The following is a 257,500-nucleotide window of genomic DNA, read 5'->3' as shown; positions in this document are numbered from 1 at the left end:
ACCAGCGGACTGGGTCCAGTTTAAGTTGCTTCTCCCTCTGATCAGCCAGTTGTGTCCTATACTCTGAAAATGTGTGCATTCCAGAGCTGGGGATTGTAGTTGTGTGAAGCAAAGTGCCTTAAAGAGGAGAGGGGGAAACCCTTTTCTGGCCTTGCAGTCTTTCCCTCCCTTGGAATCCCCCCTCCCACTTCGAAGGCCCAAAGGGAAGAGAGAAGCCCCCCCCCCCATAATAAAATAACTTATGTTGTTCCTGCCTGAGATGAGATTTTTCCCACTAGTCCCCTTCAGGTAAGATTTCTGGTCCCTTCCCCAAGACCCCAGCCTTGCATTTATCTATCTAACATCCATCTAACAACCCGTCTTTGCTTCAGTTTAAATTCTTGATTAAATTTAAAACAAAAACCAAAAGTCTTTGCTTTATCTTGAATTTGTTTGGTCCTCTCAAAAATTGAGGGCAGGGGTCCCCAAACTTGGCAACTTTAAGACTTGTGGATTTCAACTCCCATAGCATAGCTGGCTGGAGAAGGCTGGGAGTTGAAGTCCACAAGTCTTAAAGTTGCCAAGTTTGGGGACCCCCTGATTTAGCGGGCTGCCCAACTCAGTGAGACTCTGGGTAGCGGCAGACACAAAACAATTAAGATAGGAACAATAGTCAACCCAATAGTCAACAACAACAATAATAATAATAGGCAACCTGCCTCACATTCAGTGAATGAATGAATGAATGAATGAATGAATGAATGAATGAATGAATGAATGAATGAATGAATGAATTCCAGTTCTGGTGCTTGAGAAAACAGCCACATTTTTTTAAGGTTTCTCGCTGCGCCTGGTGCGGTGTCTTTAACCCCTACACCAAACTGGCACCCCACTTTTCTTTCTTTTTATTTTTCTTCTGCTCAATGGTGTGGCTGATTTTCAGAGACCACCAGGGGAAGGTCCCTTTGGTGAGGTTTTCATTGCCTCCTTCCTAGGGCTGTGAGAAACTGACTGGCCCTGCCTTTGAGCCTAAAGCAGAACTAGAATTCACGGCCTCCTGGATTTTAGCCCTGGAGCCTTCCCTGTGAGACCAAATTTGACTCTCGTTATTCGGTTTATTCTGTTATTTAAACCTAGCGGTGGGATTCAAATAATTTTAACAACCGGTTCTCTGCCCTAATGATTTCTTCCAACAGCCAGTTTACCAAACTGCTCAGAAAGTTAACAACCGGTTCTTCCAAACTGGTGCAAACTGGCTGAATCTCACCACTGATTATACCCCTTAAAATTTTGGGGATGCTAATTCACTGGAAAATCAGATCTGCTTTTTTTTTTCTTTTTTCTTTTCTCAAGGAAAAAACTGCTGTGAAATCAGATCCTAGGAACGAATCTCCCGGGCTTGATAATTAGACATTAATTCCTTGGTTATCCCTTCCAGCAAAGTCCATCGCTGTTTTTTTGCCTCCCTTTTTTACTTTTTTTTTTTTTTTTGGAGGAGTGGGGGTAACTTGTCAAGGAAGCCCTGTATCCTTCTCTGCTTGCTACTGCAAGCGGTTTACACTACGGTGAAAATGTGATTCTTTTCATGATCAATACGTTCCATCTTCAAAACACTAAAAGAAGAAATTCATTCCCTAGGTTACTAGTTATCCAGGGCAACCGGAAACCATTACAAATCATGCCGAGAAAGGCAGTACCATACAGGCTGTGTATTCCACCGAGATAAATTACATGATAGTCTGCAGTTGGAAACAGGTAAATACTCCTTGCTCCATTATCAGAGACAATCAGAAGCACCTCGTTATATCTTTCAATTAGAGAAATGGGAGGAGGAGGAGGAAAAGAAGAAAAAAACAATAATGTTTCAATTATCTACCTTCAAATAGGACCTCTGGTGATATTTTACCCATGCTCCGGTGTAAAATGAATAGCAAAAAAAGTTATCTCTTATTTATTATTATTATTATAGCGCATGGCACCTTCACATCACATTTTGATCTCTTGCACATTTCGATAAAATATAAAACAGGAAATATAAGAGGTCTGAAATGTTATAAGCGTACCTCTAGATTACAGGTATAATTTTTTTCCCCCCGCTCCATTTGTCACAGCCAGGAAATCAGCAAAGTCTCCATTATAAGCTCTATTTTGGCATGTCGGTTCTTTACCTTGGATACTTTATTTTTAAGCCCCACAGTTAAAATTCAGTGATGGTATTTTATCCCAGTTCTGGAGGCTGGCTGTACATCTACATCCAGTGCAAACTCAGTTCAGTGTTGTCTGTTTCAGACAGGACTGGTCAAATTCAGGGGATTTTTCCAAAATGTAAGGCAAACGTCAACGTTTGTGGTGGGGCAATTTTCTATCCATATACTAGATAGATATGTGCATTATACATATTGTGATCATATATATATAAGCATCAGATACACAATATAAAGATCATATTGTGTATTATCTTTATTTATTTGTATATCATTGTTAAAAAACCACTCACTGAGCAACTCTAGCAGTGTACAGAGACATAAAAAGCTGCATATAAATATTATAATAAAAATGATCAAAAACAGGAGTAAAATAAATCTATATATATTCCTTCTTTCCAAAAAGGGAGAAAGAGTCATTCCTTCTCAAGGATTAAAATGTCCAAAAACGGATCTGAGATTATCCAGAGATGGTTTAGAGATCTAAAGATTTCAATTATGGTGGCTATGGAGACCCATGAGTTAAGAGCCTCCCAGTCAAAAGAAAAGTCAGTTTATGTGATCTGGTTTAACAAGCGGATTTTGGATTCCCCTATTTTGACAACTCCCAGGTTTAGATCACTTCATTTCTGAGTGTTTTATGGTGCGTGGAAGGAAACGGAGTAACGAAACCACAATCAGAAGCTGTGCATTTTTCTACTTCTTTTTAAACTGCGCCGTTCCTCTTTTCTTCCTTTCTTCCATTTCTCCTCTGCTCCTTTAGCGAAATGCTTTCTGAGCAGCTTTCACAGTCGGAACAAAACTGTCATTAAATTCAGCAGATGGACAGAAAGCAACATGTAAAAAAAACACACCAAAAACCCTGAGGAATTCACTTGGTCCAGAAGAAGGAATTTGGCACTAAATGGGGCTTTCCAGGGGGAGGATTTGAAAAGGAAAATGGCACCAATTCTGTGCCCTAGTTTTTTGTTTTTTTTAAATGGGGCCACAGAACTTCTCTTTGAGAATAGAGGCTTCAAGCAAAGTCATAGGGACAAAAATTGCCTATAGCAATAGCCCTTATACTTATATACCACTTCACAGTGCCTTACAGCAGAGATGGTATTCAGCAGGTTCTGACCGGTTCTGGAGAACCAGCAGCGGAAATTTTGGATAGTTCAGAGAACTGGAAAATCCCACCTCTGACTGGCCCCGCCTCCATCTATTCTCTGCCTCCCGTTGAGTCCCAGCTGATCGGCTGGGTCTTCTTTTGTTGCCCTGCACAGGAGAACAGAGCTGGAAAGCAGGTTAGTGGGGTAGGGAGGGAATGGGGATTTTGCAGTATCCTTCCCCTTCCACGCCTTATCAATCCATGCCCACCAAGCCACGCCCACAGCTGATCGGCTGGGTCTTCTTTGGTTGCACTGCCCAGGAGAACGGAGCTGGAAAGCAGGTTAGTGGGGTGGGGAGGGAATGGGGATCTTGCAGTATCCTTCCCCTGCCATGCCCACCAAGCCACACCCGCCACACCAACAGAACCGGTAGTAAAAAAAAAAAAAATTGAATCCCACCACTGCCTTACAGCCAGAATCTCTAAGTGGTTTCCAGAATCAGCCTATGGCCCCCAAACAATCTGGAACCTCATAATAAAAATAATTAAAAGCAGGAATAATAAATAGGGACAAAAACATGCTGTCTGGAGAATTCTGGGAGTTGAAGTCCACGGGTGTTAAAGTCACCAAGGGGTGAGGAACACTGACTTTAGTGCAATGTATCAACCCCTTTCCCAAAACCTTTATTGGATTCTGACTTAAAGTAATCATTTGACCCCCAACCGATCCTGCATTGCTCAGTAAGAAATGATGGCTTAGCTTAACCTAACCCCTTTCTCCATCTCTGGATAACGACTGCTAAGCCCCACGAACACTGAATTTGGAACTAGAATAGAGTATAGAATAAAAGTTGGAAGGGGCCTTGGAGGTCTGTAGTCTGACCCCCCTCTTCAAGCAAAAAAACCCTATACCATTTCAGACAAACGGTTGCCCAATCTCTTCTTCCTACATTTCTTCTTTCCCTCCAGGGCTGGCTGGCTGCTGGGGAGCAGGACACCCCTACCTACGAAGCTGCATGGTGCCTGCTCTTGCGTTTTCTTCTCCAAATTGGGAGGATCCGGCTGTACCCTTCAGGAATCGAAAGGAGACTCGGTGGAGAGAATAAGGGGAGAAGAGAAATAGATATTTACCCAGCCATTCGGGTCCCAGCAGCACAATGGGAACAGCCCAGATGGCTAACTCCAATTAATCGAGACTATTTTTAAAATGTGATCAAGCCATTAATCAGCTAATTGTACCAATTAATCACTCTACACGTTCTGTCCTGAAGGAAGACTGCTAACAGAATGCATGACAGCTACTGAGATAATCTCGCCCGTTATCAATAGCTTTTTCTTCCTTCCTTCCTTCCTTTCTTTCCTTCCTCTTCCACTTTCTTTGTTTAATTTCTTTGATTTATATCTCGCCCAGTCTTCCGAGAATGCACAGAGGCCTCCGTGGGGATTTCTTGTGCATTTTATCCCGCACAGCAGCAGCAGCAGCAGCAGCTCTGGAAAATATTACAGCTGGAAAAGAAAGATCTAGAGTCACCCAGGAGCCTCAGTGGTTGAAGGTGGGGGGGACTAGTAGATGGATTTTCCTAGTTCCTGGTTCGATGTTTTTCACTGCCACACCAGCCTGCTTTCTGGAAATCTCTACAAAATCAGATGAGAAGCCGTGGAAAGCACAGCCGTTCAGACCGAGGCAATAAACTTGGTTAGTTGCAAGATTGTTAAAACACATGCCGAAAAACAAGTTTGTTTTTAATTCCCTGATTAGTTTTAGCAGGTGAATTTGTTCAGCAGAGAAAAGCAAGGCATTCCGTTTCGGTCACCCTGCCATCAAGTTTCCAAGCAATGGATGGAAACTCATCCAGGGGAGAAGCAACCTAGAACGAAAGAAAAATTTCCCGAGAGTAAGAACAATTAATTGGTGGGAGGAACTTGCCTCCAGAAGTTGTGGATGATGCAGCCCTGGAAGTTTTTAAGAAGAGATTGGACTGAAAGGATAGTTTACTGCTTGAATAAGGGGTTGGACTAGATGATCTCCCGGATCCCTTCCCACTCTGTTATTCTGTTAAGTTTCCCTTCTCTGCTAAGAGTTTTTCTATGTCTTGGGAGCCAGATCGTTGAAGGAAATTCCGATCAATTGATCACATACTCGTTAAAGGAAGACGTTCGTTTACCAGCTATCATGATGCTCTGATGATGCTACAGATAGAACACAAAGATGTTTTTAAAGCACTTTTAATAACTTTCCTGGTTTAGAATAAGGTGCTGTCTGGAAAAGAACCCGAATGGCCAGCAGTAAACAATTTTTCTTTCTCTCTATTTCTTCTGCCTCTCCTCCAAGCGCATAATGGAAGCTGTTCCCAGCTTTCAGAAAGTTTTATTCTCCCACAGAACGGTGTCCGTTTTTATCTCCCTGGTTTTCAAGTTGCTTCCCTTTATTTCACGCCCACACATCAAATTTTACCTATTTAGGGAAATCTCTCATAAGGAAGCCAAGGCCCCTTGGAAAGAAACGAAGACCAAGCACGCACAAAGAGAGACCTTTTAAGAGCTGCAATGCTGTTTGTTTCTATGGCATCCGTGCTTTGTGCCTCTGGATGTTTCACATAGAACATATCATCGCCACCCCCTACACCCCCCCTCCCATTTTGAAATCAAAACCTACGGGGGCAAAAGGCAGGGCTGGCAAAGAGGAAACCAAAAGACCTGGCAAAAAATGCAAAGCGGTGGAAAGGATCCATGCAACAACCACATCTCGACTTCCATAGGAGAAAAGAAATCTTTCTGCAGTGGGGATTTCAGCTGGCCGTCTCCTAGTAAAACCACTCTGTAAAGCCTTAGTAAGATCACCCCTAGAATACTGCATCCGGTTTTGGTCACCACACTATTAAAAAAGAGGTTGAGACTCTAGAAAAAGTGCAGAGAAGAGCAACCAGGATGATTAGTGGACTGGAGACTAAAATGTACGATGAACGGTTGCAGGAACTGGGCCTGGCTAGTCTAGGGAAGAGAAGGACCAGGGGAGACAGGAGAGCAGCCTTCCAATATTTGAGGGGCTGCCACAGGGAGGAAGGGGTCAAGCTATTTTCCAAAGTGCCTGTAGGCCAGACAAGGAATAATGGATGGAAACTGAACAAGGAGACAATCAACCTGGAATTAAGGAGAATTTTTCTGACAGTGAGAACAATCAAGCTATGGAACAGAAGTTGCCTTCAGAAGTTGTGGGAGCTTCATCCCTGGAGACTTTCAAGAAGAGACTGGACTGCCATCTGTCAGAAATGGTGTAGGGTTTCCTGCTTGGGCAGGGGGTTGGACTAGATGACCTACAAGGTCCCTTCCAACTCTATTAATCTGTTAATCTTTAATATCTCTGAAGAAGTTGAAGTGATTTTAGCCTGCTTTTCCGTTCATGTCCAAGTCTTCCCTCCTGTTTTATTCTGACAATGATTTTTCCCTCCTCCACTCATTCGGTCAACTGCAAAAGCTTCCCACATGTTGCTTTCCAGCTGCTGGGAAAATACTTGGTACAGATAGTCCCCAACTTAACAACAATTCATTTAGTGACCAAAGTTACCATAGCCCTTTAAAAAAAAGGGACTTACAACTGTTTTTCGCACTTGAGGACCTTTGCACCATGGTCATGTGATCAAAATTCACCCGCTTGCCAACGGACTCATATTTACGACGGTTGCAGTGTCCTGGGGGTCACGTGATCATTTTTTGTGACCTCCTGATGAGCAAAGTCAACCGGGAAGCCAGATCCGCTTAGCAAACGTGCCACTAACTGAATAGCCGCTGTGATTCCCTTAACAGCATGTGGCAAGAAAGGTCGTAAAATGGGTTGTAACCCTAACCAGGGTTAATGATGGCGTGAAATTCCCCGTTGGTGTAAGAATCCTAAGAGCAACAATTCTAACGTATCTGGAAACCAAGTTTGCACTTCTGTGGAAGAATCTTAATGGGGTTGAAATGGCAGCCTAGCGCATACTCCATGCTAAGGATTGTGATCCGTCGGCAGCCTGCGGAGATGGCAGCAGTGTCGGACAGTGGGGAGGAACATGGGCCAGTCCAGGAGTCTGGGGAGGCCTCGGATGAGGGTCCTGCGTCCGATGCAGGGATGTGGCCAGGACCATCTGGGAGTGGGGTGCTGACTCCGGAGCCTCCGGAGTCTGGCAGCAGCGAGGCAGAGGAACAAGGGGAGCCTGTTCCCAGTCTGCCCTTGTGCAGAGCTGCCAGAAGGCAAGAACAATTAAGACAAAAGGAGCGACTCAGGAGTAAGGCTTGGAGGTGATTGGCCCCTCCCATAAGAAATAAAGGAGGAGCAAAGGGACAGGAGCCTTTGCAGGAAGCAACTTTCTTTGTACTGGTCAGTTTGAAACCTGAAGCTCTGTTTTGCATTTGTGCTCCGTTTGGCCTTGTATAACTAATGGGAAATTTAGTTGTTGGCAGCATTTCAAGGAAGATAAAGGTGTGTGCTTATCAGACTTATCCTGAAGGACTTTGGCAGACTTCCATGGGACTATTTACAAACTGTTTCAGACTCATTACAGGCTGTGAATGACTAAAATTCACAGCCGTTGAAATAAAGAAAAAAGGGTTTGGGGATTAACGTGTGTTTGTCAGTGTCTCCATAAGCCTTGGTCAGAACACTGAGTCATATTCAGGGTGGTTTGATTCTGGCTTATTGTATTGCATGAATCCAGCTCACACAACACACGAAAACCATTAACTCTGGCTTACAGTCGAAGTAAGTACACTTGAAGTAAGCTTGAAGACTTGTGGACTTCAACTCCCAGAATTCCCCGGCTGGCAGCTGACTGGGGGATTTTGGGAGTTTAAGTCCACCAGTCTTAAACCTGCCAGGGTTAGAAGGCCCTGCCTTCAAACTGTAAGCCAGAGTTAATGGCCTTCGTGTATTGTGTGAAGGCAGCCCGTGGCGGCTTGTTGCATAAACTGGGATGATAGAAATTATGCTTTAGTCCTAAAATGGGCCAATAGTCTGGAACCTAAAGCGAGGAAAGGAACGGCAAGCTGGAGAGATGCCTTGAGAGCTGTGGAAGGGGAAACCGAACCCTGAATCGAAGAGTGTGCTGCAAAATTAACGATTTCCACTCCCAGCCTCCTTCCCTTTCGTAATTAAGCAATAAGACAAGGCCTGCTGTGAGCTGCCACCGATTAATACACCCCTTAGGAATGCAACGAGGCACAAGGCAATTGTAAAACAGGTATTTTGGAAGTTGGTTAATTTTTTTTAAAAAAAAAAATCTCCATTTTTGCAAGATTAAGATATTCTTGATGATGTGCACCCCCAGTTCTAACTGGGAATAACTTCAGCAGAGCAAGCAGAGTGGATGAGAAGGGCCTCCCTTTGAAGGCAGGGTGGATGGATGGATTGGTTCCTTCCTACCTTCCGTTCCAAATGGAAGGCTCGAAAAGAGATGAGTTTCACCCAGGTGGATGCTAAACTAAACTGTGATTAGCTCGTTTGCGGCCACGGCATTGCAAAAACCCAGTCGCTGGGGCCGGTTTATGATTTTCTGTACAAACCCCAAATGGTGGCTTAGTCCAGGGGTTTCAAACTCGATTTCATTGAGGGTCACATCCAGGTTGTGTTTGACCTCAGGGGAACGGGGGGGGGCATGGCCAGCTTGAAGTCACTCGTGTCGGGGCACCTGTGGTGGCCAAGTGCGAAGGTAGGATTTCTCTCCGACCCTCCCTCACTCTCATTATAATCTCCTTCCTTCCTTCCTTCCTTCCTTCCTTCCTTCCTTCCTTCCTTCCTTCCTTCCTTCCTTCCTTCCTTCCTTCCTTCCTTCCTTCTTTTTCCTTCCTTCCTCAGAGAGCAAGGATCCCACAGTCTTCCTCCTCCTCCTCCTCCTCCTCCCTCCAGCACTGATGATGTTACCTAGTTTGGGTCATGAAAGGTCTGCAAAAATCCACCAAGCTCAGAGAGCACCAACTGAAATATCATAAATGTGGAAATGCAAGTTCTTTTGGACATCCAACAGGGCCAAGTTGCCCAATACTTAACCCTCAAGTGGTTTTTACTCATTTGTGTGTCAGCTGGTGGTCTGAATACAGGCCATTTGGGGGTTGCTTTTGAACATGAAAAATCAGGTGTTTGAGGTTGGATTCAACAGAACATCTGTTTCAAGAGAGTAGGTTCATTTGATCTGGTATCTGGAAGCACCGACTCTTAAAAAGCATTTCTTCTGGGAATGTTGGAGGTTGTCTGCAGGAATCCAAGTGGCCATGAGGTGGCAGTGGGGATAGAAGATTAAAACTGATTCCAGATGTTTTCAGCCCAGATTTGGTAGGCTCATTCATCCTGCCAAAAGAAGTAGCACAATTCATGCAGAGCTTTGTTTTATTTTTGGGTTTTTTTTATGGCCTGCATCCCCTCTCTATCTCATGATCCCACACAAAGGTATTTTCTTCCAATGACTCCAGATGGAACATCTTTGGAGAACGCAAGACTGGTTAAACACACACACACACACACACACACACACACACACACCTAGGGAAGATAGGCTGTGCAAATGCCTCACAGCTTGGTTATCTTTGGAGTCCTTTACAAGGCTGTTCTGGAGAACACCGCAACATATATTATTTATTATGAAGTCTTTGCAAGCCTCCGTCAGAACTGTAGGCTGCTGTGTTTCATGGGGTCAGGGGGGGAGAGAGAGAGAGAGAAGAAAGAGAGAAAGAATGAAAGAGAGCACGAAAGAATGAGAGAAAGACGAGAGAGAGCGAAAGAATGAGAGAGAATGAAAGAGGAAAGAGACAAGAGAGAGACAGAAAGAATGAGAGAGAGAGAGAGAGAGAGAGAGAGAGAGAGAAAGAAAGGAAAGAGAATGAAAGAGAGAATGAAAGAGAGAGAACGAGAGAAGAAAGAGACAAGAGAGAGAGAGAGAGAGAAGAAGAGAGAGAGAGAGAGAGAGAGAGAGAGAGAGCGCAAAAATAAATAAATAAATATATAAAATAAAGGCTGTAATTGCTTGATTTCTGCATCTGTCGGAGAGGCAGAAAGAGAGAAGGGAAACAACTTTTAATCGTGTGCATTTCTCCTTACAAGCTTGGCGCTTCGGAATAGCACGGATCCTGGAGAGGTAGAACAAGAACAGGAGGAATCAGACAGAACCTGGAGCCGAAGGGGGAGAGGGGAGAGAGAGAGAGAGAGAGATCAAACAGCTGGCTCTTCTGCTCAGGTGGAAAGCAACAGCAGAGGCAGGAAGGGGAGAAAGCCTGGAGGAGAGGGACAAAAAGAGAAGAGCTGGACCATCCAAGGGGAACAGAAAAGGAGGAACACACCAGAAAGATGAGGAGGGGTGGAAATCAGAAAGTTAAGTTAGTCACACGGTTGTTAAGCGAACCTGGCTTCCACGGTGACTTTGCTCGTCAGAAGGTCGCAAAAGATGATCACATGGCACACACACACACCCCTGGGACACTGCAACAGTCATACATACACGCCAGTTGCCAAGCGTCTGAATTTGGATCATGTGACCACGGGGATGCTGCAACGGTCTGAGGCAGTGGTCGCCAACTGGTGGGCCGGGGACCACTAGCGGTCCACGAGAAAATTCTGGTGGTCCGCAGAGAAATGTCCCCCCAAAGCAATTAATCCAGGCTGCGCAGGAACACAAGGCTACACCGCCCGCATGGCCCACCCACCTGCTGGCCCCCACCCTTCGGCCGAGTGCAAACCTTACCTTGAGTAGAGCCACACGAGCTGGAATTGGAAGGCAAGACCAACGGCAGAGGAGGGAAATTCTCCCCGGGGTAGTTTGCTGACGTTGGTGGGAAAGTCGGTCCCATATTCCAGAGCTGGAGTAGTCACAGGACTGGCCCTTCGGTTATCCCGGAGCAGCTGCTCCTCCACCCAGGTGCGCCGGCCTGCCATGGACTGGAGGAGCTGCTCCGGGATGACCAAAGGGCCAGTCCTGTGACTACTGAAGCTCTGGAATATGGGACCGACTTTCCCACCAACATCAGCAAGCCACCGTCACTCAAAATTCATATAAGTGGTCCACGGGATTTAAAATTATGAGTTTGGTGGTCCCTGAGGTCCAAAAGGTTGGTGACCCCTGGTCTAACGTGTGAAAAACCGTCATGTCCCTTTTTTTCCCCCAGTGCCATCGTAACTTTGAAAGTTGAGGGCTACCTGCATAATGGTTAAAACTCTATTTGGGCCACCCATGGTGGGTTTTTGTATGGCCTCCACCGAAAGAAATGCCCTTTTTGTCTCCAAATGCGACACAGCCAAATTCTCAAACGTCAACTCCCCACTGTCACAGCCGCCTCTATTATTCCGCATGGCTAAAGGCTACGTTCCACCTTCTGGATGATGTATTTGTTCGTGCGCATATTTATCACCAACGGTAATGGTCCAAGCTCTGGATTGCAAACCCAGCAACTGGGGACTCCTGGAAGTTCTTGAGGATGGAAGAAAATGACCAGATATGATGAATGAGTCTTAAGCAATCTTCCCGTGAATATGCCCCATAAAATATATTCCCGCCAAACACACGCACCTGAAATGCTCAGTTGTTCAGTGTGCTAGAGACTGAAAGGAAAAAGTCCTGGTACCACCTGATGGCTGGCGTCATAAATCACACCAAGCCGGTGCTTGCTTTAATCACAGTTTGTAGAACAAGCCAGAGTGGCATTGTTCACACATAGCACTAAGTCGTAAATCGTGATTTATAGACTATGAAGACCGAGCTTATATGTCATTTGTAGGTGACATGAAGTAAACAGTGCATAATTTTTCTCAAGCCAAAAGCTGTGCCTGGCTTTTGAGGGGCAAGTGAAAAATGGAAAAAAGAACAGCTAAATTAGCATGAATTTAGTTTGTTCTATACAGTCAATGAGATCTGTACAGCACTGAAGATTCTGTAGTTGGGTAATGAAACGTCTGCAAGTAAAACCACCAAGCTCAGAGAGCACCAAAGACCCCGCATTTCAACCCTGAGCTGCAGATATTCTCCTCTATCAATCAATGCCACTCCTTATTTATTTAAATCCCTCCTTTTATAAGTCAGAAACTAGATAAGTCACATCTGGGCTCAATAATACATGAATGAAGCTAGCATTTCTTCTTTACCTATGCAGAAGAAGCATTAGCTTTCTATCTCAAGCAATTCCTAGCCACCTAATGCTATGCTTACACAAGATACTTAATCTGATCGCTAACTGAATGTGCACCCAAATTAATTAGCTAAATTAAAGGTAAAAGGTTTCTCTGTCCAATAGTGTCCGATTCTACAGCATGGTGCTCCATTTCTTAGCCGAGGGAGCCAGCATCGTCCAAAGACACTTCTGTGGTCACGTGGCTATACAAAGAGGCGCACGGAACTCTGCTGCCTTCCCGCTAAAGTGGTACCTATTTATCTACTCGCATGTGCATGCTTTCAAACTGCGAGGTGGGCAGGAGCTGGAGCAAGGAACAGGAGCTCACCCTGTTGCGTGGCGCTCGGGTCTCAAACCAGCTCAGTGTCTTTTAACAGTTGAGCCATTGTGCTCCCTGTTAGTTAAATTAGTTGATGTTAAATGAGGTTCGCTTGCGGTGCTCACCTCGGCATTCTGCCTGGCGCATTTCGGTGAACCTCGGATTGCATGACTAACTGTCAACTTGGCACCTTAATGTGCTTCCTTGGAAAGTACTGGTTTTTTTCCAGTCTGGAGTTGATAAGGAGAATGGGAGCAACAGAATCCCGCTTATCTACCTCCCTTTTGTAGAAGAGGCTGCCTGTTGGACAGGTGTGACTTTTCTCGGGGCAAGGAAAGCTCCACCTGTGGAAATGCTCTCCTTTGGAAGCCTCTATATCTGTTCCTCCCCGCAGGCAGCTTTTCGGAGTCCTTTATCCCCAGGCTGGCAGAGAGATGTTTGCAAATCTCTGTGGCTTTGCCTTCTTGCTTTAGGATAGCCATTAAAATTCCATCTGGAGACACCCAAGGTGAGTCTCTCTTGCTTCAACTCTTTTTTCAAGACCTTCTGGCTGGAGAGAAAACTTTCTTCGAATAAGAATGCTGCGCCCTATGGATAAAACATGAGCGTCAGACTTAAACTCCCAAATCAGGGCATTGGATGATGTCGGCTGGAAGAAGGAAAAGGAGGAGAAAATACAAGATCGGCAATCCACATCCCTTCCTTGCTGAAGGCCCCCCCCCCCAAGCAAAACAGAAGAGTAAATCTCTACAGACCAGCTTGGCTGCATTACCAAAACAGTAAAATAGCACCTAGAAGGGATTGGAGGGGGGAATACAACTCCCTTCTCCCCCAACACCACCAGTTTTCCATACGGTATGTTCAGTGGTGGGATTCAAATTCTTTTACTACTGGTTCTGTGGGCGTGGCTTGGTCGGCGTGGCTTGGTGGATGTGGCTTGGTGGGTGTGGCTTGGTGGGTGTGGCTTGGTGGGCGTGGTAGGGGAAGGATACTGCAAAATCCCCATTCCCTCCCCACCCCACTAACCTGCTTTCCAGCTCTGTTCTCCTGTGCAGGGCAACCAAAGGAGACCCAGCCGATCAGCTGGGACTCAATGGGAGGCAGAGAAGAGATGGGGTTGGTGGGGCCAGTCAGAGGTGGGATTGGCCAGTTCTCCAAACTACTCAAAATTTCCGCTACCAGTGCTCCAGAACTGGTCAAAACCTGCTGAATGCCACCTCTGGATAAGGTGGAGGGGGAAATATGACCCCCACCTTCTCCCCCAACACTGGTAGTTTTCCATACGGTATGTTGAAAAATGCAGCATGCAAAGAAAAACACAGTTTCCACCCACCTAACTCCTTTCATCCAAGAAGATAAAAACTCACAGACGAGCCCAGCCTGAGCAAAAGGGAAATTTACCATCTCCCAAAAGATTTACCTGCTGGTATTCTAGCCATCACCCAGACTTTGGGGGGTGGGGAGAGAAGGAAAAGGAGAAGAAGGCACGGGTGTCACTTGGCATCAACCTTCAAGACTGGTGTGAAATAAGATGATGTGATAAGTCACTAAAGCCCCAGGCAAGTGACAAATTTATCAGGCTCCCAAACCTGCTTGAATCTGGCTTAGCTAACTTCTGCCTTGTTATTCCTCCCTTGTCAGTCCCTGGGGGGGGGGGGGTTGGGGGGGGAAAGAGCGGGGGGGGGCGAATATGAATGAGCAAATAGTGTAGCTGCACTACACAGGTAGTCCTCGTCTTACAACAGTTCATTTAGTGGACCATTTGAAGTTACAACGGCCCGGGGTGGGTGGGGGAAGGGACTTATGGCCATTTTTCACACTTATGACATTTGCAACATTCCCATGATGGGATCAAAACTTGGATGCTTGGCCACTGGTTCATGTTTACGACAGGTACGGGAAAAATCAGATTCACTTAGCAGCCGTGTTCCTAACTTAACAATTCGCTTAATGAGCGTGGCAAGGAAAGTCGTTGAAATAGGTCGAAATTCACTCAAGAAATGTCTCACTTAACGTAATATTAGAATATTAGAATTCTTTATTGGCCAAGTGTGCACCAAAGACAAATTCCTTTGTCAGTCACATTTGGCCAATAAAGAACTATTCTATTCTAATCTTATTTTATTCTATATCTTATTCTATTCTATATTTTATTCTGTTCTGTTTGTCTGTTCTTCTGTTCTGTTCTATTCTATTCTGTTCTGTTCTATTCTAATCTTATTCTATTCTATATTTTATTCTATATCTTATTCTATTCGATATCTTATTCTGTTCTGCTCTGTTCTTGTTCTGTGCAATAAGTTCACATGGTGCAATAGGATTGTTGTGTTGTTAGTAGGATTCACTGGGTTAGGGATTTTTTGTCTTCACTGTGAGTTGTATTGTGTTGGGGGGGGTGCACGAAGGGAGGCTCAGCCAATCTCATTGTACACATGTTGTAGTCTGACAATAAAGGTTTGAAATTGAAATTCTTCTATTCTACTCTACTCTACTGTATCCTACTCTACTCTATTTTATTCTACTCCACTCCACTCCGTTCTATTCCATTCTATTCTCACACAAGAAATTTGTCTCCAGTGCATAAGCTCTCAGTGTACATACGACAACAGTAATAGATTAAGTGTAAAAATAAATTTATTGTAAAACATCTGGTACAACACTCCATGATAGTCATGGATGCTAAACAAGCAATCAGCATAAATAATAATAGGATACTAATTAAACAATTTAACAAAACAAATGTTTGGCTCCATTGGAGTTGATAAGTCAGGGGCTACCCTTGCTATTTCCTCAAGATTTGTACCATCCAAAACTTCTAAATTTTGCACCGTCCATGCAGTAGATTTGCCTCTTATCAGGCAGAGCGCCTTCAAAACTGCCAATCAAGCTCCGGAAATGCTGCTCGTGCAAGATGCCATCATGCAAATATGTGATTACTCTTCTAGCAGAAGTAGCTGACTTCACCAAATGGATCAAAGCAGGCTGTAGCCATGGTGCAATTATGATAATAGTCTGTCTTCCGGTCCTTAGGACAAGGCTGGCTTTATAGTGCTTTTTATGTGTGTCTTTTATGACCCAGGAATGGGTCAATCCCCTGGGGGGAGGGGAGGAAGAAGGGGGAGGAAGAAAAAAAATCAATGGGACCCTGCACTCATCCCTGCGGCTTCTTGTCTAATTTATGTTTTATTGCTGCATCCAGACGAAGATTCAAAGGCGGGTTTCAGATTTAGAAAGGGTTTTTATTATTATTATTATTATTAGAAAAAAGATCATCTTTGCTGATGATCAACATCATCGCCATCTGGGAGGCGAACAAGTGCCAAAAGTTTTTGCAAAGTTGCAGAGTGAGGACAACAACATCTCATTTAGACTAGAATAACAGAGTTGGAAGGGACCTTGGAGGTCTTCTAGTCCAACCCCCTGCTTAGGCAGGAAACCCTACACCACTTCAGACAAATGGTTATCCAGTCTCTTCTTAAAAACTTCCAGTGTTGGAGCATTCACAACTTCTGGAGGCAAGTTGTTCCACTGATTAATTGTTCTAACGGTCAGGAAATTTCTCCTTAGTTCCAGGTTGCTCCTCTCCTTGATGAGTTTCCACCCGTTGCTTCTTGTCCTGCCTTCAAGATGCTTTGGAGAATAGCTTGACTCCCTCTTCTTTGGGGCATCCCCTCAGATATTGGAAGACTGCTATCATGTCTCCCCTAGTCAACCTCCCCTTCCCCCCATTTTTTGGGTCTTCTGGGCCTCAGGGAAGCCTCCTGGGTGAAGCAGTAAGTATAGGAGAGGAATCCGGGCACAGCTGATCATAGGAACAGCTGATCGTCGGTAGGGAGGGAAAGAAATATCTTAAGGAGTGACTGGGCAGGGAAGAACGCAGTCAGCGATGTTGGGCATGCGCTCAATGTTGCACATGCTCAATAAGGACTGACTGGGCAGGGAGGGGAGGGGTGGGTGGGGAAGGGAGGGGTGGGTGGAGAGGGGAGGGGAGAGGCCAGCCAAGGGCATGATTTGCCAATTCTCTGAACTGTGCAGAATCATAACAATCAGCTCAATAGAACCGGTCTGAACCGGTAGAATCCCACCCCTGCCAAAAACTATTTCAATATGATCCCATATCCCTGTCTTCTCTCTCTCTCTGTCTCTCTGTCTCTCTCTCTCCCTCTCTCTCCCCCTCCCTCCCTCCTTCCCTCCATCTCTCTCTCTCTCTCTCTCTCTCTCTCCTTCCCTCCCCCCTCCCTCTCTCTCTCTGCACAAAACATAACTTCAGCCAAATAAATTGCATGGAGCAAAAAAGAAAGTTTCATAAGTATTATACACAGAGACAAGCACAAACACACACACACTCACGTCAGAGTATAATTTATCCTAGTTTTAAGGAAACTGGGAAGAAAATTAGAAAATCTCTTTAGCCTTTCTTGTGCCCCAGATTTCAAAGGCTACATTTCTTCCCCTCCAACCTTTTTCTTTCCAGAGGAGATGCTTTAGGTAGGTGTTGGTGTTGGCCAGAGTTTTTTTCCCCTCGTGGTTACCCCAGAGATACAATTTTCTCCTGGGTTTTAAAACTTCCCACAGAAGTGCTGTAGCTAGAAAATGTTACCTGACCTAGTCTAGTCCGGCACTTTGCCCACCAAGGCTGACAGAAAGGTTATGAAATTTTAATTTGTCTGAGAGCAAGATACAAGAATAATTGGAGCCCAAGTGTCTGCAGGAGGCTGGGAACCAGGAACGAAGCATTGGATGGAAGGGCACTGTAGTTACTTTAAAGGCCACAGAAGTTCCTTCAATGGAGAGAGAGAGAGAGGAGGGGGAGGAAGAGAAAGAGAGCCTGGTCATCCCTTTCAATTCATTTCAGACTTTGTAGAAGAAACTCTGAAGAACACCAAGTACTCTGAGCTGTCCCTTTTGATATCTCTGTCCAGATTTGCAGAAGAAAGTAGCTGTGAGAATGCGGGGCATGGTAAAAAGGCAACACAGTCAGAGAATAAGTCTGGGTCCCTTTATTAGCTCCAATTTTGCCCCCAGTGTTCCGGTTACCTTCTGGTCTGGAGAAAAACTCTCCCCTGAACCTGCAACAGCCTTTGGCTGCAGATATTCCAGTTCAAACATTGTAAACTGGAAACTTTAAACTATAAATCCAACAAGGCAAGATAAGGTAATAAATCCAGCAGGGCAAGATAAGGAGTTCCAGAAGTGAAGTAACACGGCAGTAAATCAATCCAGTTGGGAGGATGCCAGGAACTCAGATAATAGCAGCCAACACTAGATGAACTCAGCATTTGTTCCCAACAACCGCCCCTCTCATCTGCCTCTCCTTTAAACTCCATCCCCAGGTGGGCCTTGTAAAGGGAATCAGGGCCCTCTCCTCCCCCATAAGCCACGCAACCCATGTTGCTCTCTTCTCCGTTCCTCCCTGCATGCCCTAGGATGAAGAGGGGGTGGGCCTGGGTCTTCCCCTAAACTCCATCTCCCTTGCTCTACCTCTCCCTTGCTCTGCCCATCTGGACTTTGCCCTTCCCCTGTTTCCTCCACAGCCAACGGAGTCACTCTCCCGCTCCTTGTCAGCTGTTCATCTTCCTTCTCGGATTCAGACTCCGATGGGGGCATGACAGTAGCTATAAGAGAAGGAATAGCAGAACCCGAAGGTGGAGTGAAAAGGAGACTCAGATTAGAATCCCTACGTAGCCACAAACGAACTAACTCCAACCCCCTCTTGGGTGCCTTGATGTAGACGTAGATCAAACAGTGGTTTATTCCATAAAACATACTTAGCTAAACAAACTAGGTGAATGCAGTTAAGCTAACAAAACCCACTCAGGTTGTTGGCTACAATGAGAAAATGGAGGGGGGAAAAAATCCATCTGCTGGGATGGATGCTACAAGCTTGTTATTGCTCTGAGGTTGTGTTACTTTGCTCAATAAGCCTGCTTTCTCTTTTTGAAATAACAAACAAGGAGGAAAAAAACAACAACAAAGAATTCAGATGGGTTTCCAAAATGTGTGGAGTATATAACAAAGTTACTGGAAAAGCACCATTCAAAAGAAGACAGAAAAACCTGACTCACAGAAATGCATGCAGTATTAATGCCTCCTTTCTAATTAAATTCCATCAGAAATAACATAATGAGTATTTTTATCCCTCTCCTCGTTCTGCCCCTCTCGTCTTTTTGATTAACTCTCTTCGTGTGTTAGGAATTAAGTCGTGTGACTGCTAACTTTTGCCCAAGATCTGCTGTCTTTAATATTCACGTTGTGACGGCCTCGTCGTGGAAAGGCTGTTTGGGAGGGAGAGAAATCTAATTAGTCACAACTGTGGGGAGAGGGGTGTGATTCACTGTGTTTGCGTTGGAACGAGTGGCACCACCTTGCAGCCACAATCCAGCCACCTTGACGGTTGCTTGCGCTTGGGATGGATGGCCGCACCCTTCCGATTCCATTACCAAGCTAGCTCTCCAGCGAGTATCTCAGAGAGATCAAACCATCGATCTTCGAGCTTTGCTGGAGATCCTTTGGGGAGGCAGGCAAAGCTTTAGGGATCTCTCACGCAGGAGGTTTCGGTCTACCTAATTTAAACTTACTCAGAAACCATATTTCACCCTGAAGCTGTGACTGAGGAGGAAGGGCTATCCGGTGGATTCTGGGGAGTAGGGAGAGGGTGTGAGGAGGTGAGGCATAATACATCTCTCTCTCTCTCTCTCTCTCTCTCTCTCTCTTTCTCTCTCTCGCACACACACACACACACACACAGCACCCCCTCTCTCTCTCACACACACACAAACAGCACCCCCTCTCTCTCTCCTCTCTCTCTCTCTCTCTCTTACACACAGCACTCTTCTCTCCCTCCCTCCCTCTCTCTCACACACACAAACAGCACCCTCTCTCCCCCTCCCCCCTCTCTCTCACACACACAAACAGCACCCCCCTCCCCACTCTCTCACACACACATACTTATCACTACCCTTTCTTTCTCTTCTGTCCTGGAGGGGCACAACCGAGCAAATATTGTAAATCTCCACCATGTAATCCCACTGCTCCTATTAGAGGAGGGAAAACATTATGCAGTGATGTATTGGAGGACATCAAAGGGGCTCCTACAGAAGAACCAGCAGAAAGAAATATGTTTTTTTTTCTCTTTTTCCCCTGGAACATTTGCACAGAATAACTGCTTGGCTTAGCCTTCGTTAGCTGCCCAGAAAGCAACCTTTGAGTATCAGTGATTTGCAAAAAAGGAAGATTTTGTTTCTGCCTAGGCTGATATACTGTATTTACCCAGCACTGACGTGTCCCAAACATTCAGGAAAGTGGACGAAGTTCCAAGGTTGTTTTGATATAACCTACAGGTTTAAATAGGATGCCATTCTAGTTCAGCCTTCCTGAATATTATTTATTTATATCCCTCCTTTATTATTTTATAAAGAACTCCAGGGAGAGAAGGTAACCAATACTCTGTCCTCCACAACAACCCAGTGAGGTGGGTTGGGTTGAGAGAGAGAGAGAGTGTGTGATTGGCCCAGCATCACCCAGCCAGTTTTTATGGCTAGGGCAAAACTTGAACTCACAGTCTCCTTGTCTGGTGCTTTTGGCCACTGGACCAAACTGGCTCTCTTTCTAAATTCACTATCATCCCCTTTTGGATATTTGAGTGAAAAATTTAAGTGAACACCCTGGGAGATTTGACAGTAATTCATGATTAGTTAAGCATTATACGACAGCTGTGCAATTCAAAACCATTATTTGTCGGAGCTTCTGCCAGGATTCCCCTTTTAAAAAGGAAACACAGACAGACAGACAGATAAACCAAAACCCCAAGCCAAAAAAACATTCCCACAGGATGAACAGCATCAAAACTTTAAAAAACTTTGTCTCAAAAAAAATAATCTGATACCAATCTCTTCTGTTTTATTTGAGAAATAATCACAAATATCCTGGGGGAGTTAGAGGAGGGATTTGGTTTTGTTTGCTCCAGGGGAGGGCTGCTGGGAGGGCTCTCAGGGGTTTGGGAGAACCCCGAACTAAGATTCGGTGCAGTTTGGAGAACCCCCAAATCCCACTCCTAGGTGGCCCTGCCCACCCCACCTTGCCCCTCCCAGAAGTCCCCACCCAGAAGTTTTGGATGCAGGTAAGTGCAGGGTGTGCGTGGTGGCTCTGGGAAGGTGAAAAACGGGCCTCCCGGAAGTTTGCGAAGGCCAGAAATGGGCCTGTTTCCAGCTTCCAGAGAGCCTCCGGAGCCTAGAGAGCCCCTTTTCGCCCTCCTGGAGGCTCGAGGAAAGCCTCGGGAGCTTGGGGAGGGCAAAAGCGCCCCCCCCCCACACCATGGTGCAGGAGGCCAACTAGGCCACACCCATCACGGCCACACCCACCCAGCAACCGGGCAGAGAACCCGTTCCTTAAAATTTTTGAAGCGCACCCCTGGTTTGCTCCAGTAACTTTTTAAAAAAGAATCTTGTATTTTTTTTCCCCCCCTTGAAATCCAATCAGGCCCAGAGGTGGGATTCTACTGGTTCAGCCTGGGTCTGCCGAACCGGTAGCTCCGAAGATCACCTCAGAGAGAACCGGTTTGCTCCAACGATCTTCTGTTCTTCTGTTTATTTTTATTTAGTTTATTGTCATTGCACCTTGGACATTGAAATCAAACACCATCTTTAGTGTACATTATACATAAAAAAATAAAACACAAACACACATTGAATTGAAAGCCCTGACACCACACCAACACAGCACTATACAGTAGAATTCAAGAGCTACTGCCTTGGGATAGAAGTTGTTTCTCAGCCTATTTGTGCTTGCTTTTAATATTCTGTACCGTCTGCCAGATGGTAATAGTTAAAAAAAAAGGGGGGGGTGCCCAGGATGAGATGGATCTTTTGAGATTTTTTTTTTTGAACTTTCCTAAGGTAGCAGGAGCTATAAAGCTGTTCCAAAGAGGGGAGAGGGCAACCAATGGTCCTCTGGCCAATGACCTATCTGCCACTGTGCAAAACATACAGAGATGCAGCGGTAGAAGGTCACCAGTTGTTTTCCATTCGGTTGTTGTTTTCTGAGAAGTCTCAGGTAGTATAATCCCTGCTGGGCCCTTTTGACCAGGGCTGCAAGGTGAGCCCCCCAGGTCAGGTCCTCTTTCAGGGTAATACCCAGAAACTCAAAACTGGCCACTTGCTCTACTTCGGTCCCCATGGAGAAGCAAGGGCTGGATGTCTGATCTGTTCCTTCTATAATCCTTCTATAATTTCCCGATGGGAGGGTTAGATTTCACCTTAGCAAAAGAAACTTTGCAAAAGTACCTCTTCCGTGCTTTGCACAGTGTTCAATCTTTGGCACCCTTCCGAAGGATTTTTTGGAAAGCTTTTGTTTGCTGGTGTTTTGTTTTTGAAAAATGCATTTAATAAGTGGTGCTTTTTTGTTGTTGTTTTGTTACTTCGAGGCACAAACTCAGTGGAACGAGAAAATCAATTAGGCAAAATTAGCTTGTGCAGCTAAGCTATAACCATTTATTGAACAGTTATGCTCAGAGACCATAAGTTCAGGGGATGACCTTAAAATTCCCAGTCCATTTGGCTAGTGGAAAGCAAGATAATGTTAGAGTTTAATATGTTTAATTTCCAGAAGGATTAAAATGCCAAGTATTTTCGGATTATTTCCTAGGAGCATTTAATGGTGCTGCATAAATCCCGTTCTTAAAGAGGCCGCAACTCAGGTTGCCTAGTTAATACAAAATATTGGGCTGGTGTGTAATAGGGCTATTTTGGTCTGTTAACTTAGCATCTGCGCTTTTACACTTCAGAGGAAGACAATTCCTCGAAGCAGCTTCTGCAGAAAGGTAGAAAATGGACTGTCATCTGTTCTAAGCAATTCCTCAAAGCTTGACTCCTAGTCACTCCTAGACATATCATAAGGCATCTATTACCAATGGCAATAATGAAGAAAAGTGACAAAATACACACCAGGTTGTAAAATACAAACCTTGATTTTTCATACTTACGTTTCGGTATCAGGCCAGTATGTAAAGCATGGAGTTTGTGTTGTGACGCATGTTTTGTTTTCCCTTTGTCCAATGATTTTTCTTCATCACACACATGAATTGTTTTCAGAAAGAAAACCATGTAAGAGGCGTTTTGGATTTTGCTGGACCAAAATTAAGCATCATCACCCTAAATCGTCACTAAATCTAATTGAGACATAGGACTGGTTAGCTCAGAGTTGGTCCACTATGGCAACTTCACGATGACTGGGGAATTCTGGGAGTTGAAGTCCACCCATCTTGAAATTGTCATGATTGAGAAACCTTATAAATCACTGTATTGGTGTGCTAACCACTCCATCTCTAGCAAATAATTCCTCCAAAAATTGCTCTCCCAAGGCCAAGGAGAACCATCCATTTAGTTCATGAAACTATTCATTCATTAGAGTGATAACGACCCTTTGTATTTGGAGAAAAACTCTCCCAGGAACAGCCTTTGACTGTAGAAAATTCAGTCCAAAACAAGGGACACACAAACTGTAACTTAAAATCCGAACAAACCAAACTGAAGTAATTAGTTTGGCAGGGCAGGAGTAGGAATTTCAGACTTGAAAGCATGGCAAAACTGACACAGTTGGGAAGATGCCAGGAACACAGATAAGCCAGGACGATAGAAGGTAAAGTCACATTTGCTTTCAATAGCTAGCTGTGCACAGCTTGCCTTTTTTATACACTGTGTTCTAAGCAGCAACTAATGAAAGGAATCAGGGCCCTTTCCTCCCCTATAAGCCATGCAACCCACGTTGCTCTCTTCTCCATTTCTTCTTGCGTGCCCTAGGATGAAGAAGGGGTGGGCCTGGATCTTCCTCCGAATTCCCTCTTCCTTGTTCTACCTCTTTCCTGCTCTGCCCAGCTGGATTTTTCCCTTCCCCAGTTTCTTCCACAGCCAACGGGGCCATACTCCCTCTCCGTCAGCTGTTCAGCTTCCTCCTCCGAGTCAGATTCCAACAGGGGCATGACAGGCCTTGAAAAAAGTGACTTATGACCGTTGTTCACATTTATGACCGTGGCAGCATCCTCACGGTCATGGGATCAAAATTCAGCAGCTTAGCAACTGGTTCATATTTATGACCGTTGCAGTGTCCCAGGGTCACATGATCCTCTTTTGCAAGAGTACAGTGGCTCACATGGTTAGGATGCTGGATTGGAGGTTAGCAAGCCTGTGTTCGAGACCCAAGTGCTGCTGCGTGGCGGGGGTGAGCTCCGTCATTTGCTCCAGCTCCTTGATGGGGATATGAAAGGAGCCCTCAGGAACATCCCCCAGGCAATGGGGGGAATATCAACAGGTAATCCTTTCAACCCGGAAGTGCTTAAATGGTACTTCCGACGTAACAAGTTAGAATCAGAATCAGAATAGAGCTGGAAGGGACCCTGGAGGTCTTCTAGTCCAGCCCCTTGCTCAAGCAGGAGATCCTCTACCATTTCAGACAAGGGACTGTTGCCCACTCTCTTCTTAAAGTCTTCTTAAGCCAGGAGGGAAACCATCAGATTTACTTTACAACTGTGTGACTCACTTAGCAAGTGCAGCGATCCCCTTAACACCAGCGGCAAGAAAAGTTGTAAACCGGGCAACGCCTCACTTTAAGGAATGTCTCGTTTAGCAGCAGAAATGTTGGGGCCAAACCGGGGGTCATCACTTGAGGACCACCTGCAACATTTTTTGCTTCACATGCTTCTTCACCGGTGACTGCCGATCTCCCTGGGGAGGGAGCATTTCTCCTTGGGCTGAAAGTAGGTCTAGAAATGGAGGAGGAAGTTACGACGGGCACAAGATCCCGAGCGATCTCTTCAGCGGAAATAAAGATTGGGTGCCTCTCCTTGCCAGGCCTCGGATTGTCTCAGCGACAGCATCCCCCATCGGACTGAGGGATTTGAAGAGGAACCAAAGGCAACTCCCGAGTTAGATCTTCGCCAAAGAGAGAAGCTTCCAACGGGCAGCTTAAGAGGAGATCAAGTAAAAATGGTAACGAAGGAGTTATTGCTCCAGAGAGCAGTGGCATTCAGGGAAAAATGATCCCTCCTGAATTCGGGAGAAGTTGCAGGCAGCTGTGAGAGCCTAAAGGAAGGAGGGCTAATGGAAAGGGGTTTCCATTTCTGCAGGTCAGCTTGGTAGAAGATGTCACTCATGGCCAACCTTCTCCGGAGAAATCTCTGGTTACAACAGCTGCAAAACTAACCTGCCGGAAAAAGGTCACTCTCTTCCAAATTCAGAACTGATATTTCCTTTCCCCCCCTCTGTCCCGTTTTCCCCTTCTCCTTTATTTTATTTAGATATGCTCGGAGAAGAGCAGGCAGGACAGGAAAATGAATTGGCTCACCAATCGGTCATTTTAATGTCCCTATCCGCAAATGCAACCGTACATCTAGTCCTCGACCCACGGACACAATATGGAGCCCCACGTGGCTAAGCAAGACAGCTGCTCGGTGATTTTGGCCCCATTTTACAACCTTACTTGCCACAAGGTGTTAAGGCAGGGGTCCCCAAACTTGGCAACTTTAAGACCTGTGGACTTCAACTCCTAGAATTCTCCAGCCAGCTATTCTTAAAGTCTTACAGTTGCCAAGTCTGGAGACCTCTGTATTAAGGGAATCGCAGCAGCTGTTCGGTTAGCGACACGGTTGTTAAGGGAATCTTGCTTCCCCCATTGACGTTGCTTGTTAGAAGGTCACAAAAGGGGAAATCATGTGACTCCAGGACACAGCCACCGTCGTAAATATGAGCCGGTTGTCAAAAGTCTTGAATTTGGATCAAGGGACCATGGGAATGCTGCCGTGGTTGTAAGCGTGAAACGATCGTGTCCCTTTTTTCAGTGCCGTTGTAACTTTGAACAGTCACTAAGCAAACCGTTGTAATTTGAGGACTACCTATCCTGTGCAAATCTTTATCTGTGTAGGTGTCTCTCCCTGAATATATATATATATTTATCACTGGGACCACAGCCATTGGGTGAGGGCTTCGTTATGAAAATGATTGACGATCAACAAAACATAGAGATCTTCAGTGGATGGTAGCACTCCATGGATTCCTGAGAAGATCTTCTCAACAGGTGGTAGACAAGACTTATTCTTCTTTCAAGGGTCCCAACCCTCATGGCTAATTTGTTGGCCAGCACATGATAGGTTGGTGGAACTACAGAGGGCACTAAGGCCAAACCCAGTGTAGGTTAGTGTAAAATAGCATTAGCAGCAGCATTTACACTTACATACCACTTCACAGTGCTTTCCAACCCTCTCTAAGCGGTTTACAGAGTTGGCCTCTTGCCCCCAACAATCTAGGTCTTCATTTTATCAACCTCGGAAGAGTGGAAGGCTGAGTCAATCTTGAGCCGGTCAGGATTGAACCCCAGAAAGTGGGCAGAATCAGCCTGCAATATTGCATTCTAAAGACTGTGCCACTAAGAAAGGAAGGAAGGAAGGAAGGAAGGAAGGAAGGAAGGAAGGAAGGAAGGAAGGAAGGAAGGAAGGAAGGAAGGAAGGAAGGAAGGAAGGAAGGAAGGAAGGAATAGCAATAGCACTTAGATTTATCTACCACTTCACAGTGCCTTTCAACTCTCTCTAAGCGGTTTACAGAGTCAGCCTCTTGCCCCCAACAATCTGGGTCCTCATTTTGCCGACCTCGGAAGGATGGAAGGCTGAGTCAACCTTGAGCCTGGTGAGATTCAAAGTGCCAAATTGCAGACAGACAGCAGTCAGCAGAAGTAGCCTGCAGTACTGCACTCTGACCACTGCACCACCGTGGCACACTCTGTGCCACCATACCAATTTAATTGTCTTCTGGCCTTTCTTTTCTCCTTACAACCTTCTTTTTCTCTTTTTCCACTGACCCCCTCCCCACCCCACTTTCTCTCAAAGCAAGAGACTGAGGAAAAGACAGCTAGCTTTTACTACGAGGCCTGGGCTAATTTCTTGCAGAAAGCTTTGGAAATTAAGCTGAGGGCTGTATGAAATTGACCTCAGGGTCACCTGCAAGCCTTAAGACTCCAAGTTGCCTCTCCCAGCCTCGGGCTATTCATTAGCAACCTAGTGTTCCTGATGCTTCGTCAAGAATCCCGCTTTTCCGAGTGGAAATAACGAAGCAGAAGCATTTAATATTGGCCAATCCAAAGCAACTTTTGCCTTTCGTGATGGAATCTTCGGAGGATACCTACGACAGCCTTCATTTGGGTCATCCGGTGAGTGTTGTTTCGGCAGGCAGGAGCTGCTACCAAAGGGATTCATTCATATCTGCCTAGTCAGGGACTTCATTACATTCTTTTTCCTGCAGTACTGATAGGACAACTTCACTAAAAGCTGTCCGATCTATGAAGAACGTTTGTCAATGAACTGCATATCAAGTAACAGTAATATCTGTTTGGTTCAAAGCAAGTGGAAATTTATAAGAGAGAAGGATAAGGATGATAAGGACATGGATAAGGATAACAATGGAGTGGAGAGGAATAGGAATTGGAATGGCTGGAAGGGACCTTGAAGATCTTCTAGTCCAACCCCACGTCCGCGGACCGGGTCCATGAACAAGAGACCTCTTATACCATTCTGTCCAATATCATCTTAAAAACCTCCAGTGATGGAACTCCCCAAAGATGACAAACCCTCTGTAGTTCTGAAGCTGATGTCGTGGCCGGGCCGCGCCAGGTTGGGGATACTGGGCTACTTGTTCCAGTCCAACCCCGTACTTGAGCAAGAGACCTTATACCATTCTGTCCAATATCATCTTAAAACCTCCAGTGATGGAACTCCCCAAAGATGACAAACCCTCTGTAGTTGAAGCAATGATTTATTAGGAGTGCCGGAAACCCTCTGTCACCGCAGGCTAACAAGTCTGTCCAACAGGGAGATGAATAGTGGTCTACCACATCTATTCATCTCGGCCCCCTGCCTTTTAGAGCGAGGGCGGAGCTTTGCTAGCAGCGGTGGCTCTTCCATCCCAAGGACCGGCCCATAGATTTCCACTGCTCTCCTCTCCTCTGCCTTCTGCGCATCCACGCATCAGGCACTGGACCCAGCTGTTCCTCCTCTTCCTCATCAGCCACCTCCAGACCTGGGGGCTGTTGACTCTCCATCTGAGGGCTGAGGGAGGGCCCAGGCTCCGCCTCTCTCTCTCTCTCTCTTTGCCAGTTCCATTCCCTCTTCCCCCTCTCTACGATTTATGCTGACCCTGACTCCCACACCTCCTCCTCCTCCTCCGCCTCTGATTCGCCTGCTTGGAGGAGCCGGTGGGCAATAAGCCACAACAAAGATAAGGTGATAGGTAATAGGGAAGATGAGAATAATGATGGTAATACTTCCTTTCTAGATAGTTTGACAGTGTTGTGGAAATTAGTTGTTTAGCAGAGTGGTGGCATGCAGGGAAAATTGTCCGTGTCTCGTTGTTTTGACGTATAGTGTCGTTTTGAGAAGTTGAAATACTTTATGTCCAGGAAGCGGGGAGGGTCTGTAGATATTTTCACAGCCCTCTTCCTTGCTCGTGCAGTATATGGGTCCTCAACGGAAGGCATGACCCTAGGACAGTGCAACCGTCACCAATACAAGCCAGTTGCCAAGTGTCTTAAATTTTGATCATGTGACCTGGGGGGATGCTAACACAGCTAAGTGTGAAAAAGGCTATAAGTCCCTTTTTTCAGTGCCCTCGTCTCTTCCAATGGCCACTAAAGGAGTGATTGTAAGTCGAGAACTTCCTGTACAGCCTTCAGCCAACTCAAACAAGGGTCTGAATAACCTGGCCAACCTTTGCTTCTGGGATCTGTTCGATGCAGACGCCAAGAGAGGAATCCGGGACCAGGCATGGGTTCTGGGATTCTGCGAAAGGTCCTTCCCGCATCCCTAATGCTTGCTCATTCATAATTTACTTCGGTTTCTCCCATTCCCGCTCCACCGTTACAAAATAGGAGAGGAAGAGAGAGACAGGAAGAAATCTCCTCCACAGGAAGTACTAAAGAAAGTTCCTCTTCATGCAAAATTAATGCGTGGGATCTGTTACCAGAAAATGAGGTGAGGCTTTTTAAAAATGGAATTAAGAGAAAAAAAGAGATGACTGTCAATGGCAATTAAGTAATGAAGATTATGTAGAGCCTCCAGACTGAAAGAACTGCTATCCAACCAGATTCTGTTAGCAGCGGCTTTTTGGCCCTGGTGGGACGACCTATTGATGGTCAAAAGTGAGTTAGGCTGAGAGTGACTGGCCCAAAATCACCCAGCTGGCTTTCGTACCCGAGGCGGGACTAGAACTCACCATCTCCTGGTGATTCGCCCAGTCATCCAGCCGGCTTTCACACCTTAGGCAGAACTATAACTCACCATCTCCTGGTTTCTAGCCTGGTGCCTTAACCACTAGACCAAACTAGCTCTATGCTAGTTTCAAAATATATTTCCTCCAAGGAAAGGGATTGTTTCCCTTTCACAAAGATTACGATTTTGACACATGTCTGCGCATTAGTAGAGTTTCTCAGTTCCATGTATTTATTTATTTTTGGTACTTTTTTGTAACTTCATCTGTATTTTCACCTGCTCTTTCGCATCGCTTTGAAATAAAAATAAAGCTATACCATTTAAGATGGCTGCAAGCCATAAATAAATAAATAAGGCCTCTTCTTTGTTGCTTTAAACACACAAGCTCACCTCATCATTGTACTGTGACTGTCGGCAAAAAAAGCATTAGGCCTTTTGGTCCACTCTTTTATTTCTTCAGAAAAAAAAAATTCAAGGAAAAGTGACTTTTTTCCAGGTACCTGATGCCCTCTTCTGGTGTAACACGAAGCTTCCTAGCTGACAGAAATTCGAGAGACAAGGATTACTATTTGGGTTGGCGCACGTCTAGCTTAATGAAAAGAAGGTCCAGGGGAGACATGATAGCAATGTTCCAATATCTCAGGGGATGCCCCAAAGAAGAGGGAGTCAAGCTCTTCTCCAAACACCTGAGGGCAGGACGAGAAGCAATGGGTGGAAACTAACCAAGGAGAGAAGCAACTTAGAACTGAGGAGAAATTTCCTGACAGTGAGAACGGTTTGCTTCCACAAGTTGTGCTTACTCCCAACACTGGAGGTTTTAAGAAGAGATTGGACAACCAAATGGCATACCCCCTGTGATGACCCAGGCTGGGGTACAAAACAAACACAATCCCAGAAAACAGGTGAAGCCCCTTTTATTCCTTCAGTTTGATTCCAAGCTCGGAATATCTTTGATGGAAGACAAAAAATTTCCCCCACAAACAGTTACACAAAGAGGGGGGAAAAGCAACACAAACCAGGCAAGATAAGGGCTGGAGGAGGTCCACAGATAACACACACTGAGAAGGATGCCAAACTCAAGAAAGGAACTACCAACTAGAGATATTTACACGCTTTGTTTCCAGCGTTTGCCAGTACGCAGGTCCTTACAGTTATCACAGCTGTATCCCATGAAGAGGATCAAGGCCCTCTCCTCCTGAGTAGACCACGTCTCTCCCTTATCCTCTCCTCCCTGCGTGCCCTAGGATGGATAGGGGATGGGCCTGGGTCCTCCTCTGACTGCTCAGCCAGCCTCTGCCCTTCCCCAGCCTCCTCCACCACCTCCGGAGCCACATTTCCACTCTGTGGGCTGTTCCTCCTCTCCCTCTGAGTCAGTCTCCACCAGGGGCATGACACCCCCTTGAGCAGGGGGTTGGACTACTAGAAGACCCCCAAGGTGCATTCCAGCTGTATTATTCTGTTATTCAATGCTTCTGTTGCATTTAATGGAATAACCCAACTCATTAGAGTGGCCAATGTATTTTCAAGGCAGTGTGGTGTTTCTTTATTTATCAAACATATAGAGCCGCTACTCATCTCACAAAGCAAGGGACTCTGGGCAGTATACAATGGAACTAAAACAATAAAAATACACAAACTGTATTTTTGTGTTGGGCAGTTAATTTATTCTACCGGTTGCTTCTGGGTATGAGAACCACACCGTTTTGAGGCACCTCTTTCAAAGTTACGCAACAGGCAGAAAATCCCAGAATAGGTCCAGGAATTGTGAGTCTGCTCTTCTTTCGTGCGATGTTTAGATCTGCTTCTATGCAAGAGATTCTTTTTATGATGTTAACGGATTTGGGGTTTTAGAACAGACATACTTTTAGATTATCTCTAGCTTTGGGGCTGCCCTTTTGTCATTTGATGATTACCCCTCCTGTTGTAACAGGAGATGTTACTTTTAATGTTGGAAAAGCAATATTTCACCACATGCTGTTCTTTAATACGTTTGTTAAACAGCACTTCAAAGAAGGCAGCAAAAAAAGAGTAACTTGGATGACTAAACTGGTGCCCCAATCTGTACAGGTAGTCCTCGACTTACAGTTCATTGAGCAACTGTTCAAAGTTACCATGGCACAGAACAAAGTGACATGACCATTTTTCACACTTACGACCATTGCACACCCCCGGGGTTACACGATCAAAATTCAGATCGGCAACCGGCGTGCATCTATTTTTGCAGCGTCCCAGGATCACATGATCCCCTTTTGCAACCCTTTGAAAACAAAGATCCACTTATAATTGAACAACTGCAGTGATTCTCTGTAGCAAGAAAGGCCGTAAAATGAGGCCAAACTCACTTAACCGATATCTCATGCGTAGCAACAGAAATTCTGGCCTCGATGATGTAAGTTGAAGACTACCTGTACCATAAGGATAGCGTGGAATTTAGAACCATTTCGGGAAGCGCACGATTACCTGAAAGTCTGTGTCAGAACCACTCCACCTTCCGGCATCTTATTTAAGCGTAACGGAAAGTGTAAAAATCAGTTCTTGTTATTCTCCTATGCAAATCACCAAGATGATTTGGATTACTTAAATTGGGGGCAGTTAGGAAGGATGCAAAAGAATATCAGCTTGATTTGAGGAGCAACTGACATCAAGGAACAAATTTGGAACATCATGTTATGCACGTAGCTTGCTAAGTACGGCTTAATGTGCAATGCTGGCTTTGTGTGTATTGTGGTTTATTCTTAACTATGGCATATTCAACAAAAAGTGTTATAATAGACAAAATAGTTAAACAATCCTCTTTACTTAAGTGGTATGTGAATCACAAAGAGATCGGAAAAGGGTCCTGTGGAAATAAGTCATTTATTTCGAACAACATTGATTTTAGAGAACAGGTTAACATTGGCAATCTACAATATCCATCGTCTACAAATATCTATGTTGTGTTAAGTAAAAAAAAAAGTTCTTAGGAATGTGTACAACAGAAAATATGCATTTAATGTGGCCGGGAGTGTAACATACATTTGTCAAACTCGGCTTTATCTTAAAAAGAGAAATGCTGCCATCTAGGACAACGCTTTGTTTTAATTCCTTATTAGTCCAGGCGTCCTCTCAAGCCAGGAACTTTGGTTTAAGGGCCCATGGATGCTGGGTGGGTCTTGGATGAGCAGCTGTGAAAAGAAGAATAGCAAGATTGACACTTCTTCCCATGTTTAACTCACAAGGTCCTTCAAACAAGAGCTGGCTGGCTTTAGGGCAGAGGTGGGCAACTATGGCCCCTTTATGACTTGTGGACTTCAACTCCCAAAATTCCTAGCATGGCTTGCTCAGGAATTCTGGGAGTTGAAGTCCATAATTCATAAAAGGGCCATAGTTGTCCTCCCCTGCTCTAGGGCATGGTGCTCTTATGCTTCTTTGAAAGGACACTCATCAAGAGATGAAAAGAATATATTATTTTGTCTTATTATTGCAGATAGGATAAAACTCTTTTTGTTTTCTGCTTTTCCTCTAGAGCAGGGGTGTCCAACCTTGGCAACTTTAAGACTTGTGGACTTCAACTCCCAGAATTCCTCAGCCAGCAAAGCTGGCTGAGGAATTCTGGGAGTTGAAATCCACAAGTCTTAAAGTTGCCAAGGTTGGACACCCCTGCTCTAGACCATAGAACATTCTTATTTATTTATAATGCAGCTTTTGTTAATTTTTATAAATAACTCAAGGTGGCGAACACAGATATTATTACTCTTTCCTCCTATTTTCCCCCGCAACAACCCCCCTGTGAGGTAGATGGCACTGAGTGTGACTGACCCAAAGCCACCCAGCTGGCTTTCCTCCTTAAGGTAGGACTAGAACTCACAGCCTCCTGATGACTGGCCTAAAGCCACCTAGCTAGTTGTCCTATCTAAGGCAGGATTAGAACTCACAGTCTCATTTCAACTGGGGCAAGATGCGAAGATGGGAAAAGTGTGTCGACTAACCAGGCTCGTCCTATTAGCTACGCCACAAGAGGATTCGCCATTTGAATCCAGCTTATATGTGTATTATTATTATAATCAGGGCTTTTCGCTTAGCCTCACGGCTAACCAAGGCATTAAGGCGGAGTCAACCAACCTTGACGAAGTTCAGGTGTGAATCCAGCCACAGAGTAGAAGACAGTCTCACCTGGGAAGTCTGCAGGAGAGGGGAGGAGAGAGAACTCAAACTACTGTGAGTTGGGCAAGGGATGCATTCAAAAACACTGGCAGATGAGAGGGGGTTTAGGGGACGGATTTTTTAAAAAAAAAAATTGCTAAGGGACAGCTAGTTCAAAACCAGTTGGCATTCAAAAGAAGCCTTCTTAGCCAAGTGATGGGATGGTGAAATGCAGGTCCAGCCTGCTGCCTTTGTTACTATGCAGACAAGAATGGAAGAAACGGCTACTAATGCAAAACAACAACAACCCATCTTCTTTCAGACTTAGGCACGAAGCGTCACCCAGATTTGGCCGGCTCTCACCTGTAGGTAGGTGTAGGTAGCAGGCCAGGTCTGCCCCCGAGCAAGGGTCGCTTTGCAGGGGCGTTTGGAGGAGCCAGGTGCATCGGTCTTTTGATGACCTTTGTGAGAAGAGGTGGAGGTTTGCCCGTCGGGCCAGCTACCAGTGCTAGGAAGGAAAAACAGAAAGCAGGATTTTGATACAGTGGCACCTCAGTGCTATCAGCTCTGAAGATGGCCTGACTGGGGCCACCTTTGAGGCTTCAGTGTTGCCACAATGGAGATGGCCACAACCCAGCATCCACCTGTTACAGGTATCCAGCAACTGGTCCTTTTTGAATCCAATGACAATAAGCAGACCAATGAATAAAGAAAGTGTAGCTTTATTAATTAACTCAAGCAAACAAATTTAAAAGCCTAACGCAGAAAGCACAGATACCAAGCAAGATGTCAGGAGCTCCTTAAAAACAATAGCAGAGATGCTTCAAGGATGGCTCAGTTTCCACAGCACCCCACAGCTAGGATCTGTTCAGAAGCCCCACCCCCCCCCCAATATATCCAACATGCCTTCTTCCTCCTCCTATTCTTCGCACAGCACCCACCCGGTGAGATAGGTTGGGTGAGAACGAGTGACCGGCCCAAAGTCATCCAGCTGAGTTTCATGTCTAAGAAGGGACTACAGCAGGGGTGTCCAACCTTGGCAACTTTAAGACTTGTGGACTTCAACTCCCAGAGTTCCTCAGCTGAGGAACTCTGGGATTTGAAGTCCACAAGTCTTAAAGTTGCCAAGGTTGGACACCCCTGGACTACAGTCTCCTGCTTCCTAACCCAGGTGTTTTAACCACTACTTAGCAAACAAGAGTGGAAAACAAGAAAATTAGCTCAGAATGAGCTCTAAATATTGACATTTTTCTTAGTATGAAGGAGAATGGAGTGGAATGTGAATAGAAACAGAACAGGTTCTTTATTGGCCAAGTGTGATTGGAAACATCAGGAATTTGTCTCCGCTGCATAAACTCTCAGCATACAAACAACAAAGTGATAAATCATAAGATAACGAATAGAAGGCAAGAGGAAAGACGAGAAGGATAACAGTAATACAGCCCTACTACATGGGTTTAATATCCTTAGGATGAGGATATTTAATAGGATAAATCCAAATAGGTCACTAAACTCTCAAAGCAACAGTGGCCTTCCATGCCGCCACTACAATGTTGTATTTGGATGGACCAACCTGGAGTTGGAAGAAGAGCCCCTGACGGTCTTTTGCCCAACAAAGCTGGCTTAGGTGAGGGCGCAGCAGACTGGCCTAAGACAGAAGTTCGACCAGGGGTTGGCAGCAGAGGTGGTGGCTTGCTCAGCGTCGGAGGGAGAGCGCTCCCGCTTGGCCTGGCATTTGGATACTCGCCGTCTTCACCTGGGGTGGCTAAAGTGTTCGTTTCTGCAAGAAAACCTGGATTAGAAGGGCCCAAAGCTAGCAAGGAAACAACCCATTAGCAAAAACGAGCCGCTAAGCCAAGAAGTCAGCCTGGCTGCTTGTTTCAATGTCCTCTCTTTCTCAGCCAGTTCATTTTATGCAGGGATAAACAAGGCTTAGGAAATTTTAAGGACGTGAGGTGGGAAAAGTCATTTTTATAGGAGTCATAGAAGTCATGATTTGAAGCAGTAAATTGGTAGAGTTATTGGCTTTTATAATATAAAGCAGTTGGGGGAGGAGTCTATTCTTTTTTTTTTTCCCGCGAGTGTTACATATTTCTTTTTCACTTGCTCTAGTTATACCTCGTAACGGCCTTTCACCATGTGAAACGTGAACGTTATTGGACGGCGGTACAGAGGCGAAGGGGGGGGGGTTACGTTTTTATTACGACAGCCGGATGAAAACAACTTTTGGGGGGACGACACCAATTTGGGGCTCATCGATAGGTGGCTTCGTGGTCTCCTAAAATGGGGAGAGGCTCTCCAACCTGAGCCATGATAGGGTGGACAATATTTTTGCCTTTTTTTTTAATCATTAAAAGAGCCATATATCTCAGGCACTCAGGACCGCTGGCATTTCTCCTAATGCCCCCAGGAATAGCGGTGACAAGGTCCCGGCTCCCCTGGAAGGGACTTATTTGAAAGCGCAAAGAAAGGACAGATGTTAAGGAATCCGGGGTAAGGATGAGCTGGGGGGACAGAGGCAGACAACCTTGGGGGAATCCATCTTAAGTAGCCACCCTGGAGAAAGAGCCATGACCTTCCAGATAACGGGTTATCAACCTGCAGCCCTTCTCGAGCCAGTCTCATTTTTAACCATGTTAGTGTTCATGCACGAAGTGTGATTTATTTTTCTTCCCCGGGGTTCGAGGGAGGACGGGGCGTTTTCACGCTGGGTATTTTCTGATTTGAAGGGGGGGGACCCCGCCCCCAAGAGGTTATCCTGAGATTATGGGTGGGATTTAAAGGGTACTGTCGAGGGAGGGAGGAGGGGTTGGGGGAACATGAATACCTTCAAGCTTATTTCTCCTGGTCTTCAGGTAGTCACTTATTGAGTTCAATTCTTCCACATATAAATGCTTTCCCTCACTTAAAAGAAAGAGGAGGTGTCTAATGCCTAGAGGCACATGGTAACTCTCATAAAGCTCCCGTTCTAGAAAGCCATCCGCCAGATCAGCCGCTTTGTGGGAAATCTCTGTGCGCTGCTGTTGTTCATGCTCAGCAAAAATTTCCTCAAACTCTTTAGCTATCAGAGCCAGGGCATCTTCCATGGGCATATTACGGTGGACTACAGAGAAGAGAGACACCTTGCTTTTTAAAAAGTCACATCCAGACCAAAAACAAAACAAAAAACCCCAAACACCAAACCGCCGTGTCCTTCCACCATTCCGACTGCGGCACTAAAACGCTTACTTTTGGACTCAAAACGCCACACTTTGAATGGAATGAAAAAGAATGGATTTAATCGGGGCCTCTGTCGGATACCCCGGCAGTGGTTATGTCCAAGATTCAACACAAACACAAACCGTTTCTATTAAATGTCGTGAGTGACTCAACTCGGCGCTTGCTTTTCTGTGTGCTGAATTGATTTCCTAAGGGGGACCAGTTTTATAAAAACCACCTCTGGAAAGAGGAAGGGAGTGGAGATGTGACTGACACTGACATGTTCTTTTTAAATGCAGGGGAAAGGCCTACTAACAAACAGTCCATTTTCCAGAAGGCAGATTTTGGATGAAGGACATTTTGCTAGGTGTATGTAGCGGTGTATGGCTAGGAATTCTTAACCAATTATTTTACTGCTGTTCTTTGGCATGTTCAATCATGCCTCAAAGAGAGATTGTTTTGATGTGCTTTAATATGAGGAGGAATGGATCTAGAGAGAGCATTTGCCGAACAGGGACCGGGTTCTTAAGGAAGCTAAACTTACTTTTGATAGTCTGATGAAGCATGATTACGGTGCATGAAGAAAGTGTTACATTAGATGGTTCGACAAGAACGCAAAATGGAGAACCATCATTTTTAACTTCCTGGAGGGCACGTGTAAGACCTGATTCAGAAGTAAGGTATATCATTTCCACCACAAGGCCATGATCCTGCAACCGATGGCCTATGACTGTTGAATATTCCCTTGAAGGAAAAAACAAACAAAAGAAAAAAGAAAAAAAAGAAAAAGAAAAAAGCAAAACAAAGAAGCAGGTTATTTTACAGGCAATTCAGAAAATATATTATTAGTGCCAGTGTGCTAGCAAGGGTCATTGTTGCGCGCGGCAAGAAAGCTCACTGAAAATATTCGGTCAGATAGATTTAACGGTGTGCTCTTCTGCCGAGTTGCCTGAAACAGAGGGGTCCTTGCTTTATGAAATGTAGATTTAAGCAGTCATAAAACTTCCAGGCATACAGAGAAGAACCTCAATGTGGGCCAGACATTTCCCAACTGAAATGCTTACAGAACAATTGAGGTTAAATTTGTAACAAAAAAGGAGAACGGATTGGGCCATAGAGCGTCTTTACGTCTTATGATCTAAGACTTTGACCTCTGCAGACAGTGATGTTCATCAATAGGGTATCCTGCAGACATGATTTTCGGAGAGTGACAGGCTGGAGAAACCAGGTCTCTACACCTACATTTATGTATGATAGGTGCAGAGGTTTGGGGCTGAACTTCCTCGGTGGGAAACACAAGATTTTCCCACAATATCAAAGTGAGTGGTGAAGCCCTTGTTTATATGAACTTCCACATTAATTAAGATCACTTGACCGGACTGGGTTGTAGCTATCTGGGCTTAAGTCTCACAAACACTTTTGCCGTGATTGAATTGCGTAAGGACATAGAACGTTTAATGTTGCTTCCATTTCAACAACAATCGCAAGGGAACCTCAGGTGTGTATCCATGAGAAGCTGCTTAGTATTTGCGAATATTTGGTTAACGTATGTAAATGAGATTTTTTTTGCATATAAAGTGATCTTTAGAAATATGCACAAGTGGAAATTATTTAACAATGGCAAGTAGGACTCTCAAAGAACAGCCCAACAGAACCCTGCTTTCTTTTCTCAGATTTGTAATAGATTAAACAGGTGTGAAGGAGAAAATATTACACTGCAATTTTTTGAAAAACAAGCACCTTATTAAGATTTTATCAATGCTTTACATGTACTGGCACTTTTACAGAATTGCTTAATTCAACCAGGCTTTTATTATGGGTCATTCCATGTTCTTTCCGGACAGAAACTAACTTTTTTGAGACTGCAATTTTACTTTATGGAAAATTCCATAGGCATGGCTGCCCAAATTTATCTAATTAGATCTAACTTATCCAATTAGATGAAATGGCAGTCAACAATTTCAAGTAACTGGCAATTTTACCTATGCTTCATAGCCATTTTGTGCGCCATATTTTAGTAGACCCTTTCTGGAAGAAAAAAGATCTTTTTTTTTTTTTTAACCGAAATTTACAAAACACTTTTTGTATTTTGCCAAAACCAAAGATTTATTTTCAAAACTTATTCTAGGATATGAGAATATTTTTAAACAGTTGTATTAACATCTCATCTGAGGATACAAACATGTGAGACTAATTATGGACAAACAAATTTAGTGGTGATGTTTATAGAACCAGAAAGAAAAGGTGGCCAAATGTTTGGGGCTCTGAAGACTGCACGAAAAAGTTTAGCGTGAGATGAACAATAACCGCGTGCAGTTTATCTAGTATACTTGCTGTGACAAAAGCAAACAGATGACAAGGTAGAATTGTTTTATTCTCACTTTGACTGGATGGGAAACTGGAAAAAGATGACGGGAAGTATTTTACAAAAAACAATGCAGGTGTCATTTTGGCAATGTAGTATCAAGGAAAAATATAAGCAGGCCTATCACTCGTTCTTACAACGTTGCTAACGTCACAATATGACACAATCGATGAGAGCGATTCGTCCAAGTTATGGTGACAATTCATTTAGCAAAGATGTACAACAGCGACACTCCAAGAGAGACTGCTATTTACTATCAATAACGTGCTTGAGGTTGGGTGGAGAACAGCTTTCAGGGAATGTGTGAGAATATAAATTAAGAAGTCCTGGTTAAGGTCATGCTACGAGAATTGGAGGGAAATGACAAAAAGGGCGACAAAAGTTTAATCAAAGCACGTGAATTTTTTTTTATTGGAAAGTCTTCAAGGAAAAAAATAATCCTCAGAGCATTTTAGAGATGCTAAGCACTTCTGTGTGAAAATCTGCAAATTATTGGGGGGCTTTTTTCAGGAACTGCATAAGAGAAATAATCATTATTTCAAGTATCAAGGTGAAATGTTCAAATACCGAACGCTGAATTTAATGACTCTCGGTGAATTTTATGGCATTCAAAATCAACTGAAAGGAACGGAGAGGTGATGATGTGGGTAATAATTGTAAATTTCCATAGTGCCAACATCAAAATTATGCTTTTTTTTCAATTGGCTTCATTTATGGACAGAGCTTAACCACAAATTTTCACCTTAAAGAATGCTCAGTACCTCTACCCACACTGCTTATGTTGATATTCAAGTTATATTTGGGCAAAGAAGAACAAGGGGCTGTATTAAAATGGTTTAAAAATACCAAATGATAATCCATACGTACGAGCAGTTCTAAAGGAGAGGCAGATCTTGATTTAAATGGATGTGGACGGGCGGGAAAATTCACAGATGTCTGTAAGATCTGAAGTTACTATGATAAATAGTTACCATGCTCCTTTTAAAGAGAACTCCTTGTTAACTAAAAGATACATGTAACAATCAGTACTAACTTACAACCATCCTACAAGAGCTACAACTACACAAATTAAGTCATAGTCCTACCACGCTCAATAGGACTGACGCCCAAGTTACAAGAGACAGAAGGAAATCAAAATATGTTACCATTTTAGTAGTTTCCCATTCATGGGAAACCAACGCCAAAAATGTAATATAGAGGGTCTAAAAGAGTGGGAATAATGGGGGCTGAGCCTATTTTACTGCTATTTTTATTCAACTCTCTAGATCGGGGTGGGCAAACTATGGCACCTTTATGACCTGTGAACTTGCAGAATTCTGGAAGTTGAAGTCCACAGGTCACAAAGGTGCCATAATTGCCAACCTAATGCTCTAGAGACTTATTCTGGGACAATTCTAATAACAGGCATTGATGAGGAAAATGTGGTGGGGTGGAGGGAAGTTTCCTCCATGCAAATGATGAGGCTACATTTAGAGATATATTTCTGTTGCTCGGTCATGCAGTGCAGACATGTACCGCCATCCTGGGTTTTTTTGGTCACTTCAGAAACAAAACAGGAAAATCAAGATCTCTAAAAAGAGTTAACCGTATTGCTAAAAGTGAAATTAAATGGGGAAGCATTTGCTCAAAGTTCAGTGAAGCATCAGTAACTGCGTCTTAAAAAAAAAAAAAAAAAAAAGACCTACGCTTGATCCTTGCTGATGGAAACGATGACACAGTCTGAAGGTCTTTCTCTGTTGTATTCCTTCTCTATCTGCTGGTAAAACTGCATGTACAACTTATCGCGATGAGCATCCTTGGTGTGGCTGTCATCTAAACATATAAGCAGATAATCAGACTGAGGAAGGGATGGATGGATGGATATAGGCAGACAGGCAAAAGAGATAGCTTGATAGCTAGATAAGATAGATGGAAGGATGAAAGGACGGATGGATAGGTATATAGATACAGAGATATAGAGATAGCTTGATAAGATAGATAATAGAGATAGAAGAGATAGAGATAGATTGATGTAGACAGACAGATCAAAGCAGCAGTGAGGCTTAATACATATGTTCTTTCTTCAGTTAGATATGGTAAATTCAGTATCTGGGCAGGATTCAGAACTGGATTATAGGTGTCTTGGCTGTAATAGCAAGCAGTAGTAAAAGCTGGTTCCCACACAGATTAAAAAAATGGTTCTGTAAACAGCCAGCTTTAAGTTTCTTTGAAGCAAAAAACTTAATGAAAAGACTAATAGAAGGGACCATACGTGTCGCTCAGGGTTGAACTGTGGAGTCCTTGGTGTTCTCTGAGGTTGGTTGTTGGTTTTTGCAGACATGGTGAATGTGAGGATTAACACCAGACAAACAATCAAGCCATAAATACCCTACTCAAGCAACTACTAAAGTGACAAACGATTAAGCAGAGAATACCCTAATCGAGGAACTGCCAAGAGGAAAGCCACCCTTTGAACAACACTGGCAGGGCAAGCAAACTCCACACTGACCAGCACTGATGATGTTACCAAGTTGGGTATTGAAATGACCTTAAGCAAACAACCAAGCTCAGAGGGCCCTAAGGACTCCACAGAAAAGACCAATCTCCCTATTGGAAAGCTATGTGTTTGGGATAAATTGGTAGTAAACAGAAAAACGTTCAGTTGCTCCTTGGAGCTCTACCCCATTTGTTTCAATCAAACTTTACTGAAGAAAACTCTGCTTGGAAACAAATACTTCGGATATTTCTTTAACTATCAAGAGAACGCAACAGGACTGAAATGTAAAACTGAAACGAAAGGCATCTGGAGGAGCAAGCACATTCTTATTGCCACTTTAATTTCAAGTAACTCTTACCTTTCTGCGGGTACTGGTGTCTCTCATAATTAACTTCGTTCTCTGTTGGATGATACTGCTGCCCAAAAAGTTCTTCAAAGCTTTAAGCCCAAAACACACAAGAACTAGTGTTATCTCCCTTTTAAACAAAATGTCACAACCCTCAAGTTGAACCAATGCTAAGAACTGGCTTACATCAAAGAAGGTGTGGGACTGCATTGTTTCAGGGGTACAGAATAAATGCACAGTTATTTGATTCCATCCATTATTATTTGCCCTGTGCCGCTACTTCAGGTTATAACCAGTTTGTATGGAAGGGGAAAAGATCCTTCTCACCTGTTACCATCCTCATGATCCTTCGGATAACCGTCTGTGGGAGAGTAAGAACTCTTCTGAATGGATTTGTAAGGATTTATGCTAGAAGGAGCAAGATATGGGTGTTAAGGATTGCCGAAAGAATTTGAGCGTAATACATTTTTGGATTACATAATGGATTTGGAATCCAATTTTAGACTCTGCAGAGTAAGATCTGAAACATCTGTTATCTAGCAAAACATTGATGGGAGACATCAGAAACAACTTGTTGTTCTTGTTGTTAATTCAGAATTAACAAAGATCCCTGCAAAGAAATTAGACCCCCCCCCAAAACCCCATACATTCCAATTTCAACAAATTCCTGGGATGACATGAGAGCATCCAACATCACTGCATTGAAGAACTTTGTTATTACAAGCCATGATAATAGAAGAAATGAAAATGGGGGACAAGGGCATGGTGTGAAGTGGTGTGTGTATATATTACAAGAAAAACATGTCATATCTATCAATCTATCGATCAATCTATCGATCTACCTATCTATCTTTTCTGTCTGTCTGTCTGTCTCTATCCATTCATCCACCCAAGAACCTTTTGTCATGCTGTTATGGGCAGATCTAGCTTTCAATAAACCGTAGAAATATTAATTTAATTACTTACTCCAGAAGTCGAGGAATCCACCCTGGTCTCTGCCTGGAACCAAAAAGAAAAGGACAATTAATGTATACTTAATTTAAAAGTAGTCACCGCCATTGTTAAAAAGTACTGATTTTTCTCTGAATGTGGACTGTATCTTTAAAAGGTTGGAGACAGACTGAACCTGGGCATTGTGAGGTACACCCATAGGTTCTCATGCTGCCACTTGATGGACCAGTTACCATTTCCGAGCAATCTTTATGGGCAGACCCAGGTAGAACACAGTGCAATGTCTCAAATGGGAGGTGGCCAAGGCATCGATGACCATGAGCAAGGCCTCGTGATCAAGGAACAGGCAGAGTTGGTGTACATGTAAGTGCGCAAGGACCAATTTAGTGCTCCTTTGTTGAGGGTCAGCTGCTGGTGAGAAGTTTTTGGGTTGCTGACTTTGCCATTTGTTCTTCTTTTCTTTGTCTGAGGCTGGTTTTACTGTTCTTTGTTTTGGTTACACTGTTTCTTAAATATTGTTTTGATATGTAGTGAACCATCCAAAGACATTTGGAGTTTGGTGACATTGGATCAAACAAAAAATAACATGCTAGACTGGCAAAGGGTTAAGAAAGGACTTTTCTAACCGTGTTACAGCATTAAAAGAAAATATATATATATATAAGCTGGAGTGATGATGAAAATTGCAGGGTGATTTAATTCCTTTAAACCAGACGCTGAGGAGCATTTTTAAAATCTCAAAATCGTACAACAGATAACGAAAGTTTTTGTTCTGCCAAATTTTCCCTCCTTTCAGATCAGCTAAACAATCTAATTACTCTAAACATTTTTGCTTAAGTTGATGGCTTTGGACTCACCAAGATACGGAGACAGAAACCAATTAAAACAAAACACACACAAAAACTCGCTGGCAGATGTAGAGTCTGGAAAGATCTGTCAAGGAGCAAAGGCAGCATAAGGACAACAGCTGCCTGGTCTTGCCTCATTTACTGTTAACTATTTCTTAGGCGCAGATAAAACTGAATTCGGTTACACTGATTAACTATGAATATGAGATGCAGCACATTAAACCCTTGAGCAAGATCGGAAGTGTGTAATGCCGACAAAGATACGAGCACAAAACCCAAGATTGGGTTTATTACAGCCAGATACTTTTGTGGATCTAAGTACAGTAAACAATTTCAATTATTTTTTTAAAAAAATCATTTCCGTTATACAGGTAGTCCTCAACTTATGACCACAATGGAGCCCAAAATTTATGTTGCTAAGTGAGAAATAATGTTGCCCCATTTGATGATTTTTCTTGCCACATTTGCTAAGCGAATCACTGCATTGTTAAATGAGTAACATGGTTGTTAAGTGAATCTGGTTTCCTCATTGAGTTTGCTTGTTAGAAGCTCGCAAAAAGTGATCACATGACCATGGGGATGCTGCAATGGTCATAAATGTGAGTCAACTGTAAAACATCCAAATGTAAATCACATGACCATGGGGATGCTGCAATGGTCATAAATGTGAGTCAACTGTAAAACATCCAAATGTAAATCACATGACCATGGGGATGCTGCAATGGTCATAAATGTGAGTCAACTGTAAAACATCCAAATGTAAATCACGTGACCATGGGGATGCTGCAGTCATAAATGTGAAAAATGTCACTTTTTTTCTGGTGCCGTTATAACTTCGAATGGTCACTAAGCAAACTAAGACTACCTGTAATTGCAGTAGAAACATTCTAGACCTGACATTGTAGAGAACCTGTAGGTGACAGGTGTGTCAGGTCACACTCAAATGGCCAGAAGATAATTAGCAGCTTGGCCAAGGAATATTCCATAAAACAAACATCATTTGCCAAAAATTAGACAGATATATTACTATAGGTCTGTGATGGCGAACCTTTTCCACATTGCATGTCAAGTGTGTACTCGCATGCCTGCATCCATGATGCAATGTGCACATATACCCCCCACCGCCCCCTGCGCATGCACACGCGACCACCCCCCGCATGCGCACGCATCTCCATGCACATGGTTCCCCCTGCGCATGCGCTGCAGATACACGACAATCAGCTGGCTGGCTGGGGGGGAGGGCATACGTGCATGCGCAGTGGAAGCCTTCCGGGCGACCTCTCGTGTGCCAAAAGAAGTGGCTCTGTGTGCCACAAGTTCGCCATCACGGCTATAGGTAGTCCTAGCACCTATTTTTTTCCATATTACATTCATATCATATTAAAATTTCAACATATAGATAGTAACTCTAGACCCCAGGTAATTACTGTGAAGCTGGGTATCTTGGCATGAAAATTTTCGCAGGGTCAATCTGCCATTTTAAGATATTTGCTTTGGGGAGAAGACTTGTCTGAAAACAAAGACAGCTGCTGCCCATCAGTGTAAACAACCATCTGTCTTAATGAGGCAGCTGGATTAATTGCCTAGGTGGCCATGTTGCTTTGAAACCATTTCTCTGCCAAACATTTTGTGTTATTTATTGCATTTGTATCTCACCTGTTCTATAAAAGCTCAAGGCAACTTACAGAAAGTCTCCTCTTAACTTTAACTCAAACCCAGTTCTTTGAGAACGCTTGAGCGTCACTGGTTTAGAATCAACCAGTCCCTGCCGTCACTTTTGCAGTGTTTTGCTGCTAAAGGTTTTGGTTGTGAATAAGGAACAGAACAAGATACTGAAGCTTAAATGCTGTGGTCACCAAATGAGAAGATTCATTGGAAAAGACCTTGATTGAAGGAAAGATTGAAGGCAAAAGGAGAAGGGAACTGCAGGGGATGAAATGGTTGGTGTCATTGACACAATAAATATGAATTTTAAACAAACTCCAGGAGATATTGGAGGACGGGGTGGGGCCCTAGAGTGCTATAATCCATAGTGTCATGAAGCGTGGGATACAGCTTAGTGATCGAACAACAACACTAATACAATTCTTTGATAACTCTTGATTCCAGCTGAACTGGAATCCGGATTGAAAAACAAAAGTGTAAGCCAAGCGTTGGTACCAAATTAAAATTAGAAATACCAGCTTGCTTGGGAACAGCAAGCCCAGAATAATTTGTTTAGATTGGCAGCCACACAAATTGAATAAATAAATAAGCAAGCAAGCAAACTAAAGAGGATAGGTTTAGATGTGAAGCACAATTTCTTGTTTTATGTATTCATTCATATGAACCGAAAAACAACGAACAAACATGTAACACATAAGCACACAGATAGTTTGTTAGGCAGGATTAGCTATGAATTTGGGCATGCCATCAGCAGCAAATGTAGCCGCTAACCCTACTAAAGAAGGAAACCAGGATACAATGTAAATTTAAAATGCTAAATTCCACACAGAATTTTCAATGATTTAGTCAGAATATACAAAGATCAGATTTAGTTTGTATCCATCTAGTTAGTATAGGCCACAATTTTTAAAGAAGTAAACTTCTAAACTAAATGTAAAAAAAAAGAATGCATTAAAATTTTTCTACAGAAATGTGGATCTGAAATTTTAGTATGTATGTATGTATGTATGTATGTATGCATGTATGCATGCATGCATGTATGTATGTATGTATGTATGTTTCTTTAATACAGAGAGAGGGAGGGAGGGAGAGAGAATTTAAAAGAAACAGGAAAAAGAACAAGGATCATTGTGCTTTTACCTTTTTTCAGGATCCGGTGTTTGTGCTTGATCTGTGGTTACTTTGGGCCATGAAGACATTTTAGTTTCTAAATTAAAAAAAGAAAATCTTGTTATTAAAGAAATTAGTTTGAAAATATTTTCAGAAGAAAATTTACATCTGAAAACATTCAGAGTAATAAGCCACTTATTACTTTTTCCAAACTACTAATGTGTTATAAAAAAAATTGAAAAAGTTAAAAAGTGGAAACGTTTAAGAGCCCCTTAAAATGTTGCTTTGCTTCATGAAATTAACATGTTCGCTGGATACAAATACTTTAACACTTTCCCTTAATTGCCCTTACGTTGTCATGGTAGAATGCCAAACAGCAACAGAGTATGGGGTTAAATGGACTTGTCCATAATTAACATTTCTTACAAGAGATTTCCCACAGGAGAGATAAGAAATCTGGTGTCTTCTATATATTTTACAATATCATTTCTACAATTCTTTGTCTGGGTCATAAAGTCTAAAACAACTGGGGGACATCAGGTAGAATTCTCCATTTCTGTTCTGCCATTTTTTTGTTTTTGTACCAGGTTATTAATTTTTGAGGGCATAATTACAAGGCTGATGCGACAAGTAAATTATATTTTTGCATTTCCCTTATGGTGTATTCCTAGCTTGATATATTTGGAAAGATTGTTTGCTCTGCTCAGAAGCCATCATATCCCTTGTGCTAAATATTCTTGGAGTTACTGTAAACCCCAAAATAGATGAATATGCAGCAAACTTAACTTTCTTCCATCTCAGTGAGTCTACAGCACAGATAAAGGACATCAGATCAGGAACATCACAAACTCAGTATGTTTTGCTGGAGAATTTTACCTCAACTATATATATAATTATAGACTTCCTCTTCAACATAATTACATATACTAGTGGAAAAATACAATCAAGTGTAAATAAGGACAACATGGTGAGAACATTTTGGAGGTTTTGCAAAAAAAAAACCATGATGAGGTATCAGGTGCACAATTCTACATGTGAAGATTCAATTAAATTGATTTATTGCTAAAAGCCTTTATGCACAAGAATGTTCTCAGCTTCTCAACACAGGACTTTTTTCAAGCTGCTTAGAGCATTCCCTTTCCTACTGTTGGAAGAAATATCCTTCTGGGTTCAGTTCCAAGTAGTGAAAAAGACACTGGAAACATGGAGGCTGTTTGGAAAGATGGCTTAATGCTGGACAGGTTCACGTGCCTTGGAGCTCATGAGCGAAAAAGGGGGAAGAAATGCTGAGAGTCCCTTGGTTTTATGCCCTCTATTGGGATTTGAATTTGAGCTTGTATTCTGATTGGTTGTCATGGGACCATGAAAGGGCAACTCTGTAGGCTGCCCCGAGTCCCAGGCTTGGTTGAGCCTTGCTGGATGATGAGGTATTGTAAGGGCTTTGGGATTCCTATTATGGGTCCGCCTGAAGGACATAGATCTTTGTTATGTAAACTAGACTGGCCCAGGCCTTAATGGCCCATTAGCAAAGGTTTGAGTTTCTGCCTCTCTTTTAGGGGAAATATCCTGCCTTTTTAAATATATCCTAAAATATTTCATTTCTCTAGGAGAGGGGTGGGTTTTAACTTCCAACACTACAATAACCACATAATACAACCCCATCAAATATAGCAATAAAGGCAGATTATAATGAAAATGGGGATGGGAAATCACTAATCCTCTAGCTGAGTTTCTATCAGTTTATCCTTTTCCATGGAGAACTTCCAGTAATGCAGATTACATCTTGAAAGTTCCTGGATGCTCTCTGTGAGCTTGGTTGTCTTCTTGCAGGCATCTCATTACCCAAACCAGGTAGCATCATCAGTGCTAGTAAGGAGTGGGGTTTAAACTCATTTATATTCTGGTGGCTTGCCCTGTCAGTGTTGAGGGGTGGTGGTCTTAGAGGTTCTTTGATTTCCTGTTGGCTTGTTTGGCAAGTTTTCTTATAGGAGTATTGTTTACTTCAATGCTGGTCTGATGTTAATCTTGGAGTTAATCAGGACCAGCAATTAGCACCCAGATGAGCATAGATCAACTTCAAGATAACATCAGACCAGATAACAGTGAAGTAAACAATACTAAGATAAAGAAATACAAGAAAAAATTAAGCAACAAATTAATTTTCTTTCATTAAAGATGAACAAAGTAAATGAATACAAAGTTACAATTTATATCTATCTTGTCTTTACCATTTATATCTATCAGCATATATCTTAAAGGCTAAAATTTGAGCTCTTTGTCCAGGAAATACAAAAACAAATACCTCTCTGGTTTTGTTGCATTTATATGTAGCCTAGTTAGTCCTCCCTCTCTATATACAGTATATGTATATATAATGTGTATGGACTCTCATGTGTCCAGGTTGTATACCATATTTATTGTGTGTGTATATCAAAAGTGTACACATACCTAACACATATATAGATATGCTATCTACATACATATGTCTATACCTACATCCTAACCTATAAATATGAATCACTGTCCATCTTGGAACACATAACAGAAAGAGGAGGCTTGAGAGAGAGAAAGATGCACACATACACAGAGACATTCTTTTTTATATATCTCTATAAACACACGTTTTATACACACACACACACACACATATATATATAAATATATACACATATACATACATACATCTCCCTATACCTAAAAACACATTTTTTATATATCTCTATACATAAACACACACACACACACACATGGTATGTATGTATGTATGTGTGTGTGTGTGTGTGTGTGTATACACACACACACACACACATACTCCGAGAAGCACAAAGCCGAAGACACAAGCCTGAAGATGATGAATGAGACTTCATCGAAACGTCGCCTAGATACTTCCAATTTTACACGGGAGAAAACCCGAATAACCAAAGATACACACACACACACACACATATATATATATCCCTATACCTAAAAATACATTTTTTATATATCTCTATACATAAACAACACACACACATATACACACGTTTTTTTAATCAAACGTTTATTATCAATGCACATGTGTGCAATGAAATTGAAAACACATAAACACACACAGAGACGTTTTTATATATCTCTATATACAAAAACACAGACACAGAGACGGTTTTTATACCTATATCCCTATACGTAAACAAACACACGCACTTTCCCCTTCTCATCTCTCTCTCACACCACACACACACACAGGCTCGGGTCCCTCAGCCAATTCTTCTATTCGGGGCCAAGGGCTCCCTGGCGAGGCCTGCTTCCTCTTCTCCCCACCCGCAGCCCGCTCTCGCGCCATCCAGCCAACCGCCCCTCTCTGGCCCCCCTTTCCCGCCCTTCCCTCCCGGGCGCTCACGCCTGGCCAGAGCGTCCCCACCCCAACCCTGCCTGCCTGCCTGCCTGCCTCCCTCCCGGGCCCCGGCGGCCCCTTCCTCTCCCGCTCACCCGCTCGGGCTGCCCAGGCGCCCCTCCGAGACAGGCCGGCCTCGTCGCTCTCTTCACGGAGCAGCTGCGACCCTGAGGAGGAGGAGGAGGAGGAGGAGGAGGGGCGGGGCGGTAAAGGGGGCAGCCGGTCCCGCCTACAAGGGCTCCTCCTCTTCCGGGGGCGACGACTCCCGCCCTCGCGCACCCCCCCTCACCCCACCCAGCGGCCTAGTGAGGCCTAGGGGGCCCGGCGCGGTTTCCAAGGCAACGGCGGCCGGCTAGTGTCGAGGCGATAAGGATGTCGGGAATTGTAGTTCAGCTCCCCCCCACCCCCACCTAGTGTGTTCCTTGGAAGCAGAACTATATCCCGTAGTAGGAATTAGGCAGCCGTTAGGGGTCGCGGAGCCGGGTTGCAAAAATAAATAAATAAAAATCCTGGGAAATTCTTAAAAGTGGACAAGTTACAAAACCATTAAATGAAAGCATTTTGAAGCATTAGCCACCCTAGAAGCCTTTGGGGATATACGATAAAGTTCATCATGTTTCAACAGGACAATTTAATAAATTTATGGCAGCCCAACCTTATGGGAGGCGAAAGGAAAGGGAAGGGAAGGGAAGGGGAAGGGAGGATGGAAGGAAGAGGAGGAAAGAAAGAAAAGAAAAGGGAAGGAAGGAAGGAAGAAAAAAAGAGGAAGGGAAGAAGGAAGGAAGAAAAGGAAGGAAGGAAGAAGGAAGGGAGGAAGGAAGGGGGAAGGAAGGGAGGAAGGAAGGGAAGGAAGGAAGGAAGAAGAAGAAAAAGAAAGGGAAGGAAGGAAGAAAGAAAGAAAGAAAGAAAGGGGAAGGGAAGAAGGAAGGAAGGAAGGAAGGAAGGAGAAGGGAGGGAGGGAGGGAAGAAGAGAAAGTTTGCTAAACTTTTTCAAGCGTTCCTAAAATCTTAGAGAGGACACTTAGAACCAAACAGGGGAGGGAGGGAGGGAGGGAAAGAGCGTGCAAACTGCGCGTGCGCATTCCTCTTTGCCCGTCTCTTCAGCCTCCTCCAGCTTCTTGCCCACAAGGGGGTGGACCCAATGACCCAAAGGCTTGTTGGTGGAAGGACGCAGTCTGGGCGAACCCTGCCCAATGGGAAGTGCCGATGATGCGACGGCGTTGAAGGAAAGTCGAGAGCTTACGTCGCGGGATAGAGCGCCGGAGGAGGGAAGCTCCCGGCTTTGGGCGGCTGGTCTCGGAAGCGGTCTCGTCCCCTTTCATCCGATTCAGAGATGAATTCGCTGGAACAAGCGGAAGGTAAGGCAGGGGAAGACGGGTCCGAGCATCTTCGCTTGGTTCCAAGGCTGGTCTGGGTCGTTATCCCACGTTCCGAACCCCAAGACTCCGCCGCCTTCCCCAACCTGGCGCCCCCCGAATCTGCTGAACTGTCATCTGTCAGTCAACTATCTGTCTGTCTGTCTGTCTGTCCATCCATCCATCCATCCATCCATCCATCCATCCATCCATCCATCCATCCAATATATCTAATCTATCGGTATCTATTTACATCTATATATCTATTTAACTATATATAATCTACCATGTCTATAGGTGTATTTAACTGTCAATCATCTATCTATCAATCTGTATCATCTACCAATTTATCATCTATGTCATCTATCACCATCTATCTGTGTCATTTATCATCCACCCACCCACCTATCCATCCATTATCTATCTAATCTATCTATTCAATAAATTAGAGAAGGACAGTTCAGCAGACGTATAGGCTATTGTGCTGGCCGCAGTTCATCAGGTCTACTTCATCCCCACCAACTTGCTTGGTGAGCCTGCAGGTGAGGGGATAGATTAGGAATGGAAATTATTTGGACCATTGTGGTGGTTGATAGATCAATAACAGATCCCACCATCACCACCCCACTCATCCTACTCCCTCTCTCCCCCACTTTTGGTCAGGGTTGAGTACGGGTAGTCCTCGATATACAACAGTTCATTTAGTGACCTTCAAAGTTACGATGGCTTTGAAAAAAGGGACTTGGGACCATTTTTCACACACAACAGGATTTGTGCTCTGAATATTATAAATTATCTTCTTTATTTTCCCCTTGTATTGTTATTATTTATTACTTCTGCAGCCAGCTGCCTACAGTTTGGCAGTTCATATCCCACCAGGCTCAAAGTTGACTCAGCCTTCCATCCTTCCGAGGTGGGTAAAATGAGGACCCAGATTGTTGGGGGCAAGAGGCTGACTCTGTAAACTGCTTAGAGAGGGTTATAAAGCACTATAAAGCAGTATATAAGTCTAAGTGATATTGCTACTATGGTTCATTGCAGAGGCCAGGTGTTCAAACTGAATTTGGCATTTTTGTCTACCTATAGGACCTAATTATTGTTATTTCCATTGCAAGTACACTGAGTGCTTTTGTACTGGAGACAAATTTTTTGCAGGTCTAATCACACTTGGCCAATAGTATTCAATTTAGGATTACCTGCACTGGATGGTATTGTATTATGTGCCTGTGTCATCCGTATCCAATTTTACAAAAAAAAAAAAAAAGTGTTTATCAGTACAATAGACAAAACACAGCTAGAATGAAAAATAAAACTGCAGAGATTTATCCAGGTAGGGCCAGAAATCAGCACTAACTTAAAAGCACACAAATGTCCTTCGTAGCCATCATGTAAAGGAGTTTCAAGATGCTAAATCTATGTTCTAAAGTAGGCTTTGGCTAATCCGGTTATTCCCTTTCATTTTTAGATCTCAAGGCTTTTGAAAGAAGACTAACTGAATACATAGCTTGTTTACAACCAGCTACTGGACGCTGGAGAAGTAAGTTGCAGGCCTTCCTCCCAACTATAAAACACTTGATCAAATTGTTGCTATCTGTGTCTTTAAGAAACTCATTTTGAAAAGCTAGGTGATGGAAATCTGCATTATTCGGTAAAGTATATTATAATGACTATGCTTTCAGTTTACAATAAGGATGATTTTTGCTTTAAAAAAATCTGCAAACAAAGTAATAAACCAGATCCGATCATGGGGTGCTTTACAACCTTCACAATTTGAGACCGTAGTTGGCAGGGTCCAATTTGGTTGTTGTTATGGTTTATTCCCAATGTATTGAATATAACATCATTTTTGTCCTTTTGGTTTTCCTCCAGTAATTCTTATAGTGGTATCAGTCTGTACAGCCACTGGTGCTTGGAACTGGTTAATAGATCCTGAAACACAGAAGGTGGGTGAAGTCCTAGCATTTTTAAAAAATTTGCCCTATAGATTCATAGGGAAGATATTTGGGATATTTTAGCAAGTGTTGTGGGATGTCTGGAAAATTGCTATGTTTCTCCTCAAACAATATTTGAGGCATGTCATTACCGTCAAGGTAGCACTTTAGTTTCCCAAAATAGAATCTCAATACTGCACATTCTCGAAGCATGTCTAGAACATCATAGGAGAGTTGTCCACTTGTGATTACACCATAATTTGGGGTCTTTTAGATTAGATTTTGGAAGCTAACAACTAGAATCTGTCCACCTTAAAAAAAAAATCAGATTGCTAACCCCTATATACCGTGGTAGCAGAGAAAAAAAATAGAAATTAGGTTTATTGCTTTTTGCTAAGAATTTGCTTAGAAGGGAGTCGAAAGTACAGTGGAGATTTTCACTTCCTTACAGTTTTTGTGAGTTCCGTCTTTCAGTTTTGTGTTTACTCATTCAACGTAAGAATGTTTTTTTTTAAAAAATAAAATAAAAAGTTGTTTGATTCTCTCCTAGGTATCCTTTTTCACGTCTCTATGGAATCATCCATTCTTCACCATTAGCTGTATTACATTAATTGGTTTATTTTTTGCTGGAATACATAAAAGAGTAGTGGCGCCGTCAATGTATCCTTTTCCAAGGGTTTTATGCAGGTACCAGGTGAATATGTGCAATACATAGCTATTGAATTCTTGACTTACAACAGTCCGTTTAGGGACCAAAGTTACCATGGCATTGAAAAAAGTGACTTATGACCATGTTTCACACTTATGACTGTTGCAGCATTTTCTCTCATCATGGGATCAAAATTCAAAGGCTTGGCCACTGACTCATATTTGTGACCATTACTGTGTCTCAAGATCATTTGAGACTTTCAAGAAGAGATTGGATTGCCATTTGTCAGAAATGGTGTAGGGTCTCCCGCTTGGGTGGGGGGTTGGACTAGATGACCTATAAGGTCCCTTCCAACTCTGATTATCTGTTAGATCATGTGATCAAAGGGGAAGCCAGATTCACTTAACAACTGGGTTACTAACAGATTACCTGCGGTGATTCACTTAACAACCAAGGCAAGAAAGGCGTAAAATGGGACAACGTTCACTTAAATGTCTCACTTAACAACAGAAATGTTGGGCTCAGTTATTGTTGTAAGTTGAGGACTACCTGAATGCTGTTTAGCCATATTTACAGGAGGGCAATTTAAAGTATAAGAAGCTCTTAACTCTAGCGTAGGTTTTGCCTCAGACTAAAACTTTCCCTTCTTAAAAAGCTACAGAGAAAGGAGAATATAGCTTTGTGCCCTTTTGGCAAGTAGAAAGGCAATTGATTTGATTTGATTTTTTTTCATATTTTGTCGCTGACGAGCATTTTTTAAAAGAATTATCGAGCGGTTGGAAGGGAAATTAAATATTTGGTGAGCGGCTCAGAAATATTTTTATCAGCTTGCTAAATGGATTAGGAAAGCAGGCCCTTTGACTACGGAAAAAGCAAGTTTCTTTGACACCCCCTTCAGCATAGCCGCTCGATGTCGAACTGTTTTGGCGGAATACAACATGTCGTGCGACGATGTAAGTAACTCTGTTTTCCTTGGATTAACTACGTTGAGTTTTGACATTGGAAACGAAACTTCTGGTGGGAGAGAAGTGCTGGTTTATCTTACCACTTAAAGGCTGGTTGTTGTTTTTTCCTCCCCACACAGACTGGAAAATTAATCTTGAAACCTCGGCTCCATGTCCAATAACCCATAGCCTTTGTGCAGAGGATTGTGGAATTACACACACCGTTTTGTTTCTTCACTACAACGAGGCCAAAGGGGACCGAGAAAGAGGTGTGTCTTCAACCTTCGATGGAAAGACGGGCAAAACGTCTGACGTCTCCACAGCTTTTCTGCCCGAACTCTGTGTTACCGATTTCTCCTAGGACAGTATTACCATTTCCTCATCTCTCATGGCGAGGGGGTGCCGAGGCAGCCCTTCCGGAAACTCGTCTGCGTTTACCACACGCAAGTCATTGTAAATAGAAAACGGCTACAGTGTTTGTACTGCCATTCGCCACAACGTTGTTGCTTTTTTTAACCAGCGCGTGTGTTTGTGGATTGAGAGCCCTTCACTCCTTTCCATGTCTGTGGTCCCGATGTGTTGACAGGTCACATCCAGAGTTTGTCGTGGTTTATTCGATGAATGAGTTGACACGTTGCCTAATGTTTCACAATTGGGTCTTTCCTTCTGACAGCAGCAACCTCAATCTCCTGGAACTTATCAGCAGAACATTTTAGACTAGAGTTACATCCGGGTTGCCATTTTGAGCTTCCCACAACTCTGCAAATACAGTACGGTGTAAAGTTGGTTTCCTTTCTGGCTTTTGTTTGGACCCAGACGATGGGAGAGAGGCTCGAGAGTCACATTTTACATTTTCTTGCTAATAATTATAAATGTTTGGCCTCCAACATGTTTGAAGAAAGCAGAGGAAAAAAATGACAGAACATCCCACACAAACACCTTGTGCCAGATCAAGAAGCTGATTTTTTTTTTAGTCCTAATTTTTCGCTTTGTGCAACCTTTGATCTGCTCTGTTATTCACAGCTTGCTGTTTTTCGCTCTTCCTCCTCCCGAGTTATTCTTTTTCTCTCTCTGGATAAAAACAAAAAACTCCCCAATGTATTGGATTTGAAATTGATGCCGAGAGAGTTTTGCCGTGAAATTATAGTATTTCTGAATGGGATGCATTGTTTGTTCTTTATATTACTTGATGAAAAGAAGTGCCAGAAGTGTAACAAAACCATTTTGCTGCTCTTTTGGGTTTTGTTTTAGCCTGGTGCATGCAGGATGCCCACAACGGACCTAAGACAATTGAAGAAATGGGGAGTAGGCTCTTAGCCTTGTATTGGACACCCACCATTTCCAAACTCAGCTTGATGGGTAGCCAAGTTTTTCTGTGTAGCCATTTGTGGACCCTTTTCTAGCGATGACTGCAAATATCACTCCACGCTAGACGTGGTGAGCCAAAGCTCAGCATCATGGAAACCATACGAGATACTCTCAAACTGTAGTGCTCGGTGTTGATCATGGTTTAATTTAGTAGAAGTACTGGAGACATGAAGCCTTCACTGTGATGTTGGAAGTGGTAGTCTCTTTGGATGTGTTTCCTCACCAAAAATATCTGCTTAAGGAAAAGGTTTTGTACTCACGAGGTCAGGTTCTAGATTGCTTAGTGACTCGTGTTTCTCCGTATGAGGAATTTCTTAAAACTCTTTTTTTTAACAAACTATTTTAATTATCCTTGTTACACGGAAGTGTTAAAATAAAATTTAAAAAAACCAGTGGCTGTTACTCACAGTGTGACTTTTAAAATACCGACCCAGGAATTTCATTTTAAATCCGTGCGCCTTGTTTTTAAAAACATACAAGCTATTTTAATAAGCGCATTGCTCTTTTAAGACGCAGCTGAGACCAAAAGGAACTTCACCGTGCAAGAATTTGTAGGAGAAGAAATCTCTTGGATTTAGAAATAATGCACATCGAAGTCTTGATTTTTCTTCTTTTGCTCTCGGAAGTGTCTTCTCTATTCCTTACATCGCCGCGGTTTTTAAGCAGCTGTACAATTTTTTGTAGGAATTGCCTTTTAAATAAATATTTTATTATTTGATCTTTAAAAAAAATGCAAGTGTGTGTTTGTTGGAAGTAAAACCTCTGAAATCGCTAACTTCTGAAAATTCTATCGGGGGGATTGCAAACTACAATAAAAGTAATTTTTGAAACCAATCTACGGTTAGGTCTCCGTAATAACTCTCTACAAATAACCATGCTGCATGAATTTATTAGCAAGACATCTTCAAAGGAGAGCATAACGATTTATACATTTTCCTGTTTGTTGTAAAATGTAAAATCAGGAATAACACGGTAGCACCTTACCCAACCAATGCATTCTATAAAATTATCAGATTCCTGATTTTTGGCAGCCAAAAATAACCTCTTTCCTTAAGACCTAATTATAGACATGATTATCTATTATAAACCCATTCCACTTTTTTTTTTTTAATAATCTCTTGGCTGATAAAAGGCATTGTATAGGTCCGTGATGGCAAGCCTATGGCAGAGGTGGCTCGCAGGGCACATGAGCCATAGCCCAGCTCAGCTCTGCCACGCATGTGCGCATGCCTTCTACCGGCCAGTTGGTCTTTGGGTTTCTTCTGCGGGGTGTATGCATGGGGGTGGAGTCCATGTGTGGGATGCATGTGCAGGAGTGTGCACACACGTGAGGGTGGGGTGCATGTGCAGAGGGGCACACACACGCACGGGAGACACATGCAAATTGCACTTTGGAGATTTGGGGCACTCGGTGCCCAAAAGGTTAGCCATCACTGGTATAGGTGATTCTTAACTTACAACAATTCATTTAGCGACTGTTCGAAGTTACAAAACGGCACTGAAAAAAAGTGACATGACTGTTTTTTGCAGCAACCTCGCGGCCACATGATCAGAACGTGGATGCTTGGCAACTGCCTCGCACTTATGACGGTTTCAGAGTCCCGACGTCATGTGATCACGTTTTCCGACCTGATCAGCAAAATCAATGGGGAATCCAGATTCACTTAACAACCATGTTGCTCGCTTAACAACTGCAGTGATTCACTTAACGACGATGGCCAGAATGGTCTTCAAGCGGGGCAAAACTCACTTTGCAAATGTCTCACTTAGCAACAGAAATGTTGGGCTCGATTGTGGTCGTAACTGGAGGACGACCTGTAGAAGTTGAAAACCCATCAATTGCCCGAATACAGCCGTTATCTTAATGTAAGCTTTGAAAATAACCGAAATAGTTCATTTTTCTACACTTTAATACCATTTTTAAAATCAAGCTTGCAAAGTGGCAGAGAACAGAGTGCGTACCCACTGCTCAGCTATAATTTCCCCAAATTATGATAAGCCGGATCTTTTTAATCGGCATGATAAATCCCAGCATTTTCAGTCTCATCTTTCCAATTCTAGATCCAATTCTGTACCACTCTGCAGCTGGGCTGTTCCAATTGATTATTAGAGCATGCTAGCTGGTGGATTCTGGGAGTTGAAGTCCACACATCATCAAGTTGCCCAGTTTGAATTAGAATTTTGGAAGTCAGAAAAACCAGAAAAGCTGCTTCCAATTCTGATACGTATATTTTCTGCACTTGAGAGCTGTTGTCTTGAAATTTTATTTTATTTATTTTATTTTGTCAAGCGATTATAAGGTAACAGGTATAAGTATAACATAGTTATGAATATATGAAATGGATACATAAATAAAATATAAAAAGGAACAATAAAAAGAAACAATAGGACAGGGACGGCTTTAATGGTGTCATCGTTGCAGTCTTTACCATTAGGTCCTTTCAGGGGTGGGATGGACCTTGAGTCTTTTAGTTTGTTGTTTACAAAATTGTAGAAAGTGTGCGTGGAATTGGTGTGTAGGTTTTCCTCTTGTTTAAATCTAATTGTTTAAATCTAAGGAATTGTTAACGGCTTATCGATTTAAGGCAAAATTTGTTAGGAAAGAACGCAGATTAGCAATCTAGTGGTACTAAAATAATACGTATTAGACTTACATCCGGCTGTTAAACTTCCAATAAACGTCAGCAGCGGAAGTGGTCTCTTCCATCCACTCTTGATCTCACGGACTTGTCTGGACCTGTCTGGACCTATTTAGCCTATGGGAGAAAAAAGATCCTTCCCATTAAACAGATCACTTTAGACCCCAGTGCTGCTTTGCCCTCTGAACTGAGATCTACTGATGTGGAGGATTTGAATAGTAACTTAAGTATATGGATTATATGCGAGATGAAACTTGATCGAGACGAGATACTGGACAACTTGGAAGAAAAATTGGTGGGCACCCATCTCTGTAATGGAGAAATGCTTCATCCACTCTCCCATCCTCCGTACCGATGGACAGCTCACCACAATCCGGTATGAAAGATACTGTTTTATCGTTTTAGGCAAGATTAACTTGCATTTATTATCCAAGGGTTAAATATTATACAATAGAAATGTGATCCTAGGAACGTTTACCTTATATATTTTAAGGTATGGTTGAATAGGCAAGTCTTTTAAGCTTTCATGATTTAAGAAAAAAAGAATGTTGAAATGTGGAGATTTCAAAACATAGTAGATTAATAATAAGGCCTACTAGGCAGAAAAAATTGGTAGGATATCTACCAAATGTAGAATGATTATTAAAAAATGTTCATAGCTGACTTCACGGTTTTAAAAAAACCGCCCTCTTGCCATTAACTCAAGGAGAAAACTGCATTTAAAAGACAGCTCAAAGGTTTTGTTAACTATCTAATTAGCAAAACCAGAGGCAGCTTTGATTACACCTAACCTGCCAGCAGAAAAAAAAATCTAAGGATTTATAATCTCTGTTCTAAATTGTCAACAATTGGAATGGACTGTTAACTTTAATTTTGTTTAAAATCCCACTGAATAAGTCAAGCTCCCGAGCGACTGAGCCATGTTTTTTTTCCGAAGTATCTTATAGTGGTCTAGCAATGAACGGAAATCTTTCTCAATTTACAATTCTGAATAGAGTTTGGAAGTTAGGGATCCTTGATGCTCTCTGAGTTCATTACCAAACTAGAAGGGGGTTTGGAGAGGAGGAAGAGGATTGTGGGGTCCTTGGTGCTCTCTGAGCTTGCTTGCTTGTTTTCTTGCAGGTGTTTCGTTACTCAAACTAGGTAATATCATCAGTGCTAGAAAGAAGTGGGATTTGCTCTCTGTTTATATTCTAGTAGTTTGCCCTGGGGTGGTTTTAGAGGTTCTTTGGTTGGGCGGTTTACTATTGGCTTATTCTACACAAAGAACCTCTAAACATGTTTATATCCCATTCCTTACCAGCTCTGATGATGTTACCTAGTTTGTAAGGAAATGTCTGCAAGAAAACCAGCAAGCTCACAGAGCACCAAGGACACCAAAGTCTTACTCCTCCTCCTCTCTGAAAACCTCCTATTCTATTCTATTCTATTCTATTCTATTCTATTCTATTCTATTCTATTCTATTCTATTCTATTCTATTCCATTCTTCATTCTAATATTCTATTCTACTCTATTCTATTTTATTCTTCCTTCCCATATTCTATTCTATTCCATATTCCATTCTATTCTTCATTCATTCTATTCTATTCCTTATTCTATTCCATATTCCTTTCTTCTTCTTTTTCTTCAGCGTTTGTCTCGCGCTCTGGCGAGGTCCGCTAATTCTATTCCATATTCCGTTCTATTCTATTCCATATTCCATTCTACTCTATATTCTATTCTATGCTTTCACTCCAATATTCAATTCAATTCAATTATATTCCATATTCTAGTCTACTCTATTTTTCATTCCAATATTCTATTAAATTCCCTATTCTATTCTATTCTGTTCTGTTCTATGCTATTCTATTCTGTTCTATGTTATGCTATTCTATTCTTCATTCCAATATTCAATTCAATTCCATATTCTATTCTTCTTCTTTTATTCTATATCTTATTCTGTTCTGTTCTTCTGTTCTATTCTATTCTATTCTATATTCTATTCTATTCTATTCTATTCTATTCTTATTTTATTCTATATCTTGTTCTGTGCTGTTCTTCTGTTCTATCCTATTCTATTCCTTATTCTATATCTTGTTCTGTTCTGTTCTTCTAGTCTATTTCATATTCCATTCCATTCCATTCTTCATCCCAATCTCTTATCCTATCCTATCCCAATCTATTATTCCAGGGGTCTCCAACCTTGGCAACTTTAAGCCTGGCAGACTTCAACTCCCAGAATTCCCCAGCCAGCAAAGCTGGCTGGGGAATTCTGGGAGTTGAAGTCCGCCAGGCTTAAAGTTGACAAGGTTGGAGACCCCTGTATTATTCCATTCTCTTCTTCTTCTTCTCTTCGATCGCGCCAGGAGGGCGAGCTGAGCGCGCTGCGGCCCCCGATCGCCTTCCCGCCCGGGTGGTGGTGGTGGGTGGTGGGGGAAATGCCACGCAGGGGCGTCCGGGGAAAGAGACCCGCGGAGACCCCACCCGCCCCCTTCCCTCCTCCCAGCCCCTTCCGCCAGGCAAGGCCCCCTTTCCCCGCCTGCATCCGGGGCGGAGAGCGGCGCCTGCGCCCCAGCCGCACACGTGGGGTTTGGCGGGGTGGCGGGGAAGACGGCCAGCCCAATTGCCCGACCCGGGTGCAAGAAGAAGCGGTTGGGACCATGGGCAAGACCAAGGCCCGGCGCTTTCGCCCGCCGGCCTTCGCTCCAGCCGGGAGCCTGAGCGAGCAAGCGGCCGGAGCCGAAGCGGGAGAAGACGAGGGAAGCTCCCCGGCCGCCGAGCTGCTGGAGAAGGCAAGGCAGAGAGGTTGAGGCGCCTCCCGCCCGGCCCGGGTCGCCCACCGATGGGGAGGAGATGGGGAGGAGATGGGGGAGCCGCGCTTGGCTCCAGAAATCGTGGGGGCTCCGTCCCTGGAGGCTTTGAAGAAGAGACTAGAGACAGTCCCTTCTCCTAGGTGGTAGATAGGTTCTCCTGCTGGACAAGGGGGCTGGACTAGACGATCTCCAGAGGTCCTTTCCAGCTCTGTTCTGATTGATTGACAGCGAGAACAATTAATCAGTGGAACAGCTTGCCTCCAGAAATTGTGGGTGCTCCGTCCCTGGAGGCTTTGAAGAAGAGACTAGAGACAGTCCCTTCTAGGTGGTAGATAGGTTCTCCTGCTGGAGCAGGGGGCTGGACTAGAAGACCTCCAAAGGCCCTTTCCAGCTCTGTTCTGATTGATTGACAGCGAGAACAATTAATCAGTGGAACAGCTTGCCTCCAGAAATTGTGGGTGCTCCGTCCCTGGAGGCTTTTAAGAAGAGACTAGAGACAGTCCCTTCTCCTAGAGGGTAGATAGGTGGAGCAGGGGGCTGGACTAGAAGACCTCTAAGGCCCCTTCCAGGTGCTATTTTATTCCTATTCCCTATTCTGTTCTAGCCTGGGGAAGGGTCAGGCATCAGGGAAAGAGAGGAGGGGTGTGCTACATTAACAGAGGGATACCATCAAGATCAGGTGAGATACTAATAACACTATAAAGCCTTAGTAAGGCCACACCTAGAGTACTGCATCCCCTTTTGGTTGCCACGATGTAAAAAAAAAAAAAAAAGATGTTGAGAAAGAATGCAGAGAAGAGCAACCAGAATGATGAGGGGACTGGAGGCTAAAACATAGGAAGAACAGTTTGCAGGAACTGGGTATGTCTAGTCTGATGAAGAGAAGGACCAAAGGATGACATGGATAGCAATGCTCCAATATCCCAGGGGCTGCCCCAAAGAAGAGGGAGTCAAGCTATTCTCCAAAGCACCTGAGGGCAGGACAAGAAGCAATGGGTGGGAACTAACCAAGGAGAGAAACAACTTAGAACTAAGGAGGAATTTCCTGACAGAACAATTAATCAGCAGAACAAATTGACTCCAGAAATGCTCCATCGCTGGAGGCTTTTAAGAAGAAACTGGACAACCACTTGTCTGAAATGGTATAGTGTCTCCTGCTTGAGCAGGGGGGCTGGACTAGAAGACCTCCAAGGTTCCCTCCAGGTCTTTTATTTTGTTACTTGGGCTGTGTGGGGGCAAGCTGGGGGTACTGGCAAACCAGGAGGGAAAATAGGGTATTGCAAATGGCAAGCAGGGTTGCAGGCTCCTTGGGAAAATAATTGCCAGTGCGCTTCTGGACATCCTCAAAGGAGATTGCTGAATTCTGAGTGGACCAAGAATTAGGTAATGAGTTGTAGGGTAGAGGGGCCACCGAAGAGCAGGGTGCATTTGTGGGATGGGCAAGGGGTATTTCTACAAGTGAGATTTTTAAGAGAAGGAACGTAGGGATTTTAAGGGTGTGGGAAAAATTCAGGAATGTCGTGCAGCAATGGGTGAGAATTGGAAGCCACCCAGCTAAAATAGCGTGTGTTTGCATCTGAGGTGGAGGACATGCACTCTGCACCTGCCCAGGAGGGTGCGCATAGATTTTAATCCTGCTGGGAGGACTTTCAGAAATCTTCAAAGTGAACTTAGTCATGAGGAGGGGTCGTTGGCGTTCTCTAAGTTTGGTGGTTTTATTGCAGGCATTTCATTACCCAACTAGGTAACATCATCAGTGCTAGAAGGAAGTGTCCTTTTAGGTTAATCCAACTAGCGCTGATGAGGTTACCTAGTTGGGTTGTGAAATGTCTGCAAGAAAACGCGCTAGTCAAAGCTATTTTAGACGAGGATCAAGGACCTCTCTCCTTTCAACTCTGAGTGACAAATATGCCTTCTGTTGAAAAACTTAAATCATTCTGTTTATTCTCTGTACCTGCCTCCCCTTCTCTCTGTTTTTCTAGCTCCAGCACCCCAATGCCGACGTGCGTGAATTCGCTTGCGCCAACATTTCCAAGATGTTGCAACAGCAACAAACGATCCCAGCTTTTGTGCAGCAAGACGTGGTTCGGCGGCTGGGTCCGTTGCTGCTGGATCCAAGCGTAGTGGTTCGGGAGACGGCGGCAGGAGCTCTCCGGTGAGTGGTGGATGGTAGACAGAAGGTCAGAGGAAAAAGGATGCTTCAGGGCAAAATTTAGAAAGGCTCTTTGGCGTCCTTCATGCTGCATGAGTCCTGTATGGCGTCCTCTTTGGGACCTGCATACTGAACAAGTCAAAAAGAGGGCTGTGAAAATACTTACAGACCCCTCACATCCCGGACATAAATAGTTTCAACTCCTTCCCTCAAAACGATGCTATAAAGCACTGCACACCAGAACAACTAGACACAAGGACAGTTTTTCCCCCCAAACGCCATCACTCTGCTAAACAAATAATTCCCTCAACACTGTCCAACTATTTACTAAGTCTGCACTACTATTACTATTAACCTTCTCATCACTCCTTATCACCCATCCCCTCCCACTTGTGACTGTATGACTGTAACTTTGTCACTTGTATCCTTACGATTTATATTGACTGTTTCCTAGTATGATTTGATTGCTTATAATTTGATTGCCTTGTGACTATTATTAAGTGTTGTACCTGATGATTCTTGACTCTTGACTAATGTATCTTTTCTTTTATGTACTACCGAGAGCATTTGCACCAAGACAAATTCCTTGTGTGTCCAGTCGCACTTGGCCAATAAAGAATTCTATTCTATTCTATTCTATTCTATTCTATTCTATTCTATTCTATTCTACTATCATTCCCACATCCCATTATAATTTCTGCCCTTTCTCTTCGTATAGTTCTCTTGGTTTGAAACTTCCTGACCTACACAAATCAACAAGATCGAACCTATGTTTCTCATCCTGGTTTCTAGGGATTTCTTCCCAATAAGATCCCCCCCTCCCCCCAATTCAGCAGTAAAAAAAAATCTCAAAACTTTCGGACATGTTTTGATTGTTTGGATGGTATCATTTTCATCATTGCTTGTGTTGTGATTTATCCCTTATCTTGCAAAGCCTTTATGAATGCCTGGTTAAAAACAACCTAGCAAACTCATGTGGAATAAATTTGGCTTCGTTGCAGGAACCTCAGTGCCTGTGGAGGATTTGAAGTTTGCAACGATATGGTCGCTAAAGACATCATGACTCCTCTTGTTGCTTTATTGAAGGAGGTATGTTGCGTGTGCTTTGAAAATAAGGCCGCAGAAGCACTTTGGAATATACAGGAGGCTGAACACAACCTCTCTTAAAGGAGCCTATTTTTTTTTCTGCTACAAAAACAAAAAGACTTATTAAAGCAGCTGCCTCTTTTTCGGGGGAAAAAAGAAAGAAATGGCTACTTTAAAGAGATGCTGTGCTCACGTACCTACTCGTTACAGAACGTGTATGAACTAAAATGAACAAAAAGTGTTGAGGAATATTTGAGAACAATGAAATGTTTCCCTAAAGCCAACCAGTTCAGAGCAAATACAAGATTAGAATGGGCATCCACAGATCTGTGCATGCAGCGAAAGATGTTCTGTAATCCATGAGTGCAGCTTATCTTTAAAGCGGCCCTCTCTTATTTCAGACTTCAGTGGAAACCTGAAAAAGAGGAAGCTGCTTTAATGAGCTCGGATACTGTGCTACTAGCCTCAACTTACTGTACAGGCTTTCTAGTGCAGACTATTCAGTAGCTAGGTTTGTCCAGGCTTTGCTTTTCAAGACCTCCTAACGTTGATTAGATTATGTTGCCTGCCTGCCAAGTGATAATAAATCATAGCGACAGTTGGCTGAATTCACCAGTTACGCTAAACTGTCAACCACAGCTGACAAGCCAGAATAGTTAGGTTCATTCAATAGACTCTGAGGAAGAAAGAAACAACCTCCCTTGAGTTTAAAGTGATGGATGAAATAACCAATAGCAGTGATGGCTAAACTTTTGGGCACCGAGTGCCCAAAGTATGTGCATGTGCATTGCCAAAATGAAATGTGCATGCATCTCCTGCACATGGAGATGCCCCCAGTGCATGCACACATCCCCACACATGCAACCCCCATGCATGCACGGCAGAGACCCAAAGACCACTGACCAATGGGAGGTGCATGCGCAAGCACAACAGAGCTGAGCTGGGGCGACGGTTCGCATGCCCGGAGAGAGGGCTCTGTGTGCCACCTCTGGCATGCGTGCCATAGGTTTACCATCATGGGCCTGTAGTAACTGGTATCCAGAAAGTCCTTGGAAGAATGAATGAACTAGGAAGAGATCTGTGGAAGCAAGGAGAGCACTTAGACTAGTACTTAGATTTTATATTTATTTAGTTATTTATTTTTGCCAATTTCTTACAAGATAATAGGTATAAGTAAAAACATTGTTATGAAACATATAAGAAAAATAAAAATAAATAAAAGAAACAATAGGACAGGGATGCCACTTCATAGTGATTTACAGCCCTCTCTAAGCGGTTTACAGAGTCAGCCTCTTGCCCCATAACAATCTGGGTCCTCATTTTAACAACCTCGGAAGGATGGAAGGCTGAGTCAACCTGGAGCCAATCAGGATTGAACTGCTGGCTGTGGGCAGAACCTGCAATACTGCATTCTAACCATTGTACCAAGAAGGAAGGAAGGAAGGAAGGAAGGAAGGAAGGAAGGAAGGAAGGAAGGAAGGAAGGAAAGGAAAGGAAAGGAAAGGAAAGGAAAGGAAAGGAAAGGAAAGGAAAGGAAAGGAAAGGAAGGAAGGAAGGAAGGAAGGAATAGCAATAGCCTTTAGACTTGTCTACCACTTCACCCTGCTTCACAGCCCTCTCTTAAGTGGTTTACAGAGTCAGCCTCTTGGCCCCAACAATCTGGGTCCTCAGTTTAACAACCTTGGAAGGATGGAAGGCTGAGTCAACCTGGAGCCAGTCAGGATTGAACTGCTGGCTATGGGCAGAACCTGCAATACTGCATTCTAACCATTGTACCAAGAAGGAAAGGAAGGAAGGAAGGAAGGAAGGAAGGAAGGAAGGAAGGAAAGAAGGAAGGAAGGAAGGAAGGAAGGAATAGCAATAGCCCTTAGACTTGTCTACCACTTCACCCTGCTTCACAGCCCTCTCTTAAGTGGTTTACAGAGTCAGCCTCTTGCCCCCAGCAATCTGGGTCCTCAGTTTAACAACCTAGGAAGGACGGAAGGCTGAGTCAACCTTGACCCAGTCAGGATCGAACTCCTGTCTGTGGGCAGAGCTAGCCTGCAGTACTGCATTCTAACCACTGCGCCACCACGGCTATTCTATCAAAAATACCTTGCATTCTTCCCATCAGGGCCATTTCAGAATGCCCTTATTCTCATTTTGGTTCTCTTTTTTTTGGCCTACTTTGATTCAAACAGTGCCGGGCGGGACTTGTAAGAAACAACAGTCCCTTGAAGGAAGACAAGCAGACAGAGAAAAACCATACTGAAGACATCGCTAACGAAGCTGTCCACTTGCTCTGGAATGTCTGGTCAGTAGAGCTGTGAAATTTCTTGTGAAATACCGCCAGCCGGGAGGGGGAGGGTATTTGGGAAAGACAGGCATGATATTTTCCGATTAAAATCGGAATTCGATTTTCGGTGCGGGCGGCGCGAGGGGCGGGTGGGCGCGGGCGGCGGGCGGGCGTAGGCGCGGCGAGCGGCGGTCGGGCGAGGGGCGGGCGAGTGGCGGGCGGGACGAGGGGCGGGCGAGTGGCGGTCGGGAGGGCGGGCGGCGCGGGCACGCGCGTCGGGCGAAAGGGCGGGCGGGCGTGCGAGCGGCGGGCGGTGCGAGGGGCGGGCGAGCGGCGGGCGCGCGGTCGGGCAAGCGGCGGTCGGGCGGGCGAGCGGCGGGCGGGCGCGCGGCGGTCGGGCGATTTCTGGCCCGCGGTGGGGGTCTCTTGGCTGGCCCGATTTTTTTGGGGGAATATCATGCCTGGAAAGAGCGGAATCCATTGACCGTGTCTTTTCCAGTTGGTGGGATTGGCTGGGATGGGGGGAGCTCAGCCCTCTTTTGAAAAAAAAAAAAGTGGAAATGCATTCCAAATAAAACGAGTCCATTAACATTGCGCGTTAAAACATTACATTTAAAACATTGCGCGTGAAAAGGGACGCGGTGGCTCAATGGCTAAGACGCCGAGCTTGTCAATCGGAAAGGTAGGCAGTTCAGCGGTTCGAATCCCTAGCGCCCGCATAACAGAGTGAGCTCCTGTTACTTATCCCAGCTTCTGCCAACCTAGCAGTTCGAAAGCATGTAAAAAATGCAAGTAGAAAAATAGGGACCACCTTTGGTGGGAAGGGAACAGCATTCCATGCGCCTTCGGCGTTTACTCATGCCAGCCAGAGGGCCACGGAGATGTCTTTGGATGGCGCTGGCTCTTCAGGCTTTTTTTTTTCAGATGAATACCGCCCCCTAGAGCTGGAAACGATTAGCACGTATGTGCGAGCGGAACCTTTACCTTGAACATTGCACATGTCACTAAACGGGTGTGTTAGGGAAGGATGAGTGTATCCCAGTTGGGAGAAGCTAATTTTTTTGTGTCCTGTTGTTACTGTGTAAAATGTTGAGTTAGTTTCGATTGGAAACTTAATGCTGGGGCTGTGGATTTTTCAAACATTGTTTGGAAGAAGGAAGTGTGACCCTCCCCACATCCCCAGGGGAAAAAAGGTTCAAGACTGAAAAGTGATGTGGTTGCATTAAGAAGCGTGACCTCATTAAAGCAGCTGCATCTTCTTTCAGACTTGAATAGACGCCTGGGGAACAGCGGGGAAAACCCCTGCCATGCCTCCCTTCGTGAATATCAAAGAGGTCTGCTATCCTCATCTGGATTCCAAATCAGTTCTTTGGGGTCGTTTTGGAACGGTGCTCAATCAATTCTAAAACTGAAGATTGCCATCTTTGCTTTTAAAGCAATGGACTGTTAGGAGATGGGCCGACTAAATCTTCCTTCATGTCTCTTGTCAGTGAATGCAACCCTACAGCCGTATCAATATTCAACAAGGAAGGATGCTTAGATGTTGTTCTACAATATCTGAAGAGATTTCATACAAATGTTGACCTGGCTATCACCGTGGGTAAGGAAGGGTGGATATTTTCCTTTTGCTTGGAGGGGCTTGTTATAGTTTTTTCCTGCTGGCACGAGGCTGTTTGTATAATTTACCAAGAGAAGGGGCTATTGGTACTTTGAAGCTGTTTGTTGAGTCATGTTCAACTCTTTTGGTGACTTTATAGGCAAGATGCTCTCCGCGCTACCTTGTCCAACACAGCTCCTTTCCATTGCTGGATGTTCAACTTTGTTACCAGACGTCAGGATTCCGGCAGTAACCCCAGTTAAATCATGAGTCTTGAGCCAAACTTCCAAAACTTCAAAAGGATTTATTGGGAGTTAACATGTCCGGCACTGCCTGGGTGCAGCCAACTCTGAGACACACAGTTCATTGTCACCCTTGACCCTGGTTTCCCCCCCTATCCCCTGGGTGTACCATAATTCATATTTTCCAATGAGACACATCCATAGCCAAGAGTCATCAATCATGCTCTCAGATATTTGCTTGGCAGAAACTTCAGTCACCTAGTTATTATCTTTGAAAAACTATTTATGGAATACACTTTTGGTTTCCAAGCTGCCGCACTGCTCTTTCAAACCCCTTTCTCCCTCCCTTTCTGTTGGCAACTCTGAAAAGACCATAGAAACATTTTATGAGTTGACACCAGATTTCATATTATCAAGCCAGCCTGTTCTTTGCTTGCCCTTTCTTCTTCTTCCTCTAACCATTCCCAGCATCTTTTCCTTCTCCGATAAATTTGCAAGCATGATTGAGTGAATCCGACATAGTCTTATGATTTTTAGCTTCTAGTTCGAAGCAGGAGTGGGAAAAAAACCTGTTGCCTTCTGATGATTTAATTGTTTTTCATTGACTCGAATCCTGCTTTTCATCTTTTTCTCTAGGAAAAAAAATAAAGTGGCACATGGTAGAATGATATTAATTTAAAGGAAATTATATTGAGAATTATATAAAAAAAGTTTTATATAATACAGGTAGTCTTGGACTTACAATAGTTCATTTAGTGACCAAAATTACAACAGCACCAAAAAAGTTAACTAATGACTATTTTTCACTCTTAGGATGGACGTGGGCATTAGTGAAAGTAAACTAAAAACAGTTTAAAGCTGTTGGTCATACTTTTCTGAAACAAAAAAGGATATCCCAAAGATGCTTTTTTCTGGAGGCAACTGGACTTTCTTGTTTTTTTTCTCTTTGAAGATGTTTCGCTTCTCATCCAAGAAGCTTCTTCAGCCCTGACAGGATGGTGGAGAGTGGAAGGATTGATATTCCTTGCAGACAGCTGGTCATTTGCATCCTTTTAGAGGGTCGTTGAGGCAACTTGGAGGTTTGTCTGTGTCCTCAGGGTCACCTGAGTAGTGCAAATGATTCTTGTAGTCTGCAGTTGTTTTTCCTGTAAATCTATTCTTACTCCCACACGACTCAGAAGGTGTTCAATCCCAAATTGTATCCTGTCAGAGCGGAAGAAGCTTCTTGGGTGAGAAGCGAAAGGTCTTCAAAGGAAAAACCAAAGAAAGTCCAGTTGTCTCCAGAAAAAAGCACCTTTGGAACAACCATGACCTGGAGGACTGAGAATCTCTACAGAGATATAGACAGAAGTTGATTTATGACTTTCCAACTCGGATTTGTGGCCTAGATTTAAACGTGTTCTCTGCCCGTACAGCATCCTGTTTACAAACCGTGACAGAAGATAACCCAGATCTGCTATCGTCTTTCGATGCACCTGTGCACCAGGTGCTAGAAATGGTCATGTTATCCTCGGAGAAAGATATGGACCATATCCTTTTACGGACATTGGTGGCAGGTAAATACTCAATATGACAGGCTCAGGAATTCTGGGAGTTAAAGTCCAGAGGTTGTGAAGTTGTCATAGTTGCCTGCCCCTGCGCTTTGGCGACGATGCGCCACAATGTAGGGAAAAAAGACACAACTCCATGGTTGGTTTGTGGGAATTCCTTGCATGGCTTTGAAGAAAGATCCTGTCCAAGCTGCCAATCAGAAGTTGGGTGCAGATATCTCAGGAAGTTATGATGTGAGGACTTCCTTTCTGGTTTAATGAGATGTTGGCATGAGATAGCTCACCATTTATGAACCAACCCATTACAGCTTAACGGGTGCACTTTTATTTCTTATTGGTTTCTTTGATGTTTGAGTCCATCTAAAAGTAGAGAACGGCCTGTTCGGAACAGGTTTTATTTTTTGCCTTTCTTTTCCGACCATGATGGCTTGTTTAGCAAATCCTGGCTTGGTGCAACATGTGAACCTGGTCAATATTCAGCCTGTCAGTTGTTGAGTATGCCAATTACTTAGTTTAGTTCTGGTAAGTTGGCTAGTAGACTGTCAACTTGTGTAGTCAGGGAAATGGAAGGCACTTTTCTTGAAATCAAAGGCCGCGTCCCTGCATTAAACTGCCAGTTGTGTTACAATTTTCCAGAAAGTAAGACAGTGAAGGATCCTCTTGCGGTTGCAGTTTGGAGTGGTCCCTTTCTCTCGTGTGCAAGAGAGGCTGTACTGATCAGATTTAGCTAAGCTGATCTCTACCGTATTCTTTTCGTGGCTTCAGGCGTAGCGTGGAACATCAAGAGCACCGTGCCTTCGGGAAGCCAGGCGGGAACCATCAACGCCATCCTGAAGATTTTGTCAGACTGTCTGGCGTTGGATGCCGGAGAGGTGGTCGTTCGGATGAAGGAAGCCGAAACGGAAAGGTTGAAGACTTCTGTTGAAGGAAACAGAGTGAACGGAGGAAGCGTCGAGGATAGCATGGAAGAAGAATCTGGACGGATCGCCCAAGGAGAGAAGGACCTGTTGGATCTACTGCCAGTAAGAGGCTGATCCGTTCTTTCAAAATGGAGCAACGGGGGTTGATTTATGAGGATAAGACAAAATGTCAGTGTTCCAAGTAATGCACCCATAGCGAATGAAACTCCAAAGCAGGTAGATTCCTCAAAGAATAGTTTTATTGGTTGTCATATATCATATTGGCACAAGCTGGTGAATGTTCCCGCGGTTTTCACCTAATTAAAGGTAACAGTTTTCTCCTTTCCCCAAATAATCCGTCACATGGTCCAGTTAGGTACTGTCCAGTTGCCTGGTAACTTCGCTCCTCCTCTCTCCGACCACCTGTGGGAATGTCCTTGGTTCCCAGGAGAAAGTATTTTGTTTCAGCTACAAAACTCCAGCTATCTGGAGGCAAATTATTCCACTGATTAATTGTTCTAACTGTCAGAAAATTTCTCTTTAGCTCTAGGTTACTTCTCTCCTTGATTAATTTCCACCCATTGCTTCTTATCCTGCCCTCAGGTGCTTTGGAGAATAACTTGACTCCTTCTTCTTTGGGGATGCCCCTTAGATATTGGAACACTGCTATCATGTCTCCCCTAGTCCTTCTTTTCACTAGACTAGACGTAGCCTGTTCCAGCAACCATTTTTTTTTATGTTTTAGCCTCCAATCCCCAATCCTCTTTGTTGCTCTTCTCTTCATTCTTTGCTTCCCAGCGCAGCCAACAGGAGTTGAAGCAGGCGAGTGGGTTACTTCTGGCTCAACAAACCGCCCTGGAAATCATTGTCAACATGTGCTGCAACGAAGGTATATCTGTGGCTCGGGTGAAGTAAGCTGGGCACTTAGGTGAAGCGGGCAGTAGAAGTTGGATCAGTCAATAAATAAAACAAATGTGGTTTTCCTCAACTTGGTCAGCTGTTTTAATACATGGTACTTAAGGAGGTTATTTATATCACAGTTTTTGTTCCACACCCCAAATCCACGGACTGTGGCAGTGGAGTAAGACATAAAGTCTTACTCCACTGTATCCTTACGATTTATATTGACTGTTTCCTAGTGTCATTTGATTGCTTATTGTACCCTACGACTATCATTAAGTGTCGTACCTTATGATTCCTGACTCTTGACGAATGTATCTTTTCTTGTATGTACACTGAGAGCATTTGCACCAAGACAAATTCCTTGTGTGTCCAATCACATTTGGCCAATAAAAGAATTCAATTCTGTTCTGTTCCATTCCATTCCATTATATTCTATTCCATTCTACTCTCTATTCTACTCTACTCTACTCTACTCTACTCTACTCTACTCTACTCTACTCTACTCTACTCTGAATGGAAATGCCACGGATGGCCACCAGAAACTTTTGATCTTGGTTAAAGGCCCAGTGGAATCGTTAAAGCCCTACTAAGTGTATACACACTTGTAAAGCTGGGTCAGTTGAATTGTGGTGAAGCTCTTGGGTCTTTGCATGTTGTGTGAACTAATTTCTATACACACCTGTAAAGCTGGATCAGTTGGAGTGGTACAGTGGCCTAGAGGTAGTGGAGCTCTCGCCTCACAATCAGGAACCTGTGAGTTTGATCCTAGGTAGAGGCAGATATTTGTCTCTCTGGTCATACTGAGAATATATCTGCTGAACAAAACTCCACATTGGCAATAGGAAGGGCATCCGGACATTAAAACACTGCTAGTTCCATTTAGTTGGCCAGACTCCATCCCGCAAGGGATTATGGGGTCATTAAATGAAGAAGATGATGATGTAAAGCTAGGTCAGTTGAATTGTGGTGAATCTCTTGGGTCTTTGCATGTTGTGTGAACCCAGTCTGTTGGGTAGCAGATCATGCATTGTGTGAATGCTGCCCAAATGGTTTTGGCTTACACCTTCATGCTTATCGCAACCATCCACATCAAAAGAAGGTTTTTTCATAATGGTTGCATCTATAACCTTTGTAGCACGGCAACCAAAGAACTGGTATTTGGTTGAGAGGTTGGCATCTGAGGAATTCAAGATGGCGGCATACAAAAAAAAGGTTGTTGCACTTCCTTTGGGGTGTTGACGCCTGGGCTTTTATTTCCAGATGCCTCAGACGAAGAATGGGAAGAGTTATCGAGCAGCGACGAAAGCGATGCCTTCCTGGATAACAGCTACGAAGAAGAAGGAAAGCTCCTTTCTCCGCTGTGCCTTTCAGCTGAAATTCACACCGCCCTGGTCAACCAGTTAATCCCAAAGAAGGTCACCAGCTCTTCCTTGACTTCAGACGACAAACCTCTGGGTTTTCCAAAAGCGGTTTTCTATTTCCCAAACCTGCGATTGGAATTTACTCCATTAGGGTTCCTTGAATAGCTCACCGTTGGCTGAGTTCACACCACACGCTAAGCCTTAAAATGTGGATTGCAAGCGAAGGGTGGAGGTCACGCACTACAGTAGACTTCCTTTCTCTTCTCCGTCTTGGTGCCCTTCAGATACGTTGGCTCAGGTGGCAGAACACTAAGGTTTAGGACAGGGGTGTCCAACCTTGGCAACTTTAAGACTTGTGGACTTCAACTCCCAGAATTCCTCAGCCAGCAAAGCTGGCTGAGGAATTCTGGGAGTTGAAGTCCACAAGTCTTAAAGTTGCCAAGGTTGGACACCCCTGGTTTAGGATGATGGGTGAATCAGGTCATAGTCTCCCAATGTCTCACCAAAAAAAAACAAAAACTGAGATTTGGGGTGGCAATGAAGCATGAAGGAACGGGGGGCCAAAGGACTTTGAAGACACCTTTGCAGTTTCACAAGAAAGGATCATAACCTTTAAAATAAGTTAAAGGAATGTGATGGTCTCAGAAACTAGAGGTTACTTCCCCATGTTGTGGAGATGTTGTGCTCTTCTAAGAATTGGGGCCTGTAGTCCTTCTTTGAACCTTGACAATGACCCACAGCTGTTCTTTGCTTTGTGCAGATCCTGGAAAAAACTGTTTTCCCTTGTGGAGTTACTCTTGATATCTGTATGAAACATCCATCTTGGAAGCCTCTGATTAAAAAGTAAGTGACTTGTTCTGATTTGATTCCTCGTTACCTCCTCCTTAGGAGAATAGCAATAACAATAGCATTTAAATTTATATACTGCTTTACAGTGCTTTTACAGCCCTCTTTAAGCGGTTTACAGAGTCAGCCTCTTGCCCCAACAATCTGGGTACTCATTTTATCGACCACGGAAGGATGGAAGGCTGAGTCAACCTGGAGCCAGTGAGAATTAAACTCCAGAAAGTGGGCAGAATCAGCCTGAAATATTGCATTTTAAGGATTGTGCCAGCAAGGAAGGGAGGAGGAAGGGAAAGCGGGAGGGAGGGCAATAGCACTTAGACTTATATACCACTTCACAGTGCTTTACAGCCCTCTCTAAGTGGTTTACAGAGTCAGCCTCTTGCAGTGGTTAGAGTGCAGAACTGCAGGCTACTTCTGCTGACTGCTGGCTGCCTGAAATTTGGCCGTTCAAATCTCCTACCCACCTCGGAAGCATGGAAGGCTGAATCAACCTTGAGCCTGGTGGGATTTGAACTGCCAAATTGCAGGCAGCTGGCAGTCAGCAGAAGTAACCTGAAGTCCTGCTGTCTAACCACTGCGCCACTGAGGCTCAAATACTCTGTTAATCTGTCTAGGCCAATATTTCTCAACCTTGGCAGCTTTAGGAGGGATGGACGTCAACTCCCGGAATTTTGGTTTGGCTAGTCTAAAGAAAAGAAGACGTAGGGGTGACATGAGACCAATATTCCAGTATTTCAGAGACTGCCACAAAGAAGAGGGGTTCAAATTATTTTCCCAAGCACCAGAGGGCAGGACAATGGTTGGAAAGTAATCAAAGAGAGAAGCAACCTGGAATTAAGGAGAAACTTCCAAACCTTGAGGACAATTAACCAGTGGAACAGCTTGCCACCAGAAATCATGGGTGCTCCATCCCTGGAGGATTTTAAGAAGAGGCTAGAGACAGTTACTTATCTAAAATGGTATAGGAGGCTGGACTAGAAGACCTCCAAGGTCCCTTCCAGCTCATTCTATTCTAAGAATTCCAGCATGGCTGGGTGGGGTATTCACCCTTCTTAAAGTTGCCAAGGTTGAGAATCACCGATCTCAGCTAACATTGGGACTAGAAAAATGATGCAGAACTTATAGCAGTGATGGCGAACCTTTATGTCACAGTGTGCCAAAAAATGCGTGTGAGTGCGATAGCGTGCGCATGTGCTGGCACCCGCAATGCAATGTGCCCCCCGTGCATGCGCACGCAACACCCCCGCCCTGCCCCCTTACCTGCACTGCGCATGCGTGCGCTGCTCCCAGCTGATTTTCGGCCCCTTTGAGGCCGTTTTTGCCCTCCCGGAGGCTCGAGGAAAGCTTTTGCAGCCTCGGGAGGCCGAGACATGGGACTTCCGGAAATACCAGAAGTGTCGAAACGGGCCTGTTTTTCGGCCTCCTGAGGTTGCAGAGGCTTCCCTCGAGTCTTTGGGAGGGCGATAATGGCCTCAAAACGGGCCAAAAATCAGCTGGGAGCAGCGCACATGCGCAGTGCAGGTAAGTTTGGCTGTGGCTCGCGTGCCATCGGTTCGCCATCATGGACCTAAACGATTCCCCGATCCCTCGCCCTCAAATCTCGGCCTTCAGAATCTTCAGAACCCTAAAAAAAAAAGGCCAGCTGATGGACCAAGGCAGCTCCACTTTCTTGGGTGTTTTCTTAACCAATAAGCAAAATGGGAGGGAGACTTCATCCCCAGTCTGGACTTCATTCTGTTTTCTTCCAGGTTGAACATGATCCAGTGCAGAGCGCTAACCTGCCTTCACAGCATCTTACTGGTGTCGGATGTGGATAGCCTGGGGGGCCCGTCGGTGCTTCAATCCCTCTCACAGCACCTGTCTCAATTAATTTTTTCTCAGCCAGGTTTGCTTCAGGCTTTGATTATTATTATTTTTTTTTAGGCTCCTTCCAGCTTGGTAGGAGTCGTTCTTCCCCGCTGCCTCTGTTGCTCATCCTTCCCAATCCTTCTGCTAATTGCACCGGCTACTCGATCTCTCTACCTTTTAATGAGTGGGCTTCCTGCTGTTTTGTCTTTGTAGGCCCCTGGAGAGCAGGCTTATTTATTTAAGGAAGGCATGAGGGAATATATGTTGCAGTTGGCCTCCTGGCCTGCCATGTCATTGCCTGAGGCCTTTGAATCAGTTTTGAATCTTGCCAGGACAACTCTCCGTGGGTTTTTTGGGGCGGGGGGCAGCGTTTTTCAGAAATGGCGGCCTCTTGCTACCTTCTTGGGGATGTCGGGAGGGACTAGCCCAAGTCACCGAGCTGGTATTCATGCCAAAGAGAAGACTAGAATTCATGGGGGATGGGGTGGCTCACTGGCTAAGACGCTGAGCTTGTCGATCAGAAAGGTCGGCAGTTCGGCGGTTTGAATCCCTAGCGCCGCGTAATGGAGTTGAGCTCCCGTTCCTTGTCCCAGCTTCTGCCAACCCAACAGTTAGAAAGCACATAAAAAATGCAAGTAGAAAAATAGGGACCACTTTGGTGGGAAGGTAACGGCGTTCCGTGCGCCTTTGAAGGCGTTTAATCATGCCAGCCACATGACCACGGAGACGTCTTTGGACAGCACTGGCTCTTCGGCTTTGTAATGGAGAGGAGCACTGCCCCCTTGAGCTGGAAATGACTAGCACAGATGCGCGAGGGGAACCTTTACCTTAACCTTAACAATTCATGGTCCTCCAGTTTTTAATCTGGAGCCTTGAACCAGTGTCTCTGAACTTGAAGATGGCTGGACTTCAACTTCCAGAATTCCTTAGTCAGCCTGGAGGTTAAGGAATTCTGGAAGTTGAACTCTATATATCTTAAAAGTTGCTGAGGTTGAAAAACACTAAACAAATTTCTCACTTAGCAATATCAACCTGGGGCTCCATTGTGGTCATAAGTTGAGGATTGCCTGTATCACTGGTGTTTTGAGCTCAAAGAAAATGTGCTCTTTTATTTTTGGACAGAATTTTCCAAAGAAGCGGAGTTTCTAGAAGCCGTCACCAGTGCGTTGCGAGCTCTTTTGCAAATGTTGGCATCCAATAATATACCTCAGGTGAGTTTTCTGGACATGTTGGCCTCTAATATCAGAGTTTCCACATGTATGGTGGAAAACCACATGCTGGCGGGAGAAAATGCTGCCAACCTGGCCAGATACTGGGCGAATGTCATTTGGTTTTAATCCTACTTATTTCACATACGTTTTTTACATGTGCTATATTTCTAATGGCCTGTTCTATTTGCTCAGGATTGAAGGTTTTAATCTCTCATTTGAAGGTGCTTCTGACAGGAATAGAGAAAGTTTTCACAATCTGATTATAGAACATGCACGTGATATGAAGTGGTTAAAATTGTGCACATCTGCAATTTCTTGAAGATCTTTTAAGTTAAATAGGAAGGGGGTCAGAGCCACTAGTTCTGAAGGGATTTAGGACAGGAGTATGGCTCAGAGGCTAAGACACTGAGTTTGTCGATGAAAACGGTCAGCGGTTCGAATCCTTAGTGCTGTGTAACGGAGTGAGCTCCCATTATTTGTCCCAGCTTCTGCCAACCTAACAGTTCAAAAGCATGTAAAAATGCAAGTAGGAAAATAGGGACCTCTTTGGTGGGAAGTTAACAGCGTTCCGTGCACCTTCTGGGGTTTAGTCCTGCCGGCCACACGACCACGGAGACGTCTTTGGACAGCGCTGGCTCTTCGGCTTTGTAATGGAGATGAGCACCGCCCCCTAGAGCCGGAAACGAGTAGCATGTATGTGCGAGAGGAACTTTTACCTTTACCTTTATGGCTTCATCATGCAGAGATAGGATCCGTTTGCAAGAAACAATAAACCAAAAGATGGTTCAAACTTAGCTTCTTTAATGATGCCTTGTTGAATAAATCATAGTTTCGTGTTGTCTGAATCCAGCACATTAAGCCATAATCTAAACTATAGACTCTTGTTTCATACTAACATGGAATTTTTAAACCATGGTTTGTTGTACAAACCCTAGCATTCTAATTTGACGGTCGTCTTAAGCCCCGAGGTGTGGTTTCACACATTATACTGGTGTGTAATTTACCCTAGACCTGTCTGTATAGTGCTGCACCTGAAGTAGGACTGGGAAATAATGCCTCTGAACACAGGCAGAATATTTTTGTGTAAATAAAAAGAAATGCATACAATAAATATAATTAAAATATATAGGTTGGTTCAAGGGAAGAACCAAATTTTATTTATTTATTTATTTTTATCAGTTGCTTACAAGATAATAGGTATAAGTAAAAGCATAGTTATGAATACATGGATACATATAAGAAAAATAAAAAATATAAAAGAAACAATAGGACAGGGACGGTAGGCACGTTGGTGCGCTTATGCACGCCCCCTACAGACCTTTTAGGAAAGGGGTGAGGTCAATAGTGGACAGTCTAAGGTTGAAGTTTTTGGGGTTAGAGGATATAACAACAGAGTCAGGTAGAGTATTCCAGACATTGACCACTCTGTTGCTGAAGTTGTATTTCCTGCAATCAAGTTTGGTCCGGTTTACCTTGAGTTTGTATCTATTGTTTGCTCTAGTGTTGTTATGGTTGAAGCTGAAGTATTCATTGACAGGTAGGACATTGCAACGTATGATTTTATATAGTGAATTATATCAAATTAGAGATAAGGAGAAAATTCCTGACCATGAGAACAATTAACCAGTGGAACAACTTGCCTGTAGAAGTTGTGAATGCTCCATCGTTGGAAGTTTTTCAAAAAGAGATTGGACTTTTGTCTGGAATGGCATAAGTGGTGGGGTGGGGGTTAGATTGAAACACTTCCAAGATCCCTTCCAACTCTGTTATTCTGTATTCTGTAAATATATTTTATTCCTGCTCATGCTTGTGGATGACTTCTTAAAAGCATATGACGTGGTTTGACCACCAGCCTGTGCCATGACCCTTTTGTTTTTCACTCGAAACGAAAATATTCCTCCAACCAAAACAGCTTCCCCAGTTACACTGGGATTGTAAATTCCCAAAGTGGCTCTCGGGGGAATTGCAATCCCTGCCCATCTGGAGGGCTCCAGGTTTGGAGTTGGCCAAACAGATGTTTGACTCTCTGTGATCCCCCCCCCCTCTTCTGTTAAAACAGTCGATGAACCCGGAGCAGCTGATGAGTCTGTGTGACACCGGAATTCAGAGCACAAACATTAGCGTCCGAATCAATGTGGTTAGCATTTTGGGAATTGCTGGGAGTGTGCTCGCCAAAGTGGAAGGCATCACCGAGACACTCAAGGTAAAGTCTTTTATCACGGTCTCCAAATCAGCTGTAACTGGCTTAGTTGTTCGTGAAAAAAAAATCTTGGCCGTCATTTTTCTCCTCCCCCACTAGATCAGGAAAGTCTAATATCTGGAGTTTTGTCAGATCTCTTTGCAGGTCCCGTTCTAACTTCTCAAGATGGTTGGAAACGGAGGGTGGTGGTGGTTCGTTTTACATAACAGATCTCTTCCAGCGAAGTGCTCCTCAGTTCTTGGTGGTTTTGCAGTCTTCACTGGTGGGAGAGATCCTGGGCTAGTGCCATGGCGTTTCTTTCTTTTCCCCATGCCTTGTTAGTCCTCAGCAAAACAAAAACTTTTGTCTGTGTTGTGATCTATGGCAATAGCACTTCGACTTATATACCGCTTTATAGTGCTTTACAGCCCTCTCTCAGCGGTTTACGGAGTCAGCATATTGCCCCCCAACAATTGGTGTCCTATGCTGTTATCTTCTCCGGAAAATATTATTTAAATAAAAAGGATCCAGTGGGAGTACTAAAAATTGATAAAACAAATCCAAGAGGAGCTGCTGCAGCACGCTCCGGCAACCAGCTTCCCCTGGCTCCAACCTCAAGGTAAAGTCAGTTGTCATCTTGCTCATAACGGGGATGTCAGTTGCTTGGAAGGTAATGGATGGAAACTAACCAAGGAGAGAAGCGACCTAGAACTAAGGAGACATTTCCTGACAGTGAGAACAATCAACCAGTGGAATGGCTTCCCTTCAGAAGTTGTGGGTGCTCCAACACTGCAGGAGATTGGGCAACCATTTGTCCGAAATCCTATAGGGCCAGGATGGCAAACCTATGACACGCGTGCCAGAGGCGGCATGCAGAGCCCTCTGGGCATGCAAACCGTCGCCCCAGCTCAGCTCTGCCACACATGCACACACGCCTCCCGCTGGTCAGCTGGTCTTCGGGTCTCTGCTACACATGCAGGGGGGCATGCACAGGCATGGAGTGCATGCATGGGGTGGGGTGCATGCACAGAGGTTGTGGGTGCATGCATGAGGGATGTGCGCGCATTGCATTTTGGCGATGCATGCACTCACACGCGCTTTGGGCATTTGGTGCCGAAAAGGTAAGCCACCACTGGTATAGCGTCTCCTACTTGGGGAGGGGGTTGGGCTAGAAGACCTCCAAGGTCCCTTCCAGCTCTGTTGTTCTGTTTTTTCCCTTTGGATTCGGCATTTCTTTTGTCGTTCCAGAACATCGGAAAATTCCTCCTCAATGTTGCAACGAAAGACGCTTCCCTTGTGGTGGTGGGAGAAGCTTTGGACGCCCTCTTCGACGTCTTTGCCGATGGCAAAGAAGCGGAAAGGGCAGCGGAGGAAATTAAATTGCTTTACGCTCTTAAGGAATTCCAGCCGGTTTTCAAGTCACGGGTAAGCATGCGGTTTCCTAGTGAATGGGGAGAAGATGGAGGGCTAAAATGCTTTAGGGTTAAACAGCTGACTTTTCTCGCCCAGTTGCATTCATTCATTGATTTCCTGAAAATCCCCAACATCGGCTTTATTTTAAAATACCCACGTTACTAGTTCTCGTGGTTTTAGCAGTGCATTTTGAAATGGGATGGCTAGACTTTTTGTCACTGACAACTTTGATGTGATTTTTTTTAGTAGAAAGTTGGATGTAGAAACAGGCAGATTATGGGAATTGTTTCTGTTTTATTTCCTGGGGTAACAAATTTAGCTTGCCTTCCTGCCTGCCTATGTATGTGCGTGTGTGTGTATCTATCTATCTAATCTAATCTACTGTATGGTTTGCCAATTGCACAGTGGCAGATAGGACAGCACTCCAGAGGGCTAACGTTATTGCCCAGAGGACTATGGGTTGCCCTCTCCCCTCTTTGGAAGAGCTTTATAGCTCCCGCTGCCTTAAGAAAGTCCAAAACATCCTCAAAGATCCATCTCATCCTGGGAACCCTTTTTTTTTTTTAACCATTATCATCTGGCAGACGGTACAGGATAATAAAAACAAGGACAAATAGGCTTCTATCCCAGGACAGTAGCTCTGTTGAATTTTACTATACAATGCAATATTAATGCATCATCAGGGTTTTCCATTCAGTGTATAGAATGTGAAGGATGTGTGTTTGTGTTTGTTTTCAGTCATAATGTACACTGAAGATGGTATTTAGTTGTACAAGGTGCAGTGACAATAAACAAAAAACTATCGCTATTCATGAGTGTTCAGCTCATTTAGAGCTTCCACATTTCATTTTTTTAACTGCAGATGCGAAAAGAAGGCAGAGGACAGTACAACACAGAACAACTATGCGTTCTAGACAACGTGAAGCTGAATTTAAGAAGATTTATTGCCTATCAAGAAATGTTGGACAGAAAGAAAAAAGTTTTGGAATAGAAATAGGATGGAAAAGTCTATTTTTGATACACCTTTATGGAATGTTTTAACCATGAATTCTATAGGACTTTGTAAAAACAGCTAGTAGGAGAAAAGGGTTGTGGTATTCTTTTCATATTATGTCTTATATTGAAGGGGGTGAAAGGGCAGAGAAAAATGCTAAAATGAATTCAACACCACAAAGGGTCATAATTTGTCCTTAAATGTGGCGGAATGTTTTGTTTTGCCATTCTTAGAAAAAGAATGAGCAAAACAATCTAAAATAAAAGATTAGAATGGAAGTACCAATTTTCTTAATGTGGACAAAATAATTTGATTTCCTGGATGATATATTTCAAGGTTTTCTTGTTTCTTTTTAAAGTAAAAGTACAATGTAAAAAACAGGATAAAAACGTTTTTCCTGGGTGATATCAGTTTGCTCAGTGCCCAAATATGGAGAGTTTTCCTACTTAAAGAAAAAAACACTTTTATGGGTAACCGCCAAGTTCACACATTGTATTTTGCTAATATACATAATATATATAGAAGCATATTTCTTCATATTGAAATTTGAAATTCTTTTAGCCAAAAGCTGTGCAAAATAACTACATTTTCTACCAAAAAGGAAGTTATGTATTGTGTTTGGATTCCATGCTGGTGAATGATAGCCATGAAATAATTGACATTCTCATAATTTGTGTTAATTGTACTGGATAAACTATGACAAACGAGAGTAGATGATAAACTATGGTACCCTGGGTAAACTGATACAACTTGGGGGCACTGCCAAATATCTTCTTGCTGTTATGTGTAGCCTGAACAAGCCTTTTACCATATTCTGGTTAAATAGCCTTCTAAGCCAAATTCGTTTGCATTCAGCCAAGAGGTTGGATTGAAGGAAGGCCAGCTAATAATAAAAAATAAGGAAGCCTTAATGAACTAATTCCAGCTACCAGTAAGGTTCAGGATTAAGCAATCTCTGTATAATCAATATGGATGCTTCTATCCCTTGTTTGCCGTGTGGGCTGCCCCACCCTGTTGAGTTTGTACCTCCCTTGTTTCTGCAACGCAGATTTACTACCATTTTGCTTTCACTGACGGAGAGAACTCTCACGTGAGTCATAGCCCAGGGGTACAATCCATATTTGGCAGCTAGGCGGTGAACTGATCTAATCCTAGCATTTCCAAGTGGGTTGAACAAACTCCTCCCTTAAAACCTGGAAAGCTGCGGCCAGCCAGTTGGCCTGATTCAGCGTAATCAAGCTTTCTCAGTTGACTAGTACAATGGCTATTGGGAAGGGTTGCAACAGGGATGAGGTGGTAATATCAGGAGTAAAGAATCAGGACCGTGCATTAAGCTCCAGTTGAACCAATTTATTGCTCATGCGTAGGCCCAAGAATTTAGTCATGGTCAGCACTAAATTGGCGCTGGAGAAGAATTAGTGGAATTCAAGAGGGCTTAGACCACTTGTGAAAAGGTAAGGATTCCAGGCTGATGCTTCTCTTGACTCCACCTCTCCTCCTCCTCCAGGTACCAGAGTAAGACAATATCAGAATTGAGTTACTGAAGGATTGCAACTAATGTGATTCACGTGATAAGGTATAGCTTGTGAAAGTTGCGGAAAAATCTTTTTTTTTTTTTAACCTACTCTAGAAAATTTGGTGAATTGAACAGATCGTAATAAAATATTAGCATTTTTTTTGCTAGGAAACAATGGCGTGGCAGTTTGGTCCTTGGCTAAGCTGCTGGACTAAGACTGGGGAAACTCATTTCCTGTTCCTTCCACCTGAGTATCATTTGACCAATTGTCTTATCCTAAGGACATCTAAAATGGCTGCCAAGAGAACCGTATGGACATTTTCACAGTCCCCAGGTGTCATTGATTCAAAGGCATCCTGATTTTTTTTCAAATCATGCAAAATATTTTGTGATCTTCCATGTTATACAATACAAACATGGAATAAGTAGCTGCTTTTGAATAATCTTCTGGGACACGGATGGAGCTTCATTGTTGCAATTGCACATTTGCTTTCCAGCTATTCAAACCAATTTTAATCATATCTCAGGAAAAGGATTTTGGAGACGCTGAAATAGAATTGAAATGAAGCTAAGAAAAATCACGTAATTCTCCCCCCACCTTAATTTAGATTTGGACAAATTCAGACATGCATGGCCTCTAAAGCAATCCTTTTCAAACCATCTAGGACAGGGGTCTCCAACCTTGGCAACTTTAAGCCTGGCTGACTTCAAGTCCCTGGGAGTTGAATTAAAAAATTAAAACTTCAATTCTGGGAGTTGAAGTCCTCCAGGCTTAAAGTTGCCAAGGTTGGAGACCCCTGATCTAGGAATCTGAAATGTATTGTGAAAATGTTATTGCTTTCTTTAATAGACACTGTACTGAGTAATACGATTATCTAGTATTATCTATTGTAAAGATGTTGAAATACATCAGTAATTGCAAATTTTTCTTTTCACACATGAAAACTGGCATGTGTACCTAATACACATGACTACGCAGATACATATGAGCTCTTACTTGGAGAAATAGATGTTTCTGCGGCCTTTTTTGATTTTGGAGATACTGTCCAAGAGACGATTTGTAAATGGAAATCTTCCCTCAACATGATTAACCACAAATGCACTATAAAATGGAAGGAAAAAGCTACATTAAATAACCCCAACATCAGGCTTTGATACTCTGGATTAAGAGACACAATTAACATGACCTTTGTATATAAGGATAGTTTATTTTGTGGTGGCTTTGATCATCCCTAGAATTTTGGCAGTGGTGTGCAGCAAATTATTGGCTTAGATCAGTTGAAGTTCTCAGAATGTTTTCAGATTTGCTTTTATTTAGCATGCACAGATATACGTGCAAAAGAAAGGCAGGAGACTTGAGGGGGTGAAAGAATACCTTTATCTCAACGTTCTACCTTAAGCTTCAACCAAGAAGATATGTTTTGCTGAGTCAATAGTTTGAGCTACTGCATTTAATTTGGACGAGTCATGTGGGATCCTATTGGGATCCATCAAAATGCCTGGAGGATATGTCCTTAATGTTTACGAAGAAGGCCCTCTGTTGCATTCTTCCCAACTCCAAGGATTAGTTTGGAAAAAAAAATAGAGAAGGTTGCAGGCTTCAAAGCTAAGTATCTACAGTTGGGTCCTTGGTGTTTTTCTGAGCTTGGTTGTTGCTTGCAGACATTTCATTACCCAGGTAGGTCACATCATCAGTGCTAGAAGGGAGTATCTACTAGATTATCCAGTTAGGATCATCTTGCTAGTGCTGATTATGTTACCTAGTTGGGTTGTGAAATGGCTGAAGAAAACAGGCAAGCACCAAGGACCGAGTTCAAACCCCGAATTACAAATATTCTTTTTTATTGGTATTCTCAGTCACATTGATTTCTAAGAGGCCTTCAATTGCAGATGGCCTGAAGCATCCCGAGAATGTATAGCTGGAATCCTGGCCTTGTTTTTTTTTTATGTATGCACACCTGTTGAGAGATTAAAAAGCATAAAGATTACCTACGTAGAATCAAGTAACTGCCCTCTTTTCTATGAAAGTTTGGTCTTCTATCATTTTTGCTCTGACCAATTATAATATATAATGTAATATGCATTAATAAATGAACAAACACCCCACCCTTTTCTAGGAAGTTTAGAAGAATACATATTCTTCCAATTTTGTTATTTGCCCAGAGTTATGTCCTACGGAAAATTATTCTATATAATATAAATAAATGAACAAAATCTCCCTTCTATGAAGGTTTAGTACTTCTGCCATTTTTGTTCTTTTGGCCCAGTGCCAATTCAGAATTGGCTGGAATATAAATAGATGGATGAACCTCTTTTCTGTGAAAAGTACCACATTTTTCTATTGTTTTCCTAAACATTTTTAAAATAGCCCAGACTTGCCAGGCTGCGTGTTGTGTATATATGTATCTCAGATTTATCTACATCTATCTCTACCTATATCTATGTATGTATATTAATATGTATGTATATTAATACTACCTTCATGTACATATACAAATGTTGTATGTAGATCAGTGTCATAAACGAGCCAACCCCTCAGGTTCAAAAGAAAGACCCGGGATAAACATTCCCAAGCCCCTCCCGACCACCTCCGCCCCCGTCCCCTCAATCTACTGGGAAAGCTCGAGGCTTCCCTGCAAAGCAGGGCCCCACCTCCCGCGGCCCAGCACCCCGAAAGACCCTTTGGGGCGGCCTCCTCCCTCCAGGGGCTCCGCCGCGCTCCCCCTTCGGGCCGTCCGCGGAGGATCCGTCTCCATCTCGGGCTGCGAGGCAGGCAAGGGCGGGGAGGACCCGCCGGGCGACCCCTCCACCGCGTGGGCGACCGTCTTTCTCCGCCGAGGCCGCCGTCCGGCCTTCTCCTTCTCCCTCCCACGCCTTTATTACGCGCGGCCCGGGCGGCGGCGGCCGCCTCTTCGACAGGGCCCCGCCTCGCTCGCTTCGCTCCGCGCTGCCGGCCGGAGGGGGTTGGGTGGCGAAGCAGCCGCCGCCGCCGCCGCCGCCGCAACAGCAGCTGCCGTCTGTCTCTCTCTCTCTCTCCCTCCTCCGCCGGTCGCCGGGCTTCTCCGCCCGTTCTTGTCAGGAGGCGCCCGGCCGCGCGTGTCCTCCTCCTTCTTCCTCCTCCTCCTCCTCGGCGGCCGCCGCCGCCTCCGGGCTCCTCCGCCTCGCCGCTCCCGCAGGGCGCCGCGCTCTCGAGAGGCCGGCGGGGCTGGGCCTGCCCGGCCCAGCGGCGGCGGCGGCGGGCGGCAGGCAGGAGGAGGGCGAGGAGGAGGAGCCGCCGCTGCTGCTGCTGCCGCCGCCCCGTCGCTCTTGGGCCGGCTCGCCGTTTGATGGATCCCCGGATCGCCTGGTTCCAGCCAGAGCAGCTCGGGCCCTCGAACCGCCTGTGGATGCAGATTTGGGAGACCACGCAAGGGGTCCGCAACCTCTACTTCCAGCAGCAGCACCAGCAGCAGCAGCAACAACCACCCCAGCCGGCTGCCGCCGCCGCCGCCCCGGCCTCGTCGTCTTCCTCCTCCTCGTCCTCCTCGTGCAGCAGCAGCAGCAGCAGCTCCCCGTCGACCCCCGTGGCCGCCGCCTCTGCTTCGTCCCCCCCGCCGCCGCCCGGCATGTCCCGCGTCCCGCGTGGCAGCGACCCGCAGCCCGACTTCCTGCCGCTGGAGACCGCCGGCCTGCCCCACCACCACCACCATCATCACCATCACTACCACCAGCAGCAGCAGCCTCCCCCGCGGCGGCAGGCCTCTCCGCAGCCTCCCGCCTGGGCAGCCCGGCCCGGCGGCGTCCAAGCGAGCCCCGCTGCCCCGGGCGCGGCCTCCTCCTCCTCTTCTTCTTCCTCCGTTCCCGCCGCGTCTTCGTCGAGCTCCTCCGCCGCCGCGGGGCCTTCTCCGGCCGCCGCGGCCTCGGCTCCCCGTGCGGCTTCGCCCGCTGCTCCGGCTGCCTCGGCCGCCGCCGCTGCTGCCGCTGCGGCGGCGAGGCGGCGGCGGCCAGCAACAAGAGGAAACGGGACAACAAGGCCAGCACTTTCGGCTTCAACTGCACGCTGCTGCTGGGCCCCGCCGGGGAAAGCGGCGGGACGGCTTTGGGGAACGGGCCCTTGGGGAGGCCGCCGTGCGGGCCGGAGGAACCGGCCTACACCGGCACCCCGTGGAAGAAGACGAATTACAGCCCCGGCGTGGTGGGGTGAGGAAGGGAGCCTGGGGAAGGGACGGGGGAGGTCTTTGGGGGTAGGGCATGGGGGGCAGGAGAAGAGGGTCTTTGGAGGGAGGAGGGGGTGATGGAAGAGAGCAGAGGGGGTCTTTAGTGGGGGCTTGGGGGAAGAAGGGAGCAGAGGGGGCTTTTTTGGAGTCAGGGCTTGGGGGAGAGGAGAGGGGGTCTTTGGAGGCAGGAGGGGTGGGGGGAAGGGAGCAGAGGGGGTCTTTGGGGGCAGGACATGGGGGACAGGAGAGGGTCTTTTGGAGGCAGGACTTGGAGGGAGGCAAGGGGAAGGGGGGGCTCTTTGGAATAGCACTTGGGCTGGAAGTAAGGAGGGGGTCTTCGAGGTCAGGACTTAGGAGGGGAGGACGGGACAGGTGAGGGGGCTGTTAAGGAGTCAGGGCTTGGGGGGAGGAGAGGGGGTCTTTGGAGGCAGGAGGGGGTGGGGGAAGGGAGCAGAGGGGAGATCTATGGGGAAAGATCCGTGTTTTAGTCCGCAATGGGGGTGTATAGTAAATGGGGAGGAGATGGGGTGGCCAGCCAAGGTTATTGCACCTTGTCCCAGAAAGTTGAGCTATCAGCATCTTAGGGGGTGGCAGTACAAAGGGTTTTTGTTTTGTTTTTTGAAATGTGGATTGCAGGGATTGTCCGGGATCTGCAGGTGTTCAGGGCCAGGGGCTGCAGGGGTGACCCCTTGGCCTTCTGTGGAGGGTTTTTCTCTGGCTTGTTTTATGGTTTCAAGACTGGAGAAGGTTGAGTCTCAAGGATGGACTGAAGAAAGGAACCAGAATGGGGCCTTGAGGGGCCATCCCCTAGAGTAGACCAGATTGGACATTTTTCTGGGGGCGGAGGAGCGGGGTGGGGGTGGGGTGGCGGTTTGAGATGCCCCTTTTGCATCTGGTTCAAACCAACAGAGGTTTGGATGCTTTTTGGGAAGTGAGGCCTGTCAATCAGCAAAGGCTTGGGCAGAATTGGTTATGGATCAGGAAGGATCTGTGTCGAATTTGTGGCATAAAGTTACTGGTTGGGGGTGGGGGGCATCTAGAGATAATTCGGGTGGTTGTAGGTTGCTTTAAGAGCCTCACCCCATCGGGCTGGAATGTGGATAAATAGGGTGACACGATGGTGAAGCACATAAGGGATAATCTGAAGGTGCTTGGCTACCCTGGGCCAGAAGCACATGGTCTGAGAAGAAAGGCACACTTTACCTGTCATGATTTACCTCCTCCCCCGCTGTTAATGTTGGTTGTGCAAAGATGCGCTTTGACCTTTACACAGTTTGTATTCCTGTAATAGTGTTACGTAGATATTTCCCAGGTCACACTATTGTGGTTGCTTTGGCTCTCTGCACACCGAAGAAAGGAGGAGGGGGTCATTAAGAAGCTTAAGTAGACTCAGGCTTTTCACGGAAGGGGGGAGAATGCATGTGTACGTTTTGAAATTAGACAGGAACAGATCCACTTATTCTACGGAAGTGCACAATCAGGTCGGCGGCGTCTTCTGATCTTTCAACTCTTGAGCACCTCCCAGTGCGGTCGAAACATGTGTTTCAGTGCATGGAAGTGCACAAAAGACACCTGGCCTGTGCATTCAGTGGAGGTGGAATTCTTGTGTGCGTAATGACCTTCTTGAGTTGGCCATTGCAAAGGTAAATTTATAATATATGTGCTTTTGTCTTTCTCAACAATAATCTTTGTCACTGGTTGTGTCAGATTATTCAGGATCCCAGGGTCTTTCTGAATACAAATGCACCTTTGCAGGGTGTGGAAGGAAGGCTTCTGAACACAGCTGATGCACAAACTCTTCGGTGGAAGGTTGCACTTAATTTAACAAATATAATATTATATATAACCTATTAACAAAGGTTAAAGGGGTCTTACCGTGTTTCAGATGTGTATTGTCTTTTCCTTGTTGTATTCTCATTCCTTCAGCAAATTATGTGAGGGTGTTTTTATTTTGATCAGAAGGAGATTGTGCGGCTTGTGCATTGTCGGTTGGCATCAGTTTAACAGCATCAAAATGGGATTTTATATTGTAGGGAGCGCTTTTGTAATGATAAATGTCAAATTTGTCAACGTTCCATTCTTTGGAGATTGTTGGAGAGTTTCAAGGCAGCTTTTTTTTTTTTTGTATAATTCATGTATTTTGTTTTTCGTTTTTAAAAACTGCAGTGTTCATTCTCCAATTTTTCCTTTATATTATATTTATTATATTTATTATATTATATTATATTATATTATATTATATTATATTATATTATATTATATTATATTATATTATATTATATTATATTATATTATATTTATTATATTATATTTATTATATTATATTATATTATTATATTATATTATATTATATTTATTTATTATATGTATTATATTATATTATTATATTATATTATATTATATTATATTATATTATATTATATTTATTATATTATATTATTATAATATTATTATATTATATTGTTATATTATATTTATTATATTTATTATATTATATTTATTATATTATATTTATTATATTATATTTATTATATTATATTATATTTATTTTATTTACCATCCAATGCCCAACCAGAAGCCTATTTCACTGCATTGTGGACCAGGCTACGATGGAAATAATGGAACTTAATTGTCCTTAAATTTTTCACTGGTCTGTATAAACTATTCAAGTGAAAGAATAGAATTCCTCATACAGCAGGAAACCATAATAGGGTATTTTATTATTAGATGTTATTTAAATGGGCTTCAAAAATACCATTTTCTTTTAGTATGTTCCACTGTTTTTGTAATCACATAATACCAGAAATTAGTTTGATATATTAAACTAACTTGATAATGTCCTTATTTATTTAACACAGTAGAGTAACCCAGCCATAACGTCTTTGCATCTGCGAGAACCTGGCTACTGTGGTTTATTCATCTAACACGGGTTAAATCTTTAGCTTAGCATGATTTGTGAATGCAACAGATGGCTGTGTTTGTGTGTAGCCAGTAGGGTGAAAGCAGAAATTTGTAACTCTGCAACTTTAGAGGATGAAATGAGGATTTAATCATACTGTAGTTAGGCTACATCTGAATATGATGCTGATCAGGGAAATAGTAAAGCAGCTAAGGTTTATTTGCCAGCTACATGCCTGTGAATGCAGCTGTAGCTAAAACTGGCTCCTTTTAAAGATGTCACATCATGCCATAATTCTGTTAAATGATTATTTCTGGCTGAAAGTGGTTCCATTCACATAATTTCCCTTTTCTGGTAAGGCTGGTGTTGAAAGTCTTTTAATTGAACCGAATCAATAGAGATTGGAAACAAAAGTAAACTTTGTTAAATAATGGGTTAGCCTTCAGTATATTGTAATAAAATTATGGAATGTGTCTTTTAAATGATTTGGAGCATTAAAAAAGCAATAATTGTATGGTTAGATTTACCTACTGGATTAAGTAATTAATGAGGTTGTTTCATGTGCTGGTTGCCTTCAGTTAGTAATAGTGTATTATGGAGTGTCCAACCTTGGCAACTTTAAGACTTGTGGACTTCAACTCCCAGAATTCCCCATCTAGATTTACACTAAGTTATACTTCTCATTTGATATGGATCACCTGACAATATGCCTCCCAGACTTTTAGCATAGATTTTGTGCTGTTACTTATGATCCTGTTTTAGCAGAGATGCCAGAAACTGGCTTTGGGAACATGTACTGTACATCATATATCAAAATGATTTCCTACTTAATCATCAGTAGTTGATAAAAAGTTCTTGTCTCATCTTGAAACTGCAATTTGTCTAGTTAACTCAAGAAAGTGTATTTTTCCCATGGTCAGAGTCCAGAAGCTTGGCTTATGTAACACATTAAGCTACAGTTTGCTTTAGTTAATTGAATAGACCTCAAGTACCTAGGTTTGCACAACGCATTCAGCCTAAATGAGACCACCTTATGGCTAAGTTTAATGTGTGATAACAAGTTAAGCAGCCATTAAAATACAGCTTCTTCACGCTAGTTCAAAATGATAAGAGTTACAGGGTCCTGCACTATTATGTTTAATAAGAAAGATCTTTAAAGCTCATATCACTTTGTAACTAATATAAAGCATTTTCCTGCAGTTAAACAAGTAAGCCAGTTGTAGACACAGTGATAAAACTTTTTTTTTCCCACCCAGAACTACAAAAGCCTTTCAGCGATGTTGTTCTTGGTTTTTCCACTTGATTCTTGCATAATTGTCTAATCTCAGTTTTTTTTGTTCCAAGGTGTTACAGATTAAATGTGGAAGAGGTTCGGAGAGCAGTGTTAATTGATTTAACACATGCCCAAACTTGTAAAAATTCTAAATGGAGGCCACAGCTAACGGCACTTACATATTATACAGTTCAGTGAAGAAATTAATAAAGGATTCACTTTGCAACAGCTCATTCTCCGATCCGTATACAAAATAATCTTTGTATTTAAAAAAAGGAACCTTTTCAGGTGATTTATGCAACATGCAAATTTTGTCACCATTATGGTTGTCTTTAATAGGTGTGCAGTAAACCCAGTATTAATGTGTGTGCATATATGCACGTTGCAAGCAGGGGCCATTTCTTACCTTTGAACTTGTACTTTGGTTGTTGACAGCAAAAGCAGAAAAAGAAATAAAATATCTCAAAAATGGAAATGGCAGTTGAAGGAAGGCAGGGAGCAAAGTCTGGAATTGCAGGCGTTTGAGCTCGCCTGACTGAAAAGCAACAAGTCTAGTTATAGGCGTCATTATGTGAAACAACACTCTTGTTATCACCCTGGCCACAGTTTTCTTCTGAAAGAAGACCATCCTTGGCCAAAAGAGTTCTAGCTAGCTTGCCTGGATCACGAAAGAAAAGGCTGCATTTGACTGAATGGAAGGATGTTTTATTTTCTGTCGCTCAATTTTTATTGGCTTTGCCTTGAGGATGGGCTGGTATCCCATTCCGGAAAAATAAGACCAGCATAGATCCTGGCTTCCTTCTGTAGGCTGGATTTGATCTGGTGTGAAGGCTTCACGTGTTCTACAAAAACACAGCCTTTGCCAGTTGTGACGTACGACCACCACAGAATTCAAAATTCATGCTCATGTAAGAAGCGAGACGTTTCTTACATGAGCATCTTTTCTTGCCCCGGTCATTAAGCAAATCACTTCAGGAGTTAAGGTAGTAGCTCGGTTGTGAAGGCTTCCCCATTGACTTTGCTTGTCAAAAGGTCGCAAAAGCGGGTCACGGGAATGCTGCAAACGTCGTAAATATGAGTCATTTGCCAAGTGTCTCAGTTTTGATGATGTGACTGCAACGGTCGTAAGCGTGAGAAATGGTCAAAAGTCACATATTCAAGTGCCACCGTAACTTTGGTCACTAAATGAACTATTGTAAGTCAGGGACCATCTATAGTAGTTTTACACCTTTTTTCCCCAATCGAACATTCTTTTATTATGTGGCGATTCCTCAAATAAAATGTCACGATCCAGCCCCCAACGTTGTATTTTTGAAGTAGGAAGCATGCTAAAAAGAAAAAGGAAGAAAAGATGGCCATTCCCACATAGATATCTCAACAGATGGTGGGGATTATTCTTTCACATCATGTTTCAAGAGAATATTGCAATGCCAAGGAAGTCAAATTATGTACTATTAATGTTCCATTAGTGTGTTTGAGAGAACACTTAATTTGTGATTGATTTAATACCCGTGCCAGTCCCCATATAACAATGTTGTTTCGCTGATAAGGGAATACTTATCATAACCTTGGCCCTTGTGGGCATACAGAGAAGTACAGAATTAATAGTTAAATCTTGTTCTGGGTAGTAATTGGGGAGCTTGTTTTAAAATTTGCCTAACGGAATCCTTTGCAGGACATTTCCATTGACCAACTGTATCTCTCTTGTACCTTCTTAGATTCTTCCGTTCTTGCTACAAATTGGAAGGGATATTTCACTTTGTTCCCATATCCAGTTCTTTATTATCCAAGGAATCCTGTATTCAGTTCTTTGCCTACTGAATGTTCTGTCTTTAGAATAATGGAGAGGTTTGGGGATTAAAATCTCCAAAAGCATTGTGAAACGTTTAGGTATTACGTATCCTCTCCTTATCGTTCTGGTTTGTTACTCTTTTGATTTTTAAAAATTCGATGAACATCATTTGGTGGAGAGAAATTTGACTTTTTGGCAACCTGTATTTCCCACAGTGAAAGGAGCTAGGGTTGAATTGATGAAATATTAAGTGAATGGGTGTGTGTGTGTACACATTCACATACACGTATTTATTTGGTCTCTGGTCAGAGCGACAACAAGTAAGCTACAGAATTTAACCTTTCTTACCTGGATTCTTTCATAGTCTAAATTTTGAACCTAGCCGGCAAGAAAATAAAATGCTTCCTTAATATAAATTAAATAAAAATTAAATAAAAAATGAAAACAAATAAAAATTTGCAGTCACATCAGTGGGGAAATAGGTAGGGTGGGGAGATAGGCAGGTGATGGATGATTGTCGTGTTGTATTAAGTCCTCAAAAATCCTGAATTCTATTTCGCAGGATTTAAAAGTAAGGCGCTAGCATCTAGTGCCCACACTTTTTAATTAATTAATTAATTATATATAGCATTCAGCTTTGTTCGGGTATTTTCCCACGTCATTGTAGTTGTGCTTTTAAAGTTGTAGCAACGTTTCGGCAGAATCTCATCTGCCATCATCAGGCTTCTGTAATGATGGCAGATGAGATTCTGCCGAAACGTTGCTACAACTTTAAAAGCACAACTACAATGACGTGGGAAAATACCCAAACAAAGCTGAATGCCATACATGTAAGTACCCGCGAAAACTTAAGAAAACAAATTTATTTATTTATTTATTTATTTATTTATTTATTTATTTATTTATTTATTTATTTATTTATTTGGGACTCTTCTGTCCTAGCTCAAAGAAGAGGGTAGAGGTTAGATCTGGATTTATTAAATCCATGGATGATTTGCAGTAAATTGGCGAGGATATCTCATCCCAACTGCTTAAAAATAGCAGCAGCAAAATGAGATACACATCAATCTTCCACCTCTCCTTTCCTAAATCACATCAGTGAGATGAAGGAATAAATCTGGAAGTCAGGTGTAAATTCTGTGTTCCTTTTCTTTTTTTAAAGAACCTTAGTCTGGCCCGACTTTCATTCTATGTTCTTTTGCATTAGGCTCTGGTTGATGGTTCTGCTACTTGTAGCTGAAATTAAAAAAAAAATAAAACAGTCCGGAAGGTACCCATTTTTATTGTCATGCCTTGTGTTCACTGATTGTTGTGGGGCAGGGTTTGAGCTCTGTGGTCCATCGAGCATTGCTGTGATTGATAATTCTCAGGCTGTTGTGCTTTGCTGGCAGCCTGTGCAGACGGCAGTGGAATCGGACAGTGGGGAAGAACGGGGACCAGTCCGGGAGTCTGGGGAGGCCTCGGACAAGGGTCCTACATCCGATGCAGGGATGGGGCCAGGACCACCTGGAAGTGAGGTGCTGACTCCGGAATCTCCGGAGTCTGGCAGCAGCGAGGCAGAGGAGCAAGGGGAGCCTGTTCCCAATGTGTGTGTGCACAGAGCTGCTAGAAGGCAAGAGCAGCTGAGACAAGGGGGGACTTGGGAGCGAGGCTTGGAGGTGATTGGCCCCTCCCCTAAGGTATAAAGGAGGTGCAAAAGTAGAGAAACCTTTGCAGGAAGCAAAGTTCACTCTGTTCGGATTAAACCTTGAAGCTCTGTGTGGACTTTGTACTTCGGTTGGTTTTTTTTTTTCCAGTTCATTTGGCACTGAGCAGCAATTCAAAGGAGAGAAAGGTGGGTGCTTATCTCGAGCAACTGTTTGGGACTCATTCCAGGCTGGGAATGAACAATAATTCCCAGCGTTGAAATAAAGAGTTATTTTGACTAAGCGCATGCTTAATTATGGTCTCAGGAAGCCTGGGTCAGAACGCAGGTTCTCCAGATCTTCAGTACCCCCACTGGAGCTGTTTGAGATGGGGTAGGTCGACATAGTGCAGGAAACAGGCTAGAATTATGTACAGGTGGTCTTCAACTTAACCACCACAACTGAGCCCAAAATTTCCATTGCTAAGCGTGACAGCCGTTAAGTGAGTTTTGCCACGTTTCTTGCCACGGTTTTTAAGTGAGTCACACAGTTGTTGAGTGACTCTGACTTCCCCACTGAGTTTGCTTGTCAGGAAGGTCCCAAAAAGCAATCACCTGACCCTGAGACATTCCAGCCATCATAAATATGAGCCAGTTGCTGAGCATTCGAACTTTGATCCCATGACCCTGGGGTCATAAGTGTGAAAAACGTCCACAAATTGCTTTTTTTCCAGTGCCATCAGAACTCGGAAGAGTCCTTAAATGGATTGTTGTATGTCACATTTCTTGCTTTCTGGCTGAACTATCTCTCCGAATGGGTGTTGGTCCTTCTATTTTATTTATGGTGGTTGCCTTTTCGTTCTGAAATAATTCCATTTATGCTGAGGGAGATTGCCTGTTCTTCACGATGCTGTAATAATAGAGGCAATATAAAACATTTTTTTCTCTCTTCAGTCTGTGAAACTTTCTAGCTTTGAGATAAATGAAAGGCCAGGGCCGTAAACCACGAAGTTGCTTCGTTCCCCAATTTGTTTGCTGTCCTAGGACAGTGACAGCTAACCTTTTTGTTGTTGTGTGCCGAAAATTGGACACACAAGGAATTTGTCTTGGTGCAGATGCTCTCTGTACATAAAATAAAAGATACATTCATTAAGAATCAAGAATCATCAGGTCCAACACTTAATAATAGTCATAGGGTACAATCAACAATCTAATCATACTAGGAAACAGTCAATATAAAAATAAATAAATAAAATTAAAAAATGCATGCATGTGTACGCGCATGCCTCCCTGCACCCATAATGTAATGCGTGCACGACTCACAGCGCTCCCCCTGCGCATGTGCGCGCGATCCCCCCCGTGTGACCCCCGCCTCCCTGCACATGTGCGCATGATCCCCCCCATGTTCCCCCGCCCCCTGCACATGCCTGCGTGAGCCACCCACACTACTGCCCTCCCTACGCATGCACATGCATCTCCCGCATTCACCCTGCGCATGCGCGGCAGATACCCGAAAATCACTTGGCTGGCGGGAGGCACATGCACAGTAGAACTGAGCTGGGCTGACGGCCCATGTGCCGGCAGAGATGGCTCTGCGTGCCACTTCCAACACACGTGCCATAGGTTCGCCATCACGGTCCTAGGATGTTGCTCGCCCTTTTCTTTATCCTGCGACCTTTTGTAAAGTCCTGGTTAATCCTTGCAACTTCACCTTGTCCCCTGTTGCCTGGATGGCAGGCTGATGTTAACACATGTGTGGGAAAGGGCGGGATTCGGTCTCAGCCCTCCCAGACTGAAGTTCACACAAACGGCCCCGTTCGGTTGCAGGGGCTCCTGGTTGCTACTCAGCTTTTGACCCTTGTGTAAGTTGACATAACCGTACAGGTGTGTCCTCTTCGGCTTTTGTTACGAACAAAAAAGGTAGTCCTCGACTTAGCGTCCACCAGTTTTCTTGCTAAGCGAGACATTGGTGAAGTGGGTTTTGTCCCCATTTTACGGCTTTCCTTGCCTCGGTTGTTAAGCGAATTGCTACGGCTCTTAAGTAAGTAACCCGGTTGTTAAGTGAATAGGGCTTGCCCATTGACTTTGCTCGTCAGAAGGTCGCAAAAGCAGATCACGTGACATCCCCCCAGGACGCTGCAACCGTCATAAATACGAACCAGTTGCCAAGCATCTGGATTTTGATCACCTGACCCTCCGGGATGCTGCCACGGTCGTAAGTGTGAAAAATGGTCATGTGCCTTTGTAACTTTGAATGTTCCCTAAACGAGCTGTAGTAAGTTTACCTGTACTACCCCTGTAGGTGTCTACCTGCAGTTCGTCAGGTGTTGCAGAACTAGTTTCCTGACAGAACAATTATCAGTAGAACAACTTGCCTCCAGAAGTTGCAAATGCTCCAACACTGGACATTTTTAAGAGGAGATTGGACAACCAATTGTCTGAAATGGCATAGAGTTTCCCGCCTCAGCAGGGGGTTGGACTAGAAGACCTCCAAGGCCCCTTCCAACTCTGTTATTCCGTTCTATGAATACACTTTTTGGGGGGACAAAGCACTGGAGGGTACAGTGGCTATCCAGTTTAGAGCAGACTTGATAAGGTAAAGGTTCCCCTTGCACATCCATGCTAGTAGTTTCTGGCTCTAGGGGGCGGAGATGTGATGCAGAGGACCCCGAGGAGTCTGTGCCCAGAACACATGCGCGCAGGGCTGCTCGAAGGAAAGAGCAGCTGCAGCAGCACGGTTGACTCAGGAGTAAGGCTGCAAGGTGATGGCCGCTCCCTTAAGGGATAAAAGCCAGCCCTCAAAAGTGGGATTCTTTGCAGGAAGCAATGAAGTTCTTGCCCTTCAAGTTTTGTGGAAGTTCGGACTATCCCGGTTTGTGTTTGGAGACTTTTGGTTCTGAATATTCCCGTGCAATTTAATCTGGTGTTCTTGGCAGCCTTGCACAACCTTGTTCTTATCTGGGACAATTAGTTTTAATAACAGTTTTACACTGAATGAATGGAATTCACAGAGAAGCATTAAAAAATTTTGCTTTTATCTTTGGTGTTTGTTTGCTTGGAATGAGGCATGGGTCAGAACAACAAACAAACAACCCCAATTACTGTGGGAGTCTTATAATTCAGTGTTTGCTCCTTGTTACTACCTTAACCAAATCTGCTTATCAGAAAGCCTTATCTACATTTGAGACTGGCCGTAAGTCGGCAGTACGTTAATCCTGGACGTTGAAATCCATCCATTTTAAAAGGGGTTGGGGATTGGGAGATGCGGGTTTAAGGCCCACTGTACATCACGAGAGAGACCTGCAGACACAAATTCCTCCTCTTCCCCCCACCCCACCTCACCCCCAAACCAATCCTTGTAATCATGTCACTGTCGAACGTATCTCAAAAGACATCATAAATATAATTGAGGGCAGGTTGGCCTCTTTATACAGGATGCCGCCTGCATTTATCGGAGCGGTTAATATTAACTATTAATGTCAACATGGTGTGCTGTTGCTATTCCGGGGCTTTCTCGGGAGGGAGAGCAGTGTTTTGCTGATATTCAGGATGTCGTCCCCAAGTGACAGTGTGGGTTGCCTGTTTGGGTCTTCACATATGTGTTGTGGTTCGCTGGCAGCCGATGCATCCGTTAGTGGAGTCGGACAGAGAAGAAGAAAGGGGACCAGTCGGAGTCTGGGGATGCCTCGGACGAGGGTCCTGCGTCAGATACAGGGATGGGGCCAGGACTATCTGGGAGTGGGGTGCTGCCTTCGGGGCCTTTGGAGTCTGGCAGCAGCGAAGCGGAGGACCCAGGGGAGCCTGTTCCAAGTGGGCATGTGCGTAGAGCTGCTAGAAGGCAAGAGCAGCTGAAACAGGAGGGGCGACTCGGAAGTAAGGCCGGGAGGTGATTGCTCCTCCCATAAGGGATAAAAGTCAGACCTCAATGACGAAGTCTTTGCAGGAAGAAAAGAATTTTGATAGATTTCAAGTCCTCCTTGAAGCTCTGTGTATACTGGTTGGTTTTTCTTGGTACTTCGGGTGGTTTCTGTTATAATTAATTTGGATACTTCTGTTTTTGGCAGTGTTCCACAGCACTGAAAGGCGTGTGCTTATCTTGGGGAACTGTTTAAGATTAGTTCTGGCTGGAAATGAAAGTAATTCCCGGTGTTGCATTAAAATAGGTTTCGCTTCTAAAACAAGTTTGTGTTTCATTACATTTGACGAAGCTTGGGTCAGAACAGTCTGCAGCCTGAAATTATGGTTCGGCCCCCATCTTAACTGCCCCGTGTAATCTGCTAAACCAGTGGTCCCCAACCTTCCTGGTTTTATGGATGGCGGAAGTAGGGAGAGACAAAATGGTTCTGTGAGAGCAGCAGGCGTTCATGTTTGCCGCTCACAAAATGGAGCTTTATGTGTGCACACAAGTACCCACTGCTTGCATGGCCTGGTTCTGAACAGGCTGTGGCCCATTGGTGGGCTGCAGCCCAGGAGTTGGGGACCCCTGTGCTAAACTGTCCTAATCAACAAGAAAATGAGGGGTTCTTGATGTTCTCTTGGTTGTTTTTTTTGCAGACGTTTCATTACCCATTTGGATAACATCATCAGTGCTACATCCTCATTTAGCACTGATGATGTTGCCCAGTTGGGTAATGAAACATCTGCGAGGAAACAACCCCACCCCCATTTCAACCCTGAGCTACAAATATTCTCATTTTATCAGCAACAAGGAAGTTGTTTGCACGCTGCCTGTGTTTGAAGTGTACTCCATGTCCTTCCTCTCTCACCATCGATCATTTGCGTCTAAATCTATCAGCCTTCGAGGTAAATCAGGTCAGGAAACAGGCCCGGCAAGAAATACTAGATCCCTTATTTTATTGATTCAGCTGATCGTCTTTGACTTAGAACCATTCGCTTAGCAACCACTCGAAGTTAACTGGGACAAAGAAGAAGTAGAGTCAGACATAACAAGTTTAAGAACCGCCTTGATTAGCAATGGAAATTGTGATTGTAAATTGAGGACTATCTATGGTACCAATTCTGTGAAAGCCTCTGACATCATTTCCCCTTCCTTTCCTCTTAGACCAAAGAGCATCAAGATGGGGCCATCTTGAGTTTCTTCCTCACCCTTTTCCTTTTTTTCTTGGGCAACTTATTTTCTTCAAGGCCGTCTCTCCCAATACCTCCAGGCTCCTCCTCACCTCGGTTTTTCTTCTTTTCCGTTTCTGTGCCGCAGAACAGATGGCCCAAGAGAACCTGGGGGTGGCAGGAGTATTAAACAGCTGCCTCTTCCAGCCTGTTGTTTCTCTCCTACCAATGTATCACGAGGTTAAGGCTGGCTTGGGATTTCCTTCCGGGCCCTCAGATGCATTTTTTTAATAGGACGGGACATAAAAACTCCCACCGAGTTTGATTAAAATGCTTTCTGAGTAAGCCTACAAAAAGCCACAGAGAAAAGTCTTCCCCCTTTCCTCGTGGTTATATAATTTTGCTAACTCAGCTCTTTTTTTATTATTATTATTCAGCCTTCACGAAGAAATCAATGACTTCTACAAGTACATGTCTCCTCGACCCGAAGAAGAAAGGATGCGGATGGAGGTGGTGAACAGGATAGAAAACGTAATAAAGGAACTCTGGCCCAATGCGGATGTAAGTTTGGCAAACTCTTTAACTCAGTCGCTGAAGACTTTGCTGTTTCTTGTACAATGGTTGTAGACTTTAGATGGCGTCCAACGTATTAAAGACAGAAACGCCACCATTCTGCAGTTTTTTTTAAAAAAAGAAAACCATGCAGTCTTTATTGTACGTTTGCATAACTTCAGTCTGCTCTGGTTTACATTTTCGTCTCGGTCACCCAGGGATCAGGGGAAACAAACTCTTATCGATAAAGAGACTTCCAGGTTTCCTTGTCCAATTAACCTGCAAGATTGATGCCCTAAATCTTGGGCACTTTAAGACTTTGTGGACTTCAACTCCCAGAATTCCCCAGCCAGCCATGTCAAACAATATCAGCAGGAAGTAAGTTTTGGGATGAGTTTGCACCTTGTATTAAACCAGGGGTCTCCAACTTTGACCCCAGCGTGGCTGGCTGAGGAATCCTAGGGCTTGAAATCCTCAACTCTTAAAATGGGCCAGGTTGGACACTCCTGCCATGAAACTGTTGCCCGTTCTAGATCAGCCAGTCTCTTTGGACTTTCAGATTCCGTTTCCCTCTTGCATTCCTGACTGGTCCGTTCCCCTCAACAATTCATCGTGTGGGAAGGGAGACCAGAAAGAAAGAAAGGGAAAGGGAACTGGAACCCTCCCAACATAACCTTATAAAGCAAACACATCGCTGACATTTTTTGGCTCCGATGAGCTTTGGAGCCAGATCAGTGACCGAAATAATTTGCCAAAGGGCAACGTGTAAACCATGTAAGCAAAGTTCACAGACCACAAAGGCCTCCTCTGCATTCAGCTTGGATGCTTCTGAAAAACCCAACAAAGGGGGTTGACAAAACCAAATCTCCACACAGCAGGAAAGACCGCCGCCATGGATGTGCTTAGCTTTTTCCTTTTCCCTCCAGCTGCATTTGTGGCATGGATCTAAAACTGGAAGCAAAAAAAAAAAACCCAAACCTAACCTCAGTCATCTGTTTACATCTGCAAAATGTCCATTGGCAGGTTCATCATAGTTCATCTGAAAAATCAAGAGTCCCGTAAGAAAAACCATTTAAGAACGTCTGTGAGCTTAGCCTTTTGAACGATAAAAGAAGGGCTTAGCCTTCAGCATGCTTTTCTTAAAAGTATTTATAGAAGCCAGCAATTGTGTCATTTCTCTGTTACTCCGGGGAATGTGCTTAGACACAAACATTCCTAGTAAGTGAGAAGCGTTCTTGGCATCGTCCGGGCTTCACTATTAGGGAGATGGTGAGAGGCTTAAATTATCCTGGAACCAGGGATCACACAGCTGCCATGAAGGAAGGAAGCGACTTAGATCTCACTTTTGAAAGAAGAAAGCCAGCCCTTCTTTAAAAGTACGGAGAGTGTGCAGTTCCCATCAGTGTGAAAACTTTCTTGAATAAGCCTTCACTGCACTTATTGAGCCGGGGTGGCGTAGTGGTTTAGAATGCAGTCCCAAAGGTGCTTTTTTCTGGAGGCAACTTTCTGGACTTGTTTTTCCTTTTGAAGATGTTTCACTTCTCATCCAAGAAGCTTCTTCAGCTCTGACCGGATAGTGGGGAACGGAAGGATTGATATTCTTCGCAGACCGCTGGTCATTTGTATTCTGAGAGAGTGGTTGAGGCCACTTGGAGGTTTATCTGCGTCCTCAGCATCTCCTGAGTAGCGCTTTTAGCTATACAATTTGGGATGAACACCCTTTGAATGGTGTTGGGAGTAGGAATGGATTTCCAGAAGGAAAAAAAATGCAGACTACAGGAACCAGGAGCATTACTCAGGTGGTCTGAGGACACAGGTAAACCTCCAAGTGCTTCAGTGATGCAAATGACCAGCTGTCTGCAAGAAATATCAATCCTTCCATTCTCCACCATCCAGTCAGAGCTGAAGAAGCTTCTTGGATGAGAAGCGAAACGTCTTCAAAGAGAAAAAAAACAAGGAAGTCCAATTGTCTCCTGAAAAGAAAAAAAAAGCACCTTTGAGACAACCGTGATCTGGATGACTGAGAATCTCTACAGACTGTTGGAATGCAGTATTGCTGGCTAACTCTGCCCACAGCCAGGAGTTCGATCCTGACCGGCTCAAGGTTGACTCAGTCTTCCATCCTTCTGGGTAAAAGGAGGACCCAGATTGTTGGGGGCAAGAGGCTGACTCTGTAACCTGCTTAGACAGGGCTGGAAAACATTGTGAAGCAGTATGTAAGTCTTAAGTGCTACTGCTGTTGCCTGGGTGGGGTATGCAAATCTGAAAATGAGGGTCATCTGGAGAATGCTTGTCCCAGAGATTCTGTCCCAGGTCCATCATAAAGATAAAGAGATTAAGGAGCTTCAGACAAGTAATAGCCAGAGATTTTGCTAGGAGTTGTGGAAGCGCCTGCAACGAGCAAAGTTGTCTGCAAATTTTGAAAGCTCTCTGCTTAACAAAGCCTGGCTTAGTAGCAAACAAATATCCACGAGTGGACGCAGCTGAGAAGACGCTGCGAAATATCTGAATGTAGATTCGGTTTGTTCTCCTACAGCTGTGATGGCGAACCTATGGCACGCGTGCCACAGGTGGCACGCAGAGCCATTTGTGCCGGCATGCGAGTTGCAGGCAAACTTACCTCACTGCGCATGCGCGTGTGCCTCCCACCTGATTTTCGGCTGGTTTCGAGGCCTTTTTCAGCCTCCCAAAGGCTTGAGGGAGGCTTCTGCAGGCTTTGCAGGCCGAAAACTAGGCCCGTTTTGTCACCTCCTGTTTTTCCGGAAATACCGGAAGTGACGAAACGGGCCTAGTTTTCGGCCTGAAAAACCTGCAGAAGCCTCCCTCAAGCCCCTGGGAGGCCAAAAAAGGCCTCAAACCGGCCGAAAATCATCTGGGAGGCACAACGCAGGTAAGGGGTGGGTGGGGATTGCGCATGTGTGGGGGGACACGCATTGCTTTCTGGGTGCTGGCACGCGAGCATGCAAGTGCGCGCACAATTTTTGGCACAGAAGCCCAAAAAGGTTAGCCACCACTGTCCTACAGCAAATGGATAATTAAATGAAGCCACGGATAAACTTAAAACAGATAATGGCTTCATTCTCTGGTTTCTTTTTGTCAGAGAAAGCCAGAAACATACATTCAGGCAGGACATTCATTAAATGCCTGCTTGCTTATGGCTTAGCTTGAACTCTAGATTAATCCTATATACTGGATGATCTAAAAAAAACTCTACGTTGAGGGCAACAACTGTCTGCATTGCTGCTAATTTTTTTTTACTCTTATGATAAAAGTTTTTAATATGTGTGCTCGGATTTTCTTCTCCCTCCCCCCAGGTGCAGATATTTGGAAGTTTTAAGACTGGTTTATATTTACCTACTAGGTTAGTAAGTTTTATTTATTGCATTTGCATTTTATCTTTCCTCCAAGCAACCCTTTTGAGTACAGGTAGTTCTCATTTGGCAATTGTTCCCGGTTATGGAAAAAGTAACTTTATGACTCACCCCCACAGCTAGGTCCTTCACGGGTCTGTAAAGCAAAAGAAAACTGAAGTAAGATCTTCTTGTAAGCTCTTAGATCTAGAATGTTAGAACAGAATAGAGCTGGAAGGGACCCTGGAGGTCTTCTAGTCCAGCCCCCTGCTCAAGCAAGAGAATATACTAGTGGCTGTCTAATTTCTTCTTTAAAATCTCCAGTGATGGAGGGCCCACAACTTCTGTTGGCAAGCTGTTCCACTGCTTAATTGTCCTCACTATTAGAAAGTTTCTCCTTAATTCCAGGTTGCTTCTCTCTTTGGTTATTTTCCAACCAGTGTAAGATCTTGTGTCTAAGTAAGATCTTAAAACAATTGTGGTTTCATTTAGAGACTGCGTCACTTAAACGAGTTGCCAATCCCAATTGTGGTCACTAAATGAAGTCTATATTTGCCCCCCCATCTGCCTTCCTCCTCCCCAATTTATTCCTAGGCTTATCTCGTACTAACAACATCTGACTGGAACAAACTGGAAAATGAATATTTGAGGGTTATGAAAAGGCCCTTGGCCCAGCAAGGCTGAGATCAGTCATCTGGCAGATTTATACGTCTAGGACAGGGGTCTTCAAACTTGACAGGTTTAACACTTGTGGCCTTCAACTCCCAGAATTCCTCCTCCAGTCATGTTAGCTCAGGAATTCTGGGAGTTGGAAGTCCACAAGTCTTAAACTTGTCAAGTTTGAAGACGCTTGGGGTAGGGTGAGGGAATGCACTAATGTTTCCGTAACTCAGAGACCAGGGAATAGCCTTCGTTAAGTGCCAAAGGGCATCTGAAGCAGGTGCCCCTTAGCAGGAAAGCTTGGGATATTTTGTACGAGATAGTACGCTGATCCTTCTGCAGAAATCTATCCATTCTGATTCCAAAACGCATCCGAACAAAGTGTTAACCTTCTGCCTTCTCATTCCAGCGATATTGACTTAGTGGTGTTTGGAAAATGGGAGACTTTGCCACTGTGGACCCTGGAAGAAGCACTTCGAAAGCACAACGTGGCTGACAAAGGTTCAGTGAAGGTTTTAGATAAAGCCACTGTAAGTTAATTCGGGGTGTGTGTGTGTGTGTGTGTGTGTGTATGCACCTGTAGCACGTGGGGTGGTTTCCTCCCCAAAAGTAACTTGGGAAACAGATAACAGATAATCAGAGTTGGAAGGGACCTTGTAGGTCATCTAGTCCAACCCCCTGCCTACACCATTTCTGACAAATGGCAGTCCAATCTCTTCTTGAAAGTCTCAAGTGATGGCGCTTCCACAACTTCCGAGGGCAACTTCTGTTCCATTGGGTGATCGTTCTCACAACATCCCACAGGGGAGCCTGTACTTTGTCTAGAATGGTATAGTTAGCCATCACTGCTCTAGGGTCTCCTCCTTGAATCAGAGAGGTTGGACTAGAAGACCTTCAAGATCCCTTCCAACTCTATTATTCTGTTAACCTCCACTTAATAAATTTGTTATTGAACAGGGCCGCCACAGTTCAAATCTTCACCTAACAACGGACAGCTCTGATATTTCAGATTCTGTCCTGACAATTGATATGATTTGCCTCAAGTCACATGTTGTGTGTAATTATATATAATGGATGGCTTTTCATCTTTTGTCTCAGTTTGTCATTGGACATGAACCGATGCAAAATAGATAAAGAGAAAAAAAAGGTGCACGTTAATTTCAGTAGTGCAAATTACATCAATAAACATGGATTCGGCGGGCCCCATTTCCCTCAGTTAAATTAAGATTTTGACTCCTAGCCTTTTTAAAAATTTTTTTGAAACATCGCTCTTTTTTTAAAAAAAAAAATGGGATAAAGAATAATTAACTTCTGTGATGTTTTCCCAATTATCTGTTCATGTTTAAAAGCAGATGTTTTGAGTGTGTATCTCATTCTCTCAGCTTCGTATTAACGGCCTGGCCTCTCCACGCCACAGACAGGGAATTAAGTTTAAAATTTTAATTCAGTTCAGTTGTATAAAAATATGTGTATGCCTGTCCATAAAAGTCGGCTCATTTTTCAACTTGGCTCACAGTGCAGAATTCTGCTCATGAGTCTGAATTGAGTAGAAGAGCTAATTCATTCAAATTGTCCTCAAATCAAAGCTTTGGATCTAAGAATCTATTAAAGTTGTCCAGGTCATGGTTGTGCCAAAGGTGCTTTTTCAGGAAAAATCTGGAGTTTCTTGTTTTTTCTTTGAAGAGGTTTCGCTTCTCATCCAAGAAGCTTCTTCAACTCTGACATCCATTCCCCACCATCCTGTCAGAGCTGAAGAAGCTTCTTGGATGAGAAGCAAAACCTCTTCAAAGAAAGAAACAAGTCCAGTTGCCTCCAGAAAAAAAGCACCTTTGGTTCTTTGGATCTAAGCAGAGGTCAAATCCCTAAATTCTGATTGGTTTAATTTCCAAGGCGTTCTGCATCAAACTAAGACTAATTCTTTATCAGAAAAGCTTTATTTATTTTTTTAAGGACAAAAGATGCTTTTTCCCCTCTTTCTTCAGGTTCCTATCATTAAACTGACAGACTCCTTTACTGAGGTAAAAGTGGATATCAGCTTTAATGTACAGAATGGGGTAAAGGCTGCCTATCTCATCAGAGATTTTATTAAGGTCAGTTGATGATGAAGGTAAACTTCGTTTCCCCTTGCTTTATGAAATGCTCACGCTGTACAGGTAGTCCTTGACTTACAACAGATTCATTTAGTAACCGTTCGAAGTTACAACAACACCGAAAATAGTGACTTAATGGCCACTTTTCGCAGTTACAACCTTTGTAGCATCCCCAGGATCATGTGATCAAAATCCAGAGGCTTGGCAACTGTAAATAAAAATCCATACAAACCACAGCTGCAGCAATTAACTGGACAGGGCAGGAGAAGGAATCGCAGACTTCAAAGGCCAACAAAACACACACAGTTGGGAAGACGTCAGGAACCCAGATAAGCCTCGACAATAAAAGATAACTCACAATTTGCTTCCAACACGTTGCTGTGCGCAACCTCCCTTTTTAAGCACTGTGTTCCCAGCTGCAGCTAATGAAGGGAATCAGGGCCCTTTCCTCCCCCGTAAGCCACACAACCCACGTTGCTCCCTTCTCCGTTCTTCCCTGCATGTCCTAGGATGAAGAGGGAGTGGGCCTGGATCTTCCTCTGAATTCCCTTTCCCTTGTTCTACCTCTCTCCTGCTCTGCCCAGCCGAACTTTGCCCTTCCCCAGTTTCTTCCACCGCCAGCGGAGCCACATTCCCACTCCCTGTCAGCTGCTCGACCTCCCCCTCCGAATCAGATTCTGACAGGGGCACAACAACATCCCTCTTTTTAATGTTGCACTTCTGCTGCTTTACTTGAGTCTAAAGCCAAGTATGAAAAAAGACCACAGGAAAGAGGAACTTTTAAAACTTTGTCTAATATGAGGTGTGCGTCCAAGCAGTTCCTATCATTTGGGGCAGATGTTTCACTTCACAAATGTTTCACTTAGCAACAGAAATTCTGGGCTCAATTGCGGCCATAAGTCGAGAACTACTTATACCATCTCACGTACGGGTAGCCTTGACTTACAAGAGTTCATTTAGTGATGGTTCTAAGTTACAACGGGAAAAAAAGTGATTTATGGCCGTTAACTCCCCATGGTCACCTGATCCAAATTCGGTTGCCTGGCAATTGCTTCATTTTTATGACGGTTGGAGGTCATGTGACCCCCTCTTGCGACCTTCTGACAAGCAGAATCAATGGGGAAAACCAGATGCATTTAACAACTGTGACTAAACAACTGCAGTGATTCACAACTGTGGCAGCTCCTAAAATGGGGCACAATTCACTTAGCAGTAGAAATTTTGGGCTCAATTACAATCATGAAGTTCAGGATTACCTGTACTCTGATAAGTATTTTAGTCCCTATTTCTTGCTTTTATCTTTTTGTTTCAACAGCAGAACTAGATTAGCTGTTGGATTAGCTAAGTCCCTAACGAAAATAATCAACAATCAAACGTTATATCTGCAGTCCATGATAACTGTAAAGTACAAAGAGTTAATCAAGAGAACATTATGTTTACAGTGATTTAGATAACTTTCTATCATCACAGAATGAAGCCTGGCAGCCGAATTAACATAAAAACATAACCTAGCAAAGGTTCATATTGTGTACTGGTTAATACTTCGTAGAAGTTGCAGTTACTCTTAGAATTGCACCATAAGGCTGGCTGGGGAATTCTGGGAGTTGAAGTCCGCCCACCCTAAAGGGGCCTAGGTTGAGAAACACACAATGACAGAAGAAGTAAAAAAATAATAATTCCAACCTTCTTTTTCCTTTTTGCAGAAATATCCTGTATTGCCATATTTAGTTTTAGTATTGAAACAGTTCTTATTGCAAAGGGACCTCAATGAAGTATTCACAGGTGGAATTGGATCCTATAGTCTTTTTTTAATGGCCGTCAGCTTCCTCCAGGTAAGTTAAAATTATTTCCTGACCGTTTATGAGTTTTGTGTCCTAATTGTTGCATATCCCTTATTGCTCATAATCAGAAGGGGTATTCACCAGGTTCTGACCAGTTCTGGAGAACCGGTAGTGGAAATTTTGAGTAGTTTGGAGAACCGGCAAATCCCACCTCTGACTGGCCCCGCCCCCATCTCTTCTCTGCCTTCCATTGAGTCCCAGCTGGTCGGCTGGGTCTCCTTTTGTTGCCCTACACAGGAGAACGGAGCTGGAAAGCAGGTTAGTGGGGTGGGGAGGGAATAGGGATTTTGCAGTAACCTTTTCCCAGGAGTGGGGAGGGAATGGAGATTTTACAGTATCCTTCCCCTGCCATGCCCACCAAGCCACATCCACCAAGCTACATCGTGCCCACAGAGCCGGTAGTAAAAAAAATTTAATCCCACCACTGCTCATAATGGTACAGAATTCAAGTTTTTTTTTAAAAAAAGCAATTGGAGGAGGAAGGTGAGTTGTATATGTTCGCTGTCTTGAATTATTTGTAAAAATAATAAAGGGAGGAAATAAAGAAATAATAAAAGTTTAGCATCATCAAAAAAGCACCATCGTAATTTGATGGAGTTAGGTTTAGAACAGCCGGTAAAATCGCTGCTGCCATCAGTTGAGCACGAACAAATGTTCCATTAGGAACTTTGCATAGATAGACTGGAAGTATCTATGGAGGTTCTCAGCCATCCAAGTCATGGTTGTCCCAAAAGAGCTTTTTTTAAAGAAGCCACTGGACATCCTTGGGTTTTTTCCTTGAAGACGTTGCGCTTCTCATCCAAGAAGCTTCTTCAGCTCTGAAGAAGCTTCTTGGATGAGAAGCAAAACGTCTTCAAAGAAAAACCAGAAAGTCCAGTTGCCTCCCGAAAAAAGCACCTTTGGGATAAACTGGGGGCTTTTGAATTTACCGGCTTGCTGTCTTGAGGTATCCTATCGAGGAGGTTGGAAAATGCGTTTTACGCTGCAAGGTTTTTTCCTTTCCCGGATGGGCTTTTCCATTTCATGGACCTCGTTCAATTGTCGAATGGGATGGTCCAGAAATTTGAAGATGGTTTGTTTGTTTTTTTTCCCCCGCTCAACCCCTTTTGCTTGTTTCCACAGCTACATCCCCGGGGGGATGCCTGCACCCCCAATGCCAATTACGGCGTCCTTTTAATAGAATTTTTTGAATTATATGGCCGTCATTTCAACTACCTGAAAACGGGAATCCGAATCAAGGATGGGGGTTCCTACGTCGCCAAGGATGAAGTTCAGAAGAATATGCTAGATGGTTACAGACCATCAATGTTGTATATTGAAGACCCACTACAACCAGGTATCGGGGTTTTGCGTTGGGTGTGGGAAGGTTTCTGATGCACAGAGTAGAAGCCATTGAAAATACTTTGCTCCCCATCTTTCCCTGATATTTTCTCTCTGGGTTGATTTATTCATCATTTGCTAGTATAATGGCATGATTTTTGAGCATACTGCCAGGTTATAGTTGTCTGGTTTGGTTCTGCAACCCAGCAAGACAGACACAGACTTCAGAGAGTAATTAGGACTGCAGAAAAAACAATGGCTACCAACCTGCCTTCCACTGAGTACCTGTATCCTGCATGAGTCAAAAAGAGGGCTGGGAAAATATCTACAGACCCCTCACATCCCGGACAGAAACTGTTTTAATTCCCACCCTCAAAACGACATTTGTGTCTAGTTATTCTGCACACCAGAACAACTGGACACAAGGACAGTTTTTTTCCCGAATACCATCACTCTGCTAAACAAATAATTCCCTCAACACTGTCCAACTATTTACAGAGTCTGCACTACTATTACTATTAATCTAATCACTCCTTATCACCCATCCCCTCCCACTTGTGACTGTATGACTGCAACCTTGTCGCTTGTATCCTTACGATTTATATTGACTTGTTTCCTAGTATGTTTGATTGCTTATTTGTACCCTATGACTATCATTAGGTATTGTACCTTATGGTTCTTGGCTCTTGATGAATGTATCTTTTTTTTATGTATACTGAGAGTATTTACACCAAGACAAATTCCTTGTGTGTCCAATCACACTTGGCCAATAAAGTATTCTATTCTGTTCTGTTCTGTTCTATTCTATTCTGTTCTATTCTATTCTATTCTATTCTATTCTATTCTATTCTATTCTATTCATTGACTTAAAAATTAAGTTCTAAGATATTAAGATATCTTTTTTTCTTTAAAGGCAATGATGTTGGAAGGAGTTCTTACGGCGCCATGCAAGTGAAACAGGCCTTCGATTACGCATATGTAGTTCTGAGCCATGCCGTCTCCCCGATAGCTAAATGTTACCCCAACAATGAAAGCGAAAGGTAAACATTGGAGAGTTCAATCAGAGGCCTCACTGACTTCATCCTTTTTTTCCTGCTTTCAAATCCAGTAATCTTTTTTTTTCTCCCCCAAACAAAATGTCACAGTATATTAGGAAGAATAATCCGAGTTACGCAAGAAGTTGTGACGTACAGAGAATGGATATCCAAACAGTGGGGAATCCAGAATAATGCAGAGACGTCGTGCAATGGTAAGAGACTTTAAAAAGTTCTGGCAGCAATATTTCAGAGACATAGGTAGTCCTTGAGTTATGACTAATGCAGCTTGCCTTTGATAGCAATAGCACTTAGATTTATGTACCACTTCACAGTGCTTTCCAGCCCTCTCTAAGCTGTTTACAGAGTCAGCCTGTGGCCCCCAACAATCTGGGTCCTCATTTTATCGACCTCGGAAGGATGAAGGCTGAGTCAACCTTCAGCCTGGTGAGATTCGAACTACCAAATTGCAGGCAGCCAGCAGGCAGCAGAAATAGCCCGCAGAACTGCACTCTAACCACTGCGCCACTGAGGCTCATGATTCATGAAGCACGTTGGTCACATAATCGACCTGATTTTTCAGCAATTAAAAGGCTCACAGTTTTGATTTTTAAAACAAGCTACTGAGCCACTTACATTACAGAAAGAACCATGGAATAACAACAGCTAAGTCTGCAAAAAAACAGTTTGCCTGATAGTAACCTGATGCTGGCAAATAATAAAGTGGTTGTGTAATAATATAAGAGGAATCAAAAGCCATTTGGCCTACTGTTAAGTTATTCCCAAATATTCTGAACAGCATTAAGCTGGATTGGACATGGAAAGCGAGCAGTAGATTTTTTTTTTAAAAAACAGCTGGATCCCAAATGGCTCAAGCTATAAATTATTAAAGTTGAATTTATGGACTTGTTTGGAAACAGCTCCATTCATCCCTGTACGAGCCACTTCTGATGCAATGCTTCCTTCCCTGCACGAAAATTTAAAGGAAGATTTCTTTTATTAAGCTTTGGGATTGTTTTCCTCCAAAAGAAGCATTTTAATAAAATAAAATAAAACACTCTTGTATTGGAAATATATATGTGTGGACGGAAGAATAGTGATGCCGATTCCTTCGGATTCGTGGAACCAGGGGGAAAAATCATGATTCTAAATAATTTATGAAACCCCTTTAAATACGACAGGAAGACAGGAATGACTTCTGAATAAACAAAGGACAAGCACAAATCAGTGGAAAGCCAGATGTTTTCAAGCAGGTTTTATAGGTTTGAGCTCCTGTAAGGAGGAAAGAAGAATGCAAAGTCCAAAGATAAATCTTCATTAACCGAGATGCAGAGAAATACTTTTCCACATAGTTGGATATTTATGGAGAAGAGTTGCTGATTTAAACAGCACATGGCAGGGCAGATAAACTCTCAGAGCCTGGAAGAGTCTGGCCATTCTTAGACAATTACAAAAGATCCTCATTAAACTGACATTGGGAAACATCCTTTTTACATGAAGTGGGCAAATTGTTATGCATTCTCTAAAAGCGTCTGTTCTTGTTGGAAGTACAGGTTGTCCTCGGCTTACGTTACGGCCACCATTGGGCCCCCAAATTAATGTTGCTAAGCAAGACAATTTTTTAAGTGAGTTTTGTTCCATTTGAAGAGCTTTCTGGCCACCGTTCGTTAAGTGAATCCCTTCCGGGGTTAAGTTGGTAACCCGGTTGTTAAGTGAATCTGGGTCTCCCCATTGACTTCGCTCGTCAAGAGGATCGCAAAAGTTGATCCCATGACCTCGGGACACCGCAAGCATCATAAGTATGGGCCGATCGCCAAGCGGCTGAATTTTGATCACATGACCACGCTTAACAATGGTTGTAACTATGAAAATTAAGGATAAAGAGGAAACAGAGTATTATTTAACGTGGGACTTGTTTTGTAAATGTTTAGAAAATAGGAGCAGAAGTTAATAATTTATAATTAAGGAATCAATAAAATAGGATGATCATAGATAGATAATAGATAGATGATAGATAGATGATAGATAGATAGATAGATAGATAGATAGATAGATAGATAGAGATATACGCAATAATACCATAAACAATATTATCACTGGATTATATTTGATTATAGATTAAATCGTATAGGGCACTTAGAAGTGAAGATTGTATTGTATATATTATAAGAACAATGGTTATAATTATGGTGTGTATAATATGTGCATTCAAAAGAGATTTGATACAGACAGTATATATATATACACACACACACACACACACACACACACACTCCTCCTTTATTGTGAAATAGTGCTTACTCTCCATTCCTCCTTTGTCCTTAGGTAACGGAGTAACATTAATAGTGGATAATCAACAGCTGGACAAATATAACAACAATCTTTCTGAAGAGAACCAGTCACAAGGAAAACCGAGAAGTAAAACTTTGGAGACCCCAAGCAAACATTCATCAAACTCTTCCTCAGGCCCTTTGTCCTCATCGTCATCCACGCTCTCCAGCTCCAGCGATGTGGTAAGTGTCAACGTCCCCCAATAAAATTCAGTTGGGACTACCGCACCGCTGCCTCTAAATGCCTGAGGGTCAGGTTTTCTCAAACGTTGCCACTTTTAAGACGTTACGGATCTCAACTCTCAGCCCTGAGGAATTCTGAGACTTGAAGTCCACACATCTTAAAAAGTTGCCAGAGGTTGAGAAGGTCTGTGGAGATTCTCCTTCCTTCAGGTCATGGTTGCCCCAAAGGTGCTTTTGTCAAGAGGCAACTGGACTTTTCTTGTTTTTTTTTCTTGGAAGAAGTTTCGCTTCTCGTCCGAGAAGCTCCTTCAGCTCTGACTGGATGGTGAGGAATGGAAGGATTTATATTCCTTGTAGACAGCTGGTCATTTGCATCCTTTTTGAGAATCGTTGAGGTCACCTGGAAGTTTATCGCTGGGTCACCTGAGTCGTGCAAAATAGTTCCTTTAGGCTGGATTTCCAGAAAAAAATGCAGACCACAGGAACCATTTGCACTATTCAGGTGACCCTGAACACACAGATAAACCTCCCAAGTGGTCTCAACGGCTCTCTAAAAAGGATGCAAATGACCAGCTGTCTGCAAGGAATATAAATCCTTCCATTCCCCACCATCCAGTCAGAAAAATCGGCATGGAAAAGGAATCTTTCCGCATCTATTTTATTCACCATCCGATTTTTTGAATCGTGACCTGATTCAAAAATTGGGTGGATTTTTTTTGTTCGGCACCCGATTTGGCCGCGAACAGGAGCGTTCACGACCCGAGGTTCCACCGTATCTGCATTTCAGACGTGATTCGATTTACATTGATATATTGATTTGCTTAATGACCATCAAGGTTGCTTAATGTCCACCGCCCCCCCAAAAAAGGGGGGGGAGTAAAATCAGCTTACGACCGTCATGGCTAAAAACGATGGAAATTCCAGGCTCCGTTTCAGCCGTAAGTCGAGGACAACCTGTGTTTTGACAGAATTCCGGTACCCGCATGTCGTTTTGAAAGGTGCTGAAATGCTTCCCGTTATGTCAAAAGATGGCATCATCCCTTCTGCTCCTTCCTCCTCCGCAGGAGTCGGACGGCACCCCATGCAAAACCTCAAAGCAGCTGGGCTCCTGCCAGACTTCGGCAAACCGATTGGTCCCTCAGGAGATCTCCCTCGGGTCCTCTCAGCTGAGCGGCAAAATGCCAAGTAGCCAAACCGTGAACGCATCCAATGTGACAAATAAGTCCCAGGTCGGTATGGCCCCAGGTTCAAACAATCTTGGTTCCCCTCAAGAGTATCTGAAGCCCGTCCAGTCCTGGGATTCTCCCCCTGCCCTGGAACTAGGTTAAGAGCTCTCGAAACACTGGAACCGTGTTAGTGATGGCTAACCTTTTCGGCACCAAGGGGCCCAAATCCCCAAAATGCAATGCGTGCGCGCGCCCCTGCACATGCACCCAAACCCTCACGTATCTGAGTGCGCCCCCCACACATGCACATGCACGTCCCATGGATGGACGCCATCCCTGCCCCATGCGCCCCACCCTCCACATGTACCCCACGCATGCGCAGCAGAGACCCGAAGACCAGCTGGCTGGCGGAAGGTGCGTATGCGCAGCAGAGCTGAGCTGGGCTGATGGCTAGCGTGCCCACAGAGAGGGCCCTGCCACCTCTGGCCATGTGTACAGAGGTGGGATTCAAAATTTTTAACAACTGGTTCTGTGGGCGTGGCTTAGGTGGTGGCCGTAGCTTGGTGGTCATGTGACTGGGTGGACATGGCTTGGTGGTCATGTTATTGGCTGGGCGTGGCCAACTCAATATCACTCACATCAAGGCACGCATCTCCCCGCCTGGCCTCTCATGACTGTGGGGATGTTGCAACAGTCGTAAGTGTGAAAAATGGTCCTAAGTCACTTTTTTCAGTGCCATTGTAACTTTGAATGGTCACTCCACACAAGCAAAGTACCAGCAAAGGAGGGGAAAAAAACCTCCAGAGCTGTTCCTGAGACAGGAAGTCTAGTACTGCCAAGAATGTAATAAGGGTTAACAAGAGGCAGTTTCTGTAAGCAACACCAGAATGTTTCCTTCCTGCCTTCCTTACAGGATTAGGCCAGTAATTTCTTCTAACAACCGGTTCTCCGAACTGCTTAGAATGTTAACAACCAATTCTAGCGAATAGGTGCGAACTGGTAAAATCCCACCCCTGCATGCGTGTCATAGGTTTGCCATTGGGGCACTAGAACTTTGCGCTTAAACGCAGCTTGGGATGACTTAAGCCTGCATTCTGGGAATAATTGCGGTCCCCCGTCCCCCTACTTCCCACTAAGAAAAATTGAGCTGAACTGAGCCTTGGTCATCTCACTCTTTTAATATGTGATGCGAACAGTCGGACGAACACCCTTAAATTCATTTTATTAGGTTGTTTTTAAATCCCGCCTTGTATTACTTTATAAGCACCTCAACGTGGTGAACAATACCTAATACGCCTCCTCCTGTTTTCCCCACAGCAACTCTGTGAGAAGAGTCGCTTTGTAGAGGGAAATTTATAATTAAATGATAAATTTAATAAAGTAAATAATTTCGGCTGAAAGAGAGCGATTGCCTCAAATTCATCCAGCCAGCTTTCATGCCTAAGGCAGGACTAGAACTCGCCATCTCCTGGTGTTTGGCCCAAAGTCACCCAGCTGGCTTTCACACCTTAAATGAGACTAAAACTCCCAGTTACCTGGTGATTGGCCCAAAGTCATCCAACCAGCTTCCATGCTTAAGGCAGGACTAGAACTTAACCATCTCCTGATGATTGGTCAAAGTCATCCAGCCAGCTTACATGCCTACAATGGCACTAGAACTCCCAGTCTCCTAGTGATAGGTCCAAAGTCACCCAGCCAGCTTTAATGCCTAAGTCAAGACTAGAATGCACCATCTTGGGTGATTGGCCCAAAGTCACCCAGCTGGCTTTTACACCTAAAATGGGACTAGAACTCCCAGCTACCAGGTGATTGGCCCAAAGTCACCAACTGGCTTTCATAACCTAAAGCAGGACCAGAACTCTCCCAGGCTCCTAATGTTTGGACCAAAGTCACCCAGCCGGCTTTCATGCCTAAGGTCTAGAACTCCCCATTTCCCAGTTTCTAGCTCGTACCTTCCCCACTAAGACCCAGTTACTCTCTTAATGCCATTTGCTTTTGTTACGGAGCAGGTCTTCACCCTCTCTCTCTCTCTCTCTCTGTCTCTACTTTTCTACCCCACAGCACGGATCCATGAGGCTCTTGCGCACTTCTTCTTCCAACAAAAGCATCCAAGGTCCAGGAAATTCCAGCCATGGTACCTTGGTGACGAACAAACAGTACCAGGGCACTAAGCCACAACCATTTTACCACGGGAAAAAAAGGAAACACAAGAGGGACGCTGCGCTTTCAGAGTTATGTAGATAGTTTTCCTATCTCGACGGTTGGACTTCTTTCCCTCCCCTCCCCTGTGTGCAATGCTCTCTCATGCTACGAGAATTAACTTGGACAAAACGATTTCCAAGATCCTTCTGGAGTCTGAAGACTGTTGGAACGTTGATTAGCAACGCATTTTAGTTTTAGTTTATTTTTTTAAATTTGTTTTTTCCAGCTCGCCACGAAAAAAAACGATCATGAAGACTGAATAACTGCAAAAAATATATATATATATATAATAAAAAATAAAAAGTGGGTGGGAGGGAGGAGGAGGAGGAGGAAGAGGACAAGGCTGCTTCTCCAGTAAATCATATGCTACAACAGGGTTGTTTAGATATATAAAAAGCTTGAATGTAAAATAAATATATCCCATCAGCTTTGGGAGCTGACTTCTAGGGGTAGATAATAGTGTATTTAAAGGTTTGGTAATTAACTGAAATAAAACAAAAGGATTTAAAAAAAAACAAAAACAAAAATACAAAAAAACCCAGGAGGAAAATGTAATTTGAGGGCAATCCAAAGTTCAAAAAAGAGAGTGAATCCTCGCATGATAATTTTAAAAATTATTTTTTTTTGCAAACGTCCGCCATTTTATTGTGTATATATATATGACCATAGGGCAAATTTGACCATTTGTAATAGTGGATTTGTTAAATACTTTCTACATAACATTTACCGTTTTAAATTCATAGAAAAAATTTCTTCCCCTCTCCCCGACGATGCGTTTTCATTGAAAAAACAACCTCAACAAAAGTACCGAGAGCTGAATTGTCATCTGAACAACGGACAAATGTAGCGAATGATTAACAGTTCAGCATTTTGTGATGTTTTTTTTTCCCTTTCAGCATTGAAATCATTTAATAGCACATTGACCTGAGAGGGCACAAATTGGTTCTCCGAAGGAAAAAAAAGGAAAAATAATCAAAAGAAGAAGATCGATGCCAGGGCAAATGCTTGTTTATAAAATATACAAATACCATCTATTGTCAACTCTGATCTTGCATTCCACTCTGGGGAAGGAAAACAAAAACAGACTTAAAATTCTCTCTTTTTTTTTTTAAAGTGCCATCATCACTCAGGCGATGGGATATTCCAGGTTAGCTTTCATGGGAAATCATGGTTTGTTTGCTTTCAAAATAGGAAACCCAGTTAACTTTATTAAAGGAAGGGATATGTGTTGCTGAGTTAAGGGGGACAAAACTCAGCCTGTTGATGACCTCTGTATTTTAAGTCTTCCTTGTAAAATCCCTCTGATGTGTTTCCACATGCGTTGGGCTACAATTTTCATTACACTTAATGCTGGCTGAGGCAATGAGAGTTGTAAATCAACATTTTTGTTTTTAAAAAAGCACTAGATTGGGGGAAAGGTGGTGTAATTCCAATTTTATTTTATTTTTCTGCATGCTTTTATCCTGAATTTCTTTTTTTAAAGAAAAAAAATTTCCCTTCTCTTGCAGCTTTATAGCTTTCCCTTTAAAAAAGAAAAAGTAAGGAGAATTGTTAATGCACATGGTTGAATTGTTTTCTTTTCTCTTTTAAGAAAAAAAAAAAAACCTGAATGTTACCTCATTCCCTTTTCAGAGATTTTTTTAAATCCACCCTTAAAGAGAGAATTAAAAGAGTCTCCAATAATGGGACGGCATCGTCTAGTGCTGTTTAAAGGGGCAACAAGCCGTGTTAATTCTTCCTGAAATTCTCCCACTTCCTAAGATGGTTTCCTAGCTCAGGCAGGCCTTGGATTTTAAGACAGAAGTGGAAATTTGTGTTGTGAATGCAGAATGGAAGGAGTTGAATCGCAGTCACTTGCTTTATCTGAAGAAAAGGAAAAAAAAAAAAACACAGACAAAGGAGCACTTTAATGGATAGAATGTAAAAGTGACGTTTACTGTAACTTTTTATTTTATTTTTCTTTATAAAGAGGAAAGTGTGTATTCCGAATGTAAGATTATTGGGTGTATGTGGTCTGGAGAATGAAGACAACTCCTTTTCTTTCCCAGAGAAATACTGACTTTTAGATGTTTTCTTTTATAAATCGCAGACCAACCTGAAGTTGGCACTCGGTAAAGTGCAAAAGCTTTTAAAGTAAATAATAATTATAATAATGCAACACGACCAAAAACTGTCATGACTGAAAAATAATAATAAAATAACGCTAGATGATAAAGCATTTTGACTTCAAAGCACAGAAAGGGGAGGGAAAAATAAAATTCAAAATACCTTAATGGTCTAAAACCCCAGGCATTTTTTAAAAATTTGAAAAAAGGTGTTAACTTGACAGAGTTTTAGTTATGTTTTGTTCCAATCACTTTTTTAAAAAAGCCAAACGCCTTTCGTGAACTAGAATTTGTCACAAGGATTCACATTATGCATTATCAGAATATTTATTTGGAGTTAAAACATACGTTTTATAACTGTGGGCCTACCCTTACACTCTGTTTTGGGAACAAAATTCTAAATTATTTTTAATCCAGTATTATTATTATCAGCTGCCATTTTAAAATGCTGTTACAAATGTAATACACCAGTCTGTATTACTGCACCACACTCAAGTTTTTTATTCAATTTTTCGGAAAATCGCCCTCTTCCTTGGAAATAGGTGCCTATCAGGTTGCAGAGATTGGTGTTCCAATAAGCATGTGATTATTTTAATGTGGTGGTAGCGGGAAGATAATCTTGATTCCATTGGGAATCTTAGGTTTGTCTCAATTTATGGTTTTCATAAATTTTAATGGAAAAATAGCTTTTCCTGGACTGCTCAAGTTTCATTTTGTAAACAGTATCTTTCTAACAGAAGAAGAAGAAGAAGAAAAAAAGCATGAAGGAAAAAATTGAGGAATTTTACTTGCCTCAAATAACCAGCATTGGTATTCATGAAACACATGTATATCTAGCAAATCTTTATTTAAACCGAACAGTTGAACTGTTCATCTTTTTTCAATCTGAAGTTAAAAAACAAAATCACTTTCAGTACCTTTTTAATTTTTGCCTGCTCATTTATCTTGTACACTTCATCTCTGTATTCAATTCAAATCTAATTCCTTTTTTGAGTTTCAATACTTTTTTGTGAAAAATTTTGTGAAATATATATATATAAAAATAAATGTTTCAACAACGTTTTATCATTCATGGCATCTATTTTCTGTTTTAAGGCATGTGATATTTTTTTTTCCTCACCACTTTTTATTTTACCAACCAACTTTCCAAAATGACCAAATTAACCATTGATAGACTTATAGCTTGGATGTTGAATAGCAGAATTTCCCATCTCAAAAAATACAAAACCTGTTGATGAAAACTTGATCTACTGGGCAAAGGTGTCCTAAGGGAACATTAAAAGAATATGTGCCCCTTATGTAGTTGTCTTAACTTTACTGGGAATTGGGGGTGAAATGACAGAAATGTTTCTGCTCCAAGTTTGAAACAAGAAAGCGCTCTCAAAATGTCATTTTAGAATTGCTGTGAGGTCCTTGGTGCTCTCTGAGCTTGGAGCTTTTCTTGCAGATGTTTCATTACCAACTAGGTAACATCAGTGCCAACACTGATGATGTTACCTAGTTTGGCAATGAAACGTCTGTGAGAAAACCAGGCTCGGAGAGCTGCAAGGACCCCAAAGTTCAACGCTGAGCTGCAAATCTATAACATCTGGGTTGTGTCTGAATCTTACAAGTTCAAATGCTCTGTTCCAACCTTATGACAGAATTCTCACCACAGTCAAAAGTTTCTTCGAGCTCTTAAAATGGGAACACTTGCAATACCTACATTTTGCAAAGTAGTTTTGAGTTTGAAATATCCTCTATATCCCAACTTGGTATACTTAATTTAACTTTTATCAATAAAATCTACAGTCCTCTTCCAGCACACCAGTTCCTAAGCCATTTACGTTGTAGTTTTCCATCCAGGCTGTTGTACGTTCTGCTTTCTACTGATTTCCTACTGATTGTTAGTGCTCTGCCCAACTTTTCCCTGACCAATAACCCTACTCTCAAAATGATGGGGACAAGAGAACCAATTTTGACGGGATTGCATGCATAAAGTAAAATATCTGATTAAATTTCAGTCGCACATTACATGTCGTGTGAAAACTTACCCAAAAAAACAAAAAACAAACCTTGGCTAGCAATTTCTGGAAGAGTTGTCCGTTTGATGGTGATCCAACTTGGCTGGGCTGGGCCATAGTTGCAGAAAAGGTATGTAGAGTATAGAGATTGACTTACTTGGAGGCTAAATCCATTAGCCTGGGGGGGGGGCGTATCATTTTTGTTTTGCTTTTTTAACCAGCTTTTAATTCCGCTATGGTAATTTGCAATGGGAAGCATTTTGCACTTGTCCCTGGCCTAGCCTTTCATTGCTGATACATTTGCAAAATTCCAGTTCTTTTGCTTTTTTTTTTCCCCTCCCCATGTCTGCCATGGGAGGAAACAGCCCACACATTTCAGTGGAGGAGTGAATGGAATTGGTCCTTCCTTTGAAGTCAAGGGTGTATTTCTCATCCCAGAGAAAGGGGTGTTTGGCCAGCGAGGAACAGTATAATCATGAGTCTGGCAGACCCAATAAACAGAGGAAAGCAAAAATTCACTGTTGCTTCACATAGCTTTTGGGTAGATGTTTCAAATCCCACTCCTGGCTGGTCCTACCCACCCCTGCTCCTTCCTTCCCAAAGCCTCCGGCCCCCCTCCCCACTGTGGTGCAGGAGGCCGACCAGGCCATGCCCCATCATGGTCATGCACACCCAGCAAACCCAACACTAAAATCTTTGAAGCCCACCCCTGTGTATCCTGGTTGAAAAGATAACTGACCCATGTCACCCAAAGGGCGAGGTATGTCATTTCAAACTAGCCTCCTCCCAAGAAACCCCCATCAAATAAGCTGTGCAGTTTGTGATAAACCAACGTTTATGTATCTGCAGTTTAAACTGTCCCAAAGGTGCTTTTTTCAAGAGGCAAGTGGACTTTCTTGGTTTTTCTTTGAAGAGGTTTCGCTTCTCATCCAAGAAGCTTCTTCAGCTCTCCATTCCCCCATCATTCAGTCAGAGCTGAAGAAGCTGCTTGGATGAGAAGCAAAACGTCTTCAGAGAGAAAAACCAAGGAAGTCCAGTTGCCTCTTGGGAAAAACTGTGACCTGGAGGACTGAGAATCTCAACAGATATACAGTATGAACTGCAAACTAGCCAAGATCTTTGTCTTGCGGATGAATAGGCCATCCAAACCTAAAAGTTAATTGAATGAATGAGCAGCATATCTGGATTTGTAAAATGAAGAACAGGAGTTTTCAAAATGGGCCGTCCCAGGAGGTCACAGGTCAACGCACCTGGCTTTCTGTCTTACAAAATGGCTGCTTGATCAAACATCAATCGCTAAGCTCTGTCTGTGAGAGAAAGAATGCTCCCAAAAACCTACATTGTGAAGATAATAATAGTAATAACACTCTGGCAATCTCCTGATAGCACAGAGGCATGTGGCTTCCATTCCCTTTTTGGCAATTAATCCATCTTCCAAGAGCAACCCAATCTAATTTGAGTTTTTTAAAAATACTAAAGAGATGAGACAGAACCTAATGCACTAAAATACTTGCAATGTTTGCAATAGTGGTGAATATCTGTAGCTCGGGTGTAGGATCATGTGGATGAAGATTGGTTCTCCAAACTTGTGGATTGGTTTCCCAACTTTCTGGACCAAGCTAGGTAAGCGGGAGTTTAGAGGACCTGTAATGTCCTTGGCTGACCAACAGGTGGTGCTGGTCCATTAAAATTACAGAAAGAAACAAGAGCAGATTTTTTGCTTCAAATTAGATTTCTCTAAAAGTTTTTTTTTTTAAAAAAAAAAATCTGGCAAGGGATCTAACATTACGCAGAACGCCCTACCTGTTCAGAGTAATAATTACAGGAGACTAACTGATAACCTGATTGTAACTTTTTTTCCCCTTGTGTTCAATTTTGTCTGATTGCCTGGACGAGCTGCTGCAGTTTCCTTGGCAAGGTTTTTCAGAAAGTGGTTTGCCATTGTCTCCTTCCTAGGGTTGAGAGAAAGGGGCTGGCTCAAGGTCACCCAGCTGGCTTTGTGCCTAAGGTAGGACTAGAACTCATAGTCTTCTGGTTTCTTAGCCTTAGCTATTAGCCTAAACAGGCGCTGCCTCTCTGCTCTTCTACAATCACCGTTCGAATCAGCAAACACCCCGGAGAGACAAAAATACATCAGCAATATGCTTGTAGAAGGCAGTACATAGACAAGTTCATTTTAACTTAAAAGCAATGCATAAAGGTTACTCAGCCCTGTTCCCAAGGTAACAGCCGCAGTCCAATTACCTCATTAAAAAAATGGCTTTATAGCAATGAACCCCTTCGTCTGAAGTGTGTCCAGTTTAGTAAAAACAGAAAGGACGATTTATTTAAGTGACAAGAGGAGTCTGCCTATTATTTAATCTCAAGCCAACTGTGCGGATGTTGCAATGGTTGTAAGTGTGAGGACTGGTCGTAAGTCACTTTTTTCAGTGCCATTGAAACTTCAAACGGTCACTAAACGGATTGTAGTAAGTCAGAACTAATGTACTGCATCATTCTGGAGATCCAACTTTTGTGTATTTGTGGTCAATCTCAATCTAACCGTGATAAACTTGTCCTTTGTAATTTATGGGCCGGAGTTATAAGTAAAGTAAGGGCAGTGGCCTAGAGGTGGAGCTCTCGTCTTACAGTCAGGAGGCTGTGAGTTCAATTCTAGGTAGAGGCCAATATTTCTCTCTCTCTGAGCACAATGAGAATACATCTGCTGAACAAAACTCCGCATTGGCGACCAGGAAAGGCATCCGGCCAGTTAACACTTCACTCCAGTCAGTTGCCCAGACTCCACCCGAAAGGGATTATGGGGTCATTAAAAGATGATGATAATGATGATGATGATGAGTTATAAGTAAACCAAGGAGTCCCTGAAGATTTTACTCCACCAGTCATTGTCAATTCAAAGGGGCTGTACTCATCTCCGTTTCAAGGCCATTGAGCCAGCGTTGTCTGAAGACATTTCCATAGTTACGTGGCCAGCATGACATCACGAAGCGCTATTACCTCCCCGCCGAAGTGGTATCTATTTATCTACTCGCATTTGCATGCTTTCAAGCTTCTAGGTTGGCAGGAGCTGGAGCAAGGAATGGGAGCTCACCCCATCATGTGGCGCTGGGGGTCTCGAACCCAGGCTGCTACCTTTCTAGCCCACAAGCCCAATGTTTTAGCCACAGCCCTGGAGCTAAATCAAATGTTAGCGAACGAATCCATCCTCCGCAAGGAGACGCACCAACTTCCTCCGTCTCTCCTACTCCGTTGAGAAGCCTGGGGAAATGGCTACTTTTTCCTACATAAATTGAATGAATAAATAAATAAAACCAGCGCCCCTCCCAGACCATTGTCCTCCCTCCAGAAAATGGTCAGCCTTAATAAAAGAGGCACATCAGGTGGGGTCCTTTGTTGGGTGGGTGGGGGGGCATAAGAATGAGCATCTGCCAGAGAAACAGGTGGTCAGCAAATAAAGGCGTCTTTGTAATCTAAACAAGGGAGGGAACCTGGCTAGTTGAAGAGTCAAAGAGACAGTAGCCAGGCACTTCTAATTTGATGTATTTGCACAGGAAATGAAAGGATATCGCCAAGAATAGACGGTGCTGCTTCTGCAGTCAGCAGGCCTGATAAAGCTGCTTCCTCTCTAGTTAAAAAGAAAGGCAGATATTCATATGGAGATTACAGGGTTGGCTTGATCCGCTGATGCGATTCCTCCTTCTCCCCAATGAGATGCTTGTAGACAACACGCAGCATTGTCATCTCCGAGGAGGGATGAAGATCCTCTTTAAAAAAAACCACACACACACGCACAATTTTTTCTCTCTTGATAATTGCATTTCATTCGATGTCAAGAGAGCCTCTGGGAGTTGAGCAGCAGAGCCATGTTGGCTAGAAGAATGTCTGCTTCTTCACCCTGCATTGAATGAACCGAAAGCGCTTTTAAAATATTCTCTGTCACCCACTAAAGATCGCAGTATAATCCTAGTTTTTATTTTAAGCAGCTCCCCATTTAGGCTAAGAGGACACTCAGGAGTACCTTACACAGCCGATCCAATGTATGTTTGCAATCCACCCAGTGGGGTCGGGAAACGGATTTATTTTTTTTAAAAAAATCATTTAATAAAGATCAGCGAGAACCAGTGAAGTTCAACAAGGAGGCTACCGTTAATCATAATACTAATAAAATTAGCAACATTGATATGGATAAGATGGGGAAATATTAGCTCTTCAAAGAGGACAAAAAGGGGGGAAAAAAGACAAGAGGATGCATTTTCAAGAAAGTGACATCTTCGCCATACATAACTCTTTAATTAGACTTTTATATCATAAATACAAGTGTGTGTCTAATATTTGAAAATCAGAAACTTCTTTTTCTATTTTTTTCCTATTCTTTTTTTCTGCATTTTGCCTCCCTCCCTCCCTCTCTCCCATCCATCCATCCATCCCTCTCCAATGTCTGTCCATCTATCTCTTTCCTTCCTATCTCCTCCTCCCCCCTCTTTCTTTCTTTCTTTCTTTCTTTCTTTCTTTCTTTCTTTCTTTCTTTCTTTCTTTCTTTCTTTCTTTCTTTCTTTCTTTTCTTTTTCCTTCCTTTCCTTCCTTCCTTTCTTCTTTCCTTCCTTCCTTTCTTTCTTCCTTCCTTCCTTTCTTTCTCTTATTTCTTTCTTTCTTTTTCCTTCCTTCCTTTTCTTTCTTTCTTTTTCCTTCCTTTTCTTCTTTCTTTCTTTCTTTCTTTCTTTCTTTCTTTCTTTCTTTCTTTCTTTCTTTCTTTCTTTCTTTCTTTCTTTCTTGCTTTCTTTCTTTCCTTTCTTTCTTTCTTTCTTTCTTTCTTTCTTTCTTTCTTTCTTTCTTTCTTTCTTTCTTTCTTCTTTCTTTCTTTCTTCCCTCCCTCCCTTCTTTCCATTAGTTGATATTAGTTTTTATCTGGTTTATACAACTTTCATAACAACAATAACAATACTAAAAAAAAAAAAAAAAACACAACTCCGGGCCAGGGGCATCGAAACTACCTTTTGGCGGAATGGAGGGGGGCAAGGGAGGAAGATAGAGAGGGGCGGCTAGGGGCGGGGCTTCCCCGAAGCCCCGCCTCCCGGGCGCACCTGTTCTTGGCCGGCGCAGCGCGCGCTCTCCCGGCCGGCGGCTGCGCCCGTTTAGGATTGGCGCAAAGGGGAGCGCTCCCCTGGCGGAGGCAGCGCCGCTAGAGGGCAGGGCCGGCGAGCCGGGGCCGGGGTTGGGGCGGGGGGAGGCTGGTGGCAGCGCCTTTCCGCTTTTGAGTCACTCTTCGGCGGGGCTTCTGCTTTCTTCCGAGCGGAGAGAAGGAGAAAGAAGAGAAGGAGTGATAAAGGAGGAGGAAGAGGAGAAGAAGGAGGAGGACTAGAAGGAGAAAGAGGAAAAGAAAGAGGAGAGCTAGAAGGAGAAGGAGGAGAAAGAGAAGGAGTGGTAAAGAAGGAGGAGGAGGAGGAGGAGAAAGACTAGAAGGAGAAGAGAAAAGACAGAAAGGGGAAGAGGAGGAGGAAGGAGGAGAAGAAAAAGAAGACAGACTAGAAGGAAAAGAGAGAGGAAGGGGGAAAGGAGAAGAAAGAGAAAGAACAGAAGAAAGGGAAAAAAGGAGGAGAAGAAAAGAAGGAGAAGGAGAAAGAGAAAAAAAGAGGAAAGAAAGAGAAGGAGAAGCAGCAGCTTCAGCAGCGGCTCTTGCCCGGACCGGAGGCGGCCAAGGTGAGGCTCCGGACCGGCTGGCCGGGCATCGCAGGCGCGGGGCTGCTGGGCAGCCCGGCAAACCCTCCTCCGCTGCCGGGCCCAGCAAGGGAGGGGCGTGGGCGTCCTGGCCTCTCCCGCCTGCCTCGTCGTCGCCGACCCCCGCCCGCTTTGGCGTCCCCTCCGCGGGCGGGGAATGGTCTTGGCGCTCGCGGAGCGGCGGTGGCTATTGTGGTGGTGGGTGGGGGCGCTTTTGGGAGGAGGAGGAGGGGGTGTTTCGCTACCTGGGCGGGGAAACAAGGGAAAAAGAGCAGGACCCCAAGGTCGCCCACCTCCCTTCCCCATCTTGAGGCTTTCCGGACGTGGCCCGTCTGGTTTGCCTTGAGGGTCCCTTAGGGTGGGGAAGGGGGTCCTGGAGAAAGAGAGAGGTGGCCCTGCCTATCTGGAGACCTGCCTCTGCCCTGGTCCTTGCCTGGCTGGGGAAGGTGGGGGGAGGGGCTGAGTTGGAGGGGGATGCTGAAGAGTCAAGGAGGGGGGCATTGACCTACAGAGATGCCCTTCCTGAAGGTAACATCACAGAGTTGGAAGGGACCTTGTAGGTCATCTAGTCCAAACCCCTTGCCCGAGCAGGAGACCCTACCCCATTTCTGACAGATGGCAGTCCAGTCTCTTCTCAAACCGTGATGAAGCTCCCACAACATCCAAAGGCAACTTCTGTTCCATGGGTTGATTGTTCTCCCTGTCAGAAAATTTCTCCTTATTTCTTGATTGGTTTCCATCCATTATTCCTTATCTGGCCTTCAGGTGCTTTGGAAAATTGCCCTATCCCTTCCTCCTCTCTGGGGCAGCCCCTCAAATATTGGAAGACTGCTGTCCTGTCTCCCCTGGTCCTTCTCTTCACTAGACTAGCCAAGCCCAGTTCCTGCAACTGTTCTTCATATGTTTTAGTCCCCTCATCAACCTGGTTGCTCTTCTCTGCACTCTTTCTAGAGTCTCAACCTCTTTTTTTATAGTGTGGTGACCACAACTGGATGCAGTGCTGTAGGTGTGGTCTTACTAAGGCTTTATAGAGTGGTATTAGTACATCACTTGATCTTGATTGTATCCCTCTGTTAATGCAATTTAAGATTGCATTGGCTTTTTTGGCTGCTGCTCATATTTAGCTGGTTGTCCACTAAGACTCCAAGATCCCTTTCACAGTTACTGCTGTTAAGAAGGTTAACAGGTGACAGAAGGATTTGGGAAGGGTTAGGGTACGTTGTGGCTTCTTGGAACACTTCCATCTTCCTGGAGATGTTGTGTATGCGTACACAACTTGGGTACCTGCCCAAACAACAGCAGTTCTTGATGATTTAAAGCAGACAAAAAGTGTATTATCTCGACACAGAGGGTGCTGAATCTAGGAGAAGGGTCTTGCATCCTGGAGCAGCCGATGGTGTTAGGATGGGCTGGCAGGTAAAAGAACGGATAACTGTCTTCCATTCTTTTTGTCGAATAAGCCAGAAATCATAGTTTAAGAAGGAACATTCCCAAATTGGTGCTTTTTAGAAATGAGCGAATTTCAGATCTTTTGAGGGTTTATGGAGGTTGAAGAGCAACAGGGCCGAAGGCTGGTGGAGCGATGGTGCCCCAAAGTCACCTTGGAAAAATGATCATAGGTAATCTTGGCTTGAGCAGGTGAAAACCTTGCTCCAAAATAAGGAAGCCTGCGTACCATACCTGTGTGAATCCTGGAACTAGACTGCCTGGGTGGGAAACGCACATTGTGTTAAACCATCATTTGTTTAACCAGGATTTGATGAATTCATTGTAGTTGACTAAGGTCACGTACCACCCTAAATCAAATAAGCTTTCAGGTGTGCAGCAATAGGCCAGTGCCAGCTGCAAAATACAAACCAGCCAACTGAAGCTTCCCCAGATTAATATAGGGTCAGGTTGTGCAAAATTTCCAGGCGAGGTCCTTGGTAAAACAAGTTGGCGTGAACACAACAATATTTTTTGGGGGGAGGGGGGGTTAAGGCAGACGTGGCTTTTGCAAGTCTTGCATCTGATTCAAAAGTTCTTCCTGCATTTCTCTGCCACATATGCATGCACAGATACTTATCTTCACTCCAAGAGGAACTGTCATCGTGTGTGTGTGTGTGTGTGTGTGTGTGTGTGTGTGTGTGTGTGTGTGGTATATTTGTCTGGGGACAGCTTCCAGGGCAGGACATCAGCCTTGCAAAAGACCCAAATTTTAGCAATTTGATCAGTAGCAGTTCGTTTGTGTTAGCGTATGTTTCACAACCTTCATGTAGAATATTTGTTGTATTCGATGAGGGAGCTGCCTTGATAGGAAGTCTTACAAACCTTCCTGGTTGGTTTTTCACACAGCATTAAACCAAGTTCCGGCTTAAATCTGTCTCATAAAATGCTACGAGGGCAAAGAGGGTTCAGTTTGACTTCGCTGTATACAAACTAAAACGCGATTGGCACACTGGTGGCTTGGCATCTCATGTTCCTCTAGACTGTGGTTCATTTATGATTCATTGTACAGTATAAACCTGACATGTTGGGTTAATTTAGACACCCATGGCTGAGTTTACCCTGAATGGGTTGTTGCATGGACACAGCCTCTTCCTCCTGTTTCTGATTCCCCAAGTTCTTGCCAGTATTGTGCATCAGGGCTTCGAAAACGTGACAAGTGTTAAATGGGAAAGCAGCCCAACCTTACTATTTCTAGCCCTCTGCACTACAGGGACGTTGTGCGTTTTGCAAAAAGGGGGCAATCAATTAGCAATTGAAAACCATCTTACAGTGGGCAGAATCCAGGCATCTTCCGGCCCGCTGTTGACACGGCTCTCTCTCGGAGTGTGAGGGAGCCAATATTTTACCAAGTGACATCTGTTAACCAGTCTGTAGTGTAATCTGCTAGTCAAATCACCCTGGTTTGTTTCCCTTTTTAAAGACCATTTCCGTTTGGTGGAGCCGCTTCTGCCTTTTTGTAAGCCTCTCTACATCGATGTAACAACGTCGCAAAACAAACAGAAGGGAAATCGTACTTCTCTGAAATGTTTTTGTAGCTGAAGAAGCCGAGGGGGGAGGGGGGAGTTGGCCAGGGGAAACATTGCAAATTTTTGTTCTGGGCAAGCATCGCATTTCGTGGAACCGCTGCCGAGGGGGACATAAATTTCCAGCATTTCGTTTTGGAGGGAGCATTTATTGTTGGAAACCTGATTCGGTTTGCCAGAAGGAGAACTGTCTCATCAAAATTGCTTCCCAGCAACCTAAGTTTGAATGGGACGTGGTGGCTCAGGGGCTAAGACGCTGAGCTTGTCGATCAGAAAAGTTGGCAGTTCGACGGTTCGAATCCCTAGCTCAGTGTCATGGCGTGAGCTCCCGCTCCTTGTCCCAGCTTCTGCCAACCTAGCAGTTCGAAAGCACGTAAAAATGCAAGTAGAAAAATAGGGCTCACTTTGGTGGGAAGGGAACAGCGTTCCATGCGCCTTCAGTGTTTAGTCATGCCGGCCACATGACCACGGGGACGTCTTCGGACAGCGCTGGCTCTTCGGCTTTGTAACGGAGATGAGCACTGCCCCCTAGAGCCGGAAACGACTAGCACGTATGTGTGAGGGGAACCTTTACTTTTACCTAACATAACTTTGAGTCAATGACCCCGTTAGCAGGTTTGAATAGGTTTGTAATTTGAAAAAGTGCATCTAAAGAAAAACACGTGCTTCATTTTGGGCGACGTGAATCTGTACAGAGAGTCCTGGACTGGTTGCTGAAGTATGATGGACTTCTCCAAGGGTACTTAGCACCTGGTTCAGAAGTTCCGATGGCTGTTTCCCCCCTAATCACATGACCCCATTTCCACTGGGCGTCAGCTGGCCCATTTTCAGCATCTTCTGTGCTCACATGACCACATTTTACAATGTTTTTGGCTCCAAACTGCCATTTACCTTCAGTTTGAAGGAAATGGGTCCATGGTGAATAACTGGGTCACTTACTAACTGCTGTGTATTGTTTAGTGACCGTGGCATTCATTTAACAACTGCCACACAAAAAAAAAGGTTGTAAAATTGAGTCTTGTCACACAGATGATCTGCTTTACAACCTTAAAGGAGGGACTACATTATGGTTGTAAATGGAGGACTTCTACTATATGCTTTTGAGTGCAATTTTGAACTAAAACATCTTGCTCTTCCTTGTTGTCATGTCACGACAGGTCTTTTTGCGTAGCTGCTTCCCCATCTAAATTGACCATCTAAATGCCGAGTGTCAATCAAACCACACAAGAAAGGTTGCAATCCCAGATCTCTGTCCGTAGGTCCATAATGGGATATGGCCTCTCTTGGACATGACAGGCTCAGCTTCCTGCCTGTGTATGTTTTCACGTGGGTTTTGGGTCCCTTCTACTCTGCAGGATTGTGGCTTGTAAGAAAACAAAGGATTTCCTTACCAGACCTGCTCTCGTTCTGTAAGAATCCTTAGGGTGTGCAGTGCTGACGTTTCATGCCGGACAAATAGAATAGAATAGAATTCTTTATTGGCCAAGTGTGATTGGACACACAAGGAATTTTTCTTGGTGCAAATGCTCTCAGTATAAATAAAAGAAAAGATACACTTGTCAAGAGTCAAGAATCATAAGGTACTTTGTAAATAGTTGGACAGTGTTGAGGACTATATATTTGTTTAGCAGAGTGATGGCTTTCGGGAAAAAACATGTCCTTGTGTCTAGTTGTTCTGGCATGCAGTGCTCTATAATGTCATTTTGAGGATAGGAGTTGGAACAGTTTATGTCCAGGATGTGAGGAGTGTGTAAAAATGGTGCAATCGTCCCCACTTGGTATGAGGAATGACAAACAACAGAGCACACAAACTATGTGGAGGGAACATCCTACTTGCCAGGACCTGTTTCCAAATGCAAGACTTGACCTCAGCTGAGCAAATCTTCTCTCTGACGAAAACATGAAATGTGGCGCAAACAATGTGAGTTTACAGGGGTGGTAGAGCTCTGAGTAGCATGTACCATTATGTAGAAATGACAAGAGGTACTTTCATGAACTAATTTAGAAATTGGTTGGGGAGCCTGGATGGATCCGAATCCAAAATGTTTTCTCTTGTCCTGTAATCTGGATAAAAATAAAAACACCCCTCCACATTTCTCCTGCTACTCTCTTGCCATGCCGTCTCTGTATATCTGAGTTAAATGGCAAGCTAGTTATGGGACATGTCTATGGAGATTCTCAGTTCATCCAGGTCATAATTGTCCCAGAGGTGCTTTTTTTTCAAGAAGCAACTGGACTTTCTGTTTTTTCTTTGAAGACGTTTCGCTTCTCATCCAAGAAGCTTCTTCAGCTCTGAAGAAGCTGAAGAAGCTTCTTGGATGAGAAGGGAAACATCTTCAAAGAAAAATAAGGAAGTCCAGTTGCCTCTTTAAAAAGCCCATTTGTGATAGGGCCTTTTTGATAGGTGCTGCAATGTGGGCACCCCAGGTCAGGTCCTCTTTTATGGTAACACCCAGAAACTTAAAACCGGCCACTTGCTCCACTCGGTCTCCCTTGAGAAGCAAGGGCTGGATATCTGATCTGTTCCTTCTATAGTCCACTATAAGCTCCTTGATCTTATTGGTGTTGAGGACCAAGTTATTGTCTCCACACCACGAAAGCAACGTGTTTAATTTATAAGTTTCCCCGCGCTTCAGAACTGTGCCAGTGTCCTTGAAAAGAACAGAACATTTTCTATGACAGCCACAGCAAGGTTTGACATGAAGACACCAATTCTGAAAAGGTTTTGATGTCTAAGGGGTTGGACTTGTGAAGACAGGAGTGTAATCAGTGTGGGATGGAAAATAAAGAGATCTTATGTTTAAATGGTGGGCTATGTATTTGTGGGATAAATTCAAGAATTGCTTTAAAACAAATAACAACCAGTAGGATATCAATCAGCTCTGAAAAGATGAAATTTATTTTCCTCCACTTTACAGCTATTAGAAGATGGCTTTTAGTCTGAGTCAAACGAGCAACTAAATATAGCATTAAATCGGCTATTGAGGCCTGATGTGTGTGTATAGGATATTAAACCAGAACCTGCTTGGCTTGAGTTTGCCTTAGGTTTTGTTACAGCCATTGTTGCTTTTAAATCATGGTTTACAGCTTACCATGTTATACAAATTCAGCTAACGGTGTTTCTACAACTATTGTGGTCAGATGAACCATGGCATGGTATGGTGGGTGGACATATTCAATGCACTGTTTCCCATCACTGTAGATCCTAAATTGTGATTCAGAAACCACAGTGCTGATTCATTGCATAAGCAACAAACCCATCAGGGTTTTTTTTTTTTTTAATAAACTACAAACCCATTCTGGTGTTGCATACGGTGTGACTGTAACCCTGATTCAACCCCAATGAATTTTTCAGTCAATCGTCTTTTCCATTTTCCATGGTCCCTCCAATAAGGGGGGGGGGGCAGGGGGAACTTTTTGATGGTGTCACCTCATTTGTGAAACATCTCCAGATGTTCTGATGAATTCATAGATGACGTTTGACGGTGATTAAGCTCTGGATTAAACACCGCGATGAAGGATACATCTGCATTGTTTCCAAATCAAACACGCTACAGTGAACCAGGTCAAGAAAGAAAGCCAGGATACAACAACCAGAGAATGTATGAAGTCCTTAATCTGGGATAAATTCTCTCCCCTGAATTAGAATTTTGCTGTCATTTCCTAGTTTCCTCACTTCATCTCTATTCCTGTGGAAAATTAGTTGAACCAAATTAGTTGGACCAAACAAACTGGGATTACTAACTAAATCATGGTTATTTGAACCAAGGGCAGGTATATGATGCACTCCCTTCTCCAGTCTGCAATAATCTATGATAAGAAACCTGTGTTTGTTCTTCCATCCAGGATCACAATCTGAGATTTTATTGTAGAAATATTCAGATATTTGCCACTCTTGCGAATTTTATTTTTCTTTCTCTGGCAAGATATTTTAATTGGCTTTGGTTCTGACAGTTGAAACGTTAGACCAGTGATGTTATCCTGTTGTTTCCGAGTTCCCAGCTTAATTCTCTTCTTCTGTAGCTTTTCTATAATGCTTTTACCTCATTCGCTAATTCCTGGCTTTCTTTAGCAACTAATTATGCAGAATTTCTCAAAAGCCCATTGAAAGACGGAATAAACGATTCCAGCTGCTTCTGTTTTTATCTTTCCTTTCGGGCTGGCACTGAAATACTAGCAATTCCTTTGAAATTCAATGGGACTTACTCAGAAGTATATTCACGGGGATTAAAGACCCAGTTTTCATGAGTAGAAACAGTATTTGGGAGAAGAAGAAAATAATAATAAAGCACAAATATTTTCAAGCCATGTTTTCCTGCAGGAAAGCATCACGGTTCAGGCAGTGGATGATGGGTAGTACCTGTTTTTCCCAGGTCCTTGAAAGGCCTTGGATGCGGTTGGTAACCAAGGATTCTGAAAAAAAAAATATGTAAATCATTTGGATACGTTTCTGTACTCTGAATCTATACTCCAAGTTTAGACTTGCTGATGTTACGTGTGATAAATGGGGGGAAAAACCCTTTATATATGTACAGAATGTCCCTGACTTACAACAATCTGTTTAGTAACTGTTTAGTTAGAGCTGCTCAGATCTTCAAAGGTACACTTGCATCCTTCCCCCAAGCTCTCATCAAAGCAAAGTGTACATTTGATGATCTGCGCAGCTCTAGCTACTGCGATAGAGGAGAATGTTTGCAGTTCAGGGTTGAACTGTGGGGTCCTTGGTAATCTTTGAGCTGGGTGTTTTCTTGCAGATGTTTCATCACCCAAATTGGTGACATCATTAGTGCTAGAACTCCACTCCCTTCTTGCACTGACAATGTCACCTAGTTGGGTCATAAAACGTCTGCAAGAAAACCACCAAGCTCAGAGATTACCAAGGACCTCACAGCCAGTGGTGGGATTCAATTTTTTTTTTACTACTGGTTCAGTGGGCGTGGCTTGGTGGGCGTGGCAGGGGAAGGTTACTGTAAAATCTCCATTCCCTCCCCACCCCACTAACCTGCTTTCCAGATCCATTCTCCTGTGCAGGGCAACCAAAAAAGACACAGACGATCAGCTGGGACTCAATGGGAGGCAGAGAACAGATGGGGGTGGGGCCAGTCAGAGGTGGGATTTGCCAGTTTTCCACACTACTCAAAACTTCCGCTACCAGTTCTCCAGAACTGGTCAGAACCTGCTGAATCCCACCTCTGCTCACAGCTCTTGTTGTTGGTGTTGGGTTTCCTGCGTGGCAGTTTTGGTGTCATACGTTCCCTTGAGTGCACCCTTTGGACAAGCGGTTCTTTACAATGCAAACAGTTCTGGTTTTTCTGCAAAAGTAATTTTTAGCAAGGCAGGAAGGCATTCTAGGAAGCTTCTGTACCGGTTTGATTTGATGTATTTATTGCAAAGGTCTCTTAAATCAGAGGAAATCGTGCCTTGGGTGTTATATCAGGCCTGGGAGTTTCCTTGCTTGGTGTGGCTTTTCAGTGGAGAGTCGATTCTTCATTTCCTACCTTATCACAGAATCAACATCCATTTTTCATTGCTATTGTGGACACGGGCATTATTAACAGAGCAAGGGAGCAGCTAATTCTGGGACAGAATTGTTCTTTAAGAGTAGCAGATCCTTGGGTGGAGGCCAAAATAGCAGAACCGAAACTTTCTGTTGAAAAACATGTTTTTCTACTATCCCCCAAAAAGCTCGAGAAAATACAGGTGTCTTCTAATTGTTTATTTAATGCTTTGTTTGATTAGCAGAGGCTAAACTATGCTTGATGGTTTTTTTCTTCTTCTTCCTCCTCCACCTGTTCCTTCATAACTTGTCACTTTATAATCTTACTGGTCCAGCTTATTTTGCAAAAGATCTTTGAGAAATATAGAGAAAGTACAAAATGTGAGTTCTTTCACCTTTTAAAAACATTTCAGCAGGATGGCCAGTTTTAATGGTGGCGCCTAACTCGCCTTAACCAGCCTAGGAAGCTAGGCAGGGCTAAAAAACAAATCCCCAAACTTGTTTAGACTGAACAATCGCAAAGAGAACCTCAAAGAAGGAAGTGGGAAACCAGATCTTTAAATGTTGCTAACAAAACGTTAGGGCCAAATCACCAAGAATAGAGTTCAGTTCAAAGGAGATGGAGTGACATGAGCTGGATGTATACTAAAACCATTCTGATGCCTTCTTTGCCAGGACTCCAACAAATCCACCCCCATTCAACTCATAAGTCTCTAGCCACATCTCTCAGAGAAAATAAAATTGATTTATTAAAAATGGCCATGTTGGCATTAGCTGGATGCAGCCGATACTAAAATACATCATTCATTTCCCCCTTGACCCTGGTCTTGCCCCCCATCCCCTGGATGTATATTCTCCAATGGGACACATCTATAGCCAAGAATCATCAATCATGCTCTCCAGTAATATTCTTACACTCCAACAACTTTGGGCTGCCAGGGGGATTATCTAGGCACTTAAGGAATGCACTGTTTCCCCCCCACTCCCTTTTTCTGGCAGCTAAAAAGACCAAAGGAGTATCTTTTTAGTTGACACTCTTGATGTATTTGGACTACTGTTTCAAGAATCCTAGTTGACGGGCAACAGGTATGCTGATTAAGAGTTTTGGGGCTTAGTGGTCCAACATACCTGGAGAATATGAGCTTAGGTAAATTTGGATCCCAAGCCAGAGCAATATAATGGTTAGGCTGCTGGACAAGTTCAAGTCCACACTCAGCTATGGAGGTTTACTAGGAATAGAATGGAATGGCATGGAACCATGACAGAATGGGGTAAGATAGGCTAGGGTAGGGTGGGGTAGAGTAGAGTAGAGTAGAGTAGAGTAGAGTAGAATAGAATAGAATAGAATAGAATAGAATAGAATAGAATAGAATAGAATAGAATAGAATAGAATAGAATATTGGAATGAAGAATACAATAGAATAGGATTTTAAATTTGTGCCATTTGAAAATAGACGATTTAAAACACCATTCCACCCAATCCTTCCTCTAATCTAAAATCATTTCTGTTCAGAATTTTCTTTTTCTTTTCTTCCCATTTAAGTCCTCTTTAGGACATATATGTATATATTGTCTGTGGATTAATTAGCATAATCTGCCAAAGGAAAGCCGAAGAAAATAAGTTACTAGGCAGGTAGAGATGATGTTCAAATAATGAGGCTGCATTTGCCAAGGTTTGATCTTTCTCATGAGCTACAGCGTGTGTTCAAATTATTGTTCAACGTGTTGCTTTTCAACAGCAAAACTGTACATATGAGCTGTTGGCATCTGTTCAAGGCCACACTGGCACCATTTAATCTTGTCTCCAGGCTGTTCTGCAATCCATTCTGTTTCACTACAGGTAATAATCCTTGACTTAACGGTGGTAAGTCAAGTGGGATCTGATTTATCACAATTTTTACAGCTTCAATTACTTGCCTGGTTTTTGACTGAATTCAGATTCTGGATGGGTGATTTTTGCTAGAAATCATCATCATCATCAAAAAAAAAAAGAAAAGAAAAAGAAAGAAAGAAAAAGGTTGCGCATTACAATCACATGACTACATGAGAACGCTGCAACCAGTCATAAATGCAAGCCAGTTGACCAGCAACCCAACTGTCATCACGTGACTGTGGAGATGGTGGTGAGGGAAGACTGCCTCTCCTAGAAGAATGAAATATTTCGAGAAATATTAAAAAGGAAGAATATTATATTTCCCTTGATGAGAAGTGGAGAAACGTGTTTTTCTTAAAAGGCAGAAAGCAGACTCAGTCTCCCCCCCCCCCCCCAGCAGATTTGTGGGCCGATTGTGAAAGACTGGGCCGTCCTATCTGCAAAACAAAAGATCTTCAGCCCCACCGTGAAGGGATTAAGAGAGAGGTCTCCAAACTTGGCAACTTGAAGACTTGTGGACTTCAACTCCCAGAGTTCCTCAGCCAGCTATGCTGGAATTCTGGGAGTTGAAGTCTACAAGTCTTCAAGTTGCCAAGTTTGGGGACCCCTGGATTAAGACATGACCCTTCAGGACATAATAGGATTAAGCTGCTGGCAGCAGAGCTCACTACATTGCACAATCTCCTATGGACTTTACATCAGAGTCCAAGCTTCAATCAAACCCGAGAGCCCAGACAACTTACAGAGCCAACTATAACCCCTAAAACAACCAATAGAATACATGCTCTTGCTCAGGAACAGGAAGCTCAAGTTCAAAGCCCAAGACAAGGTATAAATACCCCTCCCTCTCCACTCCATGAGGTCAGCTGCCCAGAATCACACATGCTTGGTGGTTCTGCTCTGTCAATAAACCATCTTTCCAATCAGCCTCCATGTTTCCAGTATCTTTCTCCCCACTTGGAACCGAACCAGATGGATTATTTCTTCCAACAGTGCGATGGTCTTAAGTCTGAGCACAGGTCATTGGTCAGAGACACCAAAACCAACAAACGTTGAAAATGACACTGCAAACAATCGTAAATGTTGACTGGCTGTCAAGCACACACAAGACAATCGCGAGATCCTGTGGGGTGTGTGGCTTCACAGCTCAAAACTGGATCAGATGAGAAGCGAAACATCTTCAAAAGAAAAAAAAACCAAGAAAGTCCAGTTGCCTCCTGAAAAAAAGGACTTTTGGGACTTCTAGTGATGGAGCACCCACAACTTCTGGAGGCAAGTTTTTCCACTGATTCAGGAAATTTCTCCTTAGTTCCAGGTTGCTGCTCCCCTTGATTAGTTTCCATCCATTGTTTCTTCTTGTCCTGCCTTCATGTCAGTGGTGGGATTCATTATTTTTTTTACTCCCGGTTCTGAAGGTGTAGCTTGGTGGGCATGGCTTGGTGGGCATAGCAGGGGAAGGATACTGCAAAATCCCCATTCCCTCCCCACCCCTAACCCTAACCCTAACCCTAACCTGCTTTCCAGCTCCATTCTCCTGTGCAGGGCAACCAAAGAAGACCCAGCCGATCAGCTGGGACTCAATGGGAGGCAGAGAAGAAATGGGGTTGGCAGGGTCAGTCAGAGGTGGGATTGGCCGGTTCTCCAACTACTCAAAATTTCCGCTACCAGTTCTCCAGAACCGGTCAGAACCTGCTGAATACCCACCTCTGCTTCAGGTGCTTTGGAGAATAGCTTGCCTCCCTCTTCTTCATGACTACCCCTGAAATATGGGAAGATTGCTCTCATGTCTCCCTTAGTCCTTCTTTTCATCAAACTAGACACACCTAGTTCCTGTCACTATTCTTCCTATGTTTTAGCTTCCAGTCCCCTAGTCCTCTTTGTTGCTCTTCTCTGCACTCTTATTAGGCTTAGCCTTTTCTTTTAGGTCTTTTAGGTTGAGCATCATTTCTTCTCAAGCACACCTGTGCCAGATATCTGCATTGACAATCCAGAAGGTACAGGGTGCACTGGAGCTGGATATATGTACATGTATGTATGTGTATCTATCTATCTATCTATCTATCTATCTATCTATCTATCTATCTATCTATCTATCTATTTATCTATACACACACACACACACATATATAGATATTTTTTCTTAAGTTTTCGCGGGTACTTACATGTATGGTATTCAGCTTTGTTCAGGTATTTTCCCACGTCGTTATAGTGGTGCTTTTAAAGTTGTAGCAACGTTTCGGCAGAATCTCATCTGCCATCATCAGGCTTCTGTATTGTGTTCGTTGAAAAATATATATATATATATGTGTGTGTGTGTGTGTATATATATATATATGTGTGTGTGTGTGTGTGTGTATGTGTATATGTGTATATGTATATGTATGTATGTGTGTGTATGTATACACACACACACACACACACACACACGTACATATATACTTACATATACATCCTGTTGTTGCACTTATTGAGCTGAGAAGCATGTTCCCCCCTCCTCCCTCCCTTGCCAGCTCTGGCTAAACGATTGTGGTGCACATAAAAAGCCTCTCCAGTTACAGTGCAGTCTTTGTTAGGTAACCATTAAATGTACTTGAGGCAGAATGAAATTGGTTCTTGCACTGTTGCTACGGAACTGGTGCCTGCGGTTATCGCCGTGCGAGGGAAGAGTTTGTGTGCTTTGCGAGCTGGAAAGCTGCTTAAATAGCGGGGCCGTTGCGAGCCTTATTATTATTATTTTTCCCCTTCAGACTCTTCCGCAAAAGAGCAGCGACAAATTAGTTATTTGCAAAAGAAGAAAGAAAAGAAAAGATTGTCTTGGTGTGTAGATTCCTACTTTCGTAGGTGTTCTGCCATTGTTTAAGTAGCAGCTTCTTTGCTTGGGCCCTTTTCCGTTTTCTTTTTTAAATTAACAATATAAGATACAAATATGCCAAAGAAAATAATAGGAAAGATAAGGGAGGGAAAAGGGAAGGGAAAAGTGTCGGAAAAAGGGGGGAAAGAAAGGAAAGGTATTGACTCCCAATTCCCTTTGGTTCAGTAGAATAAGATAATAGAATCCAAGCGCTGAATATTTTTTGTGCTGAATATTTCCTCTGCGTTTGTCAGACATTCATCCTGTTTGAAAAGCCCGATTTCCCTTTTCCACAAAGGAAAAGGTCTAGTGAAATTCAGATGGATGAAGTGATAACTGATCACAGATCATCAGAGTTGGAAGGGACCTCGTAGGTCATCTAGTCCAACCCCCCACCCAAGTGGGAGACCCTACACCATTTCTGACAAATGGCAGTCCAATCTCTTCTTGAAAGTCTCAAGTGATGAAGCTCCCACAACTTCCGAGGGCAACTTCTGTTCCATGGGTTGATTGTTCTCACTGTCAGAAAGTTTCTCCTTATTTCCAGGTTAAATCTCTCCTTGTTCAGTTTCCATCCATTATTCCTTGTCTGGCCTTTGGGTGCTTTAGAAAATAGCTTGACCCCCTCCTCCTCTCTGTGGCAGCCCTTCAAATATTGGAAGACTGCTATCCTGTCTCCCCTGGTCCTTCTCTTCACTAGACTAGCCAGGCCCAGGTCCTGTAACCGTTCTTCATATGTTTTAGCCTCCAGTCCCTTGTTGAAAAAAAAAGTTCAACTTTTTAGTTTTCCCTAATAGTATAAGCTAGCCATTTCTATATAACAACCAATCTAATCTAATCGGTAAAAAAAAAAAAAAGTCAAATTCCCACCTCAAGCATAAACTCCAGAAGCCATTTCCAAGTAGAAACAAAAATTCGGGCCATTTTTATATTGCAAATTCCATTTTGCTGCGTGCCACGTGTTGGACGTTTTGGTGAAGTAGATCATTGCTTTCCTCCTTTTAAAAAGAGAGAAATAAAATGATGAACGAATGGGAAGCCTCCCTTAGATCAGTATTAGAAATGGAGTGATGGGTAGAACTGCATGCGCCTTGACCCTGTAGCTCCCGAGGAAGTGGACAGGATCCTAGGAATGTGAGTTCCAGCAGTGAAAAGTTTGCAAGCCAAGGATTACCTGTACAGGAGCCTGGGGAATTCTGGGAGTTGAAGTCCACACATGCTGAGGTTAAGAAGTTCCAACGTAGAACAAGGATGGCCATTTTCCCATGGATTTGGCCTGGGGGAAGACTGTACCTGCTGTCATATCAAGGATGGAGCCGAGTGTTAGTTCTGCTTTTTAGTGTTTTGTGATGCAGCAAGGAGAAAATTGCAAGCAGGAGAACTTCTCCCATGTTTAGCCTTTCCCAAGTCTCTTTGAGTTTCACCCAACTGCCAAAATTGGGTAATGAATTTTGGGGGAAGAGGCAGTTTCCATTCCCAACCTTATCTCAAAAACGAACAAACATTGTGCTACTAAAAAAGTAATTTTTAGCCTGATCTTGGGGTGCTCTCTCTCTCTCTCTCTCTCTGTGTGTGTGTGTGTGTGTGTATGTGCAGGCTGTCCGTTGCTGACAGTGGTGGGATTCAAATTTTTTTACTACCAGTTCTGTGGGCATGGCTTGGTGGGCGTGCCGTGGCTTGGTGGGCGTGGCAGGGGAAGGATATTGCAAAACCCCCATTCCCTCCCCATCCCACTAACCTGCTTTCCAGCTCCGTTCTCCTGTGCAGGGCAACCAAAGAAGACACAGCCCATCAGCTGGGACTCAATGGGAGGCAGAGAATAGATGGGGGCAGGGCCAGTCAGAGGTGGGATTGGCCGGTTCTCCAAACCATTCAAAATTTCTGCTACCAGTTCTCCAGAACTGGTCAGAACCTGTTGAATACCACCTCTGGTTGCTGACCTGAATGTAGAGTAGCAATAGGAGAATATCTGAAATTTCTCAGTCACACAACTATTTTCAGGAGGCCTCTGGGGAATCAGGAACTGCAATTTCTGTAATTTTCTTATCCTAGAGTCATCCAGCTTTAGTGGATAGACTACAACTCCCAGCCAGCACAAATCAAGGACACCAGACTAATCTCATTTATTCAATATGTAGTAAGATGAGCTGCTTAGTCATTATTCATCTAAGGCATCCAGATTGGGAAGATCTGATAGTATGGACAAACTCTTCTTAATTTATAGTCTTCTAGCTTCTATTATTCCCAGCCAGCATGACTGTCTACCTGGTGAAGATGGGAAATGTAGTCCCATATTTCTGAAGGGGACCATAATGAGGTTGGATGTAATGAAAAGCTACCTTAGCCTCAAGGACACTGGAAGGAGGGACCATTTTAAAAAGGTCAGGGGGAACTTTAAAAAGAATAATTGGGATATTGATTTGTACTGTGGTTGCCATCAATTGCAAGGTAGCTGTGACTTGGACAGGGGAAAAAAAAAATCTATCCATGAGCCATAATGAGGAACCTGGTTATTGTGAACTAATCATACCATTTGAGCACAATCCCAGCCACGCGGTGGTGAGAATCTCCGCTGCACCCTGGAGCTACCTTTCTATGAAAATCAGTCTTATGAAATTTGTTCTTGTCTGGAACAAATTGTGAAGTTAACAGGCCGAACACCTTGGCCTTTGAAGTGTAAAAAGACCTCAGTGAAGGTTACCATCTTAAGGGCTGGGCTTTGAGGGAGAACTTTCCAGGTCATTCCAGATGGTTCCTGAGCATTCTAGATGAGCTTGAGATGGCTCCTTCTTCATTCTGTTTGATTTCTCCTACTCATCTTTTGCCTTTTACTTCCCTACACGGAAATTAGATTCTTCAATGTCCATTTCTCTCTCTCATCCTGAGTGGTGACTGGAAAATAGGGCCGTGTTTCACATAACACTATGGTTATTAAATGAAGCCATTTTTGGTGTATCCACAACACCAACAAATCATACACTAATCAAACTGGTTTGCTTGGCACAACACACCAGCATATTTAAAAACACACACACAATACTAAAACTCACTAAGGACAGTAACTGCTGGTATTTTCCTCTGATCTGGTTGAATGTGTTTAAACATGGCCAGGTTTAAATTTAATTTACCTTCTAAAATTTCCTGAGGGGAAAGGATTGGAAGGGGCTCTGCCCCCAAATATTTAGAGTTAAGAAGTGACTTACATAATTTGCAGAAAGTGTCCCTTGGACAAGCTTAAGGCTCAATCAAACTGTATAGTTTGCCTGGAGTTATTTTGAATTTCTGCATCTTCAGTCTTGTTGCTTGATGAACCTTAGCTTTTGCCAGTCCAAAAGTTCAGGGGCAAAAAATTCCTAAGATATCAATTGTCCTCAAGCGTTGCTCTTCAAATAAAGCCATAAGATGAATGGTTGGTATTTGGCTCTAGTCTCCTCTGCAAAGCTTGCCTGTTTTTATTCACTTTAGTTTCGTATTGTGTTTATTCAACGTTTACGTTTTAGCAATTTCATTTTCTTCTTTAGGATGTCCCATCATCATTTGTGCACACTTCCCTGTTTCAAAAGTTCCAACTATGAAAACTTGATGTTGCACGTAGAGCTTTCTTGAGGTCATTTGAATTTATTTTTCCTTCCTTGTGGGGTATGTAGAGAGGGGCTAAAGCAAACATTTGGCATTTCCAGGGACCCAATACCTCTGTCCAAATTTCTGCCAGATGTTTCTGCATTTGACCCCTTGTCAAAATCCACTCCTGCTCTTCAAAATGTTGATTCTTTGAGTGTAAATAAGTTGGAAGGGAACTTTGAGGTCTTCTAGTCTAACCCCCTGCTCAAGCAGGAGACTCTATACCATTTTAGACAAATTCTTGTCCAGCTCCTTCTTAAAAAGCCTCCAGTGTTGGAGCAGCCACAACTTCTGAAGGTTAGTTGATCCACTGGCTAATTGTTCTCATTGTTAGGAAATTTCTTCTTAGTTCTAGGTTGGTTCTCTCCTTCATTAGTTTCCATTCATTGCTTCTTGTCCTGCCTTCAGGTGCTTTGGAGCATAGCTTGACTCCCTCTTCTTTGGGGCAGCCCCTGAGATATTGGAACAATGCTATCATGTCTCCCCTAGTCCTTCTTCTCACTAGACTAGACATACCCAATTCCTGCAACCATTCTTCATATATTTTAGCTTCAACCTGATCTGAACTGATTGATGATAGGGATTGATGCAGAGGCCAGATTGGCAACCTTATGTAAAGAGATCACCGTGGGTCAAAGTTAGCATTAGTCACGACAAAGTTCTCCACTTATGCTGGGAGAAAGGAAATATTTGGTGTGAAAAACAGAGCGATGTGTGGAGATGAAACTCAACGCCTGTCGAGAACTTTGTTCTATTCGATATCTACAAAGCTTGGATATATGTGGCGAGGCAAGCAAATGCTGTGTTTACATCGCTGCTCTCAGCAGAAGAGGCAAGAAAGGTGATTATTTCCTATGACTTCATGATTTTTGAACAATTAATTCCAAGAAAATTATAGATCACAGTTATTGACTGGTTCACACCACATGATAAATTGGAGTTCGGTAGTTGGTGATTCAGTGTGTTCGGTCATTGCCCAAATATGCTAAGGCACAGTTTGAAGCCTCCATATTATGTACTTGTTATAACATACCGTGTTATGTGAACGTTATAATCACCTCCTGTTAAGCCAAGATTGAGGCTACTGCATTGTGTGAACTCACATTGAGTGTTGCAAGGAAAGGAAAATATATTTTTGTCTCTGTGTTAAGACCTCGTACAGACATAACTCGGTTATTGAGGCTAGAACAGTATCACAAACTGCATTTGCTTTCTGATTTAGAATAGTTAAAAATAATCGCAAACAAGCTTTCTACATATTTCTCCACTGTCTGGAGGTGAAAAACAGGCACTTCTTTTTTTTTTTTTTTTTGCATTTAAAATACAACAGAGCATGCCTTGGTTAAAAATACTTTTGAAAACACTTCCACATACATTATGAAAGTGAGAAGTACATTTATAAAAGAGGGTTGAAAAATCTGTCTGCATAGATACTGGATTGGATAGGAAGGCAGAATTTGCTCACTGTGGTTTGTTTGATTTTTGGCTTAGTATGTAGTAACCCAGCCAGGTTGGTTGGGAAGCCATAGTTGGTTTGGTGCAACATGCGAACCCACCTATTATGGATTGTTCCACCAATAGAATAGAATAGAATACTTTTTATTGGCCAAGTGTGATTGGACACACAAGGAATTTGTCTTGGTGCAAATGCTCTCAGTGTACATAAAAGAAAAGATACATTCGTCAAGAGTCAAGAATCATCAGGTACAACACTTAATGATAGTCATAGGGTATAATAAGCAATCAAATCATACTAGGAAACAGTCAATATAGATCATAAGGATACAAGCGACATAGTTACATTCATACAGTCACAAGTGGGAGGGGATGGGTGATAAGGAGTGACGAGAAGGTTAATAGTAATAGTACAAAGCAGACTTTGTAAATAGTTGGACAGTGTTGAGGGAATTATTTGTTTAGCAGAGTGATGGCCTTTGGGAAAAACCTGCCCTTATGTCTAGTTGTTCCACCGATAATGGTTAAAAACTAAACACTGAGCATAGACTAGTACAGAGATGGTTAATCAGAGGCTCCAACACCAAATAATGTTCCTGAAAATGTAGGGAGATAATATTTTGAAGATAAGGTAAAATTTCTCTTCAATTAAACTCAACTTCTGATGACTAGATTGATATGTTGCGGTGTTCTTTTGACAGCAGTACAAAAATAACTTGCCATTATCTTCTTCCAGGATGTTAGTTTGACTTCCCAGATTGTTCTATAGCATGAGCATTTTTTTAATAGTCTCTTATCCAGCTAATAACCAGTTCTGACTTAGTTTAACTTTGAAGATCAATCAAGAAGAGGTAGATATTTCCACCTTAATCTAACTAAAGACAATGCAACATTTACCTTTTTTCCTTGCCTCACCTGTCCTGTGCCTCTTTCAGAAACCATATGTGACCTTCAGTTCCCTTCCAGACAGTGCAATGAATGATGAATGGTTAAGGAAACTAGATATGTCTAGCCTAATGAAGAGTAGGCGTAGGGGTGATATGATAGCAGTTTCCCTGTCCAGTGCCAGGAAAATCAGGAGATCCAGACAGTTCAAATAAATAAATATTTATTGTAAAATAAATTGTAAAATAAGCTTAAACCAGTGCTTTAATCCGCCACTGGCTTAAGCTCTCTACAAGAATCTGAACTACTAGCAGACAAGGGAAATTAGCAGGAGATAAGAGTAGAAAGAATTCAAGGTGGGCTGGACTGAGCTCTCTTAAGGGTGTGTGAAAGGACTCGTAACTGATGATGCATTTGACCCCTCCCTCAGTCTCAGCCTGGTCATCTCCTACATCTTCAGTACTTGAGGGCTGTCACATTCTCCAAAGCACCTGAGGGTAGGACAAAAAGCAATGGGTGGGAGCTTTTTAAGGAGACATCCAACCTGGAACAAGGGAGAAATTTCCTGACAGTGACGAGGATTAATCAATGAGACAGCTTAGGTCCCAGAGTTGTGGGCGCCCCCTTCGATGGAGGTTTTCAAGAAATGATTGGACAACCTTTTGTCTGGGATGATATAAATTCTCCTGCCTTGGGCAGGGGATTGGATTAAAAAAAATATCCAAGGTTCATCCAATCCTATGATTTAATACAGTTTATATCAGTGGTCAACAACCAATGGGCCAGGGACCACTGGTGGTGTCAGGTGGTGCCGCGAGAAAATTTTGGTAATCCACAGAGAAATGTCACCCCCAAAGCACTCCCTCCAAAGCAATTAATCCAGGCTGCGCGGGAACACAAGGCTGCACTGCCCACATGGCCCGCAGGAATACAAGGCTTGCATTGCGAGCAACACGATGTAGTGAGGGGAAGGGGGGAAAAGGGCAGAGGGGGGAAGTTGCCCCACACACCCCATGCGCCTGGCCTGGCCACCGGGCTGCTTCTTTCCGCTTCTTTCTTCTTCTGCTTTTGCTGCATGCAAGGAAAGCAGCAAAAGTCTTTCTTTCTCTCCCTCAAACTCCACCAGAAATGAGTCTTTGGGACCCTGCAAGGCTTCCTGCTCCAAGAGGCTGCACCGGCATGACAAGTCTCACCAAGACTCATTTCTGGTGGAGTTTGGGGGAGAGAAAGAAATACTTCTGCTGCTTCTGCTGCTTTCCTTGCATGAAGCCAAAAGTCTCTCTCTCCCTCCCTCCCTCTCTCTCCCTCTCTCTCTGGGATTTTCCCAGGATCTCTGGTCCACGGGATTTAAAATTATGAGTTTGGTGGTCCCTGAGGTCCAAAAGGTTGGTGACCCCTGGTTTATATGATCCGTGGATTCTTTATCCCTATCCTAATATGCTGGAGCCCCCAAGGAGAAATTCAAGAAGGCTTTTGCCTTTCATCTCTTCAATTTGTTGCTGACGGTGAGCTGTTCATAACTACAATGAGATATTGTGTGACGATCAAGACTTTTCATGCTGAAGTTTGAAGAGGTTTTGCTTTTAATCAAATGTCAGAGGTTTTTCACTAACTTAGGTTACTCCCTGTATGGGATGTTGTATTATGAAGAACTGGGATATTTTTAAAAAACGTTTAAGTATCAAATAAATGTAAAACTGTTTCTATACATTCTTATGATTTATTGTCAGTTTTGAGTTTTGGGAGGTTTATAAATTTAAATCATAAATGCTCATCTGGAAACTAGGAGATGGTGAGTTCTATCCCACCTTAGGCATGAAAAATGGCTGGGTGACTTTGGGCCAATCAGCGGGAGGCTGGGAGTTCTAGTTCTGCCTTAGCCATGAAAAGCCGCTGGGTGACTTTGGGCCAATCAGCAGGAGACTGGGAGTTCTAGTTCTGCCTTAGGCATGAAAAATGGCTGGGTGACTTTGGGCCAATCACCGGGAGACTGGGAGTTCTAGTTCTGCCTTAGCTGGCTGGGTGACTTTGGGCCAATCAGCAGGAGACTGGGAGTTCTAGTTCTGCCTTAGCCATGAAAACCGGCTGGGTGACTTTGGGCCAATCACCGGGAGACTGGGAGTTCTAGCTCTGCCTTAGCCATGAAAACCGGCTGGGTGACTTCGGGCCAATCAGCGGGAGACTGGGAGTTCTAGTTCTGCCTTAGCCATGAAAACCGGCTGGGTGACTTTGGGCCAATCAGTTCAGCCCATCCCATCTCCCAGGTTGTTGTTATGAGGAAGGAAGAGGAAGAAGTCTTAGGTATGTTTCCTGCCTTAAGTTTATTTATAAATAAAGTTGAGATAGAAATCAATCCAACAAGTAACATCTTGGAAAAAGCTGGATTGTTGTTGTTTTTTCTCGGTAGTATTGAACAATTACCGTTCTGCCAAAGAACACGTGCTTCTTTCGAAGCAAAGCTGGACTGGCTTATTCATTCATTCATTCATTCATTCATTCATTCATTCATTCATTCATAAGCTCTCTCTCTCTCTCTCTCTCTCTCTGCCTCTTTTTCCCCCTTTGCAGCTTGCATCCCAGGCTCATCCCGGTCGAATTGCCGGCCGCTTGTGAAAGAGGCTTAAAGTGGAAGATGGCAAAACCGCAGCAGCCTGCTTTTCAGTCGCCCAAATGAGAGCTGTCTAAAAGAAAAAAAACGATGCGGAGACCTCTCGGTGGGTAGCCCATGGCTTTGGAGCGAGCCAAGGAGGTGAAGGAGGAGGTGGGGCCATCTGATGCTTTGGGTCCGAAGGGCTTCATCCTTATAAGAAGAGATGCTAATTCAGAACTCCACATTCCCCCCACCCCACTCACCCCTGACAACGTGGCGAACGGAGAGTGATCTGATAGCGACTTGAATGTGAGGAGTCCCATCCTTGCTCCTTTGGAAGGAAAAAAAAAACGACACAAAACACCGTTCCACTCTCTTGCTCTGCAGTGCAAAGAGAGACGTAGAGACTGCCTGGAATTAAAATGCCAGCCAAAGGCAAATACTTTCTTAACGAAAGTGAAGGTTGCAAGGTGACAGATCCTTTATACGAGAAGTATCTTTATGCAAGTCAACAACACCCACTCCTCTTCTTCCTGCTCTTCATTGTGGTTGCCTATTGCTCAACGCTCATCATAGTGCTCATCTCTTACGATGTGAGTATGTGTGCTGCTGTTCGTAGTTTTTCTACTCTGAATAAGACGGGAGGCTCTTAATTTCAGATGGACGAACCAGGATAGGAAGGCGAATTCACCCATCATGTTTAAATGCACAGGGCTTTGCATTTTTCCAAGCAGGTCCTCCCTAGCACAGTTAGGGAAAAGTTGATTTCTAAAGATACGAAAGCTGATGGAGAGAATTTGAAGAAATGCGTAACATGATGGGAAAAACTGCAAATAAAGATATTGCTTTTAGAGAAATGCAAGCACATTTTAACCTAAGCTTTAAAGAACCCCCTCTCAAGTTCAAAGAATGTTTTGGAAGCTTTCTCCTACCTGTACATCTTCACAGCAGAAATCAAAATGAATCTAGAATCTGTTAAATCTGTTAAATGTTTCTCCAGATGCTCAGTAACTTAAAGGAATCCTAGAACTTTAATCTTAAATGTAATAGGAATAGGAATGTCAGATTATGATTGCTTCTAGCAAGCATGTAGCTCTAACGTGATCATTTCTGAAATTCTACTGTCATGTTGACATTGTTGTTGAGGTTGAATGCAGTTGTTTTTAATGCATAAAGATCTAGACTTATAAGAACAAACTATTAAAAGTTTCTAGCTAAGCCAGATATCAAAAGAAAGAACTAAATGTGATGAGACTTTCTGATTAACGTTTTCTGTGATAACAACCATTTGTTTGAAATGGAGTAGGCTTTCCTGCTTGAGTAAGAGATTGAAGACCTCCAAGGTTCCTTCCAACTCTGTTATTCTAGTTACTTGTATGTTTCTCTACTCTGTCTCTAAAAGTTGAGGATAAGGGATGTGCCAGATTTACAATTCTGGAGATGAGAGACTACAAACTATTTCTTTTTCCAGAATATTTTTCTAGATATTCACCAGACCCCCTGAGAATATTGCTATTCCCAGAATTCCGAAAAGCAGAATGCTCTGATGTTTTCTGTATCCTCAATTGGCAGGATCTAATACCAAATGATGGGAAAGACCTCCCTAAAGGATTTAGAGAGCAATTGCTGAATGGTCCCATAGATCTGATGGACTAAGCTTAAGTTTCTTCTCTGCCATTAGGAACCAGCTTCCGAGTTGGTGAATTAGTGAATTAAACTAAATTAGTACTTTAAAATGATTAAAATGCACAGACTGCAGCAAAATCTCATCATGGAATTACAAAAGGAACGATTAATGGAATACATGCTAACTCAACACAAACTCTAACTCAAAACTAACTTTTGTTTTACTTACAGAAAAACACCGGCCAGCGCCTGGCCTTCGTTGTCACTGTAAGCATTGCTCTCATCATCTTCATCATCATGTATGTTTTAGTTTACGTCGAATATTACTTTTGGTGCCAGCTGAAGCTCTTTGCAGTCGTGATCTGGATGAGCCTGCTGGCCATCGGATACGTGTCCATTTTCGACAATCCTACACCCGATGGATGGGAACAGGTATTTCTGTCCCCTGATTATGATGTCATCCTCACCCCCGAGAGTGCCTGTGCACTCCCGAACACCCCTTTCATGACCCTCGTTCACTACATCCAGATAGCACTGTACAGATACAACTGAACTAGACTGTGTTGTTTCCCTGTGTCATATAATATATGTGGGTATAGGCACAAATATTTATTTATTTATTTATTCTGTCATTGTTACGTAATGTATATTGCAGGTGGTGACCCTTTGAGAGTTTATGCAATGAAATTTCATTTTAATGTGGTGTCTCAGCTGGCTAACCATAACATCTACCAGGTGGCGTGAGAACCAAGGTCATCTCAACGGACACCTGTTGAAGTTGAGTGGGAATATACACCTGGACTGATTAGCCCATGTGAACTGAGGGACAAAATGGGGTGGGGAGATCTTGTTCTTTTAACCATCCCTAAGCACGGGAATAATTTGGAGCCAGTTTCACCTTTCTAAGTGCCGATATGATGTACTTAATGAAGCAGGGGCCTTCAAACTTGACAGCGTTAAGATTTGTGGACTTCAACTCCCAGAATTCCTCCTCCGGTCATGTAAGCTCAGGAGTTTTGGGAGTTGAAGTTGACAAGACTTAAACTTGCTGAGTTTGAAGAGCCTTGTGCTAACTGTTTCAATTAATGGAGATTTTTGAGGGTGCTAACATTTAAAGCATTATGTTGAGTCTCAAGAGACTTATACCGGAAACTTAAAAATTAATTTTTCTAAATGTTGGTATTTTTTGTCTGCTTACCTGAGTGTTTGCAGAACGTTTGGTCAACTTTCCTCTTGCATCTTTAATTATACATTCAATCAGTTCTTGTTCCTTTTCTAAATTACTGTTCTTAATTTTTTTCTTTCAGTAGTTTTTTTTCTCTTCTGGAGGAAAAAAAAAGGCATTAAAACACACATTAAAAACCTATATGTGCCATTTTGTTCCTTTATAGTATATAAAGTTTTTAAAATCGGCATGATAAGAAAAATGCACAGTTCTTTGGATTTTAAATATTAGAAATGGTAATAGCTAATAACTGATAACAGCAGCTGATAATTGTCATATTCTTCATCAGAGTTTCAAACTTGCCAAGTTTGAAGACCCTTGCAATAAAGGATCTGTCATGCCCCGGTTGGAATCTGATTCTGAGGGGGAGTTCAAACAGTTGACAGGGAGTGGGAGTCTGGCTCTGGTGGCTGTGGAGGAAACTAGGGAAGGGCACAGTCTGGCTGGGCATTCAGAGGAAGACCCAGGCCCACCCCCTCTTCATCCTAGGGCACTCAGGGAGGAATGGATAAGGGAACAACATGGGTTATGGGGGAGAAAAAGGCCCTGAATCCCTTCATTAGCTGCAGCTGGGAAAACAGGATAAAGAGGGTGTTTGCGCACAGAACCTTGCTGGAAGCAAAGCGTGCATTATCTTTGTTTGTCACGTCTTAACTGGGTTCTGACATCCTCCCAACTGTGTGTGTTTTGTTATCTTTTGAAGTCTGCAATTCCTTATCCTGCCCTGTCTCGTTAATTGCTGCAGCGTGGTTTGTGTTGGTTTTTATTTATAATTTAGATGTACTTTGGGTTCGGACTGAATTTCTTCTCTTTAAAAACTGTTCTTGGGAGAGTTTTTTTTCTCCAGCCGATAATAACTGGACCTTGGGGGCCAAGTTGGAGGAATTAAAGGGACTTTACCTACTTTTGTGACTTTGTTGCTTTTGTGCCACGCCCCTTTGGGTCATCACAGGATCTTTTGAACCTGAACAAAGCATCAGAGTCCTGACTTTCCTGAGTTTCATTAATCGGAACGAGGACAACCTTGTTTTTCTTCCAGGTGCCATTTTTTCTCTTCATCATCTTCACGACATACACCATGTTGCCCTTGGCTATGAGAGACGCTGTCATAGTCAGCTCCCTTTCTGCCCTTTCTCATATTATCGTTCTCAGCGTTACAGCAGCCGGAGACCAGCAGCATCAACCCACCTTGCTCTTTCAGGTAAGGCACCTTGGGGAAACCGAAGCTCTGGACCACCCCAAGTGTCTCCTGGGACATTTGTGGGAGGATCGTCTGATGACAATTACCGAAACCCCAGCATGATTTCCTGCCTGCTGGTGGCCACGAAGAAAGCAGAAGTGTAAATCCTTGAAGAGGTTTCAGAAAGGATTAAGAAGCAAATTAAGAAAAAGTTGGTTTCCCTCCCCCCCCCCCATCATTTCTCAAGCAATGTTCTTTTCTGGGGTGTGTGGAGGAAAGGCAATGGAACAATTATTCTATTAAAAGGGTATTATAAATTGTGTAAGCTCTGATATTAGAAATGTTTTCTTCTTTAAAATTAGTAAAATTTAGCTAGCTTGTAAGTCCGACATACCTTCTATTGACTACTCTTTTAAATTTCAGACAATTCTTCTCATGTTTTAACTTTTAATACATGGGGGCGTGCATAATACGAATCTGTATATGTGTGTAAACGTAGATTTTTCTGTTCTTTGTTGTATTCCAAATTGGTCGTTGGATGTTCTCTTTTTCTTTGGTAAACCTGGCAGTGTTTCCTTCTTCCTTCTTTCCACAAGCATCTTATAGAAGAGGTTCTGAAATGACAAAAGCAACCATGGGCCCAAGTTAGGCCACCAAAAGTTCATTCCCACTGGAATGGCGGCATGATTTCAGCATTTAAGCACAGCCTGTAGAAAGTTTAAGCATTTGCTGGTTGATGTGGAATGACTATTTCATTTAGAGCACAGAATACCAAGGTTGTGAGGAATCTTGGAAGTCTTCTAGTGCAATCCCTTGCTCAAGCAGGAGACCCCATGCCAAACCTCCAGTGATGGAGCACCTTCAACTTCTAGGCGAGAGGGAAGCCATTCCACTGGTTAATTATTCTATTATGAAATTTAGTTCTTGGTTGGCTCTCTCTTTAATAATCTTCCATCCATTACTTCTTGTCCTGCCATCAAATGCTTTGGAGCATTGGTTGACCCCTTCTTCTCTATGATAGCCTTCATCTTAAAATTTAAGGGGAAATACGGATCTTAAATTCCTCTGGAGCTTTGATTCACATCAAAACAATATATGAGTGGTGGAGTGAAGCACAATGTTCTTCCCACATATTTGTTGATTTGATTTGGCAATTGCTTACAAGATAATAGGTATAAGTATAAACATGAGCAAGAATGCAGGAAATTTCTCACAAGGCAGTGCTAAATTCCAGAAAGATTATTTGATTTTATTAGGAAAGAAGTGCATACTTGAAGAAGGAAAAAGGGAAATACTCCAGTATAGCAAATGTGGAAATTATGACCCGCCAAAGAATTTCTGCAGTTATTTGGCAACCCCCTGCTTGTCTAGACAATCCGTTTTTTCAAAAAGTCCGAAAAACAACTGAGCAATACCATTTAAGATCGACACAACTAAGGTGTGTGTCATGTCTTGGAGAGTGAGGTAATGTACTTCCTTCCCCCAGATAAATGCTTGGACACGATTGAAGCAACTCTTTTTTTTAACACTTTACTTCTTTCTTGGCAAATTTGCTGGATTTTGAGGAGTGATGCATTTTCATGCCATCTTCTCGTTTCTGAAGCACTCACTTACTTTCAGTCAAAAAATGGACTTGATTTAATTCTTAGTCAGAAAGCAAAGCAAAAACAAAACCCTGATTTCCTTTTCTGAGTCAGTCAAACAATAATTTCAGTATGAATGAAAATATTTAGAGAGTAGGCAGTATGGAATCTCAGCATGATCAAAGACACGAAATGAAAGAATATCTGGACTACAGAGAAGCAGATCTAACAGGAGATCTTGGACTGCCTTTCCTGAAACTTTCTTTTTTAAAATTAAATGTGGTAACTAGGTACGTTTGCTTCAGTTCTTCATACAGAGCAGAGTTTAATGAGAGTTTAAGATTATGGCCTGTTCTGAATGTGATAACTATGGTTTCCTAGTTTGGTAAAAGAAGAAAATACAACGACAATGATTTATATGGTGCTAGAAGCAAAAAGTGGAGAATAGAATAGAATAGAATAGAATAGAATAGAATAGAATAGAATAGAATAGAATAGAATAGAATAGAATAGAAAGGGACCTTGGAGGTCTTCTAGTCCAACCCCTGCTCAAGCAGGAGACCTTATGCCATTTCAGACAAGTGACTGTCCAGTCTCTTCTTGAAAGCCTCAAGTGATGAAGCACCCACACAAACTTCTGGTGGCAAGCTGTTCCACTGGTTAATTGTCCTCACTGTTAGGAAATTCCTCCTTACTCCTAGGTTGCTTCTCTCCTTGATTAGTTTCCATCCCTTGTTTCTTGTCTTGCCTTCTGGTGCTTTGGGAAATAAGTTGAACCCCTCTTATTTGTGGCAGCTCCTCAAATATTGGAATACAACTATCATATCACCCCTAGCTCTTCATTTCTCTAGGCTAGCCACATTTGCTTTTAATGCAAGAATGAAGAGGCTCATTCTTCTATCAGTGGGTTAAGCTGAGGTTTCATTCTGAAATCTGCTATGTTTTTTCACCTCTAATGAATGTCTGGCTGTTTTAGAAGTGGTAGGAAGGGTATGTGGTTAATTTGTACCATATGTATTCCATTGCATGGGAAATTATGTGTAGGAAACCAACCCAAACTTTAGTTGCCTCAGACATGGTAGTTTGTTGACTATCTTTTATGATGTAGCCTGTTGTAGAAACCAACAATTTCTGGCTTACTAAAATCACAATGGTGTAGCACAATGTGTGAACTTAATCACTGTGTGAAATCGCCTGGATTAACAAATGAGCCAATGTACCAGTCATGGTTTTGGCAACAAACACCTCTTGAAGTTAATTTAGTTTTGGACAGATTTCAGAGTTTGGAGAATGTGATTCTTTTCTCCTAAAACAAAATACAGTTTCACGTAAGTATTTGTAAAAAAAAAAAAAAAAGTGGTAGTTTCCCCCCTCCCTCCTCCTGTCTATTGTACAATCATTCAGGGATTTAGAAAAAAAAAAGTTGAGATCAAATAAAAAGGAAAGCAAGGAATTAAATTAGTGCCTCTTCCAAGCTGCCTTTGAAATCCAGATCGTCTGAAAGGGCAGGTTCAAAATAGAGAACTTCGCATTCCTGAAGGCGGTTTCAAAAGGAACCAACCCATGGGTCAGAGAGAAAAGACACAAAACCAAACAGTGACAATTCTAAAATCTGCCATTCCTGGAACTGCAAGCTAATCTGGGAATATACAGTATGAAACCCTGGATTTATAATAGACTAGTTAAGTGCTGGCAAATTAACCAGTTGGTAGGAGTTTTTTCAACTCCGCTGGCTGGTAGGGTCTCCCAAATTTGAACATGGACTTTCGATTCAAGGATGGGCAACATTGACAGGCAGTGGAACAACTGGAACTGAACCCAGATGGCACAGTTGTTAGAAGGCAGTATTGCAGGCAAACTCTGCCGGCTGCCAGCAGTTCGATTCTCACTGCTTCAAGGTTGATTCAGCTTTCCATCCAAAACAAGGAGCGTTCTTCTTAAAACGAGCTAGCTACTAATCCATGTGTAACTATTATCCTCCTACATAGTTGCCGCTGTATTTTATTTCATAAATGGTAGAGTAACAGCAGGTTGTGCTGAAGGGGTCTACACCAGGGGGTTTCAAACTCGATTTCATTGAGGGCCACATCAGGGTTGGGTTTGACCTCAGGGACCGGATGAGTGTGGCCAGGGTGGGTGTGGCAGCTCAACATCACTTGACTCCGTTTTTGGCTACGACGGTTTCTTGCAGCACTCTGCCAGCAAAAACAGATGCCAGACGAAAAGATACTCCGTTGGTCTTTTTAGCTGCCAGAAAAAGGGAGTGGGGGAAAACAAGGCATTCCTGAAATGCCTAGATAATCATCTCGGTAGCCTAAAGTTGTCGGAGCATAAGAAGGTTATTGGAGAGCATGATGGATGACTCTTGGCTATGGATGTGTCCCATTGGAGAAGTCACATCCAGGGGGTGGGGGAAAGATCAGAGTCAAGGGGGAAATGTACGATGTGATTTAGTATCAGCTGCGCCCATCCACGCACCAACATGGCAATTTCTAATAAACCAATTTACTTTTTCTGAGATGCTTTTTTGCTTTGAATGAGGGGGATTTGTTGGAGCCCTGATAGCCAGCTCGGGAGGGCTGCGTACGGCCAGATTTAAGCACCCCATGGCTTGGATTCGGCCTGCAGCAGTGGTGGGATTCAAAAAAATTTACTACTAGTTCTGTGGGCGTGGCTTGGTGGGTGTGGCAGGGGAAGATTACTGCAAAATCCCATTCCCTCCCCACCCCCACTAACCCGCTTTCCAGCTCCGTTCTCCTGTGCAGGGCAACCAAAAAAGACCCAGCCCATCAGCTGGGACTCAATGGGAGGCAGAGAATAGATGGGGTGGGCAGGGCCAGTCAGAGGTGGGATTTGCTGGTTCTCCGAACTACTCAAAATTTCCACTACTGGTTCTCCAGAACGGGTCAGAACCTGCTGAATACCACCTCGGGCCCACGGGCCTTGAGTTTGACACCCCTGGTCTACACTTCCACTCTCTCCGTCTTTTGGTTTTATTTACAGTATTTCGGTCTTCACTTTTGTTTGGAATTTTTTACTGTAGACTACTAATGGACCTTGGTGGTTGGTGTGATGAGTTTAACAAATGAGTGGGAATGAGTTTAAAAAATATGAATGAAGCATTTGTGGAAAATTGGTCAAAAAGGCAATTGAAGAAGAGACCTTCTCTGGAAAAAAAAAACGCCTTGGAGGGGGGAATTGATGGGGGAGGACAAATAAGATAAAGCTTTCCTATTGCAAAATTGGAACAAGAAAGGATTCTTTGTTTAGCTGCGTTCAATTATTATTATTATTGGTGGTGCAGCTTGCTTTTAGCATTCTGCATTCTGTGCAGATGGGCCATTATGGCTTGTTCAGTTAAGATGTGGTTAGGAAGAATTTTGTGAGCATCGCCTGCTGCCCAAGCAGCAGATTGTAACTGTATGGCTTTCTTTCATTTACTCAGCTTGTGGCGAACGCTTTCATTTTCCTTTGTGGCAATTTGCTGGGGGCGTATCACAAGCATCAGATGCAGGACGCCTCCTGGGATCTGTATCGCTATACCTTAAAATGCATCCAAGTCCAAATGAAGTTGAAAATTGAAAAAAGGCAGCAAGTAAGTGTGATATTAAACGGTAAAATAAAACATGCTTTCCTGCCCGGTTCATTGTTAAGGTGCAGTTACTGGCATGCAGATAATTATTTAGTGCAGCAGATATCTCATTCCAGGTTCTCTCGGTGCTCTGTGAGTTTGGTTGTTTCCTTGCAGATGTTTCATTAGCCAAACCAGGTAACATCATCAGTAATGATTCCCAGTCCCCTGTAGCACTGAAGATGTTACCTAGTTGGGTAAGGAAATATCCACATGAAAATAACAAAGAAAGATCCAAGACCTCACAGTCCTTTTCCTCCTCCTCCTCCTCCTCCTCCTCCTCCTCCTCCTCCTCCTCCTCCTCCTCCTCCTCCTCCTCCTCCTCCTCCTCCTCTCCACAAACCACAATTCCCTTCTAGCACTTATGATGTTACCTAGTTGGATAATACAACATATGCAAGAAAATAACAAAGCTCAGAGATCCAAGGACCTCACAGTCCTCCTCCTCCTCCTCCTCCTCCTCCTCCTCCTCCTCCTCTTCCTCTTCCTCCTCCTCCTCCTCCTCCTCCTCCTCCTCCTCCTCCTCCTCCTCCTCCTCCTCCTCCTCCTCCTCCTCTCTGCAAATCCCCTCCCTTTTAGCACTTACGATGTTACCTAGTTGGGTAAGGAAACATCCACAAGAAAATAACAAAGAAAGATCCAAGACCTCACAGTCCTTTTCCTCCTCTTCCTCCTCTTCCTCCTCCTCCTCCTCCTCCTCCTCCTCTCCACAAACCACAATTCCCTTCTAGCACTTATGATGTTACCTAGTTGGATAATACAACATATGCAAGAAAATAACAAAGCTCAGAGATCCAAGGACCTCACAGTCCTCCTCCTCCTCCTCCTCCTCCTCCTCCTCTTCCTCCTCCTCCTCCTCCTCCTCCTCCTCTGCAAATCCCCTCCCTTTTAGCACTTACGATGTTACCTAGTTGGGTAAGGAAATATCCACAAGAAAATAACAAAGAAAGATCCAAGACCTAACAGTCCTTTTCCTCCTCCTCCTCCTCCTCCTCCTCCTCCTCCTCCTCCTCCTCCTCCTCCTCCTCCTCCCCACAAACCACAATTCCCTTCTAGCACTTATGATGTTACCTAGTTGGATAATACAACATATGCAAGAAAATAACAAAGCTCAGAGATCCAAGGACCTCACAGTCCTCCTCCTCCTCCTCCTCCTCCTCCTCCTCCTCTTCTCTGCAAATCCCCTCCCTTTTAGCACTTACGATGTTACCTAGTTGGGTAAGGAGATATCCACAAGAAAATAACCAAGCTCAGAGAGCACCAAGGAGCCCACGGTTCAACCCTGAGCTACAAATATTCTCCTTCGTTTCAGGTTCGGAAAGACATATTGCAGCCTTTGTGGCAGCCATTAAAATGAAAGCTCAGAAATATTTCTGAATATTATTATTCTAGAATAATTCCTGAATAGCCCAGGAACCTCTCTGGAAAACATGATTATAAGCGGAGCATTTGCAAACAAATGTGTGTTTTCGCACAGATTTGCAAGCGTTCAAGTTGAATTTCCAACACACGAGGGAAGCACTCAATGAATGAAGGAACACAGCATGGTCTAATTAATGAGCTTAACGAAGGCTTTCCTCTTATTAATTAGGTTAAGTTATTAGATGTTTTCGGTTGTTCTTGCAACCGTCTTTCCTTCCTCGTCCTTTGGTGAGATCACTTCTTGCTTTGAACAATTCAAACCTCCTTTTTTTCTCCAAGGAAAGCTTGCTTCTGTCAATCCTGCCAGCTCATATATCCATGGGAATGAAACTTGCCATCATTGAGCGTCTAAAAGAAACCAACGATATGAAAAAGCATGATAATAATTTCCACAGCCTGTATGTGAAGCGGCACCAGAACGTGAGGTAAATTTTTGGATTTCCAAGACCCGCATTTCTCTCGGGGATCGGTACTTTAAAGAGGCCATCAAGTTCTGGAGATTTTCTTGAAGGATCACAGCTTCCTCAAGCAGGACTCAGCGCAGAGCAATCCCAGACCATAATATTTTTTCCCCTCTCCTTTCTTTAGCATCCTGTATGCAGATATCGTAGGGTTCACTCGCTTGGCAAGTGACTGTTCTCCCAAAGAGCTGGTGGTGATGCTGAATGAACTCTTTGGAAAATTTGACCAAATTGCAAAGGTGAGTCAGTCTTGGGAATTGAAATCCCCACATCTTCAAGTTGTCGAGGTTGAGAAAACAACTGGCCTATTATTTCTTTTTTATTGTATGGTCTTACAACAAGATTGTATATGGTTGTGATGGTGAACCTATGGCATGTGTGCCACAAGTGGCATGCAGAGCCATTTGTGCTGGCACGCGAGCCACAGGCAAACTTACCTCACTGCGCATGCACGTGCCTCACAGCTGTTTTTTTTCCAATTGGTTTGAGGCCCTTTTCAGCCTCCCAGAGGCTTGGAAAAAGTCTCTGCAAGGCTTTTCAGGATGAATCATTGGCCCATTTCATCACTTCCTGTAATACTGGAAGTGATGAAACGGGCCTATAATTCGGCTTGAAAAGCCTTGCAGAGGCTTTTTCAAAGCCTCTGGGAGGCCAAAAAAGGCCTCAAACCAACCAAAAAAAAATCAGCTGTGAGGCGCAGTGCAGGTAAAGGGACGGGGTAGAGATTACCCATGCATGCGTAGGGGTCGTGTGAAGGGGGGGGGGCGCATTGCATTCTGGGTCCTGGCACACAACTGCGGTCGTGCTGGCACACACACAATTTTTGGCACAGGAGCCCAAAAAGGTAAGCCACCACTGGTAGATGGTTTAAGAAGCTATCTTTTAAAAAAATCATAGTTTGGCAGTACAGGTATCCCTCCACTTATGACCACAAAAGAGCCCCAAATTTATGTTGCTAAGCGAGACATTTGTGAAGTGATGTTTTGCCCCATTTTATGATCTTTCTTGCCACGTTTATTATGTGAATCGCTGCAGTTAAGTTGGGAACTTGGCTTTAAGCAAATCTGGCTTCCTTGTTGACTTTGCTGGCCAGAAGTTCGGAAAAGGGGATCATACAACCCAGTGGTGGGATTCAATTTTTTTTACTATCTGTTCTGTGGGCGTGGCTTGGTGAGCGTGGCAGGGGAAGGATCCTGTAAAATCTCCAGTCAGAGGTGGTATTTCCGGTTCTCCAAACTACTCAAAATTTCCGCTACCGGTTCTCCAGAACTGGTCAGAACCTGCTGGACACCACCTCTTATACGACCCTGGGACATTGCGACTGTCATAAATATGAACCAGTTGCCAAGTGCCCAAATTTTAATCACGTGATCGCGGGGATGCTGCAAACGGTTGTAAATGTGAAAAACAATCATGGGTGACTTTTTTCAGCGCCGTTGTAACTTTGAACAATCATTAAATGAACTGTTGTAAATTGGGAACTACGTGTATCACAGTCATCGGCTGCACCTGGATAATTTTTAGTTTGCATGGGGCAGCCAGCAAGATTTTCTACTGCTGTTGTAACTTCTAAATGAATGGTTCAGAGGTGGGTATTCAGCTGGTTCTGACCAGTCCTGGAGAACCGGTAGCGGAAATGTTGAGTAGTTCAGAGAACCGGCAAATCCCACCTCTGACTGGCCCCGCCAACCCCATCTATTCTCTGCCTCCTGAGTCCCAGTGATCGGCTGAGTCTTCTTTGGTTGCTCTGCATGGGAGAACGGAGCTGGAAAGCAGGTTAGTGGGGTGGGGAGGGAATGGGGAGTTTGCAGTATCCTTCTCCTGACATGCCCATCTAGCTATGCCATGCCCACCAAGCCACATCCATAAAACCGGTAGTAAAATAAAAAAGTTGAATCTCACCACTGGAATGGTTATAAATCAAGGACTGTCTTGCATTCTGAACCCCAACTAAATTGCAAAAAAAAGAAACCTGCCCCTCCCTCATTATATTACAGAAAAGCCTTACTTCAGATGAGGACAGCTGTTTTCTCTGTTTCCCCCCCGCAGAAAAGCCTATAATTTGCACCGCTTAAGTCAAATGCTGGTTAATTCATATTTGCCATGCTTGGTGATTCATGGGTTATTATTATTTTATTTTTTTGCAGGAAAATGAATGCATGAGGATAAAAATTTTGGGAGACTGTTATTACTGTGTCTCGGGCTTACCTGTGTCCTTGCCGGTACATGCCAAAAATTGTGTGAAAATGGGCCTCGACATGTGCGAAGCGATAAAGTATGTACTTTTAAAAAAATTAGTAAGTTAGGAGTGGTGTAGATAATGTAGCAGTACAATAGATAATAATAGGGCCTCGTAATCCTCTGAAAGGAGAAATTTTCTTCCTCCTGTGATTGTACCAGTGCAGTTTTTATATTTATTCTGTTAAATATTCACATGTAAAAAGAAAGAATTGTGCAGTTAGTTTACACTGATTTAAACTTCTGTGGATTAGAGCAGGGGTCTCCATCCTTGGCAACTTTAAACTTGTGGACTTCAACTCCCAGAATTCCTCAGTCAACACTCCTGTTCTTATCCATTGGTGGCTGAGGCAATCTGGGAATCGAAGTCCACAAATCTTAACGTTGCCAAGGTTGGATATCCCTGGATTAGACCATACATGGGTCTTATTTTCAATGTGCCGCTAGATCCAGTAGATTCATTTTTTGCTCCAGCAAGTTGGCATAGCCAGCTCCCTGGAATCTGCATAGTGCTTTAATTGCATTTCCATGGAATGAGTTCAACTCTGCTACAATCCCAAGCCATCAGCAAGGTGGGTGGGGAACCTGGCTTAATTGTCACCAATAGTAGTTGGCAAACCATCCCTCTTCAGAGTTCCAATGCAGACTCATTCAACTGACTGCTCTAGTCAAACAGAATTCCTTCAGGGTCTTTGGGTGTAGTGGTGTGAGGAAGTCACCTTGGGAGACGGAGTAGAGATGCTGCCTAGGGAACCACCAGATAAGGGAGGGTAGGGCCTGCAGCTGAATAACAGGCAGAGAAGGAGACTCAGAAAAACAACAACACTTCCTTCACTTCCCAAAAATCAGTATGATGGTTAAGTCTAGAGATGGGAAAATCAAATGGCTTTCCATCTTGTGTCCTACACTGGAGTCCTTATAATTTTTTTTATTTTTATTTTTGCAGGCAAGTTAGGGAAGCCACAGGGGTGGACATCAGCATGCGAGTTGGCATTCATTCCGGAAACGTCCTTTGTGGGGTGATCGGACTTCGGAAATGGCAGTATGATGTCTGGTCTCACGATGTCTCCTTGGCCAACCGCATGGAATCAGCAGGCATCCCTGGGTAAGCACGTGAAATAATTCCAGTGAGTGTCGTGGTGATGGCAGAGAGTGGAAATATAGAGCAGTTTCCTAGCTGAGGTTCCTTTTGTTGGGTTTAGTCCAAGGATGCAGAATGTTTGGGGTAATAATCTGATCTTTCAGTTGGCCACAAGATTTTGCAATGACATTAGAGCAAGAGTCAAGATGAAACATTCTGGGTTCTTGGTGAAGCAAAGCACCCTTAATTCTTTCCTTTAGTGCAAGGGTCTTCAAACTTGGCAAATTTAAGACTTGTGGACCTCAACTCCCAGAATTCCTGAGCTAACATGACTGGAGGAGGAATTCCGGGAGTTGGAAGTCCACAAGTCTTCAAGCTGTCAAGTTTGAAGACCCCTGATCTAGTGCAAAAAGAGCCTAAATTTTGTCGTCAATCTTCAGTGCCGAATTTCAGAACGGAATGCTTGATCATTTCCCCCCGATTTCAGTGTGTCAGAATGAAACCAGGAGGCCTCTAGGAAGTAAGCTGCTTTTATTCAAATTCTTTTGAATGAAAAGTATGCAGAAAGAGCGATACCTCTCATTTTGAACAGTGCAGTCTTGATGCGTTGGGGGTCTCTAACAGACCATAGATTCTTCACTCTGGAAAGTCTGTTGGGTCAATCCCAATTCCTTGATGTGATTTCTAAACCAGGTTTTAATGTATGAGTATATGTTGGAGGATGCACAACTTGGTAAACAATTTAAAAATAGCTAAATTCAACTTACTCACTCACTGTTATGACCCAGGGCATGGCAACAAAGCAACAAAGTCACAAAAGTAGGTAAAGTCCCTTTAATTCCTCCAACTTGGCCCCCAAGGTCCAGTTATCATCAGCTGGAGAAAAATCTCTCCCAAGAACAGTGTTTTAAAGGGAAGAAATTCAGTCCAAACCCAAAGTACATCTAAATTATAAATAAAAACCAACACAAACCACGCTGCAGCAATTAACAAGACAGGGCAGAATAAAGAATTGCAGACTTCCAAAAGATAACAAAACACAAACAGTTGGGAGGATGCCAGGACCCAGATAAGACTTCACAAATCAGAATAATTCACGCTTTGCTTCCAGCAAGGTACTGTGTGCAAACACCCTTTATATCGTGTTTTCCCAGCTGCAGCGAATGAAGGGAATCATGGCCTTTTTCTCCCCCGTAACCCACATTGCTCCCTTATCTGTTCCTCCCTGCATGCCCTAGAATGAAGAGGGGGTGGGCCGGGTCTTCCTCTGAATGTTCAGCTGTACTGTGCCCTTCTCCAGCTTCCTCCACAGCCATCGGAGCCACACTCCCACTCCCTGTCAGCTGTTCGACCTCTCACTCAGAATCAGATTCCAACAGGGGCATGACACTCCCTCCCTCCGTATCTCCCTCCCTCTCTTTCCTTGCTAGTTTGCTCCCTCCCTCCCTCCCTCCCTCTTCTGTTTAGTGAATTCTCAGCTTAGGTCGCCATTCACCACCTAATAAAAATCACAATTGTCTCCAAAATGTACTCAGAGTACACAAGTTAATCTAGATTCTGGATAGTAAGATATGTGCCTTTACTATGGCGGGCGTGGAAAGCTGCAAAGGGATATCTTGTAACTGATGGAACTGCTTTGTAAATATTTTCCTGGGTCTGCAGAATCATTTCCAGCCTTGTTAACAGTATTTTTAGCCTCTCGAAGAGGCAACAAGGGAGTTTATTTTTAGTCACTTTTATGGCACCAGATGGATTGATTATTCTTTCCGGTACATGAGCTTACCTGTTTGCTGGATACTCCTGGAAGTGCAACATCATTTTCTTTGTGTTCCTGGACACCTGCTTTGTACACTGCCGTAACTCAGTGTGTGGGCTATCAGAAAGAAATGCACTTTAGCTTTAGAACATAACAGCAGAATAAAGTATTTCACTCCAAGCCTTTTCCTGGAGTTATGATTGCGTATCTGCCAACATCTTGCTTGTACAGGATGAAACCAGAGAACTGCGAAGCCAAAACACGGCTGGTTAAGTGAGCAAACTCTTGCCTTTAAAAAGATGCTTTTACAAAAGGCAGAGAATATTTTGAAAACATAAATGTTTGCCTATAAGAAAAAAAGAACAAAATTCTGCCTCTTAAGATTTTATATATACAGTATCCTAACCAGAGGGATAATTCAAAGCTGTTTGTTTGTTGTTGTTGTTGTTTTATTTATTGATTTGATTTGTCAATCGCTTACAAGATAATAGGTATAAGAATAAACATGAGTATGAATACAGGAAATAGGTACAAATAAATGGGGAGAATAGGACAGGGATGGTAGGCACGATTGCGCGCTTAGGCACACCCCTTACAGACCTCTTAGCAATGAGGTGAGGTCAATAGTGGATAGTTTTAAAGTTAAAAGGAGTGGGGGTTTGAGGATGTAACAACAGAGTCCGGTAGTGCATTCCAGGCACTGACCACTCTGTTGCTGAAGTCGTACTTTCTGCAATCAAGTTTGTAGCGGTTTACATTGAGTTTGTATCTGTTGTGTGCTCTTGTATTGTTGTGGTTGAAGCTGAAGTAGTCATTGACTGGTAGAACACTGTATCGTCCTCCATCCATTTTTGCATTTCAGGGTTGGTCTTAGGAGTGAGAGAACGCTAAACAGTTTGCCCTGCTACTCTGTGTTTTGTTCTTGGGACTAAATGTATGAGCGAATGAATGAATGAATGAATGAAGTGGATGAGTCAACTTGACTGAATAAAGAATAACAAAATAACAGAGTTGCAATGGACCTTGGAGGTTTTGTAGTGTTCCAGACTAAAACTTTGGAAAACCAGAGGACCTATTGATTCACCTAGCTAGCTGATAAAATATCAAATAAATGATAGCATAACACATTGCTAGTGTCAAGCCTGAAACTGACCTATGTGTAGCCATTTTAGTTAGGCTTAGTATATATTCTTTTTCTTACTTTGTCTTTGGCAGTCATGGGGAAGGGTTTCAGGCTTGCCACATTCCAAAGTGGGGAGGAATAGAGATAGAGAGAGTTGTTTAGGCTAGGTGGTTCTTCTTCCCGTGGGAAAGCGAGCTGTCCGTGCTTAGGCCCCTTGAGGTGGAGATTTATGACATCAAGCAACGTTGAATACTTCTATTGGAGAATGTGACTTTTGGAGGTTGTTTTTAACTTCTAATATTGTGGGGTAATTCCGGGTTGAGTCAGATCTGGAATTACCACAGATTTTGCCAATATGATGCTTTCCTAAATAAAAGAAATTGTCTTGGAAGATGGACTTTGTTCTTTTCTTTTTAAATGGATTTCATCACTTGGAAACCTGACAGCTACGTTTTGGAGCAAAATGTTATATATGTATGTATGTATGTATGTATGTATGTATGTATGTATGTATGTGTATGTGTATGTGTATATGTATATGTACATGTATGTATGTATGTATGTATGTATGTATATGTTTTCGTAGAATTTCACGGGTACAGGTATGCAGGTCTTGGCGTGTTCGGGTCTTTTCCCATGTAAGATTGAGAGCATCTTGAGATCTTACACAGGAAAAGACCCAAAATCTTACACAGGAAAAGACCCAAACACGCCAAGACCTGCATATATCTATCTATCTATCTATCTATCTATCTATCTATCTATCTATCTATCTATCTATCTATCTATCTATCCACACACACACACACACACACACACACACACATATTGGCACTCTGTTTCCACCATTACCTCAATGGAGATTGAGATCTGTTGTTAGTCTTCATTGGTTCCTCTCAGGTTAACAGTATATTGGGCAGTCCTTGTTTTATAGAAGGGCACAAACAATCCCATAATGGCATTTGCTATTTTCTTTTTGTGACTTTGGAAAGTGCTTTGTTGCGTGTACGTGCGTGTGCGTGTGTGTTACTAAGTAAGCTGTACGTTGTGATGCTTCCTGAGAACCCTCAATGCAAGCCAGCTGAGTAAACTCTTGGAGAATAGCATCAAGTGTGATACACCCAGACGTTATTTAAGCAGGATGAGAGAAAAGTGCTTTCAGTTTAAAACTGAATTAAAATTGAATGAAGCCTTCTTCCAGTTGAAAACACAATGGGCCATTTGCTATCCACATCTTGATGGTACCTCTGCGCTAAGCACGTAGTAATACTTACTTTGATTGGCACTACACCCATCTCCTTCCTTGAAAAGGTCGGTACTCATCAGAGCAATATTGCCAAGTGTTTTATAGACAAACCTAATGGTGGGGAAAGCAAGAAGAGTGCTTTTAACAGGTCTGAAATCCAGACTGTGTTGTATTGGGGAATTGAGGAAGAAAAGCAGACCAAACTGATATTCAAAAATAAACGAGAAGAGCAGGCGGAGTTAGAAGCCGGAGTTAAGCATGTCATCAGTTTGGAGTCGTTGTGTTGCTGTGAGAGAAGCCAAGTCCAGCCCAGCCATGAATTCCGTTGACCTTTATCTAGCACAAATTTAACGCCAAGCGTTAGTTGACTAGATTCTTGTGTATAGGTAAGCAACAATAAACTCTTCGGTACTTTGACTCCAATGAATGCGCCTGGTTATTTGCACCTGACACCGATTCTGCCTAGAGACAATGTGAGATGGTGGCTTTTGGCAATAGGTGCTGAGGATGGCAAGGAGAAGCGGTGAGATGCTGGAGGATGTTGGATGTGTGTGTGTGTCCATCTATATATCCTCTTAGCCCCAGATGTTTAGGAAGAATTTAGTTGTTGTTTGGCAGAACTGCTGTGATGGATCCTTCTACCCATCAACCATGCCGTGGAGACTGCTATTTTACTTATTTAATAGTCTGGTGATTTAAACATGTTGAAGGAATTTCTCCAAAATACAAACCAGCCTGATCTATTTTTCAGATAAAAGACTTATGTGTCCTGCTTTCTAACTACTGTATTTTATCTAATCCTTGGTGCTGGTAGTTGTAGCCTTTTTATGTGTATTCTCATCTCCCACGAGGGAACTCATTTTATATTGTATAGTCTTTTCTTCCCTGCTTCTAATTTCACTTTCCCAAGAAGAATACATGAAGAAATAGTGGCTGTCACGAGGCCTTCAAGGGTGAGCCAGAATTATATATTATTGATACTAATATTTTTAATATTAATACTATTGACCTCACCCCTTTCCTAAGAGGTCTGTAGGGGGCGTGCATAAGCGCACCAACGTGCCTACCGTCCCTGTCCTATTGTTTCTCCTATTCTTTTATTTTTCTTATATGTAACCATTTCATGTATTCACAACTATGTATACATTTATACTTATTATCTTGTAAACAATTGGCAAATCAAATAAATAAATAAATAAATAAAATAAATTCTGACACACTCCTCAGACCTTGTTCCATTGTTCTTCAGTGCCTTCCTTTGCGTTCTCTTCCCATTTCTCTTCTCTTTCTGGGTTTGCAGGAGACGCTTGTTAAATAAACCAGAATTGCGCACAGTCAGAGAACAAAGCGGATCCAAATTAATAAAGCACATTATTATGGTTTGTGATGTGTGAACCAAGCTCCTAGTAAAGGAGAATATTTGTAGCTCAGGAGTTGAAATAAGATATGTAGATGTAAATAAAGGATTGATGATGTTACCTAGTTTGGGTAATGAAATGTCTGCAAGAAAACAATCAGGTTCAGAGAGTATCAAAGTTTCCTTGAACCAAATTACGTTGAGATTTAATTTACAAGAAGATTATCTTTGGGATCTCCTTCTCTCTCCCTCCATCTCCATCCCTCCCTCTCTCTCCCCCTCCCTCTCTCTCTTCCTCCCCTCCCTCTCTCTCCCTCCCTCCCTCCTTCTCTGTCTCCCTCCCTCACCCTCTCCTTCTTCCCTCCCTCCCTTCTTCCCTCCCTCTCTCCTTCCCTCTGTCCTCTCCCTCTCTCTCCCCTTCTCTGTCCTCTCTCCCTCCCTTCCTCCATCTCTCTCTGTCTTTCTCTTTCTCTGAAAACAGTCACAAACACTGCACAAAGTTCTGAGAATTGGCACAACTGGATGGTTCTATCATGCTATCCAGATGAGCTGTTCAAGAGCAACCCTGCCAGGAATCTTGATTTTGGCTGCCAAATGTGTAGCAGCAGAGAGTTATTGGCAGCAGCCATTGTAATGGTAATCGATTCCCAGGAATGATGTTTCAGCCCTTTGTACACTTCTCTCTCTCTTCTCCTCCTCCCCTGGGTCCTCTTTGCAGCCGCGTGCACATCACAGAAGCAACTCTAAATCATCTTGGCAAAGCTTATGAGGTGGAAGAAGGTGACGGGCACCTCCGGGATCCCTACCTTGAAGCCATGAATATCAAGACTTATTTGGTGATTGACCCCAGGGTAGGTATTCTTTGATGCAAAACAAACGAGCCATTTCTGTCTCTCTCATTTTGCATGCTGAATCATGGTTTAACATGATGTATGGGGTAGTCTACAATTGGTTGAGTTTGCACACCTGGAAAACTAAAAACAGGCGAACCAGTACAATGGTGTACCATCAGTATTAGCAACTCTTAAGATGTGTGGACTTCAGCTCCCAGAATTCCTCAAGGGAATTCAACAAGGAAGCCGAAGTCCACACATCTTAGAGTTGCCAAGGTTGTTGAAACACTGGTGTATAGATCTAGGGTCTCCTACTTGGGCAGGGGATTGGATTAGAAGACTTCCAAGGTCCCTTCTGGCTCCATTTTGATTGACAGGGTCAGGAATGTTGTTGTGTGAACTGAGCCAGTTACAAATTGCTCAGGAAAAACCCTGATGACGCAGATAAACCTCCAAGTAGCCTCAATGACTTTCTAAAAGGATGCAAATGACCAGCTGTCTTCCAATCTCCACCATCCAGCCAGAGCTGAAGTAGTTTCTTGGATGAGAAGCGAAACCAGAAAGAAAAATCAGAAAGTTTCTTGAAATATAGCACCTTTGGGACAACCATGGCCTGGATGACTGAGAATTCTCCATAGATGCTCAGGAAAAAAGGATCTCGAGTATTTAAAGAGAATAGAAAGTATTTGGACTTGAAGACCTCTGAGGTCCTTTCCAACTCTGTTATTATTCTATATTCTAAGAAGACCATCTGCAGTTACGCCGTATTGATCAATGATTACAATAAAGAAATGAACAGACCAGTGAGAGTTACAAAATTATCTTACAGAAGGGACCTTGGAGATCTTCTAGTCCAATCCCCTGCCCAAGCAGGAGACCCTATACCAGTGATGGTGAACCTATGGTACATGTGCCACAGGTGGCATGCGGCGCCCTTTGTTCCGGCACGCGAGCTGCAGGCAGACTTACCTCATTGCACATGTGTGTGCCTCACAGCTGATTTTTCGGTGGGTTTGAGGCCTTTTTCGGCCTCCCAGAGGCTTGCAGGCAGAAAACTAGCCCCCTTTCATCACTTCCTGTTTTTTCAAAAATACTGGAAGTGACCAAACAGGGCTAATTTTCAGCCTGCAAAACCTGCAGAAGCCTGCAGAAGCCTTCCTCAAGCCTTTGGGAGGCCGGAAAAGGCCTTAAACCCACCGAAAATCAGCTGTGAGGCACAGTGCAGATAAGGGGTGGCGGCAGTTGGGTGGGTGGGTGGGGATTGTGCGTGCATGTGTAGAGGGTGTGGGGGCGACACGCATTGCCTTCTAGGTGCCGGCACGCGAGCGCGAGTGTATAACCGCGTGCACAATTTTTGGCACAGGAGCCAAAAAGGTGAGCCACCACTGCCCTAAACCATTTCGGACAAATGGCTTTTAAAAACCTCCAGTGTTGCAGCACACACAAGTTCTGGAGCAAGTCAAAGTTGATGGTTGCAGACCAGGGATGAAAAAGACAAGGCTGCATCTCATTTTAGGTTTTATTAAAAATCCTAAACCTCTCCTCCTCCTCCTCCTCCTCCTCCTCCTCCTCCCCTCCTCCTCCTCCTCCTCCTCCTCCTCCTCCTCCTCCTCCTCCTCCTCCTCCTCCTCCTCCTCCTCCTCCTCCTCTTCTTCTTCTTCTTCTTCTTCTTCTTCTTCTTCTTCTTCTTCTTCTTCTTCTTCTTCTTCTTCTTCTTCTTCTTCTTCTTCTTCTTCTTCTTCTTTTTTTTTTTTTTTAAACTCAGCCACATCTGAGTCTCTGTAGCATATCCATGCAAAATATAAAGTTGATTTTTAAAAAAATAAGCAACAGAAGTAGGCAGAGAGGAGTTAAATGATTCTAATCTAAAAATACCGTTGAGTTCTGTTGTCTAAATATATATGTATATTCTTCAGCTGACACCAAGTTCGCCTTTGATCAGGTGGCCCACGATTTTATTTTGCAAACTCACATCTTCCTCCTGCTTGCTTCCTCCTTTTTTTCTTTCTTTTTTTTGTTTTGTTTTAGATCTTTATTATGTATTGTGGTTGTACCAGGTTTGGAACAGAAACGGGAAATAATGGGAGTCAGGTGTGGTATCCAAAGCCGAACGAAACTGAAGCCAGCAACCTGGAAGGTTTTTTTTTTAATTTTTGGTTGCGTGCAGTTTGGAAAAGGAGGGGGAAGAATGTATTAAACATTCAGTTGCCATGACCCACCGATCCTGGGAAACAATGGCTTTTAAATTTCGATCTCCAAGGAGCCCTTCAGGAATCCAGAATGGCTGTTCTTTAAATGTGTGTAATTAAACCGAATCGGCTCTCTCACACTCCTACGCTCGCTTTAAGTGCAGTTCTACCAGCATTTTGAGACGAAGAACTGATTTAAAAAAGAAAAAAGAAAGAAAAGAAAAGCCATTGCACAATGAATACTCCTAGTGTGCTTTGCTCAGCTTACAGAAAAAGGTTCGGGGTGGTTGTTGTTTTTCCCCTTCCTTCTGTTTTTCAATAATTTCTACAGCTCTGACAGGATTCCAAGGCCATGGCAACGTGTTTGCCTCCGATATTCTCATTAATAAAGGATATTAGCGCTACTTTGCAGAACCTAGCGGGCCACGGGCAGTCGCAGTTCCAGATGAATAACCCTCCGAAGACTACATTCTTGTAGAACAGTGCTTCCCAACCCGGGATAAATTACCCAAATTGGATAAAAGTGCTTTTTTCTTTGGGTAACAACCACATGAATCCATTACCAATCACAATTTGTGGAGGTCAATGCTTTGCTATTAACCGGTTTCTGTTTTGTTTTGTTTTTTTAAAAAAGCTCTTTTAATCCTGTTTACCCATAGTAGGACTCAAAAGTGCTCCAGGTCAGAGTTCGAAACAGCAACTAGGCCTATAGAATGCAAGATCCAATAGGAGAGAATATCTACAGCTCAGAGTTGAACTCTGGAGCCCTGGGTGCCTTTTGAGTTTGGTTGTTGGCTGGCAGACGTTTCCTTATCCAAGTAGGTAACATCATCAGTGCTAGAGCTCAAATGTATTTTCAACTGGGAAGCTGACAGGGGTGGGATTCTACCAGTTCAGCCTGGTTCTATAGAACCAGTAGCTCTGAAGAACAGCAGACACAGAACCAGTTCGCTGAGACAATCTTTTGCTCGTTTGTCCCACCCACCCACCCACCCAGGCTCTTGGCTGTCCTTTATTTCCTGCTTTTTCAACCTCAACTGCTTTGTGCCACACAGCTGAGGTTGAAAAAGCAAGAAAGAAGAGGATTATTAAATGCTGCGCACCTGCACGCAGTGCTTGTCTGTTGTCCAGGAGGCATTTTGCAAATGCATTACATGCACGCGCAGCAAAATGCACTCTACACTGAACCGGTAGTAACACCAGTTGAATCCCACCCCTGGAGACTGATCATCCTAGACCCAGCGAAATCCAAAAAGCGGTAGGGAATTCCTAGAAGATTAGCATTCAGATAAATCAGCCATCAACAGACACAGAGATAAACCATATTTATACACTATTCAAAAGAGATAATTTTAAAAAGCCAAGAAGGAAACCAAAAGATTTAGAACACATCTTCTCAAGCATCTAACACCCAGATAAGCAAGGTTTAATCCCAGACAAACAATCTAGCAGAAAACAATACTTAACCAAGGAACTACAGAGGAGAAAACCACATCCCCGCCAATACTGACAGGGCAATCTATGGTATATAAACAAGAGAATAAAGCCCACAGTCACCAATACTGATCACGTAACCGAGTTGGGTCTTGAAATGTCTGCAAGCAAACAACCAAGCTCAGAGAGTACTAAGGACTCCCTAAAATAAAATAAATAATATGGCCAATGTAATCATTAAATTATATTCTGTCTGTCTGTCTGTGTCTGTCTGTCTCTCTCATTAGTCAAAACAGCGTGCCACCAACAACCATTTCCCTCAATCCAGAGTGCAGGATGGCTTGAAGATGAGGGCCTCTGTCCGGATGTCACGATACTTGGAATCATGGGGGGCAGCACGTCCTTTTTCCCACCTGAACCACCGAGAGAGTGTGAGCAGCGACACTTCTGCGCCCAACCGTAGACGCAGGAAGGTGAATCATTGCTGGGCGTTTTTTCAAAATTGTCTTCCAAGCACAAGTCCTTGGTTGAGATATGGAGGCGTGCATGAGGTTTCTCACAGACAGGAAAAGGAGGAGTTGAAAAAGGTCTGTACAGAAACACATTCCTTTTTCATGTCTGTGATGTCAGGTGTGAAAGAACAAATACACGTGCGAAGGTCCAAATTAAACGTACTTATTGCTACTCAGGTCCACGCACAGGAGACTTCCCAACTAAAGTTAGCAGCCGCTTGGAGTTCGATAAGGGTCAACCGCATTCAAGGGTGGTTGGATTTAATTTGCTTGTGGCTATGTAGGGAGTATAGGCTGATCCATCCCCAGGTTTCTGCCACTCCTCCTACAGTGGCTGTGTTTCCCATTTGAAATGGAGATAAGATAGGATATATGTTAAATACATAATTTTGTAGCAGAAAGAGTGGAGAAGATTGAGGATGGAGAACATCTATTTAGCGGTTTCGTAGACCTCTCGGGCTTTTCACTTGTTTACCTCTTATTTCTGAAGGGGACATTATAGCAACTCCCAACCATTTATGATGTTTTTTTTTATCTTCTGGAGAATTGAGCCTAGATATCCCCTTTATTTATAGATGCCTATAATGTATTTCGATTACAAAATCTACAGGCATTGTTTACTTCTTTAACAAATAAAATCATCTTCATGCTTTCTTCTTGCTTAGGAGATAGCCCTGCAACTCGCGAGTCGTCAGAGGACTTCGGAGAGGCAAGTTGCATATTCCTTCTTTTTTGGCCTGGTTAAGACTTTGCTTCAGTACCTTTTCTTCATCCTCCAGCCTTCAAAATGCTTTATAACGAAGGAGAAAGATCAGCATGCACAACAGAATGAAAGGAGAGTCTATATAAACTCCAAACTCTCTCTTTAGGTTTTCCTAAAGAAATGGAGGCTGTTACGGAAATAGTATTTACTGTTTTCCCTACCACAAACTATGACTCAAACAGGCACTGTTTTTCAATCATTTATTACGCTTTTCTTCTCCAATCTGGTGACATGTTGTGACCAGGACTTTCGAAATTCCTGGGAAAGATGTCCCAAAGGTGCTTTTTCAGGAGGCAACTGGACTTCCTTGTTTTTTTCTCTTTGAAGACATTTCGCTTCTCATCCAAGAAGTTTCTTCAGTTCTGACAGGATAGTGAGGAATAGATGGATTTATATTTCTTGCAGACATCTGGTCATTTGCACCCTTTTAGAGGGTTGTTGAGGCCACTTGGAGAGGTTTATCTGTGTCCTCAGAGTCACCTGAGTAGCACTCCTGGGTTCCTGTAGTCTGCAATTTCCACCCCCTGGAAATCCATTCCTATCCCACACCATTCAAAGGATGTTCATCCCAAATTGTAGAGCTAAAAGTCTGTAGAGATTCTCAGTCCTCCAGTCATGGTTGTCTGTACTTTTTCAGGAGGCAACTAGACTTTCTGGTTTTTTTCTTTGAAGTCATTTTGCTTCTCATCCAAGAAGCTTCTTCAGCTCTGACAGGATGCTCTGAAGAAGCTTCTTGGATGAGAAGCAAAACATCTTCAAATAAAAAACCAGAAAGTCTTGTTGCCTCTTGAAAAAAGCACCTTTGGGACAACCACGACCTGGAGGACTGAGAATCTCTACAGACCTCAGAAAGATGTTTTTTAACTGTTGTGAACCGCTAATTGTTGGAAAAGAAATTCTTGACTTGATGAAAAGAGAGCCTTAATTTGCAGTTAGGGCTCGGGAATTCTGTGGTTGGATATGTGCCTCATCTCCTCCAGCACTTAAACTGATTTTTCATCCCGCTTCTGCCCACATATGAGCATCATGACGTGATTGCAAAGAGGAAGTTGAAAAATAGAGAAACATAACATCACACATTTTCTCCCTTGTCTTCTCAAATTTTCCTCTGTTTTTCTTTCTTTGCTGTGCCTAAAAACTGCAGTTCTGCTGTCTCAAACGTGCTTTTAAAAAAAGAATCCATAAAAAGAATATTAAAAATATTTTAAAATATGAAAGGTGACATGCACTTCCTCTGATGCCAGATGTAGTGTTTTAACTACTGCGTGTTGCCAAAGTAAAGGAAAAATGAACAGGTAACAGAACCATTTGCATGTTTCCTGGTTATTGCTCTGTGTGCTTTTGAGCAGCAGAAACAAGTTATATTTTTATCATTTCTTACACTTTTCAACTGTCTTTTCCAGACTTTTTAAAGAAGGGATGCAAAACGTATTTTTCAAAACTATTTAAGGTTCCCTTGGGAGGATGCAAGCATCCCAGGAAAGATGGCTGTTGCTGTAATTTCGAGGGAAATGTTTGAATTGATTTGCTAATTATCGGCCTGCATATATGCATTCCATCAAACTTTTCTTTCTCTTTATGTATGCAACTGTTAGTTTCGATGGATCGAGACAGCACCACTTCTGTCTTCCTTCTGTTCTAACCTATAAGTGAGTTTTCTGTCCTCTTTTAACTTTCAGTGATTGTTGTTGTTGTTGTTATTTTCCTGTGTGCAAGAGCACTGCTGATAATTCTCCTGTAACTTCTCATTTCATCTCTCTCTAAATGTCCAACCCTGGTAACTTTAAGGCTTGTGGACCGACACAATTGGCTGGGGAATTCTGGGAGTTGAAGTCCACAGATCTAAAAGTTGCAAGGTTGGACACCCCTGTTCTAAAACAGTTGGCATCCCTCAAAAAGATAGCAGTGGCTGGATTCACATGCAGCAAGCTAAACCATAAACCATGTCATGCTGAGCTATCGCCAAACAAGCCGAGGTATGAATTAGGATGTGAATTCAGCCCAAGAACTTCCTTTCTCCAGTGTAAGGCCACAAAAACCACACAAATCCATTCGATAATTGTTCCAGCCATGTACACATTTTGGATGATAAAGGAGCATCTTTACTGCCGTTGAATACAGGTGAAAACTCTTGTCTCTTCTCAACTCTTAATTTCTCGTTCTTGAAATCCTAGCGGCCAAAATTAGATTTTTTTAAAAAAATATTCCTGTTCTCCAGTTTGGGAAGTAATCTTCTAAGATAATGTTGGATATCCCCGTCCCATCCTAGTCATTTCCCTGTATGCTTGGAAGGAATCCTTTTTCAAAGTGTCATTTTCCATGTTTCTTTGTAGGAATACCTCTCAAAAAGGAAGAATGGAGGAAGAAATCAACGATAAGATGATGTCAACCATTGAGGGCCTGAGTTCAGCCAAGTAAGAAAGCAGAAGTGGTCCTTTTGTAGACAGGAGAAGAGATTGCTTCTCTGTTTTCAGTTAAAAAAAAGAAAGGGTGTGACAGAAATGACATCTCTTTATCTCATATGCTTGCGTGGGCTGGATGTAGCCGGTTCATCTGGTACATCTTCAGTTCCTGCTAAAGGAAACGTTACAACCCCCCCTCCCCACTTGATTCATTCTTGGATGGCCCGCAGATTATCCTAAGTTGTTGTAGGTCAGGAGTCTCCAAACTTGGGCAATTTTAAGGCTTGTGGACTTCCCTTCCCAGAATTCCTCAGTCAGCCATGCTGCCTGGAGAATTCTAGGAGTTGAAGTCCAGAAGTCTTAAAGTTGCCAAGTTTGGAGACTTCTGTTGTAGGTAGTCCTTGCCTCACAACCCCAATTGGGAGCAGACTTCCCGTCGCTAAACAAGGCAGCTTTTAAGTGAGTCACACTCAGTTTTACTACCTTTTCTGCTGCGGTTGTTAAGTGAATCATATGGTCATTAAGTACATCCAGTTTCCCCCCATTGACCCCGCTTGTCAGAAGTTAGCCGGGTGTCATGCCCCTGTCAGAATCTGACTCAGAGGAGGAAGTCGAGCAGCTGACAGGGAGTGGGAGTGTGGTTCCGTTGGCTGTGGAAGAAACTGGGGAAGGGCAAAGTGCGGCTGGGCAGAGCAGGGAAGAGGTAGAACAAGGGAGAAGAAGTTCAGAGTAAGACCCAGGCCCACCCCCTCTTCATCCTAGGGCATCCAGGGAGGAACAGAAAAGAGAGCAACGTGGGTTGCGTGGCTTACGGGAGAGGAAAAAGCCCTGATTCCCTTCATTAGCTGCAGCTGGGAACACAGTGTTTAAAAAAAGGAAGCTGAGCACAGCAAGTTGTTGGGAGCAAATCGTGAATTATCTGGTATCATCAAGGTGTTCCTGGCATCTTCCCAACTGTCTGTGTTTTGCTCTGCTTTCAAGTCTGCAATTCCTTTTTGTGCCCGGTCAAGTTAATTACTGCAGCATGGTTTTTATGTGGATTTTTATTTACAGTTTGTATGTACTTTGTTTTCGGACTGAATTTCCTCCACTTAAAGGTTGTTCCTGGGAGAGTTTTTCTCCAGCCAAAGATAACTTGGCAAAGTTGGAGATAATAAAGGGACTCTTCTTGCTTATTTGACTGTGTTGCCTTTGTGCCACACCCCGGATCATCACAGGTGTTGTAACTTCGGATGGTCACTATGTAAATGTTTGTAAGTCAAGGACTGTGTGTGTTATTTGAGATTCTTCGCTGCAAAACAACCATGATGTGGCCCAGTCTAGGTTTAAAGACAGCCTGTTCCTCTTTAATATTGCAGCTCCTTTCTAGAGTTCTAAATTGGCTTCAACTTTTCATCTAAAATTCTCTCCCTGCTAGATGCTAATTAGGAGGTCTAGTGTTACAGGCTTTTAAAAGCACTTAAAGCAAAATTAAGTCTTAATTTCACAACAACTACAAATGCAGCAACTACAAAGACGCCATAGAGGCTAGATTGTTCTAAGAAATACATTTTGGTTCGGTAATGCAGGAACCAACGAAAACTTCATTCAGAGCTGCTCAATCATTTAGAATCATATTCTACATTTTATCTGGTTTTGATTGAAGATCGTAGAACACAAAGTAGAAAGTTTTGTATCCTTCTCCTTGTTTTATTGCTCTGGGTTGTGCTTTCCTTTATTTGGTCCAAATTCTAATACTTCCGTGTCTTTTTTAATAGTCAGGTCTTCTGAGAAACAAACCCTTTACTTAAAATAATTATAATTTCACATTTGGAAACAGGCTCTGTTTTCTCTTCCTTCGTGCAGACCATGGTGCGGTCAAAAAGACGATTTTCGTGGACTGTGTGGGTTTTTGCTGTGCTTTGTCGAAACAGGACTGGAAAAAGAGGTTTGTAAGACATTGGAGGAATGTTTACCAGGGTGAAATCTTTCAGAACTCAAAAACGGTTGAAACGGTTGAAAAGGAAGCTAACCTTAACAAGTCAAAATGTAATCTTACGGTTTCCTGTTTACAGAATTTTAGGCTGAGACAAAATCTTCCAGCTTCAAGCAGTGTCCCAGATAAGGGCATTTTCAGATTTATTTTGAATATTACTTATGTTTTTTTTTTTGAAGGAATCTGATGCCTCTTTAGTTGGTAGGATTATTTAGAGGTAATATCTAAGCCAAGGGTCTTCAAACTTAGCAAATTTAAGACTTGTGGACTTCAACTCCCAGAATTCCTCAGCTAACATGACTGGAGGAGGAATTCTGGGAGTTGAAGTCCACAAGTCTTAAAGCTGTCGAGTTTGAAGATCTAAGAAGTTGCCACAAAGAAGAGGGGATCAAATTATTCTCCAAAGCACCAGAGGGCAGGACAAGAAGCAACGGGTGGAAACGAATCAAGGAGAGAAGCAACCTGGAATTAAGGAGGAACTCCCTAACAGTGAGGACAATTAATCAGTGGAACAACTTGCCACCTGAAGTTGTGGGTGCTCCAACCCTGGAAATTTTAAAGAAGAGGTTGGACAACATTTGTCTGAAATGGTATAAGGCTTCCTGCCTGATCAGGGGGTTGGACTAGAAGACCTCCAGGGTTCCTTCCAATTCTGTTAATCTGTTAATCCTTGATTTACAACCACAGTGAGGGCCAGAATCTTAACCGCGGGGATTCTGCAATGGTCATAACTATGAGGACCGATCATAAGTCATTTTTTAAGTGCCATTGTAACACCTACTAAACAATTGGTTATAAATTGCGGATTACCTGTAATCCTATGTGTGTGTAGCAAAGAAGTTATATGCTGGGGCTCATTCTGTTTATTTATTTATTTTCCCTCTGTGACAAAATCACCCCAAAAATGTTATGAATATATCGAGGCCTTTTCTGTTTCTTTTTTACAGTATCGCACGATTCCTATTCCCAAACTGAGGGGTTATTTTGTGTGTGCTGGCATTGTTCTGCTATGCATGTTTACAGTACAGATATGCATTACATCAGGGTAAGTGTTGACTTTATTTTTATTATGCCATCAATCCAGTTTGTGTCTTCTTCGAACCCTAACAATTGTCTACGCATCCTATTAAATCAATTAAATTGGCAGTACTTTCTTTCCTGCAGAGATATATTTTAAGAAGTGATTGGAGAGCCGTTTGTCTGAAATATTATAGGGTCTCCTGCTTGAGCTGGGGGTTAGACTAGAAGACCTCCAAGGTCCCTTCCAACTCTGTTATTCTATAACTCTTATTTTCGCATGTTCAGAAGAGGCTTCTCTACAAAAACTAGTTTTTTTTTTTTCCCTCACAGAGTAGAGGAGTAAGGAATAGAGTAACAAGGAAATAAAAAAGCAACCCAGGCTAAGGTTTTCTTTTTCATGTGCTGGTTTTCCACGTACCTTTATTGTCTTAAGTACCAAGAGATTATTTTTTATTTTATTTATATGCTGCCTATCTCACCATTTAGCGATGCTGGGCGACTTTGCAATGCCATAAATAACTGTCTAAAACCATTAAAAGGTTAGGAACGTCAAAAGCTTGAAAGTAAAACATTAACATTAATTACAAAATGGGTAAAAGAAAGGGTGGAGGTAATATTTTCTCCTAATCTACTAGCCTCCTTCAACTCAAGGAGAAGGATTTAAAGGAGAAGGAAGAAGAGGAGGAGGAATAGGAGGAGGAGGAGGAAGAAGGAAGGAAGGAAGGAAGGAAGGAAGGAAGGAAGGAAAGGAAAGGAAAGGAAAGGAAGAAAGAAAGAAAGAAAGAAAGAAAGAAAGAAAGAAAGAAAGAAAGAAAGAAAGAAAGAAAGAAGAAAAGAAAAGAGAATTTCCCACAGATCTGTATCTTCCTCAAAGCTATGATTATATCTACTATTTCCTGCATAGTGAAAAGCCACTTAGGAGAAGAAGAAAAAAAGCACTTGGATTGTGTGATCCTAATTAAGATTGAACATCAAACTCCAAATCTTCAGGCACCAGCTTTCTAATAAAGTCCTTTGTGGAGAACTTACAATTTCTAAATTCTTTAATCTGCTTTTGCTTGCTCTTTCCTTCCTCGTTCTCTTATTCATCTTAGTTGAAATGTTAATTTATATTGCTAATCCATGTAGGATAAGCCAGGCGCAGAATCAGTCAATCAATCCTCATTCTCTCTTTCAGGTCACAAACCTTAGGAATCTCATTTGGGGTGGTAGCAATCATCATGGGGCTGATTTTGTGTGTCTGCTTTGCAGATGACTGTTGGGTAAGTAAAAAAAGGAAAAAAGAAAGGAACCCAAAACTCTAGAGTAGTTTTTCTCAACCTTGGCAACTTTAAGATACATGGGCTTCAACTCCCAGAATTCCCCAGCCAGCATGATAGCTGGGGAATTCTAGACGTTGACGTCTACACAACTGTGATGACCCAGGGTGGGATACAAAATAAACACAGTCACAAAAAACAGGTGAAGTCCCTTTTATTCCTTCACTTTTCTTCCAAGCTCCAAATATCCTTGACTGGAGACAAAAAACTCCCACACAAACAGTTACAACAAGAAGAAAAAAGCAACACAAACCAGGCAAGATAAGGGCTGGATGACGTTCACAGATATCAGAACACATACTGGGAAGGACGCCAAACTCAGAGAGGAACCATAAACTAGAGATATTTCCGTGCTTTGTTTCCAGCATTCACCCGTACGCATGTCCGTCCTCTTATCCAGTTGTCACAGCTGCAGCCCATGAAGAGGATCAAGGCCCTCTCCTCCCCAGTAGACCATGTCTCTCCCTGATCCTCTCCTTCCCGCGTGCCCTAGGATGAAGAGGGGGTGGGCCTGGGTCTTCCTCCGAATGCCCATCTGGACTGTGCCCTTCCCCAGTTTCTTCCACAGCCACCGGAGCCAGACTCCCACTCCCTGTCAGCTGTTCCACTTCTCCCTCGGAATCAGTTTCTAACAGGGATATGACACGGTCGTAATTTTCCTCAGAACTGCACACACACATGACAATGTGGTGTATCAAGAAGGTCTATGGTACAGGGGATGAATTTGCCATCATGAAATCTTTCCTCTCTGTTGGCAGAAATGCTGCGCGAAGCGGTGGGCACCAGCACGCTACTTCTGCCGGGTGTCTGAGAAAGTGGAGACGATGCCGTCCGTCAGGCTCCCCCTGGCCATCCTTGCCCTCGGCTCGCTGCTGATCCTTGCTGTTTTCAACCTGGTAATGCCTCCTGTTGAATGTTAATGGGGAAGAAAGCACGCAGTGACCCTGCTTGTCTCCACCTGCAGTCTTGGCTGATGGGAAGGCCTGATACAATAGGATGGGGTGGGGTGAGATGGGATAGGATAGGATAACCTTTACTGACCCTTTTTTTCTGTGAAAACACTGGCACACATTAAAAAATGAAATTCTGATGCCCACTCTCGAAAGAATATCAATACCGCGTTTCCCCGAAAATAAGACCCTGTCTTATATATATTTTTCCACCAAAAAAGGCACCAGATCTTATTTTCGGGGGATGTAATCCACTGACTAACCTCACTTGCGTGCGTTGTCCCCGGCCTCCTTTTCGCTGTCAGAGGCCTTCAGGAACCACTTCTTCTGTGGCCAGCTAGGCTTTCCTGAAGGCCTCTGCAGCCGATAAGAGAGCTCTGGATCGATCCAGAGCTTTGTTATCAGTGACAACGGCCTTAATGAAAGCCTTGCCAGCCTTGATGGCTGCAGAAGAAATGGGCTGGAAAGGCAGAGGTCGGGGTGTGCGAGGCCTGGCTACAACTGTCCAAAAGTAAGTAGTAGGGCAGCTCCACCACCCCCATCTCCACCCTAGTTTAATTTTTACCTGTGCACTCTGGAGTGGGTGGGGTCTTAATTAGGGCTTATTTTGGGGGTAGGGCTTATATTGGGTGCACGTGTAAAAATCAAGCTAGGACTTACTTTCAGGGTAGGTCATATTTTTGAGGAAACAGGGTTTCTATCTATATCTATATATCTCAAAAGAATATCCATAACTATATATCAATCTATATCTATCTATCTATCTATCTATCTATCTATCTATCTATCTATCTATCTATCTATCTATCTATCTATCTATCTATCCATCTATCTATCTATCTATCTACTTACCTACCTCCCTGCCTACACACCTACACACCCATACATGAACATACATGGAGAACAGGAAAGGACTTAGAAATAAGGGGAATCGGACAGTAAATGAGGTTGTTTGTTATTGTGTGTTTTCCTATTTTAAACATCTTGTCAGTGTTTCAACAATTTATTAGCTGGGCCACCCGAATTCAAAAGTTCCAAAATTTACCCCAAAGGTGTTTCTCCCCCACCCACCCCAAAAAAAGGCAACTGGACTTTCTTGGGTTTTTCTTTTTGCTTCTCATCCAGGAAGCCAATTCCTCTGTCCCTTCAATCACCCTCTTTTCCTTTTGAAAACTCTTGCTGTTTTGGCAATAAAATGTATGTGTTTTGAATTGCCACCAGGACATTTCCTAACCAGCTTTTAATGTCTTCATTAGCCAGTGAGCCAGTCTGGTGGAAATCATGCTTCGTCACATGCCAATCCAGTGAGTAAAAAGCTTATTTTATTGGCTAGAATAATTGCTTGGGCTTAATAGCAGGTGTGATCTGCCTTTCGGCAGGTTCTTATCTCAAGGTGAAAATAGTCTACGTAATGTTTTGATTATAGCCTACACTGACTTTACCTGAACTATCTAGCTTTTCCATCACCTTTCCGTGGAATTGATTTGTGGTTGCTGCCCACAAATTGCCCTTTTTAAACAAATGCTTGTCACAGGACAGGAAATTTCCAGATGAACCTTGTTCTGTGTTGGATCTGACCTTGATAATGCTTGCCTTTATAGTCTGTTTAATGCTCTTGGCTAAAAGCCGGGTTAAAAATTAGAAGGCAAATGATCAGAGTGACTTTGGAAATGTTTATTTTGAAAAAAATAATAATAATCCCATGCATAACTTTTGGTTAGGGAGGTGGTGTGTGTGTGTGTGTGTCATCTTTCCAGGCAGTCCTTGAATTACAACCATTCATTTAGTGGTTTAAAGTTACTATAGCGCTGAAAAAACTCTGTTAATCTGTACGTCTGTAAAAGGGACATATGTCCATTTTTCGCTTTTACAACCGTTGCCGCCTTCTCCATGGTCACATGATCAAAATTTGGGTGCTTGGCAACTGGCATGGACTTATGACAGTTGTATTGTCCTGGGTTCAAGTGCAACCTTCCCACCTGGCTTCCGATAAGCAAAGTCAAGCCAGATTCACGTAATGACCGCATGATTCCCTTACCAACGGCAGTGCTTTGCTTAACAACATGGCCAGAAAATGAAGCACAATTCGTTTAACAGCTGCCTTGCTTAGATCATAAATCGAGGACAATCTGTAATTGTCTTTGTAGCCCCACTGGAAAATATTTACCCAGTCAGACTAGAACTACACTTTAACTGAGATAAGGTATAATAATGATAGTATCTTCCCTCCTTCTTATATTTCCAGTAAGTCAGGAAGAAGCCGACTTCTGAGCCCCTTTCAAAATTTACCTTGTTTCCCAGGACTAAAGAATATTTTATCCCCCTTGCATGTTTCTTGTCAGGTTTCTCCTTACAGATTTGCTTGTGTGAAGCCCAAGTTACCACCTCAATAATTATTTATGTTTTCCCCTCCCCACCCCTCCCAAAAACAGGTGTCAGGAAACAGTTCAAATACTGAAGATGGATCGCCGAATATGAATATGATCTACCCGGTAAGTGAAGATGGATGTAATATTTTAAAAATACAGATTTGGGTCCCACCCTGGGCAAAAGTTAGTTGTGAATGTATCAAGTCCATACAGGTGGACTTTGCTTAGTCACTGCCTTGTGCAGTGACCGTTTCAAGTTACGACCCTGTTGCAAAAAACAAAACATTGCAACCCAGGGGTGCTTTGACAAGCTTCACAGTATCTCTCAGTCCTGCAGTTGCCATTGCAATCAGGTGTAGGATCTGAGCTGTTTCCATTGGAAGTTCTGCTCTTGATTTGGCATCTTAACAGCAACGGGGATTCCGTAAAGTTGTGCCTGCTAAATCCTTCTTCACAGTTGTGCAGAGAAAATGTGTCTTTTTGCTTTGCCCAATTTGCTTAACATCAAGATGCAGGGCAAGTGTGTCCAACCTTGGCAACTGTTAAGACTTGTGGATTTCAAATCCCAGAATTCCCCAGCTAGCCCTGCAACTGCCTTGTGCAGCCCTGCTGGCTGGGGAATTCTGGGAGTTGAAGTCCACGGGTTTTAAAGTTGCCAAGGTTGGACATCCCTGTAATTTATATAGGATGGGATGGAATGGGATGGGATGGGATGGGATGGGATGGGATGAAATGGAGTAGAGTAGAGTTGAGTAGAGTAGAGTAGAGTAGAGTAGAGTAGAGTAGAGTAGAGTAGAGTAGAATAGAATAGAATAGAATAGAATAGAATAGAATAGAATAGAATAGAATAGAATAGAATAGAACCTGGGAGGTCTTCTAGTCCAACCCCCTGCCTTGGCAGGAAACCCTACACCACTTCAGACAGATGGTTATCCAACATCTTTTTAAAAACTTCCAGTGTTGGAGCATCCACAACTTTTAGAGGTAAATTGTTCCACTGATTAATTGTTCTAACGGTCAGGAAATGTCTCCTTAGTTCTAAGTTGCTTCTCTCCTTGATTAGTTTCCATTCATTGCTTCTTGTCCTGCCTTCAGGTGCTTTAGAGAATAGCTTGACTCCCTCTTTTTGGGGGCAGCCCCTGGGATATTGGAAGACTGCTATCATATCTCCCCTAGTCCTTCTTTTCATGAAACTAGACGTACTCAATTTCTGCAGCTGTTCTTTATACGTTTTAGCCTCCAGTCCCCTAATCCTCTTTGTTGCTCTTCTCTGCACTCTTTCTAGAGTCTCAACATCTTTTTTATATCGTGGGGACCAAAACTGAATACAGTATATTCCAAGTGTGGCCTTATAAAGTAGTATTAACATGTCGCGTGATCTTGATTCTATCCCTCTGTTTATACTGGCATGCACAATATTTTAAAACAATAGTAATAATAAGTCCTCTGCTACTAGTCTGACGTGAAAATATTTGCTAACTCTTGCTTAAATCCTTCTTTTTTTTTTTTTTTTTTTACCAGTATTATGCCTACTGCTGCATTCTGGGCTTCATTGCATGCTCCGTGTTCCTTCGAATGAGTTTTGAACTCAAGCTAATGTTGCTCTCGGGAGCCATCGTGGGGTATTTCGTCATATTTAACAGCAACCCAAGTGTCACCTGCGACCAGGAATGCGCCGAGAAGTAGGAAGAACTTGTTATCTCGAGAGTAACTTTGCCAGGGAGTGGGCTGAGGTGGGGTGAAAGCCATAATGAAGTCATATTGAAAGAGATCAAGTAATTCAGGTCTGTGGGGACTCTTTTAAGATGCCATTTCCCACCTGAAAACATTGTGGTGGTGCCTATTGCTTGGACTGGGTGCTACAAAATGTGATAAGGGCCCACTGGATTGTTTCTTTGATGTCGCTATTGTAAATAGCATTTGCCTTTCTTCTAGTTGCATTCTTTATTTTGAGCACTGAAATGAAAGTTCTAACAAGTTTGAAGTGACCTCACATTTCTCCTTCCTTCCTTCTTCCCTCCCTCCCTCCCTCTCTCTCTCCCAACACACATCCTCTCTCTTTCTCTCCTTCTGTTCATTCCTTCCTCCCTCCCTCTCCTTCACACAAATACGCTTCCTCTCTCCTCCCTCCCTTCCTTCCTCTCTCTTTCTCTCCTTTTGTTCTTTCCTTCCTCCCACTCTCCCTCTCCTTCACACAAACATATTTCCTCTCTCCTCCTTCCTTCCTTCCTTCCTTCCTTCCTTCCTTCCTTCCTTCCTTCCTTCCTTCCTTCCTTCCTTCCTTCCTTCCTTCCTTCCTTCCTTCCTTCCTTCCAGAAAACCACTTCACTATTTCTCTTGAGGAAGATACTTTTAACAAATATTAGTGCAAGTTTTCTTTCTTATGCATTATGTAGTTCAGACTTTTGGATCTTTTCAATCATAAGCATGTGTATTTCATGTAATTGTTCTAATTTGTTCTTTTATTTTCCACTTCAGGCTTTTTATAAAAAATCCCAAAGTGATGATCAATTTGTACCTGGCACTCTTTTATATAACTCTGGTTCTGTTGTCCAAGCAGGTATGGATTTTTCTGTGGCTTATGTTCTATATCACCTCAAATTTTCAGCCCAGTAACTGGGAAAGTTGACCCCAACACCAAGAAGTGTCCTTCTGTCACTCATTATTGTTCTTTACATCTGTCATTGTCATTGTTGTTTGTTCACAGAACAAATGTATCAAATCACAAGGGACACAATAGAAACTAAACTGTGAATAACTAAAACATAGATTTCCTTTAAAACTTGGAAAATAACCTAACTATATTGCAAAATTTTCCCCCAGTCCTCATGATAGAATAGTATCTGGTGACCTTTTCTGAGAATTCTGAAATTCTCAGAAATCTGCTAGGATAAATGCATTTTCTTCCATAGAATAGCCAAAGTAATTAGCAAAGAGCAATCCAGAGTGGCACATTCAGTGTGATGAACAACTTAACAGAATAGGATATTGATTCAACACATCCTCCATGGTGGAGCAGGACTTCTGTAAGCGAAAGCCATTGTTGCAAGAACATGAAGCTTGACGTTGACGTCACAATGGACTTTTGTCATTATTTTCTTAATGCACAATTTTAATGCTCAAAAACTATATGGAAAGAAGACAAGAGTAAACCTTTTGAGCCATGAGGGTGTGACAGTGAAAGATATTGAATCAAACAGATTCCTTTTTCACAATAATGTTGTTTTCTGATGGAACTCCAACTAGTGCCTTTGGTAACATCTGCTTCCTAATAGTGGAAATATATTATCCCTGTGTAGCTAGTGATGCTCACAAAATCAAAAAGAACAAATCCCAGCCCTTTGGTACACATATAAAGCATTCATTATAGTCTAATTTTCCCCTGAAAGGCACATTGCTATTTTAAAACTGCATTTAATTGTTTATCCCAAGGCATTGCTCTGGGATGTCTATATTGAATTAGCAATCATTTGATATTCTTCTTCTTAATAATTTTATTGTTTGAGCTGTATGCCTGTGAAGTGGCTATGATTGCGTGGATCTGAGCATAAATCCCCATAGATGCGTGTCTGTACAAATTTGGGGCCTTTATATTAAAATGTAATGGCAAATTATCCATCTACAACCATTACAGTTCAGGGGGGAAATGAACGGTGATTTAGATAGGGAGGTTTAAGTGCCAAAAAGCGGAAATGGACCATGTTGTATTTTTGTTGTTGTTGTTAAGAAAATACAGTGCCTTATTCCCTTTAGAAGTACAATTTATTGTTTATATTTGTTATACGCTGCCCAGAGTCACTTGCTCATCAAATGGGTGGCTCTGTAGATTAGATATAGATATAGATATAGATATAGATATAGATATAGATATAGATATAGATAGATAGATAGATAGATAGATAGATAGATAGATAGATAGATAATATAATTGGATAGGTAGGTAGGTAGGTGGGTGGGTGGGTAGGTAAAGAGATAGTGATAGAGATTTGAGAGATAATTAGTTAGATTGTAAGATTGTTAGATAAATGGATGGATGGATGGATGGATGGATGATAGGCAGATCCTATACATCTTAAAATTTATAGGGATCATTGAAACATGCAAGTCAATCAGATTAAGGGGATTGTATCTGGGTTGTGATAAATCAATTGTTTTCTAACCTTTCCAACATCAACATGGGATAAACTTTGTATTTGTTGCTGATAGTTTTGGTAACTGTCTGTTTGTTTGCAGATAGACTATTATTGTCGGCTAGACTGCCTGCAGAAAAACAAATTTAAAAAAGAACATGAGTCATTCGAAACCATGGAGAATGTAAACAGGCTACTGCTGGAAAACGTCCTCCCAGCTCATGTGGCGGCTCATTTTATTGGGGACAAATTAAATGAGGTATGGAAAAATTCACCGTAATATTACGTAGCAGATGTTCAGTTGAAGATGCTGGTAGCACTTCAATTGATCTTGAAGAGTTGGTCATCCTTGCCCTCAAATTAAGAAGAAAGCAGTAGGGTCCTAGGTACTAAGAGAAAACTCATTCTCAATGGCTGGTTCATATAACGCAAGGGTCTTCAAACTTGGCAAGTTTAAGACTTGTGGACTTCAACTCCCAGAATTCCTGAGCTAGCATGACTGGAGGAGGAATTCTGGGAGTTGAAGTCCACAAGTCTTAAAGCTGTCAAATTTGAAGACCCCTGAATTACAACCCATTAAGCCTGGCTCCTTGATTAAGTCACCATGATTATGTTTAGGCATAATAGTAGGTCATAAACCATGATTTACAAGCCACAGAGCCTGGATTCCCATAACAGATTAAGCCAAAACTAGAATAGAGTAGAATAGAATAGAATAGAATAGAATAGGATAGGATAGGATAGGATAGGATAGGATAGGATAGGATAGAATAGAATAGAATAAGAATAGAATAGAATAGAATTCTTTATTGGCAAAGTGTGATTGGACACACAAGGAATTTGTCTTGGTGCAAATGCTCTCAGTGTACATAAAAGAAAAGATACATTCGTCAAGAGTCAAGAATCATCAGGTACAACACTAAATAGTCACAGGGTACATTAAGCAATCAAATCATACTGGGAAATAGTCCATATAAAGCGACATTAAGTTACAGTCATACAGTCACAAGTGGGAGGGGATGAGTGATAAGGAGTGATGAGAAGATTAATAGTAATGGTAATGCAGACTTAGTAAATAGTTGGACAGTGTTGTGGGAATTATTTGTTTAGCAGAGTGTAACTAAGAATGTTTAGCAGAGTGTAACTAAGTAAATCTACTTTAGGGTTATTGAAATATCATCCCACCCACAACTGGATCCAAAGGTTTGCAGTGCTCTTTTGAGGAAGATGCCACATAAGTATCATCCATCATCATAAACCTGTAGAACTTCAAGTGTAAGAAGGACATTCATCTTAGGGAGTTACTTCTCAAGTGCTCATTGGGCATTATAGATTCTCAGGAGTGACCAAAGAAGAGTAACACTCCTTAGTACCAGTTGCTGTGACGAGCTCCTTTGTTGTAGCACCTAATTTTTGACTTGTGTGCAATTTCGGTGAACTAACTAGAGAGGAACTTGGTGTGTCCTTGTTGCCTTGGTTAACAAGGGTGGGTGGGTTGGAGGGGGTGGGAGTGGAAACATAAAGTTGAAAGCAATTGTTCATGAACCTATTACTGCATGTCCCTTAGGATTGGTATCATCAATCTTATGACTGCGTCTGTGTCATGTTTGCCTCAGTCCCTGACTTCAAGGTATTTTACACGGAGTGCGATGTCAACAAGGAAGGGCTGGAATGTCTTCGTCTCCTGAATGAGATCATTGCTGATTTTGATGAGGTATCTCCTTTTATTGACTTTGGCTTCTGCAGTCCTCAGTGCTTCTCAAACTTTGGCAGCTTGCAGATGTGTGGACTTCAACGTGCTGTTTGGGGAATGTTTCAAGCCCACACGCTTTCCAAAGTCGCCAAGGTTGAGAAACGCTACTCTACATAGTTAGATTTACTACTTGAGAATCTGTTCCTGAAATATTTAGAAGTGTTTGTTCACCTGTGTGATAGATCCATGCCTCAGGCTTAGTAGACTCCAGCTGAAGCAGATGAGAATGATAGATCCAACTCCCACGTGAGGTTTTGGAGGTTGGTGGATGATGGGTGTGTCTCAGCAAGTGGCAGTCCCAAGCTAACCTTGTCTGAACTGGAAACCCTAGAAAGATCAGGCCTGGTTAGCACAGATAGTCCAGAGGTGGGTATTCAGCAGGTTCTGACCAGTTCTGGAGAACCGGTAGCGGAAATTTTGAGTAGTTCAGAGAACCAGCAAATCCCACCTCTGACTGGTCCCACCAACCCCATCTATTCTCTGCCTCCCATTGAGTCCCAGTTGATCGGCTGGCTCTTCTTTTATTGCCTTGCACAGGAGAACAGAGCTGGAAAGCAGGTTAGTGGGGTGGGGAGGGAAGGGGGATTTTGCAGTATGTTTCCCCTGCTACCCCCACCAAGCCACCCCCACCAAGCCACGCCCACAGAACTGGTAGCAAAAACAATTTGAATCCCACCACTGAGATAGTCCCTGACTTACAACCACAACTGACCCCACAAATTTCTGTTGCTAAGTGAGACACTTATCGAGTGAGTTTCCCCGCATTTTATAACCTTTCTTGCCATAGTTGTTAAGTGAATCGCTGCAGTTGAGAAGCTAGCAACCTGGTTGTTAAGTGAACGTGGCTTCTCTATTGACTTTGCTTGTCAGAAGGTCACAAAAACTGATCACATGACCTCTGGGGCACTGCAACCGTTATAAATATGAGTCAGTTGCCAAGCATTTTGAATTTTGACCGTATGCTGGTGGGAACATTGCAACAGTTGTAAGTGCCCTTGTCATTTCAAATTTCACTAAACAAATGGTTATAAATTGAGGATTGTCTATAATTGAATAGGGCACTGCCAGCGAAATACCAGAGTTATAGATTGGACTGGAAAGCTGAACAACTATCTGGCAGGAAGAACTGTTGCCAAGAAAAAAATAAATGGTTGTGACAATGAAGTCAGCAGGAGTTTGATTGAAAGGGCTTGTTGTTGTTGTTGTTGTTGTTGTTATTCACAAAAAACTACAGTGTGCACAGCAAACAAGATAACTATGCTGGGTTTCATATCACAAATCATTCTGAGAGTCGAAAGCATATAAAAAATCTCAAATCATGCAGATCAATCACCTAAATTCTATCCTTAAGATGTCTGCAAAAAATTGAAAATATTAGACTGAATTCAGTATCTGCAAAAGCTCTTAACCTGAGTTGGATAATTTTTTCCAGAGAATTTAGTGTTTCCTACCACTAAGTGAGGGAATTGACAACTCCTAAATACTATACTTTTCTTCTTTCATCAACAGCTGCTGCTAAAGCCTAAATTTAGTGGGGTTGAAAAAATCAAAACTATTGGGAGCACGTACATGGCAGCATCTGGACTCTGTGTGGTACCTGGTCAAGAGAATAATGTGGTAAGTGTCCTTTTTGAAGGGTTCATTCCTCGGATCTCACCTCCCAGAATTCTTTGAGCTGAAGTCCATGCATCTTCAAGTTCACTTCATATCATAATTTTGAAATAACTTACAGTTCTGCTAGGGACGCGGTGGCTCAGGGCTAAGATGCTGAGCTTGTCAATCAGAAAGGTTGGCAGTTCGGCAGTTCGAATCCCTAGCGACACATAATGGAATGAGCTCCCATTACTTGTCCCAGCTTCCGCCAACCTAGCAGTTCGAAAGTACATAAAAATGCAAGTAGAAAAATAGGGACCACTTTGGTGGGAAGGTAACAGCGTTCCGTGCGCCTTTGGGCATTTAGTCATGCCGGCCACATGACCATGGAGACGTCTTTGTACAGCGCTGGCTCTTTGGCTTTGTAACAGAGATGAGCTCTGCCCCCTAGAGCCAGATACAACTAACGTAGGTGCAAGGGGAACCTTTACCTTTTACATTTCTGCTATTGAGTGCCATGATGTGTCTCTTTCCACCATCTGTTTAGGATCAAGAAAAACAGTGTGCTCAAATTGGTATCATGGTGGAATTCGCAATGGCCTTGATGACTAAACTAGATGGCATCAACCGCCATTCGTTCAACAATTTCCGTCTACGTGTCGGTAAGTTTGGGAAGAGGTGGGCATCTCCCAGATCTCAAGAGTGAGACTCTATTTTATTTAGGTTACACTGATGGTTTTCTTCCAAGTTTCGGTCCAACTTGTGTACACTTTATACCATACATTTATTTTCTCCTTCGCCATCCTGTTTATGCAGGCATCAACCATGGGCCAGTAGTAGCTGGTGTGATCGGTGCTCGCAAGCCCCAGTATGATATTTGGGGAAACACAGTCAACGTTGCCAGCAGAATGGAGACCACTGGGGAACTTGGAAAAATCCAGGTAAAAAAAAGAAGGGAAAATTTGGATTTTGATAGAAGGAAACTTCAACAATGACTATATGTAAAACATGGAGATAGCAATAGCACTTAAACTTATATACCACTTTACAGTGCTTTACAGCCCTCTCTGAGCAGTTTACAGAGTAAGCCTATTGCCCCCAACAATTTGGGTCCTCATTTTACTGACCTCGGAAGGATGGAAGGCTGAATCACCCTTGAGGTTGGTGAGATTTGAACTGTGAAATTGCAGGCAGGCAGCAGGCAGTAGAAGTCGCCTGCAGTACTACATTCTAACCATTGCGCCACCTTGACTCATAAGATAAGTTCAGCCAAGCCAGGTAGCTCTTAACTACCGGAAAATATGGGGATTTTTTTTTTTGCCACAGCTGTAAGGATTTGTTTCTATGATCCATATTTAGCTTTGACCCTGCAATTAAAGTTAACTGGTTTTATAAGTTCTTATGGAAGTGCTAGCAAAAAAAAAAAATCAGGGTCCAAAATCAATCAAATATTCATTGTGGATTTTGAATGGTCTCTCAATTTTTGTTTCACGCACAGGTTACAGAAGAGACGTGCAAAATATTGGAGAGCTTGGGGTATGCTTGCGAATGCCGAGGACTGATTAACGTGAAGGGAAAGGGAGAATTGATCACATACTTTGTCTGCACCGATACAGCCAAATCCCAAGTTTTTTGACTCGAACGAGAAGATGCTGAAAAAATGATGGTCGAAGTATCTCGATGGACTTCGCATTTATTTTTAGCAACCATGAAATTTTGTCTCCTTCTGTAAAGGAGTTCGTGCCGAACGACTAACCGTGCTGGCCTTTTGCATCTCAAGAGAAGAACGCAAGGGGTTCTTGAAAGATTTTTACGGTTGAGTCTAGTTGAGTTTAAGTTGAGTTTAACCTGATGCCACTTTCGTTTTCCTGCCACAGAGGACTCAGAAATGTCTGTGGACTGGCAGTCAAGCAAGAGTATTGCTTGGTTCGAGGTGTCCTACTTTTCTCCTTCCTCCTTGCCTTTTCGTGTGGATAGATTGACGGTTGCGAGAGCACTGCCTTGAGCAAAACTTAAGATGACGAGAGACCAGATTGGAGTCTGGACCTTAAAGACCCTTTTAGGTGGAACTGTCATCTGCTCTGTCATTAATCTGTCATTAAACTAATCAAGGAGGGAAGCAACCTAGAACTAAGGAGAAATTTCCTGACAGTTAAAACAAAGAGTGGAACAACTTGCCTCCAGAAGTTGTAAATACTCCAACTCTGGAAGTTTTTAAGAAGAGCCTGGGTAGCCATTTCTCTGAAGTGGTGTAGGGTTTCCTGCCTAGGCAAGAGGTTGGACTAGAAGACCTCCAAGATCTCTTCCAACTCTGTCATTTTATTCTATTCTATTCTATTCAAATCTGTGGTTCCTCCTCTCTTGCTGCGGATACCCCAAAACTGCACTTTCACTTTTCTCTTCAACAAACATTTTGAGACTCCAAAAAAAAACAAAAAACCATTTTCCTTGCATTCCTTCTATACCCTCCCAAAATAAATGAGGCCTGTGTTTTTCATCGCCACTTACCTCGTTTCTGTTCTAGAAGGAACAGCCTAAGGGAGAACCATCCCAGCTAATGCAGATTTGCTTTTCTGGAATTCACTTCTTGGGCTTATTTTGGGAGGGGGGGATGGTTGAAGCATTTTTCTTCCTTTCGCTCTTGTTTGTCTTTGCAAGATGCTATTTGAGTCCAACAGCCATTCGGTGGCCTAGAATAATGTGTCAGTGTAAAATTCACATTTTTTCTTAAATAGCAAACCCTGCTTATATAAATTATGTGCAACTCCTACTACAAGTGTGTTACTAATCCTAAAACAGAATGATGGGATAATTCCCGGAATGGGTTGCGGTGTAGAGAAGCTATTGTGCTGTTTTTCTTTTCTTGGTGTCAGAAACACCTTCATAATTTTGAGTGACATAGAGCATTATGGACGATGTCTCCGTGTCCATGGCAGCTTCTGTACCACACAGTAAAACTGTCCTTATTCTACTGCTGAATGTTATCTAGTTTTGCGACCAAAATGAATGAGAAGCAGGCCAACTGCAAGTGGTCCCTTGACTTATGACCTCCAATTGGGACCAGAATTTCCATTGCTAATCCAGGTGGCTTTTAAGCAAACCGTGCCTGATTTTATATCCGTATTGCCATGGTTGTTAAGCAAGTCAATTCAGGGTCATTACATGAACCCAGCTTATTGTATTTATTTCACTTGTTGGAAGCCAGCTGGGAAGGTGGCCAATAGCGATCGCGTGACCCTGAGATGCTACGACTAGGCGGGGTTTGCCAAGTGCCCAAATTTGGATCGTGTGTTTCCGTGGAGATGCTGCATTGGTTGTGAGAACAAGGACCAAGTTACTTTTTTCCCCAGAGTTGTCGGAAATCTGAACAGGCACTAAATGAATGTTGGTGACTTGAGGACTATCTGTACTGTGTCCAACGTTGTCAATGTCTCTTCCTATTCTTCATCTCTAGTCTTATTTCAAAGTGGGATTCTGAGCCGTGGTAGCACAGTGGTTAGAGTGCAGTACTACTTCTGCTGACTGCCAGCTGCCTGCAATTTGGCAGATCGAATCCCGCCAGGCTCAAGGTTGACTCAGACTTCCATCCTTCCAAGGTGGGTAAAATGAGGACCCAGATTGTTGGGGGGCAATAGGCTGACTCCTATGAACAAGGAATCTCCAACCTTGGCAACTTTAAGACTTGTGGACTTCAATTCCCAGAATTCCTCAGTCAGCTTTGCTCCCAGAAAATCTGGGAGTTGAAGTCCACAAGTCTTAAAGTTGCCAAGGTTGGAGATCCCTGCTATAAACCGTTTAGAGAGGGCTGCAAAGCACTGTAAAGCAGTATATAAGTCTAAGTGCTATTGCTAAGTTGCTGTTCTGCTTTTTGTATCAGGAATTCCTGAAGAATCCCATCAGCTGTTTTTTTAAAGTGTTACTCATCTGTACCATCAACTGAAGATAGGTTTTTGACTACGTGCAAAGCCGCACCACAAAATATGACAAAACTGTGATGCCTTTCAGGAATCGCTTGAGGGGGGAGGAAATCATGTTTTTTAAAGCACGAGAAAAATGCCACTCGTGAAATAAAATTGACGAAAGAGTCTGAAAGAATTCTGCCTTATCTATAAATTAGTTTCTTTTAGGTGGGATTGTGGAATTGGACACACAACTGCAAAAAAAAAGGGGGGGTGTTTTGTTCGACACCACCAATATTGAGCAAAATTAGGGCAACCAATTGGAAGAATTACCTGTTTTTGCATAAAATAACAAGCAGGAACAAACGTGTTTATTTAAGATGATATCTAAAGTACTAGTGACTTTATGTTAACTAGTATTAAGAGCTACCTGTATTTTGCTGTGGTTTTATTTCTGTTAGATCCTGCTAGTAAAGGCTTTTTAGAATGCATTTTAGGTATAAAGGTATATAACGTTAAAGAAATTGGAGTATCCTCTAGACTACAGTGAATCTATTAATGAGGACTGATTCATTAAAAAAAAGTTTCACAGGGCAGTTCAATTGCAAATCCTTTTACGCTAAACTCCATGTGCACCCTTATTGTGTTCATTATAATTACTGTGTAATTAATATGTGGAGGATGAATTTCCTATGTTTCATGATGGGAACAAACTTCTAGTGAGGTCTTACTATAGATGAAGGACTTTTAGAAAGTCTTAGGGAGATTAAAGTAGATTATATTCAAGAGTATTAAGACAAGACAGTCCTGGGTAGTGTTAAAAAGGTCACACAACCATCTTTTTGTAATAACTGCACGTGCATGTGAATGATTACTTTTCCTTTCTTTTTCTTTTTTTAAAATTGTACATTTGTTACAGGTTTGGTTTTTAAAATAAAACGCAGAAGTCAGAATGCTTTGGTTCAGAAATTCTCAGCTGCCTAACATTTCAAATCATTGTGTAACAACTGCTCATCCATGTATACGGACAGAAACGTTTTGCAAAATCTGAATTGTCTCTTTTGCATCATATTGCGGTCCAGGCAAACTGGTCTAAGCTTCCACTTTTTAAGTTTTCTGTATTAAAAGTTTCATGTTGTTTGATGTTATTTCTTCTGTACTTTATATAACAAATGGACATAAGGATCAGACAGTGCATATAGTCCCCCTGGGGTTCTCTGCAATACAGATCATCCTAGACTTACAACCCTTCACTTATGGACTGTTCAAAGATACGACCACAAACCATGATCCAGTGCCTGCATTTTATTTAAAGCATAATCTCTTAGATCTGCAATTAGAATAGGACCACCAGCACGGTTTTAATAGTTTTATTAGGAATTCAAATATTTAACAGATAAAAGTATACAAACAGCTTGTGCATACAATGGGGCAAATTTTACTCCTCTGCCACCGAAGAGGGAATGTTTAATAAGGATGCTTCATACAGCAACTGGTTCGCATTCATTTTCAAGGAGAATGACGGCCTTGGGAGAGTCTTGTATATCTGGGGGGAGAAAAAAATATCCAAAAAGCCACTGATGACCTTACTTGCTTGCAAAGCCAGTCAAATTATTTTCAAAGTAGTTGTTAGCCCAACTCAACCCTGCTTAAGGTTGTAACCTTGTTTGCATTCGGAAACTAAGCAAGGTTGGGCAGGGTTAATGTTTAATTGGGAGGTTGCTAGACATCCTGAAAGGAAACCCAGAAGTGGTGAAATATTCTGGACTGTTGCTAAGAAAACTGCTCAGCTATGTGCACAGAATTCCCAGGAGTCTTAACTCTCTTGATAGATATATGCAGAAGTAGCACTATCCAACTTTCTATTGAAAAGGAAGTCCTGAGTTCAGTGAGATTTGGAACGAGAAGGCAGAGGGTTTAATGCTGCATACCTTAATACAGGTAGTCCTCAACTTACAACAGTTCATTTAGTGACCGTTTGAAGTTACAACGGCACTGAAAAAAAGTGACCGCTATGACCATTTTTCACATTTACGACCACTGCAGCGTTCCCCATGAACAAAATTTGGCTGCTTAGCAGCTGACTCACCTTTATGACGGTTGCAATGTCCCTGTCAACTCGTAAAGCATGCCTGTTTCCGAGTTGCCATAAGTGGGGGGCAGGGGGAGAAACCAGAAATACATTTCACGCTTATCTTACAAAGATTGTAGCTAGGCTACCGGATCTTCTGCTCTCGAAAATCCTTCATTGGAAAGTGCGATTGATGACACCCAGCCTGTGAACATGCTTCGTTGGAGAATCTGATGCCTGACACACCCAGGGGGAAGGAGGGGAAACAGGGTCACAGGTGAATTGTTAAGAGTTGGCTTCAACTGGGATAATGCCGACGTGTTGCTCCTAATCAATCTTTTGGATTCTTTTTGGCTCGAGGCTCATATTTAATTAGGGCAATCGCTGGAACCCTGACAACCTCAGGATCATGGGATCCCTCTTTTACAACCTTCAGACAAGCGAAGTCAAGGGGGAAGCCAGATGCACCGAACAACTGTGTTACTAACGTAACAGTTGCAACGATTTATTTAACAACAGCGGCAAGGGAAGTCATAAAAAGGGATGAAAACTCACTGCATCAATGTCTCACTTAGCAGTGTAAATGTTGGGCTCAATTATGGTCGTTAAGTTGAGGACTATCTGTATTCTAAAACTTATGACTGGTCCCTAAGTAAACCCTATGTGCTACTTTGCAAGATACAGTTCCGAGTTTGCTGATAGCCTGATTATACTCACCCTCTGTAAAATCCCCAAGGCTCCCCGTTTTTTCCGAAGCTGGCAGCGAAATCCCCATCGCTTTACGGACTCCATATGTGCTGACAATGTCACCTGGAGCCACCTGTTGTGCCAGCTCTTTCAGGTTATTGGTCACCTTTTCCGCTGAAAAAGTAGAGAAATGGATGGATGTAACCTTTTAGAAGGCTACTTAAAACCTTTATCTTCAATAAATGTTTCAACACCTTCCCTCAAAATAACGCTATAGAGCACTGCACACCAGAACAACTAGACACAAGGACAGTTTTTTCCCAAAAGCCATCACTCTGCTAAACAAATAATTCCCTCAACACTGTCCAACTATTTACAAAGTCTGCACTACTATTACTATTGATCTTCTCATCACTCCTTATCGGCCATCCCCTCCCACTTGTGACTGTATGACTGTAACTTTGTTGCCTGTATCCTTACGATTTATATTCCTAGTATGATTTGACTGCTTATTGTACCCTATGACTATCATTAAGTGTTGTACCTTATGATCTTTGACTCTTGATGAATGTATCTTTTCTTTTATGTACACTGAGAGCATTTGCACCAAGACTAATTCCTTGTGTGTCCAATCACACTTGGCCAATAAAGCATTTTATTCTATTCAACAACAACGTACGTTTTTCAACAAAATGGCCATTCCCATTCAGAACATTTGCAAATATTATTACTGATTATTTAAAAAATTGTAAAGGCCGGATATCAATAAATAAGCATTCTTAATTCTTACCCAAATGCATTTCCTTGTAAGATGGGCCCAAGAGACAAATCATGTTAGGTGGCGGTTTTGTACTTAGCCGTTCATTTTGAGCATCCTGGAGGTCACAAATTAATTTTGTGGTTTCATCCAGCTTTCTCTGAAATACTTCTGCTTCTGGGAAATGAAAGACAAAGCGGCGATAGCCTGATTATACTCACCCTCTATAAAATCCCCAAGGCTGCCCGTTTTTTCCGAAGCTGGCAGCGAAATCCCCATCGCTTTACGGATTCCATACGTGCTGACAATGTCACCTGGATTTTGCCACACAAGGCCTTGCAAAGCCACCTTGACTCACCTTCAGAATCAAATTCCTCAGCAGCCACCCCAAAATTTGTCACTGCTCTCAGTGCTGTAAGCCTCTCTTTATTAAGGCCAGAGTCAGCCTTGGCTGGACCTGTTTCGATTATCTAGAAATGCAAACAAAGATATGGTCTTAAAATCCAGGAAAAAAAAAATAAACATGTACATCATGCTTCTCTCATCATGCGCTATAAGACTACGGTGAGTATATTTTCTTGGGAAAATCATGAAGGACCAACTTAAAAAAAGGAGCAAATTTGAAAAAGGATCACAAGGATTTTTTTTTTAAACTGCTTATGTTTGCATGCTTTACAAAGTAAAATTCAAGAGCAAGCCCAAAAGGACTTTACAAAAATGCACAAACTAATAAAAGTATCTAAAATTAAAGTGAAAGTGTATGTCAATTTATATAAAAAGACAATGCCACATTTTCAACACGAATATGAAAGATTGGGCATTAAGTCATAATACTGGTATGTTAAAAATTAAGTATTAACGTTAAGTTAAATGTCCAAAATAAAGGACCAGAATAAGCTCTTGAAAAATAAATAAATCTAAAGGACATTTCTGAAATAAAAGGACTGTCCTTTATAATTAAGTACAGTATGTAAGGTCATTGTATTTATGAGCCACTGTGTTTATAAGCTAACTAAAGTCCTAAAGATGCTTTCTCCAAAAGGCAACCGGATATCAGTTCCGAATAAACTTCTTGCGTGAGAAGTGAAATACACTATTTTGAAAAGGGGGCAAAAAAAACCCCAAGAAAAACACCTTTGGGACAACAATGGCCTGGATGATTGAGAATCTCCCTAGACATTGAGCCAGCTAAAGAGCAGAGGCAGAAAATCCTCTGGTTTAAAAACCCCACCAGTCCTGGAATGTGCACCACATTTATAACTATCTCACCTCTACGTCTTTTGTTGTATCCATCTTTTCACGTAAGCATTCTGTTTCCTCTGTGGTCTGCAGCTAGAAAAGAACCAGGTAAAGTAATGAGAAATATAAATAAAACTAAAATAAAAATATATACCTTGGGTGCAATCCAATAATACTGTCAGTCAATAATAGTTATTTCGGTCAATAACCAGCAACATTTGAAAAAGACAAAATGGAAACAGTGAAACCAATGCAGTAAAACTAACTGACAGTGAGCAAAATAAATCGCAGAATATACCATCCACTCCTCTTATTATATTAATACAGTTATTTGTCCTGGATAAAATAGAGGCAACATATCCCCCCTACAGTTAATAGTTAAGATGTATCAAACCAAATAATATTTTAAAATAAAGGTAAAATGGGGTTTTATTTTGAGCAATTAAATCTTACTGTCAGTATTATTGGTTTTTGGAATTATGTTGCCAAACACTTTTGACACGGGTCTTATTTTATTCTTAAGTAGGAGCTTTCTTCCTATATACAGGTAGTCCTCAAACTTACAACAGTTGGTTTAGTGACCGTTCAAAAGTGCAAAGGCAGTGAAAAATGTGACTTACGACCGTTTTTCACAGTTAATGACTTTTGCACATCCCTATGGCCACGTGATCAAAATTTGGAGGCTTGGCAACTAACTCACATTTAGGACCGTTGCTGTGTCCCAGGATGACATGATCCCCTTGTGCGATCTTCTGACAAGCGAAGCCAATGGGGAGGCCAGGTTCACTTAACCACCGTGGTTACTAATTGAACCACGGCAGTTGTTCACTTAAGAACTGCGGCAAGAAAGGCTGTGAAATGGGGCAAAGGTCACTTAAAACATGTCTCACTTAGCAACATTCATTCTGGGCCCAATTGTAGTTGAGGACCTCCTGTAATCTGGGCATGGCTAGTTTGATGAAAAGACGGACCAGGGGAGACATGATAGCAGTCTTCCAGTATCTCAGGGGCTGCCCCAAAGAAGAGGGAGTCAAGCTCCAAAGCAACTGAGGGAAGGACAAGAAGCAAGGAGTGGAAAGTGATCAAGGAGAGAAGAAACTTAGAACTAAGGAGGAATTTCCTGACCGTTAGAACAATTAACCAGTGGAACAACTTGCCTCCAGAAGTTGTGCATGGTCCAACACTGGAAATTTTTAACAACAGATTGGACAACCGTTTGTCTGAAATGGTGTAGGGCTTCCTGCCTAGGCAGTGTGGTGACCCAGGGTGGGACAGAAAAGCAACAGAATCACAAAAGCAGGTGAAGTCCCTTTAATTCCTTCAATTTAGCTTCAAAGGTCCAATTATCATTGACTGGAGAAAAAACTCCCCCACAAACAGTTATTAAAAGGAAGAACTTTTGTTCAAACTCAAAATACATATAAATTATAAATAGTAAAAAAACAACAACACAAACGACACTGAAACAATTAATGAGACAAGGCAGGATAAGGACTTGAAGATGTCCACAGATATCAAAATACACACACTGGGAAGGATGCCAGAAACTCAGATAAGAACTGAAAGACTAGAATTATTTCACGCTTTGCTTCCAGCACTGGGCCATGCGCAGTTTGTCCTTTTAAACAGTCCTCACAGCTGCAGCCCATGAAGGGGATCAAGGCCCTTTCCTCCCCTGTAGACCACGCCATTCATGTTTCTCCCTTATCCGCTCCGCCTTGCGTGCCCTAGGATGAAGAGGGGATGGGCCTGGGTCTTCCTCTGAATGCCCAGCCGTCCTGTGCCCTTCCCCAGTTTCCTCCACAACCTCCGAAGCCACACTCCCACTCCCTGTCAGCTGTCCCTCCTCTCCCTTGGAGTCAGATTCTAACAGGGGCATGACAGGCAAGGGGTTGGACTAGAAGACCTCCAAGGTCCCTTCGAACTCTGTTTATTCTACTCTAATCCCAAGATCTTTCCTGCTGCCATAGCAGCAATCCCCCCTCCATGCAGGAGTAAAAAACAGTCATCTTGGTTTCTGCTCCATGGAGAAAAGAGTGAGTTCTTTTCCCCCATCATTTAGTTGAATATTAACAGGCTAACTTCTAACTTGGATAACCAAGAAAGGATAAGCAAGGAAAGGTTTCAACCTCTGCCTGAGCACGAACCCCCTTAATGCTACAACGTTTACGCTGCCGTTTACATATGCATTCACATGTGAAAGTTCTCACCGTCTCGAGTTCTCGGAGGGTGCGAGAATGCTCGCCTTGCGTCAAGACATCCAGCAAGCTGTCAGTCATCAGACCAGGGTGATCATGGGACTTGGCCAAAAACTCGTCGATGCTAAAAGCAAAGGGCGCAATTATTTTACTATTAATTACAACGTGCCATTCCCATAATGTAGTTAAATTAACTTCCAGCCTACGAGGTAGCAATTTAAAAATTTTTTAATTACAGTTGAATATCTCTCTCTTTTCACTGAGTCACCAGGTCCTTGTTCTGGGGATTAAAAATAACCAGCCCCCCCCCCTTTTTTAAGCAGAAACATAATCAAGGAAAGTTAAAAAAAAAGCTCAAAGAACAGACGAACAGAACCTACAGGGTGTTCCTTTCTGCTAATATTAAATCGTGAGCCGTGATGGGGCGGTGCGGTGGTGGGATTCAAAGATGTTTACCACCGGTGCGGTGGGCGTGGCTTGGTGGGCGTGCTTTGCGCAGGCACAGAGGGATTCCAACTCGCCTGCGCTCTCCCCATCACTTCAGCGGTTGCACTTCAAAAGCAGAGGAGGATAAAGGTGAGTATGGGAGCCCGGGCAGCAGAGTGGTAGAGTGAATTGCTTTGGTCCCCGTTGCTCATCGCCACTACCAGCTCTGCAGAACCAGTGGTAGAATACCACCACTGGCGCCATGGTTAGAAAGCAGTATTGCAGGATAATTCCGCCAACTGCCAACCGTTCGATCCTGACCAGCTCAGGGTCGACTCAGCCTTCCATCCTTCTGAGGTGGGTAAAATGAGGACCCAGATTATTATTGGGGGCAAGAGGCTGACTCTGTAAACCACTTAGAGAGGGCTGGAAAGCACTGTGAAGCGGTATATAAGTCTATTGGTATTAAATAACAGAGAAACCTATAGATGAGTTACATGACGCAACTATGACCTTCAAAGAAAGTGCATATGAAGCATCAGAACTAAGTAACTTTATAGTTACATGGTACGTTAAAAGGCATTTTGATGATGCTTGCAAACATTATTTCATGCGTTTTGGCCTAGTAAATCTGAGCACAAATTAACACGAAGGGCAGAAAAATATGTACAACTGGTGCAACATCTTATATTTATATTCCTGTATGGACTACCATGATTCCTGGTATATTTCATCCAAGGGAGTGGAATTGCAAAATAACTAGCAATGAAACTTTCCTGCAGCCACAATAATTATGTTTTCCCCTTTTACCAATTACATTGAAACAGCAAATACCTAAATATTTTCCCTCTTTCACAGTTTCGTTTTTATACTTTGTACTGTTAACAGCAAGCTGGATTGTTTTAAAGATTTTCTCGTGGCACAGCTTTTAAACGCCCTATATAATTATTTCAGAAAAACAAATACACAACAAAAGTAGAACGTTTTGGTAGAAAATGAGGGATGAAGTGAGATTCTCTCATTCTTGGTGTCAAGTGTCCAGTGCCTCTTTTTTTTCTTAGAAAAAGGGAAAACCAAAGCGTTTGATGTGAAAGCGTCTAAAAAAAAACTTTCACTCTAGCAACTGTAATCTAACAACCAAGGGAAATCATGCTTGCTGGAAGACTTACTTGAAAATTCCTGGATTGGAATCTTCTCCGTAAGTAGAGTAGATTAAATCGGAATCATCCTTGCTAATGTTTGCAAATGTGGAATCGTACGCTGGAGCATATGAGCTAAAAGGCCCATAGTTCAAGTACATCACTAAGGGGAAATGAAGAAAGAATTAAACATCTTGAAATGAAGCAGGAATTAAGTATCTTGCACACAAGGATATCCTTGATAGTGCCCTAGAGAATTTTTATTCGTATCATGTTTCTTCAGAAGCACCATTAGTCATAGGAAGAGAGAGTCCAATATTGTAAATTAAACTTAGGAATGTTGAGAGTGTATTTTGTTTAAATTCTGGCCATGATAACACTATTTTGGCTTCTAATGCCAGTTCAACTAGTGCCCCGATGGCACTTTTAGTGGAAAAGAGGTTTTACACTCTGACTCTTAATTGAGAGATAAGACAAACAGAAAAGAATAGTTGTAGCTCAGGGTTGAAACTAGGGGTTCCCTGACCTCGATTGCTTTCTTGAAGACATTTCATTACCCAACTTACTAACATCATCAGTACTACAAAGGAGTGCTCTGTTTATACATAAACCCCACACTCTCTTCTAGCATGAAGTTACTTAGTTGGGTGATAAAATGTCTGCAAGAAAACAACCAAGCTCAGAGCACAAAGGACCCCACAGTCCTCCTCTTCATCTGCCTTTCTTATCTTCCTCAGTTCTATCAACCCCCTTCTCTTCTAGTGCTGATAAAGTTACCTAGTTGGGTAAATGTCTGCAAGAAAACAACCAAGCTCAGAGAGCACAGAGGATCCCACTGATAATACAAAGAACCCAGTGAGGAAAAGTGATACTTTAAAAAAAAAAATTCTGAAAGGACTGGAGCTTGGTTCATTTAATCCGAGGCTCTTCAAACTTGGCAAGTTTAAGGCTTGTGGACTTCAACTCCCAGAATTCCTGAGCTAACATAACTGGAGGAGGAATTCTGGGAGTTGAAGTCCATAAGTCCCAAAGCTGTCGAGTTTAAAACCCCTGATTTAACCAAATTCATTCTTTATGGGAAATTGGGCTGCTTTAATATAGATGTAGCCATTACCTGGGGTTACTTTGTTCCTTTTGTCTTCCTTAAATCCTTGCAGAGTATTGACACCTGACTGAAGTCTTCCAGCCGTCACTCCTAGCCTCATAGAACTGTAACCAATCTCTAAAATTCAAAAGAAAAACAGGAGAATAAGGATCCGAGAGGTGATTTTAAATGATTCGCACGAAACAGAAATGCATCCTTCTCACTAATGCTCTGTGTGCAGCACGTTTTAAGAGTTTTCTCACGCTTTTGCCACATAAATTATGGAAAAATAAATTCCTTACGAATGCTTTTGCCCCTGACTTGAACATTATAATAAGTGCATGTCAAAGAGGATCATATTTCACCACCCCGCGTGAGTTTTGATGCTGACTAGGAAGGAGGTGTCTAGGGAGGCTCTCAGTCATCCAGGTCATGGTCGTCCCAAAGATGCATTTTCTAGAGGCAGCTGGACTTTCTGTTTTTTCTTTGAAGATGTTTCGCTTCTCATCCAACAAGCTTCTTCAGAGAATATGAAAGAAGGGAGGGGGAAGAAGAAGGAGAAGGAGAAGGAGGAGGAAGAAGAAGAAGGAGAAGGAGGAGGAGGAGAAGGAGAAGAAGAGGAAGAGGAGGAAGAAGAAGAAGAGAAGGAGAAGAAGAAGAGGAGGAGGAAGAAGAAGAAGGAGAGGAGGAGGAGGAGGAGGAGGAGAAGAGGAGGAGGAGGAGAGGAGAGGAGGAGAGGAGAAGAAGAAGAGGAGAAAGAAGGAGAAGAGAAGGAGAAGGAGAGGAGGAGGAGGAGGAGGAGGAGGAGGAGGAGGAAGAAGAAGAAGAAGAAGAAGAAGAAGAAGAAGAAGAAGAAGAAGAAGAAGAAGAAGAAGAAAGTGAAACCTCTTCAAAGAAAAACCAGAAAGCCCAGTTGCCTCTTTAAAAAGCACCTCTGGGACGACCTGGGAAGTAGAGAAATCAGCCTCAGCCTCTTCTTCATGGGAGAGTTTATCCCAATTCCAGCTCCCTTATGGAAAAGAAATCAAGCGTGATTGTGGTGAAAAAGGACTCGAAGAGAGGAAGACAGCAATCAAGTGGGAGAGAAATAAAAAGATAGCCACAGAAGATTAAATAAAATAGAAATAGCTATAAACCTATTGCAATAAGGAGACTGCAGATGTAAGAAAATAAGAGATAAGCAAAGAATTACCTATGAAGCTTAGAATGAAGGAACGGGACTTTAAATTTTGTATAATGAGAGTTTTTTGTGATCTGTATTAGATGAAGGAAAAACCCTGCTTAAAAGGGTGATATAACACATTCAAATCAAGTAATGGAAGTGGTGAAGTGTTCCCCACGTCACTCCGTTGAAAAGTTGGCCTTTGGAATGGAAGCACGTCCAAATTTACATTTTAGCAAGGGGTTCCTAAAATCTTCCTCCCCTAGCTCAGCTCACTGTTTTTTTCCAATCAAAGGTTACTCATTTGAAAGACAAACTGATTGAGGTATATTTAATGTCAAAGATGGGGGATCTGTTCCTCGGGCTTTCGAAGAAGGAATAGTCCAGTAGGAATAGTCCCCAGCACCAGTTTTAAACGAATCATCCCCATCATTGGTAAACACCCCCAAGGAGGAACATTAAAATCGCTCTAACGAACATTACCTCCTGCCATGTTTTCGACTGGAGTAAGAAGTCCCAGGGTGGTTGTGCCATCAGGTTTTCTTCTCTCAAACTCACACTGAAAAAGATATTCAAGCGATTGAAGGGAGGGGGCTTAAGAGATTAAAACGCTAGCACCACACTGAGTAAAAAACAACAACTATTAAGTAACCATTTTGCTAACTAAGGGGTCTTCCAACTTGACAGCTTGAAGACTTGTGGACTTCAACTCCCAGATTTCCTCCTCCGGTCATGTGAGCTCAGGAATTCTGGGAGTTGAAGTCCTCAAGTCTTAAACTTGCCAAGTTGGAAGAGCCTTGTGCTAACTGTTTCAATGAATGGAGATTTTTGAGGGTGCCTAACATTTAAAGCATTATGCTGAGACTCAAGAGACTTATACCGGAAACTTAAAAATTATTTTTTCTAAAGGTTGGTATCTTTCGCCTGCTTACCTGAGTGTTTGCAGAACGTTTGGTCAACTTTCCTCCTGAATCTTTAATTATACGTTCAATCAGTTCTTGTTCCTTTTCTAAATTACTGTTCCTAATTTTTTCTTCCAGTAGTTCTTTCTCTCTTCTGGAGGAAAAAAAAAAGGCAAAAAAACCCCACACATTAAGAACCTATATACGGCATTTTGTTCCTTTATAGCAGAGATGGCCAAACTTGGCAACTTTAAGACTTGTGGATTTCAACTCCCAGAATTCTCCAGCCAGCTATGCTGGCTGGAGAATTCTGGGAGTTGAAATCCACAAGTCTTAAAGTTGCCAAGTTTGGAGACCTCTGCTTTATAGTATATAAAGTTTTTAAAATCAGCATGATAAGAAAAATACAGTCCTTTGGACTTTAAATATTAGAAATGGTAATAGCTAATAATTGGTAACAGCAACAAGTAATTGTCATGTTCTTCATCAGAGTTTTTGGGTGTTTTTTTTTTTTACTAAGTGCTTCCAGGTTGGAAGGATTGGCTGGTGATATCACTGTTGCCTGTGGGGATGTCAGTTGGGGTCTCCTTTTACGTCCCCGGCAAGAGCTGGAGCGAAGGGCGGGAGCTCATCCCACCCCATGGTAGTTATCTGGATCTCAAATGCCAGCTTGCTGCTTGTCAAGCCAGCGTCCTAACCACGCAAGCCATTGTGCTCCTCTTCAGTTAAGAGTAAAACCGACATTTAGTCAGTGAGGTGGACGTATATCGGGAAGTGGCTTCATGACACGAGCTTGTCATTACCTCTGGATTTGCTAGCCTAATTAGAGAAAGAGTTTGAATATTTTGAAACAATACTGCCTTCTTCCTGGGAGTGATGCGGTGACCTAGAGGTGGAGCTCTCGCCTCACAATCAGGAGGCTGTGAGTTCGATCCTAGGCAGAGGCAGGTATTTCTCTCTCTGGGCGTGATGAGAATATATCTGCCGAACAAAACTCCACACTGGGGACAGGAAGGGCATCCGGCCAGTAAACACTCTGCTAGCTCCATTCCAGTTGCTCAGGCTCCACCCCTGCAAGGGATTATGGGGTCATTAAATGATGATGATGATTGCCTTCTTCCTGGGGCTGAGAGAGAGTGACTGGCCAAGTTTATCCAGCTGGTTTTGAGTCCAAGGCAAGACTAGAACTCACTAGCTTCCTCTTTCTAGCCTGGCACTTTAACCATAACATTGAACTGTCTTGCAGAGTTACCAGCTCCTGATTCTACTGAAATGAAATGAAAAAAAAAAAATCTTCTGGGGGAATATAATCACTTTTTGAAATCTTTGCTGGGACTTTTAAAAGCTCTGAGGTCTAGGTCTGTGGCCTCTCCATCTTTTCCGAGACTCTCCTCCTCTTCTCCCCCAGACTGCAAGCCGGTTTTGTCCTCCGGTTTCCTGCTTTTCTGAAGATCTGCCATGAAGTCAATGCTTTGTTTCAAGCTCTGAATTCGTTCCTAAGAAAACAAAACACATTCACGTGAATTTGCCGTTTTATTCCTAACAGCTGAAAAAAGCAGCACCGCTTAATGAATTAGGTGCCTAATTTTCCAGCCGTTAAAAAAGGACGTATTCGACAAGGGACGTTTTAAGAAGAGTCCTTGATGGTTTAAATTTTCCTTCAAAGGGATGATCCCAAGAATGAAATATTGTAAAGCAGTGTTTCTCAACTTCGGTAAATGTATGGATTTCAATTCTCAGAATTTCCCAGTAAGCATGGCTGGCTAGGGAATTCTGGGTGTGGAAGTCCATATATCTTAAAAGTTCCCATAGTTTACTTCTGTAAAGCAAGTTTTGCAATAAAATTCAAGTGAGTCTACTCAAATGTCCTGTTTATGTCAGCAGGGTTGACTTTTTGAAAGCGTACCTGGGACTATAATGAATCTTGAAGGTGAAATCAGCTGTGGTTATATAGCCAGGTACCAAAGCAGCATTTCAGATAGCATGCCAGCAAGTCTAACCTTTCCCAATATAAATAATCTGCATTCCAAATAGCAATAAATGTTACTATTCTAAAACTTTCTTCTTCCCTCCATCAATTACCTGACTGAGTATTTTCATTCCGGAATGTAGGAGCTTTTTTGCAGCCTTGTAATAAATAGTCTCCGGTTTATTATAGACCATCGCATTTGTACACATCAGTCTGAAATTGTCCTGTATAAATAGAAAAATTAAGGCATGTATGAGTGCCGAATTCTGGGATCGAAATGCATGCCAAGCTATGGAATCTGAGTTGATTACAGAAGGAAACCATTGTTTAGGCAGATTTAATAAAGTCTCCTGGCATTAAAAGGTAGTGTCATGCCCCTGTTGGATTCTGACTCCGAGGGAGAGGAGGAACAGCTGACAGGGAGTGGAAGTGTGACTCCGGAGGTTGTGGAGGAGGCTGGGCAGTCAGAGGAGGACCCAGGCCCATCCCCTATCCATCCTAGGGCACGCAGGGAGGAGAGGATCAGGGAGAGACATGGTCTACTCAGGAGGAGAGGGCCTTGATCCTCTTCATGGGCTGCAGCTGTGAGAACTGGTTAAAAGGACAGACATGCGTATGGGCCAGTGCTGGAAACAAAGCGTGGAAATATCTCTAGTCTGTCGTTCCTCTCTGAGTTTGCCGTCCTTCCCAGTGTGTGTTCCGATCTCTGTGGACGTCTTCAAGCCCTTATCTTGCCTGGTTCCCTTAATTACTTTAGTGTGGTTTGTGTTGTTTGTTCTAGTAATAATTTATAGGTATTTTTAGTTTAAACGGCATGCCTTCCTTTTTGCAACTGTTTGTGGGGGAGTTTTTTGTCTTCAGTCAAGGATATTTGGAGCTTTAAAGCCAAGTTGAAGGAATTAAAGGGGCTTCCCCTGTTTTAGTGACTGTGTTTATTTTGTATCCCACCCTGGGTCATCACAGGTAGTCCTTGACTTACAACCATTTGTTTAGTGACCGTAGTTACAATGACACTGAAAAAGTGACATGTGACAGTTTTTCACACTTACGATCATCACATGGTCATCTGATCAAAATTCAGATGCTTGGCAACTGACTCATATTTATGACGGTTGCAGTTTCCCAGGGTCGTCCTGTGACCCCCTTTTGTGACCTTCAGACAAGCAAAGCCAAAGGGGAAGCCAGATTTGCTTAACAACCGTGTCACTAACTAAACAACCGCAGAGATTCACTTAACAGCTGTGGCCAGAAAGGTCACAAAATGGGGCAAAATTTACTTAACAACGGTTTCACTCAGACAAACTTAAGACAGAGCCACTGTCTCACTTAGACTCAAAACAGTAATTGTGGCTTCTATTGGTTGAGAAACATCACACAGCTAATAAATCCACCGTCTATAGGTGCAACTCCTCGGAAACTTCCTTCCTTCCCACGTTCCAACTCAGGACACGTGGCCTGCTACTTTGAACAACTCCATGGGCAAAGAGCAGAACGAAAGCCAGCAGCAGCTGGAAGATGTGGGCTCTCAGGCTGCTGGTTCCTCTCATGATCCTTTCGATTTCAACTCCCTTGTTACTGCAGGCAAGGAAACATGTACAAAAAAAATGAAGGAGTGGGGGGATGATTTATCCAGAGGATGCTCTAAGGATGCTCCCTCGACGTTGCCTTCAAGCTGGAATGACAGGCCGGGCCTGCAGGTGGGATTTCAGCCCTTTCTCTTTCGACATCAGCTTGCACAATGTTGGGTGAGCAGCTGATGAGCTTCGCGGATGACAGATCCTGCGTGAGGCCAGAAGGGCTGGTGACAGACCTCTGATTTTTACACTTTGCTATTAATGCACCGATAAAGGCGCTGCGTTCGTCACCGACAGTTCTCCCCAGAGATCACAAGAGTTGTTTTGTCAGGTTGGATGCATTAATGCACCACCACAACTGCCTTGCCTTTCTCTTTAATGTGTACAAATGGAAGGGTTGTGCGGAGACAAGAATTTTAACCAGCAGTGCTCAGGAAGAGGAAAGAGGCAAGTTTAACATATAATACGTGTTCCAACAAGGGCATTATTTATTCTAGAAGCGATAATGGCGAAAGAAGAAAAAAGACATTTAGTTCTGATTACATGGAAAAATTTCCACATAATCAGGGGGGGACTTTCTTCTCCTCTTAAGTAAAAGGCGAAACTCAAAATATTTTTTCTCTCTTCCTACTATTTGGTTGAATAAGTTCTGTTTGAATTTCAACTGCTTAATCCTTTAGTTGTACTGCAGAAGAGTGACTGGGGACAGCCGATGAACTTTTGCAATTATTATACAATTATTATTGATCTATTAATCCAACAAACATGCAGGCAGGTTCTCCTCAAGGTTGCATACAACCTTAGCCACCTTGTTTTACACTGTCTCAAGCCCTAACACAGGCAGTCCTCGGCTTATGACCACATCTGAGCACAAAATTTCTGTTGCTAAGTGAGACATTGGCTAAGTGGCTTTTGATCCAGTTTACAACCTTTCCTGCCACAGTTGTTAAGTGAGAGTCTCTGCAGTTGTTAAGTTAGTAACCACGGTTGTTAAGTGGATCTAGCTTCCCCGTTGGCTTTGCTTGTTTGTCGGTCACAAAAGGGGGATCACATGGATAGTGGCCATGTGACCACGGGGGATGCTACAACGGTCGTAAGTGTGAAAAACAGACATAAGTTACTCTTTTTTTTTTTCAGTGCTGTTGTAACTTTGAACAGTCACTAAATGAACTGTTGTAAGGCCGTGATGGCAAACCTGTGTCACGCAGAGCCATTCGTGTGGGCATGCGAGCCCCAGCCGAACGTACCTGCACTGCGCATGCATGCACCTCCCAGCTGATTTTAGGCCCTTTTGAGGCCATTTTCGCCCTCCCGGAAGCTCAAGGAAAGACTCTGCAGCCTCAGGAGGCCGAAAAATGGGCCTTCTGGAAATTCTAGAAGTGCCGAAACGGGCCTATTTTCAGCCCCCTGAGGCTTCCCTCAAGCCTCCGGGAGGGTGAAAGTGGCCTCAAATGGGCTCCAGAGGTCCCCCCGGAGGCTGAAAACTGGCACTTCCAGTATTTCTGGCCCATTTTTCGACCTCCTTGACTGCAGAGAGCTTCCCTCGAGTGTCCGGGAGGGCGAAAATGGCCTCAAATGGGCCGAACATCAGCTGGGAGGCGCGTGCATGCGGAGTGCAAGTAAGGGGCGGGGGTGTTGTGCGTGGATGCGCAGGGGGGCAAGGTGCACTGCATTGTGGGTGCTGGCATATGCCGCGCGCGATCGGCATACCACCACAAAAAGGTTCGCCATCACTGTTGTCAGGGCTACCCATAAAACGTATTTTGTCCTTTCAATTTTCTGTTTTCTGCAACCATCAATTCCAATCCTATAACCGCTTGCAAATTATTATTTGAAGAAATTCAACAAAGCTTTTCTCAAAGCAAAGGGAAGGGAAAAAAAATTCTTAAAAACGATTCTTTGCTCATAAAACTAGGAAAGCTCAATCTCCAAGCGAAAGACATGTTTTGACAAACTCTGCCCATCACGATTGCGACTGCAGGCAAGTGTTGACATTTAATTCCCCCCTCGGCAAGTTAGGATATAAATTATAAGCACCTTTAGCTCTTCTATGGATTCGTAACCATTGTTCTTTATCTTCTCTTTCATGGTACTAAAATCCATTGGGCGTTTAATGATCATGGAGTAACCAGGAGCGATGAAGTCCGTCACAGGAAATGAAAAGAAAGCGTTGGGATCCTTTCTGTGAAGAAATGAAAAGAGCAGCGTTTCATGTTTCGTTTCTATAACAAAGAACAAAGTTTACTATTAAAAAAGAAGACATGACTTCCGACTTAAAAAGAAAGTAGAAAACTAAGATGAAACTAGAAGCAGATCTGGCCTTATGCCAATCCCTTTTTATTTTAAAAAAAGTTTTAAACAATGTAGAAATCTCTCTGTCCCCATCCCCCCTTTTTATACTGATATTATACGATTAAAATGTGGTTGAGATTTCTAAACTAAACTATAGAGGATATTGATCTCTCTCCATCAAATATGATGCATTTTGATATCAAGGGCTTCTCGTTCAAGGCCACTACAGACATGCAAAATATTTTTCTCTCCTTTAAATGTGATCTGTTCTGCAAAATGGAGACTAAAGGCCACAAATCTATAATAATAATATCATAATAGCTGGATTATTTCAGAGTAAGCAATTTGTAAATGCAGCACAATTACGAATCAAAGCACTGCAATAATCCTTTTGTGTTTTTTTTTTAAGAGAGCAAATATTAAATTCGGGTGTTAGAAGAATTATGCCCCAAGTATGCAACTTTGATTTAGCTTTGACCACTGATATTACTGAGGCATTAACCTAATTCCTATAAACAATAGCAATTCATACACAAAACACAGCAACAGCTCACCTCTGCAGTTGTCTTACAAGCTGGTTCAAAGCTTCCTGAAGAGGAGTTTGTTCCACTTCTAGGATAAAAAAGACGAAAGGAAACAAAACAGAAAAGAACTCTCTGTATTTGGATGGAAACAACGTATTAAATCGTGACAAACAAAGGATTAAAGAGCGACACAAAGACAATGAGATACATTTAAGAGGTCTGTTTATCCTTCATTATTTTAACAAAGTTTCCTCATCAGTGAAGATACTCTGAGTTTCATCTTTCCACAGGCTGTGCAAACTAGCAAAAGTCTGGGTCTTTCTCCAGGAGAATAACATTTATTTAATTTTAGAGGAATTTGCCAATGGGTTTTAGGCAGATAAAAAACGACACAGAAACATCCTGGAGAAAATGACAAAGTATAGTTGATGCAATGCTTATTTAAGATTTATCTTGTTACCAATTTTTGCAACAGTAGTTATGGTTTAGGACCATTATTTTATGAATGATTTTTTTTTACAGAAACAGAAAAAACTTTATAGCAATTTGATAGAAAAATAGCATTTTCTTTACCTTCCTGTTTTGCTAAACTGCTTGCTAGCGATTTTACAAGAGGCATTTCCAATCTTAAAGGAGACTGGCATTTACGTTCTCTTTCTCCTTCGCTCTCACCAGCGTCTCTATCTCGCTTCTTTTTATCTTCCTGAAGAAATAATAGAAAATGCTTGTGAAACACCAATGCAACCGGTTGCAAAATATTAACTGCAGCTTCCTTCATGCAAGACTTAAGTCAAAATTATCCTGCAAAATTTGGCATAAATCACTGTAGTTGCATTAATTAGGATATTCATTCACGTTAAAAGCATCTCTGTTCACAGGAACACAGGAAGTTGAGTCGTATCAGGTTAGACAATTTGCTCATGGAAATGATTTCTACTAAGATACATTTATGCTGTTTCCTATATATATTTTTTTCAAGTATCTGGAAAATGGAGAGTCTGCAGATACTGAATCCCAAACCAGCATGAGCAACAAGGCCAGAGTTGATGGGAGCCACAGGCTAGCAGTATCTAAGAGTCACAAATTCTTCATGAGGGTCTTCTATAAAATAAAGGAATTTTCCAGAACACCCTATCTATTCCCCCCACCCAATTTAAATTTAACCAATATTTGAAAGGGAGACTTTCTACCTTTTCAAACTTGTTCTGGATTATTTTCATGCCCCACTTAATAAACTCAAATACAATCCAACATAAATATTTTTAACGTTTTAATAGCACTTAGCAATAGCACTTAGACTTATATACCACTTTACAGTGCTTTACAGCCCTCTCTAAGCGGTTTACAGTCAGCCTCTTGCCCCCCCAACAATCTGGGTCCTCATTTTACCGACCTCGAAAGGATGGAAGGCTGAGTCAACCTTGAGCCTGTCAGGATCAAACTGCTGACAGTCGGCAGAGTTAGCCTGCAATACTTCATTCTAACCACTGTGCCACCGTAGCTCTTAAAGTAATCCAAGTAACTATTTAATTACCTTTACTTTTCTCTTCCTTTTTTCCTTTTCCTCACCAGGGACTTGTTTTTCCATTTTTTTCCTTTTCTTTCTTTTCTTGTCTTTGTGTTTTTCATATTCGCTTTTGTCTTCATACAGGGATGAATCGTGCACCGAGCTCTGAGTAGATAGTTCTGCGACTTCATTTCCTCCCACTTTTAAGACCAGTTTTAATGGTTTTTCTACATATTCTTGAAGAAACATACAAAGAACTCCTGGTTAAACTTTCTAAATATTGGTAATTGTAACACCTAACCAACTCAATTGTGAATTTAAAAAAATGATTAAGATTGACTTACAACCATTCATTTAGTGACAGTTTGAATTTACAACAGCACTGGAAAAGGTGACTTATGACCATTTTTCATACTTACAACCATTGCAGCATCATGTGGTTCCTTTTTGTGACCTTTTTCCAACAAAATCAATGGGGAAGCCAGATTCACTTAACAACCGGGTTACTAACTTAACAAGTGTGATTCACTTAACAACTGTGGCAAGAAAGGTCATAAAACATGGCAAAGCTCACTTAACAAATGTCTCACTTAGCAGTGGAAATGTTGGGCTCAATTGCTGTCATAAGTCAAAGACTAACTGTAGTTATGATACTTAAAGATAGAACTATTAGCAGATTAAGACTTCATAAAACGGATCTCAAACTTGCTTTAAATATTTTGAATTACTACTGGAAATTAGCAATAATTCAGCCAATCATACCAGAATATACATTTATCCACTGACCTTGACACAGATTTTAATTACATCATCTGATTGCTCAAGGAGCAATGCTTAACCCTTAGCAACATCACTAGCCAAAATGATATGCCCAGAGGCAAGTTTTCACATTGTTCTGAACCACAATACATTTGCTTAGTGTGATGTTCCTTTCCGAGTTCAAAATGTATTACAAATATTATTATTTTTGTTAGAATTTTTTTTATTTTTTATACATGTCTTTAACTGAGCAATATGATTCCAGGTTACAACATCCATACGTAATCATAATTACATTTCCAGCTTTCTTATCTAGTTTAATATCAAATCGTTATCTATTCCATTGGTGAAATGTATTACAAATATTGATGCGCCTCTTTTCCAAACAGCTTGAGAAAAATGAACAATTCAATATTTGAAGGCTTAAACAAACTGCTTTCATAAAGAAGCTCGATAAGTTTGGGATTCGTTCCAAAATTAGATTTTACTTGGAAGTGAAATAAAATGAAGTTTTCCATGCAACTAAGACAAAAACTGCATGAAAAAGATTTGCAAAATAATACAGGTGGGACAGGCACTTAAGTTAACAAGGACATGGATGGATACACATAGAGGTGCAAAGACCTGAAACAATGTGCACATATATTTTGTTAGAAATGTCACCCTCCTGGCTGGGGCTGCTGGGAACTGTAGTCAAGTCACAATTGCAGAATTGCAGTTCCTTTTGACAGGAGATACTGGGAGCTGCAGTTCACCCCAGTAGGGGATTTTGGGGGCTGCAGTTTAACCCAGCAGAGGATTTTGGGAGCTGCAGTTCACCTCTAACAGGGGATACTGGGAGCTGCAGTTCCCCCCAGTAGTGGATTATGGTAACTGCAGTTCCTTCTGACAGGAGATACTGGGAACTGCGGTTCCTCCCAGTAGTGGATTATGGTAACTGCAGTTCCTTCTGATGGGATACTGGGATCTGCAGTTCCCTGCAGTAGTGGATTATGGTAACTGCAGTTCCTTCTGACAGGGGATACTGGAGTTCCAGTTCCTTCTGGCAGGGGATAATGGGAGCTGCAGTTCCTTCTGACAGGGGATACTGGGAACTGCAGTTCCCCCAGTAGGGATTATGATTTTGGGGGATACTGCAGTTTAAGATTTTGGGGCCAGTAACCAGTAGGGATTCTGGGAGCTGCTGTTCGCCTCTGGCAGGGGATTCTGGGAACTATAGTTCCTTCTGACAGGGGATAAAGGGGCTGCAGTTCCCCCAATCTAGTAGAGGGGGGGATTTGGGGGGCTGCCATTCACCCTGGTAGGGGATTCCGAGATTTGCAGTCCCTTCTGACAGGGGATACTGGGAGCTGCAGATCCCTCTCCCTTCCCTCCCAGCAGGGGATTATGGGAGCCCTGGTTTTCCTCCCCAAGGTTGACAGACCGAGACCCTCGGGCGGTCCCTGCTTCTCCCTTCCTTCCCTCCCTCCCTCCCTCAGGAAGACAGCGGGGCTTCGGGCGGACGGGAGGCGCTCCGGCCACCCCTCTCGCTCTCCCCCAATCCGGGGCGCCGGTACCTTCATACGGGTATTTCTCCCCCTTGTGCCGCTTGTGCTTCTTGCCCATGGCCCGCATCGGGCGGCGTGACGTCACCCTCGCGCCTCCCGGCTCTCGCGAGAGCAGCAGCGAGGGGGCGGGGCCGGGAGGGAAGGACAACGGGAGGGGGGAGAGAGAGAGAGAGAGAGAGAGAGAAACGCTCGCGAGGCGGCGCTGTCGGGTTCTGAGCGCGCGCGCGTTCTCTCCTCAGAAGTGGGGCGGCGTTGTCGGGCCATGCCGAAGCACCCCATACACACACTCGCAATAGGGGCGGCGGCGGCGGGGGCGTCCGACCGGCCTCGGCTGCCCTTGAGGAAGCCGCGGGCTTCGAGGCGGCAGCAGAAAGAGGCCGGGTGAGCCCCCCCCCTTGGCGCCTCCTGACGTCTCCCTGAGGTTTTGCAGCCGTGGGGCAAAAAAGAGATTCGTGTCACTCTATGTACCTCTAGCTCTATGGACCCACAAGGGAGGGAGGAGGGGGAGGCAGCGAGCGGCCGGGGCCTGCCGAAGAGCCCGCGCCCTCTAGTGGCGCCCCTCTGTCATTGCGGCTACCCGTTGCTTCGGCTCCACCCTCTGCTGCCCTCTGGTGGTTGCTCTGGGTTTCTGCGCAGGAGCAACCTGCTCTAATGCGCCTATCCCAGAAAATCGGGGTTGAAACCCTACTCCCTTCTCGCGCTGATGATGTTACCTAGTTGGGTCATGAAACATCTGCAAGAAAACATCCAAGCCCAGAGAGCACCAAGGACCCCACAGTCGTTGTCCTCCTCTCAAAACCCATTCCAGTCTAATATTGATGATATTACCTTGGTTGGGTAATGAAATGTCTGCAAGCAAACCACCGAGCCCCGACAGTCCTCTAGCACCATCACTCCTCCTCTTCGTCTTCCTCTTTCTCCTCTTCCTGCTCGTCCTCCCCTTCCTCCACCTCTTCCTCCTCTTCTCCTTTTCCTCCTCTTTATCCTCTTCTCCTCCTCCTCTTCCTCCTCCTCCTCTTCTCCTCTCTTCTCTTCCTCCTCCTCTTCCTCCTCCTTTTCTCCTCTTCTTTCCTCCTCCTCCTCTTCCTCCTCTTCCTCCTCCTCCTCCTCCTTTTCCTCCTCTTCCTCCTCCTTTCTCCTCTTTTTCCCCTCTTTCCTCCCCTTTCTCTTATCCTCCTCTTCCTCCTCCTCTTCTCTTATCCTCTCCTCTTCCTCCTTCTCCTCCTCCTCCTCCTCCTTTTCCTCCTCTTCTTTCCTCCTCCTCCTCCTCCCCCCTCCCCCTCCTCCTCCAACCTCATTCCCTTCTGGCACTGAGAATGTTACCCAGTTCAGTAATGAAACATCTGCGGGAAAACCAAGCTCAGAGAGCACCAAGGACCCCTCATTTCAACCCCGAGCTACAAATATTCTCTGTTCAGCCTCAATTTCTTCAGACTCCTATTTCCCGTCCCAGGGTTTGAGGGATCCTTCTGTCCTTTTTGTTTATACAGGTAGTCCTTGACTTATGACCACAATTGAACCGAAAATTTATGTTGCTAAGTGACAATTTTGTTAAGGGAGTTTTGCTCCATTTTACGACCCCATTTGTTCAGCGAACCACTGCAAGTTCTTTTAAATTATAAAGCCGGTTATTAAGGCAATCTGGCTTTCCCATTGACTCTGTTGTAGGAAGGTTACAAAAGGGGGAAATCACATAACTGGGATGCTGCAGTGGTCACAAATATGAGTCAGTTGTCAAGTATCTGAATATAAATCACATCGAGATGTTTTAACGGTCATCAATGTGAAAAAATGGTTGTGTCACTTTTTTCAGTGCCATTGTAACTTCAAACGGTCACTAAATGAACTGTTGTAAGTCGAGAATTACCAGTATATAACAGTATCCAAATATTTGCTTCAAGGACATTTGCTCGATTCCCTGCATTATCTTAGGTTTGGTGAACCTGCTGAAAATGTTTCTCTATTCCTACCACCTTTGCAAAATTTTGTCCCCATTGATCTTCTCCAGGGACAGAGGAATTTTTCTATTTCCTCTTCCACAGCTTACTTCCTTTTTTTAAAATTTTATTTATACATTTTTTTTCTTCTTTAAAACACACAAGTGCTTTAATAAACTTTCAATCCAACAGCATACTCAGTAGTTGACAACTCCCCAAATTCCCAGCTAGCCAGTGGATTGGGGGAATTCTGGGAATTTGCACATGAGGGTAGACAATCTCTAACCCTGGTTAGTTAAAAGTGTGTTTCTAATGCTTAGTGGCTAAGATGCTGAGCTTGTTGATCAGAAAGGTCGGCAGTTCGGCGGTTCGAATCCCTAGCGCCGCATCACGGAGTGATCTCCCGCCGGCCACATAACCACGGAGACGTCTTTGGACAGCGCTGGCTCTTCGGCTTTGTAACGGAGATGAGCACTGCCCCCTAGAGCCAGAAACCATTGAGCACGCATGTGCGAGGGGAACCTTTACCTTTAATTGCGCACAGTTCAGGGTCACTCTGGGTGAGATGGTGGTCTCTAAATTTGATAACCAAAACTAGCTTTCCTACAAACCCTTGCTTTCGCGCTGACGTTTGGGATCCTGGGGGATATAGTTCAAAAGCTGTGGGAGGCATCTCCCTTCCCAGTTGTCTTCCTCTCCGGAGGGCGCCTCTTGGAAGAAGGAAATTCTACAAATTGGGAGTGTTTCCTTCCACTTGGGGGTGTGATACGCCAAGGAAAATGGCTCAGCATTTTTCCCTTCGTGAAATGTGGATTTCTAGTTCAGGTCAAGGCAAACTTGCTTGATTATTTAGTAACTTTGGAGGTGGTTAAGAGATCAGCTTAGCTGCTGGGTTGTTGAATAACATAGAAAGAAATATTTCCAACAACTGCTTGTAGGGCATCTTCAGTTAGCAACTTTGAGTTAGAGCATTGAGAAAGGGCTCACATTATATCAAAGCCAGAGGTGGTGTTCAGCAGGGTCTGACCAGTTCTGGAGAACCGGTAGTGGAAATTTTGAGTAGTTTGGAGAACCGGCAAATACCACCTCTGACTGGAGGTTTTACAGTATCCTTCCCCTGCCACGCCCACCAAGCCACGCCCACAGAACCAGTAGTAAAAATAGTGGAATCCCACCACTGATCAAAGCAGCCAAGTATTTCAATGGAAAATGCTGAGAAAAAAACACACACAAAAGTTTTGTGTGATATTTTCGTTCTTAAATAAGCAGAGCCAAATATCACACAAAACTTGTGTGATATTTGGCTCTGCTTATTTAAGAACGAAACTCAGAGATTTTGCAAAAAGTGCAATCCACAATACTTCTGTCCAAGTAATTATTCTTCCCTAACCAATAAACTGGAATTAAATCAACGTAAACAGAACTCGTGTCATAGACACATAGGTGTTGTGACTTGTATAAACCATATTTTGCAGCATAGCACAGCGCATGAGCCCAGGTCCTGGAGATGTATTCAATGAATGTTTTTAAATATACCAAACCCATTTTTTTTATTAAAAAAAGTGCTATTTTAAGAAGTCAAACCATCCCTGGTTACGGTGTGGCTGGGTTTCCCAAAGAAACCTAGACTTTGGGTTTGCATAATGTGCTAATTTAAGATTAACTGAGCCACAGTTTATTGAATGAAAGCAAGCCACTGGGGTTTGCCAAAAAACCCTGAAACCATAAATTAAGGACTTTTTTTTTTCCTGGTTTGCTCCACACACAGATTCACGAAGTCGCCAACCACATTTTGGCTGCCAAATCCAGAGCAGGCTTGGGAAATCTTTTTGCCTAGCCCGGGTGGGATGTGGGCTTCCCTAACTAAACCCTAAACCCCTTTCCTAAGAAGGGGCGTGTGCAATTTTGCGTGCCCGAAAGCCCAAGTCAGCTAGCCCTGGATTGGATTACATGTTGGAGATGGTAGAGAACTCAAGCTTTGGAAATATGTAGCTGACACTGTAACAGATGTAAAAGGTTCCCCACAGTGTGAATTCCTTTGAACGCCAGTTGCTTTTCGAAAGGATTAGTCAGGAACAGATGCTACAGATACTGGAAATAGCTCAGAACACTCACCGCACACACGGCTGTGTTTCCAACAGTTTTGCCCGTTAGCCTGCAGACCTGCTCCTATGGCTGTGCAAGCGGATACTTTCGTACCTCCATGAAAATGCTGTTTCCCGTGGGAGTTCCTGCTTGGTGGTGGTATTATTTGTATAACATTTCATCAGCAGGTCTGGTGCTTTCTTTTTCCTTTAAAAAAGAAGAAGAAGAAGAGCCCCGGGGCTTGCAGTTTTCAGTCTGAGATGGGTGGAACAAAGAGGGCTTAACAGGAAGATGGTTCAACACAGTGCCTTACAGGTATTCCTTGACTTACGACCGTAATAGCAATAGCAGTAGCACTTGGACTTATATACTGCTTCCCAGTGCTTTACAGCCCTCTCTAATCAGTTTACAGAGTCAGCCTATTGCCCCCCAACAATCTGGGTCCTCGTTTTACCGACCACAGAAAGATGGAAGGCTGAGTCAATCTTGAGCTGGTTCAAGATCGAACTGCTGGCTGTGGGCAGAGCCTGCAATACTGCATTCTAACCATTGTACCAGGAAGGAAGGAAGGAAGGAAGGAAGGAAGGAAGGAAGGAAGGAAGGAAGGAAGGAAGGAAGGAAGGAAGGAAGGAAAGGCAATAGCCCTTAGACTTATATACCACTTCATAGTGCTTTACAGCCCTCTCAGTTTACAGAGTCAGCCTATCACCCCCAACAATCTGGCTCCTCATTTTATCCACCTCAGAAGGATGGAAGGCTGAGTCAACTTTGAGCCTGGTGAGATTCGAACTGCCAAATTGCAGGCAGCCGTCAGTCAGCAGAAGTAGCCTGCAGTACTGCACTCTAACCACTGCGCCACCAAGGCTAATACAGGCAGTTCTCGATTTACGAACTCAATCGAGCCCCATATTTACACTGCTAAGTGAGAAGACTGTCAAGTGGCCTTTGCCCCATTCTATGACCTTCCTTGCCACAGCTGTTCAGTGAATCACTGCAGTTGTTAAGTTAGTAACACGGTCGTTAGGTGAATTTGTTTTCCCAATTGATACAGATAATCAGAGTTGGAAGGGACCTTGTAGGTCATCTAGTCCAACCCCCCGCCCAAGCGGGAGACCCTACACCATTTCTGACAAATGGCAGTCCAATCTCTTCTTGAAAGTCTCAACTGATGGCGCTCCCACAACTTCCAAGGGCAACTTCTGTTCCATTGGTTGATTGTTCTCACTGTCAGAAAGTTTCTCCTTGTTTCCAGGTTAAATCTCTCCTTGTTCAGTTTCCATCCGTTATTCTTTGTCTGGCCTTCAGGCGCTTTAGACCCCTTTAGCTTGACCCCTTCCTCCCTGTGGCAATTGACTTTGCTTGTCAGAGGATGGACCAGACTTTATCATAATTTTTTTGCGGTGGTCATTAAGCAAGCAAGTTGGTTGTAACATGGTTGCCCTGCTTGTAAAATCGTGGTTTGCTATCGGAGTAGTTTTGCTGAAAACCAGAAGTGCCAATCTTCAACCAAAGTGTTGTTAAAAGCTGTCTGGTTCATCCAGCCTTGCCAACCTGTTACTAGTTGACTAAGTTAGCGTTGGCTTGGTTTATTCATTGTATTGAAACCCAACACACCTTGACGTGGTTTGTTGGACTTTTGGCTTCCCCTGACATGCGGAACCAGTCAGTGGAGTTCACAAACCATGGTTTATATTCCTTAGCCTGTTGTGTGAACTCATCAACCGCTTCGTGCGATGTGTAAACCAAGCCAAGATACGTCCTTCACGGTTTAATTCATAGTGTACATCTGTGGGAAGAAATATCCATCTTGGTTCAGTTTCCAAGTGGGGAGAAAAAGACTCTGGAAACATGGAGGCTTATTGGAAAGATGGTTTAATGGTGAAGGACAATCACCAAGGACGTATGATTCTGGGTAGCTGAACACATGGAGAGTAAGGTTTATTTACACTCTTGGGCCTTGCCCTTGAGCTTCCTGTTCCTGTGCAAGAACATGTATTCTATTGGCTGCTGCAGGGGTCATAGCTAACCTTATAGGTTTTCTGAGTCAAGCTTGATTGAAGTTTGGGCTGATGCAATGAAGTGGCTTGTTGTGCAGTTCCTATTGTGGCTGGATGGCTTTTCCCTGAAGGATGATCCCATCATCCTGGAGCTGGAGGTCTTTTGTTTTGTAGATAGGATGGCCCAGTCTTTCTTAATGGGCACCAAATATCTGCTGTCTCCCTTAAGATTTCCATTTCTCTTTTAGGGGAAATATAATATTCTAGCCTTTGTAATTATTTCCCAAAATACTTCATTCTTCTAGGAGAGCGGTGGGTGCTAGCTTTCTACACACCAAATAAATCATGCTTCAGGTACCATGATTTTGTGCCTGGCGCACACATCCTTCATGCTGAGGGCTATTTTGAAAGTAAGAGAGACAAAGGTGTAGATTTAGATGGTCTGTTCCATGTCTACTTCACTTCTCCATTACTCTTCCCAACTATGTTTAGCCCCCAGTCTCGGGGCACATAAACAGAGAGTTTGAGCTTTCGGCAAAGGACTGCCTAATCTTTCTGAGTTGGCTTATATTGATTTATTGGACTAAGAGGCTACGGGGTGTAGAAGGGGAGAAGGAGTAGCTTCATAGTAACCAAGATGAAAAGAACTGCAAGAAATGAAAGACACCAAGCAGGGAAAATAAGCCAGGAAATCGCTCCAGCATTTTGTCCTGTTGATTGAATCTGGCCATCACCTTTTTTATTTTATTTTTATTTTTATATTTATTTATTTGTTTGTTTGTTTGTTGAACATGTATTAAATAACAGATATAAGTATAAACATGATTATTAATACATGAAATGGATACGAATAAGAAGGAACATTAGGACAGGGATGGTAGGCACGTTGGTGCGCTTATGCACGCCCCTTACAGACCTCTTAGGAATGGGGTGATGTCAACAGTAGACAGTGTAAGGTTTAAGTTTTGGGGGTTTGGGTAAGAAACCATGGAGTCAGGTAGTGTATTCATCACTCTGTTGATGAAGTCATATACCGTGCAATCATGTTTGGTGCAGTTTATCTTGAATTTGTATCTATTGTGTGCTCTTGTATTGTTGTGGTTGAAGCTGAAGTATTCCTTGGTGGGTAGGACATTACAACAGATAATTTTATGTACTACACATAGATCGGACTGAAGGCAGTGTAGTTCTAGGTTGTCTAGGCCTCAAATTTTGGTGGAATAAGGTATTCTGTTGCAAGTAGAGGAGTGGAGGACTCTTCTCATGAAATATCTCCGGACTTTCTCTATTGTATTAATATCTGATATATAGTACGGGTTCCAGACTGATGAGCTGTATTCGAGTATTAGTCTAGCAAATGTTTTGTATGCTCTAGTTAGTAGTGCAATATTACTGGAGAAAAAGCTACACAGGATTAAGTTAACAACTCTTAATGCCTTTTAAGCTATGTAGTTACAGTGGGCTCCATGATTTTAAAAAAAGGATTCAAATTATAAATCCACCAATAAGTAATTTATGGCCCCCATTATACCAGGAAACCTTTGATTGTATTTTTGCTACAGGACTCCCTGTGGGCTGAATGTAAACATTGCATTAAGTCAAATAACAGTTTGTTTGTTGCAAATTTAACATGATGTGTAAACCCAACCACTGCAGTTGGCAAAAGTTGACTTGATGGCCGGCGACTTAGTGGTTTGTTGTTGTTTTCCAAGCCATCTAATTGTAGTGAGTTGAGTAAACACACAAGTTAAAGCAACGAGATGCATGAATCTAGTGACAATATTCCATTTGACCTCAGCTTAATGAGTCGGATGGAAGATTTCAATTATGGAATGATCTTCTCGCAGCATTTTTAGACAGCAGATTGTCCCAACCCATCTGAAAAGCTCGGTTGAAGAAGCCAGCCATAGAAAACCAATTGTGAGTTTGGAAATCACCCATTTCTCAGGACTGTAGAATTTCTATCAAGCTTTGGCCCTAATTAGGCATTTAGAAACTGTATCTAGCTGAAGGCCAAAAACCAAGAATGGCCTTTTCAGAATCTTTGCAGAAATGTTACACTGAAAGGGACTATGGAACCCTTGAAGGCCAACCACCCACTCGGTGCAGGAATCCAGATTATAGTGTAGGACCTCAATGCAATGTTGGTCTTCAATTTGTCATCTCAAAAAGAGCTTTGCCTTGAGACCCAGCAAAATATGCATCATTTTACATAATTGGGAAGAAAATGCCTCTTCTGTTTTTTAAGGAATGGATCCAGGATATGCCTCAGTGTTCTACAAATGAGAAGACAAAGCAGTATATGTTTATATGGTTTTATAAGCTTAATAATCGGATTGATTTTATGTAGGGACTTGTAATGATTACATGGAACTTTTTCTTTCTTTTCATTAGGGTTGGTTTTTTTTTTGGGTGGTGGTGCCATTTAGTTGTTTTTTTAATTACTAGATAGTAATAAATATCTTTTCTTGTTTTCTTTTCTAAGACCATTTTATAAATATTTCCTATATGTATTTTTTTTAAAAAACCCAAAGGAATCTATTTATTTATTTATTTATTTATTTATTTATTTGATTTGCCAATTGTTTACAAGATAATAAGTATAAGTGTATACATAGTTGTAAATACATGAAATGGGTACATATAAGAAAAATAAAAGAATAAGAGAAACAATAGGACAGGGACGGTAGGCACGTTGGTGCGCTTATGCACGCCCCCAGCAATCCAACCAGCACGCAAGTAAATAATTCAGCAGGATTCATTTATAGAAAAAGCTTCATTATATACAATAAAATACAGTATGGTGCATGCATATAATACCCATGCAGCAGAAGCCAGAACCAGAACTCAGAATCCAGAAGTCATAATCTCAGAAGCAATATAGTACAGGGGAGCAAAGATCCAAGGCCAAACTAACTTTTATATACAGACCAGTAAGCTGAGCCACACCCAGTCTCCAATCCGTCTGGCTCACAAGTGCTTAGCTTTCTTAGTCACCAAACATTTGCCATTGGATGACCTGTTACCACGTTTATTCCAATTCATGAACTCTCATACACTGACAGAACCTGCATTTGTAGCAACTCTGATAACTGTCCAACTTCTGCTTTAATATATCCAATGGAATCCACCCTTTTTCATAACAATTTTCTCCCATTGTCAGGCTTCTTATAACGATGACATTTTATACCATGTAATACAGGGGTCTCCAACCTTGGCAACTTTAAGCCTGGCGGACTTCAACTCCCAGAATTCCCCAGCCAGCAAAGCTGGCTGGGGAATTCTGGGAGTTGAAGTCCGCCAGGCTTAAAGTTGCCAAGTTTGGAGACCCCTGATGTAATAGATAAAGAGACACCCTTGAGGCCAAATGATAGTTGACACAAACCGGTCCAAGACATCATTTATCCTCTGGTTAGTGTGTTGTATAACGAAGCCATTGATTTAGAGCTTCACAGAACCTGAAATACCAGCCAGTGGTGGTTTAATCAACAAACCATGATTCAGGGTGATGTACAAACCTAGTCACTGCAGTAGCAGCTTTTGTGGAACCCAAAAGTCGTCAGAGTTAATAACAATAAGGAGGAGAAATAGGGAGGGGGTTAGTAACCTGTTTTTGGATGCTGGAATTCGATAACTTTTGGAGTAGCAAAATTTAGAGGAGCTTCAAGTTCCCCTCTGTGAATCAAAGTATTTCCTGAAATGTAAGTTCCACCATGTTCATCTATGCACCTGTGTGACTCTTTGGTGTCCCTCCCTTAATTCATGACTCCCTTTGTGGGGCTGACTTTTTACTTGCTAGTCCAAAGTGGGTAGCGAAAACTGACAGCATCTGTAATATGTAAATCCGTCTTTCTAATATCTCCCTTCTCCTGGAAATATTCAAGATCACCCAGGGAAATGTAACAAACACATTTGATGTAGTCCGAGATCACAGCGTCCTTTTCTTCTGTGATTTCTTTCTTCTCCTGTTTCCTTTTAACGCTTCCAACTTTGAATGTTGGGAGGCACTGTTCCAGTTCAGAAGATGCGTATGGCTAGTGTTTTTTTTTTGTTTTTTTTTAAAGAAACGAGACCATTGCAATTAGACAGATAGTTATGGTGGGTTCTCTTCAGCAGTTTTTTGTTTTTTGTTTTTGCTCCTTGGGATGAAATCAGGTTCTTTCCCCCCTAGGCATGTTGCTTGTCTATCTGTCTGTCATCTCTCTATCATCAATTATCCATTTCTTTCGTGTCTCATCTCTATCATTTCTCTGTCAATCTCTATCTTTATTGTATCTTTCTCTCTTTTATCTATCATCCCTCCATCTTTATTATTTATCTCTCTCTCTATTTCTCTATCTATATCCATCATCTATCTATCCAATCATTTATCTATATCTATCATTTATCTGTCATATGTCTCTTTCATCTATCATCTCTATCCATCTATCATCTATCTATACCTTTATCATTTATCTGTCATCTTTCCCTCTCTCTCTCTCTCTCTCTCTCTTTCCTCTGAAGAGCTCTTCCTCTTTGCAAACATTTTTAGCAAATCCAAATCAAGTGTTTTAATTATATAATTACCCCCCCCAAATCTACCTTGGATTAAAAGAGTCATCTTTTCCTCCTCCTCCTCCTCCTCCTCCTCCTCCTCCTCCTCCTCCTCCTCTTCCTCTTCCTCTTCCTCCTCCTCCTCCTCTTCCTGGGAACTTGCGGGAGCAGCTTGCTCCCATCAGCGGTCCTTCGTTTGCTTCTCCCCCTCCCTGCAATTGCCTAGGTGTTCTTGTGACTTTTGGGAGGGTGAGACATGAAAGACAAAGCCCCCCAACCCAACAAACCTGCCAGCCAGCCATTGTTGCTTTGAAGAAACTGTTTCAATCATTTTGCCGTTGTCTTTATGTCAGTTTGCCAGATGGTTTTGGTCTGTCTGAGGTCCTGTACCAACGGGGTTTACAGAGCACTGTTAAAGCTTCAAAGCTGTTTTTTAATCTTCCCGAACATCACAAGGGCTGCAAAAGTGACTTCGGCTCCCTGAAGTCTTTGCTGCAAAAGAGGCCAAGCAGGGCTGGAAATGAAAGCCAGATAAAGGGATTTCTGGAATAAGAAACAGAGGGAAAAGAGCAGTAGTTAGGCTTTCTTGTAGCGTTTCAAAAGAAATTCTAAGACAAATTATGGCTTTGGGTGTTTCTCCCCCTTCCTCTTCTCCTCTCCAGAGATGCTGAGGCAAAATATTTTGACCTGGGGAACCTTTAACCTTGAATAAAGCAAGTTGAGTTAAAAAACAATAACCCCTTTCATTTTTTTTAAAAAAGAAAAGCATGTCTTAAGAAAGTAGTTTTTCCATAATTATCGATATAAGAAGGAAGGAAGGAAGGAAGGAAGGAAGGAAGGAAGGAAGGAAGGAAGGAAGGAAGGAAGGAAGGAAAAACGATGGAAGGGGGAAGGATGAAGGAGGATGGATGGAAGGAAGGACAGAAGGAAAGAAAGAAAAAAAGAAGGAAGGAAAGAAGATGGAAGGGAGGAAAGATGAAGGAGTTTGGAAGGAAGAAAGGAAGGAAGGAAAGGAAGGAAGGAAGGTTTTTTTTCCCACTCTCCTTACCAGTAGCAGTGTTGTTCAGGTCTCCATTTTGTTTTTGTGAGGTTTTCAATATTTTTTTAAGGAGCTGGTCTGTGAATTTTCTAATTGGTCTGCATTGCTACCCCATGGAGTGTTGCTCTCAGATATTGCTGACATCTGATGAGAATAGTGTTTACTAGATGTGGCACTCTGTCTGAAGAATAACACCTTTTCCTATCAAGACAAGACTGGCTGTTGCTATTTCCTTAAGGTGTAATCTCCTATACACATATGGATTTATTGACTCTGTGCCATCAATTCAATGTTGACTCTAGATTTTTTTCAAAGGGATCTATCCTCGCTCAGCGCTTCAGATCTTCCATGGTGCCTCTATTGCCGCTGCACTCACACCCATATTTGCAAGGTCACTTATCGGTGGGGAATCCATTGTTCCCATCCTAAGCTTTTGCCCAAGATGGTTGCAACATTGGTCAAATGGAATCATGGAGTCAGAGAGCCGAAGAACCAAGATAGAGGTCAGAATCCACAAAAATTCACATGGCATTAAATCCATGCAAATGTTGAAGCACAGGCAGCATTTGGGAAGGCCCAAACCATACAACCAGAGGAAATCCTTTCTAGTGCTTTATAGAGCCATACTAAACATAATGATTAGTTGTGTAGACAAGACCAGCCTCAAACAAGGAAATATTTAGCTAGATTGGAAGATTAGGAAGTTGAAACAACATCTTGAAAAAGCGCTATGAGAAACATTTTCCATACCGTTGCCAAGAGAACATAGGTAGAGGTGTGTTTGGAATTCAGTTCATCTCAAAGAAAAATACTTTCAGCCAAAAGTCTGGGTTAATAATAGTCTAAGGAAAACAGAAGTCCTTGATGAATAAAGTTTACAATGTAAATCAGAGCCCAGTTTGGAATGTAATGATTGCTTCATGATTTGTGCATTACAGTCAAATTAAGATAAGACAAGATAACTTTTATTGTCACTTCTTCTAATGTGTGAACACACTGGCACACATTAAAAAATGAAATGTTGATGCCTGCTGTCAAAAGAATACATACATACATACATACATACATACATACATACATATGTATATATTTGTGTGTGTATCCATACATATACATATACATGCACATACATATAGATAGAGATATAGAGATAGAAAAAGACAGGTAGAGAAAGATAAATAAAGATTAGATAGATAGATAGATAGATAGATAGATAGATAGATAGATAGATAGATAGATAGATGATAGATAGATATGGATATGGATATGGATATGGATATGGATATGGATATGGATATGGATACATACACACACACATATATACATACAAATAAAACAAACAAAATGTTAAAAAGTTATGATATTTATGTAGTTACTTTCCAAACACATCTAAATTATATTAAAGTAACCAAAATTACTTTACAATCTCCAAGGCAGGTCACAACTTTTGAGCACCCCTAATATTTGGAAATTAAAAGTTGAAAAATTTGGCACACTCTAACACACACATACACACACAAATACACAAATACACAAATGCACATACATACATACATACATACATACATACATACATACATACATTACATATATAAATCACAGACTATTTAGAATAATAGCCTTGAGAGTTAACCAGGTTTATTTTGTAAAGTACAAAGTTTACAAATCTAGTTATTGTACTTCGGATATCATGAGGCCTCTTCCCACAAGGTAACAATGAAAACTGGTCATGGAAAGGACGTGTAACATCCCAGACAATATTGTGTGTTGTGTTTGGAGGATTGTGGTTCCTCGGCCTCATAGGTTTCTTTCTGACCCGATTGACAACAAACTGCAGGTGGTCCTTGAGCAATGACTGTAATGGAGCCTACCCACCATGGTCATAACTCATCATAAAGACCGACCCAATTTTTATTTTTCTTAAAGAGATTGTTAAGTGATGGCCGCAATTGTTGAGCGAGATTGTTCTTCCAATAGATCCAGGCAAAATTCAACTGGCTGTAGAACAGAATGGGCAAAAACCACATTCAAACCACAACCCTGCATCCCGGTTTCCATACATCTGTCTTGCTAGTCTTTTAACTAATCCCTTCTTTTCACACCAAGGTGCATTTTTTAGCGGCGGTGTGAGTAATTTATATTTCCTCCATTTCACTCCCAGATTTTATTACCTATGAAAGAAACAGAATATTTACCTCCTTGCAAATATAGGTCAGCTGTAATAATTTTCACCAACAAAATTTTTAAGTGGAAGGAAGGGGAGGCTGAAGAAACACACACACATACACGCACACACACACACACACACACACACACACACACACACAAAACCTGGGCCTTGACCTTGCATTCCTCCAAAAAGGGAAATCACTTCTGAGCCACAGACATCAAAAAGAATAAATAATTGTTTTTTCTTTTTTGTTGTTATGATATGGATCATCCGAGCAGTTAGTGGTAAGCAAGCTGCCTTTGATATGGTTTAGATGCCCTGGTGCTTGCTCCTCTATTTATGTCAGCGTGTTCCTGTTCCCACACCGGGAAAGTAGAATCCCTTGATTAAATTCATATTTGTTTTAATCTTTCCCGGTGTCTGATCTCAGCCTTAAAGATCCTAATAATAAAAAAAAGAAGAAGTCAACACATCCTGCTGAGTTTTTGCTCTGTTCTAATGTGCTAATGTTGGAAACCCAAATATTTGAGGCTCCCCCAATTCACTTTCAAAGATCCACATGGGGTGTTCCCACAGCCCTGGGGAAAAGAGAGGAAAAAAATTAAGTTTATTTGTAGAACTGGAAACAAAGGAGGAAAGGGAACCTAGAGAAACAGCCATTTATAAAATATCAACTCGGACCTATGGGGAGTTTAATTAATCCAATCCCAATCTAACCGTGCATACAGAGAACATTTGTTAAGCATTTATGGATGTAAACAAGGACAAACAGGGCCTCCCTCCTTCCCTCCCAGAAAAAGAAAGAAAGAAGCAAACTGATGGCCATAAGGAGGAATAATAAGGCCAATTGGTTTTTTGGGGATAATTTAGCCCTAAAACTATCAAAAAGTACCTGGAACTTTTTCAGAGGTTTTGACGAAGGGATGTGGAGATCCAGTGGGTTTCCTCTCTTCTAGATCTGAAGGGATCTTATGTTTGCATGCTCTCACTGTTTGATTTTATGTTTATTTATTTATTTGTTTGTTTGTTTGTCAAACATGTACAAAATAGCAAGTATAGGTAAAAACATAAACATGAACAAAAGAACAAAAGAAATTCTAGAACTAGAAAACCTTGAATTACGCCATCTTCGGTCTGATTTAAGCATGGTATATAAAATCATACATTGCAATGTCCTACCTGTCAATGAATACTTCAGCTTCAACCATAACAACACAAGAGCAAACAATAGATACAAACTCAAGGTTAACCGCACCAAACTTGATTGCAGGAAATACGACTTCAGCAACAGAGTGGTCAATGTCTGGAATACTCTACCTGACTCTGTGGTTTCTTCCCCAAACCCCAAAAACTTTAACCTTAGACTGTCTACTATTGACCTCACCCCTTTCCTAAGAGGTCTGTAGGGGGCGTGCATAAGCGCACCAATGTGCCTACCGTCCCTGTCCTATTGTTTCTCTTATTCTTCTTTTATTTTTCTTATATGTACCCATTTCATGTATTCACAACTATGTATACACTTATACTTATTATCTTGTAAACAATTGGCAAATCAAATAAATAAATAAAAAGTAAATACAGATAACAGGGGACAGTAAGACAAGGACGGTAAGCACGTTGGTGCGCTTATGCATGCCCCCCCCTTTAAGTACCCCTTTAGGATTGGGGTGAGGTCCACGATAGACAGTTTGAGGTGGAAGCTGTGAGGGGTTGAGGCTGTGACAATGGAGTCAGGTAGGGTATTCCAGGCATTGACCGTTCTGTTGCTGAAGTTGTATTTTCTGCAATCGAGTTTGGAACGGTTTACCTTGAGTTTGTATCGGTTGTTTGCCTGTGTGTTATTGCAGTTGAAGCTGAAGAAGTCGCTGACAGGCAGTTGTAAAACCAACGTAGCAATGAAATGGGAATGGCCCAGATCCAACAAGGCAATGCATCGTTGTCAATGAAATGTTGACCACGTTGGCCCTTTAGAAAAAATTGTAAAGCAAAGGAAATGAGACTTTATCACGTATAAAGGATAAAGATCCCTCTCTTTCCCGCTCTCCCTCCCTCCTCCCTCCCCCCTCTCTCTCCGTTATGTTTGCATCTCTCAGTCTGTTGGAGATGACCAGGCTGAGCCCAAGGGAAGGGTCAAATGCATCATAAGTCATGAGTCCCTGTGTTCACAAGAGACTTAAGTCCAGCCCATCTTGAATTCCTTGATTAATGTGGGGAAATCAAGACATTCAGGCAGTTCAAACGAGTGTAAAGATTTATCGCAAGCTTAAGGTCTCTACAAGAATCTGAACTACTAACCATCAAGGGAAATTTGCAGGAGTTAAGGATAGAAAGGAATTCAAGGTGGGCTGTACTTAGTTCCCTTGTGGGCACACAGGGACTCAGGACTGATGATGCATTTGACCCCTCCCTCGGGCTCAGCCTAGGCATTTCCTACACAATGTTTGATGCATTTGCTGCTGATAAGTGGCTTATGATACCAGGAGTGAGTTGCCTTTTTGAGCCCTGAGCCTTTACACATTTGTGCATGATGCAGATGATGGGGTGATTCTATGGGCCAGGCCTTTCCACATCTTCCAAATCTTGCACTGCTTCTTTGAGTTTTTCTATGCTCTGGCTGGTGGCCAGTCATTATGTTTGTTAGTAGCCTGGCTTGCTTTTACACATTTGTGCATGCTTTCCCACAAATTGTCATCTCAAACTTGAACTTCAACTTACTTTATCCATAATATGAACCTCGGGAAACATCTTGCTCAAGGATTCCTGAAGTCTAGTAGCACACTGTCTCCTTGGGGAATAACATACGTGTGCTAAACACAAAATTGAGGAGTGAGGGAATGACTTCTCCTTAACTGGTTTTCCATGATATCCCATTCCTAAGTCATAGGTATGTCTTCCCTTCAAGAACTTGGTCAGTGGTGGGATTCAATTTTTTTTTACTACCGGTTCTGTGGATGTGGCTTGGTGGGCGTGGCAGAAGGATACTGTAAAATCCCCAGTCAGAGGTGGTATTTGCTGGTTCTCTGAACTACTCAAAATTTCTCCAGAACTGGTCAGAACCTGCTGAATACCACCTCTGAACTTGGCATGTGGCGTTATGACTGAGTCAGCTTCGTCCGCATGAAGGTGCCTGTTATTTTGTCCCAAAGGTGTTTTTCAAAAGGCAATTGGTCTTTTTTGGTTTTCTTTCCTTGAAAACATTTCACTTCTCATTTGAAAAGCTTCTTCAGTGCTTCTTGGATGAAAATAGCTGTAGGACTTAGTCTTATATATCACTTCATGGTGCTTTACAGCCCTCTCTATGTAGTTTACAGAGTCAGCCTATTGCCCCCAACCATCTGGGTCCTCATTTTACCTACCTCGGAAGTATGGAAGGCTGAGTCAACCTTGAAGCGGTGAGAATTGAATTGCTGGCAGTCAGCAGAATTAGCCTACATTGTGCCACCATGAAATGTTTTCAAGGAAAAAAACAACCAAGGAAGTCCAGCTGCCTTTTGGGACAACCATGACCTGGATGATTGAGAATCTCCATAGACATTTAGCCACCTGATATTTTGATACTTCAAGTAAACAGTTTTTGGTTTCAGAGGATTTATATGCTATCACACTCTTCTGGACATTGGACCAGGCAGAATGAGAGCTTCGGTTGCTCAATAAATCTGTCTCTATCGGTTGATCTTAAGCCCCAAGAGCAGATGTCACACATAAAAAAATCCAGCTGCTAGCAGACAATTGGATAGATTTATGATGCATTGCACAGAGTTTTCCTTTTCTTATTCTTCACTCAAAGACTCCGAGAGAGCTTCTTCACCAGCCTACAATTCTACACAAAACTTTTGCTCTCGGAAAAAAAGAGAGAGAGAGTCCCTGTCTTCAAAATCTTTTCAAAGTATGTGCGCATGTAACACCAGAAATCAGACAGAAATCTTGAAAGTTGATTTCTGAAACCAGATCAAACCATTTCTGACATTTGCTATCTAGCCTTTAAAAGTTGTACTGGCAGTAATTTATTTCCTGGTTGATCTGTTGTAGATAAGGAGCTAAACTGCACCTGTCATTATAAATAAGTAGAGACCAGATTGTGGAGATCGAAATTCCTGCAGAGAAACACATTTCTTTAAATGTTAATCCATTGGCTTAACTTTTTACACTTCTTTATTTCTTTTAAGAAATCGGGGCTGGGCATAAATTGAATTCCCCTGCTAAAAAAATTTTGAGGAGAAAAATGCTTTTGGTCTCATCCAGCTGGACATTTGTCATCAAATTTTAGGTGGAAAAAAGATGATTCTTTGAAATGGATGTACCGACTTTAGCTGGCTTCACTAGGTCCAGGGAGCTCACATTAAGCTAACCTATCGTGGCTTGTTTGGTTTATGGCCCAGCACAATCTGGAAATCTTGAGATGTTGCTGATCTGCTTGTCATGGTCCATAAGACTGCTGGGAAACACAATTCAGCAATATCTCGAAGGCTTCTAGAAGGCAAAAGGACCTCTAGCCCTCATTTAACATTTTGTGGTACTCTAGACATTGTTGTTTTCTCAACAAATCATGGTTAAAGCAAATGATCATCTAGATCAGCATTTCTCAACCCTAGCAAACTTTAAGATAAGGGGACTACATTTCCCAGAATTCTGGTTCATTCCGGCAAGATTGAGAAATGTTGATTTAGATGGAGTCTTTCTCATTAATAAAATCCCAAGACTTTACCTATGAAGAGATTAGCCAATTAGTGTAGATTATTCAGGGGTAGGATACGACAGGGTTAACTACTGGTTCGGGATTTATGAGCTTCCCTGCACGCTGGGAGCCGCGCACCTGTAAATCATCATCAGCACGCTTGGTGCAGAGAAGCAGCCTTTGAAACAGTCCTCTTTTCCTGCTTTTTTAACTGCAGCTGTGCCTCGTTCGGCAGCTGAAGTTGAAAAATCAGGAAATAAAGATCAGGTAAGAACCCAGGTGGGCGAGTGGGCAAAAACATCAGCAGACATAGAACCAGTTCTATGTCTGCTGCTCTTCAGAGCTACCGGTTCTACAGAGGTGGATAGAACCGGTAGAAACTCACCCCCGAGATTGTTCCATTGGGTCTGGAACCTCAAAAATATATGTTTCTTGGAGTGAATAGTGATCCAATTTCTGCTTTATATTCTGGGCATTCTTGAATTCTGCAACTCCTAGCCATAAAAAGGTCCAGATCCAGAAAGCTGTATAATAAATACTTTGGACAGTAAGACAGGCAGCATATAAATTTAATAAATCAATAATTAACCTGCAGCTCAGGTAAAGTTCTTTCCTGTGGAAGTTTTGAAGCCAGAAAGCTCATCTCCAACCCATGATGAAGATTCACTGAGGGGTACCTAGCCCAATTCTATAAGGGCCAACCCTCCATTGGATTCTTGTTCTCTCCTGTGAAAGGTATGTGGTCTCTATAGGCCCCGCTGATGTTTTTCTACTCCAAGGGTCTTCAAACTTGGCAAGTTTCAGACTTGTGGAACTTCAACTCCCAGAATTCCTGAGCTAAAATGACTGGAGGAGGAATTCTGGGAGTTGAAGTCCACACGTCTTAAAGCTGTCAAGTTGGAAGACCCCTACCCTTCTTCCTTTCACTTGAACTCAACGAAGTTTCCAAAAAGGAAACCAGATGTGAGACAGGGATCACTTGAAAGCCCAGGTATAATTAACAACATCTGTTTGGGCCTTCTTATCATCAGGGGCTCAGGTTTGCCACTCTGACCCATTGGTCAGCAGGAGACCTGACCCCATACATCTATAAAGAAGAGAGACCAATGACTTTTGAGCTTGATGGATAGCTATCCTCTGCCTGTGGGGCCCAAACAATTTGATTTGTGGGCCAGCAATAAGGGAAATATGTATGTATGTATGTATGTATGTATGTATGTGTTAGCTGTGTATTTCCGTCATTATAGTTGTGCTTTTAAAGTTGTAGGAACATTTCGGCAGAATCTCATCTGCCATCATCAGGCTTCTGTACAGAAGTTGCTACAACTTTAAAAGTACAACTACAATGACGTGGGAAACCGACAAGCTGAATACCATACATGTATACCGAAAACTTAAGAAAACAAATTATATATATATATATATATATATATATATATATATATATATATATATATATATATGTATGTATGTATGTATGTATGTATGTATGTATGTATGTATGTATATGTATATGTATATGTATATGTATATGTATATGTATATATGTATGTATGTATATGTATATATGTATATATGTATATATGTATATGTATATATATTTAAAAAACCAATTCTCTTCTAATACCTGGTTTAAGTTTCTCCATGGACAGGGCTGTTGAGGGGAAGCAAGTGCTAAACCATGAATTTCCTTGGTCCTCTGTCTTCGATGCCTTCTTTTCTTAAAAATGTTAACATACTATTGGATATACAGGCAGTCCTCAACTTATTTGGGACTGTTCAAAGACCGCTCCAAACTCGATTGCAGAAAATACGACTTCAGCTACAGAGTGGTCAACACCTGGAACGCCCTACCCGACTCCATTGTTACAGCCTCAACCCCTCACAGCGTCAACCTCAAACTGTCTACTGTGGACCTCACCCCATTCCTAAGAGGTCCTTAAAGGGGGTGTTTTCACTTTGGAGCTCCAAGCCATGTGGTCCTGTCCACCATTAAACCATCTTTGGACAGTAAGACGGGCAGCATATAAAACAGCCTCCATGTTTCCAGTGTCTTTTTCCCCACATGGAACTGAACCCAGAAGGATATTGCTTCCAACACTGCTATATTTTTTTTATACTTAATTACTCCTGACATTTTACCCATCGTGTTGTAATGAGCTTCTTCAGAAGAAATGAAAACAGCATGTCCCTTTGAACGCGGCGAAGGAGCTATTTTTTCTGTGTGTGTTTGTGTGTGTGTGTCTTTGTTATCACAAGACATTTTCTTTCCTTTTCTCTCTCTCTTTTCTCTCTCCCTCAAATGGCACCTCGCTGAACAATAGATTCAGAGGAAAGGACAAGTCAGACACCATAGGGTTCTATGGAAAAAGAAAAGAAAACTTCTGTGTTTCTTTAAGCACAGCCGTTCCTTCCTTCGTGGGCTTCAGAGTTTTAGCCTTTTTTGAGGTCTCACCATGTCAGCTGCTGGGGGTGTGTCTGTGTGTGTCTGTGTGCACAGGTGAGGGTGGCCATGTGTGATGCGCAGGTGATGTGCAAGGAATGAATAGTGAGAAGCTATTGCAGATTTTCAGATAAGAGACTGTTCAAAGATGATGAAGCTTGAATTAATTCACTTGGAAGGTCTTTTTGATTGCTACTTATATTTTAATTGCTGCTGTTTTATTTTAGAATGGTTTATTAGTTCCCTGCTCATTTCAAAATTTCTATCCTCCTTAGATGGCAGATTAGGTTGCTTTGTACTAATGTCCAAGCCAGGTTTCCTTCGGAACCTGCTGTAAAGTTTACATCTGCCCATAAAATACATAAACATTGAGTAAATTATCTATGAACATAAGAGGATGAGAGGTCAGGAAGGAATGCAAGACTAGAGTTGGCTCGTTTGCTCTTCTTTCATATTTCTTATTGTATTGTTATTTCTACTCATCCGTTCTGCCAACCCTCCTATCCTTTGGTTCTAGATCCTTCCTTTTTCCCCACCATTGATAAAATTTTATCCCATACTTTGTAGTATTCTGTTTCGTCCTTGTCTTTTATTTCTAAAGTTAATTTATCCAACTCCGTGCAAATCCAGATCTTTTTTTAATACTTCATCTTCATTGGGAATTTCTTTATCTTACAATTTTTGAGCAAAAGCTAACCTTGCTGCGGTGATCACATGTATTATTAAGTAGATCACCTCTTTTTTGTATTTTTCTGTTATGATTCCGAGTAAGAAAAATTCCGGTTTATATTCCACTTTTTGCCTTGATGTCTTTGCCAAAACTCTTGCGTTTTTCTACCTTTCCACCGTACATGGCAATAGGATCCATATTCTTGGGTGCATTTCCAACAGATAGGTGATATATTTTGATACATTTTGGCCAATTTTGCTGGAGGAAGATGCCACCTCTGAAGACATATTCTAACCAGCTGAGAAGAATTTCCTGATCCAGAAGTTGGGGAAACTGGATGACGAGGAAACAAAATCTTGAAGAATGTGCGTCGTTGTCGATGGGCATGAAAGCCTGTATTATTTTATACAACGAGCCAATTAAAATTCTTGCTCTTCCATCTCTGAGGGCTTATTGTCCCCTTCCAGAAGCTCCTCGTACAGTCTAACTGAATAATGAAGTACTGTTTGAGCTACAGATGCCTGCCTCTTCCTCGTTCCCCAAGCTGCGTAGCTTTCCTTTAACTTAGAGTGAGCAAAAATGTTGACAAGGGAGCCTATTTATCTCATGGTGACCTAGATAAATTTTGAGGGTTTGCTGAGTCAGGAAGGGAATTCCACCTTCACCTTATTTTTGTTTTCTTTTTCTGTTGACAACTATGAATCTGGACAGATACAAGGTTGATTTGGAGGGAAATCCCATCTGAGGCCAGACTGAGTTTCCTGTTGATCTGCCCTGCGAACAAGCTTCTGTTTTTAGTAATTTGGGCTTACTTTCTCTTTCTAATTACTTTCTTTTATGCTGCATTTTGGATTTGTTTACTTGACTAGATGTTGGAGAGGTCCCTGCTGTTACAGTGGGAAAACCCAAAACTATAAAGTCCTAGCACTTTTACAATATACATGGATGGTGCCCATCTACTTCACACTTTATCTTACTTTATTTATTTGTTGATAACTTACAAGATAATAAACATAAGTATAAATACAGGAAATGGGTACGGATAATTGGGGACACTAGGACAGGGACGGTAGGCACAATTGTGTGGTTATGCACACCCCCTTTTCAGACCTTTTAGGAAGGAGGTGAAGTTAATAGTGGTTAGTTTGAGGGAAAAGGAGTGGTGGTTTGGGGATGTGACAACAGAGTCAGGTAGTACATTCCAGGCATTGACCACTCAGTTGCTGAAGTCGTACTTTCTGCAATCAAGTTTGGAGCAGTTTACATTGAGTTTGTATCTGTTATGTGCTCTTGTATTGTTGAAGTTGAAGGTGAAAAAGTCATTGATTGGTAGTACATTAAAACAGATTATTTTTATAAACTATGCTTAAGTCAAACTGTAGGCGGCGTAGTTCTAGGTTGTCCAAATTCAACATCTCAACCCTGGTGGTGTAGGGTATTCTGTTGTGAACAGAGGAATGTAATATTCTTCTTGTGAAATACTTCTGGACATGCTCAATTGTATTAATGTCCGATATACAGTGTGGATTACAGACAGCTGAGCTATATTCAAGTATTGGTCTAGCAAAGGTTTTGTATGGCATAATTAGTAATTCAGTATTACCAGAGGAGAAATTTGTATTGGGATTCTTCACAAACATATACAGTAGAACCTCACTTACGAATGCTTCTGACCACGACCAAATCGGGTTCAGACCAAAAAATTCACAACATTTTTGAATCTGGTCACATACTCAGGTGGAGATCAAACACAACTCTGGGCCCAGAAATTCCTGAAGACAAAACATTAGAAGATGAAGAAATCACCAAAGTTATGGAACGAATTATGGTCGTGACCAGAGGTTTTACTGTAGTCAGATACAGGTGGTCCTTAATTTAACAACAGTTCAAAGTGACAACACAAGTGGAGGGAAAAAGTGACATGACCATTTTTCACACAGCCGTTGCAGGTCATGTGATCAAATTCTGAAGCTTGGAACTGGTTCATTTTTATGATGGTCGCAGTGCTTCTTAATGCTTCTTAAATCACTTCACAGAGAAAACTTGGGGGTGGGGGAATAAAAAAAAGAAGAAAATAGCCCTCTAGTAACTTGTTATTTTTCTGCTATTCCTGCAGAGTCTTGGGAAAAGCGGAGGAACAAATGCTCTAACATGAAAGCTTTTTGCCGCAGGTGAAGTATTAAAATACAACACCAGCAGCACCTATAGGTCCACAAACACAGTGCGAAAAAAAAAAGTCCACAAGCCTCAAGGTATATTATTTATTAGCAGGATCCAGAAGCGGCCATGAAGTATTCCTTGTGTTCAGCAAATTATGCTGACCAACACCATCTCCAGTTACCTGAATGTTGGAGGGACGTCTTGTTGTGTTTGCCAAAGAAAACAACCTCTAATACTTAAAAAAAATTAACCTGAGGATATATATATATGTGTGTGTGTGTCTGTATATCTGTGGTCTGTGTTTATTTTTGGCAATGCATTACAGCCAAAAAAAAGAATAAAAGTAAATACAGGGAGCTTATGCTGTTGATGACCACTGTGGATTGTTGTTGTTTTTGCTTGTGATGAAAGTTGAAAAACACTTCATTAAGTAGCTCCCTCTGGCACAAGAAACCCCTTACCCCTCCTTTTTTTTTGGTGGTTGGGGGGTGATGAAAGACATCATCTTTGAATTTTTGAATTGTTCTGCACGGAAGCCAAGTTTTCTCCAAAAACCAGAACCAAGAATAATATTTGGAGTAGTGGTACAGCCATCGATGGAAAGCCAAGGAGTCACATTGAACTGGTCCTGATCGCTGTAGATATGGCCAGGTCTTTTCTCTCCTTGGGTGTGTCAGTTTTTCATGTTCAGATAATGGTAGTCGTGGTTGTGTTCGCATGACACCTTTTCCTAGGTTGTAGTGAACGGCTTCGTCTTCTTGGTTATAAAGTAAACAACCAGACGGCACAACTTTCTAAATGCACCAATCTCTGGGCTGACCAAACAGAGCCAACCACATTTTCTTTACAAAGCCCAAGAGGCTTCTCACCATGTGCTTAAAAAAAAAAGTCAAAAGGTTGGCTGTAACAAGGTGATCGAAGCTCATGTGTTTGTGGGGTACACCCTGATGATGTCTACCAGGTGTGAACCACTAGACCCACACGTGTAGAGTTTAAACTAGCTATTTCATTGTTCTCGGCCTATAGTACAGGAATCTTCCCAAGTGGCAGCTTTTGCCTAGGAAAGACCAGACGAGGCTCAAAGGCATTCTGGGAGAGTCAGATCTTGTCCCTTTGTGTTTATATAGTGAATCTCAATTTATCCCTTGTGTAGGTAGCCTCAGCTATCTTCTCAGGAAAGCATGACTCTTGAGACCATTTGCATTTCAAAACGAACTTCTACTGAGAGACAGTGATTGTAGAGGAGTCGGGCAGAGTCTGAAATTTGCGCGTGAAGCATTAAGCTAAACATTCGAAATTGGGACAAAAAATCCGTTGGCCATGTCCATTTTGCTCTCTGAATTCATGGAGACTTAGCCCTAATCCTAAGTGGAATTCCCCCCCCCCCCATTTCGAGCCTGTCTTATCTGCAGTTCCTAGGAAAATACATGGGAAAATCCCATTGGGAGAAAATTCCACTTAGGGTTTGGACTCCATCAGAGGTGGCATTCAGCAGGTTCTGACCATTTCTGGAGAACCGGTAGTGGAAATTTTGAGTAGTTCTGGAGAACTGGCAAATACCACCTCTGACTGGCCCTGCCCCCATCTATTCTCTGCCTGTCGAGTCCCAACTGATCAGTTGGGTCTTCTTTTGTTGCCCTGCACAGGAGAACAGGGCTGGAAAGCAGGTTAGTGGGGTGGGAGGGAATGGGGATTTTGCAGTAACCTTCCCCTGCCACCAAACCACGCCCACCAAACCATACCACGCCCACCAAGCCACGCCCAGAGAACCAGTAGTAAAATATTTGAATCCCACCACTGTCCTCCATGAATTCAGACCAGCAAAATGGACATTGCCAATGGATTTGGAGTGCGTGGGAATGTTTAGGAGGGCCCTGACTTTTCGAGTCTGTCTTATCTGTGGTTCCTTGTAAAATACATGGGAAAATCCCATTGAGGGAAAATTCCACTTGGGGTTAAAGTTAAGGGTACTTGAATTTGGACATCGCCAATGGGCGGCTAATCCACTTAGGGTTGAAAATGTTTGATTAATGAATGTTTGAAGTTTCAATCACCCTTGAAAAGTGGCTTTATGACTGTTTTTCAAAACACCGATATGGCATCCCCATGGTCACATGATCAAAATTCTGATTCTTGACAAATGGCTCATATTTATCACAGTTGCAGTGATCAAGGCAGGTAGGTCCTGTGATCAACTTTTGCGATCTTCTGCCAAGGAAAGTTGATGAGGAAACCAGATTCAGTTAAAGTCTGTGTTACTAAGTTAACAGTTGCAGTGATTCACTTAGCTAAGGTGGCAAGGAAGTTCATAAAATGGGCAAAAGCCACTTCCCAAACCTTTCACTGATTAACCGAAATTTTGCAGTCAATTATGGTCGTAAGTCAAGGACTACATCTATTCAGAACAGTCCAACCAACCATCCTCTGGTTCCTCTTCCTCTTTTTTTTGGCCACACAAAACGCAGCCTTTTGAAAACATGTTGGAATTGGTAGTGACAAGCAAGTTTGAGGCCTTAAGTCGACTTTTGGGATATAGCTGAAGGAGCTTGTGAGTTTGGTAGCAGCGCACCAAAGATTTTAAGATCTCAAAGGCAATGAAACAGATTCCTATCTTAAGTGAGTCTGAGGTTTTCTTCAGATTGCAAATATCACTGCTTTCCCGTTGCTAAAGTCCCCTTTTGTGAAGGTGGCTGATTAGATTTTGCACAAAAAAATATTGAACGGGAAGCCGTCCTCCGTCTTGAAACAAAACAGGTCTGTTTTGAATATATATATAATTTTCTAATTGTTTGAGCTCATTTGATTAGGAGAGAGAAGCAGGCTGTAAAGAGCTATAAAAGAACTCCCATTTTCCATCAATTGAACCAAATCCACCTTTGATCTCTTAATCCCAAATTTATAAGGTTAGGCGATAAGCAAGCATAACCAAATTCTTTTTTCTTTTTTCCCCTTTTTCTTTCTTTTCGTCTTTGCCTAATAGTCTGTGAAGCAAAGAAAACATAATAAGCTCTTTCTCTCTCTCTCTCTCTCTCTCTCTCTCTGTGTGCTTAAATTCCACCCCCCCTTTTTGCTAACAGTTCAAAGACCACATTACAAATATTTTTAACGTCCAAGTCTATGCTTTAGCAATGTTCCTTGTTTCTTTTCCCCCCCCCCACTTTTCCTACTTTTTTGGGGAGGTTGAATTCATGAGATTTTGATTTTGCATTTTTGGCACAGTAGCTGACTCCCGTCGTTTTTTTGGAGGGGTGTTGAGTTGAGGTGTGTGTGGGGGGGAGAAAGGACATTCACAGATTATTTTATTTTTAAAAAAATTGAAGATTGGTTCAGCAAAGAAGGTTTCTTGTATTTGAAAAGCCTTAAGGCGGGACTAGGTTAACTTGCAAGCGTCAGGTTTGAGCCTTGTTAAATGTCACCCAAATGGTTTTCTTTATTTATTGAAATATCACCCTTCTCTTCTAGGAAAATGGTCTGCATTAACCAGGCAAGGGGAAAACAAAGTATTTATTGGAGGAGACACAAAGTCTACTATTGAACAAGATGCTTTTAATTCCCATTGCTGCTTTCCATACATGGAGGTTCCTTCTGATGTCACACAAATAGATCCCAGAAGTGTCCTTTTTTTCTGCAACCCAACAGGACAGATACAGACTTCAGAGGATAATTAGGACTGCAGAAAAAACAATTACTACCAACCTGCCTTCCATGGAGGACCTGGTACATAGCACGAGTCAAAAAGAGGGCTGTGAAAATATCTCACATCCTGGACATAAACTGTTTCAACTCCTTCCCACAAAACGATGCTATAGACTAGCACTGCACACCAGAACAACTAGACACAAGGACAGTTTTTTCCCCAAAGCCATCACTCTGCTAAACAAATAATTCCCTCAACACGGTTCAGCTATGACAAAGTCTGCACTACTTTTACTATTAACCTTCTCATCACTTCTTATCACCCATCCCCTCTTACTTGTGACTGTATGACTGTAACCTTGTTGCTTGTATCCTATTTATATTGACTGTTTCCTAGTATGATTTGATTGCTTATTGTACCCTATGACCCTATGACTATCATTAAGTGTTGTACCTGATGATTCTTGACCCTTGATGAATGTATCTTTTCTTTTATGTACACTGAGAGCATTTGCACCAAGACAAATTCCTTGTGTGTACAACCTCACTTGGCCAATAAAGAATTCTATTTCTATTATTTCTACACTGTCCCCCTGGTGTTGTCTTGGTCTTAGAACAAGACCAAAACAGAACAACGACATCCTTAGTGTTGCTAGAGGATTGATTGTTTGGAGGGACCCTGGAAATCAGATCTTCTAAACCAGGGGAGAACTAGACAACTAACAGCTCACCAATTTCCTTTTCTACCCTGTGCTCCCTGACTGGCAAGGGCTCCATTTCTTAACAGCTTACTAATCAATGCAAGAATAATTTATTGTATTTGTTCAAAAGAAGAGCGGCAATCCAGTGAAAAGGAGAAAAATCAAATTTCCACAGGATATTAGATGTTCCAGAATAGGAGCCCTGCTGTGCAGCACAGATATTTTTAATGGTTTATTGTTCAGCTCTTTTATTCCATATACAAATGGCAGGATTAAAAGATTAGATTTATCAAGTCCTTCTTTTAACAACGTCTGTCCTACTATTCAATTTTCTGTGTTATTGAACCAAGCCAGTTCAGATTGATGGGCGTCTTTTCCTGGAGAAAAAAGGCAGTTTCCTTCATGCCCAACAATTGATTTCCACAGTTTACATCAAAGATAATTCTGTTTTTGCTAGAAGTCTGTTGTATCCTTCACAGGTTTTGCAAAACAATGCCCTTAAAGTCTATATACATCATCGCAATCTTGAATAACACTCTAAAACCTTGTGGGCCTCTGGAGGCTGATACACAGGGTATAAACGCTGGAGGAAAAAAAAGTAATGGTACTCAATTAGACTTCGGCAGGTGGAACAATATGACACATACATTATACACTCCCCCCCTCCCAGGAGACATACACACCCACCCCAAGCAAAGGATACAGGCAAAGAAATGCTCCTGTTTTAAAAATGGTTGAAAAGTTTGAGGAAAGAGAACAGAATTTCGGGGAATGTCTCCCAGATTGTAGGGTGGTACATTAAGATGGTTACCAAGAGGGCAGGAAACGTGGGTGAGTTTTGTTATTTTCTGTACTTTCTTCCTTCTGCAGATCTGCAGCCTTTTTAGGACTTTTGCAAAACTTAAAATTATTTCCTCTGATAATGACGATCATGCAGAATTTTGAATGGTATTTGTAGCCAATAGCTCATTCTCTGCAGCTTTCAATATTGCAGAAATGACAGTAAACCGGTAGATTACAGGTTTGCAATCAATCTGTAAGATCTCCCAAACTTCCATAGCACTGTATGAAAATGCAACTCGCACTTTAAAAAAAAAAAAAAAATATGTGCTGGATGATCTGAAATTCTTAATCTTGTCCGGAGGTTGCAAAGAAGATTGAAGAAAGACTCGGTAGCTCAGGGTGGACCTTTGCAGTTCTTGGCTTGGTGGTTTGCTTGCAGATGTTTCATGACCCAACTAGGGAAGATAATCAAACCCCACACTCACACTCCTAGGTGGTATTCAGGAGGTTCTGATCAATTCTGGAGAACCGGAAGTAGAAATTGTGAGTAGTTCAGAGAACCAGCAAATCCCACCTCTGACTGGCCCCGCCTCCATCTCTTCTCTGCCTCCCATTGAGTCCCAGCTGATCGGCTGGGTCTTCTTTGGTTGCCCTGCACAGGAGAACAGAGCTGGAAAGCAGGTTAGTGGGGTGGGGAGGGAATGGGGATTTTGCAGTAACCCTCCCCTGGAGTGAGGTGGGAATGGAGATTTTACGGTCTCCTTCCCCTGCCACACTCACCAAGCCACACCTACCAATCCACATCTACTTATGATATTACCTAATGAGATAACAAAACACCTGTAAATTAGGCAGCTTGGTGTGCTTTCTTGAAGGTTTGATCAGGTTACATGAATTGTTTTTTGGGGGGTGGAGGGAATTCTAATATTAATTTAATCTGACTCTACATCTATGCAGATCAACGTATTGGATAAACTATTCTCTGTATTTTGTGTCAGAGGAGAAGATGGCAATGAAAAAAAAAATGAAAGAGAGGATCACAATAATCATTGGGAACAACGAGTTGTTACCATTGCGGTGTATTAAATGTTGAGCTTGTGACTGGCAGGAATCGGCAACTGCCTAGCTACAAACACGTAACAACAGTTTTCTTATATCTAGGTTTTAGTGCCCTGAATCGGCGGACACCTGTGCATATAAATATAAATACAGAGGCTTCCATTCCCAATCCTCTTTGCTGCTAATTGCAAGCCTTCTGTTCCATCCCAATCTCTGAATTTTTGGTTAGCATCAATCATCCAGCGTGCCGCTTCCTTCATTCTTTCATGGAGGCATCTCTGCTCTTTGGCTTCATTTTCAAAAAGTTTTGTCTCAACTGGAAAGAGTTGAAAGGGGAGAGCTCAAAACAAGTCATTTGAATTCTGCTCTGAAAACATGCGAGAGGTTGACACGCATATGGCATCAAGGACAATTTGTAGCATCAACCAGAGTGCCACAGTGTGGTGCCTGCCGTCTGCTTACCTGGAAGCGTTTTTTTTAGAGCAGGCATAGCAAGTCCATTTGGTGCTCCCACCTCTGAGGCTCTGGATGACTTTGCCAAGTTTTGATCATTAAGCCCGGCAGCGTCCTTGTGACACGAAGGAGGGATATCTAAGTACGACCTTATGCGCAGCTCCAAAACGCAACTACCAGTGAGACGGTTCTCTTAGGAGGAAGCCTCCATTGGTAGGGTACTAATTAAGCAATTAGGAGAAACTTTTCATCAGATCCGGTGTAATGACAGGAAACGCAACCTGGGAAACGATCAGTTTTATTTCTGCCTAGGCCTAGCTCAAGCCAGGTTAACTTTGCTGGATTGCAATGTCGATTTAGCCTCCTAAATAATGTGGTTGCTTGATGCAGAGAGTAATATCTAAACAGAACGGAATAACAGAGTTGGAAGGGACCTTGGAGGTCTTCTAGTCCAACCCCCTGCCTAGGCAGGAAACCCTACACCACTTCAGACAAATGGTTATCCAGTCTCTTCTTAAAAACCTCCAGTGTGTAGCACCCACAACTTCTGGAGGCAAGTTGTTCCACTGATTAATTGTTCTAACGGTCAGGAAATTTCTCCTTAGTTCTAAGTTGCTTCTCTCCTTGATTAGTTTACACCCATTGCTTCTTGTCCTGCCTTCAGTTGCTTTGGAGAATAGCTTGATCGCTTCTTCTATTTTTGTTAAATTGCAATAGCTCCCAATGGGTTGTATAATTCTATGTTGACATGTAAATAGCTGTTCTGACCCAAACCTGATAACACGAGAGTAAACACAAAACAAAGGTACCAGCACAACCTTTTACTGTTTCATTTACGAATCCTGTTTCTTCACAGATAAAAGGCTGCTTCCAACTGATTAGCTCTGATAAGGAAGAGCCTTGCCAAGGTTTTGCAAGTCTGCCAAGAACAATAGATAAAGTTCCTAAACAATAAATGAAAGAATCTCCAAACACCGACTCAGCTATTCTAACGTCCACAAGGCTTGAGTGCAAACATTTCTTTGCTTCCTGCAAAGAACTCCAGTTTCTCAGCTGGCTTTTATCTTTTAAGGGAGGGGCCATTACCTTGCAGTCTTACTCCCGAGTCTCCCATGCTGCTGCAGCTGCTCTTTCCTTCGAGCAGCCCTGCGGGCACAGGCTCCTCGGGGACCTCTTCATCACTGCTGCCAGCCTCCACAATCTCCAAAGGCAGCATCCCACTCCCTGATGGTCCTGGCCCCGTCCCTGCATTGCACACAGGCCCCTCATCCGAGTCCTCACTCTCTGAGACCTCAGCCGTCCACACCTGCTGCTGGCGAACCACAACAATAGCTTATTCCTTCTGAGGAACTGCTCAGATCCACCATTCACCAACCTTGGGACCCTTTTCCAGCTCGCACCCAACAAGTTTCAATCAGCTCTTATCAGCACTGCCAGTTATTGAGTTATTTGGCCTTCTGCAAGGGATAGGAATGCAACTCTGCAACATTCCCTGTTGTGCTGTTGTGTGTTCCCTGTTGTGTTGGAACTCGTGTAATGAGACTGTCTTGGAAGGAGGACAAAAATGCTGAAGTTGGTGAGAAGTGGGACCAATGTTACCAAGCGTCCTTGCTGGATTTACTATTAACGTAAAAGTAGTCCTCAGTTTATGTCCATGATTGAGTCTGGCAATTAAGATCATAAGCCGTGCTGGTTGTAAATTGGGCCACCATGTAACTGGGCTTCATTTTCCTAGGCGCTTCACCGTAAGTCTAGAACTGAGGCACGGTGAACTTCTAATGCCCTTGGACATAGCTTATGCTGCTGCCAAGAACACACCTTTCGCACCTGAGTGCTTGGTGCATCACCTCACTTTCCCTCCAGATAGAAAAAGGTGTTATGCTGCTGGACAATGTTTTTTAAAAATGGCCAGGTGAAGATTGAAAGAGCTGTCAAATGAAGGCGTGTTCAGGAAAACCTGGAGAAATGCCAAGCTTAGTATAAATGATTCGTGGTCATTTTCTGCCACCAAACTGCAGGTTAACCTGGATGCTTATCTTATTAGTGAACTCTGGCAATGCTTCCTTTATGAACCCTTCCTTCCTTCCTTCCTTCCTTCCTTCCTTCCTTCCTTCCTTCCTTCCTTCCTTCCTTCCCTCCCTCCCTCCCTCCCTCCCTCCCTCCCTCCCATTTCTGTACAATGCTCATGTTCAACTTACAAGAGAACCAGCCCTAGACATTTTCTCATGCAACATTCCTTGCATGCTAATGCTTTCATATTATAAAATATTCCTCAGATGTTCTTTTATTAAATCAGATCTCGCCCAACTGTCTGAGCAGTATCATAAAAGGAATTAAAACAATAATTTTGACTATAGATATTCCGGTGTTTTCTTTCTTTCTTTCTTTAAAGTAAGAAAATTATATCTAAGGGCTAATTTTTAGATATTCTTCTTTTGCAGCCAAGTTTTAGCCATTTATTGTGATTCTTGAACATTACCCTGAAGGTTTAATTCAAATTGAAGGCAAAAGAATACTTTTGTAGTCCTTCATTTACATGTATGCCAACAAGCTTAAATGTACTGCAACCTTGGAAGACTTTCAAAGGGAGTAATAATTCCTCTGAAATAGGTCTTTTGAAAGCTTTATCTTGTTCATTCTCTTTTTGTTAATCTCGGAAAGCCCTTAGCATGTCAAAGCAATTTTTCTAATGTCACATCTTCTCAACATTTGCATGAAAGCGCCTTAAAACGATGATTTGAGAAAGAATGGGTGTTGAATGAGCATTTATTAAAGTGCCATTTACGCCCTATTTGCATTTTGACTACATTCTTTTTCAAACAAGAAATGTTTGAAAAGCAAGCTAATTTGAAAGGCAGCCTCATCGCCAAACAAACTATAGCATAAGCGTGTTTATTCCGATCGCTTGTTTGTGCCTTCATTAAGAAAGGGGAAGAAAGAGACCAAGATTGCGCTACTTTAAAGCTGAGTCTTTTGAAAGGAACTTCTTAAGATTTAATTCCCCCTGCTTTGGAGAATGAGAAGCAGTGCCAACTCAGCCATCATCGTTGGAGAATTGGACACAGTTCGTTTAGAGCAGAATAAAATAGAATAGAATTCTTTATTGGCCAAGAGTCGTTGAATACACAAGAAATTTGGTGCGTAAGCTCTCACTGTACATACAAGCAACAAGTCCTGTTCGTGATCATCATCATTAAATGCCGTCATCGTAAATCATAAGATACAACAACTATAGTCATAGGATACTATATAAGCAGTAGCAATAGCACTTAGAATGATATATACCGCTTCACAGTGCTTTACAGTCCTCTCTAAGTGGTTCACAGAGTTAGCCTCTTGCCCCCAACAATCTGAGTCCTCAGTTTACCCACCTGGGAAGGATGGAAGCCTTGATCCTGGTGAGATTTGAACTGCCAAGTTTCAGGCAGCCGGCAGTCAGCAGAAGTAGCCTGCAGTACTGCGCTCTGACCACTGCACCACCAGGGCAATCAACATAAATCATAATAGATGCTAAATCAAAGCAATCAACATAAATCATAAGATACAAACAACAAAGATATACTCATATAAGAAGCGATGGAAATAGGCCATAGGAAAGATGAGAAGGGTAGTAGTAATACAGCTCTACTAGGTGGTTTGACATCCCATGCATAAGATGGTGTTGTGGGGATTAGTTGTTTAGCAGAGTGATGGCATGTGGGAGAAAAACTGTGCTTTTGTCTAGTTGTTTTGGGGTGCAATGCCCTATAGCGTTGTCTTGAGGGAAGAAATTGAAACCATTTACGTCCAGGATGTGAGGGGTTTCTAGATATTTTCACAGCCCTCTTTCTAGTTCGTGTGGAATACAGGTCCTCAATGGAAGGCAGGCTGGTTGCAATTGTTTTTTTTCCTGCAGGCCTAAAATGGAAGTCTCTGTGTTTGGACACCTTGAAAACTACTTTGAGCAAAGAATGCCACAAAGTGAACCGTCTACGAAAGTAAATGGGAAAAATAAGGGTAGACAAGAACAAAATCGAATTAAAAGATGGAGGAAGGAGACCATCGAGCAAGGAGTAACGTTAAAGGAGGACATGGCTGAAAGATCTGACCTCCCTTACACTACATGGCCAAGAAGGTGGCTTCATTCTGGCAGTTTAAAGTTTGATCTAGATGATGGAGGTGGAGGAGGAGGAGGAGGAGGAGGAGGAGGAGGAGGAGGAGGAGGAGGAGGAGAATAGCAATAGCACTTAGACTTATGTACCGCTTCACAGTGCTTGACAGCCCTCTATAAGCGGTTTACAGAGTCAGCCTTTTGTCCCCCAACAATCTGGCTCCTCATTTTATTCACCTTGGAAGGACGGAAGGTTGAGTCAACCTTGAACCTGATGAGATTCGAACTACCAAATTGCAGTCAGCCGGCAGTCAGCAGAAGGAGCCTGCAGTACTGCACTCTAACCACTGCGCCACCTTGGAGAAGGAAGAAGGAACCATCTTTGAGTGATAAATTTCTTTGAGAAATTCTAGTTTAGTTTGTATCTACAGTTAGTTCCTCTTTGTTGGCTGGGGAGTTGAATTCCACACATCTTCAAGCGGCCAAGGTTGAGAAACATTGATTAACTTTATTCTACAGTTAGTTCCTCCATGCAGCTGAGGTGGGTGAGATCCAGAAGCCATCATTAAAGCAGGACACAAAGGAAAGGAATAGTTGTTGGCTGTATTATAGCTAGAAGCCAGGTTGCAATAAGAAAAAGAAACAACCGATGGAGGTTAAAAGGCATCATATATCAGAGGTCATTCACTTACCATTTGGTCAGGGAATTGTCCCCCAAATCCTCCATCACCTCGAGATCTTGATGACCTTTCCAACATTATGATAGACTCAACTTCTTAAACTGTAAGAGCTGGAAGAATCTAAATAAAAAGAGTTTCTTTTTTCCTTTTCTTTTTTCTTTGCAGAGGAATGTTGGATCATAAAAAGATAACTGTGTTTCAGATCATTTCTTTTTAAAAAAATGCACTTCTGACATGATTGGCCAGCCACAGCAGTGCTTCAAGAATGAGTGGAAGCTTTTAGTCATAGATATTCCCTTTGTTTGTGGACTTTTGGAATTAAATCAGAGGACAGTGATGAAAGAGGATTCTAAAAACTCTACAGTCGAAAATGCCCCAAGAATAAAACTTTTGTACAGCTTTGCTCTCCACGCACACGTATATTTTATTCATTTTTATTTATAGCCTTTAATCTTGACAGGTCCATTCTTCTGAGTGGATTTATATGCCAATTTTTTTTTCTCTTCTTCCTTTTTTCTCCTTTTTTCCTCCCCACCTTTCAAATATGGATTGATGGATTCTGGAGAGTTCTTTGATCAGGAGATCTCTAGAAGAGGCGTTTAAAAGTGTGGTGTAGAACTACGTGATTAAAATTTGGGATCACCCAGTGGCCTACTTTCCACCTCTACAGTTATAAGAGTGAAAAACGGTCATAAATCACTTTTTTCAGTGCTATTGTAACTTTGGATGGTCAGTAATTGAGCCGTTGTAAGACAAGGACTACCTATATTTGTTTCTTATTCTATATTTGTGCCTTAGTAAGGCCACACCTAGAGTACTGCATCCAGTTTTGGTCACCACATTATAAAAAAGATGTTGAGATTCTAGAAAAAGTGCAGAGAAGAGCAACCAGGATGATTAGGAGACTGGAGACTAAAACATATGAAGAACAGTTACAGGAAATGGGCTTGGCTAGTCTAGGGAAGAGAAGGACCAGGGGAGACAGGATAGCAGTTTTCCAATATTTGAGGGGCTGCCCCAGAGAGGAGGAAGGGGGTCAAGCTATTTTCTAAAGCACCCAAAGGCCAGACAAGGAATAATGGATGGAAACTGACCAAGAAGAGATTCAACCTGGAGATAAGGAGGAACTTTCTGACAGTGAGAACAATCAACCCATGGAACAAAAGTTGCCTTCGGAAGTTGTGGGAGCATCATCGCTGGTGACTTTCAAGAAGAGACTGGATTGCCATCTGTCAGAAATGATTTAGGGTTTCCTACTTGGGTGTAGGGGGGTTGGACTAGATGACCTACAAGGTCCCTTCCAACTCTGATTATCTGTTATCTGTTCTCAAAGCTGGGTGGGGAATACTTGATCACAGGGTTTCATTTTTAGCTGTTAATGTCTTGCCCAGATGTGCATTTTACTCTGCTATAAGAGATCCACATTCCACAGATCTCAGCGTGTTGGCAATCTTCATAGCTTATGAGCTCCTTGGGGCACAATCTCCCTTTTAAATTCACTCTGGAGACTGTGTTCACTTAAGGAATTAGGGGACAAGATAATTAATGGAAAAAAAAAAAACCACCCGCACCCCCATTATTTATAGAATAGCATAAATAGGCAGCACAATGAGAGCAACATTCCTGCCTTGAAGAAAAGAGCAACCGCTCCAGATGTTCTTGCGGCTTTCCGACGGAGGGAACCAGGCCGACAGCCAAAGTACTATTTGGAGTTTCTTTCCACAGCAGATCTCAAAAGAAATATTTATTATTTATTTATGGCATTCAGATTCCCCGTTGCAATTGCGTGAAGCCGTTAGATTAAACCATGCTTGGCTGGGGTCTCATTCGGTGAGATTGAGCAGAGGAAGTTCAGCACCTGGAATGATCCTCAAACCACAATTAACAGACCCCTCCACCCTCGCAAAAAAAAACAACAACACAATTCTCAAGCATCTCGCAGATCAAGTTAGAAAACTTGAAAACTTCACTGGAGATGGAAGTTTTGAAGAACAGAATAACAGAGTTGGAAGGGACCTTGGAGGTCATCTGGTCCAACCCCCTGCTCAGCCTGGAAACCCTGCACCATTCCAGGCAAATGATTGTCTGACCGCTTCTTAAAACCTCCAACTTGGAGCACCCACAACTTCTAGTTGCAAGTCGTTCCGCTGGCTAATTGTTTTAACTGCCAGGAAATTTATCCTTATTTCTAGGTTGGTTCTCTCCTTGGTTAGTGTCCATCCATTTCTTCTAGTCCTGCTTCGGGGGCTTTGGAGAGTAGCTTGCCTCCCTCTCCCTTGTGGCAGCCCCACAAATATTGGAAAGACTGCTATCATGTCACCTCTAACCCTTCTTTTCATTAAAGAGCCATGGTTGGTGCAGTGGTAGGAATGCAGTATTGCAGGCTAATTCTGCTGATTGCCAACAGTTCGATCTTGACTGACTCAAGGTTGACTCAGCTTTCCATTCTTCTTGAGGCTGGTAAAATGAGGACCCAAATTGTTAGGGGCAAGATGCTGACTCTTAAACCTCTTAGAGAGGACTGTAAAGCATTGTGAAGCGGTATATAAGTCTAAGTGCTATTGCTAAACGAAAGGTAAAGGTTCCCCTTCCTTGCACACATGTACTAATCATTTCCAGCTCTAGGGAGTGGTGCTCATCTCCGTTACAAAGCCAAAGAGCCAGGGCTGTCCGAAGATGTCTCCATGGTCTTGCGGCCGGCATGATGAAACACCGAAGGCTCATGGAACGCTGTTCCCTTCCCATCAAAGGGGTCCCTATTTTTCTACTTGAGTTTTTACGTGCTTTCGAACTGCTAGGTTGGCAGAAGCTAGAACAAGTCACGGGAGCTCACTCCGTTACGCGGCGCTAGGGATTCGAACCGCCGAACTGCCGACCTTTCTGATCGACAAGCTCAGCGTCTTCGCCGCTGCGTCCCTCTGTTGCTAAACTAGACACCCCCAGTTCCTGCAACCTTTTTTTCATCTTGAGGAATTCCAATTTGGGGAGAGCCTTACTTTTAGATTGCCTCTTCAGCTGGGCTGAGATTTTCCTGCCTCAAATTCCAACTGCTTTGTGGAGAGAGAAGCAGAAGAGAAAGAGCAGGAAAGAACAAAAAAAAAAAAAAACAACCCCCAACAACCTTTCAGCCTTTTTTGGGAATTGCCACTGCAGCACATCTGGAGAGCAGATGGTTGGGGGAAACATGGTGTCAGATTTTGCTAGCCACCCATAAGCACAAATAATCAGCCACCGGGATGCCACACCATCACAAGATCCTTGCGTGAGTCCCGTGCACGTTGCAACTCATGTAGATCCAAGTCAACTGCGCGCAATGAGCTCACAATGTCCGTGACATCATCCCTTCCCTCCAGAGATGCCCCTGCAGCATCATTCTTACAAGGATGTTACGTTACAGGTAATCCTCGAGTTGCAAACGATTCATTTCACGACCGTTCAAACGGCACAGGAAAAAGTGACTCGTGACCACTGTTCGCCCTTATGACCATTGCATCATCCTCATGGTCACGTGATCAAAATTAGGATGCCTGGCAACTGGCATGTATCCAGGGGTGGGCTGCTGGGAGTTCGCAGGGGTTTCGGGGGAGCCCCTACCTAAGATTCTGTGCAGTTCAGATAACCCTGAAACCCCACTCCTGGCTGGCCCCGCCCACCCCTGCCCCTCCCATCCCAGGAAACCCCACACAGCCCCCTTTTGGATGCAGGTAAGTGCAGGGTGTGCGTGGAGGCTCAGGGAAGGTGAAAAAAGGGCCCCCTGGAAGTTTGGGAAGGCCAGAAATGGGCCTGTTTTTCACCCTCCCCACGCGCACCCTGTACTTACCTGCATCCAAAAGGGGGCTGTGTGGGGATTCCTAGGAGGGGAGGGGCAGAGGTGGGTGGGGCCAGCCAGGAGAGAGCCTCCGGAGCCCAGGGAGGCCATTTTCACCCTCCTGTAGGCTCGAGGAAAGCCTCGGGAGTCCGGGGAAAGCAAAAACGCTCCTCCCTCTGCCGTGGTGCAGGAGGCCGACTAGGCCACGCCCACCCAGCCACTGGGCAGAGAACCTGTTGCTAAAATTTTTGAAGCCCACCCCTGCAGGCATCTATGACGGTTGCAGCATCCCGGGGTCATCTGATCCCCTTTTCCGACCTTCTGATGAGCAGAGCCAATGGGGGAACCCCGATTCACTGAACCACCGTGTTGTTGCTAAGCGATTCCATGATTCGCTTAACTGTGGCAAGGAAGGTCACAAAATGGGGGCAAAAAGCCGTTTAACAAATGTTTAACTTAGCAACAGATATTTTGGACTTAATTGTGATCATAATTGGACTAATGACAGGACTACCTATATTAATATTTTTGGACATGCTGTTGGATGTCTTACAAACATGGATTGGTATCCAACTTCCATGTAGGAAAAGTGTACTTAGACATACAATTAGACATCCCTTGCTGCCTGTTAAGACCCTTCCCATTGTTTCTTGATAGTTTCTTTCTGCTTCTCCAAGTTTGTAGCAGGATTGGATTCCTTTCTCCGGAATGGCGCCCCTCCAACTGGATTAGCATTTGCAATAATGAAGTTGGTCTCCTTGGCATGTTTAATAATTCACTTCCTTTCCCGCCTTGGGTGAAATGTTCTTATTGTGGTGTGGCCTCCAAAACACTTTTTTTTTCCACACCCACACAGAGAAAGGCATAATCCATAAAATATGAAGTCGTAACAATGAGCTCTGACATTTTAATGCTTGACAAAAGGGGAGGATAACAATAGAACATTACTGTTGTTGATAACAATAAATGGGATTTGCATCCCTCTGAAAGGGCCGTTTGGTATTTTGAGGATAATGTCACTAACAATAAGGAACACTGAATGGGTTCCACAGGTTTTAAGCCTAGTTTTATTCTCTCTGTGTGTTTCTCCCCCTACTTTTGCTAGCACCTCATTGGGGGCGGTTTCTCCCCCCCTAGCAAATACATGGAATAGCTGGTAATAAGTTAAGTGTGCCCAAAAGTAGGATGATTAATGAAAAAACAAAGTGCAGCTTTGAAATGTAATTCCTATAAGATTATTAAAAAAAGAAATGGCGTGACTTTTTAAAAAGCCAAGCCAAGCAATACACTTGAGATACGGGGGAATTATTAATGCATAAGAAC

At 42.8% G+C, this 257,500-nt stretch overlaps 6 protein-coding genes and 2 long non-coding RNA genes across 13 annotated transcripts; 4 read left to right on the top strand and 4 right to left on the bottom strand.

The window, feature by feature from the left end:
- Positions 1–31,798: 31,798 nt before the first annotated feature.
- Positions 31,799–49,738, bottom strand: LOC113417476 (nuclear receptor coactivator 5-like). Of its 2 annotated transcripts, XM_087971475.1 has the most exons (12): positions 49,511–49,738; positions 46,073–46,139; positions 42,435–42,467; positions 41,796–41,876; positions 41,481–41,560; positions 40,332–40,458; positions 36,826–37,025; positions 35,911–36,186; positions 34,657–34,863; positions 33,447–33,591; positions 33,063–33,122; positions 31,799–32,125 (listed from the first exon to the last, which is right to left on the bottom strand). In XM_087971475.1, exons 2-11 carry the CDS (start codon positions 46,129–46,131, stop codon positions 33,110–33,112), a joined length of 1,221 nt encoding a protein of 406 aa, XP_087827601.1. In that variant the 5' UTR covers positions 46,132–46,139; positions 49,511–49,738; the 3' UTR covers positions 31,799–32,125; positions 33,063–33,109. The 2 variants fall into 2 exon arrangements, with proteins under 2 accessions (XP_087827601.1, XP_026531675.1); XM_026675890.2 differs by lacking the exon at positions 33,063–33,122 and having other exon boundaries at positions 49,511–49,648.
- Positions 49,739–50,631: 893 nt separating this feature from the next.
- Positions 50,632–56,393, top strand: CNEP1R1 (CTD nuclear envelope phosphatase 1 regulatory subunit 1). 2 transcript variants are annotated; one of them, XM_026675895.2, is made up of 6 exons: positions 50,632–50,773; positions 52,236–52,307; positions 52,640–52,713; positions 53,252–53,361; positions 54,249–54,303; positions 54,435–56,393. In XM_026675895.2, the coding sequence occupies exons 1-6, from the start codon at positions 50,749–50,751 to the stop codon at positions 54,474–54,476; spliced, it is 378 nt and encodes a 125-aa protein (XP_026531680.1). In that variant the 5' UTR covers positions 50,632–50,748; the 3' UTR covers positions 54,477–56,393. The 2 variants fall into 2 exon arrangements, with proteins under 2 accessions (XP_026531680.1, XP_087827600.1); XM_087971474.1 differs by lacking the exon at positions 53,252–53,361.
- Positions 56,394–60,833: 4,440 nt separating this feature from the next.
- On the top strand, positions 60,834–81,931 carry HEATR3 (HEAT repeat containing 3). The gene is made up of 15 exons (XM_087971479.1): positions 60,834–61,073; positions 63,077–63,249; positions 64,248–64,335; positions 66,513–66,625; positions 68,098–68,207; positions 69,862–70,002; positions 70,762–71,018; positions 71,694–71,784; positions 73,059–73,213; positions 73,920–74,002; positions 75,754–75,890; positions 76,976–77,064; positions 79,124–79,267; positions 80,492–80,668; positions 81,519–81,931. Exons 1-15 carry the CDS (start codon positions 60,942–60,944, stop codon positions 81,645–81,647), a joined length of 2,019 nt encoding a protein of 672 aa, XP_087827605.1. The 5' UTR covers positions 60,834–60,941; the 3' UTR covers positions 81,648–81,931.
- On the bottom strand, positions 63,011–65,404 carry LOC148129814 (uncharacterized). Its single transcript, XR_015750625.1, has 2 exons — positions 65,236–65,404; positions 63,011–63,375 (listed from the first exon to the last, which is right to left on the bottom strand). It is a non-coding gene; the product is annotated as an uncharacterized LOC148129814 (long non-coding RNA).
- Positions 81,932–82,112: 181 nt separating the features above from the next.
- On the bottom strand, positions 82,113–86,095 carry LOC148129813 (uncharacterized). Its single transcript, XR_015750624.1, has 3 exons — positions 85,819–86,095; positions 84,164–84,268; positions 82,113–83,712 (listed from the first exon to the last, which is right to left on the bottom strand). It is a non-coding gene; the product is annotated as an uncharacterized LOC148129813 (long non-coding RNA).
- Positions 86,096–86,156: 61 nt separating this feature from the next.
- On the top strand, positions 86,157–117,605 carry TENT4B (terminal nucleotidyltransferase 4B). 3 transcript variants are annotated; one of them, XM_087971478.1, is made up of 13 exons: positions 86,493–87,107; positions 87,140–87,345; positions 100,455–100,578; positions 103,884–103,930; positions 104,989–105,109; positions 106,562–106,669; positions 108,373–108,501; positions 109,633–109,846; positions 110,744–110,870; positions 110,976–111,079; positions 113,190–113,377; positions 114,442–114,606; positions 116,605–117,280. In XM_087971478.1, the coding sequence occupies exons 1-13, from the start codon at positions 86,493–86,495 to the stop codon at positions 116,785–116,787; spliced, it is 2,331 nt and encodes a 776-aa protein (XP_087827604.1). In that variant the 3' UTR covers positions 116,788–117,280. The 3 variants fall into 3 exon arrangements, with proteins under 3 accessions (XP_026531673.2, XP_087827604.1, XP_087827603.1); XM_026675888.2 differs by having other exon boundaries at positions 86,157–87,345; positions 116,605–117,605; XM_087971477.1 differs by lacking the exons at positions 86,493–87,107; positions 87,140–87,345 and adding an exon at positions 88,678–89,005.
- An 8,478-nt stretch (positions 117,606–126,083) lies between these two features.
- On the top strand, positions 126,084–196,567 carry ADCY7 (adenylate cyclase 7). Its single transcript, XM_087971482.1, has 28 exons — positions 126,084–126,550; positions 148,330–148,944; positions 150,209–150,409; positions 152,242–152,403; positions 157,411–157,560; positions 159,298–159,443; positions 159,607–159,718; positions 161,627–161,754; positions 162,664–162,822; positions 168,999–169,131; positions 173,024–173,209; positions 173,914–173,957; positions 175,607–175,660; positions 176,345–176,425; positions 178,259–178,340; positions 179,336–179,433; positions 180,586–180,670; positions 181,486–181,623; positions 182,934–182,981; positions 184,110–184,169; positions 185,568–185,728; positions 186,525–186,606; positions 188,280–188,435; positions 189,744–189,890; positions 191,439–191,546; positions 192,070–192,184; positions 192,339–192,463; positions 193,021–196,567. Exons 2-28 carry the CDS (start codon positions 148,774–148,776, stop codon positions 193,156–193,158), a joined length of 3,270 nt encoding a protein of 1,089 aa, XP_087827608.1. The 5' UTR covers positions 126,084–126,550; positions 148,330–148,773; the 3' UTR covers positions 193,159–196,567.
- A 209-nt stretch (positions 196,568–196,776) lies between these two features.
- BRD7 (bromodomain containing 7) lies at positions 196,777–217,401 on the bottom strand. Of its 2 annotated transcripts, none has more exons than XM_026675886.2 (17): positions 217,268–217,401; positions 214,980–215,188; positions 214,019–214,148; positions 213,476–213,533; positions 212,667–212,811; positions 209,169–209,279; positions 208,401–208,582; positions 207,117–207,240; positions 206,668–206,743; positions 205,053–205,160; positions 203,969–204,101; positions 202,386–202,497; positions 200,206–200,268; positions 199,295–199,406; positions 198,970–199,113; positions 198,210–198,353; positions 196,777–196,967 (listed from the first exon to the last, which is right to left on the bottom strand). In XM_026675886.2, exons 1-17 carry the CDS (start codon positions 217,323–217,325, stop codon positions 196,903–196,905), a joined length of 1,974 nt encoding a protein of 657 aa, XP_026531671.1. In that variant the 5' UTR covers positions 217,326–217,401; the 3' UTR covers positions 196,777–196,902. The 2 variants fall into 2 exon arrangements, with proteins under 2 accessions (XP_026531671.1, XP_026531672.1); XM_026675887.2 differs by having other exon boundaries at positions 200,206–200,262.
- Between the last annotated feature and the right edge of the window lie 40,099 nt (positions 217,402–257,500).

The sequence above is a fragment of the Notechis scutatus genome, chromosome 9, assembly GCF_049901735.1.
Source record: "Notechis scutatus isolate UNSWTSFEM ecotype Mainland chromosome 9, rNotScu1.2, whole genome shotgun sequence".
NCBI classification, from domain to species: domain Eukaryota; kingdom Metazoa; phylum Chordata; class Lepidosauria; order Squamata; family Elapidae; genus Notechis; species Notechis scutatus.
The sequence above is the reverse complement of the archived record's forward strand: the minus strand, read 5'-3'. Positions and strand labels throughout refer to the sequence as shown.

Coding starts and splice junctions, on each gene's coding strand:
- LOC113417476 (XM_026675890.2), bottom strand. CDS start 46,131: ATGTCTTCATGGCCCAAAGTAACCACAGATCAAGCACAAACACCGGAT. Junction 40,459..41,480: donor ACACCAGTACCCGCAGAAAG/GTAAGAGTTACT, acceptor TTATATGTTTAG/ATGACAGCCACACCAAGGAT. Junction 36,187..36,825: donor GCTTCATCAGACTATCAAAA/GTAAGTTTAGCT, acceptor TCTTCTCTGTAG/TCCACCGTAATATGCCCATG.
- ADCY7 (XM_087971482.1), top strand. CDS start 148,774: ATGCCAGCCAAAGGCAAATACTTTCTTAACGAAAGTGAAGGTTGCAAG. Junction 178,341..179,335: donor AAACAGGACTGGAAAAAGAG/GTTTGTAAGACA, acceptor TCTTTTTTACAG/TATCGCACGATTCCTATTCC. Junction 181,624..182,933: donor TCCTTGCTGTTTTCAACCTG/GTAATGCCTCCT, acceptor TGTCTTCATTAG/CCAGTGAGCCAGTCTGGTGG.
- HEATR3 (XM_087971479.1), top strand. CDS start 60,942: ATGGGCAAGACCAAGGCCCGGCGCTTTCGCCCGCCGGCCTTCGCTCCA. Junction 64,336..66,512: donor TTGTTGCTTTATTGAAGGAG/GTATGTTGCGTG, acceptor TGATTCAAACAG/TGCCGGGCGGGACTTGTAAG. Junction 71,019..71,693: donor ACCTGTTGGATCTACTGCCA/GTAAGAGGCTGA, acceptor TTTGCTTCCCAG/CGCAGCCAACAGGAGTTGAA.
- CNEP1R1 (XM_087971474.1), top strand. CDS start 50,749: ATGAATTCGCTGGAACAAGCGGAAG. Junction 52,308..52,639: donor AGCTACTGGACGCTGGAGAA/GTAAGTTGCAGG, acceptor GTTTTCCTCCAG/TAATTCTTATAGTGGTATCA. Junction 52,714..54,248: donor TAGATCCTGAAACACAGAAG/GTGGGTGAAGTC, acceptor CACCCCCTTCAG/CATAGCCGCTCGATGTCGAA.
- TENT4B (XM_087971478.1), top strand. CDS start 86,493: ATGGATCCCCGGATCGCCTGGTTCCAGCCAGAGCAGCTCGGGCCCTCG. Junction 87,346..100,454: donor TACAGCCCCGGCGTGGTGGG/GTGAGGAAGGGA, acceptor ATTATTATTCAG/CCTTCACGAAGAAATCAATG. Junction 111,080..113,189: donor TGCAGAGACGTCGTGCAATG/GTAAGAGACTTT, acceptor CTTTGTCCTTAG/GTAACGGAGTAACATTAATA.
- BRD7 (XM_026675886.2), bottom strand. CDS start 217,325: ATGCGGGCCATGGGCAAGAAGCACAAGCGGCACAAGGGGGAGAAATAC. Junction 213,534..214,018: donor CAGTTTAGCAAAACAGGAAG/GTAAAGAAAATG, acceptor TTTTTATCCTAG/AAGTGGAACAAACTCCTCTT. Junction 208,583..209,168: donor GAATGAAAATACTCAGTCAG/GTAATTGATGGA, acceptor TTGTTTTCTTAG/GAACGAATTCAGAGCTTGAA.